At 42.8% G+C, this 288,358-nt stretch overlaps 2 protein-coding genes, 1 non-coding gene and 1 pseudogene across 4 annotated transcripts; 3 read left to right on the top strand and 1 right to left on the bottom strand.

Moving 5' to 3' along the window:
- Positions 1-48,698: 48,698 nt before the first annotated feature.
- Positions 48,699-287,573, bottom strand: VEPH1 (ventricular zone expressed PH domain containing 1). Of its 2 annotated transcripts, none has more exons than XM_038746083.1 (14): positions 287,502-287,573; positions 264,556-264,844; positions 252,078-252,293; positions 223,511-223,685; positions 201,408-201,574; positions 191,312-191,521; positions 148,518-148,738; positions 123,377-123,586; positions 122,038-122,432; positions 103,188-103,327; positions 99,158-99,292; positions 82,752-82,869; positions 54,643-54,779; positions 48,699-49,241 (listed from the first exon to the last, which is right to left on the bottom strand). In XM_038746083.1, the coding sequence occupies exons 2-14, from the start codon at positions 264,691-264,693 to the stop codon at positions 49,005-49,007; spliced, it is 2,499 nt and encodes an 832-aa protein (XP_038602011.1). In that variant the 5' UTR covers positions 264,694-264,844; positions 287,502-287,573; the 3' UTR covers positions 48,699-49,004. The 2 variants fall into 2 exon arrangements, with proteins under 2 accessions (XP_038602011.1, XP_038602012.1); XM_038746084.1 differs by lacking the exon at positions 287,502-287,573 and adding an exon at positions 273,345-273,418.
- LOC119930825 lies at positions 183,916-189,696 on the top strand (annotated as a pseudogene).
- On the top strand, positions 210,973-215,041 carry PTX3 (pentraxin 3). The gene is made up of 3 exons (XM_038746086.1): positions 210,973-211,117; positions 211,814-212,326; positions 214,241-215,041. The coding sequence occupies exons 1-3, from the start codon at positions 210,988-210,990 to the stop codon at positions 214,855-214,857; spliced, it is 1,260 nt and encodes a 419-aa protein (XP_038602014.1). The 5' UTR covers positions 210,973-210,987; the 3' UTR covers positions 214,858-215,041.
- On the top strand, positions 279,160-279,297 carry LOC119938440. The gene has a single exon (XR_005454434.1). It is a non-coding gene; the product is annotated as a small nucleolar RNA SNORA7 (small nucleolar RNA).
- Positions 287,574-288,358: the final 785 nt, after the last annotated feature.

Raw genomic sequence — 288,358 nt, 5'->3', positions numbered from 1 at the left:
CGGGATAGGATGAGAGATTGAACCAGCAGGGTAGCGGTTTGGATAGAGAGGAAAGGGAGGATCTTGGCAATGTTGCAGAGCTGAGACTGGCAGGTTTAGGTGACGGATTGGATGTGAGGGGTGAACGAGAGAGCAGAGTCAAGGATGACACCAAGGTTGCGGGCTTGTGAGATGGGAAGGATGTTAGTGCTGTCAAAAGTGATGAGAAAGTCAGGGAGAGGGCAGGGTTTGGGAGGGAAGATAAGGAGGCCAGTCTTGGACATATTGAGTTTTAGATGGCGCACCTAAGACATGAGGCAGCCACTAAGTTCTGTACAAGCTAATCAGCTTGGACACAGTCATGCTTCATGGGGATCACAGTCTTAATCCCCATTTTACCGATGAGGTCACTGAGGCACAGAGAAGTTAAAGGATCTGCCCAAGGTCACAGAGCAGACAAGTGGCAGAGCCGGGATTAGAACCAGGTCCCTTTGACCCCCCCAGACCCACGCAATATCCATTAGGCCACACTGTTCATCCAGTTAGGATAAGTAGCGTCAGTGCTGCCTTGTGGAAGCAACCTGTGTCTGGGCTGGGGGTGGGACTAGGTTCTGTCCATGCTCTGTTACTTGGGCTGCTGACAGAGCACACACAAGTCATTTTTGCCTCTTGGGGATCATAATCCTGTCTCTTCTCACAGGGTTACCATGAGGCTAATAGGATGTCACTGATGTGACAGCATTTTCGGAAGGAAAAAAGTCCCCATGCAAATCCAAGGTCTTGGGCAGTTATTAAACTGAAAACTGGGGTAAGGAAGTGAATTAGAAAGCGCAAGTTTCTGATCATCCCATCCCTGGAGGCGGAGGTACCTTGAGATAATGGAAGGGGGCCCAGGGAATCAGTTGGAGCATCTGAAGAAAGCAATAAGTATGGACTAGGCTGCCCATCAAATGGGAAAACTGGCACGAGAGGGAAGCAGCAATAAAGACTAACTGTAGAAACCCTTCTATGCTGATGCTCACAGTCTAAAAGATCAAAATTGGAAAGTTGGGCAGCTCGTTAGAGCTTTGACATGGGAAAACTGGCACGAGAGGGAATCGGCAATAAAGACTAACTGTAGAAACCCTTCTAGGCTGATGCTCACAGTCTAAAGGATCAAAATTGGAAAGTTGGGCAGCTCGTTAGAGCTTTGACATGGGAAAACTGGCACGAGAGGGAATCAGCAATAAAGACTAACCCTTCTATGCTGATGCTCATAGTCTAAAGGATCAAAATTGGAAAGTTGGTCAGCTAGTTAGAGCTTTGACATGATTAGTGCCTCTGAGACTCGGTGAAGGGAAGAAAACCAAGAGGATGCAGCACGGCTAGGCTATAAACTCTTTAGGAAGGATTGATTGGGCACAGGTGGAGAAAGACAGACCCTATTAACGTCAAAAATCTTACCAATAGTCAGTCAGTCAATTCATTCATTCATTCAATCGTATTTATTGAGCACTTACTGTGTGCAGAGCACTGTACTAAGCGCTTGGGAAGTACAAGTTGGCAACCTATAGAGACGGTCCCTACCCAACAGTGGGGTCAATCATACTTATTAAGTGCTTACAGCATTCAGAACACTGTACTCAGTGCTTGGAAAAGTACAGTAGTAGTGGATAAGCAGTGTGGGTCAGTGGAAAAGAGTCCGGGCTTTGGAGTCAGAGGTCATGGGTTCAAATCCCTGCTCCAACAATGATCAGCTGTGTGACTTTGGGCAAGTCACTTAACTTCTCTGTGCCTCAGTTCCCTCTTCTGTAAAATGGAGATTAAGACTGTGAGCCCACCGTGGGGCAACCTGATCAGCTTGTGCCCTCCCCAGCGCTTAGAACAGTGCTTTGCACATAGTAAGCGCTTAATAAATGCCATTGTTATTATTATTACAGTATAACAATATGAGACATATACCCTGCCCTCAACAATCTTAGAGTCTAGTGGGGGCTAATCCTCCTCCCCCACCAAGCACTTAGTGCAGAGTTCTGCACACAATAGCGTCGCTCAGTGGAAAGAGCCCGGGCTTTGGAGTCAGAGGTCATGGGTTCAAATCCCAGCTCCGCCAACTGCCAACTTGTACTTCCCAAGCGCTTAGTACAGTTTTCTGCACACAGTAAGCACTCAAATACGATTGAGTGAATGAATGAATGAATGTCAGCTGTGTGACTTTGGGTGAGTCACTTCACTTCTCTGGGCCTCAGTTACCTCATCTGTCAAATGGGGATTAAAACTGTAAGCCCCACGTGGGACAACCTGATCACCTTGTAACCTCCCAGCTCTTAGAACAGTGCTTTGCACATAGTAAGCGCTTAACAAATACCACCACCATCATCATCATCATCATCATCACAGTAAGCACTCAATAAATACGATTGAATGAATGAAAAAGGTGACAATTGTTTGGCCTCATGGAAAGGGCAATGGACTGGGAGTCAGAAGACCTGGGTTCTAGTCCCGGCTCTGCCACTTGCCTGCTGTGTGACTTTGAACTAACCACTCAACTTCTCTGTGCCTGTTCCCTCATCTGTAAATTGGGGATGCGCTATCTGTTCTCCTCTTCCCTTGGTGAGTCTCACGTGCGACAGGATCTGCTTTCAGCCTGCTTATATTACGGCTCTAGCCCAGCATTTGGCCCACAGTAATGGCTTAACAAACACCACAATTAAGAACTCTAACTCCCACATCCCCCTAAGGCCACACAAAATTTCATTTCCCAGACTCTTTGCCTTCTCCAAGTCCCTGGAAAAGTCTCAGCAGCCTGGGGCTAGTCAAGGGCCAAACTCCAGAGAGGGTGTTAATTGTTAATTGTTGTTAGAAAAGCCTAGCAGCTTAATGCTGGATGGCAAGTCTGTCTCATTGGCATCCCAGCTGCCCATCCCATCACGATTCCTCCTGGTTTTTCTTGTCTCGTCTCATGCTGTTGGGTCGTCTTCGACCCACAGAGAATCCATGGACACATATCTCTCTCAGAACGCCCCACCTCCATCTGCAATCACGCATAGCCACAGAGTTTTCTTGGTAAAAACATGGAAGTAGTTTTAGTTGACAATATTTGTTTTTCATTAACCCAAAGTGGCACTTTTAGAAAGTGTCATATAGTATTAAGACATAAAATAGCCTAAATGATAAAGTTAAGCGAGGAAAGGAGTTTCTTTAAGAAAAGGGTTGACATCTAATAACATCATTGAAATCTCTATTGCATATAAGGCTAGCCGCCAAAGCAGTGCAATAAGGGGAAATGCAGATGAACACGGAACCAAATTTTGCTTCAACATAAAATACACTGAAAATGTTTCCACTTTCATGTGAAAGGCAACACATTCCTTTGAAACTTCATATTGGAAAGCCCTACAAAACGTTTTTAGACCTGTTTCAATTTTCAGCCTGTTTGATAGCTCCCTGAAGCCAGTGGAATTTGACTGATGCTTTCGACGTGTCTCCAAATATAACGAGTTGCCAGTTGAATCTTCCCTTTAATATATTCCGAGAAAACTGTAATGTTCTTATTTTACGAAGTTATTTTTGGCACCGGTACAAGAACATCTTTACAGTCATGAACATCCAGTTCTCCCAGAACCAAGGGATTGTGTTCTTGCAAAACTCCATAGTAGGGAAAACCCACGTTAAAGAACTCACAGTTATTGATGGCACTTGCATTCATACAGTTTTCCTATCTCATGGGGCACTGGATTTAAAAAGTCTCATACTATCAGATGTGCATCCCCTAGTTCCCTAAGAGTCCTAGACAAAACGCAGAGTGATGTCACCAATTATGGCAGAGCAGGGTATTTCTTATTATTAGGCTCATGTTTAGCCTCGTCCCTCACTCCATTCCCCCCGTCTTACCTCCTTCCCTTCCCCACAGCACCTGTATATATGTATATATGTTTGTACATATTTATTACTCTATTTATTTATTTTACTTGTACACGTCTATTCTATTTATTTTATTTTGTTACTATGTTTGGTTTTGTTCCCTGTCTCCCCCTTGTAGACTGTGAGCCCACTGTTGAGTAGGCACTGTCTCTATATGTTGCCAACTTGTACTTCCCAAGCACTTAGTACAGTGCTCTGCACACAGTAAGCGCTCAATAAATACGATTGATTGATTGGGGAATATTAAATCCTCTTTTCCCCATTTCCCTCTCTCTTCTGCTTTGTCTATGCCCTTGGATCTGTGCCCTTTAAGTACTTGATAGTCACTCCACTCTCGGCACTGCAGTGCTTCAATATTTGAAATTTATTTTTTTCAAATATTTATATTTGAAATATTATTTATTTATATAAATAAATATATTTATATTCATATTTATTTATTTATTTTAAATACAAATATATTTTTATATATTTATTTATATAAAATTTATTTATTGTTTATAAGCTCGTTGTGCACAGGCAATGTGTCTGCCACATCAGTTGTATCTTTTAGACTGTGAGCCCACTGTAGGGTAGGGACTATCTCTATATGTTGCCAACTTGTACTTCCCAAGCGCTTAGTACAGTGCTCTGCACACAGTAAGTGCTCAATAAATATGATTGATTGATTGATTGTATTATGCTCTGCCAGGCACTTAGTACAGTGTTCTGCACACACAGTAAATTGAGAGAGGATTGAAATAAATGATGTTGAACCAGGTGGGCAATCCTAAATGTAGTGGAGCACTTGTTTGCTTGCTCTGAGCAGAACACTGTACTAAGCACTGGGAGAGAATACACAATTCTGCTTCCACACCTGCTCCCACTCAACTTTCGCTCCTCCTTCTCCTCTGCTTCTTCCTCGTGGGTAAAGCTTGGGCCCAGGGAGTTAAAAGGACCCGGGTTCTAATCCAGGTCACTTGTCTGCTGTGTGACCTTGAGCAAGTCACTTTAGAATCACCATGTCTTAGTGGAAAGAGCACGGGCTTGTGAGTCAGAGGACGTGATGCTAATCCCGGCTCTGCCACTTGTCCGCTGTGTGTCCTCGGGCAACCACTTAACTCCTCTGTGCCTCAGTTACCTCATCTGTAAAATGGGGATTAAGACTGTTAGCCCCATGTGGGACAACCTGATTACCTTGCATCTGCCCCAGTGCTTAGAACAGTGCTTGGCACAAAGTAATCACTTAAATACTTTAGAACAGTGCTTTGCACATAATAAGCGCTTAATAAATATCATTAAAAATACCATTATTATTTTTATTATTAGTATTCATTGTGCCTCAGTTCCCTCATCTGTAAAAATGGGGATTAAGACTGTGAGCCTCATGTGGGCCAGGGACTATGTCCAACCCAATTGTCTCTTATCCACCCCAGTGCACAGAACAGTGGGTGGCACAGAATAAGCACTTGACAAGTACCACAATTATTTTTCTGCTCCTCCACTTCCTCCACTCCTACTCCTCCTCTTCTAGGTTACAATAAACTAACTCAGATGATTGTTGCTACAGGAAACCTTGGCTCAGCCGAGGGAAGCCTGCTGTGGGGAGATGAGGACAGAGGCCAACAAATGATGCCCTGGTAGCAGACGGAGGCTCCCTGCTCCTCTTTTAATATTATTATTATGATTAATAATTACTAATTGTGGTATTAAGCATCAACTATGTGCCAGGCACTGTACTAAGCATAGCAACCCTGCCTCCTCTGGGAAGACTGCACCCATTTTTCACACTGCTTTAGAGAAGCAGCACGGTTCAGTGGAAAGGGCACGGGCTTGGGAGCCAGAGGTCATGGGTTCTAATCCTGCCTCCACCACTTGTCAGCTGTGTGACTTTGGGCAAGTCACTTCACTTCTCTGGGCCTCAATTACCTCATCTGTAAAATGGGGATTAAGACTGTGAGCCCTCGTGGGGCAACCTGATCAACTTGTATCCTCACCCAGTGCTTAGAACAGTGCTTTGCACATAGTAAGCACTTAACAAATGCCATCATTATTATTATTATGATTACTACACAGCACAGTCTGCGGTTTTGTGCCGTGAGCCTAGTTCTGGACATCAGGACGCCAGGTTCCCTGATGATTTTTGGTATGGCCCGGTGTGAAGAGTAGGGGTGTGAGCAATCCCAATGCAGTGGGGCACTTGTTCGCTTACTCTGTGCAGATCACTGTACTAAGCGCTCCCCCTCTAGACTGTAAGCTAACTGTGGGCAGGGAATGCATCTATATATTGTTATACTGTATTCTCCCAAGCACTTGGTACAGAATTCTGCACACAATAAGCTCTCAATAAATACTATTGACTGAATCAGGGAATACGCAGATGAGAATGAACAACTTCAACTCCTTCTCCTCCTCCTTTTCCTCCGCTTCAGGTCCTGCTCCACTTTCGTTCCTCATTCAATCGTATTTATTGAGCACTTACTGTGTGCAGAGCACTGTACTAAGCGCTTGACCTCCTTTGCTCCGAGAGGTCTCCCACAGCACCCGCTGTGTGACTGAGGGGAGCAGGGCTGCTGATTTGGGATAAAGGAGACGGCTCAGCTCAGAACCACCCGAATGACAGAGGGCCCAGGGCCTCCTCCTTGAGGGGCCATGAAACAAATGATGGCCACAGATCAGATGCCCTCAGCCTGAAGGCAAATATTTCCTTCATTCCATGTCAGAGATCAATTCCCTTCAGTAGAAGCAATATGGCATAGAGGATAGCGCATGGGACTGGGGGTCAGAAGGTTATGAGTTCTAATCCTGGCTCCACCACTTGTCTGCTGTGTGGCCTTACTTCATTTCTCTGGGCCTCAGTTGCCCCATTTGTAAAATGGAGATTAAAACAGTAAGCCCTATGTGGGACAGGGACTGTGTCCAACCCAATTTGCTAGTGTCCACCCCAGCACTTAGTACAGTGCCTGGGATAGAGTAGGTGCTTAACAAATACCACAATTATTATTATTAGTAGTAGTAGTATTAGTATTTATCAATAATAGTATATACATTAAGCACTTGATATGTGCTCATCAATCTTGTTCAAAAAATAGGGGATTTAGGAAATCACCACAGGTTTCAGATTTCAGAACTGTCACAAATGGAGCATTTTAAACCCAACCTCCCTCTCCCACCGATCTCTGCCTCCTTTATATCGCCCCCCGAAACCATTTCATATTTTAATGTCATATCTGGGTAGTTATCCCCAAACCCCATGGTTTCAGGTTGTTTTGACCCTCTCAAGATGGATATTTGAAATGGGAAATGGGAAAGGAGTACACAGATGAGATTGGAGCATGGTCTCTGTTCTCTAAGGGACTCACAATCGAAGAACAGAGAGTTGGGTGGGCGTGGTTGGCAATTGAGAAGCAGCATGTTATAGTGGATAGAACATGAACCTGGGAATCAGAAGGTCATGGGTTCTAATCCCTGCTCCATCACTTCTCTGCCGCGTGACTTTGGGCAAACCACTTCACTTCTCTGTGCCTCAGTTACCTTATTCATTCAATCGTATTTACTGAGCACTTACTGTGTGCAGAGCACTGTACTAAGCGCTTGGGAAGTACAAGTTGGCAACATATAGAGATGGCCCCTACCCAACAGTGGGCTCACAGTCTAGTATCTGTAAAATGGGGAATAAAACCCTGAGCCCTACGTGGGACAGGGACTGTGTCCAACCCAATTTGCTTGTATCCATCCCAGCTCTTAGAACAGTACATGGCACAGAGTAAGCGCCTAACAAATACCACAATTATTAACATTAACAGACATGTCTGGAAAGTGAACAAAAAGGCAAAGACAATGACAAACTTGAAAAGAGCAACAGGATTTCAGGCTCCTCACGGCTCAGGCCAGTGGTCACGGAAGTCACAGCTGCAGCCAAAGCGGTGACCTTCTCGATTTTCTAAAACCTGACAAGACCTCACACTGCCTCTGGTCGAGTCTGTCAGGGGTGAAGCAGGGGCCGCAGGGCAACCTCATGTCAAGGGGGTGGGGAAGAACACCTCCGGTGCCAGTGATCCCCAGAGGCCAGAAGTGAGAAACTAGTGGACATTTCAGGGTACATTGCGATGGGAAGGTGGCAGGGATTCATGGTGATTTTTCTCAGCTGCCTGGGGGGGGAAAATGTTCACTATCATCAATTAATAAAGGACTTATTGTGTTCAGGGAACATGAGAACTTAATAATAATAATGAAGGTGTCAAAATGGAGCGGGTGCAATGAAAGCTGATAACATGAGAGGGAGTCGCGGGTGCCTTGGAAGCCGATAACACGAAAGGGAGTCGAGGGTACAGTGAAAGCCGGTAACACGAGAGGGAGTCATCAATCAATCGTATTTATTGAGCACTTACTGTGTGCAGAGCACTGTACTAAGCGCTTGGAAAGTACAAGCTGGCAACATATAGAGACAGTCCCTACCCAACAGTGGGCTCACAGTCTAGAAGGGGGAGTCAGAGAACAAAACCAAACATACTAACAAAATAAAATAGAGTAGATATGTACAAGTAAAATAAATAAATAACTAGAGAAATATGTACAAACATGTACATATATACAGGTGTTGTGGGGAAGGGAAGGAGGTAAGATGTGGGGTTGGGGAGGGGGATGAGGGGGAGAGGAAGGAGTCATGGGTACAGCAGAAGCTGATAACACAAGATGGAGTCGGCACATCTCGGATGACCATGGGACTACCGAGTCACCACAAAGATAACCAATCAGGTTTCTGCCCCGCCTTCCTGTGGCAACCGATAACCAGCTGGGAATGACCAATGAAAAGAAGAACTATAAAAACCCCTGCACGTGGACTCTCAGGGCTTCCTTCTCCCATAAGGAGAGGAGCCCACCAGGAGCGTGATCCCATTTGGCTAATACTTGTATTAGAGACTTAAGCTGGGAATAAAATCTCCTTGACCCCCCTCGTGAATCACAATTCTTTGCATTGCGAGTCAGCCCCACGCGTCGGTTGGGTGAGCGGGAAGATCCTCACGCCTCACACCGACAACAATTATCATTATGGTATTTGTTAGGCGCTTACTATGTGCCAGTCCCTGTTCTAATCACTGAGGTAGATACAAGATAGTCATCATCATCAATCATATTTATTGAGCGCTTACTGTGTGCAGAGCACTGTACTAAGCGCTTGGGAAGTACAAGTTGGCAACATATAGAGACAGTTCCTACCCAACAGTGGGCTCACAGTCTAAAAGGGGGAGACAGAGAACAAAACCAAACATACTAACAAAATAAAATAAATAGAATAGATATGTACAAGTAAAATAGAGTAACAAATATGTACAAACATATATACATATATACAGGTGCTGTGGAGAAGGGAAGGAGGTAAGATGGGGGGATGGAGAAGGCGACGAGGGGGAGAGAAAGGAAGGGGCTCAGTCTGGGAAGGCCTCCTGGAGGAGGTGAGCTCTCAGTAGGGCCTTGAAGGGAGGAAGAGAGCTAGCTTGGCGGATGGGCAGAGGGAGGGCATTCCAGGCCCAGCGGATGACAGGGGCCGGAGGTCGATGGCGGGACAGGCGAGAACGAGGTACGGTGAGGGTTGAATGCAGCCCATGACCCACACAAAGCTCCCAGTCTTAAACCCCATTTTATAGATGAGACACCTGAGGCCCAGAGAAGTTAAGTGACCTGACCAAGGTCACACAGCAGAGAAGCGGCAGAGCCGGCACTATACCCAGGTTCTTCTATCAGGTTCGTGCTCGACCCACTAGGCCACGCTGCTTCCGACTGGGTGGTGTCTGACTCTCGGTAAAGCTGATGGGGGAGAAAACAGAGTTGTGGCAGAAAATGTCTCTGGCCCAGGTCGAGACACAACATTGCATTGGTGTAACTAATTCAATCATCTGAAGGGTGGTTTCGCAAGGATTTTGGGTGGATTCTGACCCTATTGTAAATTGTAAGCTTCATGTGGGCAGGGATTGTTTCTACCACCTCTGTCGTATTGTACTTTCCCCAGTGCTGCAGACAGCAAGCCCTCAAAAAATACCTTTGATGGAAATGGAGTTGACAGGATCCCTGCCCACAGGGGTCTCATGTCTATATTCAGTAGCTCTTTATCATCATTATCAAGTGCCGTCGAGTCGTTTCCGATTCATAGCGACTCTATGAATACATTTTCTCCAGAACGTCCTGCCATAATCCGGAACCTTGCTAACGGTTCCTCCATTATTGTTGTTATGATTTCTATCCATTTAACTGCTGGTCTGCCTCTTCCACGTCTTCCCTGGATTTTTCCTAGCTTAAGTGTCTTCTCCAGAGAATCAGTTCCCCCGATGATGTGTCCAAGATAAATTAATCTAAATCGAGTCATTTGACCTTTCAAAGACCACTTTGGCTTAATTTGCTCCAAAGCACATTTGTTTGTTTTTTGGGCAGTCCAGGGTATTCGCAAAAGCCTTTTCCAACATCACAATTTGAAAGAGTCGTTGTTCTTTCTCTTTAGCCACTCTTTAATCCATCCTGTCGGGACTGCCATCTCCCCGGTGCTGTTGAGCAGTGAGGAGGACAGATGGAAGATAAAGAATCCTTCCAGCCCATCAGCTTTGGCTCACTCGTGCCCTGGCACTGCAGATTCTGTGAAGTAGCACCAGTAACGCAATTCAGTGCCTCACACTAGAACAGCAGGGTGGCCTAGTGGGTAGAGCTTGGACCCGGGAGTCAGAAGGACCTGGGTTCTAATCCCGGCTCCACCACTTCTCTGCTGCGTATGATCTTGGGCAAGTCACTTCATTTCTCTCTGCTTCTGTTACCTCATCTGTAAAATGGAGATTAATGTGTGAGCCCCGAGTGGGACATGGACTATGTTCAACCTGATTAGCTTGTTTCAAGCAGTGCCCGGCACGTAGTAAGGGCTTAACCAAAATCATGAACAAAATCTATTAAAATGCACATGAATAAAGCTGCCCATTGTTCCTCATGGAGGTTCAGCCTTGTGGGGCTCGATCTCAGCTCAGATTTGCCAACGGACTCCACTGAATAAATATGGTCAAGTCTGAAAGTGAACAGCAATTACAGAATTTTCGATACTGCAATTCCAGGGTTGCTGGAAACAGACCCAGAAGATAAACGGTTGTACTAGTTCCAGAAATATCATAAACCATTTTCATTCTCAAATAAAAAAATACTTTGTAATTCTGCCCGCTCTTCGGAATAGAACACGTAGTTACTTTCTAATGAACTTGTGGCTTTTTTCTCTCAGGCATGAGACAGAAATTGAATATAGCTTCCAGGACTAAACAAAAGTGAACACCATCAAATAAAGAGATCAGAAGAAACAAACAGAAACAAACTGTGTGAGCAAAGATAAAGGAGCACAGTGTCTGGAAGCTGTAAAGCAGAGGGGTGGATTTTTGAGTGCTGTGTGAGAAACCCATTAGAACATGAGGGTTTTTAGAAGACGAGATATGAGCAATGTAGGAAATCAATGGGAAAAGTATTTTGCCGAGAGGCAAGATCTCTACTATCATTTTCAGAAACAAAGAGACTTCTTCATCTTCAAAGGAGAATTTTTTCTGAAAAGGTAAGAGGCCCAAGTGATTAGACCTGAAAGAAAAATAGGGGATTTAGGAAATCACCCCAGGTTTCAGATTTCAGAACTGTCACAAATGGAGCATTTTAAACCCAACCTCCCTCTCCCACCGATCTCCACCTCCTTTATATCGCCCCCCGAAACCATTTCAGATTTTAATGTCATATCTGGGTAGTTATCCCCAAACCCCATGGTTTCAGGTTGCTTTTGACCCTCTCAGGATGGATACTTTGAAATGCTTTCCCATTGTTTAGAAATACAGGCCTGGGGCCAACATTCAAGGTGAAGTGGAAATGAGGAGGGGACCATGGGAGATGCTGAACTTGATAAAATGATAACCTGGGGGACCAGGTCTTAAGCATGAGGAGAACTCAAGTCAGGAGAATGTTCTGAAGCGCAAAACCAGGACGGGGATGATATTTAAAATGCCGGCTGGAGGAACCATTACCAAGTAGAAAAAGCAAGATGGGCTGGGTCAGAATGCCAGGCTGGGGATTGATTCTAGGGCAGTGCACTGAACAAAGAGCAATTCTAAACAACTGACCAAGAGGGTTGAATGTCTACAGGGATTTCTTTCATGACTGAATAGTCACACTGAATCAATCAATTGTATTTATTGAGTGCTTACTATGGGCAGAGCACTCTATTAAATGCTTGGGACAGTAAAAGATAACAGAGTTAGTAGACACACTCCCTGCCCACAGTGAGCTCACGGCCGATCCCTAGCCCAAGTCTTTCATTTAATTGTATTTATTGAGTGCTTACTATGTGCAGAGCACTGTACTACGCATTTGGAAAGTATAATGCAGCAATAAAGAGAGACAATCCCTGTCCACAATGGGCATAGAGTCTAGAGGCGGAGAGACAGACATCAAAACAAGTAAACTGACATCAAGATAAATAAATGGAATTATAAAGATATACATAGATACATAAGTGCTGTGGAGCAGAGAGGTGGGGGAGAGCAAAGGAGGTAAAAGTAGGTGATGCAGAAGGGAGGGGGAGCTGAGGAAAAGGGGGCTCAGTCTGGGAAGGCTGCTTGGAGGAGGCATGCCTCCAGTAAGGCTTTAAAGGAGGGAATAGTAAAGTCCTACCTCTGGCCGTCGCTCCTCAAATTGGCCAGACAATCACTCTCCCCACATTCAATGCCCCACTGAGGGTGTATCTCCTCCAAGAGGCCCTCCCAGACTAAACCTCTCCCCTCCTCTTCTCCCTCTCCCTTCTGCCTTGCCCTGATTCCGAGCCTTGAGCGCTTACTGTGTGTACTGCACTTCATTCATTCATTCATTCAATCGTATTTATTGAGCGCTTACTGTGTACAGAGCACTGTACTAAGTAAGCACTTGGGAAGTACAAGTTGGCAACAAAGAGAGACGGTCCCTACCCAACAGCGGGCTCACAGTCTAGAAGGGGGAGAAGCCTAGAAGCGCTGTACTAAGCGCTTGAAAAGTACAATTCGGCAACAAAATTCTTCCCCCTTCCCAGCCCCACAGCACTTCTGTATATATTTGTAATTTATTTATTTGTATTGATGTCTGTCTCCCCCTACTCCAGACTCTGAGCTCGTTGTGGGCAGGAAATGTGTTTGTTTATTGTTGTACTCTCCCAAGTGCTTAGTACAGTGCCCTGCACACAATAAACACTCAATAAATGCTATTGAATGAATGAATGAGTTAACAGTCTAGAGGGGTTCAACATCACAGAAAGGAGATCAATATTAGGGAAAGGAGAGAACGCTCCCTGGCCCACCCGACAGAGGACAACATTAAAAGTTGGTTTGGATGATGACAATCAATCAATAGTATAAATTTAGTGCTTATTCTGAACACTGTACTAACCTCTTGGGGGAGTACAGTATCCATCTCATTAAAAACTCAGTCAAATCTTGTCCTTACCCATCCTTGTTCCTCTCCCACCTCTCCTAAGCATGTAGTATGGTGCTCAATAAATACTACTAACACACTGTCTGTGTGTCTGGATGAGAAGCTCCAACTGCCAGGAGACAAGGAAAGAGCACAGGCTTTGGAGTCAGAGGTCATGGGGTTCAAATCCCAGCTCTGCCAACTGTCAGCGGTGTGACTCTGGGCAAGTCACTTCACTTCTCTGTGCCTCAGTTACCTCATCTGTAAAATTAGGATTAAAACTGTGAGTCCCCCGTGGGACAACCTGATCACCTTGTAACCTCCCCAGCACTTAGAACAGTACTTTGCACATAGTAAGTGCTCAATACCATTATTAATAGTAGGTATAATAACAATAATAATAATAATTATGGCACTTGTTAAGCACTTACTATGTGCCAGGCACTGTATTAAGCACTGGGGTGGATACAAGCAAATTGGGTTGGACACAGTCCCATGTGGGGCTCAGTCTCAATCCCTGATTAACAGATGAGTTTACTGAGGTACAGAGAAGTGAAGTGACCCACCCAAGGTCACACAGCAGATAAGTGGTAGAGTAGAATTAGAACCCGTGACCTCCTGACTCCTGTGCTCAACCCACTATGCCATTTCAGGCTGCTTCCCCAGGTAGACCGAAGGAGTTCCAGGCATCAGGATGTTTTGTCTGAGAGCTTTCTGCAGCTAGAGTGTGGTGGGGCTGGTAGGCTAGACCTCATCATCATCATTAGTGGTAGTTATTATTATTATCATTAATAATAATTCTTATTAATAGCAATAATAGCATTTGTTAAGTGCTTACTATGTGTAAAGCACTGTTCTAAACACTGGGGGGATACAAGGTTATCAGGTTGTCCCACGTGGGGCTAACAGTCTTAATCCCATTTTACAGATGAGGTAACTGAGGAACAGAGAAGGTAAATGACTTGCCCAAAGTCAGAGAGCAGACAAGTGGCAGAGTTGGAATTAGAACCCACGACTCCTGACTCCCAAGCCTGGGCTCTTTCCACTGAGCCACACTGCTTCTCATTCTTATTGAGCGCTTACTATGTGCACACCACTGTACAAAGTGTTTGGGATAGTCCTCCACTGATCTTTTCGCCTTCAGAGGGTCACCTGGCCTTGAGATGGGGTGGTGACACAGATAAGGTACAGTGATTTGGGGTCCACTACATAAAGGTCCTCAAACCACCCATACCAGGAGGGGAAGACCTGGAGGATTTAGGACCCAAAGGAGGCTAATGGAGATCCCATAGATCCTAAAAGTGACTCCCAAGGCTATTTTGGCCAGGATTTAGAGGTGGAAACAACCAAAAAATTCACAAATGTACTCTCCCAGGTGCTTAGTACAGTGTTCTGCACACAATAATCACATTACTGCTCTCAACTCTACCCTCTCCACTCATCTCAACTCCCTCGCTCCCCTTTCCCTTCTCTGCTCTTGTACCACTAACCCCCAGCCCTGGATCACTGCCACTGTCCGCCTCCTTCGCTCTTATGCTTGAGCTGCTGAACGCTGCTGGCAAAAGTCTAAACACCATGCCAACCTCATTCACTTCAAATTTATCCTTTCCTGCCTTAACTCTGCCCTCTCCTCTGCCAGACAAAACTATTTCTCCTCCCTTATTGACACCCATGCCCACCATCCCCATCAGCTCTTCCGTACATTTAACTCCCTTCTCAGGCCCCCTGTTCCTCGCCCTCCTCCTTCCTCACCCACAACGATCTGGCCTCCTACTTCATTAATACAATTAGATCCATCAGGTCTGAGCTCCCCAAAGTCACTCCCCCCTCTTCTCCAACCCCCCGGCTCTCAACCCTCTCCACTACTGTCCCATCCTTCCCGGCAGTATCCTCAGAGGAGCTCTCCTCCCTCCTCTCGTGTTACTCCAGACACCTGTGCTTCTGACCCTATTCCCTTTCATTTTATGAAATCTCTCGCTCCATCCCTTCTCCCCTCCTTAACTTCCATCTTCAACTGCTCACTCTCCACTGGTTCCTTCCCCTCTGCCTTCAAACATGCCCATGGCTCCCTCACCCTAAAAAAAACCCTCTCTTGACCCCACCTCACCTTCTAGTTTTCGCCCTATCTCCCTCCTACCATTCCTTTCCAAACTCCTTGAACGAGTTGTCTACACACACTGTCTCGAATTCCTCAATGCCAACTCTCTCCTCGACCCCCTCCAATCTGGCTTCCATCCCCCACATTCCACGGAAACTGCCCTCTCAAAGGTCACCAATGACTTCCAGCTTGCCAAATCCTATGGCTCCTACTCTATCCTAATCCTTCTCGACCTCTCAGCTGCCTTTGACACTGTGGACCACCCCCTTCTCCTCAACACGCTATCCAACCTTGGCTTCACAGACTCCATCCTCTCCTGGTTCTCCTCTTATTTCTCCGGTCGTTCATTCTCAGTCTCTTTTGCGGGCTTCTCCTCCCCCTCCCATCCCCTTACTGTAAGGGTTCCTCAAGGGTCAGTTCTCGGTCCCCTTCTGTTCTCTATCTACACTCACGCCCTGAGCTCATTTGCTCCCACAGCTTCAACTATCACCTCTACACCGATGACACCCAAATCTACATCTCTACCCCTGCTCTCTCTCCCTCCCTTCAGGCTCGTGTCTTCCCCTGCCTTCAAGACATCTCCATCTGGATGTGTGCCCTCCATCTAAAACTCAATATGTCCAAGACTGAGCTCCTTATCTTCCCTCCCAAGCCCTGTCCTCTCCCTGACTTTCCCATCCCTGAAGACGGCACTACCATCCTTCCCGTCTCACAAGCCCGCAACCTTGGTGTCGTCCTTGACTCCACTCTCTCGTTCACCCCACACATCCAATCTGTCACCAAAACCTACCCATCTCACCTCTGCAACATCACCAAAATCTGCCCTTTCTTCTCCATCAAAACCACTACCTTCCTGGTTTAATCTCTCATCCTATCCCGACTGGATTACTGCATCAGCCTCTACTCTGATCTCCCATCCTCCTGTCTCTCCCTCTTTAATCCATACTTCACACCACTGCCCGGATCATCTTTGTGCAGAAATGCTCTGGGCATGTCACTCCCCTCCTCAAAAATCTCCAGTGGTTGCCTGTCAACCTACGAATCAAGCATTAACTCCTCACTCTTGGCTTCAAGGCTGTCCATCACCTTGGCCCCTCCTGCTTCACCTCCCTTCTCTCCTTCTACAGCCCAGCCCGCACCCTCCGCTCCTCCACCACTAATCTCCTCACTGTACCTCGCTCTCGCCTGTCCCGCCATCGACCCCCGGCCCACGTCCTCCCCCTGGCCTGGAATGCCCTCCCTCTGCCCATCCGCCAAGCTAGCTCTCTTCCTCCCTTCAAAGCCCTACTGAGAGCTCACATCCTCCAGGAGGCCTTCCCAGACTGAGCCCCCTCCTTTTTCTCCCCCTCCCCATCCCCCCGCCTTACCTCCTCCCCTCCCCACAGCACCTGTATATATGTTTGTACGTATTTATTCCTCTATTTATTTTACTTGTACATATTTATTCTATTTATTTTATTCGGTTTATGTTTTGCTTTGTTTTTGTCTGTCTCCCCCTTCTAGACTGTGAGTCCGCTGTTGGGTAGGGACCGTCTCTATATGTTGCCAACTTGTACTTCCCAAACACTTAGTACAGTGCTCTGCACACAATAAGTGCTCAATAAATATGATTGAATGAATGAATGAGTAAACACTCAATATCAATAAGTGCCCCCTAGTACATATGTTTATGTCTGTAATTTATTTATTTATTCACCTATGTTAACATCCCTCTCATTGCAGTGAGGGAGTGTGTTTGTTATTGTGTTGTACTCTCCCAAGTGCTTTTCACAAAGTGTTCAATCAATATAATAATAACGATGGTATTTGTTAAGTGCTTACATGGTCCAAGCACTAAGCACTGGAATTGAATGAATGAATATCATTGATTGATCGACTGAAGTTAGTACACACAATCCCTGCCCTCTAGAACTTTGCAATCTAGTGGGGGAGAGATACTAACATAAATTTATTGCTTTCGGATCTGTGATCTCTGGGTATTTAATATTTGCCCTATCCACAAACTCACAACACTTATGTACATATCTATAAATTATATATTATAAAAAGTATTTATAATGTCTGTCTCCCCTTCTAGACTATAAGCTCACTGTGGCCAGGGAACATGTCTACCAACTCTGTTGTATTCATTCAGTCGTATTTATTGAGAGCTTACTGTGTGCAGAGCACTGTACTAAGCACTTGGGAAGTACAAGTCAGCAACATAGAGACAGTCCCCATCCAACAATGGACTCACAGTCTCAAGTGCTCAGTGCTCTACCCACGGTAAGTACTTAATACCACTGATAATGATGATGATATTATAAATTCTTTATTCATATTAATGTCTGTCTCCATCTCTAAGATTGTAAGGTCATAGGGGCAAGGGAGCGTGTCTACCAACTGTGCTGCATTGCCCTCCCAAACGCTTAGTACAGTGAGCTGCAGAGTTCTTGATAAATACCATTGAAGATGATGATGATGACCGTAAAGATATGTGTTTAAGTACTCCCCAAGTGAGTATCCATGTGACAAGGAAGTCTCAAAGTGGCATTAGAGAGAGAAAATAGGCTGGGGAGTTGGGAGGCTCATCAGGGAAGGCTTCTTGAAGAAGATGTGATTTCAGAAGGGTCTTGAAGATGGAGAGGGCCGTGGGCTTCCAGATAATTACAATTAACAATTATGGTGTTTATTAAGCACTTACTATGTGCCAGGCAGTGTACTAAGCACTGATGCGAAAGAGGAAAGAGTTCCAAGCAGAAGGGAAGGTATGAAGTAAGAGATCAGTGACTACAGAAATAAGAGTGAAAAATAATTATTATGGTACTTGTTAAGCACTGGGATAAATACAAACAAATTGGGTTGGACACAGTCCCCATCCTACATGGGGCTCATTTTACAGATGAGGTGTCTGAGGCACAGAGAACTAAAGTGACTTTCCCAAGGTCACATAGCAGCCAAGTGGCAAAGGCAGGAGTAGAACATCTTGTCGTGAGCCTCCACTTCGTACCAACCAGGACCTTCCTAGACCGGGGGAGCCTCCATGACATGTAGTAGAAGTCAAACCACAGCTCTGATCACCAAGGTTAATGTGGAAAACTTTTTTAGTTTTACCAGCATGCAAGGAAGTGACACACATACATACATACATACAAACTCACCCACTCACTCCACCAAGGATCCAATACCAGTCTGGGGTCAAAGGAGCCCATTCTGCTAATGCTTCTTCTTTCTGCTTCCAAATGCTGCTCTCCAACTGCTTCTATTTCCCTCTGTTCCTCCTGCAAGCCTCCGTTCCTCCTCTTGCTGCTTCTGTGTGGCTCCATACGGCTCCGGGTGCCCTCTCGTGATTCGAAATGAGGACTTTTTAATCACAGCTGTGGCTCTACTTGAGAGTCATTAATTAGTCCAGGCCTGTTACGGGGTAGAGGGAGAGAAAGCCCCACTTCCCTCCATGCTCCACCCTTACAGGCCTACAATCACCTGCCTCAAGTAGAGTCTAACAGTGGCTTCACCTGTCTCTTCCTTCTTGTTGTTCACAACAAGAACACAACAAGACAACTTGGTGTGGGCTCACCACATCTCTATCCACTATAGCATGTAGCTTTGAGGAGCGTAGTAGTAACATAGTAAGTAGTTTGGTTTGAGAGCTTGGGTGTGTTATGAGAAGAGTAAAGATAAAGAGTAAAGATCAGTAGTGGGGACACAGCTGATTGATACTTGAAGTAATAATAATAATGGTATTTATTAAGCACTTACTATGTGCAATGCACTGTTCTAAGCATTGGGGAGGTTACAAGTGATCAGGTTGTCCCCCGGGGGGCTCACAGTCTTAATCCCCCTTTTACAGATGAGGGAACTGAGGCCCAGAGAAGTTGTGACTTGCCCAAAGTCACACTGCTGACAATTGGTGGAGTCGGGATTTGAACCCATGACTTCTGACTCCAAAGCCCGGGCTCTTTCCACTGAGCCATGCTGCTTGAAAGACAATGATCAGGAGTTTCTGCTCTATGAGGAGAGGAAGGGGCAACCACTGGAAGTTTCTGAAGAATTGGGGAAGCTTGCAGAAACGATGTTTTAGAAAAATGATCTGGGTAATAATAATAATAATGATGGTATTTGTTAAGTGCTTACTATGTCCAAAGCACTGGGGAGATTCAAGGTGATCAGGTTGTCCCATGTGAGGCTCACAGTCCTAATCCCCATTTTACAGGTGAGGGAACTGAGGCCCAGAGAAGTTAAGTGACTTGCCCAAAGTCACACAGCTTACAATTAGCATAGTATGGACTAGAGCTAGGAGAAGTTGGAGGCTCCATCTCCTCCATCTCACCTGAAACTCCTCTCCTTTCATCTGACAGTTCACCACTCTCTCCTCCTTCAAAGCCCTCCTAAAATCCCATCTCCTCTGAGAGGCCTTCACCAACTAAGCCCTCATTTTACCAACTCCCTCCTGCATTGTCTTTACTACTACTAATAATAATGATGGCATTTATTAAGCGCTTACTATGTGCAAAGCACTGTTCTGAGCACTGGGGAGGTTACAAGGTGATCAGGTTGTCCCACAGGGGGCTCACAGTCGTCATCCCCATTGTACAGTTGAGGTAACAGGCCCAGAGAAGTTAAGTGACTTGCCCAAGGTCACACAGCTGACAATTGTAGGAGCCGGGATTTGAACCCATGACCGCTGACTCCAAAGCCCGGGCTCTTTTCACTGAGCCACGCTGCTTCTCTGTACTTTAAGTACTTCATAGGCAACCCACCCCAATCCCGCATTACTTTTGTACATATTTTTATACTGTGCCCTTTCCCATGTCTTTAATTTATTTTAATATCTGTCTACTCTCTAGACTTTAAGCACCTTGTGGGCATGGTTCATGTCTACAGACTCAGCGTGGCTCAGTGGAAAGAGCACAGGCTTTGGAGTCAGAGGTTCAAATCCTGGCTCCGCCAATTGTCAGCTGTGTGACTTTGGGCAAGTCACTTCACTTCTCTGTGCCTCAGTTACCTCATCTGGAAAATGGGGATTAAAACTGTGAGCCCCCCATGGGACAGCCTGAACACATTGCAACCTCCCCAGCACTTAGAACAGTGCTTGGCACATAGTAAGCACTTAATAAATGTCATTATTATTATTATTATCATACTGTACTCTCCCGAGCACTTAGCACAGCATTCTGTGCATGGTAAGCACTCAATAAATACCACTGAATGATTGAACCTCCCCAGTGCTTAGAACTGTGTTTGGCACACAGTAAGTGCTTAATAAATGTCATTATTATTATTATTATTATTATTATCATATTGTACTCTCCCAAGCACTTAGCACAGCGTTCTGTGCATGGTAAGCACTCAATAAATAACACTGACTGTTGGGTAGGGACCGTCTCTATATGTTGCCAACTTGTACTTCCCAAGCGCTTAGTACAGTGCTCTGCACACAGTAAGTGCTCAATAAATAAGATTGAATGAATGAATTGACCTTCCCCAGTGCTTAGAACAGTGCTTGGCACATAGTAAGCGCTTAATAAATGTCATTATTACTATTATTATCATATTGTACTCTCCCAAGCACTTAGCACAGTATTCTGTGCATGGTAAGCACTCAATAAATACCACTGAATGATTGCTAGGAGACGAAGGGATGTTCCATCAGCACAATCACGATCAAAGGAAAGACTTCAGCTCATTGTGCGCAGGGAATATGTCTTCCAGCTCCGTTGTATTGCACTCTCCCAAGAGCTTAGTACAGTGCTCTGCACTTAGAGCTCAGTGAATGTGATTAATTAATTGACTGATTGATTTAGGGAGGAGGGACAACACCTGGAGGGGAGAAACTTTCCCAAGGGTTAGCACCTCTGTTCCAATATTGAATGCAGGTGAAATTTGGCTAAGGCAATCTAGTGGCAAGAGCATGGATTTGGGAATCGGAGGATGTGGGTTCTAATCCCAGCTCCACCACTTGTCTGCTGTGTGACCTTGGACAAGCCACTTCACTTCTCAGTGCCTCAGTTACCTCATCTGTAAAGTGGGGATTAAGACTGTGAGCCCCACGTGGGACAACCTGATTACCTTGTATCTAACCCAGATCCTAGAACAGTGCTTGGCACATAGTAAATGCTTAACAATCTTCTAGATTGTCTTCTAGACTGTGAGCCCACTGTTGGGTAGGGACTGTCTCTATATGTTGCCAACTTGTACTTCCCAAGTGCTTAGTACAGTGCTCTGAACACAGTAAGTGCTCAATAAATACAATTGAATGAATGAACAAATACCATAATTATCATTACTATAATCAATACTTAATTGAATGTAATTGTAACTACCATAGTTAATACAAATACCATAATCATCATTACATCATTGAGAGGCCTTCGCAGACTGAGCCTGTTCCTTCCTCTCCCCCTCGTCCCCCTCCCCATCCCCCCCCACCTTACCTCCTTCCCCTCCCCACAGCACCTGTATATATGTATATATGCTTGTACATATTTATTACTCTATTTTATTTGTACATATTTATTCTATTTATTTTATTTGGTTTATATGTTTTGTTTTATTGTCTGTCTCCCCTTTCTAGACTGTGAGCCTGCTTTTGGGTAGGGACCGTCTCTATATGTTGCCAACTTGTACTTCCCAAGTGCTTCGTACAGTGCTCTGCACACAGTAAGCGCTCAATAAATACAATTGAATGAATGAATGAATGAGAAGCAACCTGGCTTAGTGGAAGGAGTCCGGGCTTGGGAGTCAAGGGTTATGAGTTCTAATCCCGACTCCGTCACTTTTCTGCTGTGTGACCTTGGGCAAGTCACTTCACTTCTCTGTGCCTCAGTTCCCTCATCTGTAATATGGGAATTAAGACTGTGAGCCCTATGTGGGACAAACTGATTACCTTGTACCTACCCCAGTGCTTAGAACAGTGCTTGGCACCTAGTAAGCGCTTAACAAATGCCATCATTATTATTGTTATTACTCTCTCACTGAAGAAATCTTATTGTACTTTGCCTTTCGAGTTTGTAGTTGACATTTCTGAATTTCATTTTGTTGTTCAAACAGATATTACTAAAAGGAAGCTGGAGGCTGGTGAGGCCATGTTTTAAATTGAGATACATCATGAAATTCCAGTGAAACTTTGTTCAGCTGATTTGGACGCAAGTGTTCCCAATTGTTCTCCTCCCAAGTTATTTCTGTGAGCTGTTTTCCATAAGCCATGAGGACTGACTGTGAAAATAGATCATGCAGATTGAACTTATTCAGAGTAAATAAAAATGTGAGCTGGTGATCTAAGGGAAAACACATAAAAATCCTTGGCACATTGTATGGTGTTAAGTTGCTGGAATCCTTATGCTGGTGTTTGAAATCATTCACTTTGCCATGAGAATCATACGATGATCTTTTGTTGAACAACAGAAGAGCAAAGAGTGTTAGAACTGCAAAAATCTGTGCCAGGAGAACCACCTTAGTATGGCTTTCAATTTAGCGACTTTAATTTTTAGCAAAATAAATGTGATGAAGACATAATGAAGCACACTCTCCACTGGGTGACCATTCATTCATTCATTCATTCATTCAATTGTATTTATTGAGCACTTACTGTGTACACAGCACTGTACTAAGCGCTTGGGAAGTACAAGTTGGCAACATATAGAGACGGTCCCTACCCAACAACGGGCTCACAGTCTAGAAGGGGGAGACAGACAACAAAACAAAACACGTGGACTGGTGTCAAGTCATCAGAATAAATAGAAATAAAGCTAGATGCATATCATTAACAAAATAAATAGGATAGTAAATATGTAAAAGTAAAATAAATAGGGCAATAAATCTGTACAAACATATATACAGGTGCTGTGGGGAAGGGAAGGAGGTAGGGCAGGGAGGATGGGGAGGAGGAGAGGAAAAAAGGGGGCTCAGTCTGGGAAAAGGGGGCTCAGTCTGTCAGACCATTGTAGTGGACAGATCAGCATGACACAAAACAATTAGTAATGGGTTTTCTCTCCCCAACCCAAGACTTTGCAAAGATTTTGAGAAGCCGCATGGCCTAGTGGAAAGAGCATGGGCCTGGAATCTGAGGACCTGGGTTCTAATCCTGCCTCGGCAACTTTTTCTGCTGTGTGACCTTGGACAAGTCATTTCACTTCTCCTGGCCTCAGTTACCACATCTGTAAAATGGGGATTAAGACTGTGAGCCCTTTGTGGGACAGGGACTGTATCCGACCCAACTGTTTCATATCTTCCCAATGCCTAGTACATTTCTTGGCACATAATAAGCACTTAATGATAATAATAATAATGGTATTTGTTAAGCACTTACTATGTGCAAATACCACTTAAAAAGAGATTAGGTAAGAAAACAGACATGCCTTATAAAGGGGCAAGCCCATTAATGTAATGAGGGTTTAACCTTCTAGACTGTGAGCCCACTGTTGGGTAGGGACTGTCTCTATATGTTGCCAACTTGTACTTCCTAAGCGCTTAGTACAGTGCTCTGCACACAGTAAGCACTCAATAAATATGATTGATGATGATGATGATTAACCATAGGTGCAAGCAAGAGTGTGTTGCTTGCTCTTTGGACTTTTTCTGCCATGCTCTGACACATGACTAGTGGAATCTGTATAAATGAAGAATGGGTTGATATTCAGGGATGAAATGTTAATAAGCATTAGCAATTGTTTGTAAAGTCCTTGAGGACAAGGATTGTGTCTAGCAATTCTATTGTGCTTTCCCAAGTATTTAGGACAGTGCTCTGTGTACAGTGATTGCTCAGGAAATACCGCTGATCCATCAGAAGTTTTCACTGATTCAGAGAAGCAGCATGGTGTAGTGAATAGAGCACAGTCCTGGGAGTCAGAAGGTCATGAGTTCTAATCCCAGCTCTGCCACATGTCTGCTGGGTGACCTAGGGCAAGTCACTTCACTTCTCTGGGCCTCAGTGACCTCATCTGTAAAATGGGGATTAGGACTGTGAGCCCCATCTGGGACAGGGACTGTGTCCAGCCCAATTACCTTGTATCTACCCCATCACTTAGTACAGTGCCTTGCACATAGTAATCACTTAACAAATACCATTATTATTATTATCAGTGGTAAATTTTTTGAAGACTCTATACTCCCTATCACCCCAAACTCAGTCTGACGAGCCACGTCAATCCCTCTAATCTGTAGTTTATGGCCAAAATTGTGACTTGTAGTTGAACTAACTTCTTGAAACTGTCAAACTAAGGTCACACATGCCCAAAGTTAAGCTCTGTCACTGCTCACCAATTTCAATCAACTGAACCTAGCATTCTATGAGGCACTTGGGAGAGGATAATACAGTAGAAAGGAAGTATAAGAAAAGAGAGATCAGGTCCCTCAAGGGGTTGACAATTTACAAATGATTGCCAGGAGCAACACTGTGGTTCATTGGAGAAGCCCAAGAATATGCAAGGAATGAAGATTTTACTCCAAGTTGCAGAATTATAATACTGGAGTGCGGGTAAACAACCAGGGTCGGTGTGAAAATGTTTGAATGGATAGAAGAGAGAAAAAGATGACTTTTTATTAATTAATCAATCAATCAATCAATCGCATTTATTGAGCGCTTACTATCATCATCATCACCATCAATCGTATTTATTGAGCACTTACTGTGTGCAGAGCACTGTACTAAGCTCTTGGGAAGTACAAATTGGCAACATATAGAGACAGTCCCTACCCAACAGTGGGCTCACAGTCTCAAAGAGGGGCAGAGGACTGTACTGCAGAGGTGTCGGTCGCACCTTCACAACATCGCTAAAATCTGCCCTTTCCTCTCCATCCAAACTGCCACCACATCATACAATCACTCATCTTATCCTGCCTGGATTACTGCAACAGCCTCCTTGCTGACCTCCCACCCACCTGTCTCTCCCCACTCCAGTCCGTGCTTCGCCCTGCTGCCAGGATTATTTTTCTACAAAAACATTCGGGACATGTCACCCCATTCCTTGAAAAACTCCAGTGGTTTCCCATACACCTCTTCATCAAGCAAAAACTCTCCACCACTGGCTTTAAAGCACTCCATCACCTTGCCCCCTCCTACCTCACCTCTCTACTCTTCTAATACAAGCTCGTCTGCACATTTCACTCTTCTAATGCTAACCTTCTCACTGTGCCTCAATCTCTCTTATCTCACCACCGAACCCTTACTCACATCCTGCCTCTGGCCTGGAATGCCCTCCCTCCTCAAATCCGACAATTACTCTCCCCCGCTTCAAAGCCTTATTGAAGGCACATCTCCCGAAAGCCTTCTCTAAGCCCCCCTTTCTTCTTCTCCCATTCCCTTCTGCATCACCCTGAATTGCTCCCTTAGTTCTTCCCCCCTCCCAGCCCCACAATAATAATAATGATGGCATTTAAGTGCTTACTATGTGCGAAGCACTGTACATATCTGTAATATATTTATTTATATTAATTTTTGTCTCCCCACCTCTAGACTAAAAGCTCATTTTGGGTCGGGAATGTGTCTATTTATTATTGTATTGTACTCTCTCAAGTGCTTAGCACAGTGCTTTGCACATGGCAAGCACTCAGTAAATATTATTGAATGAATGAACGAATGTTTGAAAGAGTACAGTACACCAGTACAATATAACTGTATTTGGCTATGCTTGTCAACTCAATTTCCCCGTGTTTTTGTAAGAAAATAAACAGTACGACTATTTTTTAGTACCTGGCCAGGTACAGAGTGATTTTTCCCTGCATCCCAAGTTGAGGACAAATTGGCCATAAAGCACAGATTTCCTGACTTTTAGTTGTATTAAACCCTTTCAAGTGTTCAGTACAGTGTCCTGCACTCAGTAAGTGCTCAATAAATACCACTGATTGATTTTAGTTCCAGGGTTTAAGGGTTAAGCAAAATCAACTCCAAATCAATAATCCCCAAACTGGGGCAGAGACAATCAGAAGTTAAATGGGCTAAAAATTTGATTTCAAAATTTCCGTGAAGAAATATGCCTTCGGCAAGGCTGTTTTGTTCATTTTTTTATGTTTTGCAGTGACGTTTTTGTTCAATTTGTAGCATCATGAGCATTTTCCAAGAAATTTTCATGCTCACAAAATATATTGACCAAGCCAAGAACATTACCAAAGTCTGAATATAGTTGAAAGTCAAAACAAAAACTGGGTCATGGTCTAGCTGTGATCATTTCCCTACTCAGTTCATCAGTATGACTTTATTATATATAGTTATTGGCCATTTCTCTTTAGGATTTACACATTTCTAATAACTATCTCCCACTAGAGGTATATAGCAGTTTGCACTGCAGAGATAAAATGTCAGAAATACCCTTCTTTGACATCACTGAATAATATACTACTCTTGCTACTACTACTCCCCTCTCAAGATTGCACCTGGAGAGTTTCCTGTACTCTAGAACAGTGCTTTGCACATAGTAAAAGCTTATTAAATGCCATTATTGTAATTATTACCAGTCTTAGCTATGGGAGGGAGAGTCAAGCAGAGGCATAGCCATTCCATTCCTAGCTGGGGCAGTAGCTAGCAAGTGGAAGGCAATCTGATACAAGTCAAAACTCACCTATGGTTTGGGCAGCAGCGACATGGGAGAGAATAGAGGTCGGAGACTCAAGTTTACTGTGTGGAAGAATGCAATGGTAAACCACTTCCACATTTTTACCAAAAAAAACTCTTTGGATACACTACCACAATGATCGCAGTGGGAGGTGGGTTGTTCTGGGAGAGATGTGTCCATGGAGTCGCTATGGGTCAGAAACGATGCGACAGCATAAGACAGGACTACTACTACTAATAATAATAATGTTGTTAAGCACTTACTATGTGCCAAGCACTGGACTAAGCACTGGGGGACACACAGTCCCTGTCCAACATTGTATTCACAGCCTGAGAGGGCAGGAGAACAGACATTAATCCCCATTTTTCAAATGAGGAGACTGAGGCATGGTAAAACCAAGTGCCTTGCCCAAGTTCACACAGCAGGTAAGTGTGTGTGTGGGGGGGTCAGGATTAGAATTAAAATTACTTTTTCCGATTTTGAGATGTCACCATAAATTGATTCTAAAAATAATGAGTATAGGAAAATAAGTATTGAAAATTACCCTCAGTAAATTATTTATATTTGATAGCTGAAGTTTTAGGTTCATATTTGCAGACCTTGTTATAGTGTGCTTGAAAAATGGAGTGATGGTTATTGCAGTCAAACAAGATCCATGTAACAGAAAAAAATGTATACAACATAAATTGGGGTATTGCAGGTAAAATGTGGAAACCAGAGAATACTAATGTTTTGAGTGTCCACCTTCAATTTACTTACATATGAAAAACGTGTTCTCTTCTGTGTCAACTTTTCACAGTAAATTGTCTATTCTAAAGTTCTAGTAAAATGATCTCTGAGGCGGATTGAAAAAAATCCACTCCTGGCTTTAGAGATCCTTTAATTAAGATAAATGACCATTTTGACTCAGCAAATTCAGCTTCTTTAGATGATGTTGGATCTTTCAGTAATTCCTGAGTGATCTTGAGTAAATAGCATTTTCACAGATTCAACTGCTACATGCAATTCCTTGGGAGAGTCATCTGTATAATCACTCCCAACCCACTGTGATTTGACTTAGCGTTGAGAGACGGATGGTCCACGCTACCCCCAAGGTCGGGCACTGTGACTCATCTGAGATCACCAATATCACCTAAAGGGATTTTCTTCTTCATTTCATATTGACTGTGGCGGTATTCCATTTCTGAAATTTGCTCTTTTCTCTCCTCACTTGCATTCAGTCTGTCATTTGAATTTTACTCTTTACCCCAACGGAATGTCATGGCTTCATTAGCACTCATAGTCTCTATAAATAATAATAATGATGGCATTTGTTAAACGCTTACTATGTGCCAAGCCCTGTTCTAAGCACTGGGATAGATAGAAGATTATCAGACTGTCCCACTTGGGGCTCACAGTATTGATCCCCATTTGACAGATGAGATAATTGAGGCCCAGAGAAGTTAAGTAACTTGCCCAAAATCACACAGCTGACAAGTGGCGGAGTCAGGATTGGACCCCACAACCTCTGACTCCCAAGCTCGGGCTCTTTCCACTAAGCCACGCAGAAGCTGATCTTCTTTCAGACTGTTTTCACTGGCACTGAACCTCTTATTTACACTAATTCTTTTCTTTTCCACTTCATAAAAGGCACTGAATCTTTCTCCATCACCAATTATGAAGGTATGTAGAGCAGTGGAAGGAATGTTGGTTTTGGTGGCATTTAGATTCAAAATGCCTCTTCAGTTGACGCAAACCAAACAAACAGAGATCCTGGAGATTTCGCTAGAGAAGTCAAATGATTTTCGACATTGTGTCACTGACCAGCCTGGTAGGGAAAGAGTCAGAACCGGGTTCATTTTGGATTCCGAATCAGAAATGAACGAGAGACCCCAGGTGGTACATGGATAAAACGTTTATAATAATAATTATGGTACTTAAGTACTTACTATGTGCCAAGCTCTGTTCTAGGCACTGGGGTAGATACATGTTATTCAGGTTGGACACAGTCTCTGTCCCACATGGCGCTCACTCTTAATCCCCATTTTACAGATGAGGAAACTGAGGCCCAGAAAATGAAATGACTTGTCCAAGGTCACACAGCAGACAAGTAGTGGAGTCAGCATTAGAATTCAGGTCCCTCTCACTGCCAGGCCCATGCTCTATCCACTAATAATGATAATAGTAATAATGATGGTGTTTGTTAAGTGCCTACTACGTGCCATGCACTGTTCTAAGCTCTGGGGTAGATACAAGGTCATCAGGTTGTCCCACGTGGGGCTCACAGTCTTAATCCCAATTTTACAGACAAGGTAACTGAGGCGCAGAGAAGTTAAGACTGTGAGCCCACTGTTGGGTAGGGACTGTCTCTATATGCTGCCAACTTGTACTTCCCAAGCGTTTAGTACAGTGCTCTGTACACAGTAAGCACTCAATAAATACAATTGATTGATTGATTAAGTGACTTGCCCAAAGTCACACAGCTGATAAGTGGCAGAGCCGGGATTAGAACCCATGACCTCCGACTCTCAAGCCCATGCTTTGTCCACTGAGCCACTAGGCCATGCTGCTTGGTAAAGGATCAGCTAAGTGCCTCAAATGAATTTTTTGTGGCTAATATTTAGTCAGCTATAGCCTCAAACACCTTCGCATGCCTCCAGGAGAGCCGATTATAATAGTTAAATACTCCCAGTTCCGATAGTTATCGAATCCCCCATCCTAACAAGCGGATCACAGTACAGGTGTTCCCTGTCACCAGGCCCAGACCAGCTGGTGTCCTCTGTCCTCAGTTTGGGTCTTCATACCTGAGAAGGCAGCATTGCCTAGTGGATAGAGCAAGGATCCAGGAGTCGGAAGAACCTGGATTCTGATCAATCAATCAATCAATCAATCAATCATATTTATTGAGCGCTTACTGTGTGCAGAGCACTGTACTAAGCGCTTGGGAAGTACAAGTTGGCAACATATAGAGACAGTCCCTACCCAACAGTGGGGATCCCATCTGCCCCACTTAGTTGCTCTGTGACCTCGGGAAAGTCACTTCATTTCCATTGTGTCTCAGTTTCCTCATCTGTAAAATGGGGATTAAGACTGAGCCCCATGTGGGACAGGGACTGTGTCCAACCCAATTTACTTGTATCCAACCTAGCGCTTAGTACAGTGGCTGGTAACTAGTAAGTGCTTAACAAATACCATTATTATTATTATTATTATTATTACCTCTTCACCAGGTGCAGAAATGCTGAGCACTGCCATGTCCTCGATTCATGATTGTCCACACGCTGAGGCAATTTGGAACACTTGCTCTTCAGTGCACTCGCCATAATAATAATAATAATAATAATAATAATAGCATTTATTAAGCACTTACTACATGCAATGCACTGTCCTAAGTGCTGGGGAGGTTACGAGGTGATCAGGTTGTCCCACAGGGGGCTCCCAGTTTTCATACCCATTTTCCAGATGAGGTAACTGAGGCTCAGAGAAGTGAAGTGACTTGCCCAAAGTCACACAGCTAATTGGCGGAGCTGGGATTTGAACCCATGATCTCTGACTCCTAAGCCCAGGCTCTTTCCACTGAGCCACGCTGATCTCTAAGCACTTGCTACCTTGCCATCGAGCAATAATAATAATAGTAATAATGATGGCATTTGTTAAGCACTTACTATGTACAAAGCACTGTTCTAAGCACTGAGGAGATTACAAGGTGATCAGGTTGTCCCACAGGGGACTCACAGTCTTAATCCCCATTTTCCAGATGAGGTAACTGAGGCCCAGAGAAGTTAAGTGACTTGCCCAAAGTCACACACCTGACAATTGGCAGAGCCGGGATTCGAACCCATGACCTCTTACTCCAAAGCCCGGGCTTTTTCCACTGAGCCACACCGAGTAATCAAAGAATCAGTGCTTCTGGCTCCAGCTCCTGAATTATTTTGTTTGGGACCCTTACCGGTGTGTGGCAGATGGTCAGACATTGCTATTTAATCAGCCTTACTCTCCTTCACACACAGAAGAAAAAAAGTAGGGAAAAGGAGAAAGGGCGAAGGAGGAATAAAAGATGCGGAGAGGTTGGGGGAAGATGTAAGAAATGAAGCAAGCTTGGTGAAAGGCTTTGAAACCTGGGTGAGGAGGCTGTCTCAGACACAGTAGGGCAAGAGGAACAGATCAAGGAGCTCAGCTGGGGAAGAGGTGCATTTGAAGTGGCAGTTAAGAAAGATGATCCTTTCAGTTGCATTTTGAGGTCAACTGGAGAGAGGGCAAGAATAGGACAGAGCTCTTAGCAGGTGAATGATCAGAGTAAAGAAGATTTTCCTTGGAGCACCTTGTGACGGCTATAATCTCTATCTGAATTGCAGTATCTATCTCTTTGAGGGGTCAACAGGTCCTCGGCTCTGAGGGAGAGCCCCCTGAGGGTCAAAATTCCAGGGCTTGGCCTGGCCAACGCTGAACCATCCCCATCCTGGACCCCTCAATTAACGTAATCAGTCAAAGCTCCTTGTGGGCAGAGAACACAACTCTTGTCGTTTTGTAGTCTCCCAGGGGGTTAGCACAGTGCTCTGCACACATTAAGTGCTCAGTAAATGTCACTGATGTAGTTGTCCCTTTTACAGGAAGAAGATGCTACTCTGTGTTCATTCAGTCATATTTACTCAGTGCTTACTGTGTGCAGAAGCGCTGCACTAAGTGCTTGAGAAAATACAATAGAACATTAAACAGACATGTTCCTTGCCCACAACGATACAGTGTGTGTGTGTGTGTGTGTGTGTTTGTGTGTGTTCGAAAAGACCCTATTGTGCGTGAAAAGGCCATCCCTGGTGTGTTGCGGTGTTTGCTGTTGGCAGCGCTCGGCCAGGACCCTCAGCAGCCCAACCAATCGATGAGTGGATTCTTTAGGCAGTTATTGAGGGCAGGCCAGTGTACTAAATACTTGGGTGAGTCCAAACAGTCAATCAGTGGTATCTGTCAGGTGCTTACTGAGTGCACAGCCCTGTTCCAAACACTTGCAAGAGTCCAAGAGAGTTAGTAGATATGATCCCTGCCATCTAGGAGCTGACAGCCTACCTGGATCTCTGATTCTGTGCAAAACACACACACACACACACACACACACACACTCTCCCTCACTCTTTCCTTCTCTGTCTCTCTCCTCCTCCTCTCCTCTTTCTCTTCTCTCTCTCTCTCCTCCTCTGCACTCCTATTCTCTCTTCTCTCTCTTCTTTCTCTCTCCCTCTTCTCCTCTCCTTCTCTCCTCTCTCCTCTCTTTTTTCTCCCTTCTCTCTCTCCTCCTCTCTCCTCTCCCCTCTCTCTCTCAAACAGAAACCCCTTACCATCAGCTTTAATACACTCCATCACCTTTCCCTCTTACCTCACTCGCTTCTCTTCTACTACAACCCAGCCTGCACACTTCGCTCCTCTAATGCTAACCTTCTCACTGTATCTTGATTCATTTATTTATTCATTCATTCAGTCATATTTATTGAGCACTTACTGAGTGCCAAGAACTGTACTGAGCTCTTGGGAGAGTACAATATAACAACAAAAAGACACATTCCTCCCACAGTGAGCTCACAGTCTAGAGGGGGAGACAGACATTAATATGAATGAGTGAATAAATGAATGAATAAATAAATGGATAAATAAATAAATAAATAAATAAACAAATAAATAAATAAATAAATAAGTGATCTTGTCTATCTTGCTGCCCACCTCTCATCCACATCTTGCCTCTGATCTGGGACACCCTCCTCATACCTAACAGACAATTACTCCCCCCTCCTTCAAAGCCTTATTGAAAGCACATCTTCTCCATGAGGCCTTCCCTGACTAAGCCCTCCTTTCCTCTTATCCCATTCCCTTCTGTGTCACTCTGACTTGCTCCCTTTATTCACCCCCCCACCCCCAGTCTCACAGCACCTATCTCTAATTAACATGTACTTATCTGTAGTTTATTTATATTACTGTCTGTCTCCCCCTCTAGACTGTAAGCCTGTTGTGGGCAGGGAATATGTCTGTTATATTAGTATATTGTATTCTCCCAGGCATTCAGTGCAGTGCTCTGCACACAGTAAGTGCTCAATTAATAAGATTGACTGAATACCTGACTGCACTAAGCAGTTGGGAGAGTCATTTTGCAGTCATACTCTCTGTCCTTGAGGAGTTTATGATCTAGCCAGACATTAAAATAAATTACAGGTACAGGAAGCAAGCAAGTGTAGAGATATGTGCATATGTGCTGTGTGGGGAGGGAAAGGTGAATACACAAGTGCTGATTTCTGGAAGACAGGCAGTGGGAAATATACTATGCTTGTGTGGTTGTTGCTGTGGTTTGTTGGACCTCTTACATAGGCCAGGTTGGTCCAGGGCAGAGCTACTTTGAGGAGGATTTTAAAAGTTGAAAGTCAGTCAGTCGGTAGTATTTATTAATAATAATTATGGTATTTGTTAAGCACTTAACTCTGTGCCAGACACTGTACTAAGTGCTTACTATTGAGAGCTTACTATTGGCAGAGCATTGTATTGTAATGCTAAAACAGACACATTCCCTGCCCACAGCAAGCTTAGTCTTGAGGGGGAGACAGAAATTATTATAAATAAATAAATTACAGATATGTATAGAAGTGCTGTGGGCTGGATGGGGGATGAATAAAGGGAGCAATTTAGGGTGATGCAAAAGGGAGTAGGAGAAGAGGAAAGGAGGGCTTAGTCAGGGAAGACTTTTTGGATGGAATGTGCCTCCAATAAGAGTTTGAATGGGGGAGAGTGATCGTCAGATAGGAGGAGGGAGAGTGTGTCAGGCTAGAGGCAGGATGTGGGTGAGAGGTCAGCTGCGAGATATTTTGTTTCTGGTCCAAATCTGTCAAATAAAATCTAACTGTCAGTACTAAACACACCTTTGGGAAATAATGTCATGTAGACTAAGTCAGTGTGGTGGGACTCTGATATCGTTGGCCCCCGAGAAAGAGCCTGGCCCAGTCCCAGCACCTAGGCCAGTATCTCTGATGTTAGAATGTCCGTCTGACAGAGAGATGACATTTGGGGATTTTTTCCGTCCTCCAGCTCAAACTTAACTGCCACCCTGAAGGGCCTCAGGCAGGGGAGCCCAGAGTCTGGACAGGCTGACAGTAAACAGTCAGCTCCTTGTGGGCATGGAATGTGTCAGTTGAGCTCGTTGTGGACAGGAATGTGTCCGTTTGTTGTTATGTTGGACACTCCCGAGCACTTAGTACAGTGCTTTGCACACAGTAATAATAATAATAATAATCATGGTATTTGTTAAGTGCTTATTATATGCCAAGCACTGTTCTAAGCACTGATAATAGTTATGGTATTTGTTAAGTGCTTATTATGTTCCAGGCACTGTGCAAAGCTCTGGGGTAGATACAAGCAAAGCAGGTTGGACATAGTCCCTGTCCTACACAGGGCTCACAGTCTTCATCCCCATTTTACAGATCAATCAATCAATCAATCGTATTTATTGAGCACTTACTGTGTGCAGAGCACTGTGCTAAGCGCTTGGGAAGTACAAGTTGGCAACATATAGAGACAGTCCCTACAGATGAGTTACAGATGAGGTAACTGAGACCCAGAGAATTTAAGTGGCCGGCCTAAGGCCACACAGCAGAGCCGGAATTAGAACCCATGACCTTCTGACTCCCAATCAGTCAATCAATCAATCAAGCAATCAATCAATTGTATTTATTGAGTGCTTACTGTGTGCAGCGCACTGTACTAAGCGCTTGGGAAGTACAAGTTGGCAACATATAGAGATGGTCCCTACCCATCAGTGGGCTCACAGTCTAGATAGGGGAGACAGAGAACAAAACAAAACATATTAACAAAATAAAATAAATAGAATAGATATGTACAAGTAGAATAAACAGAGTAATAAATACGAACAAACATATATACATATATACAGGTGCTAAGGGGAAGGGAAGGAGGTAAGGCGGAGGGGGAGGAGGAGAGGACGGAGGAGGATCAGTCTGGGAAGGCCTCCTGGAGGAGGTGAGCTCTCAGTAGGGCCTTGAAGGGGGGAAGAGAGCTAGCTTGGCGGATGTGCGGAAGGAGGACATTCCAGTCCAGGGCGATGCTACTTCTCCCAAAGCACTCAATAAATATGATTGAATGAAAGAATGAATGAACGTACCTGCTGACAGCGCTCAATAAATACCATTGATTGATTGAGCAGAACATGCAGCTTCATTAACACATCTAGGCAGGAATTTTCAATCTGGTAGATTCCTGGACCAATCGGATGGTACAGAGCTGGCCAATTTCCCAAATCTAAGGCTATCTGGGCTCAAATACCTCCTAGCTAAACCAAGATAGTTTGAACGAAAGAACTGGTCACAAAATCCTCTTTTCATTCAATTAAGAAACATGTTTGGTAGTGCCGCAGTCATTAGCTTTTCTGTGGGCTACCATCCTCCTCAACTCAGGGAGGACCAACATGGGGAAGGGCTAGGCACAGCCTGAGATTTGTCCCTCCTGGATCAATCGGCCCCGGATCCATCCATCCATGTGTTGATCTATCTCTTCCTGGCTGAGGAAGAATCAGTCAAACCCCTGGGTTGAGAGGAAAGGAGGACAGAGAGATGCTGTTCCCTTCCTTTGGACTCTACAGGGCAAATGATTGCACTTAATAGTAGTCACTGTGGTATTTGCTGAGCACTTACTACCATGCATTGTGCTAAGTGCTAGGGTAGATAAGTCAGATACAGTCTCTGCCCTACATGGGCCTCATGGTCTAAAAGTAAGGGAGAACATAAGAATAAGAATAATGATGTTAAGTGCTTACAATAGGCTAATCACTGTTGATGATGATGGTTTTTGCTAAGCACTTACCATGTGCCAAGCACTGTTCTAAGCACTGGAATAGATACAAGGTGATCAGGTTGTCCCACATGGGGTTCACAGTCTTAATCCCCATTTAACATATGGGGTAACTGAGGCCACACAGCTGATAAGGATTAGAACCCACGACCCCTGACCCCCAAGCCCGGGCTCTTTCCACTAAACCGCGCTGCTTCTCTGTTCTGTTCTGCTTCTGTTCGAAGTGCTGGGGTAAAAACAAAGCAATCAGGTCCCACATGGTGTTCACAGTCCAGGTAGGAGGGAGAATATGTTATTGAATCCCCATTTTGCAGATGAGGGAACTGAGGCACAGAGAAGTGAAGTGATTTGCCCAAGGTCACACAGCAGGTTGGAGGAGGAGCTGGATTAGAACTATGCCCTTTCCACTAGGCTACACTGCTTCTTCTCATGTACATAGAACACGTAATTAATCCCCATTTCACTTGAGACAGTAAGCTAGTTGTGGGCAGGGAACATGTTTATCAGCTCTGTTGTATTGTACTCTCCCAAATGCTTAGTACAGTGCTCTGCACACAATAAGGGCTCAATTAAAAATACTACTGATCAATGAGGAATCCAAGGCACAGAGAAGTCAAGCAACTTATACGGGGTTACATACCAGGCTAGGGATGAAACTGGAATTAGAATCCCAATCTCCTGACTCCCAGTGCCACGATCTTTCCTCTAGGCCATGCTGCTTTTCTGGCCAAAAGTGGCATCAAGAATTTCACAATGAACATTTATTTACCATGTCATTAATTCGACCTCCAGGTGAATAAGGCCGATGCAATCTCTGTCGAGAGCTCTGTGTCCATTTGCTGTTTTCACTCTGCTCCCTTGAACTTTGAAACTGAAGTTGTCAGACTCCTACACCATTTCCATCCTCTTTAGCCTAGGCAGCATCTAAACTTCCCCTCACGTCCCCTAGGACAGGCCCCATTCGGTGGTTTGAAACTGAAAACGACCTGGCTCTCCGTCAACCTAATTAAGGATAACTAAGAACAGGGTGTGTATACCATCTTTTAAAAGTCCTACTATATCCATAATGGTATGGTGCCATAATGCTGCCTTCCCAGGAAATGTTATTTTAGAACAAAATGCTTTTACTTTACGGTTGCCAACATGGGAACCATACTGAAATTAGGAAAGGTTGGCAGGACAGCACTCTGACATCATTTGTTCCATGGGATCTAGTCCTGTGATCTTTTCTCCTCTCAAACTTGTTTCTCCATGTGGGAACCTGCCCTTCTTTGCAACCATCTCATGCAGAAACTTCCAGACCAATCAATCAATCAATCAGTATTATTTATTGATGCTTACTGTGTGCAGAGCTCCATACAAAGTGCTTATGAGAGTAAAAGTGCTCGGGAAAGTACAAGTTTTTTTGTGGTATTTGTTAAGCACTTAGAGAAGCAGCGTGGCTCAGTGGAAAAGAGCCCGGGCTTTGGAGTCAGAGGTCATGGGTTCAAATCCCTGCTCCGCCAATTGTCAGCTGTGTGACTTTGGGTAAGTCACTTAACTTCTCCGTGCCTCTGTTACCTCATCTGTAAAGTGGGGATGAAGACTGTGAGCCCCACGTGGGACACCCTGATCACTTTGCAACCTCCCCAGCGCTTAGAACAGTGCTTTGCACATAGTAAGTGCTTAATAAATGCCATTACAAATGACCTGGCCATCTACTTTATTAAGAAAATTGACACCATCTGTTGTGAGCTCTCTAAAATCACCCCTGCCCCCTCTTCAACTCTCTCAACCTTCCCAGCCGTATCTCTACAGGAGATCTCCTCTCAAAAGCCACCCCCTCCACCTGTGCATCCGACCCCATTCCTTTGCATCTGACCAAAACTCTCGCCCTCTCCCTTCTTCCCTCCCTAACAGCATCTTCAAGCATTCACTCTCCAATGGCTTCACTGCTTTCAAACATGCCCATGTCTCCTCTATCCTGAAAAAACCCTCCCTTAAAACCATGGCTCCCTCCAGTTATCACCCCATCTCCCTCTTACCACTCCTCTCCAAACTCCTTGAGCAAGTTGTTTACACAGTTTTCCAAATTCGACTCCTCCAATTCTCTCCTTAACCCCCTCCAATCTGGCTTCCATTCCCCACCCTCCACAGAAACTGCCCTCAAAATTCACCAGTGATCTCCTTCTTGCTAAATCCAATGGCCACTACTTCATTCTAATCCTCCTCGACCACTCAGCTAACTTCAACACTGTGGACCACCCCCTTCTCCTGGAGACGTTATCCAACCTTGGCTTTACTGACTCTGTCTTCTCCTAGTTCTCCTCATCTCTCTGGCCATTGATTCTCAGTCTACTTCACGGGCTTCTCCTCTGCCTCCCACCCTCTAACAGTGTAAGTCCCTAAAAGTGTAGTTCTGGGCCCCTTCTATTCTCCATTTACATCCACTCCCTTGGAGAACTCATTCACTCCCAAGGCTTCCACTACCACCTTGATATGGATGATACCTCTATGTGAATGATACCCAAGTCTGTATTTCCAGCCCTGACCTCTCTCCCTCTCTCCAGTTTCACATCTCCTCCTGCTTTCAAGACATCTCTACTCAGATGTCCTCAAACTTAGAATATCCAAAACAGAGCTTCTTATCTTTCCACCGAAACCCTGTCCTCCCCCTGACTTTCCCATCACTGTAGATGGCACCACCACCTTTCCTGTCTCACAAGCATGTAACCTTGGTGTTATCATTGACTCCTCTCTATCATTTAACCCTCACTAAATCCTATCAGTCCAACCTTCACACTGTAGCTAAAATCCACCCTTTCCTCTCCATCCAAACTGCTACCACTTTAATACAATCACTCATCTTATCCCGCTTGGATTACTGCATCAGCCTCCTTGCTGACCTCCCAGTCTCCAGTCTCTTCCCACTCCAGACAGTACTTCACTCAGCTTCCTGGACTATTTTTCTACAAAAATGTTCGAAACATGTCACCTCTCTCCTCAGAAAACTCCAGTGGTTGCCCATCCACCTCTGTGTCAAACAAAAACTCCTGTCCATTGGCTTTAAAGCACTCCACCACCTTATCCCCTCCTACATCATCTCACTTCTCTCCTTCTGCAACCCAGCCCACACACTTTGTTCCTCTAGTGCTAACCTTCTCACAGTTCCTCAGTCTCACCTGTCTCATCGCCAACCCCTGGCCCGCATCCTGCCTCTGGCCTGGAATGCCCTCCCTCCTCAAATCCGACAGACAATTACTCTCCCCTACTTCATAGCCTTATTGAAGGCACATCTCCTCCAAGAGGCCTTCCCAGACTAAGCCCCACCTTTCCCCTTCTGCTTCACCCTGACTTGCTCCCTTTGCCCTTCCCCCTCCCAGCCCCACAGCATTTATGTATATATCTGTAATTTCTAGACTGTGAGCCCACTGTTAGGTAGAGACCGTCTCTATATGTTGCCAACTTGTACTTCCCAAGAGCTTAGTAAAGTGCTGTGCACACAGTAAGTGCTCAATAAATATGATTGAATGAATGATTGAATAATTTCATTTATTTATATTGATGTCCGTATCCCCCACTCTTGACTGTACATTCATTGTGGGCAGGGAATGTGACTGTTTATTGTCCATCAACTTATTCATTCAATTGTATTTATTGAGCACTTTCTGTGTGCAGAGCACTGTACTAAGTGCTTGGGAGAGAAGCAGCATGGCTCAGTGGAAAGAGCCCAGGCTTGGGAGTCAAAAGTCATGGGTTTTAATCCCCGCTCTGCCACCTGTCAGCTGTGTGACTTTGGGCAAGTCACTTAACTTCTCTGAGCCTCAGTTACCTCTTCTGTAAAATGGGGATTAAGACTGTGAGCCCCACGTGGGACAACCTTGTATCCCCCCAGCGTTTAGAACAGTGCTTTGCACATAGTAAGCACTTAGCAAATGCCATTATTATTATTATTATTACAAACCAGCAACAATAAGAGATGATCCCTACCCAACAATGATCTCACAGTCTAGAAGGGGGAGACAGACAACAAAACAAAACAAGTAGGCAGGTATCAATACCATCGAGAAGCAGCGTGGCTCAGTGGAAAAAGCCCGGGCTTTGGAGTCAGAGGTCATGGGTTCAAATCCCGGCTCCGCCACTTGTCAGCTGTGTGACTTTGGGCGAGTCACTTAACTTCTCTGGGCCTCAGTTCCCTCATCTGTAAAATGGGGATGAAGACTGTGAGCCCCACGTGGGACAACCTGATCACCTTGTAAATTCCCCAGCGCTTAGAACAGTGCTCTGCACATAGTAAGCGCTTAATAAATGCCATAATAAAAAATAAAAAAAAATCAGAATAAATAGAATTATAGCTATATACACATCATTAATAAAATAGAGTACTAAATGTATAAATAAAATGAATAGAGTAATAAATATGTACAAATATATACAAGTGCTGTGGGGAGGGGAAGGAGAAGGGGGTAGGGCAGAGGGAGTACAATTGTTGTATTGTACTCTTCCAAGAGCTAGTGTTCTGCACACAAGTGCTCAATAAATATAATTGAATGAATGAAAATCTTTTTCATAACAAAAGGCAACACAAAAACACAAGCTTGTTATTCTCTGTTCCCTTTAATGGATTATTTTGCAAGAAAGAGATACATTAAGATGAACGCTGTTTGGTTTCAGTTAAAATAAAATTGAAATGAAAGATTTGTGGCCCTGTAACTAAGTTATTAAAAGAGAATCATACATTGTTATTGCTTGAAATAAACCACATTTGAACTCTTTTCCTCTTGGTGCAATTGTTCCAGTTTGAAAGGAACTGAATTCTCCCGAAGGAATTTTGGTGGATAGCAGTGGTTTTCATTCTTTAAAAAATACTCAGAATTCTATAAAATTTCTTCTAATTTTATGGAATGCCATGTTACTTGGAGAGCAACAGATTTTCAGTTCACTGCCCCTGGATTCCCACAGTTCCACTAAACTGTGACTACCACAAACTGTCAAATTATTTGGACAATTCAAGCCAAAATTTCATTTTGAATTAATCACTCAATAATTCATGTGAACATATTTTTTAGTGTGAGTTGTTCAGTGAGTTGTTTTATAACTGACTTGGCTAAAATTGGAAGTAAGCCTTTCAGTTGACTTAATTTAAGATCCTTGATTTTCAGGGGAGAATGATCAAACTACCTTGGTTCTTGGCACCAAACTGAAATGAACCTTTTTAGAGGTTAAACAATTGGAAATGATAATAATAACAATAATGAATCATAGCAAAGCAATTATAAGGGTGGTTATATATGAAGTGCTTACTTTGTGTTGCCAACTTGTACTTCCCAAGTGCTTAGTACAGTGCTCTGCACACAGTAAGTGCTCAATAAATACGATTGATTGATTGTGCCAAGCATTGTATTAAGTGCTGAGGTAGGTACAAGATGACTTGTACTTCCCAAGCACTTAGTACAATGCTCTGCGCACAGTAAGCACTCAATAAATACGATTGAATGAATCTGGTCAGACACATTTCCTGTATTGCATTAGGCTTACAGTCTAAGGCTCACAGAGGCAGCGTTGCTCAGTGGAAAGAGCCCGGGCTTGGGAGTCAGAGGTCATGAGTTCTAATCCCGGCTCCGCCACTTGTCAGCTGTGTGACTTCGGACAAGTCGCTTAGCTCCTCTGGGCCTCAGTTCCCTCCTCTGTAAAATGGGAATTAAGACTGTGAGCCTCATGTGGGACAAGCTGATTACCATGAATCCCCCCAGCACTTAGAACATTGCTTGGCATGGAGTAAACACTTAACAAATACCATCATTATTATTATTATTATTAAGCAAGAGGGAGAAGAGGTATTTGAGGCCTATTTTGCGGATGAGAAAACTGATGCAGAGAGCAGTGAAGTGACTTGTCCAAGGTCACACAGAAGGCAAGAGAAGCACACAAGATAAGCACTGTGGCCCAGTGGAAACAGCACAGGCAGAGCACAGGCCTCAGAGTCAAAGAACCTGGATTCTAATCCCGGTTCCGTAACTTGTCTGTTGTGTGAGCTTGTTAGTTTATTATGGACAGGGAATGCATCTGTTAATCCTCTTGAGGTGTATTCTACCAAAGGCTTAGTACAGTGCTCTGCACATAATAAGTGCCCCAAAAATACCTTTGATTGATTGATGGATTGATCAATTTATCTGTGCCTCAATGATCTCATCTGTAAAATGGGGATTAAGACCGTGAGCTCCAAGTGGGACAGGGATTGTGTCCAACCTGACTATCTTGTATCCACTGCAGTACTTAGTACAGTGTCTGGCACATAGTAGGAATTTAAATACCATTTAAAAAAATGTCACAGCTTGGATTAGAACCCGATCTTCTGACTCGTAGGTTTGTGCTCTTTCTACTAAGCTACATTGCTTCCCATGTAAACTTGTGATCATGAAACTAGGCAATAAAACTTAAATAAGCCTTTTCAATAAGTAATTATTGCAAATAAAGGCACTCCAAGATAGTTCAATTTTTGCATGTGGTTTCTAGTTAGGCAATAATATAATAATAATAATGATACTGAGAAGACACTGCATACAGATCAATGTGAGCCCGTCGTTGGGTAGGGACTGTTTCTATATGTTGCCAACATGTACTTCCCAAGCACTTAGTATGGTGCTCTGCACACAGTAAGCGCTCAATAAATACAGTTGAATGAATGAATGGACTGAGTGTTGCAGGGAGTCACAAAGAACAATGCCTAGTTTAATAGAAAATGGTTCAAGGAACTTCTATGATAATGAAATTGAAATCAATAAGTAGAGATTAGAGTTGTTCTGTCATTCAGCTGAATGAAGAAAAAATCTTTAGGGAAGGGTTTTTTGGGTTTTTTTTAAACAATTTTTATTCAGTACATTCTGCTTCTTTTTATCACTAAGTTGTTTGGTTCATCAGGGCACACCTACCCATTAGAGTTAGTACCCACACCTTCCTTTCTAGAAATTGCAAATTTAAGGCATTTTTGTCTTTAATCTTTTATACTGTGGGTTAAATCATCTAATGCCCTGGGGTCAACACCCTGGTACACAGCACTCTGCCTCCATGAGAACCTTATAGCGCTTTCCTCCAATCTGGAATCAAATCTTCAGAAAGCCAAGCTCAGAACAAAACCATCCTCTTGAGCCATTTTGGACAGGAGCATAACTTCTGGACTAGGCCACAAATGGACTGGGCCAGGTTCAGTGCCCAACACCACGTAAGCCCTCCTTAAATATGATTGATTGATTGATTGATTGATTGATTGACCAAGTGGGAGATGTTGGGAGACGTCAGGGCAGTTTATCTTAGAACATTCGTCTCATTCTGGGACTTCAGAAATCAACAATTTTCCCTTGTTCTCTGGTTGCTGCCTCTTCAGTGTTAGGTGATTGTTGCTTAAGTGAAGTTGATCAGCCAGTCAATCAATGGCATTTATTGAGCATTTTTGGTGTGCAGAGCTCTACACAAAGGACTTGGGGAAGTACAATGCAACAGAGTTGGTAGATGTGATTTCTGCTCCCAAGGAAGTCAGCCATAATTGGCTCCTTAATCAAATCTATCATCAGCCAGAATACTGGGGCCTTCACCATTACAAAAAAAGAAAAAAAAATGCCCTTCAGATTAAACTTAAAGTTCTCCCAAGATAAAGGAGTCACAACAAAAATGTGGTTTGAAATTCCCTGAAACTAAAAGCCTTAGGAAAACCCTGAAACTACTTGGTTGAAACCCAAACCACTCCAGCTTATTCATCTCTCGGCAATGCTCATAGCTAAATTGATCAGATCCTCGCAAGAGGGGAAGATCTCTCACATTCCATTCATTCATTCAATTGTATTTATTGAGCGCTTACTGTGTGCAGAGCACTGTACTAAGCGCTTGGGAAGTACAAGTTGGCAACATATAGGGACGGTCCCTACCCAACAACGGGCTTACAGGCTTCCACGAGAAAACTTTGATATGGAAACAAAAATGAGAACCCCTTGAAGCCGGTGATTAAAATTTAACCAACATTTTTTTTAAGGTTTCGTTAATGTTTATAAGTGGTTTCTGGCCTGGATCTGTACCAAAAATGGCAACTCCTGAGGAAAGGCTGAATTGGTGCTAGGCTGGGAAGGAACAGAGGTAGCCAAGCCAGAGATATCTCCCCATGAGGGCATGATCTTCATGGATTTGTAGTTTGTTAGAGATTTGCTGCCTCCAACAAACGATATGGATGTGCCTGCAGAGGGCAAGCTTTTTCTAAGAAAATCTTTCTGAGGAAAATTTCAGTTTTTCCCCCAATCTGCAAGGAATAAACCTATCATTTTGGTGGGGGAATGAATGAACTATGTAACTAAAACCTCTGTTGGGGGGAGATGAACCATTAGATTATCTAACGCATCTCAGAAAACCTTGTCAGTCTACCTGAGTGATGGGAAACATTTAAGGTGTTTCTATCCATCTCTAGCTCGGACACCCGACTGACAAAGGTGTGAGTGTCAAAGCACCAAGTGGCCAGTCATGTGTATCTGCGCTAATTAGGACATAATAATAATAATGATGATAATTATGGTACTTGTTAAGCACTTACTATGTGCCAAACACCGTTCTAAGCACTAAGGGGTAGATACAAGGTAATCAACTTGGATACTGTCTCTGTCCCTCATGGGGATCACAGTCTAAACAGGAGGGAGTTAGGAATGAATCCCCATTTTACTGATAAAATAATGTAGTTTCAGTGAAGTTAAGTGACTTACCCAAGGTCACACAGCAGAGCTGGGGTTAGAACACTCGTCCTCTGACTTCCAGTACCATGTTCTTTCCTCTGGGCCATGCTGCTGCTTCTCTTAAATTGACATACACAAGGAGTTGCAATATTGTGACACCACGCCTCCATTATCACAACCTAAGGGTCTTCAGCTTTACTATGCTTAATTCTTATCAAATTTGTTTTGTCAGATTAAAGAGTTTGATCTTACTAGCAATGTGAAGAAACACATAGACTCTGCCCACTTTTCAACCAGGAGTAGGGTTCATTCTCTTCTATCCCCCTATAAACTGTAAGCTCTATGTGGTCTGAGAACATTCATTCATTCAATCATATTTATTGAGTGCTTATTGTGTGCAGAACATTCATTCATTCAATCGTATTTATTAAGTGCTTACTGTGTGCAGAGCACTGTACTAAGCACTTGGGAAGTACAAGTTGGCAACAGAGATGGTCCCTACGCAAAAGCGGGCTCACAGTCTAGAAGAGGGAGACAGACAACAAAACAAAACTGTGTGCAGAGCACTGTACTAAGAGCTTGGGAAGTACAAGTTGGCAACACATAGAGACGGTCCCTTCCCAACAACGGGATCACAGTCTAGAATGTCTCCCAACTCTGTTGTATTGTACCCTACCAACCACTTAGTACAGTGCTCTGCACACAGTAAGTGCTCAATAAATACTATTGATTGATTGCCGATAGGATCAGTATTTGAAGTGGCTTTAAACTCTCATCAAGTTAGGTCAAGTTGCCCTAGCAAATTAAACAGAAATAATTGGATTATTTGCTAATGTAGATCGGCTAGAGGGAATTCTCCCCTGTAGAGGTTTTGTCTGCAGCTATGGACTTGCACACCAAATCGTGGCTCAGTGGAAAGAGCCTGGGCTTGGGAGTCAGAAGTCATGGGTTCTAATCCCCGCTCTGCCACCTGTCAGCTGTGTGACTTTGGGCAAGTCACTTAACTTCTCTGTGACTCAGTTACCTCATCTGTAAAATGGGGATTAAGACTGTGAGCCCCATGTGGGACAACCTGATCCCCTTGTATTCCTCCCCACCCCCAGAGCTTAGAACAGTGCTTGGCCCATAGTAAGCACTTAACAGTTGCCATCATTATTAAATCAGACTGTTGAAACAACAATTTCTAGGTGTTTTTTTACTGCTCTGTATGATTCATGATCAATACCAGCGATAACAGTACTTGTAGTGATAGAAAAAAAGGAAGGGGAATAATATATGTTTCATTTAAATCAGGCCAATCAGTGGTGGTCATTTCCAGACACAAATTTAAGATTGCTTTCCTGGCTAACTACAGCCTGCTGCATAGCTTACTCAATCTGTGGATAAATTCAGAGTTATTCATACATTGCTTAAAATTAGGACCACATTGAAAATTCAATCGATCAATTTTGGATTGTTCTCATATGGCCAAATATTTTGGGCTAATCCCCCCAGTGAAGTACCGATAGCTGGTTTAATTTAAAAGATGTTTTAAATAACCTTATCCATGTTTGTGTCTGCCTAGAGAAAATGTAATGGTTCTGTTTCTCCAGTCATCTGTTATGTATACTCAGGGTTGAATTAAGGCAGGGCCCAACAGGGCTTATGGTGGCCTTGGACAATTCCCTCAAATTGTGCCTCCTCTTGACCTTAGCGACAAATCCAGTGCTTGGTTCATTATGAACGTAGTGGGTTTTTATTTTCAAAAAGGCAGCCCATGCCGACAAAACTGGCTCTTACAGGGCACGCTGCTCTCAGAGTTGTGGGTAATGGTTAGGATGAGAGAGAAGCCGCCATATCCTTGGCGATCAGCTGTTCTTTTAAAATCCACACCAACCTGGCCACTTCAGTCTCCTCCCTCCTTGTTCTCAGTTAGCCTAGCAGGGAAGGGATGAACACAAGTACAACCTAATTACTGCCTCTCCCCCTCTCCCCACTAACTATTCATTTCGGTGCTTCAGGGAGGAGTCTTGTTGATTTCTAGGTTGGGAGAAGTCACTTAGAGCGTGAATAGAATGGGGAAGGTGGGTTTGTTGCTTAAGAGATGGTTACAGGGCACGCTGCTCTCAGAGTTGTGGGTAATGGTTAGGATGAGAGAGAAGCCGCCATATCCTTGGAGATCAGCTGTTCTTTTAAAATCCACACCAACCTGGCCACTTCAGTCTCCTCCCTCCTTGTTCTCAGTTAGCCTAGCAGGGAAGGGATGAACACAAGTACATCCTAATTACTGCCTCTCCCCCTCTCCCCACTAACTATTCATTTTGGTGCTTCAGGGAGGAGTCTTGTTGATTTCTAGGTTGGGAGAAATCACTTATCAGAGAGTGAATAGAATGGGGAAGGTGGGTTTGTTGCTTAAGAGATGGTTTTGAGGCAGATGAAACTGAGAAAGTCAGTGATCCCCTAAGAGTAGAGATGATTTGAAAGGGTGCCTCCCAACCCCCGGCTTCCCCTTTATGTGTGTGTGTATTTGCTCATTAGGGTGCTTCTTTGCTGTTCTGAGGGGTGTCACTGTGACTGGGGAGGAGATGGGGACTCCCCGCTATCTCTCTTCTTCCCTCGAAACACCCCAGCTAACTCTGCCTTTGGAAGAGCAAGCCATAGTGGGAAGCGAGGTGAGGAGGTGAAAGGAGAGGCCCATCAGGGAAGGCCTGTCTGTCACAGTGAGGCCACCCTGAGACCTGCTCCTTTCACACATAAGGTGGCACGACCCCAGCAGTTCCTGTCTGTGAGGAATGGCTGGCGGTTGTTTCTCCTTCCCCCTCCTCAACCTAGGGCCTTCAACCCAGATGCAAAGTGAGGGTCTGCAGAGACAGTTCAGAGGTGATTTGTGCGTGCACAGTTGTGTGCCTGTACGTGTGTGTGTACTAACTGAAAGTGGTGTATGACTGGGGAGAATGGAAGGGCTCCCTTATTGCCTCACTTCCTCCCCTCAGCCTCCTTCGCTTTCCTCAGAAACCTAAAAACTATGGGATGAAATGTGGTGAAGAAAGAGGCAAGAGGGGCCCACGGGGGGTCCTCATGACTCTTGATCCTCCGATGACCCTGGCAACTGTTTCCCAGCTACGCATGTGCAGCAAACCAAGGCCTCCCAGACTTTCTCTTCAATTTGTCCGCCGCTGTGGCTGGTGACACTGTGATGATGTCCTCAAAAGTACTGAGGTAATGGGGAAGTGCTGAAGTAATCGCTGAGAACGTAAAGAAGACGAGAGATTAATCAGGGAAGTGTTTAAAAAGTAGAATGTGTGAATTTGAGATGTACCTCAAATTCATTTGTGAGCATTTGTGAGAACAAAAATGCCGAGGCGGTGTCGAAGTGCTGAGAGGAAAACTGGGAAAATGTAATCTGGAGGAGAAATAAAATTGATCAGGAAAGTCTCCTAGAGGAGGTGGAATTTCAGATGGGGTTGGAATATGGGAGAGCAGACAGATTTGAAAGGGGTGGGAGTTTCAGATCGGAGGATGGGGAGCCAGGGAGGTGGGGATTTGAGAATGAGGCACAGATAGAAGGTGAGCGATCTTGGGGAAAATAGAGAGTGTGAGCTGGAGAGTAGAGAGTGGATAGGCAAGGAAGTAAATGGATTGTGCCTTAAAGCCAATGGTCTAGAGTTTTCTTGTTGACAGGGATAAAATGGATAACTCATGAATATTTTTCAGGAGAGAAGGGATGTGCAGAACTATATTGGGAAGGGACTGTCTCTATATGTTGCCAACTTGTACTTCCCAAGCGCTTAGTACAGTGCTTTGCACACAGTAAGCGCTCAATAAATATGATTGAATGAATGAATATGATTTAGAGAGATGATGCCAACATCATTTTGTTTTGTTTTGCTGTCTGTCTCCTCTTTCTAGATTGTCAGCCCGTTGTTGGGTAGGGACCATCTCTATATGTTGCCAACTTGTACTTCCCAAGCTCTTAGTACAGTGCTCTGCACACAGTAAGCGCTCAATAAATACAACTGAATGAATGAATGAATCAAGCAGCACTGTGTATGACATCTGATTACGGATGGACCAGCCGGGGGTTCAGGCTATGGCTAATGCAGCCCTGTGTATTAGACTGTAAGCCTGTTGTGGGCAGGGAATGTGTCTGTTAGTTTTTATTTTGTCCTCTCCCAAGCACTTAGTACAGTGCTCTGCACACAGTAAGAGCTCAATAAATATGATTGAACTAATGAATGAATAGAATGAGAATGCTATGTCATCGTCATCTGAAATGAGTCCATGAAAGTTAACAAAGCCCATACCTGTGCGGTGTTACTGCTTACAGGGATTTACGGATTTTTCCACCACAACAAAATGGATCTACTTTTCTTTCACCCTCTTCCCCACAGTACCACCTAAAAATATGCTCTTGAAGCCTCTTGTTGAAGACCCTAAGAAGGGGTACTGGCACTAAAGAAAGTGATGTCAGGGTGAAAATTCCAAGACTTATAAATCAGATTCCTACTAGTACTTAAAAATGAATAATATTGGTCGATGCTTTCATCATTTCATTTCCCCTCTAAAGCAAACACGATGAAGTGTTTGACCCCATTACAGGTAGGTGGTTGCTTCTTGATTTTCCCTTTCTTTGGCCTGGGCGACTGCTACATTGATGCACTGAAGCCACTCTTCAGCATTCTTCTCATCTTTGGCCTTGAAAACGTAGGTCTTGTTATCGGTGAAGATTTCGAAGGCTCGAGGGAGGCTGCGGTCTCGACGTTTCTTGGCCACGACTTTCACGCTCTGTACCTTGTTCAGTTCTATCGGACAATCATCTGGATCGTCTTTCTGAAAGATTCAAGGGAGGAGGAATGGGCGGATAGTTCAGATTGGTCATTAGCAAATTGTTAGACTGTCTCTGCTGTCTTTTCCCACAAATCTACCCTTCAATCAATCATATTTATTGAGTGCTTACTGTGTACGGAGCACTGTCCTAAGTGCCTGGGAGAGTACGGTAGGATGGTGTTGGTAGACACATTCCCTGCCGGGTACGCCTTGTCTGCCCAGAGAATTATTTTATTTGTGCATATTTATTCTATTTATTTTATTTGGTTTATATGTTTTTTTGTCTGTCTCCCCCTTCTAGATTGTGAGCCCACTGTTGGGTAGGGACCGTCTCTATATGTTGCAAACTTGTACTTCCCAAGTGCTTAGTACAGTGCTCTGCACACAGTAAGCGCTCAAAAAATACGACTGAATGAATGAATGAATGAACAGGCATACAGTCTACCCTCTTCAAAGCATGCCTTGCTTTGAAGAGGGTAGACTGTATGTGTGTCCATTCATGATTGCTACGTTATGGCATCTCTCCTCCAATCTATCAATTAATCAATCATATTTATCGAGCACTTGAGTAAATATTGAGTATTTACTGTGTACAGAGCACTTTACTAAGCACTTTAGAGAGTGCAATATCACAATAAACAGGCACATTCCCTGACCACAATGAGCTTACAATCTAGTGGGGGAGACAGACATTAAAATAAATATAAATAAATAGATTACAGATATAATAATAATAATAATGGCATTTGTTAAGCACTTACTATGTGCGAAGCACTGTTCTAAATGCTGGGGGGGATACAAAGTGACCAGATTGTCCTACGTGGGGCTCACAGTCGTAATCCCTATTTTCCAGATGAGGGAACTGAGGCACAGAGAAGTTAAGTGACTTTCCCAAAGTCACACAGCTGACAAGTGGCGGAGCCAGGATTCGAATCCATGACCTCTAACTCCCAAGCCCGGGCTCTTTCTACTGAGCGACCCTGCTTCTCATCAGTACATAAGTGTTGTGGGGCTGGAAGAGGGATATGAATAGAGGGCCCAAGTCAGGATGACCCAGAAGGGAGTGGGAGAAGAGGAAAGGAGGGATTAGTCCAGTGCTCTGCACACAGTAAATGTTCAATAAATATGATTGATTGATTGATTGATTGATTAGTCAGGGAAGGCCTCTTGGAGGAAATGTGCTTTCAGTAAGGCTTTGAAGAGGGGAGAGTCACTGTCGAGCGGTGTAACATGGAAAGGAGCACTGAATCTGTAAAAATGAGCTGGTTTGATAAAGGTGTTGTTTAACTACAAAAGATAATCAATTTTCATTCAGGTATTTGATCATTTCCCTCTGGATCAACACTTTTTGATCAAGCACACAAAAGCACTCAATAAATACGATTGAAGGAATGAATGACTGTCTCTGTTGCTGACTTGTGCTTTGTCCTTACCAAGCGCTTAGTGCAGTGCTCTGCACACATTAAGTGCTCAATAAATACAATTGAAGGAATGAATGAATGACCATCTCTTTCTTACCTCCTTCCCTTCCCCACAGCACCTGTATATATGTATATATGCTTGTACATATTTATTACCGTTTATTTATTTATTTATTTTACTTGTACATATCTATTCTATTTATTTTATTTTGTTAGTATGTTTGGTTTTGTCTCCCCCTTTTAGACTGTGAGCCCACTGTTGGGTAGGGACTGTCTCTATATGTTGCCAATTTGTACTTCCCAAGAACTTAGTACAGTGCTCTGCACACAGTAAGCGCTCAATAAATACGACTGATGATGATGATGATGATGATGATGACTTGTGCTTTGTCCTTCCCAAGCGCTTAGTACAGTGCTCTGCACACAGAAGTGCTCAATAAATACGATTGAATGAATGAATGAATGACCGTCTCTCTCTCGCTCCATTGCCGACTTGCGCTTTGTCCTTCCCAGGCGCTTAGTCCAGTGCTCTGCAAACAGTAAGCGCTCAATAAATACGATTGAAGGAATGAATGACCATCTCTGCTCTGCACACAGTAAGCGCTCAATAAATACAATTGAAGAAGGAAGTGCTTGAGTGATTTTGTATTAATTTCAGTTACTGAACTCAAAGTTCAACAGACAAGCAGCAAGGCCTAGTAAATAGAAAATGGGCAAGGAAGTCAGAAGGAAGGTTCTGACTCTGCCACTTGTCTGCTGTGTGACCTTGGGCAAGTCACATAATTTTTCTGTGCCTCAGTTACCTCATCTGTAAAATGGGGATTAATAATAGTAATAATATGATGGCATTTGTTAAGCACTTACTATGTGCAAAGCACTGTTCTAAGCACTGGGGAGGTTACAAGGTGATCAGGTTGTCCCATGGGGGGCTCACAGTCTTAATCCCCATTTTACAGATGAGGTAACTGAGGGCCAGAGAAGTGAAGTGACTTGCCCAAAGTCACACAGCTGACAATTTGCGCAGCAGGAATTAGAACCCATGATCTCTGACTCCAAAGCCCGTGCTCTTTCCACTGAGCCACACTGCTTCTTAAGGTTTAAGGATTAATAAGATTAAGACTGTGAATCCTATGTGGGACAAGAACTGTGTCCAACTTGATTAACTTAGATCTGCCCTAGCGTTTAATACAGTGCCTGACACGTAGTAAGCTCTTAACAAATAGTAACAAGAAAAAAATCATTTTTCATTGGTTGCATGGTACCCTGTGTAGCTTATTGGTCAGGGTAGGTAGGTGCTAGAGGGCAATAAAGAACTTCAGGATCGAAGGATCGAAAACCTGCTATTTCATTCAATTCATTCAATCGTATTTATTGAGCGCTTACTGTGTGCAGAGCACTGTACTAAGCGCTTGGGAAGTAAAGGAATTGATTACAATGCTAGTGACTAGCACAACCCCACTTGCAAGCAGTGTGGCTCGATGGAAAGAGCACAGACCTGGGAATCAGAGGTCATGGGTTCAAATCCCGACTCTGCCAATTGTCAGCTGTATGACTTTGGGCAAGTCACTTAACTACTCTGGGCCTCAGTTCCCTCATCTGTAAAATGGGGATGAAGACTGTGAGCCCCCCGTGGGACAACCTGATCACCTTGTAACCTCCCCAGCGCTTAGAACCATGCTTTAAACATAGTCAGCGCTTAATAAATGCCATTATAAAAGTGTCACCACTTGGCAAGGACCTGGGTTCTAATCCTGGCTCTGCCATATGTCTGCTGTGTGACCTTGGGCAAGTCACTTAACTTCTCTGAGCCTCAGTTATCTCATCTGTAAAACGGGGATAAGAGTGTGAGCCCCATGTGGGACCGGGACTGTGTCCAACCTGATTAACTTGTATCTACCCCAGCGCTTACAACAATGCCAAGCACTGGTTGGCACATAGTAAGTGCTTAACAAGTACCATGATTTTATTATTATTATTATTAATAATAATAATAATAATAATAATAATATTGCCAGACATTTTCGCACTTGGACAAGGAGTACCATTGGTGGGAAGGGGTGCTCATCACTTCCAGGTGTGACCCACTGGAATAAGGAGTGACTAGAAGGGCAGTGGAACAACCATGAGCGACTAGAAGGGCAATGGTGTAATAATAATAATAATGATAATATTTGTTAAGCACTTACTATCTGCTAAGCACTGTTCTAAGTGCTGGAGTACATACAAGGTAAGCAGGTTGTCCCCCATGGGGCTCACAGTCTTAATCCCCATTGTACAGATGAGGTAACTGAGGCTCAGAGAAGTTATGTGGCTTGCCCAGGGTCACACAGCAGACAAGCGTGGAGCTGGGATTCGAACCCAGGACCTTCTGACTCCCAAATCCATGATCTATAATAATAATAATAATAATGGCATTTATTAAGCGCTTACTAAGTGCAAAGCACTGTTTTAAGTGCTGGGGAGGTTACAAGGTGATCAGGTTGTCCCACGGGGGGCCTCACAGTCTTAATCCCCATTTTCAGATGAGGGAACTGAGGCACCAAGAAGTGAAGTGACTTGCCCAAAGTCACACAGCTGACAAGTGGCGGAGCCGGGATTTGAACCCATGACCTCTGACTCCAAAGCCCGGGCTCTTTCCACTGAGCAGACCATGCTGCTTCCCCAAGTACGTTGGCCGTGGACCGTCTCTATACGTTGCCAACTTGTACTTCCCAAGCGCTTAGTACAGTGCTTTGCACACAGAAAACGCTCAATAAATATGATTGGCTGAATGAATGAATGAATGAACTTAGAGTACCAAACTGACTTACAGCCAGCCAAGGTGGCAGCAGCAGCATAATTCCAGTGCTTAGAACAGTGTTTTGCACATAGTAAGCCCTTAACAAACACCATTAGTGCCATAGTGATAGTGCAGGCACTTTTCTGTGTAAGCTCCTTGTGGGCAGAGAACATTGTACTTTCCCAAATCTGCTGTGTGACCTTGGGCAACTCACTTCACTTTTCTGGGCTTCAGATACCTCATCTGTAAAATGGGGATTAAAACTGTGAACCCCATGTGCGACAGGGACTATGTCCAACCTGATTACTTTGTATCTACCCTAGCGCATAACAAATACCACAATTATTATTATTATTATTATTAATTATTCAGTGGTCTGCACACAGTAAGCATTCAATCAATATTCATTCATTCATTCATTCAATCGTATTTATTAAGTGCTTACTGTGTGCAGAGCACTGTACTAAGCGTCTGGGAAGTACAAGTTGGCAACATATAGAGACGGTCCCTACCCAATATGATCCACTGATGGATTGATTGGTCTTCATGACCCACATTAGCCAGCAACTGTTCAGGATTCCTGCCGGGCCTGTCCATCTCTCTGAACAATGATAATAATAATTAGTAATAATTGTGGTATTTGTTAAGTGCTTACTATGTGCCAGGCACTACATTAAGTGCTGAGGTGGATACAAGCAAATCGGTTTGGACACAGTCCCTTTCCCACGGGGGGCTCACAGTCTCACTTCCCATTTTACAGATGAGATAACTGAGGCACAGAGAAGTGAAGTGACTTGCCCAAGGTCACACAGCAGATGAGTGGCTGAGCCGGGATTAGAACCCATGACCTTCTGATTCTGAAGCCCGTGCTCTATCCACTATACCATGCTGCCTCGCATGCTCCAAACGTACTAGTTGGTTCTCGGGCGAGAACCATTCATTCATTCATTCAATCGTATTTATTGAGCGCTTACTGTGTGCAGAGCACTGTACTAAGCGCTTGGGAAGTACAAGTTGGCAATATATAGACGGTCCCTACCCAACAGTGGGCTCACTGTCTAGAAGTACTAATGGAATAGACTAGAATCCAGGTTTCCTGATTCTCAGAGAGAGGTTCTTTCCACTGGACCAACAGAGCTAGGCAGTAGTTGAAGTATTAAGCAGGGACAGTGCTAAGAGAAATTAAAATGCCCTGTATACTAACCGACTTTCCTTTACGAAACAGAAGCTGGTTGCCGGCGAGGGTAAAATAACGGGTTTTCCATCTTTTGATGAACTTCCATCTGACTTGTTTCTCTTTCAGCTTTCCTTCCATGAGAGGCTGGCCATCTTGATTCACAACTATAGAGGAGAAAGAACGGAATGGTCAAGACTTTAATTACTATTTGGGTGGGAAATTGATTGACTCTAGCCTGTCGGCTTATATAAAGAAATTTACGGCTACCGTATTAATTATAAAACCATGTAACCGACTCTCCCCCACCTCAAAACCTTATTGAAGGCACATCTTCTCCAAGAAGTCTTCCCTGACTTAGCCCTCCTCTCCTCTTCTCCCACTCCCTTCTGTGACCCTCTTACTTGTTCCTTCATTCATCCTCCCTTCCATCCCCACAGCTCATATGTATATATCTGTCATTTATGTATTTATGCATTTATCTATTTCAATCAATCAATCAATCAATCAATCAATCGTATTTATTGAGCGCTTACTATGTGCAGAGCACCGTACTAAGCGCTTGGGAAGCACAAATTGGCAACATATTTATTTATTTATATATATTTATTTATATATTTATAGTAATATACTATAATATTATAATATAAGACTGTAAGCCCACTGTTGGGTAGGGACTGTCTCTATATGTTGCCAACTTGTACTTCCCAAGTGCTTAGTACAGTGCTCTGCACACAGTAAGCATTCAATAAATACGATTGATGATGATGATGATGATGAATATTATATATTAATTAGTATTATATTACTACTACTATTAGTAATTATATATTAGCATAATATTTATATTATATTCATTTATACTAATGTCTAGCCTCCCTCTAGACTGTAAGGTCGTTGTGGGCAGGAATGTATCTCTTTGTTGTTGTATTATACTCTCCCAAGTGCTTAGTACTTAGCTTCTAGACTGTGAGTCCACTGTTGGGTAGGGACTGTCTCTATATGTTGCCAACTTGTACTTCCCAAGCGCTTAGTACAGTGCTCTGCACACAGTAAGTGCTAAATAAATACGATTGATTGATTGATTAGTAAAGCACACAGTAAGCGCTCAATAAATACGATTGAATTCATTCATTCATTCATTCATTCAATCGTATTTATTGAGCGCTTACTGTGTGCAGAGCACTGTACTAAGCGCTTGGGAAGTACAAGTTGGCAACATGTAGAGATGGTCCCTACCCCACCACCGGGCTCACAACCTAGAAGATGAAAACACCTAATTAGTCATCCTTATATGCATCGAAAATTTTTCTGTTTCTGATATATAGCTTTAAAAGAGAGTGCAGCCATTTTTCTGTTTCTGATATATAGCTTTAAAAGAGAGTGCAGCCTAGATCAGTGGGTTAAAAATTAAAATTCTAAATTTTGTTTCTAACTTGTCGTCTGTCCTCCCAGATGACTTTAGAAGAACCCCTTCACTCCTTTGCTCCTCAATTTTCCATGAGTAAACTGAGGATGCTAAAACTTCCTCACTAAAATGGGTCGAAAGACATGATTAGAAATGGTTTTGAAAGAGTTAGCCAAATACAGAAAAATGTGCCCAGAAGAAGAGGGGTGTAGAGGCTGAAATTTCCAGAACAACTTGCGGAGAGACAGAGAAATGTACACAGAGATAAGCATTAGACCCGCAGAATTTATGTACACATCATTATACTTGGTTGCTTCCCCTGCTTGTAATTTCTTTTAATGTCTGTCTCTCCCGCCTTGGATTATAAAATCCTTGCAGTGCTCTGCACACAGTAAGCGCTCAATAAATACGATTGATTGATTGATTGATTGAATTGTAGGAGCTAACTCTATGATACTCACCCATGCGCTTAGTACTGTGTTCTGCACACGGTAAGCATTTAATAAACGTTATTGATTAATTGATTGATTGGTGACAACATGGTCTAAATGAAAAGAGCATGGGATTATAAATCACAAAACCTGCCACTGACCTGCTGTTCCTGACTTGCTCTGCCACTGACCTGCTGTGTGACTTGGGGCATGGCACTGAACTTCTCTGTGCCTCAGTTTCTTCATCTGTAAAAAGGGGATGCTACTACTACTACTACTAATGTTAGTATTTGTTAAGTGCTTACTATGTGCCAAGCACTGTTCTAAGCACTGGGGGGGGGGGGAATACAAGGTAATCAACATTGTCCCATGTGGGGCTCACAGTCTTAATCCCCATTTTACAGATGATGGAACTGAGGCACAGAGAAGTTAAGTGACTTGCCCAAAGTCACACAGCTGACAAGTGACAGAGCCAGGATTAGAACCCACAACCTCTGACTCCCAAGCCTGGGATCTGGCCACTGAGATAAAATATCTGTTTTCCCTCCCTCATAGATTGTCCCATGTTGGTCAGGCACTCTCTCTGAACCCCCTTCCTTCCTCTCCCACTCATCTCCCTCTCCATCCCCCCCATCTTACCTCCTTCCCATCCCCACAGCACCTGTATATATGTATATATATTTGTACATATTTATTATTCTATTTATTTATTTATTTATTTTACTTGTACATATCTATCCTATTTATTTTATTTTGTTAGTATGTTTGGTTTTGTTCTCTGTCTCTCCCTTTTAGACTGTGAGCCTACTGTTGGGTAGGGACTGTCTCTATATGTTGCCAATTTGTACTTCCCAAGCGCTTAGTACAGTGCTCTGCACATAGTAAGCGCTCAATAAATACGATTGATTGATTGATTGATTTATCATCTATAGTGGTGATGATGATGATAATGGTATTTTTTAAGCACTTTACTATATATCAAGCACTGGTTTAAGTGCTTGGGATAGATAAAAGGTAATTAGGTCGGACTCATTCCATGTCCCAGATAAGTCTCATAGTCTAAGGGGGCGAGAGACCAGGTGCTGAATCCCTATTATTCATTCAGTCAGTCAGTCGTATTTATTGAGCTCTTACTGTGTGCAGAGCACTGTACTAAGCACTTGGGAAGTACAATTCCGCAACAGAGACAATCCCTACCCAACAATGGGCTGGGAAACGGAGACACAGAAATTTAAGCAACTTGCCCAAAGTTGCCCAGGATTAGAACCCTTATCCTATGACTACCAAGCCCATATTCTTTCCATTAAGCCATGTTACCTGACACAGTGCTTGGCCCATAGTAAATGCTTAATGAGTACCAACCCCCCCCACCAAAAAACCAAAACGTAGAGTCGGAGAGAATGTTGTCTATGGATACAGAGAGAAAAATGCACCCAACTCAGGACAACAAATGCTATTCCAGCAGTCCTTGGACAGAAAGCAGCATTGCTTAATGGATAGATCACAAGTCTGGGAGTCAGAAGGACCTGGGTTCTAATTTTGGCTCCATTCATTCATTCATTCAATCGTATTTATTGAGCACTTACTGTGTGCAGAGCACTGTACTAAGCGCTTGGGAAGTACATATTGGCAACATATAGAGACGGTCCTAACCCAACAACTGCCTCACAGTTTAGAAGGGGCTCACAGTCTCGAAGGGGGCTCACAGTCTAGAAGGGGGCTCATGTGGGGCTCACAATCTTAATCCACATTTTGCATATGAGGTAACTGAGGCTCAGAGAAGTTAAGTGACTTGCCCAAGGTCACACAGCAAAAATGCGGTAGAGCCGGGATTAGAACCCATGACCTCTGACTCCCAAGCCTGTGCTCTTTCCACTGAGCCATGCTGCTTCAATAATTTTGGTATTTGTTAAGCACTTACTAGGTGCCAAGCACTGTTCTAAGTGCTGGGGGCTCCAAACATGTCTGCTGTGTGACCTTGGGTAAATCATTTAACTTCTCTGGGCCTCAGTTCCCTCATCTGTAAAATGGGGATTAAGAGTGTGAGCCCCATGTGGGACGGGGACTGTTTCCAACCTGATTAACGTGTATCTACCTCAGCGCTTAGAACAGTGCTGGCCACATAGTAAGTGCTTAACAAGTACCATCGTTATTGTTATTATTATTAGAATGGTTGACAAGAGAAGGTGAAGTTAGGATGATTACGCCAATTTATGACTGTGGATTTACACATCCACTTAGTTCCTACAGAACATAGCCCTTGGTATGTAGAGAAGCAGTATGGCTCAGTGGAAAGAGCCTGGGCTTGGGAGTCAGAGGTCTTGGGTTCTAATCCCACCACTGCCACTTGTCAGTTGTGTGACTTTGGGCAAGTCACTTAACTGCTCTGAGCCTCAGTTACCTCATCTGTAAAGTGGGGATTAAGACTGTGAGCCCCATGTAGGACAACCTGATTACCTTGTATCTCTCCCAGTGCTTAGAACAATGCTTGGCACATAGTAAGTGGTTAACAAATGCCATTATTATTATTATTATAGAAAAAGATTGAATTTGTGGGTTGAAATGAATGTTATAATCAGCATGTGGATGAGCTTGCTGTTTCAGAAGGTACCCAGAGATATTCTGTCTTCCAGCCATGGACTGCACTCCTTATCTTATCCAGCTGTTACTTTCATTCATCTGTAAAATGGAGATTAAGACTGTGAGTCCCAGGTGGGACAACCTGATCACCTTGTACCCCCTCCAGCACTTAGAACAGTGCTTTGCACTTAACAAATGCCATCAATATTATTATTATTCATTCATTTAATGTACATATTTACTATTCTATTAATTTTGTTAATGATGTGCATATAGCTTTAATTCTATTTGTTCTGACGATTTTGACACCTGTCTCCATGTTTTGTTTTGTTGTCTGTCTCCCCCTTCTAGACTATGAGCCTGTTGTTGGGTAGGGACCGTCCCTATATGTTGCCAACTTGTACTTCCCAAGCACTTAGTACAGTGCTCTGCACACAGTAAGTGCTCAATAAATATGATTGAATGAATGAATGAATTTAATGGTATTAAATGAGCGCTTACTGTGTACAGAGCACTGTACTAAGCACCTGGGAGAGTACAATACAACAATAAATAGACACATTCCCTGCCCACCGTGACCTTACAGTCTAGACCGGGGGATTCAGACATCAATACAAATAAATAAATTACAGATAAGTGCATAAGTATTGAGGGGCTAGGAGGGGAGAAGAGCCAAGGGAGCAAGTCAGGGTGACGTAGAAAGGACTGGGAGAAGAGGAAAGGAGGGGCTTAGTCTGGGAAGGCCTCTTGGAGGAGATGCACCCTCAATAAGGCTTTGAAAGGGGGAGAATAATTGTCTAGCAGATTTGAGGAGGGAGGGTGTTTCAGGCCGGAGGTGAGCTAGGGATCAGTGGTGAGATCCTCGTCCCCCTCTCCATCCCCCCATCTTACCTTCTTCCCTTCCCCACAGCACCTGTATATATGTATATACGTTTGTACATATTTATTACTCTATTTATTTTACTTGTACATATTTATTCTATTTATTTTATTTTGTTAGTATGTTTGGTTTTGTTCTCTGTCTCCCCCTTTTAGACTGTGAACCCACTATTGGGTAGGGACTGTCTCTACATGTTGCCAACTTGTACTTCCCAAGCGCTTAGTACAATGTTCTGCACACAGTAAGCGCTCAATAAATACGATTGATGATGATGATGATGAGATGGGCAAGATCGAGGCACAGTGAGAAGGTTGACATGCCTGCTTTCACAATACCTGCTTGTGCTTGATAGAGGGGGGAAACAGTGCAGATAACTCAGTGGAAACGACCTCCTCTACTGGAACAATAAGTCAACTTGCGAAGGGTATCAGAGAACTACCTTTAAGTACATCCAATGTGGAAGAGAGTATTTCTTGTGCATCAGTCTTTACAGCCATACTCTCATACTCTCGGTGCTACTTCACCGAGTAATAATAATAATAATGGCATTTATTAAGCGCTTACGATGTGCAAAGCACTGTACTAAGCACTGGGGAGGTTACAAGGTGATCAGGTTGTCCCATGGGGGGGCTCACAGTCTTAATCCCCATTTTACAGATGCGGTAACTTAGGCCCAGAGAAGTGAAGTGATTTGCCCAAAGTCACACAGCTGACAATTGGTGGAGCCAGGATTTGAACCCATGACCTCTGACTCCAAAGCCCGAGCTCTTTCCACTGTACCATGCTGCTAGCCAGATATATATTAATATATATAATAAGTCTTTATATATACACACACGTATATAAACCCTTGTTGTATCCTTGATTTTGCAGGACACCGTATTGTAATCTCTAAAATGAAAATTGCAACGTGAGCATTTACTGTCTATGACCTTTGGTCTAAAAAGCTAGTATTAACATCAAAGATATAAACATTTGCTTATACTGTCCATCTGACATGCCACTTCAGTTAAAATACCCCAATTACACTGATTTGATCAATGTAGTAAAAAAATGCCTTCCATTAATTAAATGTAACTAACCCACACAGTTAGATCAAATACAAATTGTTCATAAGCTGTGGCCATTACAAGAGATCGTGGGGTGTCTCTGGGTTGGAATTCAGGATCGGGACTGGGTACTTTTCCCATTTTCACTGGACAATTGATTTTGTGAACTAGCTAGGAGCTGACTACGGCTGAAAGTCATCATTCTAGCTATAAATTATCATCCAGAATGGTGATTTACCACTTGGGCAACCATGACCTAAATCTCTTGTTCTTTCCCCAAAAGACACATTCATCAAAGCTAGTAACTGCGTTTAATATTTACACACACAGTCATCCCCTATTCACTTCAGTGTAATTAAGCAGTTGAGGAAGTCTCACCCAGAATGCATGCTTTGAATCTTTGTAAGGAAACTATTCATCTCCATAAAAATCCTCATTGCAATTACCCTCATCCAACTATAAATGAAAAGCAGGGATCCGGTGGAAATTTAGGGACAATTTTTCTACTCCCGTCAAGTATCTGAACTTAAGGGCCCTTCCTTAAAACTCATCTGATGGGATTACTGATGAAGGATAAATCTGACACACCTGAAACTTCCTCATAATTCATAGCCCTCTCAAAGGTCACCAATGATCTTCTTCTTGCCATATCCAACGGCCTCTACTCCATCCTAATCCTCCTCGACCTCTCAGCTGCCTATCAATCAATCAATCAGATTTATTGAGTGCTTACTGTGTGCAGAGCACTGTACTAGGCGCTTGGGAAGTACAAGTTGGCAACATATAGAGACGGTCCCTACCCAACAGTGGGCTCAAAGTCTAGATATGATATCTGCCTATGATACGGTTGACCACCCCCTTCTCCTGGAAACATTATCCAACCTTGGCTTCACTGACACTGGCATAGTGGTTAGAGCACGGACCTGGGAAACAGAAGGTCACGGGTTCTAATCCCAGCTCTGCCACCTGTCTCGGCAGAGACAAGGTCATTCTGTGGATCGAAAGGGGTGGAAGTCAGATGGAAAGGGGTCAGGGAGAGAACTGGAGGAGACAAGGTGGAGGCATCAGGTGAGGGCAACTCATTCAAGGAGTTTGGAGAGGAATGGTAGGAGGGAGGCAGGATGATAAATGGAGGGAGCCATGGGGTTACAGGAGTGTTATTCTAGGATAGGGGAGACATGACGGGGTTTGAAAGCAGTGGAGAAGAAGCCATTGCAGAACGAACATATTCTTATACCCTTATACATAGCCGTTTACTTGGTTGCTTCCCTTAACCTGAAATTTATTTTAACGTCTGTCTCCACCACTAGACAGTAAGAACCCTGAAGGCAGGGACCACATCTACCAACTCTAATGCATTATACTCTCCCAGGTGCTTCATACAATGCTCTGCACAAAGTAAATACCCAATAAATACCATCAATTGATTGATTGATGTCAGCCTTTGGGGAAATATGGTTTCTCCATTACCACTCTGCAATTCCCTTTTACCACTCTGCAATTTCCTGGCTAGCTTTCCTCCAGACTTCTGATTGGATGGTTTGAAATGACACAGTTTTCCCCCAAAGACTAACTGTAATATGTCAAAGTCAATCAATCAATCAATCAATGGTATTTATTGAGCACTTCCTGTGTGCAGAGCATGCTTGGAAAAGTACAATAGAGGCAGTAATAATAATAATAATAATAATAATAATAATAATAATAATAATAGTATTTGTTAAGCACTTACTATGTGCAAAGCACTGTTCTAAGTGCTGGGGAGGTTACAAGGTGATCAGGTTGTCCCACGGGGGCTCACAGTTTTAATCCCCATTTTACAGATGAGGTAACTGAGGCACAGAGAAGTTAAGTGACTTGCCCAAAGTCACACAGCTGACAGTTGGTGGAGTCAGAACTTGAACCCATGTATGTACTCGTCATTTAGTCTCCCATATATTTAGTTTTCCTAACATATGTTTCTTTCTTTCAGCATCTGATCCAACAGTTCCAGGCTTTTAGATCATAGGATCATAAGCAGTGTTGCCTAGTTAAAGCACGGGCCTGAGAGTCAGAAGACCTGAGTTCTAATCCCATCTCTGTCACTTGTTTGCTGCATGACCTTGGGCAAGTCACATAACTTCTCTGTGCCTCAGTTATCTCATCTGTAAAATGGGGATTAATGTTGTGAGCTCTATGTAGGCCATGGACTGTGTCCAACCTGATTAGCTTGAATCTACCCCAGCACTCAGTACAGTGTCTGGCACATAGTAAGTCTTAAAAATGCCACAAAAATGACTTAAAATTCCTAAAACAACATTCACATTTCAGTTCCTAAACCTGTGACAATGTGGATTTATTCGCTTTAACTTAATTTGCAAAAACGAATGCTCCTTTTGTCACATTCACTGAAACAGGTTATAGACTGTCCTCCCTATGGAATATGTTCATTATTAAAAACATATTTTTATTGTTGATGGTTCCTTTATGGTTAAGAGCAGAGCAGATGAATTTGAACTCTAAGTATGGAATTCTGTTTACTTCAGGGACTCAAAAATCTATGTCAGGACACAGAAGTAATCAGGGACATGTAGACATGAGGGAAAAAGAGACCTTAGCTTCTTGCTCCAAATTTACTTTCTCCGAGGCTTCTCATACACTATTGGTGTGTAAGGGAGTTATCGTAAAGATGAATTCAAGACTGTGCTTCCTAATCTAGTTGTTTTCTCCGTTTACACTGAAGGTTAAATGGGTCCACAAAGCAATACTCCTCCTATAAAAGCCCAATTCTCAAAAACAGTTCTTCTTGCCATATCCAAAGGCTTCTAATCCATTTTGATCTTCCTAGATACCTTAGTTGCCTTAGCCACTGTGGACCGTCACTTGAAACATTACCCAACCTTGTGTTCACTGATACTTTCCTCTCCTGCTTCTCCTCCTATCTCTCTAAATGTTCTTTCTCAGTCTCCTTTTCAGGCCCCTCTGCCCCTGTACTCTCTGACAGTATTGGTTCCTCAAAGCTTGGCTCTGGATCCCCTTCTATTCTCCATCTACACTCCCTCTCTTTCATTCATTCATTCAATCGTATTTACTGAACGCTTACTGTACGTAGAGCGCTATCCTAAGCGCTTGGAAAATACGATACAGCAATAAGGAGAAATAATCCCTGCCCACAACGGGTTTACAGTCTAGAGGGGGGAGATAGACATCAAAACAAGTAAACAGGCATCTAAATAATAATAATAATAAATAAATAAATAAATAATAACAATAATAATAATTATCACTATTATAATGGCATTTGTTAAGCACTCACTAACTGTTATTATTATTTTATTATTATAATAATATAATATGATTATTATTAATACAATATATTATTTACTTATTATTATTAATAAGCACTAATGATTATAATGGTATTTGTTAAGCACTCACTAATTGTTATTATTATTTTATTATTATAATAATATAATATGATTATTATTAATACAACATATTATTTATTATTATTAATAAGCGCTACTTATTATTATTATAACGGTATTTGTTAAGCACTTACTATGTGCCGAGTACTGTTCTAAGTGCAGAGATAGATACAAGGTAATCAGGGTTGTCCCACAGTCTTAATTCCCATTTTACAGATGAGGTGACTGAGGCACGGAGAAGTTAAGTGACTTTCCCAGAGTCACACAGCTGACAAGTGGCAGAGTCGGGATTAGAACCCACGAGCTTATATAAATATAAATAAATAGAATTATAGATATGTGCATACATAATAATAATAATAATAATAATAATAATAATAATAATGGCATTTATTAAGCACTTACTAGGTGCAAAGCACTTTTCTAAGCACTGGGGAGGTTACAAGGTGATCAGGTTGTTCCACAGGGGGCTCACAGTCTTAATCCCCATTTTAGAGATGAAGTAACTGAGGCACAGAGAAGTTAAGTGACTTGCCCAAAGTCACACAGCTGACAATTGGCAGAGCCAACATTTGAACCCATGACCTCTGACTCCAAAGCCCGTGTTCTTATACATAAGTGCTGTGGGGCGGGGTGGGGGGGGGAAGAAGAGCAAAGGGAGCAAGTTCTGTTGGAGAACTCACTTGCTTCAGGACCTTATATAAATATAAATAAATAGAATTATAGATATGTACATATATACATAATAATGATAATAATAATAATGATAATGGCATTTATTAAGCACTTGCTATGTGCAAAGCACTGCTCTAAGCGCTGGGGAGGTTACAAGGTGATCAGGTTGTTCCACAGGGGGCTCACAGTCTTAATCCCCATTTTAGAGATGAGGTAACTGAGGCACAGAGAAGTTAAGTGACTTCCCCAAAGTCACACAGCTGACAATTGGCAGAGCCGGGATTTGAACCCATGACCTCTGTCTCCAAAGCCCGGGCTCTTATACAAAAGTGCTGTGGGGCGGGGGGGGTGGGGGGGAGAAGAGCAAAGGGAGCAAGTTCTGTTGGAGAACCCACTTGCTCCAGTGGTTTCAACTACCATCGCCACATGGATTATTCCCAAATTAATCTCTCCAGCTCTGATCTCTCTCCTCTGCAGTCCCCACATTTCCTCCTGCCTTCAGAACATCTCCATCTGGATGTCCTGAGGACACCTCAAACTAAATCTGTACAAAACAGAACTCATATTCTTCCCACCCAACCTTTCCTTTTTCTGTAGGCAAAACTATCCGCTGTCTCACAAGCCCATAACCTTGGCCTCATCTTCAACTCATCTCTCTCGTTCAATCCACGCAGCCCATCTGTAACCAAACCTTACTGGTTCAACCTTTACAACATCGGTAAAATTCATTCATTCAGTCGTCCAATCGTATTTATTGAGCGCTTACTGTGTGCAGAGCACTGTACTAAGCGCTTGGGAAGTACAAGTTGGCAACATATAGAGACGGTCCCTACCCAACGGTGGGCTCACAATCCACCCTTCCCTTTCCAACCAAACTGCTACAATGCTGATCCAAGCTCCAGTGCTTAGAACAGTGCTTTGCACATAGTAAGCGCTTAATAAAGGCCATTATTATTATTAATTATTATCATTTCCTGCCTTGACTACTGCATCAGCCTCCTTGCTGAGTGACTTCTCTCCTTAGTCCAGTCCACACTTCTCTCTGCCGTCCGTATCATTTTTCAAGTAAATTTTTAGTCCGTTTCTCCCCACTCCTCCAGAACCTCCAGTGTTTGCCCATCTTCCTCTTCATCAAACAGAAACTCCTTTCCATTGGCTTTAAAACACTCATTCAAGCCACCTGCTCCCACTTTACCTCACATCCTTTCTACTACAGCCCGGCTCACACATTTTGCTTCTCTACCACAAGCTTGCTCACTGTGCCCCTAACTTGTCCATCTTGCCTCTGTCTCCTTACCCACATCCTTCCTTTGACTTGGAACTCCCTCCTCCTCCTCCTCCATTTAAGAAAGGAGGCAGCTTCCACTCCAATCAATCAATCATATTTATTGAGCGCTTACTGTGTGCAGAGCACTGTACTAAGCATTTGGGAAGCCCAAGTTGGCAACATATAGAGACAGCCCCTACCCAACAGTGGGCTCACAGTCTAGAAGGGGGAGACAGAGAACAAAACCAAACATGGAGACAGGTGTCAAAATCGTCAGAATAAATAGAATTAAATCACAGCAGAGTGAACAGAGCGCGGGCCCGGGAGTCAGAAGGTCATGGGTTCTAATCCCAGCTCTGCCACTTGTCTGCTGTGTGACCTTGGGCAAGTCCCCTCACTTCTCTGGGCCTCAGTAACCTCGTCTGTAAAATGGGGAATGAGATTGTGAACCCCACAAGGGACAGGGACTGTGTGCAACTTAATTTGATTGTACCCACCTCAGTGTTTAGTACAGTGCCTGGCACACAGTAAGTGCTTAACAAATACCATTATTATTATATAAAACGGCTCACCAATTCCCCACCAGCAAAGGCTTATTAAAACTATATCTGTTCCAAGAGACCTCTCCCTATTAAGCTCTCATTTCCTCTACTTCCTCTCATTCATTCACTCATTCATTCAATCATATTTATTGAGCGCTTACTGTGTGCAGAGCACTGTACTAAGCACTTCTGCCTCACCATTGCAATTGTATCTATACCCTTTAAACACTTGCTACTCACCACACCCTAAGGCCCACAGCACTTACGTACATATCTATAATTGTTTTTATATTCGTGTCTCTCTACCCCTCTAGACTGCAACCTCCTTCATGGCAGGAATCATGTGTACCGATTCTGTTAACTGTAGTCTCCCAAGCAGTGAACTCTACAGTGCTCTGCATTGTACTGTACAGTGCTCTGCACACAGGAAGTGCCTGATAAATACCACTGATTGACTGATTAATGCTGAAATAGCATCAGAGAATCAGTGATCTACCAAATGCTATGCTATACTATGAAGCAGTGTGGCTTAGTGGATAGAGCTTGTGCCTGGGAGTCAGAAGGACCTGAGTTCTAGTCCCGCCTCCACCACGTTTCTGCCATGTGACCTTGGGCAAGTCACTTAACTTCTCTGAGCCTCAGTTAACCTCATCTGTAAAATGGGGATTAAGACCGTGAACCCCATTTGGGAAAGGGACTGGGTCCAACCTGATTACTTTATATCTACCCCAGTGCTTAGAACAGTACTTGGCACATAATAATAAGAATTATAAGAATAATAATGGCATTTGTTAAGCACTTACTATGTGCAAAGCACTGTTCTAAGTGCTGGGGGGGATACAAGGTGATCAGGTTGTCCCAGGTGGGGCTCACAGTCTTTATCCCCATTTTACAGATAAGGTAACTGAGGCTCAGAGAAGTTAAGTGACTTGCCCAAGGTCACACAGAAGACATGAGTTCCCCAATGTCACCCCTCCCACTTTACATCCCCCCCGCCCCGCTTTCAACCCTCTCTGCTACTCTCCCATCCTTCCCAGCAGTATTTTCAGATTAGATCTCCTCCCTCCTCTCAAGTGCTACTCCATCCACCTGTGCTTCAGACCCCATTCACTCTCATTTTACGAAAACTCTCGCCCCTTCCCTCCTCCCCTCCTTAACTTCCATCTTCAATGGCTCATTCTCCACTGGTTCCTTCCCCTCTGTCTTCAAACATGCCCACATCTCCCCCATCCTAAAAAACCCTCTCTTGACCCCCCTCCCCTTCTAGTTATCACCCTATCTCCCTCCTACCCTTCCTTTCCAAACTCCTAGAATGAGTCGTCTACACCCACTGCCTAGAATTCCTCAATGCCAACTCTCTCCGCGACCCACTCCAATCTGGCTTCCGTCCCCTACACTCCACCAAAACTGCCCTCTCAAAGATCACAAATGACCTCCTTCTTGCCAAATCCAACAGCTCCTATTCTATCCTAATCCTCCTCGACCTCTCAGCTGCCTTCGACACTGTGGACCACCCCCTTCTCCTCAACATGCTATCCAACCTTGTCTTCACAGACTCGGTCCTCTCTTGGTTCTCCTCTTATCTCTCTGGCCATTCATTCTCAGTCTCTTGTGCAGGCTCCTCCTCCCCCTCCCATCCCTTTACTGTAGGGGTTCCTTAAGGGTCAGTTCTTGGTCCCCTTCTGTTCTCTATCTACACTCACTCCTTTGGTGAACTCATTCGCTCCGACGGCTTTAACTATCATCTCTACGCAGATGACACCCAAATCTACATCTCTGCCCGTGCTCTCTCTCCCTCCTTCCAGGCTCATATCTCCTCCTGCCTTCAGGACATCCCCATCTGGATGTCTGTCTGCCATCTAAAACTCAGTATGTCCAAGACTGAACTCCTTATCTTCCCTCCCAAACCCTGTCCTCTCCCTGACTTTCCCATCCCTGAAGATGGCACTACCATCCTTCCCATCTCACAAGCCCGCAACCTTGGTGTCATCCTCGACTCCGCTCTCTCGTTCACCCCACACATCCAATCCATCACCAAAACCTGCTGGTCTCACCTCCGCAACATCACCAAGACCCACCCTTTCTTCTCCATCGAAACTGCTTGCTCATCCTATCCCGACTGGATTACTGCATCAGCCTCCTCTCTGACCTCCCATCCTCCTGTCTCTCCCCACTTCAGTTTATACTTCACTCTGCTGCCCAGATCAATCTATACAGAAACGCTCTGGGCATGTTACTCCCCTCCTCAAAAATTTCCAGTGGCTGCCTGTTAACCTATAAATCAAGCAAAAACTCCTCACTCTTGGCTCCAAGGCTCTCCATCACCTCACCCCTTTCTACCTCACCTCCCTTCTCTCCTTCTGCTGCCCAGCCCACAACCTCCGCTCCTCTGCAGGTAACCTCCTCACTGTGCCTTGTTCTCGCCTGTACCGCCGTCGACCCCGGGTCCACGTCTTTCCCCTGGCCTGAAATGCCCTTCCTCCACCTATCCACCAAGCTAGCTCTCTTCCTCCCTTCAAAGCCCTACTGAGAGCTTACCTCCTCCAGGAGGCCTTCCCAGACTGAGCCCCTTATTTCCTCTCCTCCTCCCCATCCCTCTCTCTGCCCTGTTTGGTTCTGTTCTCTGTCTCCCCCTTTTAGACTGTGAGTCCACTGTTGGGTAGGGACTGTCTCTATGTGTTGCCAATTTGTACTTCCCAAGCGCTTAGTCCAGTGCTCTGCACATAGTAAGCGCTCAATAAATACGATTGATTGATTGATTGATTGATTGCCCTACCTCTTTCCCTCCCCACAGCACTTGTATATAGTTGTACAGATTTATTACTGTATTTATTTTACGTGTACATATTTACTATTCTATTTATTTTATTAATGATATGCATATAGCTATAATTCTATTTGTTCTGATGATTCTGATACCTGTCTACATGAATTTTTTTTTGTCTGTCTCCCCCTCCTAGTCTGTGAGCCCCTTGTTGGGTAGAGACCATCTCTATATGTTGCCGACTTGTACTTCCCAAGCACTTAGTCCAGTGCTCTGCACAGAGTAAGTGCTCAATAAATACAATTGAATGAATGAATGAATGAATGTGGGGGAGCCAGGATTAGAACTCATGACCTCTGACTCCCAAGCCGATGCTCTTTCCATTGAGGCACTGCTTCTTCACATAGTAAGTGCTTAACAAGTGCCATAATAATAATAATAATAAATGTTATTATTATTGTGCTTGGGAAAGAGTGGAAGTCAAGTGGCTTCCATGGGCTTGTGTAGGCCACAGAGGGGTTGAGAATGAGTGACGCTGCAGCGAAAAGATAGGAAAGCCAATGGGGCAGTAATTCTGTAGTCTGAGCAATTCTTGAGAAACTGGTCTCTTCACTCCATTCACTCATTCAATCATATTTATTGAGCGCTTACTGTATGCAGTGCACTGTACTAAGCGCTTGGGAAGTACAAGTTGGCAACATATAGAGACGGTCCCTACCCAACAGCAGGCTCACACTCCAGCTTACTCACAGGCTGAGGCAGCTGGGAGCGCTGATCTCCAGGGACTCCACCGGAGCCGTTTTAATCCAGTGGGTGAAAACATTTCATTGCAGCAAAATTTAATATCGCATCACAAAACCAACTCCATCCTCCTCTACTCGACTCCTTCCGGCCATCAACTCAAAAACAAAATTTTAAAGTCAAAATGTATATCCAACGTTGGTGCTGTTGTACATCACTTCAGGGGCTCTTGGGTACTCAAATTACATGCTTAAAAACACGAATTCAAAAAGCCCTTAATAAACAACAATGAGTCACTGAACCAATAGCAAAGTAGTGTTCTCCTAGAGGCAAAGATCAACACCCCGGTGACTTCCTCAGAAGGCTAATGAAGAACAATGCAGGTAAAACCGTCTGGGAGCCTTTTTTAAGGAGGTAAGACTTCAATCAAGAATGAAAACTGTAGCTTAATTCTCATTAAAAAAATAACTAAATGATAAAAATCGGATGAATTCAATGATAAACTAATTCCAGGACTAGCATTCATTTCATGCGAGAGGGATGAGAACACTGGTTTATTATGTAACCCTATTCCGCTAAATCTGAATTCTTTCATTCTTGTATTTTAATATAAACTAAAATAAAAACAAGCAGCTTAGTCCCTCAGGGATCTTCAATTGTTTCAGCATCTCTTTGTTACTACATTTTGTGGAATGAAGAAGGGATTGAGGGGGAGTGAATCAGCATTTTAGGGAAGGGCAATGGTGTCATCATTTCCCACAAGCCAAGTGTCTTGGCACTATCAAGCTTTGTAAAAAGATTGCTTCTCCAACTCTCCCTTGTGTTGCAGTTCGAGAGAGTAACTTGGTTTGGAATTTCCAATGACTACTTCACATCCCCCTCCTAAAATGATACCAAGTCACTAGCAGTACTGTGTGGATTCATTCATTCATTCATTCAATCGTATTTATTGAGCGCTTGCTGTGTGCAGAGCACTGTACTAAGCGCTTGGGAAGTACAAGTTGGCAACATATAGAGACGGTCCCTACCCAACAGTGGGCTCACAGTGTGGATGTATACAGGCACGCACACACTCACACACACACACACACACACACACACATATAAACACAATTATATTTTTAAATAATTCATGTGGAGAAAGCATGGCCTAGTGTAAGAGCACGGGCTTTGGAGTCAGGGGTCATGGGTTCTAATCCCGGCTCTGTCACTTGTCTACTGAGTGACCTTGGGCAGGTCACTTAACTTCTCTGTCCCCCCCCCCCCATCTGTGAAATTGGGATTGAGACTGTGAGCCCCACCTAGGACAATGTGATTAGCTTGTATCTACCCCAGTACTGAGCCCATTGTTGAGTAGGGACCATTTCTAGACTGTGAGCCCACTCTTGGGTAGGGTCCGTCTCTATATGTTGCCAACTTGTACTTCCCAAGCACTTAGTACAGTGCTCTGCACACAGTAAGCGCTCAATAAATACTATTGAATGAATGAATCTCTATATGTTGCCGACTTGTACTTCCCAAGCTCTTAGTACAGTGCTCTGCACACAGTAAGCACTCAATAAGTACGACTGAATAAATGTACAGTGCTGGCACCTGTATATACGTTTGTACAGATTTATTACTGTATTTGTTTTACTTGTACATATTTACTATTCTATTTATTTTGTTAATGATATGCATCTAGCTTTATTTCTATTCATTCTGATGACTTGACACCTGTCCACATGTTTTGTTTTGTTGTCCGTCTCCCCTTTCTAGACTGTGGGCCCATTGTTGGGTAGGGACCGTTTCTATATGTTGCCGACTTGTACTTCCCAAGCGCTTAGTACAGTGCTCTGCACACAGTAAGTATTCAATAAATACGATTGAATGAATGAACAGTGCTTGCACCTGTATATATGTTTGTACAGATTTATTACTCTATTTATTTTACTTGTACATATTTACTATTCTATTTATTTTGTTAATAATGTGCATCCAGCTTTATTTCTATTTATTCTGATGACATCTGTCCACATGTTTTGTTTTGTTGTCTGTCTCCCCCTTCTAGACTGTGAGCCTATTGTTGGGTAGGGACCATCTCTATATGTTGCCAACTTGTACTTCCCACACAGTAAGCGCTCAATAAATACGATTGAATAAATGTACAGTGCTGGCACCTGTATATATGTTTGTACAGATTTATTACTCTATTTATTTTACTTGTACATATTTACTATTCTATTTATTTTGTTAATGATATGCATCTAGCTTTATTTCTATTTATTCTGATGACTTGACACTTGTCTGCATGTTTTGTTTTGTTGTCTGTCTCCCCCTTCTAGACTGTGAGCCCGTTGTTGGGTAGGGACCGTCTCTATATGTTGCCGACTTGTACTTCCCAAGTGCTTAGTACGTTGCTCTGCACACAGTAAGCGCTCAATAAATATGATTGAATGAATGAATGAATAAACTTAAAAAATACCATTATTTGTAGAAGTGTTTGGTTGGGGGAGTGATACATGTAATAGCGCTGGATTAGCAGCATGACATACTGAATAGAGCACAGGTATGGAAGTCAGTAGATCATGGGTTCTAATCCCTGCTGCATCACCTGTTTGCTGTGTGTGACCTTGGGCAAGTCACTTTACTTCTCTGTTCCTCAATTACCTCACCTGTAAAATGGGGATTGGGACTGTGAGCCCCACGTGGGACAGAGACGATGCCCAACTCAATTTGCTTGTATCCTTCCCAGTGCTTAATACAGTGCCTGCCGCATCATAAGCACTTAACAAATACTATAATTCTTCTTCTTTTCATTATTATTATTATTATTAATTTAGGGTCTTTAGGGGTCTTGGGACAAATGGCAGGGGGGAGGGGAGAGTCAAGCCAGGAGCCATGCCACCCCAGCCTGCTGGAAGCCAAACTCAAACACAACTGGATCAAGGAGAAATCCCCCCTATCCTCTGACAGATGTTGCAGCGCTGGTCTTCTCTCACCCCAATTTCTTCTCACATCTCAGTTCCCATTTGTCATCCCATATCCCTACCTCAGCCCAACTCCAGACATCTAGGAAAGACATCTCTGGGCAGACACACAGACAGACAAGGGCAGAATGGTCACCGCTGCTCTCACCCCAACTCTTGGCTCCTTCAATCAGGACGCTTCTGGAGAGGTGGGTCGCCTGTCTCCCCTTACCCCAGGATGGACTCTTTGCACATAGGGTGGAGGTTGTTAGTTTTTCAGTGAGGCAGACTAAAAATGCAGAGTGAGGAATCTGCCTTAAACTCTGTGGGACTGGGTGGCATTTGGGAGGAGGTGGAGAGGATGATTTTATAAATAATTAATTAGCATTTTAAAGACCATATAATTTGATCCACGTGAATATCTGATTATATAAGTAGTCAATCAGTAAATCAATCACATTTATTTGAGTGTTTGTGCAGATCACTGTACTAAGCACCTGGGAAAGTAAAATTTAACAGAGTTGATAGGTTCCCTGCCTATAACAAGTTTACAGTCTAGAAGGGAAGGCTGACTTTAATATAAATTAAGTTACAGACATTTACAGAGGTTTAATGGGTAATTAAAGGATGCAAATCTGTAGTGCAAGGGCGGCACAGAGGAAAGTGGGAGAAGACAAAATGAGGGCTTAGTTGGGGCTGGCCTCTTGGAGGAGATGTGTTTTAATACGACTTTGAAGGTGGGACTCTCTGAGTGACTCTCTGTCAGATATGAAGAGGGAGGGAGTTCCATTCCAGGGTCAAGATATGGGCAAGGGTTCAGCAGCAAAGATAGATGAGATTGAGGGACAGTGAGTAGTTTGGCATTAAAGGAGTAAAGTGCTCAGACTGGATCATAGTAGGAAATAAGAACGGTAAGGTAGGAAGGGGCAAAGTGATTGCTTAAAAGCCCATAGTAAGGAGTTTCTGTTAGATGGGGAAGTGGATGGGCAGGAGGTTCTTGAGGAGTGGGGAAATATGGACTGAAAGTTTTTGTAGGGAAATGATCCAGGCAGCAGAGTGGAATATGGACTGGAGTGGGGAGAGACAGGAAGCAGGGAGGTCAGCAAGGAGACTGATGTAGCAATCAAGGCGGGATAGGATAAGTGTTTGGATTACCATAGTAGCAATTTAGATGGGGAGGAAAGGGCTGATTTTAGCGATGTAGTAAAGGTTGAACCTACTAGATTTGGTGACAGATCATCATCATCATCATCAATCGTATTTATTGAGAGCTTACTGTGTGCAGAGCACTGTACTAAGCGCTTGGGAAGTACAAGTTGGCAACATATAGAGACAGTCCCTACCCAACAGTGGGCTCACAGTCTAAAAGGGGGAGACAGAGAACAAAACCAAACATACTAACAAAATAAAATAAATAGAATAGATATGGACAAGTAAAATAAATAAATAAAAAGAGTAATAAATATGTACAAACATATATACATATATACAGGTGCTGTGGGGAAGGGAAGGAGGTAAGATGGGGGGATGGAAAGGGGGACGAGGGGGAGAGGAAGGAAGGGGCTCAGTCTGGGAAGGCCTCGTGGAGGAGGTGAGCTCTCAGTAGGGCTTTGAAGGGAGGAAGAGAGCTAGCTTGGTGGATGGGCAGAGGGAGGGCATTCCAGGCCCGGGGGATGACGTCGGCCGGGGGTCGATGGTGGGGCAGGCGAGAACGAGGCATGGTGAGGAGATTGGCGGCAGAGGAGCGGAGGGTGCGGGCTGGGCTGGAGAAGGAGAGAAGGGAGGTGAGGTAGGCGGGGGCGAGGTGATGGACAGCCTTGAAACCCAGGGTGAGGAGTTTCTGCCTGATGCACAGACTGATTGGTAGCCACTGGAGATTTTTGAGGAGGGGAGTAACATGCCCAGAGCAAAATGGTGTGTTCAGATGGGTTTTTGCTGACCTTCTGCCTCTTCTCTCACTGGACCCATATTTTTCTGTTTATATTACATAATAATAATAATGATGGCATTTATTAAGTGCTTACTATGTGCAAAGCACTGTTCTAAGTGCTGGGGAGGTTACATGGTGATCAGGTTGTCCCACGGGGGGCTCACAGTCTTAATCCCCATTTTACAGATGAGGTAACAGAGGCACAGAGAAGTTAAGTGACTTGCCCAAAGTCACACAGCTGACAATTGGCGAAGTCGGAACTTGAACCCATCACCTCTGCCTCTAAAGCCCGGGCTCTTTAATAATAATAATAATAATAATAATGGCATTTATTAAGCACTTACTATGTGCAAAGCACTGTTCTAAGCGATGGGGAGGTTACAAGGTGATCAGGTTGTCCCACAGGGGGCTCACAATCTTAATCCCCATTTTACAGATGAGGTAACTGAGGCGCAGAGAAGTTAAGTGACTTGCCCAAAGTCACACAGCTGACAATTGGCGGAGCGGGGATTCGAACCCATAAACTCTGACTCCAAAGCCCGGGCTCTTACCACTGTGCCACGCTGCTTCCCCTAATGTTTTCCCCAAGAAACAAAAGTGATAAAAACTGATGGAAAGCTATACTTGACAAATTCATTTTTAGACTTAGAATTAATCTAACGCTAACACTTGTATTTAATCATTGAAACCAACATTTACTATATATGTATATATTTGTACATATTTATTACTCTATTTATTTATTTTACTTGTACATATCCTATTTATTTTATTTTGTTAATATGTTTTGTTTTGTTCTCTGTCTCCCCATTCTAGACTGTGAGCCCGCTGTTGGGTAGGGATCGTCTCTATATGTTGCCAACTTGTACTTCCCAAGCACTTACTACAGTGCTCTGCACACAGTAAGCACTCAGTAAATACAATTGATTGATTGATTGATTGATTACTACATTTACAAAGACATTTTTACTGGTTCAGTTGTTCACCTCAAGACAATACCATTTATGGCGGCATATACATTCATTTTTACCCTCTTCACCTTTTTGTTAAACCTGAAAGCTGGAATAAACACTGGACTACACATTTTCTTTTCCTTACCATTTTAGCAATTCAAATCTGTACGTCTTATCTACTGCTATGTCTATTTCTTGTAATATGGCCTTGGCAGGAATAGGATTCAACAGCTTCGGATGGGTGACAAATATTGAGCTTCTTTGTGTGCCTTTTTAAATTGTTCACATCTTCTTAGTCTCAGATTTAGCGGCCACGGTTTGCTTTATGCATATGTAGATGCACATAATATTTCATTATGTGTCCTCTTATACTGCCTTCGCTTTTCTAAATGGCATTTTTTATAAGATCCGACTTCCAAAATTTGATTGGAACTGGTAAGGAGAAAATCATATTTTTTTTGGTAAAACCGGGAAATACTGAGGGTAGAAATAGAAAGGAAAATATTGGCCAGGAGCCAGGAGATGCAAGCTAATGAGGGGTTACGGATCTTAGTACAAAGTTGGAGTCTGAAAATCCTAGTTTCAGGCCTCACGTGGTTTGGCTGGCCTGAAACCCTCCTCCTCCTGGGGTCAACTCCCAGGTAAGCTCCATTCACTAGATTTTAAACTCCTTGAGGGCAAGTATCATGACTACTAACTCTACTGTAACTTTCCCAAATGCTTAATACAGTGCTCTGTATGCACTAAGTGCTCAGAAAGTACCATTGATTGATTAATGACAGGCTACAGCACTTCTGGAGCCAGGTTTTGATGAAAGAAAGGATCCAGTTTGGTACAGACTTCTTTGATGACCTCTCCATCATCATCAATCGTATTTATTGAGCGCTTACTGTGTGCAGAGCACTGTACTAAGCGCTTGGGAAGTACAAATTGGCAACATATAGAGACAGTCCCTGCCCAACAGTGGGCTCACAGTCTAGAAGGGGGAGACAGAGAACAAAAAAAACCATATTAACAAAATAAAATAAATAGGATAGCCCATCAGAAACCTCATTGGGGATGGGGCGAGAGGGGGGATCTGGAAGAAGTTTCCGAGAAGGGGGGGCTTTCTCTCTCAGATGCCTGCAGCAGGAGGTTGTGTCAGAACCCTAAAATATTTTACACCCAAGCTGCCATGGAATTCATGGATGCCAGTGGGATTTCAATCAATCAATCAATCAATCGTATTTATTGAGCGCTTACTGTGTGCAGAGCACTGTACTAAGCGCTTGGGAAGTCCAAGTTGGCAACATACAGAGACGGTCCCTACACAACAGTGGGCTCACAGTCTAGAAGGGGGAGACAGAGAACAAAATCAAACATATTAACAAAATAAAATGAATAGAATAGATATGTACAAGTAAAATAAATAAATAAATAGAGTAATAAATATGCACAAACATATGTACATATAAACAGGTCATCTAGATGGCACAGGATGAGTGATTGTCTTAATGAGGTAGCTGTTTGGATGGAGAGGAAAGGGCAAATTCTAGAGCTGCTTTGAAGGTAAAATCAACAGGATTTAGCGACGGGTCGAGTGAGAGAGGTGAGCCGAAGGTAACGCCAAAATTAGGCGTTACCTTCAAGGGAAGGGATTACCTCAGTGATGACCTCCTCTCTTTCCTCCCTGCCTCCAGTCTCTCCCTATATCTAGTTCATACTCCATTCTGCTACCCAAACACTGTTCTTTAATTGCCTCCCCCTATAGATTGTACCTCTCTCTCTGGACTGTGAGTTCCCTGTGGTCAGGGAACCTGTCTATCAACTCTGTTACAGTGTATACTCTTCCAAATATTTAATACAGTCCTCTGTGCACAGTGAGTGCTCAATAAATACCAATGACTAAGTCTTTCTTCTCATGCCTCCCCACTTAGAATCCCATTCCTTTCTGCATCAAATTATTCATTGGTATTTATTGAGCACTTACTGTGTGCAGATCACTGTTCTAAGTGCTTGGGACAGTACAATATAACACATTTTGTAGACATGTTTCCTGCCCACAAGGAGCTTACAATCCAGAAGGAAGCTCACATCAAGTGAAAGTTCTTGACCTTTAAGACACTCCATCAGTTCTCCCTGTCTTACTTATCCACTCTCTTCTTCCACTAAACTCCAGTTCATACTCTTCATTCCCTTCATGCTAACCTACTTATTGTAGCTCATTTCTGACGGTCCAACTCATCCTCCTTGCTGGAACATCCTCCCACTTCAAGTCTGCCGGACTACAGTTCTTCCTATCTACAGAGCCCTTCTCGAAATTCTCGTCCTCTGGGAGGCTTTTCCGGATTCATTATTCTTTACCCTATGTCATATCCTCCCAACTGCTTCAGCAGCACTTTTTTGGCACCTTTCCACTTAAACACTCACACCCACCAGTAGCACTTCTCTACATATTTCCTTATGTACTCTATTTAAAGACTTACTCATTACACCATCTTTCCATTCTCTTCTTTTTCTTTTTCACTCATTCATTCAATCGTATTTATTGAGCACTTACTGTGTGCAGAGCACTGTACTAAGCACTTGGGAAGAACAAGATAACAGACACATTCTGCCCACCAACAGCTCACGGTCTAGAAGGTACAGTGCTTTGCACAGCATAAACCCTCAACAAATAATTCAGAATGATTGTTCCCTCTCGATGTAAGCTCAGTGTGGTCAGGGAGTGTTTCTACCAACTCTTTCGTACTGTACTTTGCCAAGAACTTAGTACACTCCTCTGCACCTGGTAAGTGCTCAATAAAAATGATTGATTGACTAATTGATGGCAGGCTGAATCCCAGCTGACTGCCACCAAACCTGCCGAGTGACTGAAAATAACATGGCACCCTTTGTCCTCTCCTCCTCCCTATCCCCCGGGCCCTACCTCCTTCCCCTCCCCACACCACTTGTATATATTTGTACAGATTTATTACTCGATTTATTTTACTTGTACATATTTACTATCCATTTATTTTGTTATGTGCATATAGCTTTAATTCTATTTGTTCTGACGATTTTGACACCTGTCTCCATGATTTGTTTTGTTGTCTGTCTCCCCCTTCTAGACTGTGAGCCCATTGTTTGGTAAGGACCATCTCTATATGTTGCCGACTTGTACTTCCCAAATGCTTAATCCAGTGCTCTGCACACAGTAAGTGCTCAATAAATACGATTGAATGAATGAATGGAGCAAAGAACCTGGATCCAACTCTGTTGTATTGTGCTCTCCCAAGCACTTAGAACATTGCTCTACATACAGTAAGCACTCAATAAATACCATTGATGACAAACAACAGAATATTCTGCCCAGCAGAGAGAAGTTAAAGTTACAGTCAGAAAAGAAGCACCAAATACAGGTTCCTTAAAACTTTCTCCTTCTCAAGGAACTCTTGGGAGGATCTGTTGGGGTGAGAAGGCAGTGTTTGTAGAGCAGCAATATAGAAAAATATCTCCCTGGCAAAATGTCTTGCTCAAACAAACTGAGACCAATCAATCAGAAGCAGCATGGCTCAGTGGAAAGAACATGGGTTTTGGAGTCAGAGGTCATGGGTTCAAATCCTGGCTCTACCAATTGTCAGCTGTGTGACCTTGGGCAAGTCACTTCACTTCTCTGGGCCTCAGTTACCTCATCTGTACAATGGGGATGAAGACTGTGAGCGCCCCATGGGACAACCTGATCACCTTGTAACCTCCCCAGTGCTTAGAACAGTGCTTTGCACATAGTAAGCACTTAATAAATGCCATTATTATTATCATCATTATTATTACTGTGCAGAGAACTGCTCTAAGCACTTGGGACTGTACCATATTGTAAGCTGATTATGGGCAGGAAATGTGTCTACCCACTCTACTGTATTGTACTCTCCCAAGCATATAGTACAATGCTCTGAACACAGCACTAAATAAATGCACGCTCAATAAATACCATTCACAATGACAGATGACAGATGTCAGTAGACAAGACCCCTGCCCACAAGGAGTTTACAGTCTGGAGATGTTTCTTTTATATTGTATAGATTTGCAAGGAAAATAAGTGGCTCCCAAATGCATTACAGTTATGCCATGAAGATATTTCCTAATTGGAAAATTATTTTCTTAAGTGTCCTACAGTTAATTTAATTTAACACGTCTAGTGATTAATTTTCTCTTGAACTGATTTTGCTAAACTCTTCTTCAACTGGCCATTATTTAACATTTATGCAACTCAACGTACACTGAAACCACACTTTTAGGGGACAGTCACTGTTCTTAAATATAATCCCATTTTTTTTCACTCATGCACAAACTGTACTTATTACCTTGGCTTTCAGCTAGTAAAATAACCACCAATTAGAAAGTTTTATAATGAAGACAACTCTAGCCTCCACATTCTTATGAGCTTGAAAATCTTTAAAATATCCCTCTCTTGATTCTTCTAGCTGGCACTGACCCAATCCAGATTTTACAGTCACTCAACAATCTGTGTCTTAAAAGAGGCCAGAATCCAAAATTGCCAGCTTCTCCCCTACATATGGTTAGAATTTCTTTAGGGCAATATATTTTAATTGGTGCTCTGCTTGTAACTCCTCACATCTCCATATGGCCAAATAAACAGAAACTTTCTCAACTTCAGGCGTAATATTTTGGCAGTTAATGAGATAGATTAATCATAACGGCAAATATTTACATTAAAAAGCGGCAGGAATTAAAGAAGTTAGTGCAGGTGGTATATTCAAAGGCTTTCCAGAAGGTGATCTGGTGCTTTTTAAAAAGTAGCTATTTTGTCAATCGTTCTGGCGCATACTAACTTCAACTAAATAACGGAAATGGGAAAGAAATTTTGCTAGAATAGACATCCTTCAGTTCTCTCCTGGGCCAAGTTAGTAAGCTTTTTCTTTCTTCAAGGAAAGCAGAAGGTTTTTTTTTTGGTTTTGTTTATATTTTTAAACTGTACAGGCAAAGCTATTTCTTTGAACAAATGTTATGGCAATAACTTGAGATATGATTTTACTTCATTGATTTATTTGGAGACTTTAGAATACAGTTTTGTATTTCCCCCGTATAATTTTCAAACTCACAAGCCTTCCTTAGACTTTGTTTCTAACATAACTGGTAGAAATGGGGTCATTTTACCTTGAATGAACAAAACTGTAAGGAAAACTAGTAACATTTTTTGACAAGCAATTGACAACAAGTGAGATGGTATCTCAGACAGTGTATAAGAATGTCTTGAGTGGGACTTTGAGGTGTACAGTATTTTAAAGAACAAATTGAGTCCCTGCCCTCAATGAGTTCACAGGCAAGCATACATTTATCCAAAAATACAGTCTTTACATGCAGAGATTTGCAGACTGGGCTGAGGGAAGCAAATGGTTAACAGATGCTTTGGGTGGCTTGAAAAATCCCAGGATTAATTTTTGTTCCTTTTTAATTACTATTATGATTATTATTGAATCTGTTAAGTGTTTACTACATATCAAGCACTGATCATAGTGCTGCACTAGACGTGAGTTAATCAGGTTGGACACAGTCCCTGTCCAACACGGGGCTCATAGTCTAAATAGGAAGGAGGAGGATTTAAAGTTGCCTGTTTACTTGTTTTACTCCCCCCTTCTAGATTTTGAACCGGCTGTGGGCAGGGATTGTCTCTATTTGTTGCTAAAATGTACTTTCCAAGTGCTTAGTACAGTGCTCTGCACACAGTAAGCGCTCAATAAATACAATTGAATGAATGAATGCATGAATCTTCATTTTACAGTTGAGGAAACCGAGGTACAGAGATTTGCCTAAGGTCACACAGCAAGCAATTGGCAGAGAAGGGATTCGAACCCAAGGCCTCGGACTCCCAGGCATAGTCTTTCCACTAGGGAACTCCCAGACCGAGCCCCCTTTTTCCTCTCCTCCTCCTCATCCCCCCCGCGCTACCTCCTTCCCCTCCCCACAGCATCTGTATATATGTTTGTACAGATTTATTACTCTATTTATTTCACCTGTACGTAATTTACTATTCTATTTATTTTGTCAATGATGTGCATCTAGCTTTACTTCTATTTATTCTGATGACTTGACACCTGTCTACATGTTTTGTCTTGTTGTCTGTCTCCCCCTTCTAGACTGTGAGCCCGTTGTTGGGTAGGGACCGTCTCTATATGTTGCCAACATGTACTTCCCAAGCGCTTAGTACGGTGCTCTGCACACAGTAAGCGCTCAATAAATACGATTGAATGAATGAATGAATGAACTAGGCCATGCTGTTTCTCATCCTTGTAATTGGAAGGTTTCTGAAGGTAGTGTTCGGAAGAGTTGGAACTGGCCCTGTACACATTGTTGACCCCAGCATCTTTTTTGAACTAAGCATGACAGAAACCAGTTCAGAATCAATCAATCAATCATATTTATTGAGCGCTTACTGTGTGCAGAGCACTGTACTAAGCGCTTGGGAAGTACAAGTTGGCAACATACAGAGACAGTCCCTACCCAACAGCAGGCTCACAGTCTAAAAGTTCAGAAGAGGTCTTACTCCAACCTGAGCAACTTTAGAAGCAAATCGGAACAACCTACCTGTTGCCTTTTCAGGATTATTGCACATGAAGCACTGCCAAGCTCCAGCTTCCTCACTGAAACCAAATAAATCAAAGAACCTCGCTTCTTCTAGGTGCATCTGTACTTGGTCCAGCTCCTAGGCCAGGGATAAAAGAACAGACGTGAACCAACCTGCCCAGGATTTACCGCATTGTAATTTACATCGGAGAAATGAAATCAGGCTGGTCAAAATGCTAAGATGCGACAGGGTTGTTGAAGGCCCCTGGAAGATCTTTGGATTTGGAAAGACTCAGCCTGGTCCAAGGGATAAAGCCTAGGCCCGGGAGTCAGAGGACCTGGATTCGAATTCCCGCTCCACCGCTTGTCTATTCTGTGACCTTGGGCAAGGAACTTAACTTCTCTGTGCCTCAAGGAACTTCGTCTGTAAAATGGGGATAAATACTGTGAGCCCCATGCGTCCAACCTGATTAGCTCATATCTACCCTAGCAAGACTACAGTGCCTGACACATAGCAAGTGTTCAATAAATACCATTAAAAAATTCTACATCAGTGGAATGATCCCACTCTCCTTTTGTATTCCACTGAGAAGTAAATTGCCCTAGTGGCTAGACTATGGGCCTTGGAGTTAAGAGACCTAAATTCTAATCCTGGCTCTGCCAATCAGCCTGCTGTGTGACATTGGTCAACTTACTTAACTTCTCTGTGCCCCATTTTCATCCTCTGCAAAAATGGGGACAAGGAACCTGTTCTCTCTCCCCTTTAGACTGTGAGCCCAGAGTGGGACTGAAAAAGTGTCCAATCTGCTTTATATTGTATCTACCCCAGTGCTTACTATAGCCTTTGGCACACAGAAAACATTTAATAAATACCACAATATTAATAATCAACCAATGAATGGCATTTATTGAGTGTTTGCTATGTATAGAGCATTGTATTAAGTACTGGGTTGAATATAAAATAGCAGAATTAGCATACACGGCCCCTGCCCATAACAAGCTTTTGGACTAAATGGGGAGACAGACATTAATATAACTAAAAATGTTATTTATAATATGAACTTTAAAGATATGTGCTGTAAGGTAAGGCATGGGGGTGAATATCAAAGGCCCACAGATCCAAGTACAATTAATTAATAATTACAAATTCTAAAAAGACCTTGCTCTCGGTTTTCCTAGATAGGCACAACAGCAACTATCTGAATTTGCCTTTTCTGCTGTCACCAACTCTGTCCTTGCCCCAGTAGTAGTAATAGTAGTAGTAATGAAAACAGCATGGCATAGTGGATAGAGCACGGGCCGTCACAAAGGCATGGGTTTTAATCCCGGCTCTGCCACTTAATAATAATAATAATAACAATGGCATTTATTAAGCGCTTACTACGTGCAAAGCACTGTTCTAAGTGCTGGGGAGGTTACAAGGTAATCAGGTTGTCCCACGGGGGGTTCACAGTTTTAATCCCCATTTTACAGATGAGGTAACTGAGGAACAGAGAAGTGATGTGACTTGCCCAAAGTCACACAGCTGACAATTGGTGGAGCCGGGGCTTGAACCCATGACCTCTGACTCCAAAGTCCGGGCTCTTTCCACTGAGCCACGCTGCTTCACTTGTCAGCTGTGTGACCTTGTGCCAGTCACTTCACTTCTCTGGGCCTCAGTTACCTCATCTGTAAAATGAGGATTGAGACTGTGAGTTCCATGTGGTGGGACAGGGACTGTGTTCAATCTAATTTGCTTGTACCCGCCCCCGCGTTTAGTACAGTGCTTGGCACATAGTAAGGGGTTAACAAATACCATAGGTTTTTTGTCTGTTTGCTTTAAATGGTATAAACTCCTTGTGGGCAGGGAATGTGTCTGTTTATTAATAATAATAATAATGTTATATGTTAAGCGCTTACTATGTGCAAAGCACTGTTCTAAGCACTGGGGAGGTTACAAGGTGATCAAGTTATCCCACGGGGGGCTCACAGTTTTCATCCCCATTTTACAGATGAGGGAACTGAGACACAGAGAAGTTAAGTGACTTGCCCAAAGTCACACAGCTGACAGTTGGCAGAGCTGGGATTTGAACCCCTGACCTCTTTTCCACTGAGCCAAGCTGCTTCTCTTTATTATTATATTGTACTCTCCCAAGCACTTAGTAAAGTGCTTTGTACACACTAAGCACTCAATAAATTCTAATGAATAAGTGAATGAATAATCAATCAATCAACGGTATTTACTGAGCACTTGTTTGAGAGTCAATGAACAACTGGCCTGAAAAGCCCGTGAAGTTGCTAACATCAAACTGCTTCTTCTTTGGGTCCAGAAGAAGTAATGATAACAACAATAATAATAATCATAATAATATTTGTTAATCAATCAATCAATCATATTTATTGAGGGCTTACTGTGTGCAGAGCACTGTACTAAGCGTTTGTTAAGCACTTATTGTGGGCCAAGCACATTCTAAGCACTGGGTAGATACAAGGCAATCAGGTTGGACACAGTCCCTGCCCAACGTGGGACTTACGGTCTTAATCCCCATTTTATAGAGAGGTAACTGAGGCACAGAGAAATGAAGTGACTTGCCCAAGGTCACAAGGCAGACAAGTGGCAAGAATTGGCCTGGGTCCCATATAGGGTGGCCACTGATGGCCATTGTCGACATTGGACATAGATGCACATGACCCCCGGGAGAAGGAACGGGCGATTTGAAAAATGCACTGTCCAGCATTAAATACGATTGAATAAAGTGGATAATGGGCCAGCCTAATCCCATGCTCCTCAATCACTGTACTTATTTAATCCAGTGCTCTGCTCACAGGGAACCCTCAATCAATAATGCTTATTGATCAAAATAAGACCTCATGTTTGGCATAGGAGCTGAGGACTGGGGACAGGTAGAGAGAGGCTTGGTGTTTCACAGAATCAACTTGTCAAGGTAAAGGAGAAGAAAGGGACTCAGAAGGGAACCACTACCAACAGATCAAAGCTTCCTACACTTCTCAATGCACCCTACTTGCGAAAGTACAAGAGAAGCAAGAGATAAATCCCCTGCCTAAAAGGAGCTTACACTGGCAAAGAGTTTGCAAGGCTGCTGAAACAGGGTTATTCATTCATTCATTCATTCATTTAATCGTACTTATTGAGCGCTTACTGTATGCAGAGCACTGTACTAAGCGCTTGGGAAGTACAAGTTGGCAACATATAGAGACGGTCCCTACCCAATAGTGGGCTTATAGCCTAGAAGGGGGAGACAGACAACCAAACAAAACATATTAACAAAATAAAATAAATAGTATAAATATGTACAAATAAAATAGAGTAATAAATATGTACAAACATCTATACATATATACAGGTGCTCTGGGGAGGGGAAGGAGGTAAGGCGGGGGGATGGAGAGGGGGAAGAGGAGGAGAGGAAGGAGGGGGCTCAGTTGCTCTACAGTTGGGGGTGGTCTGTGACATGCCATATAAACTGGATATGGTGTGATAAAGTGAGATGATCAATCAATCAATCAATCAATCAATCAATCGTATTTATTGAGCGCTTACTGTGTGCAGAGCACTGTACCAGGCGCTTGGGAAGTACAAGTTGGAAACATATAGAGACAGTCCCTACCCAACAGTGGGCTCACAGTCTAAAAGGACATATGATGAGGACATATAATTAGTAATCAGTGGAAATGGCATTTTTATGATATTTGTTAAATGCTTACTAAGTGTCAGGCACTATACTTAAGCGCAGCACTGGGGTAGATACAAGATAATCCATTTGTATGCAGTCCATGTCCCAAATGGGGCTCACAACTCTAATCCCCATTTTACAGATGAGGTAACTGAGGCACAGAGAAGTTGAGTGACTTGTCCCAGGTCACACAGCAGACAAGTGGCAGAGCGGGAATTAGAACCTAGGTCCTCTGTCTCCCAGGGCCACACTCTTTCTACTAGGCCACAGTGCTTCTCGTGGAAATTCATTCATTCATTCATTCATTCATTCATTCAGTCGTATTTACTGAGCACTTACTGTGTGCAGAGCACTGTACTAAGCGCTTGGGAAGTACAAGTTGGCAACATATAGAGACGGTCCCTACCCAACAGTGGGCTTACAGTCTAGAAGAAATGGTGGGCAACCTCAGCTACAGCTACCAAAGTCCATGCCAACTCAGGTTCCAAATTACGGATGGGATTTAGACATGAAATTTAATAAACATTTAAATGATTGGAAAATTATATCAAACTTTTAAAAAGATAAAAAGCATTGGAAGGAAAGAACGTCTGTCTTGGGTGGAATAAATAATGCTATTTGTCGGATGACCAGTTGTAACAGCAATATAGTAAAGCATTTAAAATAATTTCTCTTTCCTCCCTTCGTTTTCCCTTTCAGACTGCAAAGGGAGTTGAGAGATTATTCACTGAATCATTTTGCTTAACTGACAGCATGAATCAACACAATGGATTCTGCAAATGTGTAAAACATTCCTTGGTTCTTACAATGCCGACGATGTGTCTTGAAAGGCAACTGTGAAGCAATTTTCCAGAAATGAGTGAAAGCATACATCTGGAAGGACTTTATGTTCTGGCAAATTTCAATTATGTTCTAAAGTTTTTTGTGTGTGCGGATATACAAGGCACAGTATTGCCTCATGTGCCTTGTGTGACTGCGTTAAACAAAATCCACAGAAGACACGTATCTTAGACTTTCCAAGTAATACAAAAAAATGGATTTTTCATTTACTTATCCATCAATGTTAAATTTGCTTACCTGGGAATAACCTCTCGGAGTGAGAATTCAATGTTTCCATAATTATTTTTTAATATATCCCCTTATCTTGGCATTCTAAGAGGCAAAACCTTACTACAGATAATCTCAGGGAAATGTGCACTTTATACTAGTAAAGTATTATTATATTATTATTGCTATTAACTATTCACATTATCAATATTAATCTACTGTGGTTTAAAAAAATATGAACAATTTAGCTTTTGAAAAACACCATAAGGAAAATTTAAAACCAAATGCAGGAAAAAAAAATCACTAATCCCACGGAATTCTACTAGAACGGAAACATAATCCTTCATTTCCATGCAATAGAAATTTTATGATTACCTTTGTAGTTTTTGCTTATGTTTGCATCTTCCTATCTCTATAATTAATAATAATAATTATGATATTTGCTAGGTACTTACTATGTGCCAGTCAATCCATCCATCAATCAATCAATTGTATTTATTAAGCACTTACTGTGTGCAGAGCACTGTACTAAGCAGCATGGCTCAGTGGAAAGAGCCCGGGCTTTGGAGTCAGAGGTCATGGGTTCAAATCCTGGCTCTGCCACTTAGCTGTGTGACTTTGGGCAAGTCACTTCACTTCTCTAGGCCTCAGTCCCCTCATCTGTAAAATGGGGATGAAGACTGTGAGCCCCTCGTGGGACAACCTGATTACCTTGTATCTACGCCAGTGCTTAGAACAGTGCTTTGCACATAGTAAGCGCTTAACAAATACCAACATTATTAATATTATTATTATTATTAAGCGCTTGGGAAGTACAAGTTGGCAACGTATACAGATGGTCCCCGTCCAACAGTGGGCTCACAGTCTAGAAGGGGGAGACAGAGAACAAAACAAAACATATTAACAAAATAAAATAAACAGAATAAATATGTACAAATAAAATAGAGTAATAAATATGTACAAACATATATACATATATGCAGGTGCTTTGGGGAGGGGAAGGAGGTAAGGCTGGGGGGATGGGGACGGGGAGGAGGGGGAGAGGAAGGAGAGGTCTCAATCTGGGAAGGCCTCCTGGAGGAGGTGAGCTCTCAGTAGGGCCTTGAAGGGAGGAAGAGAGCTAGCTTGGCAGATGTGCGGAGGGAGGGCATTCCAGGCCAGGGGGAGGACGTGGGTTGGGTGTCGAAAGTGGGACAGGAGGGAACGTAGTACAGTGAGGAGGTTAGCGGTAGAGGAGCGGAGGGTGTGGGCTGGGCTGGAGAAGGAGAGAAGGGAGGTGAGGTAGGAGGGGGCGAGGTGATGGACAGCCTTGAAGCCCAGGGTGAGGAGTTTCTGCCTGATGCGTAGGTTGATTGGTAGCCACTGGAGATTTTTGAGGAGGGGAGTAACATGCCCAGAGCATTTCTGGACAAAGACAATCCAGGCAGTGGCGTGAAGTATGGATTGAAGTGGCGAGAGACAGGAGGATGGGAGATCGGAGAGGAGGCTGATGCAGTAATCCAGACGGGATAGGATGAGAGCTTGAACAAGTAGGGTAGCAGTTTGGATGGAGAGGAAAGGGCGGATCTTGGCAATCTGGGCAAGCACTGTTCTAAGCGCTGGGGTAAACACAAGGTAATCAGGTTGTCCCCCACGGGGCTCACAATCTTAATCCCCGTTTTACAGATGAGGTAACTGAGGCACAGAAAAGTTAAGTGACTTGCCCAAGTTCTCACAGCAGACAAGTGACAGAGCTGGAATTAGAACTCTCTTCCTCTGACCCCCAAGCCCATGCTCTTTCCACTAAGCCACACTGCATCTCTCCAGAACATATTCATCCTATTTCATTTTTTTCTCCTATCCTACTAGATATTTTCAAAATAAATGTTGGTGTTTTAACAAATAGAGTTGTTTTGACATAGCCAGAACCTGTTTAAAAGCAGCATTTAGGTAGCATTTGATACATATTAGAATAGCATACAGGGTAAAGAAGCCAGCTCCTTTGTGAGACCAAAGTCATGAGTTTGAGAATATGTGGAGAGTTGATCTATGTCCAAAAATAAGCATCCAAGAGTCATCAACCATACTTATATGTGTCTGTCTGTCTCTATTCCTAAATATACAAACATATTTAATTTTGAAAAAGGACACTTACAGTAAATATTGCCTATTCCCATTAGTTAGGAAATCACAGTTATGAAGTGATGTGGATTTCCCTGATGTTGGAAAGGAAGAAAAAAGATTATTAGGAAACTGGGGCTGTTGGATTCAGTTTCAGAATCTGAAAATTACTGGCAGTGAAGGAATGGAGGGAGAATTCCCTGAAAAAAGAAACAGCCGATGGGACTAGGAGAGCAAAATGAAGTAAAAGTATGGTTGTACATATTTATTACTCTGTTTATTTATTTATTTATTTATTTTACTTGTACATTTCTATCCTACTTATTTTATTTTGTTGGTATGTTTGGTTCTGTTCTCTGTCTCCCCCTTTTAGACTGTGAGCCCACTATCGGGTAGGGACTGTCTCTATGTGATGCCAATTTGTACTTCCCAAGCGCTTAGTACAGTGCTCTGCACATAGTAAGCGCTCAATAAATACGATTGATTGATTGATTGATTGATTCTGACTGAACACGACAGCAGATTACAGAACCATGTTAAACCTCTTTTTTTTTTGGTTCCAAACTAAATAAGAAACTTGGAATGTTTGACCACATGGGAAGCCAGCATGTACTCATTCCCATTCTACATATGGCAACAGATATACTGAAGCACTGTTTTCAGTCCCCTAATACTTATTTTGGGTCTTAGCATTTCAGAGAAGAAAACCTGGTTGCTTCTCCTCACACAAATGCTGGGTCTGACCATGTGTCAGAGTCTTGTCTTGAAAACTTGGAGTAATTTAGCAACAATCTCTAAGTGATTCTTTGATGAGAGACCAGATGACTGTCTTAAAGCATTTAGTTCAAAAAGGTAATCCACATTCATTTGGAGAAGAACACAGAACCAAACAAAAAAGCTGGCAAGAAAATCAAGGGAGTTGGAGCAAAGCAGTCTATAAAAATGCCAACCTTGAACCATATGGAATCACTAAGCACAGGGAGAGGGCTATAAACGAAACTCTATAAATGCATAATGTGAGGAAATGCTTGTCTAATGTTTAATTTCTTCATAAAGAAAAGTTTCAACGTATTAAAGCCCACAAATGCACTGAAGATATGGCATACAGAGAAGGAAAGGGAAACTACAGACAAAACACAAGACTTTCAAGCTATTTCTATAAGACATTTCTATAAGCATTTTCACTGTGGCACCTTAGACAGTACTGTGCAAAATCACCAGGAAGAAAAGCTGTACTGATCCCCTAATTCTTCTCTCCAGCAGCTATCTTGATTGATGGAAAGCATTTATGCCTAAACCAGAGTGGACTTAAAAGGTTACTGGAGTGACAAAATTCACACCACTTTCTAAACTCTATTGTTAGCAGGCAATTCCAGAAAATGGAGAGTGCAATTGTAAGTCTTTCATCAAGCAGTCATAAGCCTTTCCTTGACAGATGTGAGTGGGGTCTTTTTTATCTGTTTCTAAAAGTTTGTGTTGCCACATCTGTGGCTTGAGAGGCAATTCCCCTTACCACCTGGTTTTAACCTCCTCTCTCCTTTCCACCCTGAGACAGTTTTCATCACGGACTACCATGCCTTAAACGTATACAGGCATAGCGAAATATAATGGCATTTGTTAAGTGCTTACAATGTCAAGCACTGTTCTAAGTGCTGGGGAGTCAGAAGGACCTGGGCTCTAATCCTGGCTCTACCATTTGTCTGCTGGGTGACCTTGGGCAAGTCACTTCACTTCTCTGGGCCTTAGTTCCCTCATGTGGAAAATGGGGATTAAGACTGTGAGTCCCATGTGGAACATAGACTGCATCCAACCTGATTAGCTTGCATACAAGTGTTTAACAAACACCTCAATTATTATTATTATTATTATCACCACAAGTGATTATGAGACCTCAAGGGATAAGAGATCTTGTCTAATTCTCACCGTTGCATTATTTTCTCCCAGCACATAGTACAGCACTTTGGACACAACAGACTCTCAAAGAATACTTTCATGATATGATTGTGGTATTTGTTATCTGCTTATCAAGTGTCAAGCACCATACTAAGCACTGGGGTAGATTCAAGAAAATCAGGTCAGAAACAGTCCATGTTTTACACCAGGCTCACAGTATACATAGGAAGGAAAAAAGGTTCCAAATACCCATTTTACCCCTTCTCAGGGTCACACCTGGAGAGTTTCCAGTACTCTACCAGTCTCAACTACGGGAAGGACAGTCAAGCAAAGGCCTACCCATTCCCTTCCTTGTTTGAGCAGGGGCTGGTGAGTGGAAGGCAATCTGCTACAAATAAAAACTCACCTGGGCTGAGCAGAAGCGTGATGGAGGAGAGTCGAGGGTGGAAACCCAAGTTTACTGTGTGGAAGGAGGCAATGGTAAACCACTTCCATATTTTTACCAAGAAAACTCTATGGATACACTACCAGAATGATTGCAGATGGAGGTGGGGTGTTCTGGGGGGAGATGGGTCCATGGCGTTGCTATGGGGCGGAGATGTCTCGACAGAATAAGAACAGACCAGACCCATTTTACAGATGGGGATACTGAGACACAAATAAGAGACTGGCCCAAGGTCACACGGCAGTCAAACACCACAATTATAAAGTGGCAGTGCCAGGATTAGAACCCAGGCCCTTCGACTCCCAGGACTGTCTTCTTCACACCAAGCCACACTGCTGCTTACTGCTCTTACAGATAGCAAGTAAAACAGGCTTTCGAAAAAAATAAGCCTTGAACTCAAATGGTTTCCTAACAACCTTTTCCTGAGTCTTACCTCATTATTTTCTATGTCTCAGCACTGAGAATATAGTCAGTGCTTAGTGAAACACCATAAAAAGTGTTCTACCTATTCTCAGAAAAGTCATGTTTGACATGATATTCTTTAACTTCTTATAGAATTGACCCCTCAATTCAAAAGAATGTTAGCTATTCCAGGAGCTCCCTAAGACGTTTCTTCTCCTTGTTAGGTATTGATCTATGTTTTAGGTTTTTATTTTGACACTCCATTCAATTACATTGAGCTGCCAAGCACTTCATTATTTGAAAATCAACATGGCATTAAATATTAGCCAGATGAGTAACTTAGTTCAAATAATATATTATTTTTTTCTGGTATATTGGATATGCTTTCAACACCTCTCTCTATGACAGATGGAATTTTCTGAAGCTTTGACAAGAGAAACACTTTTTGATTACAAATACAATAAATTTATCTTTCAATTTGAAAGCTTCAGGCAATCCCTTCTTCAGCCACTTCCTTTATATCAGTTGGCTAAGAGGTTTCAAGCAGAGTACTTTACACACAGGATCTAAAAGACACTGGAACAAGAAGCAGTGTGGCCTAATGGAGAGAGCATGAGCCTGGAAGTCGGAGGGACTAGATTCTAATCCTGACTTGGTCTGCTCTGTGACCTTGGGGAAGTCACTTAACTTCTCAGTGCCTCAGTTACCTCATCTATAAAATGGGGATTAAGACTTTGAGCCCTCTGTGGGACGTGGACTGTGGCCAACCTGATTAGCTAGTCTACCTAATCAATCAATCAATCAATCGTATTTATTGAGCGCTTACTATGTGCAGAGCACTGTACTAAGTGCTTGGGAAGTACAAATTGGCAACATATAGAGACAGTCCCTACCCAACAGTGGGCTCACAGTCTAAAAGGGGGAGACAGAGAACAAAACCAAACATACTAACAAAATAAAATAAATAGGATAGATATGTACAAGTAAAATAAATAAATAAATAAATAAATCGAGTAATAAATATGTACAAATATATATACATATATACAGGTGTATATATATATATATATATATATATATATATATATATATATATACAGGTGTACATATATACCTAGACTGTGAGCCCGTTGTTGGGTAGGGATTGTCTCTATCTGTTGCCAAATTGTACTCTCCAAGCGCTTAATACAGTGCTCTGCACACAGTAAGCGCTCAATAAATACGATTGAATGAATATCTACCCCAGTGCTTAGTACAGTGCCTGACACAGAGTATGATTGTTATTATCAAATGCCATCAAGTCATTTCTGATTCCTGATGACTTTATGGATATATTTTCTCCAGAACATCCTATCATCAGGGAGACTAATTCTCTGGAGAAGACATTAATGCTAGATAAAGTCCAGGGAAAACATGGAAGAGGCAGACCAGCAGCTAGATGGATAGAGCTTTAATTCTATTTGTTCTGACGACTTGACACCTGTCCACGTGTTTTGTTTTGTTGTCTGTCTCTCCCTTCTAGACTGTGAGCCCGTTGTTAGGTAGGGACCGTCTCTATATGTTGCCAACTTGTACTTCCCAAGCGCTTAGTACAGTGCTCTGCACACAGTAAGCGCTCAATAAATATAATTGAATGAATGAATGAATAGAGAACATAACAATGATAACGGAAGAACCGTTAGCAAGGTTACAGATTATGGCACATAATAAGCACATAACAAATATCATAAAGAAGCTGTCTCCAACAAAGCACCAGTCTGCTTCTGGACAGGACCAGAGGCTCAGGAATCTCTGGCTTGAAAAAAGATGAGAAAATTTTCAAGGTGCACGTACTGTAAAATCTAAAAACTTGAAGAGTCCTAGGAGGGAACGTTTCTACTATTCTGTTGTATTCCACTCTCCTCAGCACTTAGTACAGTGTTCTGTGCAGCATGGCGTAGTGGCTTTTTCTATTATAGACAGCACCACCATGCTCCCTGACTCACAAACTTGTAACCTTGGTGTTATCCTCCACTCATCTCCCTCATTCAACCCACATAATCAATCTGTAACCAAATCCTGTTGGTTCAGTCTTTACATCACTAAAATCTGCCCTTTCCTCCCCATCCAAACTGTTTGTACAGATTTATCACTCTATTTATTTTACTTGTACATATTTACTATTCTATTTATTTTGTTAATGATGTGCATTTAGCTTTAATTCTATTCGTTCTGACGACATGACACCTGTCTACATGTTTTGTTTTGTTGTCTGTGTCCCCCTTCTAAACTGTGAGCCCATTGTTGGGTAGGGACCGTCTCTATATGTTGCCGACTTGTACTTCCCAAGTGCTTAGTTCAGTGCTCTGCACACAGTAAGTGCTCAATAAATACGATTGAATGAATGAATGTTACCACAATAATCCAAGCACTTATTCTGTTCCATCTTGATTACTGCATCAGCCTCCTTGCTGACCTCCCTGCCTTCTGTCTCACCCCACTACAGTCCATATTTCACCCTGCTACTTGGATGATTTTTTTCTACAAAGACAGTCAGTCCATGTTTCCCCACTTCTTAAGAACCTCCAGTGATTGCCTATCCACCTCTGCATCAAACAGAGGCTCCTCACCATATCAATCAGTCGATAGATCATATTTATTGAGCACTTACTATGTGCAGATATTGTACTATGCACTTAGGAGAGTACAATATAACAGAATTAGCAGACAGATTCCCTGCCTGTAATGAGGATACTTTAGAGCACTCATTCATTCATTCATTCAATCGTATTTATTGAGCGTTTACTGTGCGCAGAGCACTATACTAAGCGCTTGGAAAGTACAGTTTGGCAACAGACAGAGACAGTCCCTACCCAACAACGGGCTCACAGTCTAGAAGGGGGAGACAGACAACAAAACAAGTAGACAGATGTCAATACTATCAAAATAGATAAATAGAATTATTGATTATATACACATCATTAATAAATTAGAGTAATAAATATGTACAAATATGCACAAGTGCTGTGGGGAGGGGAAGGGGGAAGGGCAGAGGGAGGGAGTGGGGGCGGTGGGGAGGGGAGGAGGAGCAGAGGAAAATGGGGAGACTCAGTCTGGGAAGGCCTCCTGGAGGAGGTGAGCTCTCAGTAGGGCTTTGAAGAGAGGAAGACAGCTAGTTTGGCGGATGAGTAGAGGGAGGGCATTCCAGGCCGGAGGCAGGACACGGGCCAGGGGTCAATGGCAGGACAGACGAGAATGAAGCACAGTGAGGAGGTTAGCAGCAGAGGAGTGGAGGGTGTGGGCTGGGCTGGAGAAAGAGAGAAGAGAGGTGAGGTAGGAAGGGGTGAGGTGATGGAGAGCTTTGAAGCCAATAGTGAGGAGCTTTTGCTTCATGCAAGGTGGCTAGGCAACCACTCAATCTATTTGCTCCTCCTACCTTGCATTGCTGCTTTCCTACTTTTTTTTTCAACACAGCTTTCACACTTCGCTCTTATAATGCCAACCTACTCACTCTATCTCCGTCTTGTATATCTCACCACCAACTTCGTGCCAAAGTCCTGCCTCTGGCCTGGAATGCCCACTCTCTTCATATCCAATTGATGATCACTCTCCCCACCTTTAAAACCCTATTAAAACTCTATCTCTTCCAAGACCGGATCCCTGATTCAGCCCCTCATTTCCTCTTCACCCCCTTCGTTCTGCATCACCCTTACACTCCAATTTGCACCCTTTTTTTCACCCCACCCTCATCCCCAGAACTCTTATGTACATATCTGGAATTTGTTTATTTATATCAATGCCCGTCTCCCCCTCTAAACTGTAAGCTTATGAGCAAAGAATGCATATACCAACTCTGCTATACTGTACTCTCCCAAGTGCTTAATACAATACTCTCCTCACAGTCAGCACACAATAAATATGATTGATTAATTGATTGATTGAATTTTTGAATTGTGGTCATTTGGAATTGGAAGTATTCCTTTATAGGTAAGTTTACCCAGTTAGGCAAGTATTTTTTATGTCTACAGCTCAGAACAAAGTCAACAATTTTCATTCAATGCTTACCCAAAAATAGTACTCTTCTTCGGAAAACATTGGAGAAAAATCCAGAATAATAGTTGTATATTGTGTGAACAGTGTTAAACATATGTTCTCCATTTTTGAGATTACAAAACACAGTGTATAGTTATTCTTGTTGAGGTATAGTCATTGGAAAAACATTTGAGAAAAATGAATGAAGTATTTAGCAATTCAAAAACTCATCTAGCTACTCAAAAACTCCTAGGTGCCTGTCAGCTACTGCAAAAAAAAATATCAAGCTTATGGTTATGGAGTTTTTTAAAGCCAAATGACATTTTGCAATTCTGAAGAAAAAAGACATAATATGGAAATGATAGCTGCAATTTAAAACGCGCAAGAATCAAGTAGATTGTGAGCCCGCTGTTCGGTAGGGACCTTCCCTATATGTTGCCAACTTGTACTTCCTAAGCACTTAGTACAGTGCTCTGCACACAGTAAGCGCTCAATAAATATGATTGAATGAATGAATGAAAAGTAGATGATTTCATAATTTGACTTTAAGTCCTCTTACTTTTCTAAATTAAGCACACCCCAAAATTAGGCAAATGCAATATATTTTTGATGTATCTCTGCAGTAATAATAATCATGGTATTTGTTAAGTGCTTACTGTGTACCAGGCACTGTAATAATAACAACAATAATAATGATGGCAACTGTGGTATTTGTTAAGCACTTACCGTGCATCTCGCACTGTAACAATAATAATAATGATGGTATTTGTTAAGCACTTACTATGTGCGAGGCACTGTACTAAGTGCTGGGGTGAATACAAGCAAATCGGGTTGGACACAGTCCCTTTCCCCCAAGTCCCACTTGGGGCTCACAGTCTCAATCCCCATTTTACAAATGAGGGAACTGAGGCACAGAGAAACAAAGTGACTTGCCCAAAGTCACACAGCAACAAGTGGCAGAATCGGGATTAGAATCCATGACCTTCTGACACCCAGGCCTATGCTCTAGCTGCTTCTCATGCTGCTTCACTGTACTAAGCGTTGGGTTGGATACAAGCAAATTGGAAGGGACACAGTTCCTGTCCCACATGGGACTCACGGTCTTCATCCCTATTGTACAGATGAGGTAACAGAGGCACAGAGAAGTACAGTGATTTTTTTTTTTGCATTTATTAAGTGCTTACTATGTGCAAAGCACTGTTCTAAGTGCTGGGGAGGTCACAAGGCAATCAGGTTGTCCTATGGGGGGCTCACAGTCTTAATCCCCATTTTACAGGTGAGGTAACTGGGGCCCAGAGAAGTTAAGTGACTTGCCCAAAGTCACCCAGCTGACAGTTGGCAGAGCCGGAATTTGAACCCATGACCTCTGACTACAAAGCCCGGGCTCTTTTCAATGAGCCATGCTGCTTCTCTATGTGCTTTGAGCTTCTCATAGACAATAAATACAATTGAATGAATGAATGAATCTCATTTACATAGAAGATAACATTATACAGCAAGGCAAAGAAAAAGGTAGATTTAGTAAAGATCACTAGGTTCAGTGCAACATTACGTAGATAATAACGAGAAGAGAGTGACTAGCTGCCAAACTGAGAGGCTTAAAACCCAATACCCATACATTTAACTGTAGAATTTAGATTAGGTTTAAAGAAGAAATTCATAACGGTGCAGGCTATAAACACTGTAATAGGCTGCTGGTGGAAGTTGTGCATCTCGTTCTTTGGAAAGACGTAGAAACGTGGAATGAGGCTCACCTCTTTGCCATAGTTTGGGAGAGTCCTCCTTCAAGACAGAAGACTGTTCTAGATTACTTCCTAAAATCCCTACCTGTTCTAAAAAGTAATCCAAGCCAAGCTGGCCTATGACACTGTGGCAATATGTAGCAGCCACTCTGGCCATAGATGGCCAAATTAGTGCAAAATTCTTGTAAAATTATAGCATTCTGCCCTCCCTCCTACCTGCCTGCTCACTTGTTGTACCCACTCCCCAAACAGAAACACAACTGGAAGGGATGAGAGGATGAGAGTGGCACTGTGCCAATCACTAGCCCTTCAATCAATTCCTTCACAAAGTTTCTCAGACTATATCTTCATAACTATCTGCCAAGCTAGCTCTCTTCCTCCCTTCAAGGCCCTACTGAGAGCTCACCTCCTCCAGGAGGCCTTCCCAGACTAAGCCCCCTCCTTCCTGTCCCCTCCTCCCCCTCTCCATCCCCCCGCCTTACCTCCTTCCCTTCCCCACAGCACCTGTATATATGTATATAGGTTTGTACATATTTATTACTCTATTTATTTATTTATTTTACTTGTACATATCTATTCTATTTATTTTATTTTGTTAATATGTTTTGTTTTGTTCTCTGTCTCCCCTTTCTAGACTGTGAGCCCACTGTTGGGTAGGGACCGTCTCTATATGTTGCCAACTTGTACTTCCCAAGCGCTTAGTACAGTGCTCTGCACACAGTAAGCACTCAATAAATATGATTGATTGATTGATTGATTGATTGATTGATTGATAATAAGACTGAAGCTCATTCATCATATTAATGGAAAACTTCATTTTTACTGGACCCATGGCCATCTTAGGTCTGATGGGGAGGGAACCACCCTCTCCCTGCAGATGAAAGAGCTAACCTACTCCATTTCCCAGAGGGGGCAGAAAAACTTCTTTCATAAAGCCACATTATCAATGTTTATCCCACTGTGTCTCTTCTCATCAGTATTATCATTAGTGGTATTGATTTCGTTCAGGTACATATGGAGTAATCATAGGTAGACCAGTGAGATAGCAGGATTTTATAAAAGTTACAAAAAGCTTATTTTCATAACTGATAACTTTCAAGGAAAAAACAAGTTTACCTTCTTGTGTGGGAATGTAGACTGGATCATTGTAGTTTCAAAACTGTGAGTTCCCTTTATCTGGGTTTTCTCCCACAGTGCTCTCAGAACTTGTACAGAATTGGTTTGTATGGACAAAGGCTCTGGAAATAAGCTCTAGAGAAAATATTAAAGAAGTCCATAAGATCACAGACCGAGTTAGCAGCTGCTTATTTTTTGTTTGGAAATGAAAAAAAATTACTGAAATAATGGTAGTGACAATAATAATGATGTTGGATCTTCTGGACTGTGAGCCCGTTGATGGGCAGGGATCGTCTCTGTTGCTGAATTGTACTTTCCAAGCGCTTAGTACAGTGCTCTGCACACAGTAAGTGCTCAATAAATATGATTGAATCAATTTGTTAAGCACTGTGCCAAGCACTGTTCTAAGTGCTGAGATAGATTCAAGATAATTAGGTTGGACACAGTTGCTGTCCCACATGGTGCTCAAAGTCCAAGTGGGAGGGAGTATAGGTATTAAATTCTCATTTTACAGATGAGGAAACTGAAGCAGCATGGCTCAGTGGAAAGAGCATGGGCTTTGGGGTCAGAGGTCATAGGTTCAAATCCCAGCTCCGCCCATTGTCAGCTGTGTGACTTTGGGCAAGTCACTTAACTTCTCTGTGCCTCAGTTACCTCATCTGTAAAATGGGGATTAAGGCTGTGAGCCCCCCTTGGGACAAGCTGATCACCTTGCACCTTGTAACCTCCCCAGTGCTTAGAACAGTGCTTTGCACATAGTAAGTGCTTAATAAATGTCATTATTATAAGCACTTAGTACAGTGCTCTGCACACAGCTCTCAATATATACTATTGAATGAATGAATGAATGAATGAATGAATGAATGAATGAATGAATGAGGCACAGAGAAGTTACAGACAAAGACAAGTCAGAGAGCCAGGATTAGAACCCAGGCACTCTGATTCCCAGGCCCATGGCTCTTTCGCTAGGGCCACACTGCTTTCCATGCTGAAAGATTGTATTACAATTTAGGTTAATGGTCAGGGGCCCAAATTTTAGATTTCCAATTGTCTTTACTCTTCTCCACTCTGAGAATCAGTCAACGGAATTTATTGAGTGCTTACTGCGTGCAGAGGATTGTACTAAGCACTTGGGAGAGTACAATGAAACAAGGTAAGGAAAATGTTTGCAAGGCCCTGGTGAGCTAGTGGTCCAAGGTATGTTTTTCTCTGGGGATACAATAGAGGAGACAGAATCCATAATGAACAGTGCTTGGCACATAGTAAGTGCTTAACAAATACCATCATTATTATTATTATTATATTGAACCCAGTTTTATTCAGGAAGGGGGGAGTTAGTTTTCAGGTCAAAAAAAAAAGGAAGACAAAAATACCCAACCTCCCTAAAATTCTGCAAAAGAAACGAGCAACTAGTGCATTTACGAGCTCATTTCATATGCATGTAAAAATCTACCTTTCATTATTAATTCTTAAAATTGGTATGTAGTCAGCACTGCGAATTCAGGAAAACAAACATTGAAAAAGTTAAAATTTTCATTCATAAATGAAGCACATTGCTTGACACTTTAAAAACAGCAACTACAAAATCCAAACCACTTTTATTTATAGAAAGGCCTGGAGATATGTTTGCACATCCTCTATCTTACATGGTTATAAAATCAAATCACATATTCAGTCATCTTAACTTGGCTTTCTTCTTGTATATTTGCCAGATACTCAAGAGCCCTGTGCACTTCTTGGAATGAATATATGTGAAGAAAATGTTTATTGACATATGAGTTCAAAGGGAGAGAGGCCAAATGTCCCCAAGGTCAAAGAAACACAGCAGAAAGGAATTAAAAATTGAGTTTCACTTTGCTTGTTGTTAGAAAATTTGCAAACTAAGTGAAATGGCGAGCAGAAACCCACTCACTCATATAATCAAATCGATAAATACAAGTATTAAGTTGGGGGAGGGAAGAAGTCGATGGGTATTTCAGGGAAAGAAATCAAGATAGTTCATTACGCTCACTTCCAATTTATTTATTTTTTGTTCTAGTACATCAAATGGATGTTTTTACTGGTATTATCAAAATGCCAATTCAAATTGGTTTTTTTGATAATTTCAAGTTATTAAAATACATTTGAGCTTTCCCACTAATGTGGAATGTTTCTTGTTCTGAAGTATCCAGATAACTGAGGCCAAGTTCGAGTTATCCAGATAACTACTAGTTTACTAGTTTGGTTGGATCATATTTTATATTCATAAGCATTCCCACTGTCCAGAAAGCCGAGTGGGTGCTGCTCCCATCTTGGCTCCGTATCTGGAGTGGAGCAGATAGCATCTATGGCATCCACGTGGGGACAACTTCAATTTCCCCCTTTTAGACTGTGAGCCCACTGTTGGGTAGGGACTGTCTCTATATGTTGCCAATTTGTACTTCCCAAACGCTTAGTACAGTGCTCTGCACACAGTAAGCGCTCAATAAATATAATTGATTGATTGATTGATTGATTGACAACTCTGAGGGAGGAGCAGGTTTGCTGCCCAGAGCCCCACCAGAACAGGGCCGTGACTCTCTGCTTGCCTGAGGCAGTCGGTTGGACATTATTATTAACAAATACCATTATTATTATTTTGACTTGTAACAGACTGTCTTCCACTTGTGAGCCACTGCTGAAGCTAGGAATGGAATGGGTTTGCCTCTGCCTGACTTTCCTTCCCATAGTGGAGACTGGTAGAGTACTGGAAACTCTCCAGGTGTGATCCTGAGATGGGAGAGAACTGGTAAAGAGCCTCAGAGCCGAGGGTGTGGAGTTTCTGCTTCACCCAGAGGAAGTTGAGTAGCTGCTGGAGGTGTTTTTGAGGAGTGTAGAGGCTTGGAATGGTGATTCTCCATAGATGATCATCTAAGCAGCAATGTATAGGTTAGGGGAGAGAGTGGTTGGATGCAGGGAGTCCAGTAAAGAAGCTATACTATTGTGATAGCTATAATTCTATTTATTCTGATGATTCTGACACGTGTCTACATGTTTTGTTTTGTTGTCTGTCTCCCCCTTCTAGACTGTGAGCCCGTTGTTGGGTAGGGATTGTCTCTATATGTTGCCGACTTATACTTCCCAAGTGCTTAGAACAGTGCTCTGCACACAGTATGCACTTAATAAGTACGGCTGAATGAATGAATGACATCACGGCCCCAGTCCCTCAGCCAATCTGTGGCCTTCAAACAAGCTTCGGGAAGGGGGAAGTTCAAATGGGGCCTCCGTTCTAGTGGGGTTCCTGGCCCTAGGGAAATAAATTCCAGAAATCTCCTTAGTCCAAATGGGGAATAACTGAAATACATTCTAAATTGAAGAGATTACATCTATGATATTGTGTTCTTAAGGACTGAATTTGACCCACCCTAAGTTTTTCTGCTGATTCCTGCTGAGCAAAAATGGCATTACTCCAGCATATCTGCCCATCATTTTATTTAAAAAATGAACCAGTCCTATAGATAATGGCTACATGAAATCTTACATTTTAGAACAAGAGTTTTATTTCACCAATAACCTTATAAGGAGCTCCTGTAAAAATGTTTTGATAACAGAACATTCACTTTTGTATTGGGTTGCACGTTTTTCAATAGTTCTTTTAATCAGAATCAAATTTTATCTAACTTTGCATACATACTGCTCCAGTCAGTAGTTCTGCTTGGGAAACACTTTGGTTAACTATTTTGAAACATCATGATTTTTCAACTCTCTTGATTTTTTTATGATGACAATTTCACTCTACTACAACCATCAATTAATCTTGATACATTTAACTAAAATGTGTCAATCTGTTATCCAAATAGCAGCCACGACATGAGAATATTGCAGCGAATACATATAAAATACATGATAAATTTTCTGGGAGTACTCAAAGAACAAAGAGTTATTGAGATAGGGATGTTAATTATATATATATATATATATATAAATAGATTTCCATCACAGCATAGTCTCCCCCTCCACCCCCAGTAGCTTCATTTCTTAAGGTGTCACCAACCATATGTATTGCACATACCTGCTGAAAGAGAAACATGATACGAATCCACAGCTGAGGCTGTCGACTGATGAGAGTAAAACTGGATTTACTGTATAGGCAGTAATGACCTTTCAGAGAGCAGCTGAAGAACAACTTCGTTACGCAACTTCTGATAGTATCTAAAAAACAAGTAGACAAAATGTTAAATTTGGTTATTTTAAAAATCTAACTGCAGAAATTATATATTTTTTAAGTAAACACATAAATGCTTTTAGAAAACTAGCTCTCTAAGGAACTCCAAATTAATCACTTAAGCATTTATTAAGTACCGACTGTTTGAGGAGCACTGCGCTAGGACTTGAAGAAATCCCAGTGAATGCTGTCAAAGATACAGGCCTTATTTAGGAGAGTCAGTCGGTCTATTGTATTTATTGAGCACTTACTGTGTGCAGAGCACTGTACTAAGTGCTAAGGAGAGTACAGTATAACAATATAACAGACACATTCGCTGCCCACAGTGAGCTTACAGTCTAGAGGGGAAGACAGACATTAATATACATAAACAAAATTAACACAGTAGTAGTAGTAGTAATAGTAGTAGGAGAAGTATTGTCAGCATGATGCTCCCCCATAGTACTAGGTGCTCAGAAAGTACTCAATAATAAAGTGACACATTCCCTGCCCTTGTGGAGCTTTCACTCTAATGGAGTAGACAAACATAAACAAAATTTATAACACTATCAAAATGAATCAACTGAGAAGCAGTATTGCCTAGCGGACTGGCCAGGGAATCAGAGGACCTGGGTACCACTATTTGTCTGCTGCGTGACCTTGGGCAAGTCATTCAACTTCTCTGTTCCTCACTTACTTCATCTGTAAAATGGAGATTAAGACTGTGAGCCCCACATGGGACATTGACTATGTCCAATCTGATTAGCCTCTACCTACTCCGGGGCTTAGAACAGTGCTTGGTATACAATAAGCACTTCAATACCATTAAAAAATTGAGTGGGCATACATAAACCCAGGTTAAAGAAGATGCAAATCCATTTATCAATGCTACTCTGAAAGAGTTTACACTCTAATTGACAACAGGCATAAACTTTGAACTTGTTGAAAAATGAAAAGACTGCAATAGGAATATTACGAAGAAACAAACTATGCAGCAGTACAGAGATCCAAAAACAGGTCTTTGAAAGACTCATAGCAGCATAGTAGCCCTCTTCCAGCTCTGGACTGTTTTTTATTTGTTTGTTTGTTTGTTTTTTTAATTGTCCTCCATCTTCAAGGCTAAAATGAGGCAGCCTTTTTGATCAGTTCTTCGTTCTTCCAGGTGATTGGGCCTTGGCATATGGGATTGAGTTGGAGGGAGAAAGAGGCTCATTTTAGGTCTCAAATATGCAATCAAATTAAAGTCTTAATTTTTTACCTAGCTCTAATTTCCATTGAAATCAATTGAAGTAATGTTTTAGTTGCTTTTAAAAGAGATATTCAATTCCCACAGTTTAAAGAGAAGTGACAATGAAAGTAGTTACTTAAATAAGCACTTAGTACAGTGCTCTGCACACAGTAAGAGCTCAATAAATATGATTGAATGAATTAACTCAAGGTTAAAAAAAAAACTTTTCCTAAAATATCCAGATTAAAAGCAGTCCCTTAGAACTTCACCAAGTGTCACTGGAGATTATCTGACAACAGAATTTACAATGAATTGAAAGGGTTTTATATCGATAATAATCAATAAATCAATCAATGGTATTTACTGAGTGCTTAATGCTTGCGGAGCATCCTACTAAGCATTTTGAGAGAGTGCAATAAATCCTGCCCTTGAAGATGTTACGGTTTTAGTGGGGGAGGCAGGTATTAAAATAAATAAGATAGGGTAGGGAGATCAGTGATTAATCAGGGAAGGCTTCCTGAAGCAGATACAGTTTTTGAAGGGCTTGGAAGATGGGGAGAAAGGTTGTCTGCCGTATATAAAGGGAGTTCCAGGCAAGAGGGATGTTGTTAGCAAGGGGTCAACAGTGAGAGAGATGAGGTTGAGTAAATGAGGACCAAAATGTGTGGGCTGCGTTACTGCGCGAGAGGAGCAAAGTTAAATAGAGGAAAGAGCCGACTCGCCTGTCTTAAAGCCAATGGTGAGGACTTCCTGCTTGATGCAGAGATGGAGGGGCAAAATCTGGTGGGTTTTGAGGTGTGACGTGATGTGCACAGAATAATGTTTTAGGAAAATGATCTGTGCATCAGAATGAAGTAAGAACTGGGCAGGGGAAAGGTTGGGAGATCAGAGAGGAGGCTGATGCAAGAGAGTTCTTGAGAGATGGTTGAGAAGGATGAGAGAGTTGATGGGGAGGTGCAATGGGGGAGGAGCCGGAAAGATTATAGGGAATTCATGCCTTAGTTCGCCAAGCTAACCTCATTGAATTGAACCTCTAGATCAGAATACAGACCATTTTATCGTGGGGAATGGGCCTCTGGATTGTTTGGGAGCGGTGTGTGTGTTTGTGTGTATGTGTATGTGTGGTATATGTGTGGTGTGTGTGAGAGCGATTAGGAATAGAGAAGTTCTGGATTTAGTAGTGACAAAAGAAGAAAGGCCTAAGGGTAGGTTTAAAGGAAAATGTGGCATCCTTTTGCAAAGGACACAGTCAGAATTCATGTTCGGCAGCTACAACATGTTTTTTTTTTCTTTACAGATGGTTTGCAAAACTGAATTGAGATCCAAATGTCATTCGTTCATGAAACAGACACAGGTATTCCTCTAAGGGAAATGTATCCCTGATAAACCTTTAAAAATGTGCCAGAGTTAAGAGTGCAAATCCAAGCAGTATTCATCTTGGATTAAGGAAAAGATTGCAAAACAAAATTAAGTTATTTCTCAAGACCATATGAAATTTCAATAAAGTTTCAAACTTGGCCCCCTTGTCTTAGGGTTGTGTTGTGAAGAGACAGTTTCTGTTTTTCCTCCAGAGTTTCATTGCTCGCTCAAGTTTTTATTTTCAAATTGATATTGATTATATTTACTTTACCCTCCCAGAATCACTGGTTTTCTAAAAACAAACCTCAGTGGCTATAGATCATTTAAAATGGAAGAAGTGTTACAAGATGGAATAACCTTTACTTAGATATATATGTGTATATATATATACACACACATACAGGCTACTATAATCAATCTTTCTCTCATTAGTAGGCCCTAATCAGTGCTTTCATTGCTTTGCATAAACTTGATCTTTATCAGCTTTAGACTCCTCATCTTCTCAGTGCATTTTTTTTTTGTTTTGAAAGTAATTTTTATGCTTTCAGCTTATTGTTGACAGAACCTCATTTAGATACTCATTTTTCATTTTATGAAACGGACCTCAAGTGTTCATTCATTTCTCTGAATCCCATGCCTCATGGGAAATATCGGGGGTTGCCAGTTCAGAATGTAATTGAAAGCCATGTGTTTGGACTTTACCACCAAACCAAACTTTAAAATTTGCTTTATCTTTTGTAAAATCTAACCTCCTATTCTGAACAAAGGGTTTATTGTGATTACTAGACAGATCATCGCGAGAAAAACAAATACTGCCAAACCTCTAGTTCCAAGGATCGCAATAAATTAAATTCAGAGATATATCTTGCATGAATTGATAATATCACCCTAGATTCGTAATCTCTATCCAACATTATGTCCAATCACAGCAGGCAATTCAATTCCTTCCCTGCTCGTTTCTTACCCAGCCCTACCTAACCCAAACCACAACTTGGTTTCTCCTCTTCATCTGAAAACAGCAATCCGACAACTTCTCTGTCTTTTTTGCAGTCTCTTCCTCTGCCTAGCACCTTCTTACTGAAGGGGTGCCGCGTCTCACTTCTGAGTCCCCTTCTATTCTCCATCTACACCCACCCCCACGGCTTCAACTACCATTTCTTGCAGAGCCCACTGTTGGGTAGGGACTGTCTCTATATGTTGCCAACTTGTACTTCCCAAGCGCTTAGTACAGTGCTCTGCACACAGTAAGCGCTCAATAAATATGATTGATTGATTGATTGACTGATTGATTTCCAAATCTACCTCTCTAGCCCTGATCTCCCTAGCCCTGATCTCTCCGGTTCTCTGCAGACTCATATCTCCTCCTGCCTTCAGGGCATAGCTACTTGGATATCCCGTGGACTCTTCAAACTTTGCATGTCCGAAACAGAATTCCTCATCTTCCCACCTTGACCCTGTCCTTTCTATAACTGTAGCCAGCACCACCACCCTCTCTGTTTCATATTCATACAGAGAAGCAGCGTGGCTCAGTGGAAAAGAGCCCGGGCTTTGGAGTCAGAGGTCATGGGTTCAAATCCTGGCTCTGCCACTTGTCAGCTGTGTGACTTTGGGCAGGTCACTTAAATTCTCTGTCTCAGTTCCCTCATCTGTAAAATGGGGATTAAGACTGTGAGCCCCACGTGGAACAACCTGATCACCTTGTATCCCCCCAGTGCTTAGAACGGTGCTTTGCACATAGTAAGCACTTTATAAATACCATTGTGATTATTATTATTATATTCAAACAGAAACGAGGTGTGGCTCAGTGGAAAGAGCATGGGCTTTGGAGCCAGAGGTCATGGGTTTGAATCCCAGATCTGCCACATGTCTGCTGTGTGACCCTGGGCAAGTCACTTAACTTCTCTGAGCCTCAGTTACCTCATCTGTAAAATGGGGATCAAGACTGTGAGCCCCACGTGGGACAACCTGATCACCTTGTATCTCCCCAGCGCTTAGAACAGTGCTCTGCACATAGTAAGCACGTAACAAATGCCATTATTATTATTATTATTATTATTATAAGCTTCCAAACTTGGCATTATCCTTGACTCATTTCTCTCATTCAATTCACACATTCAATCTGTCCCCAAATCTAACTTCACAACCAGTCTAGAATCTACCCTTTCCACTCCATCCAAACCGCTACCACGTTGATCCAAGCACTTATCCTATCCCGCTCAACTACGGTATCAGCCTCCTCACTGACCTGTCTGCTTCCTTTCTCTCCCCCCTCAAGTCCATTTTTAACTCTGCTGATTATTTTTCTGAAAGACCACTAAAACCATGCCTCCCCATTTTCCCCAAAACTTCAATCAATCAATCAATCATATTTATTGAGCGCTTACTGTGTGCAGAGCACTGTACTAAGTGCTTGGGAAGTACAAGTTGGCAACATATAGAGACGGTCCCTACCCACCAGTGGGCTCACAGTCTAGAAGGGGGAGACAGAGAACAAAACAAAACATATTAACAAAATAAAATAAATAGAACAGATATGTACAAGTAATATAGAGTAATAAATATGTACAAACATATATACATATATACAGGTGCTGTGGGGAAGGGAAGGAGGTAAGGCCGGGGGGATGGAGAGGGGGAGGAGGGGGAGAGGAAGGAGGATTGCCCATCCTCTTCTGCCTCAAACAGAAACTCCTTACTCATCAGTTTTAAGGAACTCACTCAGCTTTCTCCTTCCTACCTAACTTCATTAACCTCCTAATGCAACCCAACCCACACCCTCTATTCTTATGCCAACATATTCTCTGTACCTTGATTTCATCTGTCCTACCACCAAACCCTTGATCAAATACTCCTTCACTTCTGGAACTTTCTCCCCTTTCATATCCAACAGTCCCACTCTCTCCACCTAAAATCTCCTCAAGAGGCCTTCCCAGACTAAGCCCTCGATTTCCCCTATCCTCCCTTTCTGTGTCCAGTATACACAGGGTGTGTACTCCTTAAGAACTTTGTTACTCACTCTGGCCCCCAGTGTTTGTGTAAATATTATTTTACTCTACTATTTCCCCTAGCCACACTCTATTTTCATATCTCTATCCCCCTATAATCCATAAACTCCTTGTGGGCAGAGATTATGTCAACTAGTTTCCCAAGTGCTTAGTACAGTGCTCTGAATGCAGTTAAGTGCTCAAAAGAACCCACTGATTGATTAATATCAATCAATAGCCACTAGCAATTAATATTAGAAACATCTTTGCCTAGTGGATAGATCATAGGCTTGGGAGTCAGAGTTAGAAGCTGGGTTCTAATCCCAGCTTCGCCACTTGTCTGCTGTGTAACCTTGGTCAAGTCACAACTTCTCTGTGCCTTAGTTACCTAATCTGTAAAGTGGGGATTAATACCATGAGCCCCATGGACTGTGTCCAACCTGATGATTTTATATCTACCCCAGTGCTTCATACAGTGCCTGGTACACAGCAAGCACTTAATAAATACCATAAAAAAATTAAGTGATTACTCTGTGAGAAACTCTACACTAGGAGCTTGGATGAGGACAATATATTTCAGTTGGCAGACACATTCCTTGCCTACAGAGCCACAAAATAGAGGAGGCTGACTAAATCAGTCTAAAATATCTGTCCCTTCTACCTCATCCTCTTTCTATCCTGCTTTCAAATGTAGCAGAGAGACCCTTTCTTCCAAAGGTAGAGCAGGAGAAGAAGGAGGTTATTATGTTAACCACTGAAGCTAGAACATAAACTCCAACACCCACTGAGACTTTTGAATTAAAAAGTTGGCATCGGTTTTCAAGAAAATGGATGAACTTATTAAAGAAGGCTATAATAAAGAGAAGAATTCAAAGGTGTGCAGAGATAATCAGAAGGACTTAGACTACCACAAGTTGCTTCATGAAGAAAAGAAGGCTTTTTATTCGAACTAAAATGGACATATTTCTCTGAAGTTGACAAATCACAACCAGACTCAGCAGGCTCCTGCAAAGTTTAATAATTCTAAATGTTCAGAACATGTCAACGGCTCCTCAAAAAACTCCAGTGGTTGCCCATCCACATGTATCAGATATAAACTCCTCACCATTGGCTATAAAGCACTCCATCATCTTGCTCCCTTCTACCTCACTTCATACTTCACTCCTCTAGTGCTAACCTTCTCACTGTGCCTCGATATTGCCTGTCTTGCCATCCTAGCTGACATCATTCATTCATTCATTCAATCATATTTATTGAGCGCTTACTGTGTGCAGAGCACTGTACTAAGTGCTTGGGAAGTACAAGTCGGCAACATATAGAGACGGTCCCTACCCAATAATGAGCCCACAGTCTATAAGGGGGAGACGGACAACAAAACAAAACATGTGGACAGGTGTCAAGTCATCAGAATGAATAGAAATAAAGCTAGATGCACATCATTAACAAAATAAATAGAATAGTAAACATGTACAAGTAAAATAAATACAGTAATAAATCTGTACAAACATATATACAGGTGCCAGCACTGTACATTTATTCAATCGTACTTATTGAGTGCTTACTGTGTGCAGAGCACTGTACTAAGAGCTTGGGAAGTACAAGTCGGCAACATATAGAGATTCATTCATTCAATCGTATTTATTGAGCACTTACTGTGTGCAGAGCACTGTACTAAGCGCTTCCTGCCTCTGGCCTGAATAATAATAATAATAATGATAATGGTATTTGTTAAGTGTTTACTATGTGCAAAGCACTGTTCTAAGCACTGGGGAGGTTGCAAAGTGATCAGGTTGTCTCACGGGGGGCTCACAGTTTTAATCCCCATTTTACAGATGAGGTAACTGAGGCACAGAGAAGTTAAGTGACTTGCCCAAAGTCACATAGCTGACAGTTGGTGGACCCGGGATTTGAACCCATGACCTCTGACTCCAAAGCCTGGGCTCTTTCCACTGAGCCATGCCGCTTCTCCTGAACACCCTCCCTCTTCAAATCCAACAGGCAATTATGCTCCCCCTCTTCAAAACTTTATTGAAGGCATATCTCTTCCAAAGGCTTTTCCAGAATAAACCCCACTTTTCCTCATCTCCCACTCCCCTCTGCATTGCCCTAATTTGCTTCCTTTGCTCATTCATTCATTCCCCACTCCCAGCCCCACAGCACTTACGTACATATCTGTATATATGTATAAATGTTTGTACATATTTATTACTCTATTTATTTATATATTTTATTTGTGCATATCTATTCTATTTATTTTATTTTGTTAATTATGTTTGGTTTTGTTCTCTGTCTCCCCCTTCTAGACTGTGAGCCCACTGTTGGGTAGGGACTGTCTCTATATGTTGCCAACTTGTACTTCCCAAGTGCTTAGTACAGTGCTCTGCACACAGTAAGCGCTCAATAAATACAATTGATTGATTGACTGATAGCTGTCATTTTATTTATTTGTATTGATGTCTGTCTTCCCCTTCTCTAGACTTTTAGCTTGTTGTGGGAAGGGACTGTCACTGTTTATTGTTGTACTGTACTTTCCCAGGTTATTAATACAGTGCTCTGCACACAGTCAGTGCTCAATAAATACAACTGAATGAATGAATTCATACAACTCCTAATTTAATTGTTGTTGTGATGTTTGGCTTTGAATTACTTTAATAGAGAATAAATAGTAGTTGAGTGAGGTTTAATGATACAGAATATTGCATGCAAAGGAATTTCATTTTATTTTTCAAGATATTTGGTAACAGAGCCAAATTTAAAACATATAAGTCCACGGTAAATCCCATGATATAGTCATTAATGATACATCCACCTCTTTAAGGCAGATATTTTGACTGCATTATGGGGCTATACCCACATATTTTTAAAGGCATTGTGTTGTGAGTTCAAACATGATATAGTCATTAATGATACATCCACCTCTTTAAGGCAGATATTTTGACTGCATTATGGGGCATACCCACATATTTTTAAAGGCATTGTGTTGTGAGTTCAAACTTATATATTTTTAAAGGCACTGTGTTGTGAATTCAAATTTCAATTAATAAAAATGTATTGATTTCATTCTCTAGAACACAATTTTAAGGCATCTGATAATAAAAAGAAAACTTTGATTTTAAAGTTTTCCATAAATGAAAAGTTTTACAACTGTTAAAAGCAGATCAATTTTCTGCTGAACTCGTTTTTGCTATTCACAATGAAAGCAGATAAAATATGGAATTTAAATCTCATTTGCTATGATTTGATGCAACCTTCCTTCTTGCCCTCAACCATTACCTTACTTGACCCAAATTATGGTTTAAAAGTTTATACAGTTCAGCATTTAGTTTAGAGACTCTCAAATTTCTTCTACAATAATTAAATTTACCAAACCTCTGGTCTGGACCCGAAAAGAAGATGAATTTCTCGAAAGATAATGTAAGCAACATCTGATTTAGGAATTGGATTATCAGAAAGACTAATGTGTATCTGAAAATAAATGGGAAATTTTGTATTTGACCTGAATATAAATATTCAACAGATGAAAATTTACAGGGCTTTAAGGGGAAAGGGAAAAGTACACTTTCTTGCAAACTTCTCTAACTATTGTTGGGAATGTACACGGTAATTTGTATGGGAATGTAAATGAATATACAAATGATTGATGTCCAGTTCTTTGGGAGCACAGCAAAGGACTCTCTTTATAGGTATGTTTTGTTCAGGAGATTCCAGGAGACTCATTTTGTCTTTTTAGCCACATCTGAATTCATAGATACAATCTTACCCTCAGTAATATCATCCCTTGAAAACAAAGGAGAACTACAGTCATCATTGGATTTACATGAATAAACAAGGATAATTTAACCTTTTTTTCCTACTCACAAAGAGAACCCCAATTAGTTGTGAAGGACCGTAAGGAAGAGTTTTTACTTCGAATTTTCAGGAAAGATGAGAAAATATGTGTGGAAAATGAGATAACTGCTCTATGCGCATGAATAAACTGTAGAAGAGGTGAATACTCAATAACATATAAGATATTACCCACCTAGAAGATGGGTGATTTGTTGTAAGCTGTCCTAAGGCACAGAGCAGCTGATGTCGGCTGCCACATATCCCCCCAAAATGCTGGAGAATTTGTACTTCCCAAGCGCTTAGTACAGTGCTCTGCACATAGTAAGTGCTCAATAAATACGATTGATGATGATGATGATGATGGAGAACTAAATTTCTGCCTCTGGCCTGGAATACCCTTCCTCTTCATATCTTACAATCACTCTCCCCACCTTCAAAGCTCTATTGAAGGCACATCTCCTCCAAAAGGCCTTCTCCGACCAAGCCTTCATTTTCTCTTCTCCGTCTCCCCTTAATATCACTTTGCACTTGGATTTTCACCCTTTATTCACCCCTTCCTCAGCTTCACAGAACATACATACACACCTGTGATTTACTTATTTTTATTAACGCCTGTCTCCCACTCTAGACTGTGAGCTTGTTGTGGGCAGGAAACATGTCTACCAACTTTGTTCTATTGTACTTTCCCAAGCAAACAGTAAATAATAAGTACGATTGACTGATTGATAAATACCCCAAAGGTTCAACCAAGGAAGGTTACTTAGCCAGTTGGAACAGATAGGTAGGCTCATGTTAAAATTCACCTGTAATAATGTAACACTCTACAATACATATGATATTCCCTTTTTCGATGCTCATTTTTCTGGTATTAAATTTTTCTTATTGCTACTGATGAATCTGTCAAGTGGCATAATATTCTAACCATTTCAGAAATCTCATGAGCCCAGAAAGAGCTAACCAAATGTAGCAGCTTAATCTGCTTGAATGACTTTCATCAAATGAGACCATTCAACATAAATTATTTTTGCAACTGTTTAAATTTCGTTCTCACTTATTATGTATGCATTGTAAGATCTTTGGATAATTTCCTAATCATGCTAGATGCACTTGTTAATAACAGCTGCATCTTTTCATACATCAAGCTCCAGGCATTTTCCATATTTTTGGATATCAAGGGGAAATTACTCCTCGTATTTATACATTCTTTTTCTCATCAAGAACACAGCACTTTACTTCAGTAGATGCTGTATTTGAAGCATAATCAACCATATTTATTAAATTATAACTGCAGGTAGAACACTGCTTACACTTGGGAGAGTATAATATAGCAGATTCGGTAGACACATTCTCTGCCAACAAGTCTAGAAGGGGAAACAGACATTAATATAAATAAATTAATTACAGATATGTACTTAAGTACTGTGGGGCTAAGGGTGGGGTGAATAAGGCAATCACAGTGAAAAGGAATTTCTACAGGTAAGCAAATAAAATGACAGAATATGGACAGAAAAATGTAAATAATGTGTGTGATCATCCAATTTAAGATGTAAAAATAAATATGTCCAAAATTCAATATTGTGTGTGCATATTCAGAGTTGGTCTTTCAGTGATTATCATTCCTCCTTGACCGCACTCTGCTTTAATGCTAAGGGAGCACCAAATATCAATTTTCTAAAATAACCCTGACTTTTTTTGGCTCATCTTCTTTTTCCAATAAAACTTGTTCATTTCTTTTTTCTAAATGTTTGGCATGGCATAGGGAATACAGCACGGACCTGGGAATCAGAAGGTCATGGGTTCTAATCCAGACTCCACCACTTGTCTGCTGTGTGACCCTGGGCAAGTCAATTTACTTCTCTGTTCCTCAGTTACCTTATCTGTAAAATGGGGATTGAGACTGCGAGCCCCAAATGGGACAGGGACTGTGTCAATCTGATTTGCTTGTACCCACCCCCCTGCTTAGTGCAATGCTTGGCACATAGTAAGCTCTTAGCAAATACCATAATCATTATTATTATTATTATTATTATTATTATTATTATTATTATTATTATGTGATCACTATAGGTTACAGTTCATCCATGAGCAACGTTTTGGAAAACTCTGTCAAGATTTGCTATGATGAGAAAGTTGAGGCATACTATATCTTTAAGAGAGAGCCTATTTGAGTTAGACCGAGGCCTCTATAAGAGAACAGAAAGAGAGACACATAAAGAAGTTGGCCTCATAAATAAGTTATTTGTCGTTTCATAAAACATTCAGTGACTGGTTTGCTTGTCAGTGAAGATACATGACACTTTGTATAGGTTCAGAATGGAGGAGGCCTTCATTTTACCTGTTCCTAATTACACCAGATTAATAATAGGGAAAATGTAAGTGTTCCTCAGTGCCTTCAGATTGCCTTCAGATTGTCTTCCAGACTGTCCAGAATCTGCAGTGTTCTTAGAGTTACACAATAATGAAAAAGAGAGTTGGTCAGAGAACCAGATATCTCTGTGCTTAAGAACTGAATAATTTCTGAGGTCGGGGTGGAATTGATTTGGCTCTTCAGAGATTTAAGATTATATTTACTAATTCAGTGGTTAAGAGGAAGGGATTTCATTTAATATAATGTCAATATTAAGCTTCCTACAGGGCAAAATTCAGTTTCTCTACTGTCACCTTATACCTGTATGAGAAGCCAGTTACAATGCATGTAATTTTATGCTGTGTGTGTCTGTGTGTGCTTTCAACAGTCATGAAGGGGGAAGAAGTTAGTACTCAGAAATGAAAAGAATAATAATAATAATGATGGCATTTATTAAGCGCTTACTATGTGCAAAGCACTGTTCTAAGCGCTGGGGAGGTTAGAAGGTGATCAGATTGTCCCACAGGGGGCTCACAACCTTAATCCCCATTTTACAGTTGAGGTAACTGAGGCCCAGAGAAGTGAAGTGACTTGCCCAAAGTCACACAGCTGACAATTGGCGGAGCGGGGATTCGAACCCATGAACTCTGACTCCAAAGCCCGGGCTCTATTCCACTGAGCCACGCTGCTTCCCTCCTCAGAGGAAATGTCCTCAGAGGAAGGAAGTAGAAGCACAATAGACTAAAATTAAAGTCAGAACTAAGGAATACACTCTAGAGCCCTGCCATAAAGAGACAAGCATGAATAGGCAGAGAAACAGCAGGGTTAATTTGCCCTAACATGAAAGGGAAATCATTTTTCCCAAGGAATGGGAGAGAAAATCCCTCCTGTGATGCAATTTCATTTAAAGGCAATGATTTTGTTTACTTAAATTTTTATGTAAATATAGGATCATAGCCTCAAAAAGGGATAGAGCCTTTATGTAATTTTAGGGATGAACCAGAAAAAAAAGGAAAAATAGCAATTCGCTTCAGAAGACAGATGGCCCAGAAAGACCAGAAACCAATTCCTATGCTGAGAGGAAATGAAGGTTATCTGGAATAAGCCCTTTATTCTGGAGTTGGGTGACTTCATGTACTTTCATGATGTCACCAGTTGTCTCGAATTATTTGGATTTCAGCAAAGTGTCTTTGCTTCCAGAAAAGTTTGAGAATCAATGAGAAAATATGGAGAAAGTACTTTGAGCTATTCCAAAGTCTATGTAATGTAATCATTGCAATATTTGTTAAGTGCTCTTTATGTGCCAAGCATTGTATTAAACACTGGGATCTTGGCACATAGATAATCAGGTGTCACATGGGGAACACAGTCTAAGTAGGAAGGAGAGTGGGTTTTGAATCCCTCTTTTTCAGATGATGGAATTGAGGCACAGAAAAGTTCAACCCAAGGTCATACAGCAGATACTTGGTGGAGCTGGGATTAGAACTCAGGTCCTGTGACTCCCAGCCGAGTTCTTTCCACTAGGCCACCCTGCTCTTCATGCAAAGTATCCAGTAAATAAGTATCCAGTAAGTAATAAACATGATTGATTAAGTACTTAGTCATGGTACTAAGTGCTTAGTACTTGGTCATGGGTTCAAATCCCAGCTGCACAAATTGTCAGCTGTGTGACAGAGCAAGTCACTTAACTTCTCTGTGCCTCAGTTACCTCATCTGTAAAATGGGGATTAAGACTGTGAGCCCCACATGGGAAAACCTGATCACCTTGGATCCTCCCCAGCGCTTAGAACAGTGCTTTGCACATAGTAAGTACTTAACAAATGCCATAATTATTATTATTTGTAGTAGTAAATGCTGTTGGTGGTGAAACCAATTCCTGTCAGCAAACTTAACTATTTTAAAGGCAGCATATTAAGTTCTGCGGCCTTTGTGGAGCAGATAATTTATATACTTCAGCAAATTTCCACCAGATAGGAGTTTGGTGAATTTTGCCCTTTACAAATCTCATGTTTATGAACTCATATGTCTTTGGAATAGAAGAAAAATCAAGTGTATTCTTTCATTTAGGTAGAAACTATGCTTTCCAAACACTTGAAGACTGCTACTGCTATCATTTGTCCAAAATGTTGGTAGCCAGATTTGCAGTGCTGGAAATTACTAGCCTTCTTTCCCACACACCCCATTCCCCCAACACTGTCCCATTTCCCCATGGAGACATCCAATCTTTCAAATTTTCCAGATTTCCGAAGTTATCATGGCCCATTTCTCACCAAATCCAACCGACCCTCTGTTGATACACAAATCCTCTCCCTCAACTCCACCCGCTCCACTGAACTCAACTCCCTCTCTCCCTGTCCCCTATCGCTTTCGTACCAACAACAGCTCTGTATCACTTCCACAGGTTGCTCCCCAGCTTTAATAATGATAATAATAATACCTGTGGTATTTATTAAGTGCTTACTATGTGCAAGGCACTAATCTAAGCGCTGGGATGGATACAAGCAAAGTGTATCCCTGCCAATATGGGGCTCCCAGTCTTAATCCCCATTTTACAGATGAGGTAACTAAGGCACAAAGAAGTGAAGTGAGTGGCCCAAGCTCACCCAGCAGAAAAGTGGTAGAGCTGGGATTAGAACCAAGTTGTTCTGACTCTTTTTCTTAAGCTGTGGAACACTACTGTTGAAAAGTCAGACATCAGGCCGACTTCATCCATCTAAATCTCATCCTTGCCTGCTCTAACTTGTCCTGCCTTCTGCCCAGTAACAATACTTTTCCATCCTGATTGATTCCTAGGTCCATTGCCTGTATAAGATGTTTTGAATTTTTAGCTCCTCTCTCAAACTCTCTGACCCCCAGACTCCCCCATCTCTTCCTTCTAATAACCTGGACAACTATTTCATCAAAAAAATTATGAACACCAGTTGGGACCTCCATAAAATCTCCCCTGCGATTCTCCAGCCTCACGCTCCTCCTGCCCCTGCTTTGACTTTTCATTCATTCATTCAATCATATTTATAGAGCACTTAGTGTGTGCAGAGCACTGTACTAAGCGCTTGGGAAGTACAAGTTGGCATTCATTCATTCATTCAATCGTACTTATTGAGCGCTTACTGTGTGCAGAGCACTGTACTAAGCACTTGGGAAGTACAAGTTGGCAACATATAGAGACAGTCCCTACCCAACAGTGGGCTCACAGTCTAGAAGGGGGAGACAGAGAACAAAACAAAACATATTAACAAAATAAAATAGACTAAATATGTACAAATCAAATAAATAGAGTAATAAATACATACAAATATATATACATAGATACAGGTGCTGTGGGGAGGGGAAGGAGGTAAGGTGGGGGGGATGGAGAAAGGGAGGAGGGGGAGAGGAAGGAGGGAACTCAGTCTGGGAAGGCCTCCTGGAGGAGGTGATCTCTCAGTAGGGACTTGAAAGGACATATAGAGACGGTCTTTATATATAGGGACATATATATGGCAACATATAGAGACGGTCCCTACCCAGATCTCCCACTTCCTCTTAGTCTACCCCATCCAAAGGCACCTTTGACCCCATCCCTGACTTCCTTATTAAAACATTTGTTCCTCCCTTCTTCCCTCCCTGACACACATCTTCAACTGCTCACTTTCCAATGACTGCTTCCCCACTGCCTTTGAACATGTCCATGTATCCCCTGATAAATACCTCCCATGACACCCTAGCACCCTTCCAGTTATCACCCCATATCCCTGCTACAATTCCTCTCCAAGCTCTAAGTGAGCTGTTTAAAAAACTGCCTCCATTTCCTCTTCTCCAATTCCTTCCTTGATTCTCTACCATCTGGCTTCTGATCCCTCCACTCCATGTAAACTGCCCTCTCTAAAGTAACCAGTGAACTCCTTCCTGCCAAATCCAATGGCCTCTACTCCATCCTATCCTCCTTGATCTCTCATTAGCCTTCAACACTGTCAACCACTCCCTTTCTGGAAATAATAATAATAATGGTACTTAAGCACTTACTATGTGCTTACTTACTGCCAAGTACTGTTTTAAGCACTGAAAACACTGTTTACCTTTGGCTTCACTGAACACTGTCCTCTCCTGGTTTGGCTTCACTGACATTGTCCTCTCTTGGTTCACCTCCTTTCTCTCTGGCTGCTCCTTTTCAGTGTCTTTCACCAGTTTCTCCTCTGCTTCCCAGTCGCTAACTGTGATAGTGCCTCAGGTTACAATTCTGTGCCTCCTTCTAATTTTCCATTCACACCCACTCCCCTAGAGAAATTATTTGCTCCCACAATTTCAACTACCATCTCTATCAATCACTCATTCAATCACATTTATCAAGCACTTACTGTGTACAGAGCACTGTACTAAGTGCTTGGGAGAGTACCATGTAACATTAAGCAGACACATTCACTACCCACAACAAGTTTTCAGTTTGGAAGGATGAGAAACAATCCTATTTTTTGAGCACTTACTGTGTGCAGAGCATTGTACTAAGCACTAGAGTGAGTGCAATATAACAGAGCTCCCTATGCAGATGATTCCTAAATTTACCTCTCCAGCTCAGATCCCTCTCCTTCTCTGCAGTCTCACATTTTCCTCTCCCTTCAAGATATCTCTACTTGGTTATCCCCCGGACCCCTGAAACTTAACACTTCTGAAGTTGAACTCCTCATCTCCCAACCAAACCCAGTCCTTTCTCTGACTTTCCCATTACTGTAGATACCACCACCATCCTCCCTGTCTCACAGGTCTATAACCATGGTGTTATCCTTGACTTATCTCTCTCATTCAGCCAGTATATTCAGCCATTCCCACTGGTTTTACCTTCACAAACTCAATTTGAGAATTGAGAAAAAAGAAAACTTATTTCTACTTTGCCTTTAACAAATGAATCAATCATAATTCTCTTTTTCTCAATAGTTTTCATTTCAGGAAAGAAATGAAATATCTACATAGTGTAATGGGGGAAATGATAATAGCATCATCAACTGCTGGCGATTGTATGGAGTAGTTTTGAAATATCAGAAATTCAAACGACTTGTCCTTCATGTGATCAGATGATTGCAGCTCTGTGGATTTATTTGTGGTGAGTCATAGAACTTCCATTCCACATGTATGTCCCTGCTCCAGGAATTTCCCTGGAATACTCTGAAAGAAGTTCCAGGAAATTATAGTAGTGTAAAAATGAAATCTGAAATGATGACACACTTTAAAATAACCAAATGCTAAGGTTTTAGTGCTGCCTGGCAGGGAACATTCTGTTTCATTATAGAAGCACTATTTCTTATGTTTTTAAAGGAATGGATTCATTCAACACTTTAGGCAACACTCCAAGTCACCCAGTTTATGCTCAAATTCCCAATGTCAATTCATGGAAACAGTAAGAAATGTCATGAATTTTGACAACTAAAGAAGGAGATTTATGGTATTTTTTTTCTCAAATTCCCACAAGAAGAAAACATTTCCGGAAAGAAGATATGGTTTCAATAATATAGATGAAGTTTCTTTCAAACCTTTTTGGTTAAGTGATACACAATCTGTTTCCTTTTAAGTATGTGGTCCTGGAAAATTAATTGGTGAATCTCTTAGCCTGTATTTCATTATCAGTAAAAGTATGATGGCATAGTGGATACAGCACGTGCCTGGGAGTCAGAAGGTCATTCATTCATTTAATCGTATTTATTGAGCGCTTACTGTGTGCAGAGCACTGTACTAAGCACTTGGGAAGTACAAGTTGGCAACATATAGAGATAGTCCCTACCCAACAGCAGGTTCACAGTCTGGAAGGCGGAGACAGGCAACAAAACAAAACATATTGACAAAATAAAATAAATAGAAATAATATGTACAAGTAAAATAAATGAATAGAGTAATAAATATGCACAAACATATATACATATATATGTATATATATATATACAGCTGCTGTGGGGAGGTGAAGGAGGTAAGGCGGGGGGATGGGGAAGGGGTGGGGGGGGAGAGGAAGGAGGGGGCTCAGTCTGGGAAGGTTGTGAGTTCTAATCTCAGCTCTGCCAGTTGTGTGCTGTGTGATCTGGGGCAAGTCACTTAACTTCTCTGTGTTCAGTTACCTCATCTGTAAAATGGGGATTAAGACTGTGAGCCCCAAGCAAGACAGGGACTGTGTCCAACCTGAGTGTCTTGTATCCACCTCAGCACTTAGTACAGTGCTTGACACATAGAAAGTGCTTAACGAATACTACAGTTATTATTATGATGATGAATTGTTTGTGAAATGGCTGCCACTATTATGTGACACTTGCACTTAAATACTTATTTATGCCTATTCTCAAAACTTAAGTATAAACTGCCTCTGGCTTTGAATGACCTCCCTCCTCAAATCCTCCAATTACTCTCCCCACATTCAAAGCCTTATTGAAGGCACATCTCCTTCAGGAGGACTTTCCAAACTAAACCCCACTTTCCCTCATCTCCCATTCCCTTCTGTCTCTCCTTGGCTTACTCTCTTTGCTCTTCCCCTCCCCACTTCCAGCCCCACTGCACTTCTGTATAAATTTGTGATTTTATTTATTCATATTAATGTTGTGGGCAGAGAATGTCACTGTTTATTGTTCTATTACACTTTCCCAAGCATTTAGTACAGTGCTCTGCACACAGTAAGTGCTTAGTAAATACGACTGAATGAATGAATGCTTATTAAATTGTACATTCATTGATTTATTTTGATTACTTTGTTGTAAATTTCACGGCTGTCTCACCTGTGAGAATGTGAGCTCCTTGTGAGTAGGGTTTGTGTCGTTTGCTTGATTTGTTTTTTCAAAGTGCTCAGTATGGTGCATTGGTACCCGTGCGTGTTTAATAAATGCTATTACTACAACAACTACAACTACCGAGTTCATCTTTACATAAAGTGATTGGTTGATGCAAAGCATTTCATAGAGCTGTCACAATTTATTTAATACCTCTAAAATGTTCCAAATTTGAAAAGTTCAGAAATCTTACCTTCAATAATACACTGATCGGGAATTGGAATTTTCTTTCCAATTTCTGTGACATATGCTTTTACTTTACTGAGATTTTCCTTTAAGTGCAAGTAGAGCTTATCTTGGTACTGTGCATGATTTTCTATTGACTCCACAGTTCCTCTGGGATAGTTTTCTTTAAGTGATTCTAGCAATTTCTCTGATTCCGGCCCTTTAATACCTGGGTGTGAAACTGAAAGATTTTCCAGCTGTGATTCTTCATTGTCTGTGTTTAAGGGCAACTTCTCATTTTCTTGACTAAGATCTGTTTCCAAGAAAGAGAAGGGGGATGCTATATCTTCATTTCCCATGTCTTGTCCATCGTCTGAACTTAAACACTTTGCGCGGATTGCATTTAGAGCTAAGCTTTTGGTCCTAAACAAAGGAAAATATAAAGGTTTTAAGCAATAGAGGTCACTTAACAAGGAAGGTAAAGACAATCAAGAGCCTAATCTGTTGGAGAAAGAATTTTTTAAAAGTTGTTTTCAAGGTGCTTGGATAAGGTGATAAGGTCACAGATATCCACAGAACAGAGAATGAGCCATTAACAAATAGATGAAGCCATGGTAGTTAACAGGCTTTGGTTACACCATGAACAAATACATCATTTCACAAAATAGTCCTCCAGTAGCATGGTCTCCTGGAAAGAGCAATAGTCTTATGAATCCAGACACCAAGGTTCAAATGTCAGTTCCACCACTTTCTTTAACCTGCAAGCCACTTAATCTTCCTTGGTCAGAATGTCCTCATCTGTAAAATGGGGACAAAATCGATTGTGAGCCCCATAGAAGATAGGGATTATGTCTGATAGAATGTATAACTACATCGGTGCTTGGTAAATGTTAAATCAATATTATTTTTTTCAAAGCTGAAGATGTACTCAATAAGAGCGATCAAGTGAAAACTGATCAAATCTTTAGCTGACAATATTGGCTGTCTTTCTCAAAAATATTTAGCCAGGGTTTGACTAGTCACTGTTAATGTCATTTTACAGGCACATTTAATATTCAATCAATCAATCAATCATATTTATTGAGTGCTTACTGTGGGCAGAGCAGTGTACTAAGCTCTTTGGAGACTACAATATAAGACATATTCCCTGCCCACTGTCTAGAGGGATAGTCACATATCTTTGTCCTGACTAGGTAATTTCAAGGAGGCCTAGCTAAATTAAAGTATTTGGAGAAGAGCTGATGGATGATTTATTCAAAAGGACCTGGTTAGAATGAAAGTTCTGGGGGTGAGAACTATGAGAGTCAGATATTCTAAATTGGTCCCAAAAGGTTTTTATTGCAGAATCTGATTTTTCGTAAGTATACCTGTTAAATCTTATTTCTTTTCTTTCTTCTTTGGAAACTTGGCCTAAACTATGTCTGCGGAGAGAATCAGGAGTGCTGTTTTCCATGCTTATTTTTTCTTCCAAAACTTGTGTTTTAACTTGCAGCTTTTCTTCTTCTTCATTTTCCTTTACTGTAGACTTGACATCTTTCAACCGTTCGACGGACTCTGCTTCAGTGACTCTTTCTGTTCTAAAGAAGAAAAAAATCATTGGGTTAAGTGCTGTTACACTTGTCTTTGAAAGACTTGTTTGTCTTAATGGCATTTGTTAAGCACTTACTATATTCCAGGAACGGAACTAAGAACTGGGGTAGATAAAGCAGATCAGGTTGGACACAGTTCTTGTCCAGGTGGGGCAAACAGTCTTAATCCCCATTTTACAGATGAGTTAACTGCGGTACCAAAAAGTTAAGTGACTTGCTCAAGGTCACACAGAAGACAAGTGGCAGGGCCGGGATTAGAACCCAGGTCCTTCTGTCTCCTAGGCCCATGCTCTATTCACTAGGCCATGCTGCTTCTCTGGTTCTTTAACTACTTTTCATTATAACCTCTGATATGTATCTGGTAAAATAATTATCATCTGAGTGGGTTTTCTTCTGGTTCCTTAATGTACTTGGGCAGCATTTTTAGCCCAATCTTTATCAAAGGACCAGAGACATTGCTAGCAAGCAAATATTGCATTAAATATTGGATTAAAACTAGAGCATGGGAGATACAGAAACCAGTTTACATGCTTTGTTTTGTTGTCTGTCTCCCCCTTCTAGACCGTGAGCCTGTTGTTGGGTAGGGACTGTCTGTATATGTTGCCGACTTGTACTTCCCAAGCGCTTAGTACAGTGCTCTGCACACAGTAAGCGCTCAATGAATACAATTGAATGAATGAATGAACAGAAACAAAGAGCTTCCTGCAAGAGTCAGGCAACCAGACATACCGCTCTGAGGTTAATACCTGTCTCACCAACTAAACTGTTACCTCATAATTGTCAGGAATCATGACTACCAACTCTATTGTGTTATACTCTCTCAAGTGCTTGTGTGGATCCCATGAAGGATTATCACTATTTTGAGCTATGATCTGTTTACCTGTTAAAGTCCTGAAAGAAAAGCTGCTAAATTGCTGCTACGTCTCACCACCTCCACCATTGTCTCAGTGGTTTAAGCTACGTTCCTTGTCGGCTTAGCAAGAAGGGAATGGAACCAGGGAAGAGGGAGGTGGAATATTCTCCAGACTACAAGCTCCTCTCTAGATGGCGAGCCTCTTGTGGGCAGGGAATGTGTCTACCAACTCTGTTGTACTCTCCTAAGTGCTAGGCAATATGCTCTGCACACAGGAAGAGCTCAATAAATACAACTGATTGACTCTGTGAGCGACTTCTACCCATCATCATCAATCGTATTTATTAAGCGCTTACTATGTGCAGAGCACTGTACTAAGCGCTTGGGAAGTACAAATTGGCAACATATAGAGACAGTCCCTACCCAACAGTGGGCTCACAGTCTAAAAGGGGGAGACAGAGAACAAAACCAAACATACTAACAAAATAAAATAAATAGAATAGATATGTACAAGTAAAATAAATAAATAGAGTAATAAATATGTACAAACATATATACATATTTACAGGTGTTGTGGGGAAGGGAAGGAGTTAAGATGGGGGGATGGAGAGGGGGACAAAGGGGAGAGGAAGGAAGGGACTCAGTCTGGGAAGGCCTCCTGGAGGAGGTGAGCTCTCAGCAGGGCCTTGAAGGGAGGAAGAGAGCTAGCTTGGCGGATGGGCAGAGGGAGGGCATTCCAGGCCCGGGTGATGACGTGGGCCGGGGGTCGATGGCGGGACAGGTGAGAACGAGGTACGGTGAGGAGATTAGCGGCGGAGGAGCGGAGGGTGCGGGCTGGGCTGGAGAAGGAGAGAAGGGAGGTGAGGTAGGAGGGGGTGAGGTGATGGACAGCCTTGAAGCCCAGGGTGAGGAGTTTCTGCCATCCCTCAGAAACCTGTCTGTCTCTCTCCACCCACCCACCCTCTTCTAAAGTCCCCATCAACCACCTCTTTCTTTCCCAGAGAGGCAGCAGCTGAGGGTTTTGGGGGTTATGAAGGGGAATTCCCCTGGTGAGCATAACTTCTCACAAGGAGCCAGAATAACACCACCTTGGATTTTCCCTCCCTTCCTCTCTGTCCATGGCGGTGGCAGTGGGCACGGCTCACCCTTTCCCCACTGAGAAGCCGGGCTGCCCTGTTGTGAGGATTATAAGGGGAGCTGGGAGGAGATGAGTGTGGCTGAGGGCAAGGAAAGATACTGACTTTCAATTTTCAGAAAGCCTTTGTCCTTCCCTGCGTCTCTGTGTCCCACTGTGATTTTACTACCTCAGGAGACTGGCACCCCTTTCAATCAATCAGATCCTGTCTGTTAGAACCAATCAGAGGATATGGCTCATGTCTTGTCTTATGCTGTCGAGTTGTCTCTGACCCATAGCAACTCCATGGAAAACATCTCCTACAGAATGCCCCACCTCCATCTGCAATCATTCTAGTGGTTTATCAATAGAGTTTTCTTGGTACAAATACAGAAGTGGTTTACCATTGCCTTCTTCCACATAGTAAACTTAAGTTTCCACCGTCAACCCTCTCCCATGTTTCTGCTGCCCAGCACAGGTGAGTTTTGACTTGTAGCAGATTGTCTTTCACTCACTAGCCACTGGCCAAGCTAGGAATGGAATGGGTAGGCCTGTACTTGACACTGCCTCTTGCATCCGAGATTGGAAGAGTACTGGAAACTCTCCTGATGTGATCCTGAGAGGAGTACGGCTCATGAGTGTGTCAAAAACTAAGTCCGTCAGATGTGATTGCTCAGGGACATCTGTCTGTAATCCTATTGAATGTATTTTAGGCAATGCTCACCTGAATCATGTACCCCTTGTATGTTCATGTCCATTTCAGCATCTGTGTCACTATATCTGTGTGTAAGTATTCACGTCCAAGTCAGAGTCTGGGGTAACCTCTCTCCATTTCTCCTTTCCTGCGAGACCCCCTTTTCACTGTCTCTGTACATTTTTGACTCTCTTTATTTTTCCTTCCTTTCCACCTCGCTTTTTGAAGGTCTCACCTCCCCTCACAATCTCCGAATCCTGCCCTCTTCCTGCTTTCAGTTTGAAAAAATTCTGACAACCTCAGGGATATTTCAAATTTGAAGCCTCCTGAAATAAAGTTTTTTTTTCCCAAATTAACTTAATGCCCAACAATTCTGACTCTGCCACTGTCTGCTAGGTGACCTTAGGCAAGCTGTGACTCGGTTACCTCATCTGTAAAATGGGGATTAAGACTAGGAGCCCTATGTGGGAGTGGGACTGTGTCCATCCTGATCGTCTTGTATAATAACAATAATAATGATGGTATTTGTTAAGTGCTTACTATGTGCCAAGCTACTCCAGCACTTAGCTTAGTGCCTGGCAGATAGTAAGTGCTTAACAAACACCATTAAAAAACAACAAAAACCCCTCAAAATGGGTTTATGATGATAAAGACCAAAAGAAATTTGTATTGTTTCATATTGCAGGAAAGAACTGTTGCTTTGTGATCATTGAGTGACCAGTTTACAGTCCACAGATATTTATTAAGCATTTAGGGCCTAAAAGTTTAAATGGCATGGATCACCTGAGGCATCGCTAAAGGTAAGAAGATTTAAACACATTTAGAGGGCTCTTTTTTCAACAGTAGTGGATAGAGTCCGGCCTGCGAGCCAGAAGGTCATCAGTTCTAATCCCTGCTTTGCCACTTGTCTACTCTGTAACTTTAGGCAAGTCACTTCACTTCTCTGTGCCTCAGTTACCTCATCTGTAAAATGGGGAATAGCACTGTAAACCCCATGCAGGACAGGGCAAATCCAAACTGATTGCTTGTATCCACCCCAGCACTTAGTACAGTGCCTGGCACATAGTAAATTCTTAACAAATATTATTATTAGTATTGTTGTTATTAATGGATTCATTTTTTCCATTTCATAAAGTTAGGTTACCCAGTAATTTATTAAATTAGTAATTCATATTAATTTTGTTTGGTTACAGTGCACATATTAAACATTATCTTAGTAAAAAATAATTTTAGTTCTTTTGGAAAGCATAGATAACGTTTAGGTAATGGGATTTTGCTCACCTGAAAAAAGAACTCCTATCATAATGATACTAATAATAATAACAATAATGTTTTTGTTAAGCGCTTATTACGTCAAACACTATACTAAGTGCTGGGAAAGATACAAGATAATCACATGAGGTTCCCAGTCTAAGTAGGAGGGAGAACAGGTAATTTTATTTATTTATATTCTTGTCTATTTGTTTTGATATCTTTCTCCTCTGCTCTAGACTCTGAGTTCACTGTGGGCAGGGATTGGCACTCTTTGTTGCCATGTTGCACTTTCCCAAGAGCTTAGTACAGTGCTCTGCACACAGTAAGCACTCAATAAATACGATTGAATTAATGAATGAATCCCCATTTTGGAGATGAGGGAACAGAGAAGTTAAGTGACTTGCCCAAGGTAACACAGCAGACAAGTGGCGGATCCGGGAATAGAACCCAGATCCTTTGATTCCCAGGCCCATGATTTTTCCACGAGGCCAAGCTGCTTCTCTACTAAAATGTTACTAAAATTTTTTTCATTTGAAGGACCGCTTTAACTCTCTATTCAACCTTTAGCTATATAGGGTATATGTATTCATTCAATCGCATTTATTGAGCACATACTATGTGCAGAGCACTGTACTAAGCGCTTGGGAAGTACAAGTCGGCAACATCTCTATGCTGATGACACCCAGATCTACATCCCTGCCCCTGCTCTCTCCCCCTCTCTCCAGGCTCACATCTCCTCCTGCCTTCAGGACATCTCCATCTGCATGTCTGCCCGCCACCTAAAACTCAACATGTCCAAGACTGAGCTCCTAGTCTTCCCTCCCAAACCCTGACCTCTCCCTGACTTTCCCATCACTGTTGACGGCACTGCCATCCTTCCCGTCTCACGAGCCCTCAACCTTGGTGTCATCCTCGACTCCACTCTCTCATTCACCCCTCACATCCAAGCCATCACCAAAACCTGCCGGTCTCAACTCCGCAACATTGCCAAGATCCGCCCCTTCCTCTCCATCCAAACCGCTACCCTGCTTGTTCAAGCTCTCATCCTATCCCATCTGGACTACTGTATCAGCCTTCTCTCTGATCATCATCATCAATCATCATCATTATCAATCGTATTTATTGAGTGCTTACTATGTGCAGAGCACTGTACTAAGCAGTTGGGAAGTACAATTTGGCAACATATAGAGACAGTCCCTATCCAACAGTGGGCTCACAGTCTAAAAGGGGGAGACAGAGAACAAAACCAAACATACTAACAAAGTAAAAGAAATAGAATAGATATGTACAAGTAAAATAAATAGAGTAATAAATATATATATATATATATATATATATATATATACATATATACATATATACAGGATCTCCCATCCTCATGTCTCTCCCCACTTCAATCCATACTTCATGCTGCTGCCCGGATAGTCTTTGTCCAGAAATGCTCTGGGCATGTTACTCCCCTCCTCAAAAATCTCCAGTGGCTACCAATCTGTGCATCAGGCAGAAACTCCTCACCCTCTGCTTCAAGGCTGTCCATCCCCTCGCCCCCTCCTACCTCACCTCCCTTCTCTCCTTCTCCAGCCCAGCCCGCACCCTCCGCTCCTCTGCCGCTAATCTCCTCACTGTACCTCACTCTCGCCTGTCCCGCCATCAACCCCCGGCCCACGTCATCCCCTGGGCCTGGAATGCCCTCCCTCTGCCCATCCGCCAAGCTAGCTCTCTTCCTCCCTTCAAGGCCCTACTGAGAGCTCACTTCCTCCAGGAGGCCTTCCCAGACTGAGCCTCTTCCTTCCTCTCCCCCTCGTCCCCCTCTCCATCCCCTCCATTTTACCTCCTTCCCTTCCCCACAGCACCTGTATATATGTATATATGTCTGTACATATTTATTACTCTATTTATGTATTTATTTTACTTGTACATATCTATTCTATTAATTTTATTTTGTTACTATGTTTGGTCTTGTTCTCTGTCTCCCCTTTTTAGACTGTGAGCCCACTGTTGGGTAGGGACTGTCTCTATATGTAGCCATCTTGTACTTCCCAAGTGCTTAGTACAGTGCTCTGTACACAGTAAGCGCTCAATAAATACGATTGATTGATTGATTGATCTAGAGACGGTCCCTACCCAATAAAGGGCTCACAGTCTAGAAGGGGGATACAGACAACCAAACAAAACAAGTAGACAGGTGTCAATACCTCCAGAATAAATAGAATTATAGCTATATACATATCATTAATAAAAGAAATAGAGTAGTAAAGATGTACAAGTAAAATAGAGTAATAAATATGTACAAATATATACAAGTGATGTGGGGAGGGGAAGGGTGTAGGGCAGAGGGAGGGAGGTATATGTATGAAGTACAGTGTACCTCAGGTGCATAGAATCAAAAACATTAATGAAAGGTTTATCCAAAAAAAAAAACAAACAACTCCAAAATGTTTGAAACGATCCAGTAGAATTTCTAGTGAATTATCTTTCCTCCCAGGATTGCTCCCTATGGTAATCCACAGGAATCTTAAAGAAATTACTGTAGAGCTAAAACAAAGTTAGGCTATAAGCACACAAAACTAACTACCCACTCCTACAATTATTGTTTGTTCTACAGGCCACAGCTCTTCACTGTCATCATATCTATTATTATTAGATTAGACTCTAAGCTTGGTGTGGGCAGGGAACATGTCTATCAATTCTGTTGTATTGTACTCTTCCAAGTGGTTAATACAGTGCTCTGTACATAGTAAGTGCTCAATAAATGCCATTGATTGAAAACTATAACTCATGTTCATATCATGAGTTCATATGAACATACAGAGAAGTAGCGTGGCTCATTGGAAAGAGCACGGGCTTTGGAGTCAGAGGTCATGGGTTCAAATCCCGGCTCTGCCAATTGTCAGCCGTGTGACTTTGGGCAAATCATTTAGCTTCTCTGGGCCTCAGTTACCTCATCTGTAAAATGGGGATGAAGACTGTGAGCCCCAGGTGGGACAACCTGATCACCTTGTATCCTCCACAGCACTTAGAACAATGCTTTGCACAAAGTAAGCGCTTAACAAATGCCATTATTATTATTATTATTATTATTATATTACAAGAATTTTGGCTATTTATGATTTCATCAATTCGTAGGGACTATTACCCTGAACCTGCATAATAATTATGACAATTCTTGGCTAGACTAAACTTGGATAGATAGGTTTATTTGAATATTCAAATTTCATCCTAGTGTTTCACAATAGGACAGGCTTTCCAAAGTATAGAGTCTATTGTATTTCTGTACTTAGTCTAGTGTGGATACAGACATTGTGCCTTGGGTGCAGGAAACGTGTCTGCCAACTCTTGTATGGTTCTCTTCAAGCAATTAGTACAGTGCTCAGCATACACTAAGCACTCAATATCCCCCATCACCCCAAGCTTAACATGCCCAAAACTGAACTCCTTATCTTCCCACCCCAAACCTGTGCTCCCTCTGACTTTCCCATCACTGTAGATGGTGCCATCACCCTTCCTAACAAGTCCATAACCTTGGCGTTATCCTTGACTCCTCTCATTCAATGCATATATTCATAATAATGGTATTTGTTAAGCGCTTGCTGTGTGTCAAGCACTGTTCTAATCCCTGGAATCAATCCATCACTAAATCCTGTCAGGCCCACCTTCACATTACTTAAATCCACGCTTTCCTCTCCATCCTGTTTCCATATCACTCATCCTATCCCACCTCCATCAGCTTCTTTGCTGAACTCCCAGCCTTGTGTCTCTCCCCACTCCAGGCCATACCACACTCTGCTGCCCGGATCACTTTTCTACAAAAACATTCAGGACATCTAACCCCACTCCTCGAAAACCTCCAGTGATTGCCCATCATCTCTGTGTCAAGCAAAAACTCCTCACCATTCATTCATTCAATTCATTCACCATTGGATTTAAAGCACTCTACCACCTTGCCCCCTCCTATCTCACCTAGCTACTCTCCTTCTACAACCCAGCTCGCACACTTCACTCCTGTAGTGCTCACCTTCTCAGTGTGCCTTAATCTCATCATCATCATCATCAATCGCATTTATTGAGTGCTTACTGTGTGCAGAGCACTGTACTAACCACTTGGGAAGTACAAGTTGGCAACATATAGAGACAGTCCCTACCCAATAGTGGGCTCACAGTCTAAAAGGGGGAGACAGAGAGAAAAACCAAACATACTAACAAAATAAAATCATCTACCTCATTGCCGACCCTTCATCCACATCCTGTTTCTGCTGGCCTGGAATGCCCTCCCTCCTCAAGTCTGACAGAAAATTACTCTCTCCCCTCCCCCACTTCTAAACCTTATAATAATAGTAATAATAATGATGGCATTTGTTAAGCACTTACTATGTGCGAAGCACTGTTCTAAGCGCTGGATAATAATGATGGCATTTGTTAAGCGCTTACTATGTGTGAAGCACTGTTCTAAGAGCTGGGGGAGATACAAGGTGATCAGGTTGTCCCACGTGGGGCTCACAGTCTTAATCTCCATTTTACAGTTGAGGGAACTGAGTCTCAGAGAAGTTAAGTGACTTGTCCAAGGTCACACAGCAGATATGTGGTGGAACCGGGATTAGAACCCATGACCTTTGACTCCCAAGCCTGGGCTCTTTCCCCTGAGCCACGCTTATTGAAGGCACATCTCTTCCAAGAGGTCTTCCCAGACTCAGCCTCCCCTTTCCTCTTCTCCCACTCCCTTCTGCATCACCCTGACTTGCTCCCTTTGTTCTTCTCCCCCTCCCAGGCCCACAGCGCTTATATACATATCTGTAATTTATTTGCATTGATGTCTATCTACCCTCCTGTAGACTGAAAGCTCACTGTGGGCAGAGAATGTGTCCATTTATTGTTCTTTTGTACTCTCCAAAGTGCTTAGTACAGTGCTCTGCAAATAGTAAGCACTCAATAAATATGATTGAATGAATTTAATGAAATACCACTGACTGATTGAAAAATCAGTGGATCGACATGTCTGCTTTAGTAATCTACCTAATGATCTCCATTCTATATGCACCTGCCCTTCATTTTAGAGGAAAATGCCACCAATAGTGAAATTCATCTGTGTGAGTGTATGTGTGTTCACAAGTGTATGTGGTTATTAAGGCTACTGCAGGAACCTCAGTCCCGCACATATTGTACACACAAAGTAATAGCTATTGTTGTGTTAACATGTTTAAAGTTTGCAATGCCTTATGTTGTTTCCTCTTTTGCTTCCTTGGTCTCTTTTTCCTTATAAAGCTTTTGTGCAAAAAAAAGCATTCCTTTCTTGATGCTGGTTGTGGTCAGGGAAGAAAGAACAGTGCTTTGCACATAGTAAGTGCTTAATAAATGCCATTAAAAAAAAAGAAAGAGGGAGCAATTGTTTTGATAAGATGGGAAGAAATGAATGGGGTTGGAGACCCAGATGGAGAGAATAGAGTTTGAGAGACCAAGGGAGATCATCTCTTGAAATACTGCAGGGAAGGAAGGGAGCATTGAAGAAGAGGCAGGAAGAAGGAGGGATTGAAGAGAAGCAGAGGAGATTTCATCAGGCCTGATAGTTTTAATTTCATCACTGGAGTGTATGTCAAGGTAATTAGGAGCAAGGGATGGGAGAAGAGTGGGGTTTGGTGGTTTAAGGAGGGAGTTAAAAGTCTGAAACAACTGGTTAGGGCAATGGGCATAAGAGTCAATAGGGATGGAGAAGTATTGTTGCCAGGAGGAGAGTGCTGGAGGAGAGGCAGAGAATGTGTCCGTTTCATTGTTGCATTGTACTCTCCCAACCACATACTACATAGTACACAGTAATTGAGAGAATCAGCATGACATAGTGGAAAGAGCACAGGCTTGGGAGGTGTGGGCTCTAATCACTTATCAGCTGTGTGACTTTGGACAAGTCATTTAACTTCTCTGTGCCTCAGTTACCGTATCTGTAAAATGGGGATTGACTGTGAGCCCCACGTGGGACAACCTGATTACCTTGTATCTACTCCAGTGGTTAGAACAGTGCTTGGCACATAGTAAGTGCTTAACAAATATAATTATTTATCATTATTAAATATGATTAATGAATGAATGTTCTCTGCATACAGTAAGTGCTCAATAAATATGATTGAATGAATGAATGAGAGAGAGAGAGAGAGAGCAGAGTTAAAGCAGGGGAGGATGAATTCAGATACACAAGGTTGGCCTGTTATCTGACTTTTACCCAGCTGCATTTTGCAGCTTGTGCACAAGAGCAAAGAAAGCCTATGTGGGGGTGCTTCAGAGCTGTGGGTTGGTGATACAAGATTTGTGAAGCGATGGGGGTGTGAGGGAATTGAGTTCAGTGGAGAGGGTGGTATTGACTATCCACTGATATTTAGAAAGAAATCAGTTTTTTTTTAATATAAAAGGTAGTTTCAAACTAAACTGAAGGTCTAATAATCTATAATGGTGTTTAATCTCCTATTTGCCTGTAAAAATAACCTATTCATTCATTCAATCATATTTATTGAGAGCTTACTGTGTGCAAAGCAATGTACTAAGCGCTTGGGAGAGTACGATATAAAAACAAACAGAAACATTCCTGCCCACAACGAGCTCACAGTCTAGAAGGGCAGGCAGACATTATTATAAATAAATAGATAAATAAATAAATAAATTTATTTATTTATTTACTGAGAGCTCACCTGCTCCAGAAGGCCTTCCCAGACTGAGCCCCCTCCTTCCTCTCCCCTTCGCCCCCCTCTCCATCCCCCCATCTTGCCTCCTTCCCTTCCCCACAGCACCTGTATATATGTATGTTTGTACATATTTATTACTCTATTTTACTTGTACATATCTATTCTATTTATTTTATTTTGTTCATATGTTTGGTTTTGTTCTCTATCTCCCCCTTCTAGACTGTGAGCCCACTGTTGGGTAGGGACTGTCTCTATATGTTGCCAACTTGTACTTCCCAAGTGCTTAGTACAGTGCTCTGCACACAGTAAGCACTCAATAAATATGATTGATTGATTGATTAAATTACAGATATATGCATATGTGCCCTGGGGATGGGAGAGAGGATGAATGATGGAGTAAGTAAGAGCAGCACAGAAGGGAGTGGGAGAAAAGGAGAGGAGAGCTTAGTCAGGGAAGGCCTCCTATCACAGAAGGATTGGAGAGATGTGCTTTATGACAAGCATGATAATAATGTAAGTAGCAGCGTGTAGTATAGTCTGAAAGGGCATTTAGGTAGAAGCAAGGAGATGTGTGGAGAAACTAATAAAGTAGTCTAACCCTGACCTCCAAAAAACAGGAGACCAAAGGCATTGCTTGCACAGCAGAAACATGGGAAAAAAAGCATTTCTTGGAAATGGTCTATGAGGTTGTATAATTTTTCTTCTATTGAGCGGCAGACTGTACTCCATCACTACAAGGCAGCAATGCATTTGAAGAAGAGAGAAAAGGACCATGGATTTCTAAGGGGGTTTATGAAGGAAATGATGTCTTAGGGGAACTTTCCTTGTTGATTTGCTCCAGGGCTGTTATTCTACCAAGGAAATCTCTGAGAAGCAAGTTAGACTTTCAAAAGATATTCTGGAAAACCATGTATCACAAAGTAGGATAATACCAACAGACAGGGCCAAACACAACTAGAACTCCCTCAAAGCAAACCGATCAAGTACTAATAGACCCTAAATAAATCTACGCCAACACCTCAACTACCGATTTGACCATTCATTTTCACAGTGAAAACTTATATTGCTATTGAACAAGAAAACAGGCTTAGAAGAATTCAAAGACCACTTCCTAAACCCACTTCATAGAAGTGATCTTCGCAACTGAACCACTACTGAGTAACAAATGCACTATCCATTCATTCTATGGCAACAGGAAAAATAGTCAAAGTAACTTCTTCATGAAGTTACCATTTGATTCATTCATTCATTCATTCAATTGTATTTATTGAGCGCTTACTGTGTACAGAGTACTGTACTAAGCGCTTGGGAAGTACTAATCGGCAACATATAGAGATGGTCTCTACCCAACAACGGGCATCGGATATGCTCTACATAGTTAATGTATAGACTATGAGTCCACATGAATGCTGTTAAGACTACTAAGCTATGTAGTTATGAAAAGAAATGTAAACTATTAAACTATGTGAAGAAACACTGTATAGTACAGTCCCGCTACACTCTAAATTATCGAGGGAAGGTATCGAGTGTTCTACCTCTTTCTGTACTCTCCCAGACGTTTAGTACACTGCTCTGTATACAGTAGGAAGCAGTGTGGCTCAATGGAAAGAGCTTGGGCTTGGGAGTCAGAGGTCATGAGCTCTAATTCCGGCTCCGCCACTTCTCAGCTGTGCCACTTCTCTGTGCCTCAGTTACCTCACCTCGAAAATGGGGATTAAGACTTTGAGCCCCATGTGGGACAAACTGATTACCTTGTATCTCCCCCAGCACTTAGAACAGTGCTTGGCACATAGTAAGCACTTAACAAATATCCAAATTATTATTATTATTATTATTGAATGCTGTCGATCGGCAGCAACCTATCCATGAAAAGGGACCCTAGAGGAAGAGACAAAGGACAGAGGAAAAATGCCGAATGCCTCGATTTGAAACAACTGACGCTACCCTATGATGTATTTGGAGAGGTAAAAAAACACTGGAGAGGCTGAAGAAATGAGATGCTGGGAAATCTCTAGTTACCTCCGCTCATTTAGCATTTGGATATTTTAACTGGTGAAAACAAAACAGCTTTGAAAACAAAAGGAGAAAATATCTGAGATTTTTTATGGTTCCCTGCTGCTCGTATCCAGGCTCCTCCTTTGCATCTCAGTTAATCAATTAGTAGTATCTATTGCATGCTTGCCGCAGGCAGACACTTTACTAATCACTTGGGAGAGTGCTCTGCACACAGTAAGCACTCAATAAATATGACTAAGTGAATGAATGAATGAATAATAAAGTACATAGGCACCATCCCTGGCCTTCGATGCCCATAATTCACTATTTGTAATTCTTCATTCCCATTTAATTTCCAAAAAACGCCGAGGCCTAAAACACAGAGGCACAGAAATAAACAAAACAAAAATTCGACTTTGGGAGTTTTCAGTTTCATTTCCCCCAGTTGTGAAAGTGGGAATGAAGACTTGCCGGCAAAGAGGAAGGGTACCGACATGGGGAGGGAAGAGGATTTGGGGATTGTTAGCATTCACCTTGACTTTTCCCTCTTTCTCCACAAGCTTCCTTTCTATCTTCCTGAGACTGAGGAGATGGAGTAGGAAGAGGATGACCAAGTTTGAAATGAGAAAGATTCCAGGAATAAATGAGGTCTTACTTGTTTCCTCTAAATGAGGGAAATATTTTTAAGAGGGTGTGTTGGGGGCGGGGGGTGTGCATGTGTATTTGTCATTTCTAAGTTGAGGGAGAATTATACGGAAATGTTTGCCAAGTGCTGTAATCCCCCAAATACTAACTTGGCCATAATTCCACAATCCTTTTATTCCTCAGACACATAAGATTTCCAGGAGGATGGTTTTAGGTCTCCACTGCCAAGCAAAATCAGAAAAAAAAATCTCTAGAGAGGCCCAGGGGGAGGTCTCATTACCTCCCACTTGTGTAAGTCTAGGCTTTCCTCAATAACAAATTGGCCTTTTGGCGTACAGCAACTTTTACTAAGCAAGGAAGATAAGACTATAAACCTGGCAGGGGGTGGGAAAATTGGCAGTCTTTCTTGCTTGCTCTGTAAATCAAAGAAAAATAACATTAGTTAATGTTTGAAAATCTTGGCCCAAGGTACTTTGCAGAACATTGTACTGCTGCACTGTTATGTTGTGAGAAAAGAAGAAATAGGGTTCAAATCAAACATCTACAACATTTTCCTTGGATTGGCGTCATGCTCACCACACTTCAGATATTTTCCTTCTCCCTTTGTCAGTTATTGAATAACCCAGTATCTTCCAGCCGCTAAGACTCACACTGAAATCAGACGCCTAGAATGTTTATGTCTTTCCAATTGCATGAATCGTGCTTCTAAGGGCTACATAAAAACCTCTCAGAGCCTCTAACCTGGGAGTCAGACAGCTCCAACACTTGTCCCATGTGTGACCTTGGACAAGTCACTTTAGTTCTCTGGGTCTCAGTTACCTCTTCTGTAAAATGGGGATTAGGACTGCAAGCTCCATGTAGGACAGGGACTGTGTGTCACCTAATTAACTTGTATCTACCCCACTATGTAGCACAGTGCCTGACACCTAATAAACCCAGACTATGAACCCGTTGTTGGGTAGGGACTGTCTCTATCTGTTGCCGACTTGTACTTCCCAAGCGCTTAGTACAGTGCTCTGCACACAGCAAGTGCTCAATAAATACGACTGAATGAAAGAAATATCATTTAAAAAAATGTCTCAACAGGGAAGAGGTGGGCAGCTTCTAGGCTGGCCTGCAGTCAGGCTAAGAAAGAAACTGGGACTTCACTGTGCTATTCCTGATGATTCCTAATCCTTCACAGGTTGGATTAGGGACTCGTGGAAAGTCCCAGTGAGGTAAGGGCTGGGCTGATCTACTCCAGACTGCAGACCTCTAATCTGTTGATAAGAAAGCAGTTGAGGCCTCACGCTGCAACTATTGATGGTTTTTCATCCATCCCCAGTTGGAGAAAAGACCGAGGGCAAGTCTGTTGGAGCAGGGGCTGAAGGGAAGACACATACCGTCTCTAGATGTTGCCAACTTGTACTTCCCAAGCGCTTAGTACAGTGCTCTGCACACAGTAAGCGCTCAATAAATATGATTGAATGAATGAATGAATATACCTTCTAGACTGTGAGCCCCTTGTTGGGTAGGAACCGTCTCTATACATTGCCAACTTGTACTTCCCAAGTGCTTAGTACAGTGCTCTGCACACAGTAAGCTCTCAACAAATGCGATTGAATGAATGAATATACCTAGAACTGCCGGATTGCAGATTCATTCATCCATTCATTCATTCAATCGTATTGATTGAGCGCTCAGAGCACTGTACTAAGAGCTTGGAAATTACAATTTGGCAACAGATACAGTCCCTACCCAACAATGAGCTCACAGTTTAGAAGGGGGAGACAGACAACAAAGCAAAACAAGTAGACAGGTGTCAATACCATCAATATAGATAAATAGAATTATAGATATATACATGCACACACACATATGTATATATACATGTATATATACAATATATGTATATATATACATGTGTATATACAATATATGTTGTTCCATTCCATACGTTGTTCCAAGTGCTTAGTGCAGTGCTCTGCACACAGTAAGTGTTCAGTAAACACAATTGATTGATTGCTTGTTCCCTGTGAGACTGATTTGCCTCTTCAGATGGTAGCATAGACAATACTTCTGTCAATGAAATCAGGATAAAAATCAGGATACAAATTACTCCTTTGATTATAATGGCTAATTCAGGATCCAGGGCCACTGAAATCTCAATCTACAGTTGAGATTGTAAATAAAGCAGCTCTTGTAACAGTGCTTTCCCCCTTTGTACAACACTATCTTTTGGACTTTTTGTTTTTGTGGACTATGGAGAGGTTCATATTGAGCTGACGGTTTTACTGAACCAAGATTTCCCAGATCTGTCTTCCTTCCTGGCTGAGAAAAACAAAACTCTTCACCTCTTCAATGTGATAGCTACTGAGCCTTCCAAAGAGTGTTAACTATACATCTATTTTACTTTTGACACATTATTTTAGGTCTGTTTGCACTTGACTACAGATGCTTTCTTCTAATTCAAATTCTTGTAAATTATGGATAAATAATATACACTTTTCAGCGAGGAGAAGATGAACCAGTGGATTTGACATTTACTTTTGATCGGTCCCCTGTTGTCTCTTTGCTAAAAGCATGTATTATAGTTGTAAATTAAATTAAGTCAAGCACCTTTAACAATCAGTAAATGCCTAACATAATGCATTTCTCAGTGTTTCCTGATTGAACAACACAAACGTGAAAATATTTCAGAAATCTGAATGTAATGTGTCATCCTTTTGAAACTGTTTTAGTGCTATTGAGATTGTTCATGGGTCAATCAATCAATTGTATTTACTGAGCACTTACTGTGTACAGAGCACTGTACTAAGCAGTCGACCTGCATTTGGAAAAAAAGTGATTGGACAAATAAGATGTGCAAGTCCTGGTGATCGTCTTTCATCCTGATCAGAGCTATTTTGAAGATGCCAATGTTTTTCAGCACATTGAAAGTATTTGGTTAAGCCCTGAGTAGGACCAATCAATTGTGTTTATTCATTCAATCACATTTATTGAGCACTTACTGTGTGCAGAGCACTGTACTAAGCACTTATTGAGCACTTACCATTTGCATATCACTGTACTAAGCACTTGAGAGAGTTCAGTACAACAATCTAATAGACACATTCCCTGGCCGCAATGAACTTAAAGTCTAGAGGGGGAGACCTCTCAGAAACATCGTGTCCTCATAAATTTGAGATATGAAATTTGAATATCAATCACATTTACTGAACGCTTACTGTGTGCAGAGGACTGTACTTAGCACTTCGAAAAATACAATACAACAGAGTTGATAGACACATTTCCTGCCCAAAAGGAGCTTACAAGTCTAGAGGGGAGGCAGAAATTAAAATAAATAAATGAATTAGGGATATTTGCATAAGTCCTTGACATTATCCTCGACTCATCTCCCTCATTCAACCTCCACATTCAGTGTTACCAAATCCTGTCAGTTCAACCTTCATTCATTCGTTCAATCGTATTTATTGAATGCTTACCGTATGCAGAGCACTGTAGTAAGCACTTGGGAAAGTACAACACAACAATAAGCAGTGACATTCCCTGCCCACAATCAGCTTACAGTCTAGAGGAGGGGAGACAGACATCAATACAAATGAATAAAATTACAGATATGTACATAAGTGCTGTGGGGCTGGGAGGCGGGGAGAGCAAAGGGAGCAAGTCAGGGCGATGCAGAAGGGAGTGGGAGATGAGGAAAAGTGGAGGTTAGTCTGGGAAGGCCTCTTGGAGGAGATGTGCCTTCAATAAGGCTTTGAAGTAGGGGAGAGTAATTGTCTATCAGATTTGAGGAGGGAGGGCATTCCAGGCCAAAAGCAGGACGTGGGGTATGGGTCAGTGGTGAGACAGGGGAGATCGAGGCACAGTGAAAAGGTTAGCTCTAGAAGAATGAAGTGTACAGAGAGGGTTGTAGAAGGAGAGAAGCGAGGTGAAGTAGGAGGGGGCAAAGTGATGGAGTGCTTTAAAGCCAATTGTGAGAAGTTTCTGTTAGATACAGAGGTAGATGGGCAACCACTGGAGTTTTCTAAGAAGGGGGTGACATGTCCTGAACGTTATTACAGAAAAATGATCCAGGAAGCAGAGTGAAGTATGGGCTGGAGTGGAGAAAGAGAGAAAGGAGGCTGGGAGGTCATCAAGGAGGCTGATGCAGTAATCCAGGCGGGATAGGATGAGTGGCTGCATTAAAGTGGTAGCAGTTTGAATGGAGAGGAAAGGGCAGATCTTCACACCTGGGACTGACAGGATTTGGTGACGGATTGAATATGTGGGTTGAATGAAAGAGAGGAGGCAGCAGTTTGAATGGAGAGGAAAGGGCAGATCTTCACACCTGGGACTGACAGGATTTGGTGACGGATTGAATATGTGGGTTGAATGAAAGAGAGGAGGCAAGGATTAATGCCAAGGTGTGAGATAGAAAGTATGGTGGCATTATCTACAGTGATGGGAAAGTCAGGGGGAGAGCAGGGTCTGGGAGGGAAGATAAGGAACTCTGTATTGGACATGTTAAGTTTGAGGTGACCAGAGGACATCCAAGTACAGATGTCTTGAAGGCAGGAGGTGATGTGAGATTTCACAACATTGCTAAAAGTGGCCTTTTCCTCTCCATCCAAACTACTACCACATTGATCCAAGCACTTATACAATCCTGCCTTGACTGCTGGGTCAGCTTACTTGTGGATCTTCCTGCCTCCTCTTTCTCCTCATTCTAGTCCATACTTCACTCTGCTGCCTGGATCATTTTTCTAAAAATCTATCTTTCTGAAAGTCCAGGTCTCCCCACACCTCAGGAAGATCAAGTGGTTGCCTATCTACCTCTGCATCAAACAGAAACTTCTGTTTTTCAAATGGGTATTTGTTAAGCGTTTACTATGTGCCAACCACTGTTTTAAGCACTGGGGTAGGTACAAGATAATCAGGCTGAATACGGTCCTTGTCCCATATGGGGCTCACAGTCTACCTAGGAGGAAAGACAGGCATTGAATCCCATTTGCAATTTAGGCAATTGAGGCACAGAGAAGTCAAGTGACTGCCCAAGGTCACACTGCAGGTAAGCAAAGGAGCCGGGATTAGAACCGAGGTCCTCTGGGTCCCAGATCTGTGCTCTATCCACTAGGCCACACTGTTCCCCTACCTTACCATTACTCCTTACTTACCTTACTCCTTACCACTAGTTTTAAAGCACTCAATCAGCTTATCCCTTCCTATCTTGTCTTGTCTTATACTGTCTAGTCGTCTCCGACCCACAGTGACTCCACGGACGCATCTCTCCCAAAACCCCCCACTCTCCATCTGCAATCATTCTGGTAGTGTATCCATTGAGTTTTCTTGGTAAAAATGTGAAAGTGGTTCACCATTACTTTCTTCCTTGCAGTAAACTTGAGTCTCCACCCTTGACTCTCTCCCATGCTGCTGCTGCCCTGCATGGGTAAATTTTGACTTGTAGCAGATTGCCTTCCACTCACTAGCCACTGCCCAAGGTAGGAATGGAACGGGCAGGTTTTTGCATGACTTTCTTTCCCGTAGTTGAGACTGGTAAAGTAATAATAATAATAATGGCATTTGTTAAGCACTTACTATGTACAAAGTACTGTTCTAAGCGCTGGGGAGGATACAATGTGATCAGGTTGTCCCATGTGGGGCTTACAGTCTTAATCCCCATTTTACAGATGAGGTAACTGAGGCACAGAGAAGCTAAGTGACTTGCCCAAGGTCACACAGCTGACAATTGGTGGAGCGGGGATTTAAACCCATGACCTCTGACCCCAAGCCCATGCTCTTTCCACTGAGCCACGTTGAGGCCTAGTACTGCAAATTCTCCAGATGCAATCCTCTTTTCTTGCCTCACTGATTTCCTACAACCCAGAAGGTTCACTCCTCTCCTCTAACACTAACTTTCACACCATACATTGATCTCGTTCTATTTCATTGCCATCCCCGCACCCACATCCTGCCTCTGTCCTGAAACTGTGCTCTCAAAGGTCACCAATGATCTCCTTGACAAATTCAACAGCTTCTACTGCATCCTAATCCTCCTGGATCTCTCAGCAGCCTTTACACTGTGGACCATGCCCTTCTCCTGGAAACATTATCCAACCTTGGCTGCCCTGATATTGTCCTTTCCTGATTCTCCTCCTATCTCTCTGGCCACTTCTCAGTCTCTTTCATGGGCTCCTCTTCTGCCTCCTACCCCTTAATTATTATTATTATTACTTAGGGGTTCCTGCAATTGAATTCCCCGAAGTCACGAAGGACACAGATGGGAAAACAATGACTACCTTCACCATATCTCACAACACCAAGACAAGGACACAACTTAATAGTACTTGAAGGTGTAGTAACTTAAAAACAAATACAAGAAACACATAATAATAACAATTATAATGGTATTTGTTAAGCACTTACTACGTAGCAAGCACTGTTCTCAGAGCTGGGGTAGATACAAGGTAATCAGGTTGGACACAGTCCCTATCCCACAAGGGGCTCAGAGTCTTAATCCCCATTTTACAGATGAGGTAACTGAAGCCCAGAGAAGTTAAGTGATGTGCCCAAGGTCACACAGCAGAAAAGTGGTGGAGTCAGGATTAGAACTCATGATCTTCTGAATCCCGTGCTCTAGCCATTATGCCATGCTGCTTTTACCTAACTTCTTAACACAGTGGGTGGTAAGAATATGGGTTGTGCTACAACTGGTAGTGGTTCTGATCATAGAGAAGCAACATGGCTCAGGGGAAAGAGCCCAGACTTGGGAGTCAGAAGTTGTGGGTTCTAATTCTGACTCTGACAGCTGTGTGACTTTGGGCAACTCACAACTTCTCTGGGTCTCAGTTACCTCATCTGAAAAATGAGGATGAAGACTGTGAGCCCCATGTGGGACAACCTGATTACGCCGTATCTCCCCCAGCACTTAGAACAGTGCTTGGCACCTAGTAAGTGCTTAACAAATACCAAAATTATTGAAGCAGCATGGCTCAGTGGAAAGAGCACTGGCTTGGGAGTCAGAGGTCATGAGTTCTAATCCCAGCTCTGCCACATGTCTGCTGTGTGACCTTGGGCAAGTCACTTCACTTCTCTGAGCCTCAGTTACCTCGTCTGTAAAATGGGGATTAGGACTGTGAGCCCCCTTCTAGACTGTGAGCCCCCTTCTAGATTGTGAGCCCCTTCTAGACTGTGAGCCTGTTGTTGGGTCAGGACCATCTCTATATGTTGCCAATATGTACTTCCCAAGCACTTAGTACAGTGCTCTGCACACAGTAAGTGCTCAATAAATACGATTGAATGAATGAATGAATAAATGACAACTTGATCGCCTTGTATCCCTCAGCGCTTAGAACAGTACTTTGCACATAGTAAGCGCTTAACAAATGCCATCATCATCATCAAAACTTTCAGCAGATTCCAGAGGGCTAGGTATGAATACATGGATTTACCAGAGAGAAACACAGGGAGGCTAAATGGCAATATATTAAGGATTATAAAGATAGATCTGGATGGATCATAGGACATACACAGCAGTGGCATAATAATAATAGTAATAATAATTTAATAATTTTGGTATTTGTTAAGTGCTTACTATGTGCCAAGCACTGTTCATATTTCGATAAGTTCTGCTCTTCCCTATCAGCTCACATGCCCTTTCTCTCTCTCTCTCACTCTCTCCTATCTCTCCCTACCTTTAGCCTTCCCTCTCCCCACATGTATATTTGTGTCAGGGACGCATTACGTATTTTATGTCATCATAGACAGCTTGACTTTTCTTTAAAAATAGCATTTTATAAGCACTTACTCTGTGCTAATCCGTGGGATTGACATAAGGTAAACAATCAATCAATTAATGGTATTTATTGAGCACTTACTGTGAGCAGAGCACTGTACTAAGCACTCGGGAGAGCATAATAATAATAATACTTATGGTATTTGTTAAGCACTTACTATGTGCCAAGCACTGTACTAAGTGCTGGGGTGGATACAAGCAACTCAGGTTGAACATAGTCCATGTCCCACATGGGGCTCATGGTCTCAATCCCCATTTTACAGATGAGGTAACAGGCTCAGAGAGGTTAAGTGACTTGCCCAAAGCCACATAACAGAAAAGCTGTGGAGCTGGGATTAGAACCCATGACCTTCTGACTCCCAAATCCATGCTCTCTCTGCTACTCCATACTGATTCCCTCTATTTACAATTATAGTACAATTACAATAGGGTTGGTACACACAATTCTTGCCTTCAAAGTTAAGAGGTCAGATATAGTCAGATAGCTAGAATGTGGCCCCTTGCTGGGAATGGGAAGCAAAACTGTAGGTAGTCAGGTCAATTCAGTTCAATCGCTAGTTACGCAAAGTGTGTTTTGAACATTACTATTATCTCATGTTTGCAACAAATCATTAGCCAGGGATCTTGTACGTATTTCGTACAGACTTAAAATTGGGGTGTGGCTTTCCATACTTTTTTCTTATAAGTTTTTACCCAGGGATTGCCCCAGAGAATTCCCCCCTTGCTAATCTTTCATCTTTCCTGTTTCCATAATTTCCCCAGGTCTCAACCTCCTATCTGACTCATTCTGCCTGTCCATAGCCATGCCCGTTTGAAGTTGGGTGGACAGATTTAGCTCCAGACAGGTAGAATGTCTCAGTCAGGTGTTGGAAGGCGAGGAGGTGGTGAGAGACCAAAGGCTGATTACGGGCTGTGATTCTGGGAGGAAAATCTCCAAATGAACACTCTCGATTTGGAAGAGAACCTGGGAAGCAATGGTCCTACTCCATTCTCTCTTTTTCCCTGCCAACCCCAGTTTGCTGATGCCCTGATACAACAGAAAGCAGGTTACTTATCTCCTGGGTAAAGCTTTGCCATGCAGAAGCAGTGTGGCCTAGTGGAAAGAGCATATCCCGGGATTCAGAAGACCTGGGGGCTAATCCCAGTTTGCCTCCTGAATGCTGTGACTATATCAGTGTGGCCTAGTGGATAGAGTACGGGCCTGTGAGTCGGAATGCCCTGCGTTCTAATCCCAGCTGCGCCATTTGTCTGCTCTGTGACCTTGGGCAAGTCACTTCACTTTTCTGTGCCTCTCTACCCTCATCTGCAAAATGGGGATTCAGACTGTCGGGGACTATGTCCAACGTGATTATCTTGTGTCTACCCCTGCGCTTAGAACAGTGCCTGGCACATATTTAGCACTTAACAAATACCATAATTATTATTTCTTAACTTCTCTGTTAATAATAACAATAATAATGATGGCATTTATTAAGCACTTACTCTGTGCAAAGCACTGTTCTAAGCGCTGGGGAGGTTACAAGGTGATCAGGTTGCCCCACAGGGGGCTCACAGTCTTAATCCCCATTTTACAGATGAGGGAACTGAGGCACAGAGAAGTTAAGTGACTTGCCCAAGGTCACACAGTTGACAATTGGCAGAGCCAGGACTTGAACCCATGACCTCTGACTCCAAAGCCCGGGCTCTTTCCACTGAACCACACTGCAGTTTCCTCATCTATAAACTGAGAATTGACTGTGAGCCCCATGTGTCTTAGGGAATGTGTCTGATCTGCTTCTATTGTACCTACCTCTGCACTTACCATAGTGCTGAATATGTAATTATTGTATTGTATCCTAAGCACCCTGTACAGTTAGCACTCAGTAAATATCATTGATAATAAACACTCAACAAATACCACAGTTATTATTATTATCATCATCATCATTTTACACCCCAGAGGACAGGATTGATATACCTCATCAGAGGCATAATTCCATTCCTCAAAATAGCTCTTCAGAGCTAGAATCCTGCCACCATCCAAGGAACAGCCTTCATGGAACATCAAACTGTCTGGACATTATTGTTCCTAAGGCTGATATTTGGTGCCTTGCCCAGGTCCTTTACTGGCAAACAAATTCCTGAAATACCTATACAGCTCTTCAGATCATCATAAATGTTTAAAAAAAAGGACAAATGGACAAATGAATAACAGATGGAACATAAATGGTGCCACATGTTAGACTTAACCTCTTCAGAAAAGAAGGGGGAAAAGCAAAGCTGTTCTAGTGCTATGAACAAATAAATAACAAAAGCTGCTGCTCACACATTTTGTCTGTTTTACGCTATGAATGGCAACAGTTCAGGCTTGCCGTTTTCTGCTTGTTCAACTGAGTAGACTTCTCTCTTGATTGAAAAGATAGACACATCCTACACTGGAAATCTGGTTTCTTTTTGTCAGTTACTGTTGCGAGGGGAATGATCAGTAGTTTTGCATGTAAAGGGACGGTACATCCTTTCAATTATAATGCTGAAAAAAACTCATTAAAATAATAATAATAATGGCATTGATTAAGTGCTTACTATGTGCAAATCACTGTTCTAAGCACTGGAGAGGTTACAAGATAATCACGTTGTCCCATGGGGGGCTCATAGTCTTAATCCCCATTTTACAAATGAAGGAACCAAGGCACAGAGAAGTAAAGTGACTTGCCCAGAGTCACACAGCCGACAATTGGCAGAGCTGGGATTTGAACGCATGGCCTCTGACTCCAAAGCCCATGCTCTTTCCACTGAGCCGTGCTGCTTCTGCATCAAACTATCCTGAGCCAAGAGTTACAAAGAATTAACTTTGTTTCACATAAACATGCAGTTCCTAGAGGAATGGCCTAGTGTTTGAAAGTGCATTAAAAAGCTCATTTTCCTTCATGGAACACAGACTTTGAACATTTGCCCATGGAGAATGATGATTAGTCCCTGTTTAAGTAGTAGCCACATGTATATCAGCTCCTAGGGTTACAGGTAGATTTCAACACCCAGTTCCTCTGTTTAACTTCCTTCCCAATTACCTTGGCGTTCGCTAAAGCTTCCTGAGTATTTAAGAAGAGGAGACACTACTGTTTTTAGAAGCAGTATGCCCCAGTGGAATGAGATCAGGCCTGGGACCCAGTGGACCCGGCTTCTAATCCCTGCTGGGTGACATTGGGCAAGTCACTTAACCTCCCTGTGCCTCAATTTCCTCACCTGGAAATTGAGGTTTAATATCTGTTCTCCCTTTCTCTTAGATTGTGAACGTCTTGTGGGGTAAGGACTGCAGCTGAACTAATTATCTTGTATCTACCCCAGAGTTTACTACAATCGTTAGCAAATTCATTTATTCATTCATTCAGTCATATTTATTGAGCGCTTACTGTGTGCAGAGCACTATACTAAGCGCTTGGGAAGTACAAGTTGGCAAGATATAGAGAAAGTCCCTACCCAACAGCAGGCTCACAGTCTAGAAATCTTCAAAGATAGATAGATAGCTTCAAAGATACTACAGTCATTTTTCTTTAATTCACCTTAACCTCTCATTATTTCATTTCATTAGAGAAGCAGCGTGGCTCAGTGGAAAAAGCCCAGGCTTTGGAGTCAGAGGTCATGGGTTCGAATCCCACCTCCGCCAATTGTCAGCTGTGTGACTTTGGGCAAGTCACAACTTCTCTGTGCCTCAGTTCCCTCATCTGTAAAATGGGGATTAAGACTGTGAGCCCCCTATGGGGCAACCTTATCACCTTGTAACCTCCCCAGCACTTAGAACAGTGCTTTGTACATAGTAAGCGCTTAATAAATGCCATTATTATTATTTTCTGTAGTTTTGAACCACTCCAAAGAATCCCTCATAAACTTGCTTAGTTCACACAATCTAAACAATTCATTGTAGTAGAAATGATATTGGGTGAATAATTCAAAATTTTAGGTTTACCTACTGCCTCTGATCTCATCATTTCCCAGTTGTTGGATAAGACGTTTAGCGATGGTGGTGAAACTATTGCTCGTTCGGTAGATGTCCCGGCTCTGAGGCCCCAAAATTGATGAGAAGGTGTCGGTGATGTTCTTAATCTCCAGCAGAAGACTATGATGAAACGAATGTTCCACGTTAGCCAGCTGGTTCACCAGGTATATCAGGGAGCTTCTGGCCTTTTCCTGCCCAGTGCAATTAAAGAGGTTAGTTAGCTGAAGCGCATCACAGCCTTTATTAAATCAACCATATCTGTTGAGGCCTTACTGTGTGCAGAGCACTATACTAAGTGCTTGGGAGAGTCCAGTATAAGAGAGTTGGTAGTACATCCCCAGCCCACAAGGAGCTTACAGTCCAGAAGTGGAGGCAGACATTGATATACATAAACTACAGGCTATGTACATGAGTACTGTGGGGTTGAGGGTGGAGTAAATAAAAAGTGCAAATCCATGCGCACGGTTAGCGCAGAAGACAGAGGGAGTAGAGGAAATGAGAGCTTAATTGAGGAAGGCCTCTTGGAGGAGTTGTGATTTTAGTAGGGCTTTGAAGATGGGGAGAGTAACGGTCTGTGGGCTGGGGGAAGGAGTCCCAGGCCAGAGGAGGGATGTGGGTTACATTTCAAGGTCCCAGGATGAACACCAAATAAACCAGAGGAGCTGGAGGGCAGCTGCTTCCGAGATGATTGAAGTTAAATAATTCCACCCCTTGGGTGAATCCCAAGCAGACATGAGCACCAGAAAATAAACCATGCTATCACACCTTCAAACCGCCTTCTAAAACACTCAGGGAAAGTGTAGGACACACAGGCTCTCTGTCAAACTTCAACCAAGAGGAAAGATCCCTTTGCCTTAACTGTTTTCAGCAAAAAGAAATTACCCTGACAGAATTAAAAGGCACAGGAAAGACACTGGATACAGTGGAAGGGGGTTGAAGAGGTGGGAAAACATATCTCTTTTCTTGGCCCTTGTTTAGGGTTGTCAGCTTTCCCTGTCTGGAGCTGAGATTCAGCACTCTGATTTTGTCACTTTGTCACCAGAGATAGTCATACCACCCTCAGCCCCACAACACTAATGCCCATATCCGTAATTTATTTATTTATATTAATGTCTGTCTCTGTCTAGACCAAAAGGTTCTTGTGGGCAGGGAATGGGTCCAACAAGTAGGTTGTATTGTGCTCTCCCAAAGGCTCAGAAAAAAGCAGTGTGGCTCAGTGGAAGGAGACCAGACTTGGGAGTCAGAGGTCATATGGCTGTAGCCCAATTATTTACTGCATTACTATTTATAAACTTATCTAGTACCATTGAAGAATCTGCAAGGGCTGGACAATAAAAAAGTAGCTAATTATATTTTACTATAAAATATACCTTCCTATGTTCAAAGACTAAATCAGCAAGGATCTTAAATAGTGAAAACTCATTTTGATGGCGGTATGAGGTATGCTGTATCTCGCCAAATATTTTTTCATTCTTATAATTAGAACACTGTGATGCACAATTTATACTGTCCTTTCATTTTCCATTTTTAGCTCTTTCAAAATACAGATACAATAATTGTGCTCCACAAGCTTTAGTCTTTCCTGCAGATTCTCTATGTTTCAGGAAGGCCTCGCAAGAAGAGAATTCATTGCAAATTCCAGTAATTTCAGAATTAGAATCTAGTGATGAATGACAAATAAAAACCCTGAACAAGGGGTAAGTTACCGAGAAATTTGGTATGGAAGCGACATAGAGAACCAAGCTTACCAAGAGCCTCTTCAGACTAGAAACTATTTAGGACAATAGTAAAACCCATATGTTGTAAAGATTCATTTTATTTCATGAACTATTCCTGTAGAGCAAATGCTGTTGCTTGGCAGGAAGGTTGAGTGGTTTTTATATTTGCCCGCAAGGCTGTTACAGAATACAACTTTTCATTGTGGCTTCCATTTGTGTTCTTCACCCCAGTTTGCTTGACAGACCATTGAGGTATTTTCCCAAAATATAGTTTTGCCCTGGGATTTGTGAGCTGCGAAAACCCATTGAACTTCCCGACTGAATTACTGCATCAGCCTCCTCTCTGAACTCCCATCCTCCTGTGTCTCCCCACTTCAGTCTATACTTCATGCTGCCGCCCAGATCATCTTTGTGCAGAAACAATCTGGGCATGTTACTCCCCTCCTCAAAAATCTCCAATAGCTACCAGTCAACCTATGCATCAGGCAAAAACTCACTCTCGGCTTCAAGGCTGTCCATCACCTGGCCCCCTCCTACCTCACCTCCCTTCTCTCCTTCTCCAGCCCAGCCCACACCCTCCGCTCCTCTGCCGCTAACCTCCTCACTGTGCCTCGTTCTCACCTGTCCCACTGTCGACCCCCGCCCCACGTCCTTCCCCTGGTCTGGAATGTCCTCCCTCCACACATCCGCCAAGCTAGCTCTCTTCCTCCCTTCAAAGCCCTACTGAGAGCTCACCTCTTCCAGAAGGCCTTCCCAGACTGAGCCCCTTCCTTCCCCTCCCCCCTCCATCCCCCCACGCTACCTCCTTCCCCTCCCCACAGCACCTGTATATATGTTTGTACAGATTTATTACTCTATTTTACTTAAACACATTTACTATTCTATTTATTTTATTTTGTTAATGATGTGCATCTAGCTTTACTTCTATTTATTCTGATGACTTGACACCTGTTCACATGGTTTGTTTTGTTGTCTGTCTCCCCCTTCTAGACTGTGAGTCCGTTGTTGGGTAGGGACTGTCTCTATATGTTGCCAACTTGTACTTCCCAAGCGCTTAGTACAGTGCTCTGTGCACAGTAAGCGCTCAATAAATACAATTGAATGAATTGAATGAATGAATAGGTTCTAATCCCGGCTCCACCACTTGTCAGCTGTGTGACTTTGGGCAAGTCACTTAACTTCTCTGTGCCTCAGTTACCTCATCTGTAAAATGGGGGTTAAGACTGTGAGCCCCATGTGTGACAACCTGATTACCTTGTATCCCCCCCCCCCCAGCACTTAGAACAGTGCTTGACACATAGTAAGCGCTTAACAAATGCCATCATTTATTTATTTATTATTTTTACTCTGCACACTGTAAGTACTCATTAAATACAATTGATTGATTGCTTTCTCTGGTCTAGGGAGTGCAGTCCCTTTGTTTGGTCTATTTATTTATGAATCTTGGTCTGTCCACATTTTATCTTTTAATTAGGTTAATGAGAGGCTTCAGTTTTGCTCCCTCTATGCTCATTGCATTATGTTTACTGAAACTATGTCTGGCAGTGAGGAACATCTCAGGAAGTTAATCTCTTGTCTCCCAATTCTATAGGTCTCACCTTTTGCAGTGCCCCTGAATATTTGTTTTAAATTTGCAGTTGGCTGCCCTAATTAATGTTTATCTTTGGTCATTAGTGTAGTATTTAGGGCAGAGAATCACTCATTAAGTGGTACCCGAATAGCCTGAAGGAGATAATGCGACTTTCTCATGGGATTCATTTATTATTCTTTGGGATAATTAATCTGAGTAAATATAGTTTGATAGTCAAGAATCCCTGCAGGAGTCATCAGTGTAAAGGTAATGCTAATGAATGACCTCTAGTAGCACACGCATAAGAAGGCATACAAATGACCACAGTTTCTAATTGGAAATTCTATATCCAATCGTTTTCCATTGTTGATACACAGCTGAAGGCTATCAAGACATTCTGCTATTTTATCAAAGTAGAGATGCAGCATAACCTACTTAAAAGAGGCTGTGCCTGCGAGTCAGGGGACCTGAAGTCTAATCCTGATTCCACTAATTGCCTGCGGTGTGACCTTGGGCAAGTCACTTAATTCCTCTGTGCTTCACTTTCCTCATCTGGAAAATGGGGCTGGAATACCTGTTCTCCTTCCTACTTAGACTGTGAGCCCAACGTGGGACAGGGACTGTATCTGACCTGATTAACTTGCATCTAGAATGCTGTGTTTGACACATAGTACTTGACAAATACTATTTTTTATGGTGTGTCATCATTCATTTATTCATTCAATCGTATTTATTGAGCATTTACTGTGTGCAGAGCACTGTACTAAGCACTTGGGAAGTACAAGTTGGCAACATATAGAGGGGGTCCCTACAACGGACTCACAGTCTAGAAGGGGGAGACAGTGCCAGGCACTGTATTAAGTGCTGGGGTATGTTTGTACAGATTTATTACTCCATTTTACTTGTACATATTTACTATTCTATTTATTTTGTTAATGATGCGCATCTAGCTTTATTTCTATTTATTCTGATGACTTGACACCTGTCACTGTTTATTGTTGTATTGTACTTTCCCAAGCACACTGTATACAGATCTATACAGTGCTTGGCACACAGTAAGTACTCAATAAATACGATTGAATCAATCAATCAATCAATCAATCAATCAATCGTATTTATTGAGCGCTTACTATGTGCAGAGCACTGTACTAAGCGCTTGGGAAGTACAAATTGGCATCACATAGAGACAGTCCCTACCCAACAGTGGGCTCACAGTCTAAAAGGGGGAGACAGAGAACAGAACCAAACATACCAACAAAATAAAATAAGTAGGATAGAAATGTACAAGTAAAATAAATAAATAAATAAATAGAATAATAAATATGTACAACCATATATACATATATACAGGTGCTGTGGGGAAGGGAAGGAGGTAAGACAGGGGGATGGAGAGGGGGACGAGGGGGAGAGGAAAGAAGGGGCTCAGTCTGGGAAGGCCTCCTGGAGGAGGTGAGCTCTCAGCAGGGCCTTGAAGGGAGGAAGAGAGCTAGCTTGGCGGATGGGCAGAGGGAGGGCATTCCAGGCCCGGGGGATGACGTGGGCCGGGGGTCGATGGCGGGACAGGCGAGAGCGAGGAGATTAGTGGTGGAGGAGCGGAGGGTGCGGGCTGGGCAGTAGAAGGAGAGAAGGGAGGTGAGGTAGGAGGGGGCGAGGGGATGGACAGCCTTGAAGCCCAGGGTGAGGAGTTTCTGCCTGATGCGCAGATTGATTGGTAGCCACTGGAGATTTTTGAGGAGGGGAGTGATATGCCCAGAGCGTTTCTGGACAAAGATAATCCAGGCAGCAGCATGAAGTATGGATTGAAGTGGAGAGAGACACGAGGATGGGAGATCAGAGAGAAGGCTGGTGCAGTAGTCCAGACGGGAAAGGATGAGAGCTTGAATGAGCAGGGTAGCAGTTTGGATGGAGAGGAAAGGGCGGATCTTGGCAATGTTGCGGAGCTGAGACCCGCAGGTTTTGGTGACGGCTTGGATGTGAGGGGTGAATGAGAGAGCGGAGTCGAGGATGACACCAAGGTTGCGGGCTTGTGAGACGGGAAGGATGGTAGTGCCGTCAACAGAGATGGGAAAGTCAGGGAGAGGACAAGGTTTGGGAGGGAAGACAAGGAGCTCAGTCTTCGACATGTTGAGCTTTAGGTGGCGGGCTGACATCCTGAAGGCAGGAGGAGATGCGAGCCTGGAGGGAGGGGGAGAGAGCAGGGGCAGAGATGTAGATCTGGGTGTCATCAGCGTAGAGATGATAGTTGAAGCCGTGGGAGTGAATGAGGTCACCAAGGGAGTGAGTGTAGATTGAGAACAGAAGGGGACCAAGCACTGAACCTTGGGGAACCCCCACAGTAAGAGGATGGGAGGGGGAGGAGGAGCCTGCAAAAGAGACTGAGAAAGAACGACCGGAGAGATAAGAGGAGAACCAGGAGAGGACGGAGTCTGTGAAGCCAAGGTCAGATAACGTGTTGAGGAGAAGGGGGTGGTCCACAGTGTCAAAGGCAGCTGAGAGGTCGAGGAGAATTAGGACAGAGTATGAGCCATTGGATTTGGCAAGCAGGAGGTCATTGGTGACATTTGAGAGCGCAGTTTCCATGGAATGAAGGGGACGGAAGCCAGACTGGAGGGGGTCGAGGAGAGAGTTGTTGTTGAGGAATTCTAGGCAGCGCGTGTAGACAACTCGTTCAAGGAGTTTGGAAAGGAATGGTAGGAGGGATATGGGACGATAACTAGAAGGTGAGGTGGGGTCGAGAGAGGGTTTTTTTAGGATGGGAGAGACATGGGCATGTTTGAAGGCAGAGGGGAAGGAACCAGTGGAGAGTGAGCGGTTGAAGATGGAAGTTAAGGAGGGGAGAAGGGATGGAGCGAGAGATTTCATAAGATGAGAGGGAATGGGGTCAGAAGCACAGGTGGCCAGAGTAGCACTTGAGAGGAGGGAGGAGAGTTCCTCTGAGGATACCGCTGGGAAGGATGGGAGAGTAGCAGAGAGTGTTGAGAGCCGGGGGGTTGGAGAAAGGGGGGAAGAGACTTTGGGGAGGTCGGACCTGATGGATTTAATTTTGTTAATGAAGTAGGAGGCCAGATCGTTGGGGGTGAGGGAAGGAGGAGGGGGAGGAACCGGGGGCCTGAGAAGGGAGTTGAATGTACGGAAGAGCTGGCGGGGGTGATGGGCATGGGTGTCAATAAGGGAGGAGAAATAGTTTTGTCTGGCAGAAGAGAGGGCTGAGTTAAGGCAGGAAAGGATAAACTTGAAGTGAACGAGGTTGGCATGGTGTTTAGACTTTCGCCAGCAGCGTTCGGCAGCTCGAGCATAAGAGCGAAGGAGGCGGACAGTGGCAGTGATCCAGGGCTGTGGGTTAGTGGTGCGAGAGCGGCGGAGGGAAAGGGGAGCGAGCGAGTCTAGCTGAGTAGAAAGGGTAGAGTTGAGAGCAGTAATCTGATCATCAAGACTGGGTAGAGAGGAGAGGGTGGAAAGGTGGGGTGTGAGGCGCTCCGAAAGATGGGTGGGGTCCAGAGAGCGGAGATCTCTGTGAGGGAGTAATACGGATTTACAGGGGAAAGGAGTGTGAGTGAGGAGGCAGGTGAGAAGATTATGATCAGAGAGAGGGATCACAGAGTTGGTGAGGGTGGACACAGTGCAGCGGTAGGAGATGATGAGGTCGAGGGTATGACCAAGTTGGTGAGTGGGTGAGGTGGGGTGGAGGAAGAGGTTGGCAGCGTCAAGGAGAGATAGAAGGTGGGCGGCAGAGGAGTCGTTAGGGATATCCATGTGGATATTGAAGTCTCCGAGGATCAGAGTGGGCATGGAGAAGGAGAGAAGGAATGTGAGGAAGGGGTCAAAGTCGTTAAAGAAGTTGGAAGTGGGGCCCGGAGGGCGGTAGATGACGGCTACAAGAATCTGGAGGGGGTGGTAGAGGCGAATAATGTGGGCTTCAAAGGAGGGGAAGGAAAGGGAAGGGGGAGGAGGGATAGTAAGAAAGCGGCATTGGGGGGCGAGAAGGAAACCGACACCTCCTCCTTTTCCGGTGAGTCTGGGGGAGTGGGAGAAGAATGAATGAGTGGCTTAGTGGACAGAGCATAAGCCTGAGAGTTGGAAGGACCTGGATTCTAATCCTGACTCCACCACTCGTCTGCTGTGTGACTTTGGGCAAGTCCCTTACCTTCTCTGGGCCTCAGTTACCTCATCTGTAAAATGGGGATTAAGACTGTGAACCTCATCCGGGACAGGGACTGTGCCCAACTTGGTTAGTTTGCATCAACCCCAGCCTTATTACAGTGCCTGGCACATAGCAAACACTTAACAAATAAGATGATGATGATGATGATGAACAGAATGAGTCTTCGTTCCTTGAGATCACCCAGGAAAGTCTCTTGCCTACAGATGGGAAGCAGAGCCTGGAATTCATTCATTCATTCATTCATATTTACTGAGCACTTACTGTGTGCAGAGAACTGTCCTAAGTGCTTGGGAAGTACAAGTTGGAAACATATAGAGACGGTCCCTACCCAACAATGGGCTCACTGTCTAGAAGGGGGAGACAGACAACAAAACATGAAGACAGGTGTCAAAGTTGTCAGAACAAATACAATTAAAGTTAAATGCACATCATTAACAAAATCAGTAGACTAGTAAATATGTAGAGGTAAAATAAATAGGGCAATAAATCTGTACAAATATATATACAAGTGCTGTGGGGAGGGCAAGGAGGTAGGGCGGGGGGGATGGGGAGGAGGAATTCTAGGATATCACTAGGCTAAAATAAAATGCAATGGCCTGTTTACAGTGAAATAAAAAGGGGATTTTTAAGGGTCTGAAAGCATCCAGGTTGTCTAAGTAAGTTTTCCCAATTTAATGGATAATGATGAAGTTTGTGTATTTCATATACATTTAAACCAGTATGCAAATACAGTTGTCCTTCTTATTTAAAGATGGTGATGCTGACAGTGAGATTTCATCCTTAAATGAGTATCATTGAAATAATTAAATGACAGTCTATACATACATGTAAACAAATATATGTAAATATACAACGTATAGGTAAACAAGCTGATGCATGTTACAGAATCAAACAAAACCTGGGTACGGTGAAACATAGAGTCTTCCAAGAGGACCAATTTTAAATCTTTCTCATGTTTTGACAGCTGCACTATTAGACTTTCAACTCTGACTAGATTGGAAATATTACGGCACTAAAAATAAACAGATGTGACACTGGTTGTATATTTTATTGTAAGACTCTTTTTAAAAAAAGTCATTTTTCAGTGGGGGACATTTCTGAGCAAGGAACCATTTGAAGTTTTCCATTTATGACATCTGCCCACAATTTACCACATCAAACAAAGAAAAGCCAGTGACAGATACTGGTACTGATTCTTTCACCCTAACCCACTTCATTCTAAAATGTATGAATGATCACAATTAAAGAGAGTTTCATCTTCCCAAAGACATAGTAAGAACATGGTGAGATCAATGTTTATATATCCTCTCAAGACTTTTTTGCTTATTCATTAATTTTGTGGATTGATGAAAGCTCCCCCTCCTCCCTCTCCCCCTCCTCCCCCTCCCCACAGCACCTGTATATATGTATATATGTTTGTATGTATTTATTACTCTATTTATTTTGTTTGCACATATTTATTCTATTTATTTTATTTTGTTAATATGTTTTGTTTTGTTCTCTGTCTCCCCCTTCTAGACTGTGAGCCCACTGTTGGGTAGGGAACGTCTCTATATGTTGCCAACTTGTACTTCCCAAGCGCTTAGTCCAGTGCTCTGAACATAGTAAGCGCTCAATAAATACGATTGAAAAAGAAGAAGAAGAAGAAAGCTATGATTAGAGACACTGGCTAGAGTCACTGTCAGGATCAAACCAAAACCAACCTAATTTAACCGGTTGTGGTGAAGGGTTTGTAGTGCAAGTACTACTTTCATTCATTCATTCATTCATTAAATCATATTTATGGAGCACTTACTGTGTGCAGAGCACTGTACTAAGCGCTTGGGAAGCACAAGTTGGCAACATATAGAGACGGTCCCTACCCAACAGTGGGCTCACAATCAATCAATCAATCAATCGTACTTATTGAGCGCTTACTGTGTCCAGAGCACTGTTCTAAGCACTTGGGAAGCACAAGTTGGCAACATATAGAGACGGTCCCTACCCAACAGTGGGCTCACAGTCTAGAAGGGGGAGACAGAGAACAAAACAAAACAGTACTTGACAGTCCTGGCTTTAATAATTCATCTTCTAAAACAATGGTTTCTTTTGGGATTTGGATTTTGATCATTCCAAAGCGGGGAATTTATTTCTAACATCTTAAGGAAATCCCATGTTTATCTGGTGGTACAGAACTTTTTCTAAAATACTTATCATCATCATCATCATCATCAATCGTATTTATTGAGCGCTTACTGTGTGAAGAGCACTGTACTAAGCGCTTGGGAATTACAAATTGGCAACATATAGAGACAGTCCCTACCCAACAGTGGGCTCACAGTCTAAATGATAGTTCGGGGAGAGGCCCGGCTAGCCTGAGAGGCAGAGGGCTTGGTGGCCTGTCCCGGGGTTTGGCATTCTTGGCTGAGAGGTAGAGAGATGGACGGATGGAAGGATGGATGGATGGTCAGAGAGAGGCAGACTGAGTCAGACAGGCAGACAGGGAGGGTCAGGCAAACAGAGATTGAGCGAGACTGGCACAGAGCCTCAGAGAGGCAAGCACATGGAGACAGGGAGAGAGGGAGAGAGAGTGAACAGGAGTCTGTTAAGTCTCCAGCCAGGTATTCCAGCAGGGAGAGGCCCGGCTAGCCCAAGAAGCAGAGGGCTCGGCGGCCGGGTGAGGAGGTGGCCCTGTCCCCGGGTTTGGCATCCATGGGGCCCTCCAGGACTGTGGCACAGCGGGTCCGGAGGCTGTGGGCCCAGAAAGGGGGTGTCATTCAGCTTGGCTCAGTGGAAAGAGCCCGGGCTTTGGAGTCATCATCATCATCATCATCAATCGTATTTATTGAGCGCTTACTATGTGCAGAGCACTGTACTAAGCGCTTGGGAAGTACAAATTGGCAACATATAGAGACAATCCCTACCCAACAGTGGGCTCACAGTCTAAAAGGGGGGGAGACAGAGAACAAAACCAAACATACTAACAAAATAAAATAAATAGAATAGATATGTACAAATAAAATAAATAAATAAATAGAGTAATAAATATGTACAAACATATATAAATATATACAGGTGCTGTGGGGAAGGGAAGGAGGTAAGATGGGGGGATGGAGAGGGGGACGAGGGGGAGAGGAAGGAAGGGGCTCAGTCTGGGAAGGTAATGGGTTCCAATCCTGGATCCACCAACTGTCAGCTGCGTGACTTTGGACAAGTCACTTAACCTCTCTGGGCCTCAGTTACCTCATCTGTAAAAATGGGGATTAAGACTGTGAGCCCCCCGTGGGACAACCTGATCACCTTGTAACCACCCCTGCGCTTAGAACAGCGCTCAGCACATAGTAAGCACTTAATAAATGCCATTATTATTATTGGTCAGCTGTTCTGTATCTTCAATCTTTCAGTCTGCTTGGTTTTGTGTGCAGGGAACATGTCTACCAACTCTGTTGTATTGTACTCTCAATCAATCAATCGTATTTATTGAGCGCTTACTGTGTGCAGAGCACTGTACTAAGCACTTGGGAAGTACAAGTTGGCAACATATAGAGACAGTCCCTACCCAACAGTGGGCTCACAGTCTAGAAGGGGGAAGTGCTTAGTCGTAAGTGCTTAGTTAAATGCTCACAAACAGTAAGTGCTTAATAAATGCCATTGGTGATGATGTTTTTTAACCTTGAAGTGTACACCTGTATTGGGCAGGGAACTTGTCTTCTAATTCTGTTGTACCCTCCCAACCTCTTAGTACAGTGCTCTGCTCATAGTAAGTGCTCAATAAATGATTGATTGATTGACGTGCATATCACCGTAAATACATGTTAGTAGCATGTTCTTTAGAAGAATCCATATATTTTGTAATTTGCCCTCTCTAGGGACATAAGAATTGTGTCTTAGTTAACTATGTCTTTCCATGTATTGACCTTTCAAACCAGCCACCCACCCAAAAAACTACAGTAAATATATCCTGTGAATGTTTGATAGAAAAATCATCAAATTGTTCTCTCATAGCAAATTTCCTCTTCTTCCTCTGTGTTGTGGTTCTTCACAAAGTTCAAGTGAACTTCCTTCCCTTCTCCACACACCCTTTAAGCCACTGCTAATGCTACCCTTCCCACTTGAGGTATCTTCCTCCTTCCACTTTATTCCGTGCCTACTTCAAAGCCTTAATAAAATTTCTACTTCCAGAATGAATCCTGCCCAGATTTACTTTCTCCTCTTTTCAGTGCCCTGGTTTAGTCAACTCTTCCAGCTTTTTTGGAATGTATGGGGAGCTCTGTTTATTGTGTGATGCTAGGTCTTTACTATAACACTCCTGCTTTTTGCCCATCTTTCCCATTAGATTGTGGGTTCTTCGAAGGCAAGGCTCGTGTCTTCTTTTGTAATTGTCTTAAATATTCTATCCAATGTGTTCAAAAAGATCTCAAGATGATAATGATGACAACAGACTTTTCAAATGTTGCAGTTAAGAAATAGCAACTAAGGTAATCTGGGTTTATGGCATTCATACCCGCTTAAGAAGTATTTCTTAATGATCTTTTTATAGCAGGCATTTCATGTTTTTGCATGAATCTACACAGGGCAAATAATTGTGGTATTTGTTAAACACTTACTCTGTGTGATGTACTGTACTAAGCACTGGGGTGGATACAACTGAATCAGGTTGGACACAGCCCCTGTCCCGCATGGGGTTCACAGTCTTAAGAGAAGCAGCGTGGCTCAGTGGAAAGAGCGCGGGCTTTGGAGTCAGAAGTCATGGGTTCGAATCCCAACTCTGCCACATGTCTGCTGTGTGATCTTGGGCAAGTCACTTAACTTCTCTGGGCCTCAGTTACCTCATCTGTAAAATAGGGATTAAGACTGTGAGCCCCACGTGGGACAACCTGATCACCCTGTATCCTCCCCAGTGCTTAGAACAGTGCTTTGCACATAGTAAGCACTTAACAAATGCCAATTATTATTATTATTAATCCCCATTTTACAGATGAGGGAACTGAGGCACAGAGAAATAAGGTGACTTGCCCAAGGCCACACAGCAGAAAAGTGGCAGAACAGGGATTAGAACCCATAACCTTCAGACTCCCAGGTGTGTGATCACCTACGCTGTAGGGACCAAGCAAACATTAGCCAGCCTGGTGCTGGAGAAACAGGATTTACATTTCTGGAGCCAAGTCCCAGCAGATCCATTTCTGGGCCTGCTTGGGAGCCTTGGCATTGCACCTTTTCCTGTTTTAAAGAGAGCATTCGAGATTCTGCATGAGCAGCGTGGCTCAGTGAAAAGAGCACAGGCTTTGGAGTCAGAGGTCATGGGTTCAAATTCCAGCTCCGCCAATTGTCAGCTGTGTGACTTTGGGTAAGTCACTTAATTTCTCTGAGCTTCAGTTACCTCATCTGCAAAATGGGGATGAAGACTGTGAGCCCCCCGTGGGAAAACCTGATCAGCTTGTAACCTCCCCAGTGCTTAGAACAGTGCTTTGCACAACTTCTAGACTGTGAGCCCATTGTTGAGTAGGGACCATCTCTATATGTTGCCAACTTGTACTTCCCAAGCGCTTAGTACAGTGCTCTGCACACAGTAAGTGCTCAATAAATATGATTGAATGAATGAATAGTAAGTGCTTAATAAATGCCATAATTATTATTATTATTCATGTCTCAGCCCTGCCTTCCAATTCAGGGAAGCAGCATGGCTTAGTGGAAAGAGCATGGGCTGCTGTGTGACCTTGGGCAACTCACTTAACTTCTCTGTGCCTCAGTGACCTCATCTGTAAAATGGGGATTAGGACTGTGAGCTCCACTTGGGGCAACCTGATTACCTTGTGTATACCCCAGCGCTTAGAACACTGCTTGACACATAGTAAGCACTTAACAAATATCTAATTATTTTTATTATTATTATTAAATCCCCATCCTACCAAGTACTGTTCTAAGCACTGGGAAAGATACAAGAGAATCAGGTTGTCCCACGTGGGGCTCACAGTCTTAATTCCCATTTTACAGATGAGGTAACATATAAAGGGGAAGGGAGTTCCAGGCCAGAGAGACGATGTGGGCGAGGGGTTGGCAGTGAGATATATGAGATTAAGGTACAGGGAGTAGGGTGGTGTTACAAGAGGGAAGAGGGAATCTAAAGGAAGTCCAGATGAGCTGGATTGGGGGTAGCATAGACCTCTACTTAAGTTTAATGAATACACAAGAAGGATAGCATAGGGCTCAGTTCAAACCAAGAGGCTTTGTCATGAGTTCTAGAGTACCTTGGCGCAGTATCTGTCAATCAGGATGACTCTGGATCAATCAGGAGGGTGAAATCTCATTGGGAAAACAATATCCTGAATGTATCACCTCGAGCTACCATTTTAGAGTTTTACTGAGCTGAAATGTGACCAAAAATACTGGGTTTAAATTTATTCATTCATCCAATCATAGTTATTGAGCACTTACTGTGTGCAGAGCACTGTACTAAGTGCTTGGGAAGTACAAGTTGGCAACATATAGAGACAGTCCCTACCCAACAATGGGCTCACAGTCTCGAAGGGGGAGACAGACGACAAAAGAAAACATGTGGACAGGTGTCAAGTCAGCAGAATAAATAGAAATAATAATAATAATGATATTTATTAAGAGCTTACTATGTGCAAAGCACTGTTCTAAGCACTGGGGAGGTTGCAAGGTTATCAGGTTGTCCCACAGGGGGCTCACAGTCTTAATCCCCATTTTACAGATGAGGGAACTGAAGCACAGAGAAGTCAAGTGACATGCCCAAAGTTACAAAGCTGACAATTGGTGGAGCTGGGATTTGAACCCATGACCTCTGACTCCAAAGCCTGTGCTTTTTCCACTGAGCCATGCTGCTTCTCTCAAAATAAAGCTAGATGCACATCATTAACAAAATAAATAGAATAGTAAATATGTACAAGATATGTTAAATCTTCCTAACATTAGCAGTTAAAATGCAAGATTGTCAGATTGTATATGGAACATTAATAACATAGGCATTTTTTTTTGGTCAAATTGACATTTTTACAGGCACTTATTGCCAAACAGTTGCTTCAGCTTAGTACAAGATGGTTCTCAGAGAGGATGGTCCTGAAAATATTATGCTCTTCATTTCCCTCCTGAAATTTCTAGTCATTTCTAGTCAAGCTTCTATTGGTCTGCATATATTCAAGAGGTTAGTTAGGAAATGACTTTGCCTTCAAAGGATAAATGAAAGCCCATTTAATATGTAATCACATTTGCATATTCCAAACAATCTTTGAGGTTAATGCAAATTGAATAAAGAGTTTCCATCATTTTCATATCATTTTGATTCACCATGCATGATTTCAGCCACACATAATGGTTTCTGTGTGGAGCTTGAAAGAGCAATAGCAAACCACAACCAGGAAACCAGTACTATCTGGACAATAATAGGGATGAAAAAACAAATAGGAAAAAAAGACATATAAAGCTCTAATGCCTTTTATTATACTTGAGTTGTTAAATCTAAATGTCAAACACACTATGGAGAAAGCTGGGCCCAGCTGAGAATCCTTCACAAAAGATTCTGGACTAGAGTAAATCCACTGTTTGAAACTGTAAAGACATTTAGAAAGCCTTCTCTTTCCAAAACCAGTTGTAACTCTGTTTTTCTTCCTAATTATAATTACGTTAAGGACTGATTGATGGCTTAGGATTTGTAGGGTTTTTTTTTCATATCTCCCCCACCCTTTTTTATGGTATTTATTAAGTGCTTGCTATGTTCCAGGCACTGTACTAAGCCCTGGGGTAGATAAAAGCTAATCAGGTTGGACACAGTCCATGTCCCATGTAGGGCTCACAGTTTTAATCCTCATTTTACAGACAAGGTAACTGAGGTTAAGTGCCTAGCCCAAGGTCACACGGAAGACAAATGGTGGGGCTAGGATTAGAACCCAGGTCCCAGGCCTGGGCTCTATCCATTAGGCCATGCCCTTCCTCACCTCTTCCACTCGAGACATTTCATTTGTACATTTTCATTTGTACATGTACGTCATGAAATCTGCAATGCTATTTAAGATTGGTTTACTGCCCTGGAAATACCTGGGTTCATGGAGAAAGCTAATCTTGCCTGCACTTGCCCACTGCCAATGAGCTTGCTGTTTTTCTCTTGTGGCCTGTCCAGTAGGATGGGGACAACTGTATTTTTTTCTTGCTGTTGTCATTTGTTGTGATTGATGGTTTGTTTTTTCTTTTCCCTGTGTTTTCACAAGTACAAAAAGACCCTCCCAACCTCTTACTAAGTCAATCTGAAAAGTCATATTCACTGATGACACCTAAGGTCACACTATTCCCTGCTACTGCCAAGGTCTCGAAGATGTTCTGCTCTGGGAAGACAGACCGAACCTACTCTTCTGACCAGCCATTTCATTCATTCATTCATTCATTCAATCGTATTTATTGAGTGCTTACTCTGTGCAGAGCACTGTACTAAGTGCTTGGGAAGTACAAGTCGGCAACATATAGAGATGGTCCCTACCCAACAGTGGGCTCACAGTCTAGAAGGGGGATTAGGGACCGTACCATAGAGTGAAGATGGTTCACTGCAAACCATCACCACTACAACAAAAACAACTCACATATGTTTATCTGGCTTAGCAGTAGGGCAGAATTTTCCTTTCCTAACCATTGGTGTCTGAGCAGTCCCTGACTGAATGGCAAGGGGCCAGAACAGACACCCTAGTGTTCTCAGGAACAAAGAGTGCAGGTGTGCTAGGAATTCTTTCTCCAAGACACTCACACTCATGGATTCAAACTCATTATCGGTAGCACCAGCTTTAAAACGAATGTCAGCTCTGCTTCTACTACCTGGTTCACTAATAATAATAATCATATTGGTTAAGCACTTACTATGTGGCAAACACTTCACTTTTCTGGGCCTCAGTTACCTCATCTAGAAAATGGGGATTGAGACCGGGAACCCCACGTGGGTCAGGGACTATGTTCAACCTGATTTGCTTGTTTCCACCCCAGTGCTTAGTACAGTGCCTGGCACATAGTAAGCACTTAACGAATACCACAATTATTATTACTATTATCACTATTAAACACTGTTCTAAGTGCTGGGGCAGGTACATGGTAATCAGGTAGGACAGAGACCCTCTCCCATTTGGGACTTGCAGTCTAAGTAAGAGGGGAACAGGAACTGAATCCCCATTGCACAGAGGGGGAAACTGAGGTATGGAGAAGATAAGTGACTTGCCCAAGGTCACACTAAAGACAAGAGGCAGAGGCAGGATTAGAACCCAGTCCCTCCGACTCCCAGGCTTGTGCTCTTTCCACTAGGCCATGCTGCTTCTCATTAAAATGCACTTGGGTAATGCCTGTAGAATTACGGTGTTTAATCAATCAAAAGCTCAAACCAAAATATGAAGCGGGTATTCAGATGAATAAAGAAAAGTCGTGGTTACTAGATGAATGTGAGGAGGCATGCTTCTGTTACTTCAAAAGTATACTATATTTCTACATTTTATAATAAAATATAGGAATCACAATGAATTTTAGAAGCAACAGATTCTAGGAAGCAATATTTAGCAAGCCCTGAACATTTTGTATAATTGTGGGGAATAGTCATCTAAGTTTTTATTTCAGATCTTTGAAAGAGCTACAACCCTAAATATCATCAAAGGTACCCTGACTTGGATTCGACAAACTTTTTAAAAGAACAGGAGGATGTTTAGATTTATAAGGAAAATGGTCTAGAGGACTCAAAAAGCAATTTGAAACAATGCAACATCTATCTGTGGAAGTGGAACGATAATTGTAGCATCAAGCGAGTAAAAACACTGCAGAAGTAGTTCTGGTCCTTGTACCAAGGCCATTGTGAAGAAAGATGCTTATTTTGGGTAGGAAAGGAGACCGAGAAAATCACAAAATTATGGTTAACCACTGTGAATAAAATACAGATATCATCATCTCGTTAGTCAAGAAAAAAAATACCGCTAAATGAATTGTGGAGAGCTCTAAGGTAGCCACAGCTGAACCTTCAGAAAGTTTTCATGTTTTTACCTCCCAGGGGAAAAAGATGACAAGGCTGAAAAGAATTCAGAGAATCCATTTGTTTCTTAATGGCCACTCTGATTCTCTAGCTGGTTAATCAAAGCAGGATTTGTAGCAGAAGCCTTACTAAAACCATATCTCCTCCAGAAGTCCTCCTCGACTAAGCCATCATTTCCCCTACTCCCTCTCCTTTCTACATCACCTATGTACTTGGATCTGTACCCTTTAAGCACTGAATTTTCCCCCCACTCTCAGTCCCACAACACTAACGTACAAATCCGTAACTGATTTTCATGTCAGTCTCCCCTACTAGACTGTAAGCTTCCTGTGAACAGGCAACGTCAGCTAATTCCGCTGTCCTGTACTCTCACAACCACTTAATACAGCACTCTGCACACAGTACGTGCTCAATAAATACCACTGGTTTATGGATGGATTGAAAAATTGTTGGAAGTCATGTAGAGGGGATGGATTTGGTAAGAGTTTTGCATCTTCATTCATGACTACTGATGGGCATTGCTAGAGGTCCAGAATTCCTTCCCTATCCCTGGAGTGGATTTAGGGGATGGCTCAGGGACCAGGAAGGATGGCTGCAGAGTGATGGGGACTGGCTAAGTCTGAACCGCTCTGTCCAATCTGCCCTATGTGCTGATAGCAGGCTTCTTCCATTCCTAAAATCTAGTCAGTCAGTCAATTGTATTTATTGAGGGCTTACTGTGTGAAGAGTGCTGTATTAAGTGCTTGGGAGAGTACAATACAACAATAAACAGAGTGGTGATAATAATAATAATAATAATAATGATAATGATGATGATGATGATGGTATTTGTTAAGCACTTACTATGTGCCAAGCACTGTTCTAAGCATTGGGGTAGATACAAGATAATCAGGTTGTCCCACATGGGGCTCACAGTCTCAATCCCCATTTTACAGTTGAGGTAACATATAAAGGGGAAGGGAGTTCCAGGCCAGAGAGATGATGTGGACAAGGGGTTGGCAGTGAGATACGTGAGACCGGGGTACAGGGAGTAGTGTGGTGTTACAAGAGGGAAGTGGGTGGACTGGGTTGTAGTTGGAAATCAACAACGTAAGGCAGGAGCAGGGAGGATGATACAGTCCTTTAAAGACAAGGGTAAAGAGTTTCTGTGGCAGAATAAGGAAGCTTAAATGGCAGAGAAGGAAGGGTTACTGAGATTCTTGTTGCCTCTGGAGTCCCTTTCCTGTTCTCCTGTATGATATTGTTAGGAAAATTCTCCCCGCTGCCATTTGAATGTGGAGCATTTGTTTAAATTAGCTGGGTTCAATTTTCTGAAGACACTTCATAATAATAATAATGGCACTTATTAAGTGCTTGCTATGTGCAAAGCACTGATCTAAGTGCTGGGGAGGTTAGAAGGTGATCAGATTGTCCCACAGAGGGCTCACAGTCTTAATCCCTATTTTACAGATGAGATAACTAAGGCACAGAGAAGTTAAGTGACTTGCCCAAAGTCACACAGCTGACAATTGGCAGAGCTGGGATTTGAACCCGTGACTGCTGACTCCAAAGCCCGTGCTTTTTCCACTGAGCCACACTGCTTCTCTAACTTCATAACTAAGTCTAGAGGTGGATGGGTAGCTACTGGAGGTTCTTGAGGAGTAGGGAGATGTGAGTTGAACTTTTTTTAGCAAAATGATCCGGGCAGCCAAGTGAAGTATGGACTGGAGTGGGGAGAGACAGGAGGCACAGAGGTCAGACATTAGGTTGATGCAGTAGTCAATGTGGGATAGGATAAGTGCTTAGATCATCATAGTAGCAGTTTATAGGGACAGGAAAGGGTGGATTTTAGCAATGTTGTGAAGGTAAAATTTACAGGACTTGAGAGAATGTGGGCTGAATGAGAGAGATGAGTTGAGGATAATGTCAAGGTTATGGGCTTGTGAGACAGGATGGATGGTAGTGCTTCTACAGTGATGGAAAAGTCATGGGGGACAGGGCTTGTGTGGGAAGATAAGGAGTTCTGTTCAGGACATGTTAAGTTTGAGGTGTTGGCAAGACATCCAAGTAGTGATGTCCCAAAATCAGGAGGAAATATGAGACAGCAGAGAAGTAGAGAAATCAGGGATGGAGATGTAGATTGGGAAATCATTCACACAGAGATGGGAGTTGAAGCCATTGGAACAAATGAGTTCTCCAGAGTGGGGGTTGATGGAGAATAGAAGGCAACCCAGAACTGTGCCTTGAGAGACTCCCGCAGATAGATTGTTCTGTTGTTGGGGGGGGGGGAGGTGTCCAAGAATAATATGATAATTCACATAATATCAGAGAGAGACCCAGAAGGAGTAGTTATTGGGGTCCAAGGAGAAGTGGCAGTGAATGGAAACAGAAAGGGACACCATGAAAACAGGGTAACTGTTTTCCATGACAAAAATTGTTTCCCACTAGACTGTAAGCCTCTTGGTTAGGTATCATATTTACTAACTGTTCTTTGTTTTTCCAAGTATTCATTCATTCAATCATATTTATTGAGCACTTACTGTGTGCAGAGTGCTGTGCTAAGCGCTTGGGAGAGTACAATAAAACAATAGACACATTCCCTGCCCACAATCTAGAGTGGGGGAGACACACATTACTATAAATAAATAAATTACAGATATGTATGGAAGTGCTGTGGGGCTATGAAGGGGGAAGAACAAAGGGAGCAAGTCAGGGCAATGCTGAAGGGAGTGGGAGAAGAGGAAAAGGGGGGACTTAATCAGGGAAGGCCTAGAGGAGATGTGCCTTCAATAAAGCTTTGAAGCGGGGAAGAGTAAGTGTCTGTTGGATTCGAGGATGGAGGGTGTTAGGGGGTTACAGGCCAGAAGCAGGATGTAGGTGAGGGGTCAGCAGCAAGATAGAAGAGATAGAAGCACAGTGAGAAGGTTAGCACCGGAGGAGCAAAATATGTGGGCTGGGTTGTAGAAGGAGAGTAGCAAGATAAGGTAGAAAGAGGCAAGATGGTGGAGTGCTTTAAAGCCAGTGGTGAGGAGTTTCTGTTTGATACTTAGGTGGATAGGCAATGACTAGAGTTTTTTTGAGGAGGGTGACATTTTTTGTAAAAAAATTATCTGGGCAGCAGAGTGAAATATAGACTGGAATAGGGAGAGTCAGGAAACTGGGAGGTCAGTAAGAAGGCTGATGCAATAATCCAGGTGAGACAGGATGAGTGACTGCATTAATGTGGCAGCAGTTTGGATGGAGAGGAAAGGACTGATTGTAGTAATCTTAATAATAATAATAATAATAATGGTATTTGTTAAGTGCTTACTTTGTGTGAAGCACTGTTCTAAGCACTAAGGATATACAAGGGATCAGGTTGTCCCACGTGGGGCTCACAGTCTTCATCCCCATTTTACAGATGAGGCAACTGAGGCACAGAGAAGTTAAGTGACTTGCCCACGGTCACACAGCTGACAATTGGCGGAGCTGGGATTTGAACCCATGACTTCTGACTCCCAAGCCCGGGCTGTTTCCACTGAGCCACTCTACTTCTCTATGTTATGAAGATGGGACTGCAGGATTTAGTGATGGATTGAATATGTGGGTTGGATGAGATAAAGGATTCAAGGAATGCTATGGTTATGGATTTGTGAGTCAGGAAGGATGGTGGTGCCATCAACAAAGATGGGAAAGTCTGGGGGAGGATAGCGTTTGGTGGGAAGATAAGGAGTTCAGTTTTGGACAGGTTAAGCTTGAAGTGATGGAAGGACATCCAAGTAGAGATGTCTTGAAGGCAAGAGGAAATAGACTGCAGAGAGGAAGAAAAATCAGGGCTGGGGGAGTAGATTTGGGTATCATCCACATAGAGGTGGTAGTTGAAGCTGTGGGAGTGAATGAGCTCCCCCAGGGAGTGGGTATAGATGGAAAATAGAAGGGGACCCAGAACTGAACCTTGAGGGACCCCCCACAGTTAGGGAATGGGACGAGGAGGAGGAGCCCACGAAGGAGACTGAAAATGAACAGCCAGAGAGATAAGAGGAAAACCAGAGAGGACAGAGTTGGTGAATACAAGGTTGGATAACATCTCCAGGAGAAGGGGGTGGTCCACCGTGTCGAAGGCAGCCGAGAAGACGAGGAGGATTAGGATGGAGTAGAAGCCACTGAATTTAGTAAGAAGGATACCATTGGTAACCTTTGAAAGGGCGGTTTCTGTAGAGTGAAGGGGATGGAAGCCAGATTGGAGGAGTTCAAGGAAAGAATTGGAGGAGAGAAATTTGAGACAGCAGGTGTAAACAACTCGCTCAAGTAGTTTGGAGATGAATGGTAGGAGGGAATTAGGTTGATAGATGGAGGGAGTTGTGGAGTCAAGGGAGGGCTTTTTTAGGATTGGAAAGTACTTAGAACAGAGTAAACACTCATTAAACACTACAGGTTCACTGACTATTGGAGAGAGACCTCAAAAGGTGAAGAGTTAAGTCAGATGTGAAACTAAATAATGATTCCACTATTCCTTTTTTTAATCTAATGTTTGGAAATTATATCGGGATTGGAAATTGAAGCGGAATGGTAAATAATAATGATGGTATTTGTTAAGCACTTACTATGTGACAAGCACTGTTCTAAGCACTTGGGGGGTTACAAGGTAATCAGATTGTCCCACGTGGGGCTCACAGGCTTAATCCTCATTTTACAGATGAGGTAACGGAGGCACAGAGAAGTGAAGTGACTTGCCCAAAGTCACACAGCTGACAAGTGGAGAGGCCAGGATTAGAACCCATGACCTCCAGCTCCTAAGCCCGGGCTGTTTCCATGTTTCCACTGAGCCACACTGTTCCTGGAGCTTTTATGGATACAAGCACTCACCTTGACAGCACCCCACACATACACACATTATTGCTTAAGTTTTCTTGGCAAGAAATAGATTTCAGGTTTCAGAGTTTTGCTGCGTGTGAGTTGGGGCGACTTCTTGTTAGGCTTCTTTTGTTGAGTGAAAGCACATAAAATCTATACAGTGGAAAAGAAACTGGTTGAAACATCAACCAAACCAACACAACTAGGAGAATGTACCAAAAATATGAAGCTTCTCTCTATTTTCATACCCATAAATATAATCAAAGTTAACCACAGATTTTTTTTCCAAAGTTCACAATCCTTCTGGAGACCCAGGGATTAATTTTGGGTGAGTCTTCCCCAACTAGGACGCATAGGAAACAAAATTTGGACATCTGATATTCATCTTATCCCCAACCCCACAGTGCTTATGTATGTACCTTTAAGTTATATATCATAAATCTCTTATTTATTCATGTTCACATCTGTTTCCCCCTCTAGACTGTAAACTCATTATGGGCAGAGAACGTGTCTAATTCTGTTGTACTGTACTCTCCCAATTGCTTAGTATAGTGCTCTGCACATAGAAGGGCTCAATAAATATGACATTGTTTGAATAGGGATGTCAAATGAAAACTTAGAGGTTTTATTATTCCCAGCTAGGACACATTAATAATGATTTAGAAGGTCACCAAACCACAACATCCAACACTGCTTCCATTGGACAATGCTGTTTCCAAAGTTTCATTTTCATGTTAGAGGCCTTCTGGTTCTGTGGCACAAGGAAGCTGATGAATTGCTTAAATAGCAGAGAAGGAAAGGTTGATGAGATTCTTGTTGTCTCTGGAGTCTCTTTCTTGTACTCCTGAATACTATTGTTGGGAAAGTTCTCCCTGTTGCCATTTAAATGTATATCATTTGTTCAAATTAGCTGGATTCAATATTCTGAAGCCACTTCATAACTAAACCCTGACTGTTTCTTGGATATATTATGTTTGGATTAAAAGTTCAGTCACAGGGCATGAGACCTAAAAACCATTACTGCCAGAGTAGCTTTTTTAGGAAGACTACGTCACCTTTTCAGACATGCACACCAAAAGGTATACTTCACCATCAGACATTTTGTCTGTTAATCAATAAATGCTATTTATTGCATACTTACTGTATGCAGAGTTGGGAGACGTGATTCCTGCCCACAAGGAATTTACAGACTAAGGCAACTATCTCTATTAAGATGAAAAGTCACTTTATTCATACATGTGTGTATATAAAGTGACATACACATATGTACGTTTAAACTCCCTTCATGTTCACATTTGAAGACATAGCTACTGATCTATGGACATTCTATCCATAAATGAATAATAATAACTGTGGTATTTGTTAAGTGCTTACTATATAACAATATTGATGATGGTATTTGTTAAGCACTTACTACGTGCCAAGCACTGTTCTAAGCTCTGGGGTAATAATAATAATAATAATAATAATGGCATTTATTAAGCACTTACTATGTGCAAAGCACTGTTCTAAGCGCTGGGGAGGTTACAAGGTGATCAGGTTGTCCCACAGGGGGCTAACAGTCTTAATCCCCATTTTACAGATGAGGGAACTGAGGTACAGAGAAGTTAAGTGATTTGCCCACAGTCACACAGCTGACAAGTGGCAGAGCCGGGATTTGAACCCATGACCTCTGACTCCCAAGCCTGTGCTCTTTCCACTAAAGCCACGCTGTTTCTCTTATGTCGAGCATTTTTCTAAGCAGTGCAGTAGGTACAAGATCATTAAGATAATCAAGTCTCACATGGGGCTTGCATTCAAAGTAGGAGGGCGAATAGGTACTGAATCCCCATTTGGCAGATGAGGGAACTGGGACAGGAAAAGTTGAGTGACTAATTGCCCAAGGTCACAAAGCAGGTAATAATAATACTAATAATAATGGCATTTGTTAAGCACTTACTACGTGCCAGGCACTGTTCTAAGCTCTGGAGTAGATACAAGGTAATCATGTTGTCCCTCATGGGGCTCACAGTCTTAATCCTCATTTTACAGAGAATTAAGTGGCTTGCCCAAGGTCAAACAGCAGACAAGTGGCAGAGCTGGGATTAAAAACTGCATCCTCAGACTCCCAAGCCTGTGCTCTTTCCACTAAGCCATGCTGCTTCCGTGGCACAGCAGCATTAGAACCCAGGTCCTCTCACTCTCAGGCTTGTGGTCTTTCCACTAGGTCATGCTGCTTTGTATGAACGTGCAGGAAAGACTAATCTGTCATCTATAACCTATGCCAGTGGGTTTTTCTCGATTGTTGCTTGTTGCCCTTTCATTCATTCATTCATTCATTCAATCGTATTTATTGAGCGCTTACTGTGTGCAGAGTACTGTACTAAGCGCTTGGGAAGTACAAGTTGGCAACATATAGAGACGGTCCCAACCCAACAGTGGGCTCACAGTCTACGGTAACTGTACTGATTTTTTTCAAATCTGCCTCCAGCTCTCCTGATGTTTTGAAAGCCCCTATTCAAAGGCAGTATCCCCGGTTCTGCTATCTCATTGTTATCTAATTCTTCGATTCCTTACATTTACTAGTCTGTTTTTACACCTTCTCTCGCATTTTCTGGACAGCAGATTTCAGCGACTGCATTAACTTTTATGTTCTCAATGAAAGTCTTTGTTGGGTATTGGGCTTTCTGGGTGAAAGCTAGAAGATAACTTCAGTGTTCAGCAGACTAATTATTGGTCTACCGCACCGTTTACTGTGTGCTTGTTTTCTTGTGCATGTATTTTAAGAGCACAGTCATCAGTCTTTGGCAATGATACTCTTGCCTGCTGATTTAGAAGTATTTCCAAGTGAATTGGAAGCATATTCTAGCATTTATCAGCTTTCACATCCATTGTTACGTGCTGGCATAGAAAAAGGGGAATAAGATTGATCTATTAGTCTACTTCACGTGTGAGAGAGAAACTGTCTGGAAGGGTACCTTCAATTCTGCCTCAAATGACTATGCTAAATCAATCATCTGTATCGAGTACTTACTGTGTGCAGAGCACTGTACTAAGCACTTTGGAGAGTACACTATAATGTAGTGATACATAGTAAGTGCTTAACAAATACCATAATTATTATTATTAGTTGATAGACACATTCCTTGCCAATAATGAAATTTAGTCTAAGGATCTTGGCAAAATTTTTTAATGGAATTTATAAAGTGGTTACTCTGTGTCAGACATTGTTCTAACTGCTGGCGTAGATACAGGCTAATCAGGTTGGACACAGCCCATGTCCCACAAGGGGCTCAGAGTCATAATCCCCATTTACTGAGAAGGAAAGTGAGGCCCAAAGAAGTTAAGTCACTTGCCCCAGGTCAGAAAGCAGACAAGTAAGAGAAGCAGCATGGTGCAGTGGAAAGATCTCGGGCTTTGGAGTCAGAGGTCATGGGTTCAAATCCCGGCTCCACCAATTGTCAGCTGTGTGACTCTGGGCAAGTCACTTCACTTCTCTGAGCCTCAGTTACCGCATCTGTAAAATGGGGATTAAGACTGTGAGCCCCCCCATGGGACAACCTGATCATCTTGTAACCTCCCCAGCGCTTAGTACAGTGCTTTGCACATAGTAAGCGCTTAATAAATGCCATCAAAAAAAAAGTAAAGGTGTTATTATTAGAACCCAGGACCCTGACTCCCTGCCCCATTTTTTAAGCCATTGGGCCATGCTGCTTCCACAAAATTTTCAAGACACCCAAATTTGCCCAAGATTTGCCAGACTCATGGTAGAGATGATGGTTCCCAATACTTTCGCAAATCCTAAAAGTACAGCTTTGAATTCTTGAATTCTGTAATTACCCAGCATGGTCTCAGTGGAATGCACTACTGCTGAATGCAAGCTCTTTATGGGCAGGGAATGCACCATTTCTTCTCCTGTACTTCTATATCTAATTGTCCTTCATATTTGTAGGGGAGAGTCACTATTAAGCGTCTCTCCCTGAAGGAAGTTTAATTAATGCCTTATATGGAAGTATTTGTGTGTTCTAAGCCGATCAGAGGAAAGGACTGGGAAGAAAGTAGGAAGACCAAGTGGTTGGGGAACAAAACTCTCTGCCATTTTGTAGGCGGGAGTTGGGGCTGTGTTCCTGGGAGGGCTCTGATCGGTGAACCTGAACGAACATAGGGCACAATGAGGGTCCGGAGATGATTTTGCATTGCAACAGAATTAGCAGACATGTTCCCCATCCATAATGAGTATTGTACTCTCCCAAGTGCTTAGTACAGTGCTCTGCACATAGCAAGAGCTCAGTACATACCATTAATTAACTGACTGAATGGAGAAGGAGCGTGGCCTAATGGACAGAGCATGGGCTTGGGAGGCAGAAGGTCATGGGTTCTAATCCCTGCTCCACCACTTGTCTGCTGTGTGACCCTGGGCAAGTCACTTCACTTCTCTGTGCCTCAGTTACCTCATCTGTAAAATGGGGATTAAGTTTGTGAGCCCGATGTGGGACACGGACTGTGTCCAACCTGATTTCCTTGTATTCCCCATCACTTAGCACAGTGCCTGGCACATAGTAAGTGCTTAACAAATACCACAATTATGATTATGATTATCACAGCCTGGATGCTCAGGGTTCCAGAGTTAAGACTCTGGAACAGTAAGGCTCATTCCCCTGATGGGGAGACAAGAAACCCAAGAGCAGAGGGGGAAGGACCAGGGGAAACATGAGTCCTGGGAGGCCTACAGGGAAGTACTGAGGTTAATGGGGGGAAAAAGGATTAGATATAGACTGTGAGCCCGTTGTTGGGTAGGGACTGTCTCTATATGTTGCCGAATTGTACTTTTCAAGTGCTTAGTACAGTGCTCTGCACACAGTAAGCCCTCAATAAATACAACTGAATATAGGGAAAGGTAGTTTGAATAGGATTTCTGTTTTACTGTTGCCTGATTAAGAATACTTGCAAGAACACTAGTAAAGCCGGGGAGACACGTGAACCTAGGAAGATATTGGAGGGGGAGGGTGTGCTTTCTCTGTGACTTTCCTGAAGCCAGCCTGATGACCCCCTGTCCCTCGGGGAGACATATGGGTTTCAAATGAGGGGTGGTGGCAGCGATAAAGGATCCCCAACCTGCTGTTTAGGGAAGGAAACAACTAGAGGGCTTTAGGACCCAGGATAAATTAGCAGACAACCAAGCTCTCCCAAAGTGACTTTGGGGGTTATTTTGACTGGAATTTTAGGTTTAGATGGCTTGCAAACATTACAGTGGGATCCACAGCCCCACCAACATTGTGCTCACAAAACAAAAAATTGTCCTTGTTCTACAGGCATGTTTAAAGTTTGCAACAACTGGTACAGTTTTCTCTTCAGCCTCCTTGCCTCTCATGCTTTACAAAGCTTCCACTCAAACACTGACACTCCTTTCTTTGTTGTTTTTTTTCTTTAGCAGTGTGGCCTAGTGAATAAATCACGGACTTGGGAGTCAGAAGGACCTGGGTTCATTCATTCATTCATTCAATCGTATTTATTGAGTGCTTACTGTGTGCAGAGTACTGTACTAAGGACTTGGGAAGTACAAGTTGACAACATATAGAGCGGTCCCTACCCAACAACGGGCTCACAGTCTAGAAGGGTTCTAATCCTGCCTTCACCACTTGTCTGCTGTGTGACCTTGGGCAAGTCACTTTACTTCTCTTACCTCACCTATAAAATGGAGATTAATACTGTGAACCCCACGTGGGTCGTGGACTGTGACCAATTTGATTAACTTGTGTAATAATAATAATAATGGCATTTGTTAACTGCTTACTATGTGTTAGGCACTTTACTAAGCACTGGGGGGATACAAGCTAATTGGGTTGGATACAGTCCCTGTTCCACATGGGGCTCACAGTCTTAATCCCCATTTTACAGATGAGGTAACTGAGGCACAGAGAAGTGAAGTCACAGCAGACAAGCGGTATCTAGTCGCAGATATGTCCTTCTGATTCTCGGGCCTGTGCTCTATCCACTAGGCCATACTGCTTCTCTTCCCCAATGCTTAGGACTGTACTGTCATATAGTAAGTGCTTAAATACCATTTGAAAAAAAAGGCTGGATAGATTCTCAAATGTGGTTGAGTTGATTTTTAGAGGCATCCATTTTCCTGTTTGATCAAGCCCAAACATTGTTATAAGAAAGAGAAATTCAGTAGTTTCAATATGTAACAAGAAGTCAGCACTAGTAAACTCTAGCCTACACTCGTGCTGGAAAATTGGCAGACGATGAAGAAAATTGAAAACAACTTTCAGGGTTCAGACAGCAAATAAGTGCTTACTGAGCACCCATAGGGTGCAAAGTATTGTACGTGAAACATGTATTTCAGTTCAATCCTCTGTTGGCAATGAAAATCATCTTGGCCTAGATTTAAACTAACTCAGATTTTGTTAATAAAAGTAAAAACAGCAAACGGATTTAGACTGTTTTTATAACTGCGGTGACCGGTTTATCGGTCTCTTATGACAAGTAATGTATTCCCACAACCCAAATAAGGCAGCATGGTTTTCTATGAACTTACAAAATTTGAGAAAATGTGGTTTTATTGTAAGATTCCTTGCTCCGATTATAGAAAATGACATCTTGCTAAGCAATAGTCTTGGAGAAAGTAGACCTGCATTCCAGCCTGAGAGGAACACAACATAAGCTGGTTATTTCCTGTTTCACAGAAGAGCCAGTTCCACTTTGCTCGTGTAACCTTGTGCTCAAGTCGGTCAGCTCAGGTACAGACTACCCATCTGTTGAATTTCTAACTCCCACTTGCTTATCAAATTGTCCAACTGGCGGGCTATTACAGTATTCCTCCAGCAGAAGCCAGAGGGGAGGAAACTGAGTAGCCATGTAGCACTGCCCTCCCTTCCTTCCCCTTACCTTACCTTACCTTCCTCCTGCCTCTCTCCTCTTTCCCGATTCCCTTCTTTGGCAGTAGTCTTGGAGGAGTTGGTAAACTTAGACCTGGCTTTTACCCCACGAATTTTTGAAAATCAACTATACGTCTTAGTTCTTCAATAAAAGATGCAGCCCAGATTAAACTGATGCTGGTGGCTGATAACCTAAACTTCTGAGGAGACTGCAAGCTCACTGTGAGCAGGGAATCTGTCTGTTACATTGTTACATTGTACACAGTAAGCACTCATGAAATACAATTGACTGGTTATTTCCTGAATACACCCTTTAGCTGATTCATTCATTCATTCAATCGTATTTATTGAGTGCTTACTGTGTGCAGAGCACTGTACTAAGTGCTTGGGAAGTACAAGTTGGCAACATATAGAGAAGGTCCCTACCTAACAGCGGGCTCACAGTCTAGAAGGGGGAGACAGACAACCAAACAAAACATATTAACAAAATAAAATAATTAGAATAGTAAATATGTACGAGTAAAATAGAGTAATAAATCTGTATAAACATATATACAGGTGCTGTGGGGAGGAGAAGGAGGTATGGCAGGGGGGATGGGATTTCCTATCATTGTTCATACCTCAGTGGCCTTTGCAAAGATTTTGCGAACCAAATTCCCATTTTTGGAAACATTTAACACTGTAGCAACCAGCCAGTGCCAAGTGTGATTTGGAGATATTGTGGGAGGACTTGATTTGGGACCTCCCAGCATCTCCAGAGGGACCCCTAACCATGTTGCCATCTTTAGTTGCTTTACATCAAGCCCTAAAGTCCAGGCCCCCCAGTCCAGTAGCAAGAAGGGGCTGGACTGGATACAATTGTAAATCAGCCAGAGTGGCATAGGCCTACAAGAAGGCAACACTTTTCCCCCAGAGAACAGACCCTACTGGCATGACCTGAACCTAACATCTTTCAGTCTTATGGGATGAATTGCGATAGAAGATACTATTGGCTGATCCCCCAAAGGGATAGTAGGCACAGTCAGGAAATGATAATAATAAAGATGGTGATGATAATAATAATAATAATAGTATTTGTTAAGTAATAGAAACAGTAATTGTATTTCCTCTCCATCCAAGCTACCACATTAATAATAATAACGATGGCATTTATTAAGCACTTATTATGTGCAAAGCACTGTTCTAAGTGCTCTGGGGGTTACAAGGTGATCAGGTTGTCCCACAGGGAGCTCGCAGTCTTCATCCCCATTTTACAGATGAAGGAACTGAGGGGCAGAGAAGCTAAGTGAGTTGTCCAGAGTCACACAGCTGACAACTGGCGGAGCCGGGATTTGAACCCTTGACCTCTGACTCCAAAGCCTGGACTCTTTCCACTGAGCCACGCTGCCAACCACTTACCCCATCCCACCTTGATTCCTGAATCAGTCTCCTTGCTGACGTCCCTGTCTCCTGTCTCTCCCATCTCAGTCCATACTTCACTCTGCTGCCACAATAAGTTTTTTACACAAATGTTCAGTCTGTGTTTCCCCACTCCTCCTCTACGTAAAAGAGAAACTCCTTTCTACCAGCTTTTAAGCACTCAATCACCTTGCCCCCTTCTACTTCACCTCGCTACTCTCCTTCTACAATGCAGCTCGCACACTTTGCTTCTCTAATGTTAATTTACTCACTATACCGCAATCTCATCTATCTTGCCACTGAGCTCTCACCATATCTGCCTCTGGCCTGGAACGCCCTCCCTCTTCATATCTGACAGACCACTACTCTCCCCCTCTTCAAACCCTTATTGAAGGCACATCTGAGTGGACAGAGCATAGGCTTAGGAATCAGAAAGGCCTGGTTTCTAATCCCGGCTCCTACACCTGCCTGCTGTGTGATCTTGGGCAAGTCACTTAACTTCTCTGTGCCTCAGTTACCTCAACTGTAAAATGGGGATGAAGACTGTGAGCTCTTTTTGAGTCAGGGATTGTGTTCAACCTGATCAACTCGTAACTACCCCAGAGCTTCGTACAGTGCCTGGCACATAGTAAGTGGTTAACCAATATGCTGAAAAAAAGCAGTTAAGACTTGCGGATTCCTGGAATTTTCTTCAAGCCGACACTAGTTCTGTCCGATGCAAATCTTGAAAAGTAGGGTTTCCTAGTGACAAGAGAATGGGCTTGGGAGTCAGAGGACCTGGGTTCTAACTCTGATCTCCCGTCCTCTGCCCAAGGTCACACAACAGACAAGTGGTGGAGCCGGGATTAGAACCCATGACCTTCTGATTCCCATGACCTTCTGATTCTCGAACGTCTCTTTCCACCAGTTGCTCTCCCTTCAGAGAAAAAATTTGGCCAAGTGAACCAGTCCTGCGTTCTGTGGTCCAGGACGGAGTTAGAGGTAGCAATGTGCACAATCACTAATACTTCTTGAAATATCTCCTCTTCAATTAAGAAGTCATTGAAAAGATTATTTTAGTGTCTGGTTCTTCCACTAGAGTTTTTAGCTCTTTGAGAGCATGAATTGTGTCTACTAACTAAACTGAACTTCATACATTGTGATCCCCAAATGGGACAGAGTCTTTGTATAATTCTCATTTGTGCACTCTTTCCCAGTGCTTGGAACAGTGCTCTGCACATAGTAAACAATAAATGCTATTACTACTACGGATCTCCAAAGTACAGAGCCCTGCACAGAATAAGTGCTTAATGAATCTAATCAACTAGACTGTGAGCCCGCTGTTGGGTAGGGACCGTCTCTACATGTTGCCAATTTGTACTTCCCAAGCGCTTAGTACAGTCCTCTGCACACAGTAAGCACTCAATAAATACGATTGAATGAATGAACTAACAAAAGTAGATACTAGAACCTTGATTTGGTAACAAAAGTTCAATCATTGTTCAAACAAATTACTGTTTTAATGGTATTTAAGTGCTTACTGTCTGACAATCAATCGCTCATATTTATTGAGCGCTTACTGTGTGCAGAGCACTGTACTAAGCGCTTGGGAAGTACAAGTTGGCAACACTATTCTAAGTGCTGGGGTGGATAAAAATTAACCAGGTCAGATATAGTCCTTGTCCTACATGGTGCTCGTAGTCTGAGTAGGATGGAGAATAGGCTTAGTGAATTCTTTTTTTACACATATAAAATAGGAATGTAAAACAGATGTAAAATAGGAATAGGCTGTGAGCTCGTTGTGGGCAGGGAACGTGTCTATTTATTGTTATATTGTATTCCTTCCAAGCGCCTAGCACAGTGCTCCTCACACTGTAAGTGCTCAATAAATACAATTGACTGACTGACTGAGAGATGAGGAACCTGAGTCACAGAGAAGGGACTTGCTCAAGGTCACACGGCACACAAGTGGAAGAATCAGGATGAGAACCAAGTTCCTCTGACTCCCAGCCCAGTGCTTTTCACCTAGGCCACACTGCTCCTTCAATCAATCAATCAATCATATTTATTGAGCACTTACTATGTGCAGAGCACTGTACTAAGCACTTGGGAAGTACAAATTGGCAACATATAGAGACAGTCCCTACCCAACATTGGGCTCACAGTCTAAAAGGGGGAGACAGAGAACAAAACCAAACATACTAACAAAATAAAATAAATAGAATAGATATGTACAAGTAAAATAAATAAATAAATAAATAAATAGAGTAATAAATACGTACAAACATATATACATATATCCTTCAATCAGCAAACAACGAACCTTTCAGGTCATTCCTCTTCCTCCAGCCTCTGGATGCAGTCTAGTCTTTCAGTTGCTGCCTTGATTTCAAATTCCATTGATTTCCCCTCCAGATTTGCTCCCCTCCAATGTTTGCTAATTTCTTCCATCTGCTCCCTGAGTCCCACATCCCATCATTGAGCCTGTCTACTCCTAACTTCCCTGAATCCCATCCCTACTTGTTTCTACACTTAGCTAATGCCCAGGGAGACTCCTGCTTGTCTGGACAGCTGCTGCTGCTTCTCCAGGCTCTGGGATTTGAAAATTGCTTTAAATTCCTGGGGGGTCTTTGTGGAACTCCCAAAGGAACTGATTGGAAGCAGATTTTTTCACACATCCACTTGGGGTCTATATATAATCCTCAGATTCAGCTAATCTCAAAAGCATTGGACCCTTAATAGTCCCAACTAATAATAATAATTAATAATTATGTTATTTGTTAAGCACTTATTATATTCTAGGCACTGTTCTAAGCGCTGGGCTGGACACAAATTGGGTTGGACACAGTCCCTGTGTCATATAGGGGTCACAGTCTCAATCCCCATTTTACAGATGAGGTAATTGAGACACAGAGAAGTGAAATGACTTGCCTAAGGTCACACAGCAGACAAGTGTCAGAGCCAGGATTAGAACCCATGACCTTCTCACTCCCAGACCCATGCTCTCTCCACTAGGCCCTGCTGCTTCCCAGTAGCTCAAGAAGCAGAATGGTCTAGTGGAAAGAACACAGGTCCAGGAGTCAGAGGACCTGAGTTCTAATCTCGGCTGTCTCTACTACTTGCCCGCCATGTGACCTTGGGCAACTCACTTAACTTATCTGTGTCTCAGTTCCCTCATCTTATAGTGCCAATATAGTGCCTCATCTTATAGTGCAAATGGCGGACCTGATTATCTTGGCATATAGTGCTTGGCACATAGTAAGCGCTACACAAATACCATAATATAGCTATTATTATTATTTAGAAGATAGAAGAGACTAGAAAGAGAAAATATTGGATGGAAGATGGAAGATGGGGACAGAAATGACCAAAAGTGAAAAAGGAGCAGTGTCAATGCAAGGAAACTAGAAAAGAAAAGAAGAAAAGAGAAAGAGGATACAGAAAGCTATCAGAAGAGTAATGTAGAGAACACAGAAATCTCACAAGGGGGAGATAGCCACCTTGTACTCTTTTATTAATGGTATTTGTTATTTTGATCCAGGCATTGTACTAAATACTGGTACTCCCCAACATATTCACATTCACTCCCAACTGCCTTAACTCTGAAGTCTCCTCCACTCAACAACACTACTTCTCTTCTCTTACTGTCTCCCATGCCCACTGACTGCATCAACTACTCCATATCTTGAATTAAAGCTATTCTTATTATTGTATTTACTTAGCGCTTACTTAGTATTAGACACTGTCTTAAGCATTGGAGTAGATATGAGTTTATCAGGTTGGACACACAGTCCCTGGTTTACTTGGGGTTCACTTTTAAGTAGGAGGGAGAAAGGTATTGAATTCCCATTTTAGAGTTGAGGAAACTAAGGCACAGAGAAGTTAAGTGATTTGCTCAAGGTTACACAGCAGGGAAGTAGCAGAGCTGGTTTTAGAACCTATCAATCAATCAATCAGTCGCATTTATAGAGCGCTTACTGTGTGCAGAGCACTGTACTAAGCGCTTGGGAAGTACAAGTTGGCAACATATAGAGACAGTCCCTACCCAACAGTGGGCTCACAGTCTAAAAGGGGGAGACAGAGAACAAAACCAAACATACTAACAAAATAAAATAAATAGAATAGATATGTACAAGTACAGGTGCTGTGGGGAAGGGAAGGAGGTAAGTTGGGGGGATGGAGAGGGGGACGAAGGGGAGAGGAAGGAAAGGGCTCAGTCTGGGAAGGCCTCCTGGAGGAGGTGAGCTCTCAGTAGGGCCTTGAAGGGTGCTAGGTCCTAGTACCATTTTTTTCCCACACTGTTACACTTGAAATTCTTCCTTGAAACTCCCAATTACTACACCACTATTCTCCCCATCCCCCAGTGATCTTCCAACTATTTGGTTAACAGAATCAAAATATTCCGAGTTATCTTCTACTCCCTTAATCACCCTTTCATCCTGCTCAGCCATCTCTCAGAGGGAGAGCCTAGCCTGCTTTCAAAATCTTCTTTCCTTACGTGAATCTCCAACCTCATCCCTTCACATCCTATAAAAACTTATGTACCCAATCGTCCCGGCTCTGCCAATTGTCAGCTGTGTAACTTTGGGCAAGTCACTTAACTGCTCTGTGCCTCAGTTACCTCATCTGTAAAATGGGGATGAACACTGTGAGCCCCACGTGGGACAATCTGATCACCTTGTATCTTCCCCAGCGCTTAGAACAGTGCTTTGCACGTAGTAAGCACTTAACAAATGCAATTATTATTATTATTATTATCTTCCTTCTCTGAGCACCATTTTCAATTTATGATGACTCCTTTTGATGTGCTTTCAAACAAGCCCATAATCTCAATGACGACGATGACAACAGCAGCTGAGGGGGAGGGAGGGATGGAAGGAGATGGCGGTGTTGGCGCCGCTGCTGGCGCTGCTGTACTTCCCAAGCGCTTAGTACAGTGCTCTGCACATAGTAAGCGCTCAATAAATACGACTGATGTTGATGATGATGATGCTGTACTCGGTGCCATGACTGTCGCGATGGCTGGCATGGCCCTACTACCTGCTGTCGGCGTTGCTGTCTGCCGCCTTCCTGCTCATGCGGAAGCTGCCATCGCTCTGCCTGCACCTCCCCATGCAGAGGGAGGACCAGAACCCCTGCGACTTCGACTGGCGGGAGATCTTGATGCTCCTCAGTGCCATTGTAATGATGAAGAACCGTCGATCCATCACTGTCGAGCAGCACATCGGCAACATTCATTCATTCAATCGTATTTATTGAGCACTTACTGTGTGCAAAGCGCTGTACTAAGCGCTGGGGAAGTACAAGTTGGCAACATACAGAGACGGTCCCTACCCAACAGTGGGCTCACAGTCTAGAAGGGGGAGACAGACGACAAAACAAAACATATTAACAAAATAAAATAAACAGAATAGTAAATATGTACAAGCGTCCAATACTACTATTTCCACTGATGATCACAGTAACTGTGGTATTTGTTCAGCACTTACTATGTACTATGACACCTGTCTACATGTTTTGTTTTGTTGTCTGTCTCCCCCTTCTAGACCACGAACCCGCTGTTGGCTGTTGCCGACCCGTACTTCCCAAGCACCTAGTACAGTGCTCGGCACACAGTAAGTGCTCAATAAATACAATTAAATGAATGAATGAATGAACGACCAAGCGCTTAGTACAGTGATCTGCACACAGTAAGCGCTCAATACATAGGACTGATTGACTGCACTCTCCCAAGTGCTTAGTATAGTATCTTTGTGTTCAGCCAAGTGGCCAATGCCATCCTCTTCTTCCGCCTGGACATCCACCCGGGCCTGCTCCACGTCACCCTCTGCATAGGTGAGGAACCGGCGGCGGCCTCCGCCTTCAGCTCAGAGGCTCCCCGGAAAGCCAGTTCAGAAACCCCATCCTTTTTCCTTCCTCCCGCTCTAGACTGTAAACTCGTTGTGGGCAGGGAACTTGTCTGTTTGTTATGCCCATTGTTGGATAGGGACCGCCTCTATATGTTGCCAACTTGTAATTCCCAAGCACTTAGTACAGTGCTCTGCACACAGTAAGTGCTCAATAAATACGATTGAATGAATGAACCTCACTATCCTAAAAAAAATCTTCCCATGACCCCACTGTACTATCGAATTATTGCCTCATCTTGCTCCTACCATTTCTATCTACACTCTTCAATTGGGCTACTTACATCTGCTGCCTCTCCTTATCTCTTAAAACTCCCTCTATGACCTCTTCAGTCTGGCTTTATCTTCCTTCACACCACTGAACCACACTATTGGAAAGAGCATGGACTTGGGAGTCAGAAGTCATGTGTTCTAATCCTGGCTCCGCCACTTGTCTGCTGTGTGACTTTGGGTAGGTCACTTAACTACTGTGCCTCAGTTACCTCATCTGTAAAATGGGGATTCAGACCGTGAGCCCCACGTGGGACAACCTGATTATCGTCTATCTACTCTAGTGTTTAGAATAGTGCTTGGCCCCTAGTAAGTGCTTAACAAATAGCATCATTATTAAGTCATCAATGATCTTCTTGACAAATCCAACATATTTTATTTAATCCCAATCCTCCTTGATCTCTAAATTACCTTTGGTACTATGAATCCCTTGCTTATTTTGGAAACGTTATTTAACCTTATTTTTTTCTGATTCAATACTCAGCTGGTTCTCCTCCCATCTCTACAGCAGATCCCTTTCCAGTCTCATTCATGGCTCTTCCTCTGCCTCCCACTTCCCAAATGTTGGTGTCCCTCAAGGTTCAGTTCTGGGTGCCCAACTCTTCAATCTAAAGTCACTCCCTTGTTGGGCATCTCATCTCTTCAGCTACCAACTCAATGTGGATGACTTCCAAATTCGCATCGTTACCCCCAACTTCTCTCCCTCTTGGCAATTTTGGATTTCCCCCTCAACTAGGAAATCCCAACATTGATGTCTCGCTGGCACAACAAGCTCAACATCTCTCAAACAAAACTTCACACCTTCCCTCACAAATCTTAGGCTCCACCTAACTTGCCCAAACAGTTGGTTAAACCACTATTCTTCTTCTCCATTAATTATTTAATAACCTATTAATTTAATAGGATAATAACCCTAAAGCCTCTCCTCCCCCTGACATTACCATCACTGTAGACCAGAGCTCATCTTCCCCAGGAGGCCTTCCCAGATTGAGGGGGCTTCTCCCCCCACCCCCCTACCTCCTTACTCTCCCCACAGCACTTGTATATATTTGTACAGATTTATTACTCTATTCTACTTGTACATATTTATTCTTCTATTTATTTTGTTAGTGATGTGCATATAGCTATAATACTATTTGTTCGGACAATTTTGACACCGGTCTACATGTTTTGTTTTGTTGTCTGTCTCCCCCTTCTAGACTGTGATCCCGTTGCTGGGTAGGGACCGTCTCTATCTGTTGCTGACTTGTACTTCCCAAGCACTTAGTACAGTGCTCTGTACACAGTAACCACTCAATAAATACGATTGATTGAATGAACGAATGAATACCACCATCCTCCCTGTCTCACATGCCCACAACCTTAACACGATCCTCAACTCATCTGTCTTACTCAATCCACATATTCAGTGTCTCCAAATCCTGTCAGTACTACCTTTGCAACATTTTTGCTATCTGCAGCTTTCTCTCCATTAAAACAACCATGCTTATCCAAGTACTTATCAAACCTATCTTGACCACTCCAACAACCTCCTTGTTGATCTGCCCTGACTCCCATCTCTTCCCTCTTCAGTCCACATTTTATTCTGCTGCCCAGATCATTAAAAAAAAAATCATTCTACACACATCTCCCCATACACACATCTCCCCACTCCTCAAAAAACTCCAATTGTTGCCCTATCATCTCTGCAGCAGACACTTCTCATCAGTGGCTTTAAGGCATTCAATCAGCTCTCTCATTTCTATCTAACCTCTCTCCACTCTCACTGCAACCCAATCCATCATCATCATCATCATCAATCATATTTATTGAGCGCTTACTATGTGCACAGCACTGTACTAAGCGCTTGGGAAGTACAAATTGGCAACATATAGAGACAGTCCCTACCCAACAGTGGGCTCACAGTCTAAAAGGGGGAGACAGAGAATAAAACCAAACATACTAATAAGATAAATAGAATAGATATGTACAAGTAAAATAAATAAATAGAGTAATAAATATGTACAAACATATATACATATATACAGGTGCTGTGGGGAAGGGAAGGAGGTAAGATGGGGGGGATTGAGAGGGGGACGAGGGGGAGAGGAAGGAAGGGGCTCAGTCTGGGAAGGCCTACTGGAGGAGGTGAGCTCTCAGTAGGGCCTTGAAGGGAGGAAGAGAGCTAGCTTGGCGGATGGTCAGAGGGAGGGCATTCCAGGCCTGGGGGATGATGTGGGCCAGGGGTCGATGGCGGGACAGGCGAGAATGAGGCCCAGTGAGGAGGTTAGCGGCAGAGGAGCGGAGGGTGCAGGGTGGGCTGGAGAAGGAGAGAAGGGAGGTGAGGTAGGAGGGGGCGAGGTGATGGACAGCCTTGAAGCCCAGGGTGAGAAGTTTCTGCCTGATGCGCAGATTGATTGGTAGCCACTGGAGATTTTTGAAGAGGGGAGTGATATGCCCAGAGCATTTCTGGACAAAGATAATCCGGGCAGCAGCATGAAGTATGGATTGAAGTGGAGAGAGACACGAGGATGGGAGATCAGAGAGAAGGCTGATGTAGTAGTCCAGATGGGATAGGATGAGAGCTTGAATGAGCAGGGTAGCGGTATGGATGGAGAGGAAAGGGCGGATCTTGGCAATCCACACACTTTGCTCCTTCTGATATCAACCTATTTACTATGTCATTATCTCATCCCCTCCTAAATGCCTGGAACTCCCAGCCGCTTTATGTGTGATAGGCCACCACTCTCCAAAGGAGGGTTGCCTCTGAAGTATAGTTGAAGGTAAGGGAAAGTGATACCAACTTCTGTGTCACTTCCTCTATTTGCCCTCTCTTCTGTGTTGTCTATGCAACTGAGTCTACATTCTTCTAACATTTTGATTTTCACCACCCTCACAGCCAGTGCATATATCCACTCTAATTTATTTTACTGTAATTTATTTTAAAGTCAGTCTCGCTCTTAGTCTGTAAACTCCCTGTGGGCCAGGACCAGGTCTACCTACCCTATTTTATCATACTCTCCCAAGTGCTTAGTGTAGTGCTCAGTACACAGCACTCAGTACATACTCCTGATTGATTCATCACATGAAATTTGCCAACTTGTAACCAAACCATTCTCTTTCCAGTCCATTAATGAACCACCAAAGGCTTAATCCAGATCCACAGCTTAACTTAACTCATCTTTACCAACAGAGTTCCGATTGGTTTCACAGGATCTTGGCTTCTCCACACGTCATTTGCAGGCATAGGGAAAAGGAAATGGAAATAAGCCCTTCTCGTGTGTATTTGTACCCATTTCATGTTTGAGAATGAATGATGGCTATGGATTTTCAGTAAAACCTGGTATCACATCTTCTCCAAGAGATCTTCCCCAATTAAACCATCTTTCCCCTACTCCCTCTAACTTCTATGTTATCTATGCCCTTAGATCTGTACCTTTTGATCACTTGATATTCATCCCACCCTCAACCCCACAGCATTTATGTATATATCCATAACATATTTATTTATTCATTCATTCATTCAATTGTATTTATTGAGTGCTTACTGTGTGCAGAGCACTGGACTAAGCGCTTGGGAAGTACAAGTCGGCAACATATAGAGACGGTCCCTACCCAACAACGGGCTCACAGTCTAGAAGGGGGAGACAGACAACAAAACATGTAGACAGGTGTCAAAATTGTCAGAACAAATAGAATTATAGCTATAAGCACATCATTAGCAAAATAGAGAAGGAAATATGTACAAGTCAAATAAATAGGGTAATAAATCTGTACAAATATATACAAGTGCCGTGGGGAGGGGAAGGAGGTAGGGCGGGGGGGGGATGGGGAGGAGGAGAGGAAAAAGGGGGCTCAGCCTGGGAAGGCCTCCTGGAGGAGGTGACCTCATTTACATTAATGACTGCCTCCCCCCTCTGGACTGTAAACTCTTTGCGGGCAGGGAATGTGTCTACTAAATCTGATGTACTATACTCTCCTAAGAATTTAGGATAGCACTCTGCACACAGTAAGCACTCAGTAAATATCACTGTTTGATTAATTGATCATATCACCATTTAGAACATCAGCATTATTATTAGAGCATACATGATTGTGGCCTAATGGATAGACTATAGGTCTGGGAGACAGAAAGAGCTGGGTCCTAATCCCAGCTCTACCACTTCTCTGCTGTGTGACCTCAGGTAAGTCACTTGATGTCTCTGTGACTCAGTTACCTCATCTGTAAAATGGGGATTGAGACTGGGAGCCTACGTGGGACAGGGACTGTGCCCAACCTGATTATCTTGCATCTACCCCAGCGCTTAGTACAGTGCCATAGTAAGCATTTAACAAATACAATTATTATTATGATGATGATCCTAGAGAATTGTCCCCACGATACAATCTATAGAATGTTTACTCTCTTTCATTTGGCACCATTTATCAGTATCCCCATTCATTTCTGGGTCTTTTGATACAGTTTTAACTATATGCTGTGTAAATCCTAGAAATCTGCAAGTCCTAAAGACATCATCATCATCATCATCATCATCAATCGTATTTATTGAGCGCTTACTGTGTGCAGAGCACTGTACTAAGCGCTTGGGAAGTACAAGTTGGCAACATATAGAGACAGTCCCTACCCAACAGCGGGCTCACAGTCTAAAAGGGGGAGAAGACATGCACCAAATGGCTTCTACCCACCAAACTATGTGGTGAAATTGATCATATTAGGATGCAAATTCAACTTAAGAGTGAAATGAGGACAAAGGGTAAGTTTTAAAAAAATCTGTTTGGCTGTGTCCATTTAAAAAGGACTCCATTCCAGTTGTACCCTCTCTCTGTTGGAGATTCACACTTTTAAAAACAATCGAAGGGATGGACTTTTCAGAAGCTGTTTCCTCAGCTGGGTTGTGGCTGGAGCCCATGGGCTTTCATGGCATCCAGCTGTCCCCCTCAAAGGTTCCAGTCACATTAAACAGGCAAAATATTTGGACTAAGATTTTAAAACATCTTAGATTGTTTATTTCTTTTTAAAAGGTAAAAACACTCATCCCTGTGCCCTTCGACTGGTTTCTAAACTCTAAACAAAGTGCTCAGGCTTTTAGTAAACCAACTGAGCACAGCACACTCAGATCAGATCAACACTGGCAAGATATTCATTCATTCATTCAATCATATTTATTGAGCGCTTACTGTGTGCAGAGCACTGTACTAAGTGCTTGGGAAGTACAAGTTGGCAACATATAGAGACAGTCCCTACCCAACAGCGGGCTCACAGTCTAGAAGGGGGAGACAGACAACAAAACATATTAACAAAATAAAATGAATGGACTAAATATGTACAAGTAAAATAAACATATATATATACAAACATATATACATATATATAGGTACTGTGGGGAGGGGGAGGAGGGGGAGAGGAAAGAGGGGGCTCAGTCTGGGAAGGCCTCCTGGGGGAGGTGAGCTCTCAGTAAGGCTTTGAAGAGAGGAAGAGAGCTAGCTTGGCAGATGTGTGGAATATCTGGTTCACTGAGGTCAAAAATAAGCTTTGACTTCAAATATCAGGCCTGAATCTTCCAGAAAATTTGCTAATAATAATAATAATAATAATGATGGCATTTATTAACCGCTTACTACATGCAAAGCACTGTTATGAGCGCTGGGGAGGTTCAAGGTGATCATGTTGTCCCCCATGGGGCTCACAGGCTTCATCCCCATTTTACAGATGAGGTAACTGAGGCACAGAGAAGTTAAGTGACTTGCCCAAAGTCACACAGCTGACAATTGGAGGAGCCGGGATTTGAACCCCTGACCTCTGACTCCAAAGCCCGTGCTCTTTCCACTGAGCCACGCTGCTTCTCTGATAATGCATGTTTGGTCTCACCCAATGACAATAATGATGTGTGATCTCTGAGCTCAACTCCATACTTGCTTAGGTCTTTCCTGGGTGGATCAATACATGCTCAGAGATCAAGGAAAAGAGTCAAAGAACCCTTGAAGTTGTGGGACAGACCATTGGTCCTGCAAGCAAAACCCAGAATCACAACTCTCAGTCACACTGTCTGAGTTCCTAGATCCTCAAAGGCATGGTATTCCAAAATGAACAGCATATGTGGAATAACAAACGGAGGACTTACCTCATCCATGTGCCCCACCGCTCCATAGATCTTGGCTGTTTGTCCAATCAGGTTTGGAAAGCTCTCGCCAATCTCTTTCAGCATCGGAAGAAAGCCGGTCAAGGCCACTGGCTCGTAGCCTGATATTTCTATGAGGATGTTTAATATAACGTCAACATGAGCAGGGTCCCTCAAGCGTCCAATTAGGAAAGGTATACACTCCTTAAGGACCTACAAAATAGGAAAAAAAAACCAAGGGAGAAAATGATCACACACAATAAGAGCCAACATTTTGGCTCCCTGAATAAAGCCTACCACCTGTTCCTTTTCATTTGCATCGAACCTGATATATTTTCATAAAATTAGTCCCTGTACAATTTCTCTTTTAAGTAGTGAGAGCTGCAAGTGAAGGTCAGAGGCATAGAACAATTTGGTAGGGATGAGGAAATGTGTTTTGTTAAGAATAGAACCCTTTTAACTTCACAAGTTTGGAATTTCCAACTAAATTCAAATCTTTAGAGGTTCAGGTTTACTCACTCTGGGGGAAAAAAAGTGTCCTTATTGTACTGGAAGTTTTCAAAAACCTTCGGAGGGAAAACTCAGTTACCAGTTCCTACCCTCCAAAAACCACATTTTAAAGAGTTACCGGTAACAAACTAATCATGTCATATTCTAAAAAATGGAGTATACTTCGTTTCATTTCCCACTGGGATTCAATTTAAGGGGAAATACTAACAATACTGAGAAGCAGTACAACAAGGAAAGAGCTCGGGCTTTGGAGTCAGAGGTCATGGGTTCAAATCCTGACTCCGCCAATTGTCAGCTGTGTGACTTTAGGCAAGTCACTTAACTTCTCTGTGCCTCAGTTACCTCATCTGTAAAATGGGGATGAAGACTGTGAGCCCCCTGTGGGACAACCTAATCACCTTGTAACCTCCCCAGCGATTAGAATAGTGCTTTGCACATAGTAAGCACTTAATAAATGCCATCATTACTATTAATTCTGAGAATTATGGAAACCTGGGGCAAAATAAATTTCAAAAATGATTTGGAAATGTCTTACAATGTCCCAAGATTGTTCTCTCTCATTTTCTGGGTAATGTAACAGTTCCTCATCAATGAATACTTAAAGGAGTTGGACATTTTTTTCAGTTAATGCAAATTACTTTGCACTTGTACAGTTCATAGTATGTGTATACTTTGATCTGTTTTCATTATGTGTACACTGCCAGGTGGAAAGACTGTAAGACTGGAGTCAGCAGCCCCGGTTTTTAGTCCAGGGTCTACCACTTGCCTGTTGTGGCAGAGTCATTTAACTGCTCTGGCCCACAGTTTCTTCATCTATAAAATGGGGATAACATATCTGTTCTCCCAAAGCCTCCACAATCATCATCAATCGTATTTATTGAGCACATAGCAAGCGCTCAATAAATACGATTGATGATGATTGTGGAGGCTTTGTGGCAAAGGAATTGGTTCTAAGCTGATTATCTTGTATCTCCAGCGCTTAGAACAGTGCTTTGCACATACTAAGCGCTTAATAAATGCCATCATTATTATTATTACCTAGGGCAGTGCCTGACACCTAATAAGTACTTAATAAATACCATCCTTTATTTTATTGTATATATTGCCTAGAACACCATCAAATTTTACTGGTGAGAATGACTCGCCAGTCATACTTTACTGGTGAGAAAAGCTCATCTATTTTACTGGTGAGAACAGCTCGCTAGTCGTATTTTGCTGGTGGAAATGGCTCACCAATCATATTTTGCTGGTGAGAATGGCTCACCATATTTTGCTGGTGAGAACAGCTCACCAGTTGTATTTTACTGGTTAGAAAAACTCACCAGTCTATTTGATTGGTCTTCTAGATCTAGACTGTGAGCCCGCTGTTGGGTAGGAACCGTCTCTATATGTTGCCAACTTGGACTTCCCAAGCGCTTAGTACAGTGCTCTGCACACAGTAAGCACTCAATAAATATGACTGAATGAATTGAATGTGTTGTCAGAGACCTGAAAGCAGGGCCCCATGATGACGGAAGAAACAGCATGGGTGTTGTTACATTAACCAAAGTGGCTCCTCTCTGTTTGGGATGTCCCCATCCTGTGCTGACCATTATCTCCTGATAACATCCTGATAACAGGGATTTTGACATTAACCAAACCATGACAAAGTAAGGGTTGTAATTTAACTCAGGATCTAGGAATGCCAAGGTTTCACTTGCGGCACGTACACGGGAATCCTATATGTAGCTCGGATTTTTTGTGTTTTGTTTTGTTCTCTGTCTCCCTCTTCTAGACTGTGAGCCAGCTTTTGGGTAGGGACTGTCTCTATATGTTGCCAACTTGTACTTCCCAAGCGCTTAGTGCAGTGCTCTGCACACTGTAAACGCTCAATAAATATGATTGAATGAATGAATGGATTGGGAACAAAATAAAAGAGGAATAAGCGGTTGGAGTTGGGGCTGCTTGCCACTTGTACCTCTCTTGGGAGGCGAACGGGCAGGTAGTCAATCTTCCTACCTTTCCTGCTGTATCTGAACTCATGTCTCAGAGTCATTTTTCCTATCTGCGTCACCACCTTGGGTTCTCGAACCCTGCGGCCAATTTACACCGGTTAACCTATTTTGCACCCTACTTTTCGATAATAGGTGTCTACATGTGGTTGCCAACTTGTACTTCCCAAGCGCTTAGTACAGTGCTCTGGACACAGTAAGCGCTCAATAAATGTGATTGAATGAATGAATGAATGAATCATGAGTACTACTACATGGGTTTTCCTTAATCTGGAATGTTGCAAGAATACGACTCAGTCAGTAAAGGTGAACTAGGTGTATTTTTTTATGGTATTTGTTAAATGCTTACTACATGCCAGGCACTATTCTCAGCCCTGGGGTAGATACAAAGTAATCAGGTTGGACACAGTCCATGTCCCACATGGGGTTCACGGCCTGAATACCCATTTTACAAATGAGATAACTGAGGCACAGAGAAGTTAAGTGACTGACCCATAACAGACAAGTGGTGGAGCCGGGATTAGAACCAAGGTCTCTCTGGCTCCATCCACTAGACCATGCTGCTTACTTACTGCTTATTGTATTGCTCTGAAAGAAAACACTGAAGACTAGAGAAGCTTCAGCATCAACAACGGAAAATACATGATTGAGCTGCCCCCTTTTCTGATTTTATAAGTGCATTGTTGGGAAACTGTCTTTTGTAGCCAAGCTAAACATTTGACTAGGTATAATGTAACATAATTGCCTCCAAAATTCATTTTTAAAGGATTTGGGTTTTGGGTGGGATTAAAGGATCTGCAACAGTGACTCTTTCTTGATGTGAATGCCTCAATCACCCACCACCAGTGACAAAACTTCAAATCTCAATCCTACAAAGGTAATAATAATAATAATGATGGCCTTTATGATACAACAGGAAGATTTAGGAAGATTAGGGAAACTGAAATATACACACAAATGTATATCCACGCATAGTGCATTTGACTGCATTAAACCAGGAATTGGTGTTTCCAGTTTTACATGAATGGGTATGACTATAAAACCATTCATTCATTCATTCGTATTTATTGAGTGCTTACTGTGTGCAGAGCACTGTACTAAGCACTTGGGAAGTACAAGTCGGCAACATATAGAGACGGTCCCTACCATTTCACCAATTTTTGAATGACACTATGTCATTTATAAAAAGTAAAGAAACCTATCTTTGCAACATAGAGGAAAGTGAGTTGTCCACGGTTCAATGAACATACCTAAACTGCAATGCTGAATCTATTAGAAATGTAAAATATTTAGACGAGTTTAAAAATGTAATCCATAAAATTTCCTTTTCCAAGTCCCTAATCTCCATGTCCCACTCATGTAAACACCAAACTCTTTTCTGTGAGGGCTTCTAGAAACACTAGCTTGCACATTGATTAATTTAGAGATCCTAAGCCACAAATCATTGCACTCTTATTTTCGTAATTTGCGTGAAAGAGGACTTAAGCAATGACATAGTAGAACCCATGGGACAGGAAAAGAGGCAAGAAGACATGACCGAAACAAGGAGTATATTACATTTCACAACAAAAACTAAATGGTATTGTAACTAAATTTCAGATTTGAAATTTGGTTAGCTGCAGCTGAGTTTGGCTACTGATAGAAATGGTGTTTTCTGTATGTTAAGAAGCCACGTGATAGGCTTTTTTTTTGTTTTCTGCTTTATGCCAGTCACATGGTTGAAAAGGGGGAATATCAACCCCGAAACCAGAGACAATTCCTCCTTGCTAATCTCTAACACTGTCCTTGGCCCTGGTTTACCATGAGTCAGTTCTAAATATTGCATAGGTAATAATAATAATAATAATAATAATAATAATAATAATAATAATAATAATAATAGCATTTGTTAAGCACTTACTATGTGCCAAGCACTGTTCTAAGCACTGGGGGGATACAAGGCAATCAGATTGTCCCACGTGGGGCTCACAGTCTTAATCCCCATTTTCTAGATGAGGGAACTGAGGTCCAGAGAAGTTAAGTGACTTGCTCAAAGTCACACAGCTGACAAGTGGTGGAGCCAGAATTTGAACCCATGACCTCTGACTCCCAATCCCAGGCTCTTTCCTCTGAGCCACACTGCTTCTCCATAGATGGTGGGATGTAGGAAAAAAACTATATTATGCAGTGACTTAAGACATGACTCTCTCATCTGAATCGACCCCTTATAGTCGAAACCTTATCATTCATTCAACCGTATTCATTAATTATAATAATGGCATTTATTAAGTGCTTACTATGTACAAAACACTGTTCTAAGCACTGGGGAGGTTACAAGGTGATCAGGTTGTCCCACAGCGGGCTCACGGTCTTAATCCCCATTTTACAGATGAGGTAACCGGGGCACGGAGAAGTTAAGTGACTTGCCCAAAGTCACACAGCTGACAATTGGCAGAGCTTGGATTTGAACCCATGACCTCTGACTCCAAAGCCCACGCTCTTTCCACTGAGCCACGTGCTTATTGAGTGCTTGCTGTGTGCAGAGCACTGTACTAAGCGCAGGAGAGTTTGCATATGCTGCTGAAGTTTAGGGCTTTGCCATATAGGGCTACCCATAATGGAAAGATCTAAGACTAAATGTCAAAGTCGATTCACCTGTGCTGGGCAGCGACGGCGTGGGAAAGAGTCAAAGGCAGATTATCGAGTGATCAAAACATTGATCAAAGACAACGGCAGAGACTCAAGTTTTTACTTTATGGAAGAAGGCAGTGGAAAACCACTTCCATATCTTTACCTAGAAACCTCTACGGATACATATACCAGAACGACTTGATGACAGAAGATGGGATGTTCTGAAGAGGGTGCGTCCATGGAGTCGCTATGGGTCAGAAATGATTTGACGGCATTTGAAGGGTAGACATAACTGCGTTGACCATGAACTACACAAGCAAAATTTAGAGAAGTACGGCAGAGACCGAACTGATATTTTCTGTTTCCATGGCCCATGTGCTCCACAGGAATTCCACTGGAGTTTAATCCTTCAATTAATCAGTCAGTAGTATTTATTAAGAATTTACTATGTAAAGCCCTGTACTAAGTGCTTGGGAAAATGCAATCGAGAAGAGTTGGTAGAGATGATATCCACCCCCAAGGAACTTACAGTTTAGTATAACCTCAATTCTTGCCACTGTTAGTCAAAGACTCCTACTGAATAACAGAGGACCGGCAATGAAATGTGCATTAATAGAATGGAATGTATCGACTTGGAGCTAACAGATACCGTTCAGAACAGGGCCTTGAACAGGAATAGGTTGTAGTGGAGAATGTTTGCTTCTTTTAAGAAAAGTCAGAGAAAGATCATCACATGTAAGGGAAAGACCATTCTTTTAGGCATCTGACCAGTGAGATCGATAAAAAAATGGAAGAGCATCTAGACCTGCTGCTCTGCCTGCTGTGATCTCCAAGCATGGAGGAGATACCCTGCCTAAGTATGTGCACAAATTCTTGCTAAAATTTGGACCACTGAGGCAGTGCCACAGGATCTCAAAAATGCCATCAACCAATCAATAAATTGAGGGTATTTATAGTGAGTGCTAACTGTGCACAGAGCACTGTATTGAACATTTCAAAGGAGAAAGGTGAAAGACCAGATTGCAGCAATTATTGAGGTGTCTCATTTCTCGCTATTGATGGCAAGATTCTAGCCGGAGTCTTCTTGGATCAGCTACTAAAGAACACCTTCACCTGAATGCTACCAGAATCACAATATAGCAGTGGACATGAAACTTGATACAAGACAGAAGCAGGAAAAAGGCAGAGAGTAGCATCGAGACTTCTTTACAGCCACTATAGTGCTTACTAATGCATTTGATACCATAAGAAAATAATAATAATGCTAATAATAACATTTATTAAGCATTTACTATTTGCCAAGTACTGTATTAAGCGCTGGGGTGGATGCAAGCCATTCGGGTTGGACACAGTCCCTGTCCCACATGGGGCTCACAGTCTTAATCCCCATTTTATAGCTGAGGTAACTGAGGCACAGAGAAGTTTTTTTTAAATGGTATTTATTAAGCACTTACTGTGTGCAAAGCACTGTTCTAAGTGCTGGGGAGGTTACAAGGTGATCAGGTTGTCCCACAGGGGGCTCACAGTCTTAATACCCATTTTACAGATGAGTTAACTGAGGCCCAGAGAAGTGAAGTGACTTGCCTAAAGTCACACAGCTGACAAGTGGCGGAGCCGGGATTTGAACCCATGACCTCTGACTCCAAAGCCCGGGCTCTTTTCCACTTAGCCACGCTGACTTGCCCAAAATCACACAACAGACAAGTGGAAGGGTCAGAATTAGACCCCAGGCCCTTCTGATTTCCAGGCACGTGCTTTATCCACTAGGCTATGTTGCTTGAAATTACTTAGCAAATGCATCCACCCTGAAAGGATCATCAAGTTTCTTTGACCATTCGTTCATTCAATCATATTTATTGTGTGCTTGCTGCGTGCAGTGCACTGTACTAAGCGCTGGACTAGTTCGTGATGGCTCAGCTGGCTATGTCAGAGCTGAGTCTGGTCCATTACCAAACACCACTGGAATAAAGCAGGGATTCATGGTGGACCCCATCTTGTTCAATTTATTCTGTGCAGTCATGTTGGAAGTTTCAATAGTCACTGTTGATGGTACTACCATCCTTCCCGTCTCACAAGTCTGCAACCTTGGTGTCACCCTTGACTCTGCTCTCTCGTTCACCCCTCACATCCAAGCTGTCACCAAAACCTGATGGTCTCAGCTCTGCAACATTACCAAGATCCGCCCTTTCCTCTCCATCCAAACCGCTACCCTGCTAGTTCAAGCTCTCATCCTATCCCGTCTGGATTACTGTATCAGCCTCCTCTCTGATCTCCCATCCTCGTGTCTCTCCCCACTTCAATCCATACTTCACGCTGCTGCCCAGATTGTCCTTGTCCAGAAACACTCTGGGCATGTTACTCCCCTCCTCAAAAATCTCCAGTGGCTACCAATCAACCTACGCATCAGGCAGAAACTCCTCACCCTGGGCTTCAAGGCTGTCCATCACTTCGCCCCCCCCACCTCACCTCCCTTCTGTCCTTCTATAGCCCAGCCCGCACCCTCCGCTCCTCTGCCGCTAATCTCCTCACCGTTAGGCCTCATTCTCGCCTGTTCCGCCGTCGACCCCCAGCCCACGTCCTCCCCCTGGACTGGAATGCCCTCCCTCCGCCCATCCGCCAAGCTAGCTCTCTTCCTCCCTTTAAGGCCCTACTGAGAGCTCACCTCCTCCAGGAGGCCTTCCCAGACTGAGCCCCCTTCTTCCTCTCCCCCTCCTCCCCCTCTCCATCCCTCCCGCCTTACCTCCTTCCCTTCCTCACAGCACCTGTATGTATGTATATATGTTTGTACGTATTTATTACTCTATTTATTTTACTTGTACATATTTATTCTATCTATTTTATTCTGTTAATATGTTTTGTTTTGTTCTCTGTCTCCCCCTTCTAGACTGTGAGCCCACTGTTGGGTAGGGACCGTCTCTATATGTTGCCAAATTGTACTTCTCAAGCACTTAGTACAGTGCTCTGCACACAGTAAGCACTCAATAAATACGATGGAATGAATGAATGAATGAATGAATGAATGAATGAATGACTTCCCCAAGGTCACACAGACAAGTGGAAGAGCTGGGATTCTGACTCTGAGGAACAAAGTGTGCAGGCTGGGTTATAGGAGGAGTGTAGTGAGATGTGGTAGAAGGGGGCAAGGAGAATAAGTGATTTAAAGCCAAAGGTGAGTTTCTGTGGGCAGAGCACCATTCTAAGTGCTTAGGAGAGTACAACAGAGTTGGTAGACATGTTCCCTGCCCACAAGGAGCTTCCAATCTGGAGGGGGAGATGAATGGATTCAACAAGGAACACCTTCTTTAGAATAGGATTTTGGTGGGGATTTGGCAGAATAGGTAGGAGAGGGTTGGTGAAGATGATGGAGAAGAGCATTTTGAACAGGGGAAAGGGGTGAACAGCAGGTTAGAGTCATGAGAATCAAGAGTGAAGAAAGCGATGCAGTTTTTTCAGCAGCATCTCATTGGAATCTAGAGTGCAACAACGTATAATTTGCCTGAAAATTAAGTGATACCCATATCTCTGAGTGAGTAGATCTCATCCTGCGGTTCTCAACATCTGGATAGGACTTTGCCCAGCCCTGCTAGCTTAGGAGGCCCATAACTCTTAGCACTAGAAAACAGTTTATTATTCTAACTGAAAGAACAAGATGGAACTTACAGTGTCTTGGGGAAAACAAAGAGTATATTCACCACATTTGATCCTACATTTTAGTGGTATGTTGGGGAAATCTGTCCTAAAGAAAACAAATTCATTATTTTTTCTATTTATGGGACCCTCCTAGTCAGCAAATCATATTTATTGAATGCTTACTGTGTACAGTGTGCTGTACTAAGCGCTGGGGAGAGTATAATAACAATAAACAGATACATTCCTTGCCCACAGTGAGCTTACAGTCTAGAGGGGGAGACAGATATTAATATAAATAAATAAATGACAGATATGTACATAAGTGTTGTGGGGGTGGGAGGGGGGATGAATAAGGGGAACAAGTCAGGGCAAGGCAGAAGGGAATGGGAGAAGAGGAAAGGAGGGCTTAATCAGAGAAAGGCTCTTGGAGGAGATGTGCTTTCAATGAAAGGGGGAGAACCATAATCAAAACCATAAGGGTAACAATTACTATTATGGTATATTTTAAGGGCTTACTATGTATCAATCACTGTTCTAAACACTGGATTAGATACATGTCAATCAGTTTGGACATACTCATGATGCAGCACATGTAACCTGAGCCTCTAGTATCTATATTCTTCACTGCTCTCTGCAGTTAAACCATTCACACTTGTTACCGGACTGTCTTTGTTGCTTTACCAATCAATCAATCAATGGCATTTATTGAGCGCTTACTGTGTGTAGAGCACTGTACTAAGCACTTGGGAAGTACAAGTTGGCAACATATAGAGACAGTCCCTACCCAACAGTGGGCTCACAGTCTAAAAGGGGAGATGGATCAGCAGAATTATGGAGCACATTCCCCATCCACTTTCTCCTTTGCCAACCCTGATTCCTGCCAATCACCTCCCCATTTTCTGCAAGCTAATTTGGGTCCTGCAGGGGATGAGTGTACTTTAAATTAATAATGATAATAATGGCATTTATTAAGTGCTTACTATATGCAAAGTGCTGTTCTAACCACTGGGGAGGATACAAGGTGATCAGGTTGTCCCCCGGGGGGCTCACAGCCTTAATCCCCATTTTTCAGATGAGGGAACTGAGGCCCAGAGAAGTTAAGTGACTTGCCCAAAGTCACACAGCTGGCAGTTGGCAGAGCTGGGATTTGAACCCATGACCTCTGACTCCAAAGCCCAGGCTCTTTCCACTGAGCCACGCTGCTTCTCCAATAAGGAAAGTTCTCAGTGGGCCAAACTCATGTTTTGAGGTGATAAATTCATCCCAGCATGCATATTGTACTCTCAGGCATTTATGGGTGACACTTGGCCTTCTTATCCTCCTCTATGCATATGGAAACTAAGGTAGAGACTTCTTACCTCAGGTTGCTTTTGCTTTGTAACAGTCTGCAGCAGTCTGAGGAGATGGTGTTGTTCTGCCTGTTCCAGCTGTGACATCAGTGCTAACAGCTCCCTAAGATGCCTGTTAATTGGCAGTGGCTCTTTATCATACACAGATGGCAGTACTCTGAGCAGCATGGAGTTTCCTATAAAGGGGAAAGCCAATCGAATAATTTGAATTCCAGGGTACTATCGGCCCAAGAGAAATGAAAGCCACAATCAATGACAAATGTCCTCATTCCCTTATAACGTGGCCACTTTGCCAGCCATTTTCTCATGCCAAACTGACTGTTTATAATTTCGGAAACGTCCTTGAGGTATTATTAGAAAAAAAATACTGAAAAAAAGAAAAGCATTTTGTGACAAGAAATATTACCTCATGATGAATTTCATGAGGGAAGCAATATGAAAAAGAGAAAAATCTGCTGTTAATTATGAACTTCACTCTCAAGAGGTAAGCAGTGCCGGAAAAGGTATCCAATGAGAACGAAAGCTGAATGGTATTTAATAGGAAGCTGTTATAACATAATAAACCTGAAGTTGAATGAAGTCAATGAAAAGTGGGCAGCGGAACGTTATCTATGAAGTTCTTTTCAGAAAACAAGAAACGTGATTTATTCAGTAACGAGTTTTAAAGAGAAGTTTACATGCAAAATCAAACTGCTTTAAACTCAAGGCGGACATGGTGTCCTTGCCACAGTGGGGTTTGTTTCAAGATACACTCGATTTCATTTGAAAACGCAAACACTGAGAAAAATTTCAGGGACTAGTTGTAAGAAAAACATATGGGAAACATATGGGAAACACAGGCTTATACTGTGGGATGAGTCCTCTCAAATTCCCTCAAGTTCTTGAAAGTGTCGCTGACGTCGCCACAGAATTTCTGCTTTTATTGTCTTTTAAACATGTGTTTTTCAAATACAGAAGATAGTTACTTGATGATAGCTAAGATGAATGTTTTTTTTTACTGAGGGGATAGAACTTCAGACACAAAGAAAATAATGAGTACAAAATGAGCAGCTTTTAAACATAAACATGTACACATAAGCGACTGATGGAACACATAAGTGAAACATTTCAACGTGAGTAAAGAAACCTGATAAATTTCAGAATTCAAAATTTCAGTGCCTCAGTTTTAATAATAATATTATTTGTGGGATTTGTGCTTATTATGTGTCCAGCACTGTACTGAGTACTGAAGTAGATACAACATAATCAGGCCCCACATGAGGCTCACAGTCTAAATGGGAGGAAAAACAGGTATCGAAACCCCATTTTACGGATGAGGGAACTGAAGTACAGAGAAGTTAAGTGATTTGTCCAAGATTGTACAGCAGGCACATGACAGACTGGGTAGATTAGAACTCAGGTCCTCTGACTCCAAAGCCTGTGCCCTTTCCACTTGGTCATGGTGCTTCTAAGACATCTGGACTGAGAATCTGGATAAAGGAATTAACTAAAGCAATGGTGGTTTTGGCAGCATCCCAAACACTCAGTCAGTAAATTTATTGAACACTATACTCTGGGCAGAAGACTGTACTAAGTACATGGGAGAGTGCAATAATAGTAATAATAATTATTATGGTATTTGTTAAGGGCTTGCTATGTGCTAGGCATTGTACTACTTGCTGCGGGGGAACACAAGCAAATAGGGTTGGACATAGTCCCTGTCACACATGAGATCCCTACTGAGAGCTCACCTCCTCCAGGAGGCCTTCCCAGACTGAGCCCCCTCTTTCCTCTCCCCCTCCCCATCCCCCCCGCCCTACCTCCTTCCCCTCCCCACAGCACCTGCATACAAGTTTGTACAGATTTATTACTCTATTTTACTTGTACATATTTACTATTCTATTTATTTTGTTAATGGTGTGCATCTAGCTTTACTCCTATTTATTCTGATGACTTGACACTTGTCCACATGTTTTGTTTTGTTGTCTGTCTCCCCTTCTACACTGTGAGCCCGTTGTTGGGTAGGGACCGTCTCTATATGTTGCCAACTTGTACTTCCCAAGTGCTTAGTACAGTGCTCTGCACACAATAAGCGCTCGATAAATATGATTGAATGAATGAATGAGGCTAGCACTCTTAATCCCCATTTGACATATGAGGGAACTGAGGCACAGAGCAGTGAAGTGACTTGTCCAAGGTCACACAGCAGATAAATGACAGAACTCGGATTAGAACCCAAGTCCTTCTGACTCTGAGGTCTGGCCTTTATCCACTAGTCCATGCTGCTTCTGTAACAGGTACAATTGGAAAAGTAGATGTGATCCCTACCTTCAAGGAGCTCACAGTCTAGCAGGGAAACCAACACTAAAATTTATTATAGGCTAGAGGAAGTCTCCTGGAGGCTATCCTGGAAGATCTGAAATTTGGGAAATCCTACCCCAGGTGCTGTAGGGAGAGAGAAAATTGCTGAAAATGGTCTGGAATTGCCCAGAACTCAGCTCTGGTGTAGGAAGAAGAGTATTCTGGGTCACTGAAGGGGGGCTGGGCTGGGGCAGGGCTATGCTGATGAGATCCACTCTCCACTCATCCACTCGTCTCCACTCATCCATTCGTCTCCACTCATCTCCACGCTCCACTCATCTCTACTCATCCACTCTCATCCTATCCTGACTGGATTACTGTATCAGCCTCCACTCTGATCTCCCATCCTCCTGCCTCTCCCTACTTCAATCTATACTTCACACTGCTACCCAGATCATCTTTGTGCAGAAATGCTCTGGGCATGTTTCTCCCCTCCTCAAAAATCTCCAGCGGCTACCAATCAACCTACGCATGAGGCAAAAACTCCTCACTCTCGGCTTCAAGGCTGTCCATCCCCTCACCCCCTCCTACCTCACCTCCCTTCTCTCCTTCTCCAGCCCAGCCCACACCCTCCACTCCTCAGCCGCTAACCTCCTCACTGGGCCTCATTCTCGCCTGTCCCGCCGTCGACCCCCGGCCCACGTCCTCCCCCTGGAATGCCCTCCCTCAGCACATCCACCAATCTAGCTCTCTCCCTCTCTTCAAAGCCCTACTGAGAGTTCACCTCCTCCAGGAGGCTTTCCCATATTGAGCCCCCTCCTTCGTCTCCCCCTCCTCCCCTCCCCATCCCCCCCGCCATACCTCCTTTCCCTCCCCACAGCACCTGTATATATGCTTGTACATATTTTATAAGCACTTAGTACAGCACTCTGCACACAGTAAGTGCTCAATAAATGCAATTGAATGAATATTTATTACTCTATTAATTTTACTTGTACATATTTACTATTCTATTTATTTTATTTTGTTAATATGTTTTGTTTGGATGTCTGTCTCCCCCCTCTAAACTGTGAGCCCACTGTTGGGTAGGGACCATCTCTATATGTTGCCAACTTGTACTTCCCAAGTGCTTAGTACAGTGCTCTGCACACAGTAACCGCTCAATAAATACCATTGAATGAATGAACGAATCCACTCCTGGCCCCTTCTGTCTACTATCAGTCAATCATTCATTCATTCATTCAATCATTTATTCAGTGCTTACTGTGTGCAGAGCACTGTACTAAGAACTTGGGAGAGTACAATATAAGATGATACAGGTGGCAGAGTGAAGTATGGATTGGAGTGCGGAGAGACAGGAGGCAGGGAGGTCAGTAAGGAGGCTGATCCAGTACTCTAGGCAGGATAGGATAAGTGATTGATTGGATTAATGTGGTTGCAGTTTGGATGGAAAGGAATGAATGGATTTTAGTGATGGAATCCATAGGCTGTAATGATGGATTGAATATGTGGGTTGAATGAGAGAGGAGTCATCAGCAAACAATCTTCAACAATTTTGTTAGTTACCTCAACTCCAGTGTTTCCCCTTTCTAGTCCATCCTACACTGAGGCAATTGTTACCTCACATCAGTCCCCTGTTCTAAGGCCTATAATGACTTTCCTGCTTGTGGCTCAGTGGAAAGAGCACGGGCTTTGGAGTCAGAGGTCAGGGTTTCAAACCCCAGCTCTGCCAATTGTCAGCTGTGTGACTTTGGGCAAGTCACTTCACTTCTCTGGGCCTCAGTTACCTCATCTGTAAAATGGGGATTAAGACCGTGAGCCCGCTGTGGGACAATCTGATCACCTTGTAACCTCCCCAGTGCTTAGAACAGTGCTTTGCACATAGTAAGTGCTTAATAAATGCCATTATCATTATTATTACCTGAACCCAATTAGAGTTCCTAACCTTCGGTCTCAAAGCCCTCCATTCATTGGGAGCACTCAGTACAATGCTCTGCACACAGTAAGTGCTCAATAAATACGATTGAATGAATTGGGCCTCCCATAGCTTGCTGACCTTCTCTCACTGCACCCTTGCTCATGTCCCTGACCTGACCCCAGTGAAGGTCATTTCTTTGCTTATGCCAGCACTTGACTCTCTGCTCACATCCCTCACACATCCCCTCTGACTGAATAACCTTTCCCAGTCTGTCTTGACAAGCCACATCCTCTTCCTCTTCCTCTGTCTTGTCATATGCCATCAAGTCATCTCCGACCCATAGCGATGCTATGGAGATATCTCTACCAAAATGCCCCACCTCCATCAACAGTCATCTCGGTAATAAATCCGTAGAGTTTTCTTGGTAAAAATCTGGAAGCGGTTTACCATTGCCTCCTTTCGCGAAGTCAACTTGAGTCTCCACCCACAACCCTCTCCCATGGTGCTGCTGCCCAGCACAGGTGAGTTTTGACTTGTAGAAGATTGCCTTCCATTCCCTAGCTACTGCCCAAGCTAGGAATGGAATGGACAAGCTTCTGCTTGACTCTCCCTCACATACTCCCATACTCCCTCCCAGAGTACTGGAAACTCTCCTGGTGCAACCCTGAGAGGGAACCCTCTTTCCTAGCCACGCTCAAAATCCATCTCCAGCACAAAGCCTTTCTGGACTAACCCCATTCATTCATTCATTCATTCATTCATTCAATCGTATTTATTGAGCGCTTACTGTGTGCAGAGCACTGTACTAAGCACTTGGGAAGTACAAGTTGGACCTCCTCAACTCCTCAACCCCACCTCCATCTCCCCTCCCCTTTCCACTGCCACAACCAACTCTCCTCCTCAAACCATCCACCAGGACCACTACAATATTGAGAAGCAGCGTGGCTCAGTGGAAAGAGCAAGGGCTTTGGAATCAGAGGTCATGGGTTCAAATCCCGGCTCCATCACTTGTCAACTGTGTGACTTCAGGAAAGTCACTTCACTTCTCTGGGCCTCAGTTACCTCATCTGTAAAATGGGGATTAAGACTGTGAGCTCCACGTGGGACAACCTGATCACCTTGTACCCTCCCCAGTGCTTAGAACAGTGCTTTGCACATAGTAAGCACTTAATAAAAATGTCATTAATAATAGTAATGATAATATACATATCAGTAAATTAGTTTATGTAATGTCTTTCATCTTGAACGGCTGTCTCTATCCATTAGGCTGAGGGAGATAGATAATAATAATAATAATGTTGGTATTTGTTAAGCGCTTACTATGTGCAAAGCACTGTTCTAAGCGCTGGGGGAATACAAGGAGATGAGGTTGTCCCATGTGGGGCTCACAGTCTTAATCCCCATTTTACAGATGAGGGAACTGAGGCACAGAGAAGTGAAGTGACTTGCCCAAGGTCACACAGCAGATGTGGGGGAGGTGGGATTCGAACCCATAACCTGTGACTCCCAAGCCTGTGCTCTTTCCACTGAGCCACGCTGCTTCTCTAGATCCCCTCTGGACCTAGAGTTGTGCAGAACAATTTAGACATGATGTGGTTCAGTCACCATGACACAATTTTAGAACATATTTATTTTTTTTGAACATATATATTTGAATATATTTTGAACATAGACATTGGAATCATATTTTTGTACAATAGTGCATCTCCCCGAGAACTGAATGCAGTGCTCTGCTCTTGGCAAGTACACCTAGTTCTCTAAAATATTTTCTTGCCTAGCTCCAACAAAACTCATCTCAAGGTATTCCCTGGTCCAATGCCACGCACTGGCATGTGCGTAAAGCAGTTTCTTCCAACACCGTGGCCCAATCCAGAGTTGTTTGTGTTGTCAGAAGAAGTCAAAGCACGTCATCAAAATAATACATTCTGGCAGAACAGAAAGTACTTAAGAAAAGTCAGCTACTGATGGTGAACAGTGGCGAACCACCAATCACACTTGACATGGTCCAGGGTGCTTTTAGCAACTTTCTGCTTCCTCGCCATCAAAAATATCTCATACTCTATTCTAAATGCTGCCATTTTAAGATGCTTCTTTCATAAAGCCAACCTGACTAATCATCACCACTTCCTAAATTCTCATGCCTCCTTAAACTAGTACTACTATCTATTCTAACACATCTGCCTGGCTTGATGTTTAAGTACTAGGAGAGAAACAAAGACTTCCACTAGTGTTTTCTGGAAATGTGATGAACACTCGCCATCTGTACAGCAGCTTCTAGCAGTTCCAAACCTTGGCTACTTGTCTGACATCTTGTATTGCTCTCATTATCTCCCTTCTTTAAAAAAATGGTATTTGTTAAGTGCTTGCTATGTATTAGGTAATAATAATATTAATGGTATTTGTTAAGTGCTTTCTATGTGCCAAGAAACAGTGCCAAGCACTGGGGTAAGCACTAGGAGGCCTTCCCAGACTGAGCCCCCACCTTCCTCTCCCCCCTCCTCCCCCTCTCCATCCCCCCACCTTACCTCCTTCCCTTCCCCACAGCACCTGTATATATGTATATATGTTTGGACATATTTATTACTCTATATTTCTTGTACATATTTATTCTATTTATTTTATTTTGTTAATATGTTTTGTTTTGTTCTCTGTCTCCCCCTTCTAGACTGTGAGCCCACTGTTGGGTAGGAACCACCTCTATATGTTGCCAACTTGTACTTCCCAAGCACTTAGTACAGTGCTCTGCACACAGTAAGCGCTCAATAAATACAATTGAATGAATGAACTAATGGGGTAGATACAAGGTAATCAGGCTATCCCACGTGGAGCTCACAGTCATACTCCCCATTTTACAGATGAAGCAACTGAGGCCCAGAGAAGTAAGTGACTTGCCTAAAGTCACAAACTGAGGCCCAGAGAAGTTAAGTGACTTGCCCAAAGTCACACAGCTGACAAGTGGCAGAGCCGAGATTAGAACCCATGACCTCTGACTCCCAAGTCCGAGCTCTTTCCACTAAGACACGCTGCTTCCCTTAGGTACTGTACTAAGTGCTGGGATAGCTACCAATCAGTCAGGTTGAACAAAGTCCATGACCTATATGGGGCTCACAGTCTTAGTCCCCATTTTACAGTTGAGGTAACTGAGGTACAGAGAAGTTAAGTGACTTGCCTCAGGTTCCCTAGTAGACAAGAGGCAGAGTGGGATTAGAACCCAGGTTCTTCTGTCTCCCAAGCCCATGCTCTAGCCACACTGCTTCTGGTAAAGCCTATGTGAGCTCTCCTTTTCTCCCTTTCTTACTACTACTACTCCACAACTAGTACAACTGCTATTACTACTACAACTACTAACAATAAGAGTCACACTAATTGAAGTATTTTTAAGCACTTACTATGTGCCAAGCACCATACAAGATAATCAGGTCAGACACAGTCCCTGTCCCACAGTCTAAGGGGTAAGGAGAACAGCTACTGAATCCTCATTTTACAGATGAAGAAACTGAAGCACAGAGAAGTTAAGCAACCTTTGCAAGGTCACACAGCAAGCAATTAATAATAATAATAATAATGGCATTTGTTAAGCACTTACTATGTGCAAAGCACTGTTCTAAGCACTGGGGAAGATACAAGGTGATCAGTTGCCCCACGTGGGGCTCACAGTCTCCATCCCCATTTTACAGATTAGGTAACTGAGGCACAGAGAAGTTAAGTGAGTTGTCCAAAGTCACACAGCTGACAATTGGTGGTCAGGATTTGAACCCATGACCTCTGACTCCCAAACCCGTGCTCTTTCCATTGAGCCACACTGCTTCTCCAATAATAATAATAATAATAATAATAATAATAATAATAATAATAATTTTGGCTTTTGTTAAGCACTTACTATGTGCCAAGCACTGTTCTAAGTGCTGGGAGAGATACAAGGTAATCAGTTTGTCCCACATGGGGCTCACAGTCTTAATCCCCATTTTCTAGATGAGGTAACTGAGGCACGGAGAAGTTAAATGACTTGCCCAAAGTCACACAGCTGATAAGTGACAGAGCCAGGATTAGAACCCACGACCTCTGATTCCCAAGCCTGTGCTTTTTCTACTGAGCCAAGAACCAGGGTTAGAACACAGGTTTTCTGACTCCAAAGCCTTTACTCTGTCCACTAAACCGTACTGCTTCTCTTTTTAAAAGACAAAGCACAAAGCAAGCAACAGGAGTGCTCTAAAAGTCATAATGGTGGACTGGTAGCAGGGATAAAGAGCTAAGTGATGGAATCACCCTGGTGAGTGTCTGAAAAATTCATGTCCTGGGGCACAAAAACCTGAACTTTATAACTTAGAACAGTGCTTGGCACAAAGTAAGTGCTTAACGCATACCATCATTATTACTATTATACCTGGACTGAGGGAAAACAAAAAACCAACTTAATTAAAGATAGCCCAGTAACAGAAAATTGAATTTTAGCTTCTAAATTACATGTATTCAGTTCAAAGCTAAAATTATTCTTCAAATATGACCTTTGACACTCTACTACCCAAAGTAATACAGTTTTCAAAGACATATTACCAGGAAATGGAGGAAGAAATGTCTATAAAGTTTGCTTCACCTTCCCCGTCAAATTATACGATTCTACTCCAGTTCCCCTTATTTAGTTAAGAGCAAAGCAAACGTGAATGTGGCAGCATGATTAAACTACAGCTGGAATGGAAACCAGGTTGTGAAGATTAGATTAGGCATTCCAATCTAGAGGAATTTCCCCCTTTGTGTTTTTTTTTTTTTACTTTGGAACCGTTCTGTGACCTCTGACAGCTCTTAGGTGTAAAAATCAACTTGCAAAAAGTGACGTGAGAAAGCTTTCCACACCAAAAGGGCTGCAAAACGTTCAAAAAGCACATGAAATGTTGAAATGATCATCTTGCTCTTGCTGCCATGTAAGCAGTGATTTATTCCTCTCCCTATATACCTCAAGCAGGCTTCATCCATCAGGACTACTGATTCACGTCACAGCATCTAATCTCCAAGGGAAAGTTGTAGTGAGTCAGAACAGTTATAGTTTTCCCCTTCCCTTCCCCCTCCATCCTCCTCCTCTGGCTAATCCAACTACAATAAAACCTTTAGGGTTTTACATTGTGCAACTTCCAAGCCTCTTTTCACCCTTACACCGATCTCCCTCTCCTCTCCCCGCACCCCCTCCCCGCTACCAAAATAATCAGAGGAACTCTTATTACGGCAATGCCCAACATTACTCATTCATTCACGGGCAGGCACGCTCAGAGTATTTATTAAGGGATTTGAGTGCCTCTTCCTCAGTCTCTCCTCTCAAGTCTGACTTGCTTAGGAGACTTGGCCACAGAGAGGCATCCGAGAACTTGGTGAAATAGCCGAAGGACTTCAACCTCAGATATGCATCTCCAAATTATTCTGTTTGCGTTTCTATGTTCTACCTTAACTGCTCAGAACAGCGAAGACTATGATCTCATGTATGTGAATCTGGAGAATGAAATCGAACACGAAATTCTTCCCACTGAAGACAGTAAGTATATTTTAGCTATTATTCTGCTCCTTTTTTCAGCCACCGGAGATGTATTCAGGGTGTTAAATGCCTATTAAACACTAGAAGTTCGATTTATTAGCTATGAATTGTAATCATATTTTAAAGACTTAGCAACAATGAAATCTTTTCAGGAAAAAACTAAGGTTTAAAATGTAATTTAATGAGGTCAGTGCAGTATTATGAATAAAATGTGTTTGACACCTCAACTCATTTCTACCTTATTTTTAATTAGTAACTTTGGACAGGGTATGGGAACGATGCTCTAACTGCTTAAATACATTCATTCAATCGTAATTATTGAACATTTACTGTGTGCAAAGCACTGTACTAAGCGCTTAAATGTCAAAGTTAAACACAAGTTTACCTCTTATTCAGTTTATGGAACACAGTTAGATGAGAATGTGACCAAACTCCATGCCAACAGCTTAGCAATCCATTTATTTAGAAGAAATCCTGGCTCCACCACTTGTCTGTTGTGTGACCTTGGGCAAGTCATCACTTCACTTCTTTGTGCTTCAGTTACTTCATCAGTAAAAAGGGTGTTGAGACACTGAGCCCCATGTGGGACCCGGTTTGCTTGTATCCACTCCACCATTTAGTACAGTGCCTGGAACTAGTAAGTGCTCAACAAATATTATTATTATACAACAGCAACATCCATGTCTTGTCCTCTAGCCCCTTCATGTGACTGCCGGGCAGAACTCACAGAATGGGATAAGCTCTTCGTCATGCTAGAAAATTCACAGATGAGAGAGAGGATGCTGCTTCAGACCACGGATGAAATCCTTAAGGTGGAACTGCAGAGTCTGCGAGATGCAACGACTCAGCTCCTAACCAACTCCGTTGGCGCCTGCACCAAAGTCATTGAGAAAATCACATCCCAGGCAGACCAAATGCTCAAAGGAAATGGCGAGGCAGCTCAAGAACTCAGGATGCCTCCTGAATTGAAACTGGGGAAGATGCTGGAAGAGGTGCTTTTGGTGAGCCACAATATGTCAAACAGACTTAGCCAGCTTGAGAATGCTCGGCAAAGAACCGCCGAAGCAGGGGCTCGAGAAATGACGGTTCAGAAGAAGGACAGAGCCAGTGTGGAGAGCATCTTTAGCTCAGTGTTGCAAGAACTACAGCAGACACGAGCTGAATTACAGACAGCAAAAAGATGGGCAGCTCAGCATTTACTGCCAGCAGGTATGTCTGTGTAATCAAAGGCCTCTCTTTATGGCTCATGCTCTTACTGCTTTCTTATACAGAGCAGCGGCACTACACAATCATTTAGGACAGCTTAATTTGCATTTATTACCGTGTAAGATAGGTAACAAGCTGAAAAATGATTCCAACACAGAGTAAACTCACTTTAAAGATAGAGGAAAAATGGTCCATTCATCAAATTTGGAAATCAAAAAAGCTCCAGTTTCATGCATCCCTCACTAATCCTGATTGGGAATAAAATGGAATCAAGATTTAAATTTCTGTTGACCTATTTAGAGATTTCCCTGCTCCTCGCTGCTGATTCCTATTCCTCATTTATAATTTCAGGCTCAGGAATCATTCTTAATTTCAGTTTAAGTTCACAATTATTTCCCAGCAATACATAACTTCTTGGGACTTTTTCAAAATGACTGCTTCTCTCTCTGGTTTTTCTGACTGATAATACCAACTGTCAGCTCTCAAATCTCAGACTTTAGGGTGAAATCTGATCTCTTCCAGAGGTTAGGAGTAAATAGTACCCATTCCCTGTTGTCCTTCCTGCTACGTTCCACGCTACAACACTAAGGAATTAGTGTTGAACATTGTGTGGCAGTATTCTCTCCCTTTGTAGGTGTGGGCAACTACTAGAAATAAAATTCTGATGTGTCAGACCAAACAGGCTACAAAATAAATCATAAATAATTTTGAAACTTCTTAGGACTGGGGAAGAATTTTCAAAGATCAATCTGCTAATTGCATTTGCCATACAACAAATCCTATCTTCCCTTCTAGACTTTAAGTGCCCATTGGCAGGAATCATGTATACCAACTGTTTACCCTCCCAAGTGCTCACCAGTGCTCTGCATACAATGCGCACTCAATAAATACCACTGATGGATTGATGTATGAACACTGGAGAAGAAATTCAATAATCTATAAATATGACATCAAAGTGTCACGATTTATAGTATTGACCATAAACAGAAAATATATTTTAAGCTTTCAAAAAGTTTAAACAGCTGGCTTTGATTCCTCATATGTCTTGGCAGATTGCCCATCTGGTTCTCTAGGGAATTCCTAATCACACTGTTATAAATCTTCTAAGAAACTGGTTTTAATTTGGCCTAGCATGTGATGGAGACAAAAAAAATCTATTGGTTAAATATCACTTCATGAAAGAAGAATAATAACCTCAAACCCCTCACCCAAAATGTCAATGAAAAGCACTGATTTGAAGTTCTTAACAGCCAGATTGCAAGATCCCTGTTCAATTCAAGTTTTTTAAATATCAATGTGTAACTTTTTGAGGAGTTGTAATCAAATGGTCTAAGTACACTTTCATGTGAAAATAGCATAGTAAAAGGCATGCCTATAAAAAGACCTCAAGAAGTATTAATTAAACATCTCACTCCATTAGATTTTCTCCCTTCATCCCAGCCGCTCTACTCATTGACATTCACAAATCAACAAATGACCGCTCTACTGAATCCCACAGTAAATCGGCTCCCTCACAAAATCTTCTTTCCATTCTATAATATTACAATAGTAGTGGTATTTGCTAAGCACTATGTTCCAAGGACTTTACTAAGCACTGAGATAGATGTAAAATCATCAGGTTAGACACAGTCCTTGTCCCACCTTGGGCTCGCAGATTAAATGGAAGGGAAAATGGCTATTGAATCCCCATATTGCTGATGAGGAAACTGAGGCCCAGAGAAGTTAAGTGACTTTCCCAAGGCCCCAGGTAAGTGGTAAGACTGAGATTAGAACTCAGGTCTTCTCATTCCCAGGCCTGTGCCTTTTTTCACTAGGTCACCCTACTTCTGCATCCACTGCAAAGTTCATCATTTCCAAATTCATTTTGGATGAATTTAAGTTGTTCTAAATTGATTTTTCTCCGGTTGCTGCTTACAGGTTGTGAAATGGCTATTTTATTTCCGATGCGTTCCAAGAAGATTTTTGGAAGCGTTCATCCCGTGGCAGAGATGAAGCTCCACTCCTTTAGTGCCTGCACTTGGGTCAAAGTGACAGAAGTGTTAAATAAGACTATCTTATTCTCCTATGGCACAAAAAGGAATCCATATGAAATCCAGCTTTACCTCAGCAGTCGGTCTGCGGTACTCACAGTGAACGGTGACCGGAATAAGATCACTGCCGCTAATGTGACGTCACCGGGAAAATGGACTTATCTGTGTGGCACATGGAGTTCGAAGGAAGGGAGCATGTCATTATGGGTAAATGGAGAAATGGTAATTTCTACCTCAGGAATGTCAACAGACCACATCATTCCGGAGGGGGGAATTCTTCAAATAGGCCAAGAAAAGAATGGTTGCTGTGTAGGTGGTGGTTTTGATGAAGCCTTAGCCTTTTCCGGAAGACTCACTGGCTTTAATATCTGGGACAGAGTTCTCAGCAGTGAAGAGATAAAGTCACAGACTCAAGGAGAAGAGTCATGTAACATCAGAGGCAATGTTGTTGGGTGGGGAATTACAGAAATTCAGCCTCATGGTGGTGCTCAGTATGTTTCCTAATGCTTGAATGTAAAGCCAAAGAATGATATGCCACATTCAAACATTAAATGTATGCCAATTATAGGGTCTTTGGATTTCAGTATCTAAATCAAATCCTCCATGAAATGAGGTTAAGAGGGCTGTGGTGTAGGACACTCTTAATTTACTCTTGTTTTTTTTACAGAACATCAAATGAGCTGATCTAGGAAGCAATAGAGGTTTTGATATAGCCAAGGTCCTGATTTTATACTCTGGTGCTTTCAGATGATAATAACAATAATAATAGTGATAATAGTGGTATTTGTTAAGCGCTTACTATCTGTCAAGGACTGTTCTAAGCACTGGGGTAGATACAAGCTAATCAGGTAGGACACAGTCCCTGTCCCACTTGGGGCTCACAGTCTCAATCCCCATTTTACAGATGAGGTAACTGAGGCACAGAGAAGTTAAGTGACTTGCCCAAGGTCACACAGCAGACAAGCGACAGAACTGTGATTAGAACCCAGGTCCTTCAGACTCCCACGTTCGTGCTCTAGCCACTAGAGCAGGTTGCTTCCAGAAATGTCTACAGTGAGCTCTCCTGTTTCTGGTTCCTTGTTCCTAAAATGTCCACAATTTTAAAGATAAATGGGATGATGCTGTTTCTTTTTGGAAGTCCGCTGTATGACCAGTTATGAGTTTTACATTGAGAGAATCATAAAAATAACAGGTACTGTTTCTGGTTCCTTGTTTCTGGAATGTATACAGTTATAAAGATAAATTGTTAAAAAACTGTATTTATGCAATGAAGTGACTTAAATATAAATGTAGTTTATTTCTCATAACCAAAGTTTCTTTTTGAGAAGAGAATTGTATAAGTTATATTGTACATTGATTTTGTAATAATTTTATTGACTATTTTTGTCAAGTCTTTCTGTAAATAAATGTTTTGTCAAATTGATGCTTGAAGAAATTTTATGCCTTCCAACATATCTGGACGGGGTAGTGATGGGGTGAATCCAGAGTTTTGTTCCCCCATCTAAGGTAGATCTTACTGAGGCTGTTGGTGAGAAACAAGAGATAAGAAAATGTGTTACTTTCAAACACAAACATACAGTTGTGTTTCAAAGCAGAGGAGAAGGAGCAGATGGAGATTGAGTGGTTTTAAGATAGTTGTCAGGAAGGGAAGAAGAGTGGACTCGGGGGAGATAGATTTAGAAAGCAGGCAGGAGGTCTCTTGAGAGATGGCTGGGGGGGTGAAAGAGGATATAGTTGTACGAGTAGACGGGTGTTGTAGAGGGAGATTTGGGAGAGTTCATGTCTAGTGGTTCATTCATTTAATCGTATCTATTGAGCTCTTACTGTACTAAGCGCTTGGGAAGTACAAGTCAGCAACACACAGAGATGGTCCCTACCCAACAACTGGCTCATAGTCTAGAAGGGGGAGACAGACAACAAAACAAAACATGTAGACAAGTGTCAAAATCATCAGAACAAATAGAATTAAAGCTATATGACCATCATTAACAAAATACGTAGGATAGTAACTATGTACAAGTAAAATAAATAGAGTAATAAATCCATACAAATATATACAAGTGCTGTGGGAGGGAAAGGAGTTAGGGTCAGGGGGATGGGGAGGAGGAGAGGAAAAAGGGGGCTCAGTCTGGGAAGGCAGAGGAGTGGAGGGTGTGGGCTGGGCTGTAGAAGGGGAGAAGGGAGGTGAGGTAGGAGGGGGTGAGGTGATGGAGAGCCTTGAAGCCGAGAGTGAGGAGTTTTCTTGATTCGTAAGTTGACAGACAGCCACTGGAGATTTTTGAAGAGGGGAGTAACAAGCCCAGGGCATTTCTATAGAAAGATAATTTGGGCAGCAGCAGAGTGAAGTATAGACTGAAGTGGGGAGAAACAGGAGAATGGGAGATCAGAAAGGAAGCTGATGCAGTAATCAAGTAGGGATAGGATGAGAGATTGAACCAGCAGGGTAGTGGTTTGGATGGAGAGGAAAGGGCGGCTCTTGGCAATGTTGCCGAGGTGAGACTGGCAGTTTCTGGTGACAGATTGGATGCGAGGGGTGGACGAGAGAGGGGAGTCAAGGATGACAACCAGGTTGTGGGCTTGTGAGACGGGAAGGATGGTAGTGCTGTCTACAGTGATGGGAAAGTCAGGGAGAGGGCAGGATTTGGGAGGGAAGATAAGGAGTTCAGTCTTGGACATATTGAGTTTTGGATGGCGGGCAGACATCCAGATCGAGATGTCTTGAAGGCAGGAGGAGACGCGAGCCTGGAGGGAGGGAGAGGGAGCAGGGGCAGAGATGTAGATTTGGGTGTCATCAACGTAGAGATGATAGTTGAAGCCATGGGAGCGAATGAGTTCACCAAGTGAGTGAGTGTAGATCGAGAACAGAAGGGGACCAAGAGCTGACCCTTGAGGAACCCCTACAGTAAGGGGATGGGAAGGAGAGGAGGAGCCCACAAAAGAGACTGAGAATGAACATTTCAAAATGCTAGTGATGATGATAATAATAATAATAATAACATTTTCGAAGCATTTTATGGATTAATCCATAAAGTTGCTATGAATTGGAAATGATGATGGCATTTAAAGACGTGCTTACTATGTGTCAAGCACTGCTCTAAATGCTGCAGTAATAGTTATAATAATTGTGTTAAGTGTTTACTATGTGCCTGGCACTGTACTAAGCACCAGGGTGCATACAAGCAAATCAGGATGGATAGAGTTCCTGTCCCATGTGGGACTCACGGTCTCAATTCCCATTTTACAGATGAGGTAACTGAGGCACAGAGCAGTGAAGTGACTTGCCCAAGGCCACACAGCAGACAAGAGGCAGAGTCAGGGGTAGAACCATGACCTCCTGACTCTCAGGCCCATGCTCTATCCATTATGCCACACTGCTTCTCCAAGTCAGTGAGGTAGTACACAAAACTTCGCAGTAGATACAAGTCAGTAAGGTACGACACAGTCCCTGTCTCACATGGGACTCACAGTCTAAGTAAGAGGACGAACAGGTATTAAATTCCCCTTTTACAGAGGAGGAAACCAATGCCCAGAGAAGTTAAGTAACTTGCCCAATGTCACAAGGCATGTAAATCCTCCCCAAATGTAAAATGTTGGGGTTTTGGTTGTAAATCTCATAAGAAGTAGGCTCTTTGCTAAGTCAGGTAACAGGACAAGTAAGCAGATTAACAGAGACCAACATAGGAAATTCATTCATTCATTCATTCATTCATTCCAGCGTGGCTCAGTGGAAAGAGCACGGACTTTGGAGTCAGAGAGAACAGGAGTGGAGATGTAGATTTGGGTGTCATTAGCGTAGAGGCCATGGGAGCTAATGAGTTCACCAAGGGAGTGAGTATAGCTAGAGAACATAAGGGGACCAAGAACTGACCCTTGTGGTACCTCTACAGTAAGGGGATGGGACGGGGAGGAGGAGCCTGTGAAGGAGACTGAGAATGAACAGCCGGAGAGATAAGAGGAGAACCAGGAGAGGACGGAGTCTGTGAAGCCAAGGTTGGACAGCGTGTTGAAGAGAAGGGGATGGTCCGCAGTGGAAATAAATTCCAGTAAGTTCCTGCTCCAGTTGCACAAGCTCAACATGCTCCTCCCTACTTCATGGACTCTAAAAAGCCATCTGGTTATTGGTTTTATTATTAAGCACATTATATACGCTACAATAATGGTTAACATAACCTAATTAACTTTTAATACAAATAGACTTAAAAATTAAGCATGAAAAGATCTGTTTTTCTTCCTTTGTTACTAAATCCCCCATTACACACAAGAGAACAGCTAGGGACACATTTTTCATGTGCCCAGTGTTGACAGGACTGTGGATTGGTAGATCAGGCATTGGCATTTTCTGCCAGGTTGGTGAACTTCACCATCAGTCGTGTCCTCTTAGAATATAAAAGACAAATAAATACATACTCACACACACAAATGTGTGTGTGTGTGTGCGCACGCGTATGTATATACATTCATTCAATCGTATTTATTGAGTGCTTACTGTGTGGAAAGCACTTTATTAGGCACTTGGGAGAGTACGATAAAGCAATAAACAGAATGAATTTATGCATGCATTCATCCTCACACCAAGTTTTTTTGACTAAAGCTCTTCTGACACAATATTACTGCCTCCTTGGTTCGAAGGCGAGATTCCTGACTGAGACAATATCACTGGTGTATCAATCAATCAAGTATTTATTGAGTGCTTACTGTGTGCAGAGCACTGTATGAAATGCTTGGGAGAGTACAACAGAATTGGCAGACAAGTTTCCTGCCCACAGTGAGCTTACAGTCTAGAGGGGCAGACAGAAATTGATATAAATAAATCAATTACAGATATGTAGAAAATGTGTGGGGTGGGAGAGGGGATGAATGAAGGGAGCAAGTCAATGTGAGGCGGAAAGGAGTAGAAGAAAAGGAAAAAAGGGCTTAGTTAGGGAAAGCCTCCTGGAGGAGACGTGACTTTGATAAGACTTTGAAGTTGGGGAGAGTAATTGTGTGTCAGATATCGTGTCAGATGATGGAGGGTCTTCCAGGCCAGAGTGGATGTGACCAAGAGGTCGGTGGTGAGATAGATCATCATCATCAATTGCATTTATTGAGTGCTTACTATGTGCAGAGCACTGTACTCAGCACTTGGGAAGTACAAATTGGCAACATATAGAGACAGTCCCTACCCAACAGTGGGCTCACAGTCTAAAAGGGGGAGACAGAGAACAAAACCAAACATACTAACAAAATAAAATAAATAGAATAGATATGTACAAGTAAAATAAATAAATAAATAGAGTAATAAATATGTACAAACATATATACATATATACAGGTGGATATGAGACTGAGGTACAAAAGAGCAAAGTGTGCAGGCTGGTTTAAAGAAGGAGAGTAGTGCAATGAGGTAGGAAGGGGCAAGGTGACTGAGTCATTTAAAGCCAGTGGTAAGGAGTTTCTGTTTAATGAGGAGGTGGATGGGCAACCATTGGAGATTCTTGAGGAGTGGGGAAAACAGGGACTGAACTTTTTTGTAGAAAAATGGCCCAGGCAACAGAGTGAAGTGTGGACTGGAGTGGGGGGAGAGTAGTGCTTTTGACTGGTAAAACACTGGATGATCAACAAACTTTCCCTCACTGTAAAATAAGGGTTAAAACTTTCAAAAAGTATTTGTGAAGGCCTAGAAGTTCACTGGTGTATTGAATTTCATCCTACAGGCCGTCACGGCCTCCATTCACCTTTGTGAGTGAATACTGAAAATCTTCTCACCATTCTGATCAATTCTCCTGATTCAAATTACCAGTCTTAACTCTGTTTCAAATGAAAATATTCACTGAAAAAGAGTGAGCAACGGTTAAGGGTCAATAGCTATAGACCAGTATATTTTAAGAACGAGAAGTCTCCATTGCATATCTTTGCAGTTAAAGGCCTTTGGTTTAAAAACAAGTTTCCCCTTCTCCAATCTTTCTGATTGTTCTATTTCACAGCAACATCTGCTGGGGGAATCGTGAAGGTGCAAAGAACAAAGATCAACGAGAAGGAGTTCTGTGTTGGGGCTTTTCTATATCAAATTTTGTCTTTATTTCATTCATTCATTCATTCAACCGTATTTATTGAGCGCTTACTGTGTGCACAGCGCTGTGCTAAGCGCTTGGGAAGTACAAGTTGGCAACCTATAGAGACGGTCCCTACCCAACAGCGGGCTCACAGTCTATTTCTGAAACTGAAAGGTGGAGATAGAAATCCGATGATTCCGCATTTCCAAGTGATGGAATTATCACTCACTGGAGGGTCACAAAGCTTCCTGAAACTTATTTTCTTATTAGTAGTAGCAGTGCTTAACAAATACCTTTAGTAGTTCATTCAGTCGTATTTATTGAGCGCTTACTGTGTGCAGAGCACTGTACTAAGCGCTTGGGAAGTACAAGTTGGCAACATATAGAGACGGTCCCTACCCAACAGTGGGCTCACAGTATAGAAGACTAGAAGAAGCAGTAGAAGCAGTGTGGCTCAGTGGAAAGAGCCCGGGCTCTGGAGTCAGAGATCATGGGTTCAAATCCCGACTCCCCCACTTATCAGCTGTGTGACTTTGGGCAAGTCACTTAACTTCTCTGGGTCTCAGTTACCTCATCTGGAAAATGGGGATGAAGACTGTGAGCCCCCCGTGGGACAACCTGATCACCTTGTTAACCTCCCCAGTGCTTAGAACAGTGCTTTGCATGTAGTAAGCGCTTAATAAATGCTATTAAAAAAAATAGTAGAAGTAGTAATAGTAGTAGTAGCAACATTTTACAATTGTGGTATTTAAAAGTCCTTACTACATTCATTCATTCAATTGCATTTATTCATTGAATCGTATTTGTTGAGCACTTACTGTGTGCAAAGCACTGTACTAAGCGCTTGGGAAGTAAAAATCGACAACATATAGAGATGGTCCCTACCCATTTATTGAGTGCTTACGGTGTGCAGAGCACTGTACTAAGTACTTGGGAGAGCACAATACAGTAATAAGCAGACAGATTCCTACCCACAATGAACTTACTATATGCCAAGCACTGTACTAAGCATTAATCATAACGCTTAAAATCATAAAAATAATCATTTCAATTGGACCTTCCATGCCTGTTGGCTAAAATAAGTAAATACAATCCACAGTCAAAGAAATCCAAAAATCAGCCAAGGACCAAATAAAAATTAATATTTGTCTTTGAATCATTCATATTTTTCACCTTACAATGTGTTCTGAAGGTTGAGAAACATGGAATCAACCCAATAACCACCTCTAGCCTTTGTTTACACACATCCTCATTACTTGTATAGATGTACAATCAACTGCACACTCAGATTATTCATTCTGATTCCACTATCTGTAAATATTTGTAAATCCACTTAATACAGGCTATTGCATTCAGTGGGAATTCAATAAACACCATTACTACTACTATTATTACTGCTTTAACCAACTGGAAAAAGGGAAATTCCAGACATTGAGGCCAGAGAAGCAGCGTGGCTCAGTGGAAAGAGCATGGGCTTTGGAGTCAGTGGTCATGGGTTCAAATCCTGGCTCTGCCAATTGTCAGCTGTGTGACTTTGGGCATGTCACTTAACTTCTCTGTGCCTCAGTTACCTCATCTGTAAAATGAGGATTAAGACTATGAGCCCCCCATGGGACAAACTGATCACCTTGTAACCTCCCCAGTGCTTAGAACAGTACTTTGCACATAGTAAGCACTTAATAAATGCCATTGTTATTATTATACCAAAAATTTCCTTTATCCTTTAATCTCCCATTTGAGCCTAGAGCTAATTAGCTAATGTACTTAGGCTGATCTTGATGTTTTGAAGAAATATGAGAGCTAATAATAATAATAATAATTGTGATATTTATCATTAAGCCCCTACTATGTGGCAGGCACTGTTGTAAGTGCTGGGAGGGACAAAAGCAAACTGGATGGGACACAGTTCCTGTCCCACACATGGGGGTCACAGTCTCAATCCCCATTTTACAGATGAGGGAATTGAGGCACAGAGAAATTAAGTGACATGCCCAGGATCACGCAGCAGACAAGTGGCAGTGCCAGAATTAGAACCCTAATCCTTCTGAATTCCAGGCCCATGCTCTATCCACTAGGCCATGCTGATCCTCCTAAAAAAATCTCTAAATTAAAGTTACCATCCCAAATCGTGATAAATCCAGGAATTTACCACTCATCTATTGAATTCTTACTACACTTGTCACAACTGGCACATCAGTGAGTTCTTTCAGTGGGAATCAGCACCAATTTACGAGTCACAGAGTAGAGAGCACTCGGTCAGTCAATCAATCAACAGTATTAATAAATTCATTCATTCAGTCAGTTGTATTTATTGAGCGCTTACGTGTGCAGAGCACTGTACTAAGCGCTTGGGAAGTACAAGTTGGTAACATATAGAGACGGTCCCTACCCAATAGCGGGCTCACAGTCTAGAAGGGGGAGACAGACAAGAAAACAACACATATTAACAAAATAAAATAGAATTGTAAATATGTACAAGTAAAATAAATAGAGTAATAAATCTGTACAAACATATATACAGGTGCTGTGGGGAGGGGAAGGAGGTAGGGCCGGGGGGTTGGGGAGGGGAATAAGGAATTAATCCCTTACTCTGTACAGAGCACTGTACTAAGCACTTGGGAGAATACAAAATAGAGTTAGTAGACATGATCCTTTCCCTCAAGGAACTTCCAGTCTAGTGGCTTAATAGTAATAATATTAATAATAATAATAAAGCGCTTTGTACATTGCTCTGCACATAGTAAGCGCTCAATAAATACAATTGATGATGAACCATGGTATTTGTTAAGCACTTACTGTGTGCTAGGTCCTGTACTAAGTGCTGGGGTGGATTCAAGCTAATCAAGTTGGAAACAGTCCTGGTTCCAAATGGAGCTCACATACTAAATCTCCATTTGACAGATGAGGGAATTGAGGCACAGAGAAGTGAAATGACTTGCCCAAGTCACGTGACAGACAAGTGGCAGAGCCAGGATTAGAACCTATGACCTTCTGACTCCCAAGCCCATGCTTAAGGCCCACCCATACTTGGAAAGTTTACTCAGTTCCTATTTATTTATAGAAAGAAACATCTTTCATCTAACAATCTCCAATAGATGACAAAGTTCCATGTTTTCAGGGCCTACCTTGGAGGATGCTGTTTACTATAGCCTCGGTGTGATCAGCCAATAGATCCGCTTTGGTGATGGCAGCTAGAGATAGATAACTTGACATGTTTCTGCACAGCTCCTTGTTACCTCTCTGGAGGAATTTCACTGCTACTGGGATGGCTAATGCCATCACGGGAGGCCGATTGTAGTTCTGGGAAAATACAAATAAGCACCAAAGTATCAGCATCCAAAGGAAAAACTCAAGAGTTCCCTCCCAGTAATGTGTTCAAAATGGTAGTCTCCTATAAATCATACTTTAAGGGAGGTTGTGTGGAAAGAAGAATGGACACAGAACAGCAGGTTACCAAATAGGTTGACCAGAAAGTTTTCGTAAGAGCTTTTTTTATCTCCTCAAAAGGGCCATTTTAAGATTCTGATGCACCTTGTGTAATTTTTAGTAGAATAATAATAATAATGATGGTTTCTGTTAAGCGCTTACCATGTGCCAAGCACTTTTCTAAGCACTGGGGGAGATACGAGGTAATTAGGTTGTCCCACATGGGGCTCGCAGTCTTAATCCCCATTTTACAGATGAGGTAACCGGGGCTCAGAGAAGTTAAGTGACTTGCCCAAGGTCACACAGCTGACAAGTGGTGGAGCTGGGACTAGAACCCATGACCTCTGACTCCTAAGCTCGGACTCTTCACACTGGGCCACGCTGCTTCTCTTAGAAGGGCTCTGACTCCAAATTCACTCCCTTTTCTGCATTCCCTGTGGGCCCTCCCCTCACTGGCATGTCCAGGGTGTCTTTTAGATCAGCCTGCTGGGGTGGGAGGGCTCAGAGTAGGGGGATAATAATAATAATAATGATATAGTAATAATAATAATAATAATAATAATAATAATAATAATAATGACATTTATTAAGTGCTTACTATGTGCAAAGCACTGTTCTAAGCACTGGGGAGGTTACAAGGTGATCAGGTTGTCCCACCGGGGGCTCACAGTCTTCATCCCCATTTTACAGATGAGGTAACTGAGGCCCAGAGAAGTTAAGTGACTTGCCCAAAGTCACACAGCTGACAATTGGCAGAGCCGGGATTTGAACCCTTGACCTCTGACTCCAAAGCCTGGGCTCTTTCCACTGAGCCACGCTGCTCCTCGTGGATGGAGTCTGATGGGTCAGAACTGGTGGTCAACCCTTTGATAGCCTGGCGTAGCCTTCTACGTGCTTTGGATTCTGGGTCACTGCTCCTTTGGCCCAGTGGATAAAATGGCCCTGCTTGCTGTTTCACCTCAGTTGTATACTTTAACGTTGCTTCTGTAAAACAGAGATAACAATAATAATAATGATGATGATGGTATTTGTTAAGCACTTACTACGTGCAAAGCACTGTTCTAAGCTCTGGGAAGGTGATCAGGTTGTCCCATGGGGGGCTCACAGTTTTAATCCCCATTTTGCAGATGAGGTAACTGAGGCACAGAGAAATTAAGTGAATTGCCCAAAGTCACACAGCTGACAGTTGGCGGAGCCGGGATTTGAACACATGACCTCTGACTCCAGACCCCTGCTCTTTCTATTACAATAACATGGATGGTAGTTTTTAAATGCTTACTATGGACCAAGTACCCTGCTAACGCTGGATAAGTGGATGGGATAGGTCTTGTCCCAAATAGAGCTCCAGTATAAGAAGGAGTGAGAACGATATTTTATCCCCATTTTATAGATGAGAAAACAGAGGTCTGGGGAGGTTAAATGACTTGACCAATTTCACTCAGCAGGCAAGTGGCTGCCTGCTAGAGAAGCAGGCTAGAGAAGCAGTGTGGCTCAGTGGAAAGAGCCCGGGCTTTGGAGTCAGAGATCATGGGTTCAAATTCCAGCTCTTCTAATTGTCAGCTGTGTGACTTTGGGCAAGTCACTTAACTTCTCTGTGCCTCAGTTACCTCATCTGTAAAATGGGGATTAAGACCGTGAGCCCCCTGTGGGACAACCTGATCACCTTGTAACCTCCCCAGCGCTTAGAATAGTGCTTTGCACATAGCAAGCACTTAATAATGCCATTATTATTATTATTATAAGTGAAAAGAGACAGTCCGTCATATTCATTGAGCATTTACACTGTGCAGAGAGCACTGTACTAAGCACTTGAGAGAGTACAATATAATAATAAACAGACACATTCCTTTGCTCACAGTGAGCTTATAGTCTAAAGGGGAAGACACACATTAATATACATGAATAAATTACAGATATGTACATAAGTATTATGGGGCTGGGAGGGGGGATGAATGAAGGGAGCAAGTCAGGGCAATGAAGAAGGGAGTGGGAGAAGAGGAAAATAGGGCTTATTCAGGGAAGGCTTCTTGGAGGAAATGTGCCTTCAATAAGGCTTTGAAAGAGGGGAAGTAATTGCCTGTTGAATATGAGGAGGGAGGGTATTCTAGGCCAGAGGTAGGACATGGGTGGGAGATGGGAGGGGAGATAGACAAGAAAGAGGTACAGTGAGAAGGTTAGCGTTAGTAAAGTGTGCAGTCTGGCTTGTAGTAGGTGAGTAATGGTGAGTAGTTACTGTTTGATGTGGAGGTGGATGGGCAACCAATGGGGGTTCATGAGGAGAGGGGAAATAGCCTGAAAGTTTGTGCGGTAAAATGATCTGGGCAGCAGAATGAAGTATGAACTGGAGTGGGGATAGGCAGGAGGCAAGGAGGTCAGCAAGGAGACTGATACAGTAATGAAGGCCAGATTCATTCAATTCATTCAATCATATTTATTTGGCGCTTACTGTGTGCAGATCACTATACTAAGCACTTGGGAGAGTACAATACAACACTAAACAGACACATTCCTTGCACTCAATGACCTCTCAGCTGCCTTTGAAACTGTGGACCACCCCCTTCTCCTCAACACGCTATCCCACCTTGGCTTCACAAACTCCATCCTCTCCTGGTTCTTCTCTTTTCTCTCTGGCTGTTCATTCTCAGTCTCCTTTGTGGGCTCCTCCTCCCCCTCCCATCCCCTTACTGTAGGGGTTCCTCAGGGGTCAGTTCTTGGTCCCCTTCTGTTCTCTATCTACATTCACTCCCTTGGTGAACTCATTCACTCCCAAGGCTTCAACTATCATCTCTACACTGATGACACCCGAATCTACATTTCTGCCCCTGCTCTCTCTCCCTCCCTTCAGGTTCGGGTCTCCTCCTGCCTTCAGGACATCGCCATCTGGATGTCTGCCTGCCAACTCAAACTCAATATGTCCAAGACTGAACTCCTTATCTTCCCTCAAACCCTGCCCGCTCCCTGACTTTCCCATCACTGTTGATGGCACTACCATCCTTCCCGTCTCACAAGCCCGCAACCTTGGTGTCATCCTCTACTCTTCTCTCTCATTCACCCCTCACATCCAATCCGTCACAAAAACTGCCACTCTCACCTCCGCAACGTCGCCAAGATCCGCCCTTTCCTCTCCATCCAAACCACTACCCTACTCGTTCAATCTCTCATCCCGACTTGATTACTGCATCAGCCTCCTCTCTGATCTCCCATCCTCCTGTCTCTCCCCACTTCAATCCATACTTCACGCCGCTGCCCAGATCATCTCTGTGCAGAAACGCTCTGGGCATGTTACTCCCCTCCTCAAAAATCTCCAATGGCTTCCAGTCAACCTACGCATCAAGCAAAAACTCCTCACTCTCGACTTCAAGGCTCCCCATCACCTCGCCCCCTCCTACCTCACCTCCCTTCTCTCCTTCTACAGCCCAGCCCTCACCCTCCGCTCCTCTGCCGCTAATCTCCTCACTATGCCTCGTTCTTGCCTGTCCCACCGTTGACCCCTGGCCCACCTCCTCCCCCTGGCCTGGAATGCCCTCCCTCCACCCATGCACCGAGTTAGCTCTCTTCCTCCCTTCAAAGCCCTACTGAGAGCTCACCTCCTCCAGGAAGCCTTCCCTGACAGAGCCCCCTTTTTCCTCTCCTCCTCCCCATCCCCCCACCCTACCTCCTTCTCCTCCCCACAGCACCTGTACAAATGTTTGTACAGATTTATTACTCTATTTATTTTACTTGTACATATTTACTATTCTATTTGTTTTGTTAATGATGTGCATCTAGCTTTACTTCTATTTATTTTGATGACTTGACACCTGTCCACATGTTTTGTTCCGTTGTCTGTCTCCCCCTTCTAGGCTGTGAGCCTGTTGTTGGCTAGGGACCATCTCTATATTTTGCCAACTTGTACTTCCCAAGCGCTTAGTACACTGCTCTGCACACAGTAAGCGCTCAATAAATATGAATGAGTGAATGAATGAATGAATGAGGCTAGCTCTCAGTAGGGCTTTGAAGGGGAGAAGAGGGCTAGTTTGGTGGATGTGAAGAGTGAGGGCATTCCAGGCCAGAGGTAGGATGTGGGCCAGGGGTTGATAGCGGGGCAGGCAAGAACGAGGCACCATGAGGAGATTAGCGGCAGAGGAGCTGTAGAAGGAGAGAAGGGAGGTGAGGTAGGAGGGGGCAAGGTGATGGAGAGCTTTGAAGCCAATAGTGAGGAGTTTTTACTTCATGTGAAGGTTGATAGGCAACCACTGGAGATTTTTGAGGAGGTGGGTGTCATGCCCAGAGCGTTTCTATTTTAGCACTGTTATGAAGGTCAACTGATGGTATTTAGAGACGGATTGAATATATATGTTGAATTAGAGAGAGGAGTCAAGGATAACACCAAGGCTTGTGAGACAGGAAGAATGATGATGCCATCAACGGTGATGGGAAAGTCAGGGGGAGGACAGGATATGGGTGAGAAAATGAAGCTCTGTTTTAAACATGTTCAGTTTGAAGTGACAGGAAGACATCCGCATAGAGATGTCTTGAAGGCAGGAGGAAATGTGAGACTGCAGAGAGGGAGAGAGAGATGTAGATTTGGGTATCATCCCCATAGAGGTGGTAGTTGAAACCATGTGAGGAAATTAATTCTCTGAGTGGGTGAAGATAGAGAATAGAAGGGGACCCAAAACTGAACCTTGAGGGATCCCCACAGTTAGGGGGTGGGAGGCAGAAGAGGAGCCAGCAAAGAAGATTGAGAATGAAGCAGCATGGCTTAGTGGCAAGAGCCCGGGCTTGGGAGCCAGAGGACCTGGGCTCTAATCCTGGCTCCTCCACTTGTCTGTTGTGTGACTTGGGGCAAGTCACTTCTCTGTGCCTCAGTTCCCTCATCTGTAAAATGGGGATTAAAAGTGTGAGCCCCACGTGGGACAACCTGATTACCCCGTATCCACCCCAGTGCTTAGAACAGTGCTTGGCACATAATAAGCACTTAACAAATACCATTATTATTGAGAAGCAGCATGGCTCAGTGGAAAGAGCACGGGCTTTGGAGTCAGAGGTCATAGGTTCAAATCCCAGCTCCGCCAATTGTCAGCTGTGTGACTTTGGGCAAATCACTTTTAATAATAATAATGATGGCATTTGTTAAGCACTTACTATGTGCAAAGCACTGTTCTAAGCGCTGGGGGATATAACATGATCAGGTTGTCCCACGTGGGGCTCACAGTCAATCTCCATTTTACAGATGAGGTACCTGAGGCTCAGAGAAGTTAAGTGACTTGCCCAAGGTCACACAGCAGACATGTAGCAGAGCTGGGATTCGAACCCATGACCTCTGACTCCAAAGCCCGTGCTCTTTCCACTGAGCCACGCTGCTTAACTTCTCTGGGCCTCAGTTACCTCATCTGTAAAATGGGGATTAAGACTGTGAGCCCCCCATGGGACAACCTAATCACCCAGGCCTGGGAGCCAGAAGGACATGGGTTCTAATCCTGGCTCTGCCACTTGTTAAGCTGTTTAAGATTGGGCAAGTCACTTCATTTCTCTGTGCCTCAATTACCTCCTCTGTAAAATAGGGATAGAGAATGTGAGCCACATATGGGACAGAGACTGTGTCCAACCTGATTTGCTTGTATTTCGACTTCTGACTCCCAGGACAATGCTGTATCCAGTTTATGGTAGCACATTCTCCCTTTCCTCAGGGAACAAGTAATAACTTCATCACAGAAAGCCAACTCTACATCCTTAAGGATTTCATTTCCTTACAAGTGTCAGGTAAGGTAGCAGAGGGGGTTAGCAGGACTCTTGTAACTCTAACATCATGGATGCTCATAATGGAATTTGGAATCACCACATCCGGGAAAAGAAAAATGGAAGGTGAAGGAATATGAGGAAGGTGGATACCTGCTATCCAAGATCAGTAAGTTGCAACTGCTTAAATTATTTTGCTTTAAGGAAGCTGGGTCTTGACTAGGCCAGAACAGGCAAGACAGTGCGTTGGAGGCAGCATTCATTCATTCATTCATTCATTCATTCAATCGTATTTATTGAGCGCTTACTGTGTGCAGAGCACACTACTAAGCGCTTGGGAAGTACAAGTTGGCAACATATAGAGACGGTCCTACCCAACAGTGGGCTCACAGTCTAGAAGGGGGAGAGAGTACAAAACATATTAACAAAATAAAATAAATAGAATAAATATGTACAAGTAAAATAAATAAATAGAGTAATAAATACATACAAACACATATACATATATACAGGTGCTATGGGGAGGGGAAGGAGGTAAGGCGGAGGGGATGGGGAGGGGGAGGAGGGGGAGACAAAGGAGGGGGCTCAGTGTGGGAAGGCCGCCTGGAGGAGGTGAGCTCTCAGTAGGGTTTTGAAGGGAGGAAGAGAGCTAGCTTGGCAGATGGGCAGAGGGAGGGCATTCCAGGCCAGAGGGGTGACGTGGGCTGGGTGTCGATGGTGGGACAGGCAAGAACCAGGCATGGTGAGGAGATTAGCGGCAGAGGAGTGAAGGGTGCGGGCTGGGCTGTAGAAGGAGAGAAGGGAGGTGAGGTAGGAGGGGGCGAGGTGATGGACAGCCTTGAAGCCGAGGGTGAGGAGTTTTTGCCTGATGCGTAGGTTGATTGGTAGCCACTGTAGATATTTGAGGAAGGGAGTAACCTGCCCAGAGCGTTTCTGGACAAAGACGATCCGGGCAGCGGCGTGAAGTATGGATTGAAGTGGGGAGAGACAGGAGGATGGGAGATCGGAGAGGAGGCTGATGCGGTAATCCAGACGGGATAGGATGAGAGCTTGAACGAGCAGGGTAGCAGTTTGGATGGAGAGGAAAGGACGGATCTTGGCAATATTGCGGAGGTGAGACCGGCAGGCTTTGGTGATGGATTGGATGTGAGGGGTGAATGAGAGAGTGGAGTCGAGGATGACACCAAGGTTGCGGGCTTGTGAGACAGGAAGGATGGTAGTGCCGTCAACAGTGATGGGAAAGTCAGGGAGAGGGCAGGGTTTGGGAGGGAAGACAAGGAGTACAGTCTTGGACATGTTGAGGTTTAGATGGTGGGCAGACATCCAGATGCAGATGTCCTGAAGGCAGGAGGAGATGCGAGCGTGGTTAGAGCACGGGTCTGGGAAGGTTTAATCCCAGCTCCACCATTTGTCTGCTAGGTGGCCTTGGGCAAGTCACTTCACTTTTCTGTGCCTCAGTTACCTTATCTGTAAAATGGGAATGGAGAATGTGAGCCCTGCCTGGGACAAGGACTGTGTCCAATTTACTTGTATCCACCCCAGTGCTTAGTAAAGTGACTGGCACATACTAAGCGCTTAACAAATACCACAATAGCAATTATTATTATAAAGGGTCAACAGACATGAGTATGGGTGTATCATTGTCATGATATATCCTGAATTATTAAGATTTAGCTTACCAGAATGTAGGAGATAGGAGACAACACCATTTTCACAAGAAACTTGCTTTCTGAGATTGAAATGAATATCACTAACTAATCATAGAATAATTAGCATCAACAGAAAAACAGGTGAAGCCCATCTTGATGATTAACCAGTGGATGGAGATATACATTTCTAAGCAATGAAGAAACACATATTAAGGAAGAAGCGATAAAAATAGGGAAGAAAGAATGAAAGCTTTTGCCATTGTTCCCTATAGCAGAACACAATTTTCAAGTCATAATGACTATCTGAAAGTCCTGACACATCAAACAACATATTATCCCAAAGGTAGACACCTACAAAATCATGTGAATTAACGAAGTTGTTTCTATCTTAAGAAACAGCAGATCTTTTTATGAACCAAAATCTGTTTAAGGTGCAGCTGTTACAGCATGGAAATCTCTGTGGTCCAGTGGAAAGAGCATGGAACTGGGAGTCAGAGGATGTGGGTTCTAATCCTGGCTCCACCACTTGTCTGCTGTGTGATCTTGGGCAAGTCACTTAACATTTCTGCGCCTCAGTTACCTCATCTGTAAAATGGTGATTAAGACTGTGAGCCCAATAGGACAGGGACTGTGTTCAACTTGATTATCACATATCTACCCCAAAGCTTAGTATAGTGCCTGGAACAGAGTAGGTGCTGAATAAATGCCATAAAAAAATGAGTTATAAAATCCCTTTAACATAAAAATAAATGATGACAGAAGTTGAAGAGTGAGCCAGACTGGAGAAAACTACAACAAAAGCATCAATAAAGTGAGGAAAGAGCTAAGATGAGTTTAACACTATAAAAAGCACTACTGATCAAGTAAATGATTGAATAAAATCCCTTATATTGTTACTTGCCTTATATTGAATTAATCAAACTTAAATTAATTGAAAGAATGATATAAATGTAAAACTCAACTGCATACTCAAAGTGATAACACATATAATGAAAACCAAGAAAAAAAATCAAAATGATTTCCAATGTTAGCAAAAAACTTTCCTAGAATTTATGACAAGAAAAAAAACAATAAAAGCAATATGCCAATAAAAAAGGAGTGTTGGAATTTCGTTCAAGAGTAGAAAGCAGTATAGTCAGGGGAAACAAGCACGGACTTGGGATTCACAGGACCTTGGTTCTAATCCAGTTCTGTCACTTGCTTGCTGTGTGACCTATGTCAAGTTGCTTGGGCAAAGTTCCCTAACTTTAAACTGAGAATGAAATACCTGTTCGCCCTCCTTCTGAGACTGTGAGCCCCTTGTGGGACAGAAACTGTGCCTGACCTGATTAACTTGTATTTGCCCCAGGCTTAGAACTGCACTTGACATGTAGTAAGGGCTTAACAAATACCAAAATAATATAATAATAATAATAATAATAATATAATTTACTGGGGGGCGGGAGGGTTCTTTATAAGTCACAATCATTGAACTAAGTGGGTGGGAAAAGGTGATAATGATGATGGCATTTGTTAAGTGCTTACTATATGCAAAGCACTGTTCTAAGCGCTGGGGAGGTTACAAGGTGATCAGGTTGTCCCACGGGGGGCTCACAGTCTGAATCCCCATTTTACGGATGAGGTAACTGAGGCCCAGAGAAGTTAAGTGACTGGCCCAAAGTCACACAGCTGACAGTTGGTGGAGCTGGGATTTGAACCCATGACCTCTGACTCCAAAGCCCGGGCTCTTTCCACTGAGCCACGCTGCTTCTCTACAATCAATGGTGATACAATCAATCAATGGTATTGAGTGCTTGAGTGGTATTGAGTGCTTACTATGTACATAGTGCTTACTATGTACCCAACACTGTGCTAAACACTTAGGAAGAGCACGGATCAGTGGAAAGAGCATAGGCTTTGGAGTCAGAGGTCATGGGTTCAACTTCCGGCTCTGCCAATTGTCAGCTGTGTGATTTTGGGCAAGTCACTTAACTTCTCTGGGCCTCAGTTACCTCATCGTAAAATGTGGATTTAGACTGTAAGCCCCCATGGGACAACCTGATCACTTTGTAACCTCCCCAGAGCTTAGAACAGTGCTTTGCAAATAGTAAGTGCTTAATAAATGCCATCATTATTATTATTATTGGGAGAATACAGTACAATAGAGATGCTAGACATTATCTCTGCCCTCAAGCACCTTATAATCCAGAGGGTGGCAATGAAGCTAAAATGAATTTTAGGTAGGGGGAAGCAAATTTTTAAAAATTATATACTTAAAATCTATGCCAGGGTGGTGGAGGGATGAGTACTTAAATGCTTAAGGGGTTAGGATTCAAGTGATGAAAAAGTACTAAAGTAATAGTAGGGAGGAAAGAAGCATGGGAGATGAAAGATTAGCCAGGGAAGGCTTCCTGGAGGCAATGTGGCTGTAGAAAGACTTTGAAAATGAAAAGAGTAGTGGTATTCCAGATTTCAATGGGGAATGAGTTCCAAACAAGAGAGAGGCTATGAGTAAGAGGTTAATTTTTTATATAGTATTTGTTAAGTACGTATTATGTGCCAGGCACTGTACTAAGAGCTGGGGTAGATATAAGCTAATCAGAGAGGACACAGTCCATGTTCCACATGGATTCCTTTCTAGACTGTGAGCCTGTTGTTGGGTAGGGACCACCTCTATATGTTGTTGAACTTCCCAAGTGCTTAGTACAGTGCTCAGCACACAGTAAGTGCTCAATAAATATGAATGAATGAACGAATGAATGAATCTCACAGTCTTAATCCTCATTCTACAGCTGAAGTAACTGAAGCCCAGACAGTTAAATGAATTGCCCATGGTCACAGAGCAGATTAAACCCAGGTCATCTGCTACAAGGCCTGGGCACTATCCACTGAGCAACACTGCTTCTCTTGAGAGATGAGAGTGAGACATAGTGAGTTGGTTGACATTTGAGAGAGCATGTAGCTTGGGTTGTAATGGGGGAGGAGCAAGGGTAAGTAGGAGGGAGAGAGCTGACTGAGTGTCTGAACGCCAGTGGTGATGAGTTTCTGCTGTTGAAGCCTTGGAGCTGAATAAATCTTACAAATATTTGGATTTCCTGACACTGAGAAGGATTAATAATGCCACAGATTTTAAAAGGTTGAATGCACTTTGGATTCTACCAAGGAAAATATTATCACATATGCTGACAAAAAGACTGAGGCTATAACTGCATTTTTAATATCAAGTCTTCTCATTTGGTATTATAAAATTATCTTACATAACTCTAAAAGCTGCCATCAAACTATATGACAGAATGCTAATGCCCCGGATTTCTATGTATTGAGAAAGTGGTAATCTTTAGATCACTATACCATATGAGAAACGTGGAAGAGGAGTTCATATAGAAAATCTAAGTCATGTTTACCAGAGACTACCTATTATAACAAAAGTTTGATTGGGGACAGGACTGGATTTGTACAATTTTTAGGAAGCAGCGTGGCTTAGTAGAAAGAGCATGGGCCTAGCAGTCAGAGGACCTGGATTCTAATCACAGTTCTGTCACTGTCCGTTGTTTGACCTTGGATAAGTCACTTCTTGGTGTTTCAGTTCCGTCATCTGCAGATTAGGGATTCAATATCTGTTTTCCCTTCTATTTAGGCTGTGAGCACTATGTGGAGCCTGATTATTTTGTATTTACCCCTGCACTTAGTACAGTGCTTGGCACAGAGAAAGTGCTCAACAAACACCACATTATTATTCGTGGTAGGAGGAGGAGTTCAAGCAATTAGTACAGTGCTCTGCACACAGTAAGTGCTCAATAAATATGATTGAAAGAATGAATAAGCAGATTTAAGGATAATTTAGGATTGTTGAATTTTTATGTTTAGAAGAATGAAACTAAATTTGTGATAATGCTATAATTCCCCATGGCAGTGAGTGAGAGTGTGTGTGTGTGTGTGTGTGTGTGTGTGTGTGTGTGTGTGTGTGTGTCTGTGTCTGTGTCTGTGTCTGTGTCTGTGTATGTTTGGGACTCGGGGGAAATCAATTTAATTTATGTGGACCTAAACTAGACTAAAATTTCAACCATATCTTAATATACTTGGAAATCCTTCCTCAAATATGGCAGATGACACAAAAGAAGAGCATTCTGGAGGACTGCAAAATTTGGAAGCCACAGAGATATGATTATTATTATTAACAAAATCATAAGGCATTCAAGACACTGCTTATGGTCACTAAGTTATCATTTCTGGCTCTTTGAAAAATCGTCATTGATTAAATGACAAGGGAAGTATGCTGAGGAAAAATACATGTAGTTTCAAAAGTTTTAGCTTCAGTTTTACTTATTTGCAATCCCCATTCTCCCTCCTCTTTACTGCCCAGCAAACCAGCATGTGGAATGCTCAAATGACATGATTAGTGATTATATCCAATAATAGACACTGAAGGAAATACTATCAAAGGCTTTCAATGTGAAAAGGTATCTAGGCAACTACAGGCATATCAGTAAGAGAAGAGCATTACTGTGTGCAAAAAGCTGTGGTAGAAAGGATATAAAGCATTGAGGAGATACAACAGACATATCAAATCAATTTTACTTATAGCACCCAACCTTTTCTCTGGTACTCGATCTCATTTTCAAAAGGGGCAAAATTAGTTGTAAAACTCAATGGGTATGGGAAGCAGCATGGCTTAGTCGAAAAAGGGCGGGTTTGGTAGTCAGAGGTCATGTATTCTAATCCTGCCTCTGCCACGTCTGCTGTGTGACTTTGGGCTAGTCACTTAACTTCTCTGTGCCTCAGTGACCTCATCTGTAAAATGGAGATTAAGACTGTGAGCCCCATGTGAGACAACCTGATTACCTTGTATCTACCCCAGTGCTTAGAACAGTGCTTGGCACATAGTAAGTGCTTAACAAATTCCATTATTATTTTTATTATTATTATTATTATTATGCTCACAAATACATTTATTTTTTGAATAATTTTGATCTCAGGAATGTTTATGGTGTGCTTTTTAAAAATTCCATTACTTCTACCTTGTCAATAAACCTTTTTAAGAGTAGCTCATTTTCAGAGTTCTCATTACGTTTTGCCAATTGCTACAAATGTGTGGGGAATCAGTCAATCAATCAATCATATTTATTGAGCCCTTACTGTGTGCAGAGCACTGTACTAAGCGCTTGGGAAGTACAACTTGGCAACATATAGAGACAGTCCCTACCCAACAGTGGGCTCACCGTCTAGAAGGGGGAGACAGAGAACAAAACCAAACATATTAACAAAATAAAATAAATAGAATAGATATGTACAAGTAAAATAGAGTAATAAATATGTACAAACATATATACACATATACAGGTGCTGTGGGGAAGGGAAGGAGGCAAGATGGGGGGATGGAGAGGGGGACGAGGGGGAGAGGAAGGAGGGGGCTCAGTCTGGGAAGGCCTCCTGGAGGAGGTGAGCTCTCAGTAGGGCCCTGAAGGGAGGAAGAGAGCTAGCTTGGCGGATGGGCAGAGGGAGGGCATTCCAGGCCAGGGGGATGACGTGGGCCAGGGGCCGACGGCGGAACAGGCGAGAACGAGGCACGGTGAGGAGATTATTCATTCAATCATTCATTCAATCGTATTTGTTGAGCGCTTACTGTGTGCAAAGCAATGTACTAAGCGCTTGGAAAGTACAATTCAGCAACAGAGACAATCCCTACCCAACAACGGGCTCACAGTCTAGAAGGGGGGAGACAGACAACAAAACAAAACAAGTAGACAGGCATTGATAGCATCAATAGAAATAAATAGAATTATATATACACATCATTAATAAATAGAATAATAAATATACACATATATACACAAGGCTGTGGGGTGGGGATGAGGGTAGAGCAGAGGGAAGGACTGGGGAGATGGGGATGGGAGGAGGAGCAGAGGAAAAGTGGGGCTCAGTCTGGGAAGGCCTCCTGGAGTAGGTGAGCTTGTCTGTCATAGTGTACTCTCCCAAGTGCTTAGTACAGTGCTTTGCACACAGTAAGTGCAAAATAAATGTAATTTTTGGAGGTATTAAGTGCTTACTTTGTGCCATGCACTGTATTAAACGCTGGGGTGGATACAAGCAAATCGGACTGGACACAGTTCCTGTCTCATGTGGGGCTCACAGTCTCAATCCCCATTTTACAGATGAGTGAACTGAGGCATAAAGAAGTGAAGTGACTTACCCAAGGTCACACAGCAAAGTGGCAGAGCCGGGATTAGAACCCATAACCTCCTGACTTCCTGGCCCACGCTTTATCCAATATGCCATGCTGCTTCTCCTAAATACGACTGATTTATATGTGTACGTAAATCCTGTGGGGCCATGAGTGGAAGGGTACAAATCCAAGTGCAAAGCTGAGGCAGTAGGGAGAGGGACTAGGGGAAATGAGGGCTTAGTTGTCAAAGGTATCAAACGAAAACTTCTTACCATAAGCTCTAAAGCACTCAATCATCTTTTCCCCTTATCTTACCTCCCTGATTTCTACTATGACCCAGCCCGCACGCTTCACTCTAGTGCCAACCTATTCACAGTATCGCGAGCTCATCTATCTCGCTGCCAACATCTCGCCCACATCCTGCCTCTGGCCTGGAATGCCCTCACTCTTCATATCCGACAGATGATCATTCTCCCCAACCTTCAAAGCCTTATTGACAGCACATCTCCCCAGAGAGGCCTTCCCCAACTTGGCCCTTATTTTCCCATCTCCCACTCCCTTTTGCATTGCCCTTGATATGGATTTGCACCTTTCATTCATCCCTCCCTAACCCCATAGATGCAGCGTAACAGGAGGGAGCTGTTGGGTCTAGGGTAGGGGTTTCTTGAAGAAGGGATACATGAGCATGTTTGAAAGCAACTGGGAAGAAGCCACTGGAAAGTGAATGGTTGAAGATGGCGATCGGTGAGGGAAGAATGGAGGGGACAAATGCTTTGCAAAGTGCCAAGGGCCACGCTAGGCTGAAGTTGGAGGGGGCAGTGCAGGGGAGAAGGGGACGGTACAAGGGATGATGGATTAGATGGGAGTGAATTGCCGGGGGCTGGCACGTGGGGAGGTTGTAAGAGTTAATAATGTGCAAATCTGAAGATTCAATGATTTGTTTTATTGTTGAACAAAACCTCCACCACAATATTAGAAACTGTGTTGAAAAAGGAGGCAGTGTTTCTAGTTTAAGCTTGCTGAATCTGAATTAAAGTCAAAGTTGAAGATGATGTCCTTCCACGAAAGACTCAGGCTTGAGCAGAGGGTGCAGGCTGGGCTGTAGAAGGAGAGAAGGGAGGTGAGGCAGGAGGGGGCAAGGTGATGGAGAGCCTTCGGTCAAACGATAATTAAAGGTCCTTTATAAAGAAGCTGGCAAACATTGCCATTTCCCAGATACAAGAATGCGTGGACAGTGCCCCAGAACACTGGGGTCATCGCCCGGACACAGAAGTCAACCATCCAAATGTGAGGTTGCAGTCCACAGGACCAAATAATGGATGGGTGGTCTTTATAGCTTCTCTAAATCAGAGAGTAATTCTTGTTTTCTAAATAAGCCTTCATAAAAATCCAAGTCTTTCTGGCGCACTGACGGTCACACGTTCACTAGGGATTTCACAAAGTGCTCCTGTTTCACGGGGGTGGCTTCCAGATCATTCTCCTGCAGAGCCAGTAAGGCAGCTTCTAGGCACAGGTTAGAATGGGAATGTAGCCGGGGGGAGGGGGGCGGGGGGAAACGTGTGTGTGTGCATATATGAAAACACGGACATATACACATATAGCCACATTGGCACATTTGTGAAGGGAGGCTTGCCACACAAAAGACAAATTTGAACTGATAGGGTGAAGTCAGTACCATATACCTAGAAAACAAAGTAAATGTTACAGTGAAGTTTACCTGCATATAAAGTGAGAACTGCCAACCCTGTTTTACTGATGCCAAGAATTACATTTCTGGATTAGATTCGCACCAATTTGGGCTTCAGGTAGATATTTACACTGTAAAATGAACTCTTGGGCCACTTCCCAGAATGTTGAAATTGGAATGAACAAAACAAGGCATACAAATAATTTTTAAAAGGTATTCCAAAGTCAATCCAATGTTAAAATCTCCAACCTTAGTGGAAAGAGCATGGGCTTGGGAGCCAGAGGTCATAAATTCTAATCCCGGATCCACCACTTATCAGCTGTGTGACTTTGGGCAAGTCACTTAACTTCTCTGTACCTCAGTTACCTCATCTGCAAAATGGGAATTGATTGTGAGCCCCACGTGGGACAACCTGGTCACCTTGTATGCCCCCAGCACTGAGAACAGTGCTTTGCACATAGTAAGTGCTTAACAAATGTCATTATTATTATTATTACTATCGCTATTAGTAATCCCCAAAACCTTGAGCATAACATGTTACTGTTAGACTTTTCAGGCAGTCTTAATCCTTCCTGACCTCTCTTGTTGCCCTGGAAACTGAAACCTCTCCCTCCTTCCTCAAACACTATCAGATCTTGATTTGACCCATATGGTACTCTCTTGGCTCTCCTCCTATGTTTCCAAGCTTCTCAGTCTCATTCAGTGGTTCCATTTCTACCTCTCACCTTCTAACTGTGGGTCTCCTAGAAGATTATTTTCTGTGACCCCTACACTTCTCTTACTAAACTCACACTCTTGGGAAACCAATTTGAGATTTTTTTTTATTGTGTTTGTTGAACACTTATTATGTGACAGGCACAGTACTAAGTACTGGGGTAGATACAAGGTAATCAGGTTGGACACAGTCTATGTCCCACGTAGGACTCACAGCCTTAATCCCCATTTTAAAAGATGAGGTAATTGTACAATTAATCCCAGTTAATCCCAAACAAGTGGCGGAGCTGGGATTAGAACCCAGGTCCTTTTGAATCCCAGGTCCGTGCTGTATCCATTAGGATGTGCTGCTTCTCTTTCCTTCCAAATCTATCTTTCCAGCTCCAACCTCTGACAAACTACAATCCCACTTTTCTTTCTACCTTCTGAACACCTGCACTTGGCTAACCCTCCATTGCCTCAAATTCAGTATGATTAAAACCAAACTTCTCTTCCATCATAAACCCACTCACCTCCTAACCCCCCTTCTAACTATGGGTCTCCTAGAATATTATTTTCTGTGACCCCCCCCTACACTTCTCTTACTGAGGTTACTTACTGAGAAGCAGCATGGCTCGGTGGAAAGAGCACGGGCTTGGGAGTCAGAGGTCATGGGTTCTAATACCGGCTTCCCCATGTGTCTGCTGTGTGACCTTGGGCAAGTCACTTAACTTCTCTGAGCCTCAGTTACCTCATCTGTAAAATGGGGATTAAGACTGTGAGCCCCACGTGGGACAATGTGATCACCTTGTATCCCCCCCAGCGCTTAGAACAGTGTTTTGTACATAGAAAGCACTTAACAAATGCCATTATTATCATCATTATTATTATTATTAAGGTTCTAAACTACTAAATTTATAAATGATGCCACCATCATTCTCCGTGTCTCAGAAGCTCACCTACTTGGTGTCATTCTCAACTCTTCTACTCTCCAACTATAGAATATGCCAGTTTTTCCACCACAGTGCATCACAAATAAACATTCTTCCCCTTCACCCTGAAAGTCCAAACCCAACATATTACCACTAGACTTGTATTGAGCCACTCACTGGTCTCCCTACTTATGGTTTCTACTTCACATTGCTATCTAGGTAATCATCCTATCGCTTGGTATTCCCCTCTCTACTTTTAATGCTAATAATTGTGGCATCTAATAAGTGCTTACCATGTGCTAAATGCTGGGATAGATACAACAAATTAGTATAGTCATTTTTCTCTCAAATCTCTCAAACTACCCACCTTCTTCTGGTATCAAAGTAGAAACTTCTCACCACTGGATGCAAAGTTTTCCATCAGGTTTCCCCATTTCATATCTCATTGTTTGCTTCCCCTCAATTCACCTGCTAGCTATTTAACTCACTTCTAACTAAGAGAAGCAGCATGGCTTAGTGGAAAAAGCACAGACTTGGGAGTCAGAGGATGTGGCTTCTAATCCTGGCTCCGCCACTTGTCTGCTGTGTGACCTTGGGCAAGTCACTTAACTTCTCTGTGCCTCAGTTACCTCAACTGTAAAATGGGGATTAAAAGTGTGAGCCCCACATGGGACAACCTGATAACCTTGTATCTACCTCCAGTACATAGAACAGTATTTGGCACATAGTAAATGCTTAACAAATACCAAAAAAAAAAAAAACCCAAACTATACTTTACCTTTGAGTTTCTCATTTCTGATCCTTTGTCCATGCTGTTTCCCCTGCCTGGAACTATCTCCCCTACCGAATCTGCTAGTCCAGCTCCTCTCAATTACTAATATCTCCTAAAAATGATCAATCAATCAATGGAATTTATTAATGGCTCACTCTACGCAGAGCACCATACTAAGCTTTTGGGCAAGTACAATACAATAGAGAAGGTAGACATGATCCTTGTGGTATCATGTCTACCCACAAGGGATTTTTATGGACTAGAAGGGAGAGACAGGCATCAAAATAAATTACAGAGGGATATGTACATAAGTGCTGTGAGGTTGGGTGAAAATCAGATTTCTAAGGGCTACAGATGGGTTCATAGTCAATGCAGAAGAAAGGACAAATAAGGAAAGTGACATAGGAGGAAAAATGGGGGAAGTGAGCATCTATCATCATCATCATCAATCGTATTTATTGAGCACTTACTGTGTGCAGAGCACTGTACTAAGCACTTGGGAAGTACAAGTTGGCAACATATAGAGACAGTCCCTACCCAACAGTGGGCTCACAGTCTAAAAGGGGGAGACAGAGAACAAAACCAAACATAGTAACAAAATAAAATAAATAGAATAGATATGTACAAGTAAAATAAATAAATAGAGTAATAAATATGTACAAACATATACACAAATATACAGGTGCTGTGGGGAAGGGAAGGAGGTAAGATGGGGGGATGGAGAGGGGGACGAGGGGGAGAAGAAGGAAGGGGCTCAGTCTGGGAAGGCCTCCTGGAGGGGGTGAGCTCTCAGTAGGGCCTTGAAGGGAGGAAGAGAGCTAGCTTGGCGGGTGGGCAGAGGGAGGGCATTCCAGGCCCGGGGGATGATGTGGGCCGGGGGTCTATTGCGGGACAGGTGAGAATGAGGCACGGTGAGGAGATTAGCAGCAGAGGAGCAGAGGGGGCAGGCTGGGCTGGAGAAGGAGAGAAGAGAGGTGAGGTAGGAGGGGGTGAGGTGATGTACAGCCTTGAAGCCCAGGGTGAGGAGTTTCTGCCTGATGTGCAGAATGATTGGTAGCCACTGGAGATTTTTGAGAAGGGAAGTAACATGCACAGAGCGTTTCTGGACAAAGACAATCCAGGCAGCAGCATGAAGTATGGATTGAAGTGGGGAGAGACATGAGGATGGGAGAGCAGAGAGAAGGCTGATGCAGTAGTCCAGACAGGATAGGATGAGAGCTTGAACGAGCAGGCTAGCAGTTTGGATGGAGAGGAAAGGGCGGATCTTGGCAATGTTGCGGAGCTGAGACCAGCAGGTTTTGGTGACGGCTTGGATGTGAGGGGTGAATGAGAGAGCGGAGTCGAGGATGACACCAAGGTTGCGGGCTTGTGAGACGGGAAGGATGGTAGTGCCGTCAACAGAGATGGGAAAGTCAGGGAGACGGCAGGGTTTGGGAGGGAAGACAAGGAGTTCAGTCTTGGACATGTTGAGTTTTAGGTGGCGGGCAGACATCCAGATGGAGATGTCCTGAAGGCAGGAGGAGATGCGAGCCTGGAGAGAGGGGGAGAGAGCAGGGGCGGAGATGTAGATCTGGGTGTCATCAGCGTAGAGATGATAGTTGAAGCCGTGGGAGCGAATGAGGTCACCAAGGGAATGTGTGTAGATCGAGAACAGAAGGGGACCAAGCACTGAACCTTGGGGAACCCCCACAGTAAGAGGATGGGAGGGGGAGGAGGAGCCTTCAAAAGAGACTGAGAATGAACAACCAGAGAGATAAGAGGAGAACCAGGAGAGGACGGAGTCTGTGAAGCCAAGGTCAGATAGCGTGTTGAGGAGAAGGGGGTGGTCCACAGTGTCGAAGGCAGCTGAGAGGTCGAGGAGGATTAGGACAGAGTATGAGCCGTTAGATTTGGCAAGCAGGAGGTCATTGGTGACCTTTGAGAGGGCAGTTTTCCATGGAATGTAGGGGATGGAAGCCAGACTGGAGGGGGTCGAGGAGAGAGTTCGTGTTGAGGAATTCAAGGCAGCACATGTAGAGAACTCGTTCAAGACATCTAGTCAGGGAAAACCTCTTGGAAGACATGTGATTTTTAGTAGGGCTTTGAATATGGGGCAGAGTTGTGGTCTATTAGGTGTGATGGGGAAGAAAGTCAAACAATCACACTTCCCTCCTTCAAAGCCCTACGAAGGCTCACCTCCTCCAGGAGACCTTCCCAGACTAAGCCCCCTTTTCCTCAGCTCCTCCTCTCCCATCGCACTGACTCACTCCCTTTGCTCTACCCCCACAACAGCACTTGTGTATATGTGCATGTCTATAATTCTATTTATATTAATGCCTGTTTACTTGTTTTGATGGGTTTATTACATATATATATATAATTCTATTTATTTATATTGATGCTATTGATGCCTGTTTCCTTGTTTTGATGTCTGTCTCCCCCCTTCTAGACTGTGAGCCCACTGTGGGCAGGGATTGTCTCTGTTGCTAAATTGTACTTTCCAAGCGCTTAGTCCAGTGCTCTGCACACAGTAAGTGCTCAATAAATATGACTGAATGAATGAATGAAAGTCCCAGTCTAGGAGGAGGATGTGCGGAAAGAGTTGGGAGCGAGAAAATTAAGATCAAGGTACACTGAGTAAATTGGTGCTAGAGGAATGAAGTGTGTGGATTGATTTGTCGTAGGAGATCCTCTGGACTCTATGCTCACTGAGAGCAGGGAATGTGTCTGTTGTTATGTTGCACTCTCCTAAGTGCTTAGTACAGTACTCTGCACACAGTAAATTCTCAATAAATACGAATGAATGAACGAATGAATGAATGAATGAGATAAGGGAGATACAGTAGATGAAATAGCTGATTGAGGGTTTTAAAGTCAATGGAAAGGAGTTTCTGCTTCATATAATAATAATGATAATAATAATAATAATAATGGCATTTATTAAGCACTTACTTGTGCAAAGCACTGTTCTAAGCCCTGGGGAGGATACAAGGTGATCAGGTTGTCCCACAGGGGGCTCACAGTCTTAGTGTCCATTTTACAGATGAGGTAACTGAGGCACAGATAAGCTAAGTGACTTGCCCAAAGTCACACAGCTGACAGTTGGCAGAGCTGGGATTTAAACCCACAACCTCTGACTCCAAAGCCCGTGCTCTTTCCATTGAGCCACGCTGCTCCTCTTTTCATATGGAATTGGATGGGCAACTATGGGAGATTTGTGAGGAGAGGGGAGATGTGGACTAAGAGTTTTTTGACTGAAATGATCTGGGCAGCAGATCTGGAGAGGAGAGAGGCGGAAGGCAGGGAGGTCAGCAAGGAAGCTGATACAGTAATCAGGGGGGAAAATGATAAGTGCTTGGATCAGCATGGTAGTAGTTTGGATGGAGAGGAGAGGTGGTGTCTAGAGGTATTGTGAAGGTAGAACCAACAGAATTTGGGGACCGGCCGAAGATGTGAGTTGAATGAGAGAGATAAGTCGAAGGCAATAGCAAGATCATCCCACCTCATAGAGGACGTATAATAATTGTAGTATTTGTAGAAGCAGCATGGCTCAGTGGAAAGAGCATGGGCTTTGGAGTCAGAGGTCATGGGTTTGAATCCCGGCTCTGCCACATGTCTGCTGTGTGACCTTGGGCAAGTCACTTAACTTCTCTGAGCCTCAGTTACCTCATCTGTAAAATGGGGATTAAGACTGTGAGCCCCGCGTGGGACAACCTGATCACCTTGTATCCCCCCAGCGCTTAGAACAATGCTTTGCACATAGTAAGCACTTAACAAATGCCATCATTATTATTAAATGCTCACTATACTTACTTCCCCCTTCTAGACTGTGAGCCCGTTGTTGGTTAGCGACCATCGCTATATGTTGCCGACTTGTACTTCCCAAGCACTTAGTACAGTGCTCAGCACACAGTAAGTGCTCAATAAATACGAATGAATGAATGAATGAATGAATGAATGAATGAATATGCCAGGCACCGTACTAAGTGCTGGGGTGGATACAAGCAAATTGGTTTGGATACAATCCCTGTTCCATGTAGGGCTCACAGTTTCAATCTCCATTTTACAGATGAGGTAACTGAGGCACAGAGAAGTCAAGTGACTTGCCCAAGGTCACACAGCAGCCAAATGGAGGAGCCAGGATTTAGAACCCAGGACCTTCTGACTCTCAGGTCTATCCTCTATCCACCACACCATGCTGTTTCTAATTCCCAACATCCCAATCATTTCAATCCAACACACCCCTTAGTACTAGCATACTTCATTCCCACCCTGCATTTTATAGATAAGTATATTTTAATTTTAACTATTCAATATTTTTGCCATCTCATTCTAATGTGTTTGTACTATTCCCTGATATGTTCTTGTTCTTTCTCCTGCTTCCACGATTGTACACAATTTGTTCTCTCTGTTCACCCATTTAGATTATAACCTTCTGGAGGGTGGTAATTGTGTATCTTGTTTTCTCCCAAGTGTTTAATACAGTATTTCATAATAATAATGATGGCATTTGTTAAAGTGCTTACTATGTGCAAAGCACTGTTCTAAGCACTGGGGAGGATAAAAGGTGATCAGATTGTCCCATGTGGGCCTCGCAGTCTTCACCCCCATTTTATAGATGAGGTAACGTAGGCACAGAGAAGTTAAATGACTTGCCCAAAGTCACACAGCTGACAATTGGCAGAGCTGGGATTTGAACCCATGACCTCTGACTCCCAAGCTCGTGCTCTTTCCATTGAGCCACGCTGGACACAAATTCTGGGTGCTCAGTAAATAACACTGAACAAAAAGAGTCAGAAGAGCGGTAAGTTAGAGTGTTGAGTAAAATCCTGAGTTTTTGTTGGATTACTTTAATACCGGGCTGGTTGGGACAAGGAGTCCATGCTTCCAACCTACCTCTTTGTGGTCACTCAAAAATATTGGGCATGGTGAAACTCGTGATGTCATGTCCATTAAGGACGTTACAGTATATAGCATATACCTTAAGGTATGTGGCATAATGTAATGACTCCATATGCCCATTGTGCATAAGTAGGCCTAATTCAACCCAAATAAGAAGTTTTCTGAGTGGGATCCATGATGAACCCACTTAAAACTCTGAGTTCCCCCCTCCCAAATGTAAACATGGGCACCACCTCAAAACCATTTAACTCATCGATGGGAGTTGAGGTAGAGTGACACTGGGCACTAAAAATATCTTTCTTCTCCTTTCTTTTTCTTCTTCTCATTTTCCTCTCCCATTCCTATCTGTATTTAATGATAATAAATAATAATTATGGTATTTGTTAAGCGCTCACTATGTCCCAGGCACTGTACTAAGCGCTGGGGTGGATACAAGCAAATCAGGTTGGACACAGTACCTGTCCCATATAGGGCTCACAGTCTCAATCCCCATTTTACAGATGAGGTAACTGAGGCTCAGAGAAGTGAAGTGACATGCCCAAGATCACATAGCAGACAAGTTTTGGAGCTGGGATTAGAACCCATGACCTCCTGACTCTTAGGCCTGCGCTCTACCCACTAGGCCATGCTGCTTCTCTGTTTTCCATCCTCTTTTTGTCCCGCACACCCAGACCTTTCTATCTCTGCCCTCTTTCTGATCTCCTCCAGAGGGTCTCCCTGCCTCTGCCCACCCGGACTTGAGGCCAGGGAAAATCTCAGCTCCTTATTCTGGGGAGGGTGGGAGGCATGGTAATGATTGATTTCTAACAGTGAAACACATCCACGCCTCTGGATGGGTAACAGAAAAATGAAAATTGTGTAATCCAATCCACACCAATCCTTCTATGAGGTGTCAAGGCCCGGATGAGGGAACGTAGGGGCTCACTCAATTAGCATCAATTGCTTGTCCTCTGGCATGTACGATTGACTCTGGAATCCTAAGAAAATTAATAAGAGTTATGATTTCAAAAAACAGTAACGACCACAGTATGTTATCTTTCTTGAATCACATCCAGTTTGACTTGGGCATATGGTCTTTCTAAAAATCAGGAGACACGGAGAAGAGTTTTAATCAGGGAAGTTGTTTTATAGCATATTTTAAAAAATAGCTATTCATTCATTCAATCGTATTTATTGAGCGCTTACTGTGTGCAGAGCACTGTACTAAGACCTTGGGAAGTACAAATCGGCAACACATAGAGATGGTCCCTACCCAACAATGGGTTCACAGTCTAGAAATTGGTTGTACATTTCTGCATGATGCCAGGAAGTGCATTTCTGAACCTTTTCTCCTTCCCCTTCAAAAAAAAGAAAATTTCAGGACCTAAAGGTTAGCATTAGTTAATCCTCTTCTTCCCATCCCATAATTGTATGTGCCCCTCAAGACTCAGTTCTGGTTCCCTTCTATTCTCCATTTACACCCTCTCCCTTGGAGAACTCATTCTCTCCCACGGCTTTAACTACCACCTCTACTTGGATGACCCATTGACACCTCAATTTGAACGTGTACAAAACAGAACTCATCTTCCCACCCAAAACTTTTCCCTCCACCTACTTCGCCATCACTGAAGACAACACCACCATTCTTCCTGCCTCACAAGCCTGTAAGTTTGGCATTATCCTCGACTCATCTCTTTCATTCAACACTTATATTCAGTCTCTGATCAAATCCTGCCAGTTCTTCCTTCACAACATAATTAGAATCTGCCCCGTCCTCTCCATCCAAATTGCTACCATGTTGATCCAAGGAATTATCATTTCCCACCTTGACTACTGCTTCAGCCTCCTTTCTGGTGTCCCTGACTTCAGTCTCTTTTCTCTCCAGTTTGTTTTTTATACTTATACCTGCACCATTTTTTTCTAAAAAATAGTTCCTCCCACCTTTTTCCACTCAATTAATTACATTTATTGAGCACTTACTATGGGCAGAGAACTCTACTAAGCACTTGTGAAAGTACAATATTACAGAGTTGGTAGACATGTTCCCTGCCCACAGTGAGCTTACAGTCTAGAGGGGGAGACATACATTAATAATAATAATTATGGTATATGTTCAGCGCTTACTATGTTCCAGGCACTGTTCTAAACACTGAGGTGGATACGACCAAATCGGGATGGACACAGTCGCTGTCCCAAGTTTGGGCTCACAGTCTCAATCCCCATTTTACAGATGGAGTAACTAAGGCACAAAGAAGTGAAGTGACTTACCCAAGGTCACACAGCAGACAAGTGGCAGAGCCGGGAATAGAGCCCATGACCTCCTGACTCTCAAGCCCATGCTGTGTCCATTATGCCATGCTACTCTTCAATATAAATAAATAAATTAGGGATAGGGGCTGAGGGAGGGGTGAATAAAAGGTGCAAATCCAAGTGCAATCGTAATGTAGCGGGAGGCGGAGAAAAGGAAATGAGTATCTAGTTGGGGAAAGCCTTTTTAAGGAGATTTATTCATTCATTCAGTCAGTCATATTTATTGAGCGCTTACCTGTGTGCAGAGCACAGTACTAAGCGCTTGGGAAGTACATGTTGGCAACATATGGAGACAGTCCCTACCCAACAATGGGCTCACAGTCTAGAAGGGGGAGACAGACAACAAAACTAAACATGTGGACAGGTGTCAAGTCATCAGAATAAATATTCATTCATTCATTCATTCATATTTATTGAGTGCTTACTGCATGCAGAGCACTGTACTAAGTGCTTGGGAAGTACAAGTTGGCAACATATAGAGACGGTCCCTACCCAACAATGGGCTCACAGTTTAGACAGGGGAGACAGACAACAAAACTAAACATGTGGACAGGTGTCAAGTCATCAGAATAAATATTCATTCATTCATTCAATGGTATTTATTGAGTGTTTACTGTGTGCAGAGCACTGTACTAAGTGCTTGGGAATTACAAGTTGGCAACATGTAGAGACAGTCCTTACCCAACAATGGGCTCACAGTCTAGAAGGGGGAGACAGACAACAAAACAAAACATATTAACAAAATAAAATAAATAGAATAGTAAATATGTACAAGTAAAATAGAGTAATAAATCTGTACAAACATATATACAGGTGCTGTGGGGAGGGGAAGGAGGTAGGGCGGGGGGATGGGGAGGGGGAGAGGAAGGAGGGGGCTCAGTCTGGGAAGGCCTTCTGGAGAAGGTGAGCTCTCAGTAGAGCTTTGAAGGGAGGAAGAGAGCTAGCTTGGCGGATGTGCAGAGGAAGGGCATTCCAGGCCAGGGGGTGGACGTGGGCCGGGGGTCGATGGCGGGACGAGGCACAATGAGGAGATTAACGGCAGAGGAGCAGAGGGTGCAGGCTGGGCTGTAGAAGGATAGAAGGGAGGTGAGGTAGGAGGGGGCGAGGTGACGGACAACCTTGAAGTCAAGAGTGAGAAGTTTTTGCCTTATGGGTAGGTTGACTGGTAGCCACTGGAGAATTTTGAAGAGGGGAGTAACATGCCCAGAGCATTTCTGTAGAAAGATAATCCGGGCAGCAGCAGAGTGAAGTATAGACTGAAGTGGGGAGAAACAGGAGGATGGGAGATCAGAGAGAAAGCTGATGCAGTAATCAAGTAGGGATAGGATGAGAGATTGAACCAGCAGGGTAGCGGTTTGGATGGAGAGGAAAGGGCAGATATTGGTGATGTTACCGAGGTGAGACCAGCAGGTTCTGGTGACAGATCAATCAATCGTATTCATTGAGCGCTTACTGTGTGCAGAGCACTGTACTAAGCGCTTGGGAAGTAAAGTTGGCAACAGATTGCATGTGAGGGGTGAACAAGAGAGCGGAGTCGAGGATGACACCAAGGTTGCGGGCTTGTGAGACGGGAAGGCTGGTAGTGCTGTATACAGTGATGGGAAAGTCAGGGAGAGGGCAGGGTTTGGGAGGGAAGATAAGGAGTTCAGTCTTGGACATATTGGGTTTTGGATGGCGGGCAGACATCCAGATGGAGATGTCCTGAAGGCAGGAGGAGACACCAGCCTGGAGGGAGGGAGAGAGAGGAGGGGCAGAGATGTAGATTTGGGTGTCATCAGCGTGGAGATGATAGTTGAAGCAGTGGGAGCGAATGAGGTCACCAAGGGAGTGAGTGTAGATAGAGAACAGAAGGGGACCAAGAACTGACCCTTGAGGAACCCCTACAGTAAGGGGATGGGAGGGGGAGGAGGAGCCTGCAAAAGAGACTGAGAATGAACGGCCAGAGAGATAAGAGGAGAACCAGGACAGGACGGAGTCTGTGAAGCCAAGGTTGGATAGCGTGTTGAGGAGAAGGGGGTGGTCCACAGTGTTGAAGGCAGCTGAGAGGTTGAGGAGGATTAGGATAGAGTAGGAGCCATTGGATTTGGCAAGCAGGAGGTCATGGGTGACCTTTGAGAGGGCAGTTTTGGTGGAATGTAGGGGACGGAAGCCAGATTGGAGGGGGTCAAGGAGAGAGTTGGCGTTGAGGAATTCAAGGCAGTGGTTGTAACAGAAATAAAATAAAATAAATAAAATAAAATAACATTGAAATTAAGCTAGATGCACTGAGGCTTTGAAGGTGGAGAGAATGAAAGTCGGTCAGATATGAAGATGGAGGGCATTCCTGGCCAGAGGCAGGATGTGGACAAGAGGTTAGCATCAACCCCTAACTTCCCCATCCTATCGGCCCTCCCTTTTGTATCACTATCACTTATGAACTTGGGTCTGTACCCAATAAAAACTCTGATATTCACTCAACCGCCAGCCACACAGCATTTATATACATAGCCTTATACTCTGCTGCTTCTCCTACCTGTAATTTATTTTAATGTCTGCCTCCCAACTAGACTGTAAAGTCCTTGAGGGCAGGAAACATGTCTACCAACTCTACTGAATTTTACTCTCCCAAGTGCTTAGTTTGAGGCTCTGCACATAGTAAGCACCCCACAAATACCACTGATTGATTGATCGATGGGTTGATCCTCAAATCTTCTGTGTTTTAGATATAAGCGCTTAGAACAGTGCTTTGCACGTAGTAAGTGCTTAATAAATGCTATTATTATTATTATTATTATTATTATATAAGGCTTAACTGCCTAATCCATATACGTAGGAAAGTTTTTGGAAGTTGAGGAAGTTTATCTTTCAATGTATCAGATATTTGAAATGGACATGTGGAAACTGAATATGACACCTCTTCCTGGCTCTATCATTTACTGCCTTCTTCTCCAGTTTTACAACTTTTATAATAATAATAATAATAATAATGGCATTTATTAAGTGCTTACTATTTGCAAAGCACTGTTCCAAGAGCTGGGGAGGTACAAGGTTGTCCCATGGGGGGCTCACAGTCTTAATCCCCATTTTGCAGATGAGGTAACTGAGGCACAGCAAAGTTAAGTGACTTGCCCAAAGTCACACAGCTGACAATTGGCGGAGCTGGGATTTGAACCCATTACCTCTGACTCCAGAGCCCGTTCTTTCCACTGAGCCACGCTGCTTCTCTAACTTTTATTTTATTTTTTGGATGACTTTTACTTCTTCAGAAAAACAGTATTAGGGTATTAGAGGCTGTAGCAATGTAAGATTTTACAACTGATGTTCCCAGGCTAGAATATCTATTTGGCTGTTATGGTTCCAAGAACTTCTTCATTTTACACGAAAACAGTTAAAAATGTGGTGGCAATACAAAAAGGAATCCAAAGGCAATCGTATAAGCACTCTCCACTTACAAATCTGTTATCAACGCCATCCCCCCAACCCACCCAAATTAATGCTGAAACGATAAAATGTATTCTTACCTGCAAGATACAGCTCATAATATCAGATGCGATTTTTGCATGGGGTGTGTCTTCATCTTTTCCTGAAGGCTTTAAATTGTGTTCTAAGCAGGATTCCCAAAGAGTGACAAGCGCCTTTCCATGCTTCTCAATCGACTCAGTTTCCCTAATGGCCGTTGTAATTCTAGTAATGCAGATCTCAACAACTGCTTGGTCATTATCGTTGGTTTGGTAATCCTTCAGGTAAAGAAAGGACTGTAGTTATCAGAGGTTTCTATCTAAAGAAATCTTAAGAAAACATACTGAATTCAGCATTTACAAATACCTCACCTAGGCAATTCAATCATTGGTACTTTATTGCACGCAGTAAGCGCTCAATAAATATGATCAAATGAATGAATGAGTGCTAATGGCGTGCAGAGTAAGTGAAATGCCAGATGAATTTTTCAACCATGAAATTCTCTGTACATATGGAAACCAAGACTTCTCATCTCATGAAGTCAGCTTGGCTCAGTGGAAAGAGCCCGGGCTTTGGAGTCAGAGGTCATGGGTTCGAATCCCAGCTCTGCCACATGTCTGCTGTGTGAACTGGGCAAGTCACTTAACTTCTCTGAGTCTCAGTTACCTCATCTGTAAAATGAGGATTAAGACTGTGAGCCCCATGTGGGACAACTTGATCCCATTGTATCCCCCCAGCGATTAGAACAGTGCTTTGCACATAGTAAGCGCTTAACAAATGCCATCATTAATTAATTAATTAAGTCCAAAACCATGAGCTTGCCCTTCTGCATGATATCAGCATCATTATCTGTGAGCCCACTGTTGGGTAGGGACTGTCTCTATATGTTGCCAACTTGTACTTCCCAAGCGCTTAGTACAGTGCTCTGCACACAGTAAGCGCTCAATAAATACGATTGATTGATTGATTGATTGATTATCACCATCCTAACAAAATGGGAAAGGAAAGGGTAGAGCCTGTTGTTGCAGAGGGATTGTGTTCTGTGCCCACTGAGTGCCATCACTAACCCTACAAGATATTTTGCAATACGCCTTGCTAGGCAGAGGTTGTCCGCTCAAGAAACTGTGGATGGCTCATTTCAAACCATCACCACTAACATAAATGCAATTCAAACACACATCCTGCTGGTGGTTGGGCACGTCTTTGTCCTCTTAACCACTGGGGCCTGAATAATGCTCACCCTGAATGGAAAGTATTCACAGAAAATGTACTATATTCTATATTTTCATCTGCCCAGTTTGCAAGTAGGAAAGATAAAGATAGACAAAAACTCACTATTAAGAGCATCATCTAACATAAATGCAATTCAAACACACATCCTGCTGGTGGTTGGGCACGTTTTTGTCCTCTTAACCATTGGGGCCTGAATAATGCTCACCCTGTATGGAAAGTATTCACAGAAAATGTACTATATTCTATATTTTCATCCACCCAGTTTGCAAGTAGGAAAAATAAAGATAGACAAAAACTCATTATTAAGAGCATCATCTGACTAACATAAATGCAATTCAAACACACATCCCGCCCGTGGTTGGGCACGTCTTTGTCCTCTTAACCACTGGGGCCTGAATAATGCTCACCCTGAATGCAAAGTATTCACAGAAAATATACTATATTCTATATTTTCATCCACCCAGTTTGCAAGTAGGAAAGATAAAGATAGACAAAAACTCACTATTAAGAGCATCATCTGACTAACATAAATGCAATTCAAACACACATCCTGCCAGTGGTTGGGCACGTCTCTGTCCTCTTAACCATTGGGGCCTGAATAATGCTCACCCTGTATGGAAAGTATTCACAGAAAATGTACTATATTCTATATTTTCATCCACCCAGTTTGCAAGTAGGAAAAATAAAGATAGACAAAAACTCACTATTAAGAGCATCATCTGACTAACATAAATGCAATTCAAACACACATCTTGCTGGTGGTTGGGCACGTCTTTGTCCTCTTAACCACTGGGGCCTGAATAATGCTCACCCTGACTGGAAAGTATTCACAGAAAATGTACTATATTCTATATTTTCATCCACCCAGTTTGCAAGTAGGAAAGATAAAGATAGACAGTGCTCTACACACAGAAAGCGCTCAATAAATACAATTGAATGAATGAATGAATAGACAAAAACTCACTATTAAGAGCATCATCTGAAAGCAAGCAGCATGGCCTAGTGGAAAGAGCATGGGCTTGGGAGTCAGACGGACCTGGGTTCTAATCCTCACTCCACCGCTGGTCTGCTGTGTGACCTTGGGCAAGTCACTTCACTTCTCTATGCCTCAGTTCCCTCATCTGTAAAATGGGGATTAAGATTGTAAACCCCATGTGGGACAAACTGGTTTCCTTGTATCTACCCCAGTGCTTAGAACAGTGCTTGGCACATAGTAAGCGCTTAATAAATACCAACATTATTATTATTATTATCTTGGACAAGCCACTAAGACATCTCTGCTTCAGTTTTTCCATCTGTAAAATGGGGATTCAATGCCAGTTCTCCCCACTGCTTAAAATATAAGCCCTATGTGGGACAGGGACTGTGTCCAATCTGATTACCTAGTATCTAATGCAATACATAGCACAGTGTTTGGCACATAGTAAGTCCTTAAAATATACCACAACAATAATAGTGATTAGTGTACATATTTATTACTCTATTTATTTATTTATTTATTTTACTTGCACATGTCTATTTATTTATTTATTTATTTTGCTTGTACATATCTATTCTATTTATTTTATTTTGTTAGTATGTTTGGTTTTGTTCTCTGTCTCCCCCTTTTAGACTGTGAGCCCACTGTTGGGTAGGGACTGTCTCTATATGTTGCCAACTTGTCCTTCCCAAGCGCTTAGTACAGTGCTCTGCACACAGTAAGCGCTCAATAAATACGATTGATTGATCGATTGATTGATAGTATTAATAACAAGAAAGAGAAGCAGCACTGTGCAGTGGATAGAGCATGGGCCTGGGAATCAGAAGGTCACAGGTTCTAATTCCCGCTCCGCCATTTGTCTGCTTTGTGACCTTGGGCAAGTCACTTCACTTTTCTGAGCCTCAGTTTCCTCATCCGTAAAATGAGGATTGAGACTGTGAGCCCCACTTGAGAAAGGGACTGTGTCCAACCCAATTTGTTTGTACCCACTCCAGTGATTAGTACACTGCCTGGCACATAGTAAGCTATTAACAAATACCATAATTATTATTCTTATTAGTAACTGATGCCAGCAAAAATGCTGGACCCTGACAGAACTCAGGGCAGGCAGGAGAGGATGCTCAAACCTGGCCCTCCCTGCTGATTGAAGCCTGGTGTTGTGGAGGCTCTTTCTCTCTTCCTTGTCTCCACCCTAGACATGGATTTGTTAAGCCCTTACTATGTTCCAGGCACTGTACTAAGTGCTGGGATAGATGCAAGTTAATTGGGTTGGACACAGTTCCTGCCCTACATGGGGCTAACAGTCTCGATCCCCATGTTAAGGATGAGGTAACTGAGGCCCAGAGAAGTGAAGTGACTTGTCCAAGGTCACAAAGCAGACAAGTGGCAAAGCCGGGATTAGAAACCATGACCTTCATACTCCCAGGCCTGTGCTCTATCTATTATCTCACGCTATTTCTCAAATATATATATATATATATATATATACATATACACGCTACACACATATATATATATGTGTGTAGCGTGGCTCAGTGGAAAGAGCCCAGGCTTGGGAGTCAGAGGTCATGGGTTCTAATCCCGCCTCTGCCACTTATCGGCTTTATGACCTTGGGCAAGTCACTTAACTTCTCTGGGCCTCAGTTCCCTCATCTGTAAAATGGAGATTAAGATTGTGAGCCCCACGTGGGACAACCTGATCACCATGTAGCCCCCCAGCGCTTAGAACAGTGCTTTGCCTAACCCGATGGCTCAGTAGAAAGAGCCCGGGCTTGGGAGTCAGAAGTCGTGAGTTCTAATCCCGGCTCTACCACTTAGCAGCTGTGTGACTTTGGGCAAGTCACTTAACTTCTCTGTGCCTCAATTACCTCATCTGGAAAATGGGGATTAAGACTGTGAGCCTCACGTGGGGCAACCTGATTACCTCGTATCTACCCAGTGCTTAGAACAGTGCTTGGCACGTAGTAAGCGCTTAACAAATACCAAAATTATTATTAATTATTATATATATGGCCTGGTCATTTTCCTTCCTCCCCAGAGGGTCCCCATCCTCAGCAAGTTCCGTGGTCACAGAGCTGGGGATAAAAACTGCTCCCGTGCACCACTCTCAGCCTCCTACATCCTGGCTGAGAAAATTACCCATAGTACTCGCTCCAGTGCACACCCACAGCACAAAATGTACACAAAACGCTGGGAAGAGTGGCAGCAGCCTATTTTGTATATTTGTTTGTGTTGCCTCTTAATGTTTCATCACTCTTGCTGTGCTGGCTTCCAATCGCTTTCCCCCACTTACACTCTTAGATCAGGAGCCCCTTAAGATGCAGGGATCATGTCTAATTCATTCAATCGTATTTATTGAGCGCTTACTGTGTGCAGAGCACTGTACTCTCACCTTTGTATTCTTTCCTAGCTCTTAATAAAATGCTGAGCACATATTAGGTCCTTAATAAATGCTTCTTACTACTACTATATATGCACATACAATTTCTGTTTGACTTATACCTGCATATATAAAGCAGAAAAAAATGAATGATTAAAATTTGAAATATTTTACTCTTAAAACAACACAAAAGTAAATGTACTTTTTTGGTGATATTTGCTCTTGACAGGTTCCTTTAAAGTCAAAAGACATTCATATGCACAAGCATACCAATCAATCAATAGCATTTATTGTGCACTTATTGTGTGCAGAACGCTGTACTAAGCACTTGGGGGAATACAATACAACAGAATTGGTAGACACGTTCCCTGCCCACAACGAATTTACAGGGAGACAGTGATTGATATAAATGAATATTTATTTATATAACATACAAATATATGGATTACTATATGATAAAATGAGTGGTTCTGCCTTTGCATTTATTGTTCTAAGGACACAGAGTATGCTAAATATTCTGAACATTGTTTTATGCCTTAAGCAGACCTCTTCCATCTCTATTCTGACCATATTCTTCTTCCAATTCATTCATTCATTCAATCGTATTTATTGAGTGCTTACTGTGTGCAGAGCACTATACTAAGCCCTTGGTTCCCTGACCACTCCTGATTTGTGACCCTGTCTTACTTCTTTGAACCCACATCTCACTCCCCTCTCCACATTACTTGTGTCATATCTTGTCTGGGCCTTCAGCCTATGCATATCATGACCCATCTGCAATCCAACCTGTGTCCATCCTCTACATACAATAGGGGGATGTGGTTCTCTCAAACAATCGGATTTGTGTATGATTCAAATCACTGAAGCTCATTTTAATTATTACCTGTTCAGTCTATTGTATCCAGTCTTCCCTCACTCACTCCCATCTGCTTTCTCCCACTCCCTTTCGTGTTTCCCTGACTTGCTCTTTTTGCTCTTCTCCCTCTCCACCCCCCAGCCCCCCAGCCCTTATGTGTATATCTGTAATTTTATTTATTTGGATTGATGTCTTTCTCCCCGCCTCTAGACTGTGAGCTCATTGCAGGCAGGCAATGCCACTGCTTATTGTTGTATTGTACTTTCCCAAGTGCTTAGTACAGTGCTCTGCTCACAATAAGTGCTTAATAAATATGATTGATTGAATGAATGAATGAAAGTTTAAAAGTAATCCAGAGATTAAGACATTTCATAAGGTAGGTTAAAGCTGATTAAAGCTTGATAATACAAATCAATTAATCAATCAATGGCATCTTTTCAGTACTCACTATGTGTGGAGCACTCAACTAAGTGCTTGGGAGAGAACAATCAAACAGAATTACTGGACATGTTCCCTGCCTAAAATGAGTTTACGGTCTTGAGATAGAGGGAATTCCAGAACAACAGGAATGCCAAATCAGCACAACAGCTCAACTGAATTTTATTATTATACAATCAATATAATCAATCAATCAATCAATCATATTTATTGAGTGCTTACTGTGTGCAGAGCACTGTACTAAGCGCTTGGGAAGTACAAGTTGGCAACAATATAACAGACACATTCCCTCTCTGTGGGCAGGGAAAGTATCCACCAACTCTACTGTACATTCCCAAGTTCTTAGTACAGTGCTCTGCACACAGTAAGTGCTCAATAAATATGATTGAATGAATGTACTCAAGAAGTTCCGTCCAAATTTCAGCCTGGCCACCCAAAAGGTGGTCATTTGGGCAGGAGGAGCAGGAGCAACAATGAGAGCAGAAGCAGAATGGCCTGGTGGAAAGGGAACGGGCCGGGAGTCAGAAGGTCATGGATTCTAATATCTACTCTGCCACTTATAACAATAATAATGATAGCATTTATTAAGTGCTTACTATGTGCAAAGCACTGTTCTAAGTGCTGGGGAGGTTACAAGGTGATCAGGTGGTCCCACGGGGGGGCTCAGTCTTAATCCCCATTTTGCAGATAAAGTAACTGAGGCATAGAGAAGTTAAGTGACTTGCCCAAAGTCACACAGCTGGCAATTGGCAGAGTCGGGATTTGAACCCATGACCTCTGACCCCAAAGCCCATGCTCTTTCCACTGAGCCACGCTGCTTCACTTGTCTGCTGCGTGACCTTTGGCAAGTCACTGAACTTCTCTGAGCCTCAGTTCCCTCATCTGTAAAATGGGAACTGAGACTGTGAGCCCCACGTGGGAAAGGGGCTGTGTCCAATTCAATGATCTTGTATCTACCCTAGCACTTAGAACAGTGCCTGGCACATAGTATGTTGCCGACTTGGACTTCCCAAGTGCTTAGTACAGTGCTCTGCACACAGTAAGTGCTCAATAAATACGATTGATTGATTGATTGATTGATAGTAAGCACTTAACAAATATAAAAATTATTTCCATTAGCAGCAGGAGCAGCAGGTCAGCACAGAGGGAGAGAGGCCACCAATACACTCAACCCTCTCCCACCACCAACTTCACCGCCATAACCACCGCGCCCAGTCACTGCCACTTCTGCAGGCTGTTTCTGGTTCGGGAAAAGCAGGGCACTCAGACGTTTGCCCTCGGAAACCTCCAGACCACAAGTCACCCCCAAGTAAACAGAGAAACTCTTTGAAGAGCTAAGTGCATATTTCGGGCCTTTTGAGTGACTGGTAGGCGAAACTTGTTCCCTTGACCTCCCAATATTTTTTTTTTCTACTTAACATTCCACAAGACCACCTCTAAAAAAAAATAAGTTACTTTTAAAAAGAAAGGCCAACTTGGGATCAGCAGCCAAACCGATTAGCAAGAACGGCCGGTAATGTGTGGGTCTGGGAAATGTCAATGTCGCCGTCAAGCTCAAGGTGGTTTGGTCCCTGTTTATGTTAAAGTTAGTTATTTTATCGTCCTTGACTTGGGGGTGACTCGGGAATGCCAGACAAGTGGCTGGGGTGATTGTGGCCCCAGTTATGGCTGGCTTTGGGAGAGAGGAGGAAGGAGAAAAATGTCCATTTAGAGGTGGAGATGAATTAATAATAATAATAATCATGTTGGTATTTGTTAAGCGCTTACTATGTGCTGCTAATTCTACCATTCTAAGCGCTGCTTAGATAGATCAAGGTTATCAGGTTGTCCCACTTGGGTCTCACAGTCTTGATCCCCATTTTACAGATGAGGTAACTGAGGCACAGAGAAGTGAAGCCCAAAGTCACACAGCTAAGTGGCAGAGTCAGGATTAGAGCCCACGTTCTCTGACTCTGACTCTTTCCACTAAGCCACACTGCTTCAATTAAGAGCCCGTGCACCCGCTCTATCATTAGATTAGGGGATAGCTTCATAAAAGTACTTCCCAAGCGGTTAGTACAGTGCTCTGCACACAGTAAGCGCTCAATAAATACGAAAGAATGAATGAATGAATGAATGAAAAAAGTTGGAGTGAGCTCCAGATCCTCAGTCTACAACCTGCTCTTGGTAGGCAATGAGAGAAGAAAGAAAGAGAGCTTGCGAAAGGGTCAGACCACAGGAGCCAAGGTAAACAGACAGACTTATAGCACCAATATAAGGAAGTTGCTCTCACTAGAGTAAGAACAGAGCATATGTTAATACAAACATTCAAGATTTCCCTACTTCTGTAAAGTGCATATATGAAAATATTCCTCTGTTGCTCAAATTCTGAATTCAAAACTTTCAGGCAAATTCAATAGAACAGAGGTAATTTCTGATAGCCAATGCCTCTGGTGGGCATTTTTTTAGGGAATTCAAGAAGAAAAGAAATGCCCAGGTTGACTGGTAAGTTTTTAATACTTTAGCCTGTTCAAAGTGATGAAAGTCAGAATCAAATTCAGTTTTCTGTTCCCAGTGGATTTTGAAAGGAAGGATATCTCTCCTAATTTGGAATAGCAGCACTCCTTCGACAATATTACTTGTCTGTTCTCTAATTGCATGTCTCCCTTCCCCTTCTTTAGCTTCTTTCAGGGTTCACATTTCCTATCAATCAGTCAATGATATTCACTGAGAGCTTGCTATGCACAGAACATTGTACTAAGTACTTGGGAGAATACAACAGTGCTTGGCACATAGCTTAACAAATACCATCATCATTATAATTATTATTACAACACTATTTCCTTTCTCTTTTTAATTGATCAGCCAATGATCAATTATCCTTTTCCTCTGCTCACTGGTCCACTTAGAGCAATTTTGAGGCCTATAATTTTTCTAAGGACTCTTCACTCTTTTGGGGAGAGTCAAAGAGTCTCGTGGTTTGGGTTCTCTGCTCTGACTTGTCTGGATGAGAACTTCCCCACAAGTAGTGAACGCTTTTGGCAACTTCAACCTCAGCGTCACTTGAGGAAGCAATCTTTCCCATCAGTTAAAGGTAGTGTCCCTTGGGAAAAAACGGCTGGAAATACAAGTATTATTCAGGAAGTTGAAATAAACCAAAAACAACTGGCCTTTTGAGACAGAACAATCTGATTAATGCTCTTTTTTTGGAAATGTAAATGCTGTCAAAGACATTAACTGAGACGAGGTCGATGTTTGTTCAAACGACTTAACTAATTGGTTATTTGTATTGTTCGTGGCAACAAGAAAAAAAGCACATTCAAGATTCTGGAAGATGGGATGTGTGTTTTTGTCAATGCCTGTTTCCCAAAATCTTGACTACAATATAAAAAAGTGTACTTTAAAAACTAGGCATATTTTCTAATTCAGTGTCCATCCTCTGCCAAGTTAGAATCTTTGCCAAGTCCTGGCAAGGGCTTAGGATCTAATGGATTGCTGCTGGGGTAGGGAGCGAATCGGGATCTCACAGATTTGAAAAACAACTATGGGATAGTCCAGCTGTGATCCAAAATGACAGTGTCAAACTCCACTGGGAAATTTGTAGTCACTTTCTCCTGCAAGTACTTCTAGAATATCTGCTTTTGATAAATTCGGGCATGTCCTAGTGTGTTGGACCACTGACGGTCTCAGCAGTCCTTTGGGAGAAGGAGAGAGAATTAATAAAGAAGAGGAAAGGGAAAGAAGATTAAGGATTGAGGACTGAAACTGAGAAGGATTGAGGATTAAAACTGAGCCCCACGTGGGACAGGATTACCTTGTATCTATCCCAGCATTTAAAACAGCTACTGGCACATAGTAAGTGCTTAACTAATACTACCATTATTATTATTATTGAGTGAGGAAAAGGGTGGGGATGTGGGAGCTAGAATATTTCTTCACTCATTAATAGAAGTGAAAACAGCTTCAATTATGTGATAATCAAAGCAATATTGTATTTTTGTTAAGGAATTTGTTAAGCATTTAGTATGTGCCAGGCACTGTACTAAGCTCTGGGGTAGATCCAAGCTAATCAGTTTGGACCCAATCCATGTCCCACATGGGGCTCACGGTCTTAATCCCCAATTTACAGATGACATAACTGAGGCCTAGAGAAGTTAAGTGACTTTCCCAAGGTCATGCACCAAACAAGTAGACACATCTCCTCCAAGAAGCCTTCTCTGGCTAAGCCCTCCTCTCCTCTTCTCCCACTCCCTTCTGAGCCGCTCTTATTTGCTCTTTCATTCATCAATCCTCCCATCCCCACAACACATATGCATATATCTGTCATTTATTTATTTATATCAATGTCTGTCTCCCCCTCTAGACTGTGAGCTTATCGTGGGCAGGAATGTGTCTGTTATTATAGTGTAAGAATAAGGATGGTATTTGGTAAGCACTTACTATGTGCCAAGCACTGTTCTATGGGCTGGGGTAGATGCAAGATACTCACATTGTCCCAAGTGGGGGTCACAGTCTTAATCCCCATTTTACAGATGAGGTAACAGGCACAGAGAAGTTAAGTGACTTGCCTAAGGTCACACAGCAGACAAGTGGCAGAGCCGGAATTAGAACCCATGACCTCTGACTCCCAAGACTGTGCTCTTTCCACTAAGCCATGCTGCTTTATACTCTCCCAAGTGCTTTTTACAGTGCTTTGCACATATCGCCTCGCCCTCTCCTACCTCACCTCCCTCTAGCTCTCTTCCTCCCTTCAAAGCCCTACTGAGAGTTCACCTCCTCCAGGAGGCCTTCCCAGACTGAGCCCCCTCCTTCCTCTCCCCCTCCCCATTCCCCCCGCCCTACCTCCTTCCCCTCCCCACAGCACCTGTATATATGTTTGTACACATTTATTACTCTATTTATTTTACTTGTACATATTTACTATTCTATTTATTTTATCAATGATGTGCATCTAGCTTTACTTCTATTTATTCTGATGACTTGACACCTGTTCACATTTTGTTATGTTGTCTGTCTCCCCCTTCTAGACTGTGAGCCCGTTGTTGGGTAGGGACCATCTCTATATGCTGCCAACTTGTACTTCCCAGGCGCTTAGTACAGTGCTCTGCACACAGTAAGCACTCAATAAATAGGATTGAATGAATGAATGAATTAACCACTCAATAAATACGATTGAATGAATGAAAGTAGCAGAGCTGTTTTAGAATCCAGGTCTTTCTGACACCCAGCCCCGTGGCTCTATCCGCTGCTCTTCTAGACTGTGAGCCCACTGTTGGGTAGGGACCATCTCTATATGTTGCCAACTTGTACTTCCCAAGCGCTTAGTACAGTGCTTTGCACACAGTAAGTGCTCAATAAATACGATTGAATGAATGAATGTTCCTGGTGGGCAGAAAATGTGTCTACCAAATCTGTTATATTAGTACACTATATACAGTACACTCTCTCTCTCTCTCTCTCTCTCTCTCTCTCTCTCTCTCCATACATATATATATATATGTATATATATATATATATATATTAGTACACTCTATATGTTGCCGTCTCTAGAATGTGTGCTGCTATCCGCTCCTCTTCTAGACTGTGAGCCCACTGTTGTGTAGGGACCATCTCTATATGTTGCCAACTTGTACTTCTTAAGCATTTAATACAGTGCTCTACACACAGTAAGCACTCAATAAATATGATTGAATGAATGAATGCATGCATGCTCATGGTGGGCAGAAAATGTGTCTAGCGAATCTGTTATATTAGTACACTGTGTTCTTCCAAGCACTTAGTATGGCCTAGTGGATAGAGCACTGGCCTGGAACTCAGAAGGTCATTCATTCATTCTTTCAATCGTATTTATTGAGCGCTTACTGTGTGCAGAGCACTGTACTATGCGCTTGGGAAGTACAAGTTGGCAACATATGTGTCATGTGTTCTAATCCCAACTCCACCACTTGTCTACTGTGATTTGGGCAAGTCACTTTGCTTCTTTGTGCCTCAGTTCCCTCATCTGAAAAGTGGGGATTAAGACTGTGAGCCCCATGTGGGATAGGAGCTGTGTCCAGCCCAATTTGTTTGTATCCACCCCAGTGCTTAGTACAGTGCACAGCACATAGTAAGTGCTTAATAAATAACATCATTATTATTAGTAGTAGTACAATGCTTTGCACACAATAAGCACTCAATAAATATGATTGATTGCTTGATGTGTTCAGTACCTAGTTTGGACCTAGGGTGACTTACTAAATGCTTGTTGACTGTACAAGCACAGGGCCAATGGGCTATCATTTTGTTCTCTATTCTTTCAAAGTTTAATGAATTTTAGTGTTTGTCTCCTTGGCTAGACTGTAAGCTAATGAATGCAGTTGATTGAATATTTGATTGATAGATATACTCTTTGAGGGCTGGGATCAGGTCTGCTCATTCTGTGGCACTCTCACAAGTGCTTAGTACAGTGCTCTGCACACAGTAAGTGCTCAGTAAATACCACTGCTTGATTAATTCAGAAAATGGGGACAAGCCTAACTCTTCTCCTTGAGATCCATTAAAGACAAATAGAAACAGTTCTGCATAAATCTTCCTGCTTAAGAATAAAAATAATTTCACTCTCCCTTTTTTAATTTTACTGATATTTGGCACTCTGACACCAAATCAGAAAATTAGAGCAGGAAGAAGTCTACTTACCGAAGATGAACTAATTCTTTCAATTTCCTCCAAAGCTTCTGATAGGCTCTCTTCAATCTCAGAATCATCTAAGGAGAAGAGGTCCCCAGCTCGGGAAAGATCTTTTTGTCCCAATACCAGTTGGAAAAGATGATGCATGATGTTATATTGAGTTTTCAGATTTCTAGATGCACCACACCATTTGCTTTTAGGTGAGAAGATTAGTGACCCACGGGTGCATAGTGTGAGAAACAGTCAATTTTCCAAGAAGAATAAGTTTGCTTCAGACTTTTAGATTTCTTCTGATAACCTAGAAGGAGGAATAATAACATAATAGGCACATCAGCAGACTGACACTGAAGTTTGGTGCTAATGACGTTTCTCTAATATGGTACTATTACAAGATGTTGGGTGGGGAATGTTAGAAATGGAATCCTCCTATTATTTCAGCCTACAAATAGCCTTCACAAAAGTTCTAGTCGCCTAAAGAATTTTCACTGATTCCACCCACATTTATTCCTTCTTCCCTATTTGAGCCACTCTTCTTTCCTACCCAATCCCAGCCCTCCTCCTTCAGCACATAGAACAGTGCTTGGTATGTAGTAAGCGCTGAACAAATACCATCATCATCTTCCCTCTTCAGTGATAACACCATTCATTCATTCATTCAATTCATTCAATCGTATTTATTGAGCGCTTACTGAATGCAAAGCATGCAGTACTAAGTGCTTGGAAAGTACAATCGGCAATAGAGACAATCCCTACCCAACAACAGGCTCACAGTCTAGAAGTGGGGAGACAGATAACAAAACAACTAGATGGCCAACAATAGCATCAACATAAATAAATAGAACTGTAGATATAAACACATCATTAATAAAATAAATAGAATAATAAATATGTACATATATACACAAGTGCTGTGGGGTGGGGAGGGTGGTAGAGCAAAAGGAGGGAGTTGAGGTGATGGGGAGGGGAGGAGAAGCAGAGGAAAAGATGATAATATTGATTTTCCAAACTTCTGTACTCGCCACGCCATTTGCTTTTAGGTGAGAAGGTGATCTTACCTGTCACAAAAGGCTGCAACTTCAGTGTCATCTTCTAATCAAGGGTATTGTTCGAGTGCATACTAAGTGCAGAGCACTGTGCTAACTATTTGGGTGAGTACGATATGAGTGAATTCACAACCCTTCCTATCTTCTAATTCTTTCATGATCTCTAAGGTTGCCAATGGACTCCTTCTCATCATCTTTAACGGACTGTGCCCTAGTCTTCCTCAAACGTTCAGCTACTCTCGACATGTACCTGGAGTCTAAGACTCTTTGGCCCACCCTGATTGAGGCAGCCTGTTTATGGAGTTTACAAGTAAGCTTAGTTCTCAGAGGCATAGCTAATTGAACCATAAACAGGAACTTAGAGGAGTTAAATTTGAATTTCAGTTATTCTTTCAACATTCTGACCTCAAAGATCTTCTATTCTTGTGTGTGTGTGTGTTTCTGTGGGGGAGATGTGGTGGGGCTGGGAATAAACATGAAAATAAGTTATAGGTAGGGGAAGCAACCAGTCTGAGGATATGTCTGTACGTGCCGGTTGTGTTTGAATGTGTGTGTTTGGGGCCGGGGGAGGTTGAGTAGCTAAGTGCTTAGGGGATGAGCCCTCGTCCCCCTCTCCATCCCCCTCATCTTACCTCCTTCCCTTCCCCACAGCACCTGTATATATGTATATATGTTTGTACATATTTATTACTCTATTTATTTATTTATTTATTTATTTTACTTGTACATATCCATCCTATTTATTTTATTTTGTTAGTATGTTTGGTTTTGTTCTCTGTCTCCCCCTTTTAGACTGTGAGCCCACTGTTGGGTAGGGACTGTCTCTATATGTTGCCAATTTGTACTTCCCAAGCGCTTAGTACAGTGCTCTGCACATAGTAAGCGCTCAATAAATACGATTGATGATGATGATGATTCTCTGTTGAGGTGTAAAAAAGCAAGTGGAAGGACCATCAAGAGAAAAAAAAGAAAAGTCATAGACATTTTACTAGTCCTAAAAATCCTGGGTCCAAATCAACTTTGTTCCCTCTTTCCCAAAGACATTATCTTGTAAAATAAAACTGTATTAAAAAGGGGTAACTCTCCTCCCAGCTTTTATAGGACAATTTCTCTAGGAAATTAGTCTTTTAAACCCCTAATTCAAATTGTAGAAATACATGGTATCTAAACTAAATCAGGCACTGTTTCAATCTGGAGACTATATTGTGGCTCAGTGGAAAGAGCCCGGGCTTTGGAGTCAGAGATCATGGGTTCAAATACCGACTCCACCAATTGCCAGCTGTGTGACCCTGGGCAAGTCACTTCACTTCTCTGTGCCTCAGTTACCTCATCTGTAAAATGGGGATTAAGACTGTGAGCCCCCCGTGGGACAACCTGATCACGTTGTAACCTCCCTAGCGCTTAGAACAGTGCTTTGCACATAGTAAGCACTTAATAAATGCCTTCATTATTATTATTATTACCTTCAAAAGAAACTACTTCTCTGAAATGTTTCCAGTATTAGGAACTGGATTCCTATCCCAGCTTCACCACCTGTCTGCTGTGTGACCTTGGGCAAGCCACTTGACTTCCCTGTGGCTCAATTTCTTCATCTGTAAAATGGGGATTAACACCGTGAGCCAAATGTGGACTTGGATCGTGTCCAATCTGATTACCTTGTATCTCCCCCAGTGCTTAGTACAGCAATTAACAAATACCATGAACAACAACAAACAGCCAATGTTAGAAACCAGTTCCACAACTACCAGGCCTGTGCCATTTCCATTATGTCATACTGCTTCTCCATGAAGAACAGCCTGAAAGGAAGGAGTGGAAAGAGCAGAGAGGAATTCCACACAGTGATTCCCCTCCTAAGTCCCTGCACCCACAGTCCCCCTCCCACACTATTCCCATTCACTGATTGGAAACTTGGGGCACTTTTCATCTGGAAAAGCTGGGCTTCAAGTCACTGATTAGGTGGTGGGGGCACAAAAGTTCCTCCTCTACAGCCAAATCCAGCAGGATATCAACACAGAAGAGACAGGGTAACTCCCCACTCCCTTTTCCTCCTTTTCCACCCACGATGAGCTACCTCAAGAGTTCAATAAATACAATTGATTGATTTGCTTGACCTCCTGACAAAAGCCCAGCTATATCAGAGAACCTGATCTGCCTACCACTAATTGGGAAGAGGCAGGGAGGAAGCAGGATGAAGAGAAGGGGAGGGGCAGGAATTGACTTCATTCATTCATTCATTCAATTGTATTTATTGAGCGCTTACTGTATGCCGAGCATCTTCAGCAATTGAATATTAACATAGAGAAGCATATTAGCCTAGTTGTAAGACCACAGGCTTGGGAGTCAGAAGGACCTGGGTTCTAACCCCAACTTTGCCGCTTGTTTGCAGTATGATGTTGGGCAAGCCACTTCACTTATCTGTGCATCAGTTACCTCATCTGTAAAATTCATTCATACATTAAATTCATTTATTGAGCACTTACTGTGTTCAGAGCAGTGTACTAAGTGCTTGGAAAATGCAATTTGCAATAAAGAGAGGCAATCCCTAGCCACAATGGGCTTACAGTCTAGAAGTGGGGAAACAGACATCAAAACAAGTAAACAGGCATCAATAGCATCAGTATAAATAAGTATATAGAATAGAATGTATATATATGCACATCAAAACAAGTAAACGGGCATTAATATAAATAGAATTATTGATATGCACATATATACACAAGTGCATTCTGTGGGGTGGGAAAGGGGGGTAGAGAAAAGGGAGCAAGTCAGGGCAATGAGGGAGAAGGAAGGGGAGCTGAGAAAAAGGGGGCTTAGTCTGAGAAGGCCTCTTGGAGGAGGTGAGCCTTCAGTAGGGCTTTGAAGGGGGGAAGTTTGATTGTTTGGCAGATTTAAGGAGGGAGGGCATTCCAGGCCAGAGGTAGGACATGGGCCAGGGGTCAACGGTGGAACAGGAGAGAAGGAGGCACAGTGAGAAGGTTAGCACCAAAGGAGCAGAGCGTGTGGGCTGGGATGTAGAAGGAGGGAAGGGAGGGGAGGTAGGAGGGGGCAAGGTGATGGAGAGCTTCAAAGCCAATAGTGAGGAATTTTTGCTTGATACGGAGATTGATAGGCAACCACTGGAGATTTTTGAGGAAGGCATTGACATGCCCAGAAGGTTTCTGTAGAAAGATAATCCAGGCAGCAGGGTGAAGTATAGACTGAAGTGGGAAGAGGCAGGAGGTTGGGAGATCAGAAAGGATGCTGACGCAGTAATCCAGTCGGGTTAGGACAAGTGATTGTACTAACATGGTATTAAATGGGGATTAAGACTGTGAGCCCTTCGTGGGATAGGGACTGTGTCTGACCTGATTATCTTATATCTACCTCAGCACTTAGTACAGTGCCTGGCACACAGTAAGCACTTAAATACCACAATTATCATTATTATTATCATCATGTGTCACACATTACCCGATAATAATAATAATAATGGCATTTGTAAAGCACTTACTGTGCCAGGCACTGCACTAAGTGCTGGGGGTAGATACAAGATAATCGTGTTCGGCACTATCCCTTTGCTAAATAGGACTCTCATAGTTTTAATCCCCATTTTACAAAAGAGGTAACTGAGGCACACACAGAAATTAAGTGACTTCCCGAGGTCACACAGCAGACGAGTGGTGAGGCAGGGATTAGAATCCAAGTCCTCTCTCTCCCAGCTCATGCTCTTTCCACTAGGCCACATTTCCAGATTTCACATACTGTGATCATTTAGAACCAGGGTAATGCTTGGACAGTATTCTCCATTCAGTAGGTGTGCCATCCTTGGTAGCCAGATATGGATCTGGCTACCACAGCACTGAGGGAAAGAACTTGGAAATAGCCGACAAATACATCTTCACCTGACCAAACTACATTCTGCTGAAAGGAGATTTATTGTTAAAAACTTTGCTAGCAGACAAACATTTAAGCCCTTCAAACCAGCTCAGTCATTTGTGAGTTCCTTTGATCCTATTCCCCTCTAGAATGTAAGCTTGTTGTGGGCAGGAAACATGCCTACCAACTCTGTTATATTGTAGTCTCCCAAGCGTTTAGTACAGTATTCTGTACACACAGTAAGAATTCAATCAATACAATTGATTGATTGATCCTAAGGCTTCCTTTGAACCAGAAGAGCCATGGCACTTATATACATATCTGTAATTTAATTTATATTAATATCGATGGTATTTGTTAAGCACTTACTATGCGCAAAGAAATGTTCTAAGCGCTGAAATAACGATGGCATTTTGTTAAGCGCTTACTATATGGAAAGCAGTGTTCCAAGTGCTGGGGAGGACACAAGGTAATCAAGTTGTCCCACGTGGGGCTCACAGTCTTAATCCCCATTTTCCAGATGAGGTAACTGAGGCACAGAGAAGTTAAGAGACTTGCCCAAAGTCACACAGCTGAAAATTGGCGGAGCCGGGATTTGAGCTGTCAACCTCTGACTCCCAAGCCCGTGCTCTTCCCACTGAGCCACTGCTTAATATCTGTCTTTCCCTCTAGACTGTAAGCTCAGAGTGGGCATTACTTTATTTATTTTATTAATGATGTGTATATAGCTATAATTCTATTTATTCTGATGGTACTGACACCTACTTGTTTTGTTTTGTTGTCTGTCTCCCCCTTCTAGACTGTGAGCTCGTTGTCGGGTAGGGACCGTCTCTATATTTTGCCGATTTGTACTTACCAAGCACTTAGTACAGTGCTCTGCACACATAAGTGCTCAATAAATACAATTGAATGAATGAATGAATGAAAGGTGTCTGTTTATTGTTATATTGCAAGCTCTTAGTACAGTGTTCTGCACACTAAGTGGCCAATAAATATGATTGAATAAATATTAGTTTGTATGGCACCAATGAGAAGAAAGCTCTAAATTTAAAAGGATACATTATGGCATTGTTGATATCTGACAAGCTGATTGTCTTGAAAGAATTCACTGCATGCAGAAACAGTGATGTTGAAATGTGGAGAAAAATCTCAGGAACAAATGGGAAGAGAAAGCTAAACTGTAAAGGCTTACATTTGCTCAGAGAATGTGCTAATACCAATTTGGATTCACTAACATGGTGCTTCACTTACCAAAGAGCAGAAATACATTTAGATTCACTCAAGGAGTGGACCTCTAGGTAATTTTCCAACTGCTCTACTGGCCAGAGTTAGTAATAATAATAATAATAATAATAATATTGGTATTTATTAAGCGCTTACTACATGCAAAGCACTGTTCTAAGCGCTGGGGAGGTTACAAGGTGATCAGGTTGTACCATGGGGGGCTCACAGTCTTAATCCTCATTTTACAGATGAGGTAACTGAGGCACAGAGAAGTTAAGTGACTTGCCCAAAGTCACACAGCTGACAAGTGTGAGTACATTCAGTCCTTTCCCAAAGTCCCAGTCAATCAATCAGTGGTATTTATTGAGCACTTACTGTGTGCAGGGCACCAGGCTAAGTGCTTTTTAATGGTATTTGTTAAGTGCTTACTATGTGTCAAACACTGTTGTAAGCATTGGGGTAGATACCTTAATCAGGTTGGACACAGTCCCTCTCCCACATGAGGCTCACAGTCTATGTAGGAGGCAGAACAGGTTTTGAATCCCCCTTTTACAGTTGAGGAAACTGAGGCCCAGAGAAGTTAAGTTACTTGCCTAAGGTCGCCCAGCAAGCAATTGGCAGAGCCAAAATTGGAACCCAGGTTCTCAGACTCACAGGCTCTTTCCATTAGGCCCTGCTGCTTCCTACATTTGGAAGAGTTGGATGGCATGATCTCTGCCTTCCAGGAGCTTACACTCTAAAGAGGGAGACATTACGATGAATTACAGATAGGAGAAGCAAGTATCTAAGCCCCACACAAGTGCTGTGGGGCTTGGGTGAGTAGCAAAGGATTTAAGAGTACAGAACCAAGTGCACAGGTGACGGAGAAGGGAAAGAAAATGGATGATTAAATGAGAGGTTAAGTTCTGGAAGCCTTCCTGAAAGAAGTATGATTTTAGTAGAGGTTTGCAGATGGGTAGAGCAGTGATCTATCGGGGATGAAAGGGGTGAGAGTACCAGGGGAGAGGGAGGAACTGATCAAGGGGTTGACTGCGAGAGAGATGAGATGGAGGTATCATAATTAGATTGGCATTAGTAATAATAATAATAATGGCATTTATTAAGCGCTTACTATGTGCACAGCACTGTTCTAAGCACTGGGGAGGTTACAAGATGATAAGCTTGTCCCACAGGGGGCTCACAGTCCCCATTTTACAGATGAGGAAACTGAGGCACAGAGAAGTTAAGTGACTTGCCCAAAGTCACACAGCTGACAATTGGCAGAGCCGGGATTTGAACCCATGACCTCTGACTCCAAAGCCCGGGCTCTGTCCACTGAGCCAAGTAGTAGGAGGTGACTGAGGTTGTAGGAGAGTGAGAGCTAAACCGGTGTTTCACAGTGACTTTCAAATTATTCAGACGGTTGAATGTCAAACTGCTAAAGAAGGAATACACATGCAAGAAACTTCATGACAGCTCTATTAACTTAAAAACTTTTGTCTCCTCTTTCAGTGTGACCCAGCACAGAGTGTTTCAGAGATAAAAGGAAGTCTAAAGGTGGTGGGTTTCAGCAAGAAGAAAACAAATAAACAAAAACAGGATAGGTTTGATGAGAATAATTCCAAGGCCCAGGAGCTAATATTCTTCTGTTCTCCCTCCCAATTAGACTGTGAGACCTATAAGGGACCTGATTATCTTGTATACACCCCAGTTCTTAGTACAGTGCTTGGCACTTAGTAAGTGCTTAGCAAATACCACTGTTTTATTATTATTATCATTATTATAATAATGAGGAAAACATGTTTCATCGATACTTTGCAGATTGGTTCTGCGACCCCAACTTATTCCCCACTAACAGATCTTATCTGTCCCCCCACCTTCTTTGAGAAGGGGAGAGATGGCTATCTTTGAGAACCCCCTAAACCCCTGCACAGTTGTACCAAACTGCCTACCATCCCGAGGTGACTAAAGTGACTCTTTTCCTCAATTGGCATCTCAAGCTTGCCCCAAAAGTCATAATGCCATCGATGGTTGGTAGACAAAGCCTCCCTGATGTAGAACAATTAGAAATGAGTATCTGCTGGAACTAAAGTCTCAAGGAGGTCAGAACACAAAGAGGAAACAAAAGACTGTGGGTAGCAAATGCAGTGGAGCATCAAGGGGTAATTGTGGCCTGCACATGTTACGAAAGGGATTTTCTGTCACCAGTAAGTTATACCCAGTACATTTGCGCACAAAGATGCACACCATACTCTCAATAGCCTTACCTTTGAACCAGAAAGACAGTTAAATATATGCTTTCTAAATGACCAGTGGTCATTTTTCTTACCATTAAAAAATCCCCCAAGAATAATATTATGATTTTTAATAAACAATTAAAGAGCAGTCCTCCCACAGACTGAAAATGTCCTTTTGACTTGTGGATCTGTGCTATTTCGCATGACGTGTACAATTACTTCCATGCCAAGGTTTTTGGCTGGTGATTTTAATGACCAACATTGTTCTCCATCCATACACAACCCCTATAAGTATATTTGGAAAAATAGAAGTACAGAACTGCAGCCTTTAAAAACAAGAACAGAAGAGATCCCAGAACAGATGTAAAGCAAAAACATCATGTTTAAGTATAACATTTCATAAGCAGTCACATTATATATGCATTTACAAAAGACAAGTACTGAAACTGGGCTTTTTTACCTGTATATTTTCTCCACAGGCAATCTCTAACTGCTGTTGAGTTGCGTGTTTTGACTTCAAGTTGATACACAGTATTGCCTTTGTGGATCAGGAGTCAGCATACAAGGGCAGAGCAAGTTGAATCCACTGCTAACTCAGTGAACCTGAAGTTGTTAATTGCAGTGCCAGAACAGAAGAATTCAAAGAATGCAGATGAATACAGCCTCAAAGTTACCAATAGCTCGGTCAGGTGATGAAGGCTGAACCTAAATACAGTGTGGCCTTATCTTTGTGTGAAACGCTCTGTTTCCTAGGCTGAAATACAAAGCCTGCTCCGGTCAAGGGTGGTTGTTTGTATTCGAGCAAACAAAACGGTCAGTGTTAGTGAAAACTATACTTTCCTGGGAAGAATGTAACAGAAAAAAAGCCCAGGAAGAATCCAGTTTTCAAAGAGAGAGCAAACAGGTGAATGAGGCCAGATTAGTGAAGGCATTTCTAGCTCCAATAATATATGCAGCTATTTCGTGAAACTAATAGTTAATGTCGGAGTGAGTTGTTAGTTTAACCATTACCTCTGCACCATTACATTTCATAGAAATCATCTCAGACTCTCCACATTTGACCTACTAAACTGTCACAAGGAAGGAAACAGCAACGTGACTCTTGGAGTTTTCAGGTTAATAATTTTGGAGAGTCTGAGGAGGTAGATATTTGGTGAAGACGATGAGCAAGATTGCCCTCCGTGGCAGCAAGTCAGCCTGCAAGTACTGTTCATTCATTTATTCAATTCAACTGTATTTATTGACCACTTACTGTGTTTGGAGCACTGTACTAAGAGCTTGGGAGATTACAATATAATAATAATAATAATAATAATAATAATGGTATTTTTTAAGTGCTTACTATGTGTCAGGCACTGTTCTAGATGCCGGGGTAGATATAAGATATTTGGGTTGGACACAGTCCCTGTCCCACATAGGGCTCACAGAAGCAATGTGGCTCAGTGGAAAGAGCATGGGCTTTGGAGTCAGCGGTCATGGGTTCAAATCCTGGCTCTGGCAATTGCCAGCTGTGTGACTTTGGACAAGTCACTTCACTTCTCTGGGCCTCAGTTCCCTCATCTGTAAAATGGGGATGAAGACTGTGAGCCCCCCGTGGGACAACCTGATCACCTTGTAACCTCCCCAGCACTTAGAACAGTGCTTTGCACACAGTAAGTGCCTAATAAATGCTACCATTATTATTTACCCCCATTTAACAGATGAGGGAACCAAGGCCCAGAGAAGTGAAATGACTTAACCAAGGTTACACAGCAGATAAGTGGTGGAGCTGGGATTGGAACCCGTGACTTTCTGACTCCCCAGGCCCATGCTCTATCCACTAGTCCATGCTGAGACATATTCCCTGCCCGCAACGAGCTTACAGGCTAGAGGGGGAGACAGACATTAATATAAATAAATAAGTGCTGTGGGGCTGGGAAGGGGGAATCAATCAATCAATCGTATTTATTGAGCACTTACTGTGTGCAAAGCACTGTACTAAGCACTTGGGAAGTACAAGTTGGCAACATATAGAGACGGTCCCTACCCAACAGTGGGCCAAGAATAAAGGGAATGAGTCAGGGTGATGCAGAAGGGAGTGGGAGGAGAGGAAAGGAGGGCTTAGTCAGGGAAGACCTCTTGGAGGAGTCCTCTATAGACTGAGAGCCAACATAGGGCAGAGCCTGTGTCCAACCTGATTATCTTGAATCTACCCAGGCACTTAGTACAGTGCTTACCTCATAGTGAGCCTTAACAAATACAATTATAATTATTAATATTACTAAAAGGGGCAACCAGAGTACCAGCTCACCAATACTAGGTATTATTATTATTAATAATAAGAACATATTTGTTAAGCACTTGCTATGCATCAAGCACTGTTCTAAGTGCCGGGTTGGAAGTTAATCAGGCCAAACACAGATCCTGTCCCATTTGGGACTTATATTCAAAGTGGGAGGAGAACAGATATTTTTTTCTACCAGGCCAAGCTGCTTCTCAACTTGTCTTATTGAATGTAATAATGATAATAAATAACTGGTATTTGTTAAACATTAATAATGTGCTAAGCATTGCGTGAAGGGCTGGGGTAGATATGAAATAATGAGGTAAGACACAATCCTTGTTCCAGATGGGGTTCCAAATAAAGTATCATCAGCAACAGCAGCAGCAAATGTATTTGTTACTCACTTGCTGGGTGCAGAACACTGTTCTAGACTGTGAGCTCACTGTTGGGTAGGGACCGTCTCTATATATTGCCAACTTGTACTTCCCAAGCGCTTAGCACAGTGTTCTGCACACAGTAAGCGCTCAATAAATACGATTGAATGAATGAATGAATGTACTAAGTACTGGTAGAGTACAATGAGAAGGAGGGGGAGGAGGAGGAGGAGGAACAGGTATCCAATCCCCTTCTTCTGATGAGGAGACTGAGGCACAGAGAAGTTAAGTGACTTGCCCTAGGTCACCCAGCAGGCAAGTGGCAGAGTTAGAATTAGAATTATTACTTTATTTATTTATTTATTTATTTTACTTGTACATATCTATTAGAGTTAGAATTAGAATTATTACTTTATTTATTTATTTATTTATTTTACTTGTACATATCTATTCTATTTATTTTATTTTGTTAATATGTTAATATGTTTTGTTTTGTTCTCTGACTCCCCCTTCTAGACTGTGAACCCACTGTTGGGTAGGGACTGTCTCTATATGTTGCCAACGTGTACTTCCCAAAGCGCTTAGTACAGTGCTCTGCACATAGGTAAGTGCTCAATAAATGCGATTGATTGATTGATTGATTGATTGATTGACCCAGGTCCTCTCCTCCCAGGTTCTTTCCACTAAGCCACACAGTTCCTACTCTCCAGCTGAGGAACAAGGGCTTGGAGGGGGAGTTAGAGAGGCCAGAATGTTTACTTAACTGGTAACAAATACCTTTGAAATCAGGTTCTAGATGTCCCTAATGGATTTCAGTTATTTACTGCATTTCACAGAATGACAGACCTGCTTCCCAGTAGGTACTCTTAGAACTTAGAATTCAAAGGAAAATGTTTCTTTAGGTTTATTACTGTTACATTGATTTCAAAAGAGCAGCAATATTGCCTAGTGCCAAGAGCATGGGCCTGGGCATCAGAGGACCTGGATTCTAATCCCAGCTCCACTACTTACCTGCTGTGTGACCTTGGGAAATAATAATAATAATAATAATAATAATAATGGCATTTATTAAGCACTTACTATGTGCAAAGCACTGTTCTAAGTGCTGGGGAGGTTACAAGGTGATCAGGTTGTCCCAAGTGGGACTCACAGTCTTAATCCACATTTTACAGATGAGGTAACTGAGGCACAGAGAAGTTAAGTAAGTTGTCCAAAGTAACACAGCTGGCAATTGGCAGAGTCGGGATTCGAACCCATGACCTCTGACTCCAAAGCCCGTGCTCTTTCCACTGAGCCACGCTGCTTCTCTAAGTTGGAAAGCCACTTAACTTCTCTGTGTCTCAGCTGCCTCGTCTGTGAAATGGAGATTAAGACTGCCATGAGCCCTGTGTGGGACAGGGACTGCGCCCAACCTATCTTGTATCTACCCCAGCTCTTAGTACACTGTTGGGCAAGTAGTAAGCACTTAATAAATAACTAAAAAAAATGCCCATCACTCAATTGCTCAAAAATCAACTGCCATTCGCTGATACCAAGCCTGAATCTAGTTTTTGCATGAACAATACCACTGACACCTCTGCCATATTTAACAGTTTGCACCCCCTCATTTATCTGAGTTTGAGAAACCACAAGCTTTGAAACTTGCTCCAGATTTCTTTATAGCCATGTCAGTGGCATTTATATTTTTTTGATAAAAATAAAGAAGCACTCATATACCTTTCTACAAGGGGGAGCAGTGTGGCTTAGTGGAAAGAGTATGGGCCTGGGAGATAAGGGAGCCGGTTTCTAATTCTGGCTCTGTCAATTATCTTCCGGGTGACCTTGGGCAGCTCATGTCACTTTTCTGTGCTTCAGTTACCTCATCTGTAAAATAGGGATTAAATCCTACTCCCTCCAATTTAGACTGTGAGCCCCATGTGCGAGAGGGACTGTGCCCCACCTGATTATCTTGTATCTATCCCAAGGCTTAGTGCAATGTCTGGCACATAGTAAATGCTTAATGAGTACTATTTAAAAAATATTATTTTCTTTGTATAGCAGGACCTTTCCACAACAGTCTTTTCTTAAATGAAAAGTACAGATAGGAGAAACATGTTCTACTATCTATCCTTTGTCTTTCAAGTAATGGAACGTACAAGAAAAATACAATGTAAGATAAAAATATATTCCTTTGGTTAAAAAAAATCCTTTGTATTATTCCTTTAACTTAGTCCTCCAGTATGTCTCACCAAACCAAAGTAATCATCAAAATGTGTTATTAAAGTAGTAACATTTTACAAATTATTTAATCTATTATTTATAGCAATCGTCTTTTTAATTTCCAGGAATTTAATAATCTTGTTGACCAAAACCCGTTGCCTGTAGCTCTTTATAAAAAAATTAATGTTGACTGTCTGTATTTAGAAACCTCTGGTACATGTAGCTCTCTTCAGATACAGTGTAGACAGACTTTTTATAGAAAACTACATTTTGTGGAAGACATTCCAGGGTAATTTTAAAGCAGTTTGGTTTCTTACTGAGCAATGTAGGAGTTGATAGTAATAGTTTTCCCAGTTGCTTTCCTCTGCATTCATCACTGACAATCACATCTTCTAATAATAATACTTGTATCTGTTAAGCACTTACTATGTGCTAAGCACTGCACTGAGCACTGAGGTAGATACAAAATAATTAGGTCCCAACTGGAGCTCACAGTCTAAGTAGAGAAGAGAACAGGTATTGAATCCCTATTTTGCAAATAAGGGAACGGAAAAGCAGAGACGCTAAATTCATTCATTCATTCATTCAATCATATTTATTGAGCACTTACTGTGTGCAGAGTACCGTACTAAGCGCTTGGGAAGTACAAATTGGTAACCTATAGAGACGGTCCCTACCCTAAATGACTGCCAACTATGTTGGCAGTTGCCAACTTGTTGCCAACTTGTGCTTCCCAAGCGCTTAGTACAGTGCTCTGCACACAGTAAGCGCACAATAAATATGATTGAATGAATGATTGAATGACTGGATCAATGTCACATAGCAGACAAGTGGCAAAACCAATCAATCAATCAATCAATCGTATTTATTGAGCGCTTACTGTGTGCAGAGCACTGTACTAAGCGCTTGGGAAGTACAAGTTGGCAACATATAGAGACAGTCCCTACCCAATAGTGGGCTCACAGTCTAAAAGGTGGGCTCACAGTCTAAACCAGTATTAGAACCCAGGATCAGTGACTCCACTAGGCCATGCTGCTTCTCTGTACACGAGCAGATGAATTCATGTCCTATGTTCAGAGTTGCTGTGGCATAGCGTGGCTCAGTGGAAAGAGTACAGGCTTTGGAGTCAGAGGTCATGGGTTCAAATCCCAGCTCTGCCTCTTGTCAGCTGTGTGACTTTGGGCAAGACACAACTTCTCTGTGCCTCAGTTACCTTATCTGTAAAATGGGGATGAAGACTGAGCCCCCCATGGGACAACCTGATCACCTTGTAACCTCCCCAGTGCTTAGAACAGTGCCTTGCACATAATAAGTGCTTAATAAATGCCTTCATTATCATTATTGTTATCAATCCACCTACAAATATCTCCCCCATCAATGGATCAATCAATCATTAGTATTTATTGGGTGCTTAATATATGCAGAGCATTATACTAAATGGCCTCTCAGGGTAGCACCTAGAGAGTTTCCAGTACTCTACCAGTCTCAGCTACGGGAGGGAGAGTCAAACAGAAGTCTACCCTTTCCACTCCTAGCTTGGGCAGTGGCTAGCGAGTGGAAGGCAATCTGCTACAAGTCAAAACTCCCCTGTGCTGGGAAGTAGCAGCATGGGAGAGAGTCGAGGGTGGAGACTCGAGTTTACTGTGCGGAAGGAGGCAATGGTAAACCGCTTCTGTATTTTTACCAAGAAAACTCTACGGATACACTACAGAATGATTGCCGTTGGAGGTGTGGCGTTCTGGGAGAGATGTGTCCAGAGCGTCGCTATGGGTCGGAGACGACTCGATAGCATAAGGCAAGACAAGTAGACGTAGCTCCTGTCCTCATGGAGCTTTCAATCTTGCCCAAGAGGTAATCACTACAATAACAACGGGCAGGTAAGAGGAATCTGCACCCAGCACCTCTTAATAAATATACCCAATTGTCCTAAAACTGGGGAGTCTCATTTTTGCAGAAAACTTGAACTGAATACTCATCCCCCAGCTGACATCATGTGCATAAACTCACTGTTCTTACAAACGGTGCTATGGTGTATCCAGATGGATCTTTCCCACAACTACATCCAGAAATCCAGGTATTTCTGTACATACACTACAGGGAAGCAGTGTGGCTCAGTGGTAAGAGCACGGACTTTAGAGCCAGAGGTCATGGGTTCGAATCCTGGCTCCGCCATGTCTGCTGTGTGACCTTGGGCAAGCCACTTAACTTCTCTGAGCCTCAGTTACCTCATCTGTAAAATGGGGATTGACTGTGAGCCCCACCTTGGACAACCTGATTGCCTTGTATGCCCCAGCGCTTAGAACAGTGCTTTGTACATAGTAAGCGCTTAACAAATGCCATTATTATTATTACACACTAGGTAGCTGGGAACAAAAACTTCCCTTAAAGTGTACACTAGCTACAGGGCAGTGCTTGCCTGAGAACCCCGCTTCAGCTGTGTTCATTCCATTTATTTTGTATTCATTCATTCATTCAGTTGTATTTATTGAGCACTTACTGTGTGCAGAGCAATGTACTAAGCACTTGGAAGGGAATAATATAACAATAAGCAAACACATATCTACTTCCCCTCTAGACTGTAAACTTGTTGTGGGCAGGGAATGTGTCTACCAACCCCTGTGTGTTGTGGCTTAGTGGAAGGAGCACAGGTTTGGGAGTCAGAGGTCGTGGGTTCTAATCCCAGATCTGCCACCGATCAGCTGTGTGACTTTGGGCAAGTCACTTGACTTCTCTGTGCCTCAGTTACCTCATTTGTAACATGGAGATTAAGACTGAGCCCCACATGGGGCAACCTGATTACCTCGTATCTACCCCAGCACTTAGAACAGTGCTTGGCACATAGTAATTGCTTAACAAATGCCATAATTATTCGGTGCTTAGAACAGTGCTTGGCAAATAGTAAGCACTTAACAAATTCCATTATTATTATTATTATTTTCCCAAGTGCTTAGTACAGAGTTCTGCACAGAGTGAGCACTCAATAAATTTCATTGACGATGACAATGATGATGACCTATCCCTGTGCTTGGCACAGTGCTTGGCAGGCAGAAAGCACTTAATAAATATTACCAATCTTCAAGGATATTGCTTCCAGATTCACCCGCGAAAACACAGTATCGACATCTCCATCTGGATGTCTGCCCACCATCTAAAACACAACATGTCTTAAGACTGAGCTCCTTATCTTCCCTCCCAAACCCTGTCCTCTCCCTGACTTTCCCGTCACTGTGGAAGGCACTACCATCCTTCCCGTCTCACAAGCCCATAACCTTGGTATCATCCTTGACTCCGCTCTGTCATTCACCCCAATCAATCGTATTTATTGAGCACTTACTATGTGCAGAGCACTGTACTAAGCGCTTGGGAAGTACAAATTGGCATCACATAGAGACAGTCCCTACCCAACAGTGGGCTCACAGTCTAAAAGGGGGAGACAGAGAACAGAACCAAACATACCAACAAAATAAAATAGGATAGAAATGTACAAGTAAAATAAATAAATAAATAAATAAATAGAGTAATAAATATGTACAACCATATATACATATATACAGGTGCTGTGGGGAAGGGAAGGAGGTAAGACGGGGGGATGGAGAGGGGGACGAGGGGGAGAGGAAAGAAGGGGCTCAGTCTGGGAAGGCCTCTTGGAGGAGGTGAGCTCTCAGCAGGGCCTTAAAGGGAGGAAGAGAGCTAGCTTGGCGGATGGGCAGAGGGAGGGCATTCCAGGCCCAGGGGATGACGTGGGCCGGGGGTCGATGGCGGGACAGGCGAGAGTGAGGTACAGTGAGGAGATTAGTGGTGGAGGAGCGGAGGGTGCGGGCTGGGCAGTAGAAGGAGAGAAGGGAGGTGAGGTAGGAGGGGGCGAGGTGATGGAGAGCCTTGAAGCCCAGGGTGAGGAGTTTCTGCCTGATGTGCAGATTGATCGGTAGCCATTGGAGGTTTTTGAGGAGGGGAGTAATATGTCCAGAGCGTTTCTGGACAAAGATAATCCGGGCAGCAGCATGAAGTATGGATTGAAGTGGAGAGAGACACGAGGATGGGAGATCAGAGAGAAGGCTGGTGCAGTAGTCCAGACGGGATAGGATGAGAGCTTGAATGAGCAGGGTAGCGGTTTGGATGGAGAGGAAAGGGCGGATCTTGGCAATGTTGCGGAGCTGAGCCCGGCAGGTTTTGGTGACGGCTTGGATGTGAGGGGTGAATGAGAGAGCGGAGTCGAGGATGACACCAAGGTTGCGGGCTTGTGAGACGGGAAGGATGGTAGTGCCATCAACAGTGATGGGAAAGTCAGGGAGAGGACAAGGTTTGGAAGGGCAGACAAGGAGCTCAGTCTTCGACATGTTGAGCTTTAGGTGGCGGGCGGACATCCAGATGGAGATGGAGATGTGTGGACCCCACACATCCAATCCATCACCAAAACCTCCCGGTCTCTCCTCCACAACATCGTCAAGATCCGCTCTTTCCTCTCCATACAAACCGCTTACCTTGCTAATTCAATCTCTCATCCTATCCTGACTGGATCACTGCATCAGCCTCCTTTCTGATCTCCCATCCTCCTGTCTCTCCCCGTTTCGGTCTATACTTCACTCTGTTGCCTGGATTATCTTTCTACAGCAACGCTCTGGGCACATCACTCCGCTCCTCAAAAATCTCAAGTAGTTGCCTATCAACCTTTGCATGAAGCAAAAACTCCTCACTATTGTCTTCAAAGCTGTCCATTACCTTGTCCCCTCCTACCTCCCCTCCCTTCCTTCCTTCTCCAGCCCAGCCTGCACCCTCCGCTCTTCTGCTGCTAAACTCCTCACTGTACCTTGTTCTCGCATGTCCCGCTGTCGACCCCTGGCCCACGTCCTACCTCTGGCCTGGAATCCCCTCCCTCCACACATCCGCCTAACTAGCTCTCTTCCTCCCTTCAAAGCCCTCCTCCAGGAGGCCTTCCCAGACTGAGCCCCCCCTTATCCTTTCCTCCTCCTCCCCTCCCCAATGCCCCACTTCCTCCCTCTGCCCTACCCCCTTCCCCTCCCCACAGCACTTGTGTATATTTGTACATCTTTATTACTCTATTTTATTAATGGTGTGTATCTACCTATAATTCTATTTATTTTGATGGTCTTGACACCTGTCTACTTGTCCTGTTTTGCTGTCTGTCTCCCCCTTCTAGACTGTGAGCCCGTTGTTGGGTAGGAACTGTATCTATATGTTGCCGAATTGTACTTTCCAAGCGGTTAGTACAGTGCTCTGCACACAGTAAGTGCTCAGTAAATACGATTGAATGAATTAATTAATGACCTCTTGGTGCCTAGGGGCAACCTACCCTTCTTTCCATGCTGCAGCCAGCCTCCATGGACTCTTGAAACTGCCCTGTGCCCACCTCTCCTCCTCCCAGATCATTATTGAAGTGAAGAAGCAGAGATAGAGAAAGAAGTGGAAAGCCCTGAGAAGTCAGTCTGACTGATGTGGTAACATCAGGGTTTCTGAGCAGGCTCTGTGAGAGATAGACTTAGGGCAGCCTCATGGTCCAAACCAGAATTTCCTAATTAAATATTCAATTCTATAAATGTGCTAATTTTTAATGTAGACATAAACATTGCTGACTGAGTCCTAGTGAGGTCATCTGGAAAAATGTCATTGTAATGGTGGGGTCCTTATAGTAATATTAATAATAATACTAGTATTTGTTAAGCACTCCATATGTGCCAAGCTCTGTTCTAAGCTCTGGAGTAGATACAAGGTAATCAGGTTGGTCACAATTCCTGTCTCACATGGGGCTCGCAGTCTTAATCCCCATTTACGGATGAGGTAACTGAGGCACAGAGAAATGAAGTGGCCTGCCCAAGGTCACACAGCAGACAAGTGGCAGAGCTGGGATTAGAACCCACATCCTCTTACTTGTGGTAAAAACATCCCAGTCTACATCTCTGCCCCTGCTCTTTCTCCCCGTCTCCAGGCTCGTATCTCCTCCTGCCTTCATCGCAACTTTATGTTGCCAACTTGTACTTCCCAAGTGCTTAGTACAGTGCTCTGCACACAGTAAGCGCTCAATAAATACGATTGATTGATCTCCATCTGGATGTCTGCCCGCCATCAAAAACTCAATGTGTCCAAGACTGAGCTCCTTATCTTCCCTCCCAAACCCTGTCCTCTCCCCGACTTTCCCATCACAAGCCCATAACCTTGGTGCCATCCTCAACTCCACTCTCTCATTCAACACACACATCCAATCTGCCACCAAAACCTGCCGGTCTCACCTCCGCAACATCACCAAGATCAGCCTTTTCCTCTCCATCCAAACCACTACCTTGCTGGTTCAATCTCTCATCCTATCCCGACTGGATTACTGCATCAGCCTCCTTTCTGATCTCCCATCTTCCTATCTCTCCCCACTTCAGTCTATACTTCACTCTGCTACCCAGATTATCTTTGTACAGAAATGCTCTGGGCAAATCACTCCCCTCCTCAAAAATCTCCAGTGGTTGCCTGTCAACCTTCGAATCAAGCAAAAACTCCTCACTCTTGGCTTCAGGGCTCTCCATCACCTTGCCCTCTCCTACCTCAACTCCCTTGTCCCTTTCTGCAGCCCAACCCACACCCTCCGCTCCTCTGCCACTAACCTCTTCACTGTGCCTCTTTCTCACCTGTCCCGCTGTCAACCCCTGGCCCACGTTCTTCCCCTGGCCTGGAATGCCCTCCCTGCACACATCCACCAAACTAGCTCTCTTCCTCTTTCCAAAGTCCTACTGAGAACTCACCTCCTCCAGGAGGCCTTCCAAGACTGAGCCCTCTTTTTCCTCTCCTCCTCCCCATTCCCCCCCCACTTTGCCCTACCTCCTTCCGCTCCCCACAGCACTTGTATATATTTGTATAGATTTACTACGCTATTTATTTTACTTGTACATATTTACTACACTATTTATTTTGCTAATGATGTGCATATAGCTATAATTCTATTTATTCTGATGGTTTTGACACCTGTCTACATGTTTTGTTTTGTTGTCTGTCTCCCCCTTCTAGGCTGTGAGCCCGTTGTCAGGTAGGGACCATGTCTATATGTTGTCGACTTGTACTTCCCAAGTGCTTAGTACCATGCTCTGCACACAGTAAGCACTCAATAAATACAATTGAATGAATGAATGAATGAATGAATGAATGAATGAATTTCTTTATAAGGTTCATTGGGGATTATCTAGGTAAAGGCCATGTTAACTCTGGTAAAACATATTTTTGAAAAGGTTTTACCAGTGCGAATCTGTACAGGGCAGGCCTGACCTACAGTCATAAAGTACCCTCAGCCTAGATTTTTACCATTCAAGCAAAGGTAATATTTTGGCAACCACATTCCCCTAGTCCCACCTTACACCAACCCCTGAAAGACTGACATACATTTCACTTGCCCCCAAGAAACATACAACTTTTGCATGATTTCTTTCCTCAAAAGAAATTGCAAATTCAATCAGTGTCTGTAAAGCAGTTGGAGATCTTGGAAGAAAGTTTAATACATATACCCAGTTAACTTACTAAAACAAATTAGGGAAAGCATAGCCACTTCAAGTAGCCTAGAAAGCCTAACTCATAGAAGATAAGGTTTTCTATAAGTCCAAATTTCCTAGTACATAAGTCTTTCATTCAGTTCTCGCCTGTCCCGCCGTCGACCCCTGGCCCACGTCCTACCCCTGGCCTGGAATGCCCTCCCTCCGCACGTCCGCCAAGCTAGCTCTCTTTCTCTCTTCAAAGCCCTACTGAAAGCTCACCTCCTCCAGGAGGCCTTCCCAAACTGAGCCCCCTCCTTCCTCTCCCCCTCCCCATCCCCCCTGCCCTACCTCCTTCCCCTCCCCACAGCACCTGTATATATGTTTGTATAGATTTATTACTCTATTTATTTTACTTGTACATATTTCCTATTCTATTTATTTTATTTTGTTAATATGTTTTGCTTTGTTGTCTGTCTCCCCCTTCTAGACTGTGAGCCCATTTTTGGGTAGGGACCATCTCTATATGTTGCAAATTTGTACTTCCCAAGCACTTAGTACTGTGCTCTGCATACAGTAAGCACTCAATAAATACGATTGAATGAATGAATGAATGAATTCAGTCATTTATCGAACACTTACTGTGCGTAGAATATTGTACTAAGCTCTTGGGAGAGTTCAATATAATAATAAGCAGATACAGTCCCTTTATTTAAGGTAAGTCATCACTAAATGTTCCACAATTTCATTTTTAAATTAATTGCAACAAAAATTATCCACTGATTGAGCCCAAGAAACCTTTCAATAACGTTCTCAGATTTTCTCTTGAAAGAAAGGATTAAAGATGATTTTGAAAGAGCATCTTTTTCACACAGTGTGAATGGGCTACAGCAGTTCCCAGAGGATCAGCTGCATACATTTCAAACCTTCCCACAAGACATATATTGTTCCCTGGATGTTTCTCAGATGCCTCTCAGTTTCTTCTGTCATGGCATGTTTCTACACTTCACTTGTACTAAAAGCCCCTTGATGCTATGTCCTGTTTCAAATGAAGCCGGAGCATTGAGTCCTAAATCTTTTAATAGAACTCATACATCCAGTTCTTAACAGTTTACCAGGTCTTCTTTTAAAACCCCATAAGAATAAGTCAGTGCTGACCTAATAACGCTAAATGCTCTCTCATGGCCTTGTTGGCTCTTCAATTTTCATTGTGATTTCTTGAAAGAAACAAGTAAAGTCAGTTGCTTTAAGAAAATCATTTCAAAACCTACCCTGGGTTTACAGAAAGTAATTTAAAACTAGGAATAAGAAATTAAGTGACATAATATCCCAACGCTTTACGTTCATATAACCCATAAGTCATATTTCCTTAAGAAAAAATTAGTTTAAAAATATTTTGCTTCAAAGTAGTTCATACTATTTAGAAAAGTCTTGAAATTGAAAGCAAATTTCAAAGTACATGTACCTTTTATTTTCCTTTCAATTACCTGCAATTAAGCTGAGGTAAAAAACCACTCAAAAGTTAGAGCTGTAAATGTACCTCTTAAAAGGAAATTAGAACATATAGTTAAAAGATACTGTGTTTTTTTTACTTTGCAGTCTTCACAAGTTTCAAGCAAATATGGAAATGCCTAATATGAAAGGAAGCAGTAATTAGCAGCAAGGTAACTGCTAAACTCCTCTCTCGGGTACCTCAGAGGGGCTACAGGGCAGCTGAAAAATTTTCTTCAAAAACATTGCTGGGCCAGCCTTTCTTCTACCTGCACAGCATCCCTTAAAGAAACTAAGAGAACAGAACAAAAATAATAATAAAACTAGAGTAGATTTGGGTCTCCCCCATTCCTCCAGCTGGGGATAAAACTCCAGTTCACTCGACCATTTCTAAAAATCCAGCTTTCTCCTCTTAAAGCAGACACAAGTTTAAAACAACCTTCCCCAAGCAATAATCTTTCTCTCATAGGAACATTTAAAAGGTTTTACTATGTTCACTAAACAATGCCCATTTGCACTGTTATCTGCATAATTTGATGAATGCTGGAAACACCAGGTCACTCCTGAGGCAAAAATAAGTAGTCATTTAGGTTATTTTTCCAGTTAGTACTTTTGCTCAAAATAACAGGAATATGATTGGTCCTACCTCTCAGGGTGGAAATCTCTAGTACCAAATATAATAAAAGTTGAAATGCCCTGTCTTGAGAAAAATTCTGATAATATCCATTCCAATGGTAAGCATAGCTCACTCAACCCCCTTCCTCTGGTATGTGAGTTTGCCTGCTCTGTGCAGTCTGTCAAACCAACCGTGTGCTCAATCCGCTTACCGTGGACTTGTCATGTGGAATGAGGCAAACAAATCTCTCCACTGCACCCCTGATCAGAACTTATTCTCAGCAAGGCTGTATTCCTACAGCCCACCTCTAAATAGCTTTCTGAGCAGATGCCTAGTTTGAATGAGCTGGAAGGTTTATAGAACCAACACTGGTTTTAGTCCCGTTAATGAATAACCTACTTTAAAGAATCAAGGAAGTTTTAAGAAGTTAATGTCAGATGTGGAACCTCTTATCAGAAATCAGTGAAAAGACTGAGCTGCTCTATGCTTGATTGGGAAGGTCGGTGAGTTGGGGCAGGGGCCAGGTGGAGGGAGGGTGGAGTGTGTGAAGCAGAGTAAGGGGAGATTTCAAGGCAAAACCAGGGAGAGAAGAGGCCATGGAAGCAGAAGCAATGCACTTTATTTTAGGAGAAAAAGAATGACTAACCAATTGATACTGCCTAAGTAACAAACAGAACGGGTGAAATCATGAATTTTGAAGCCTCAGGGCAAGAATAAATTCAATTCCACTAGGGAACGTCTTGCAGTCCAAGCAGGCAATGTGTAGGAAAAACTACTCTTGGCAGAAGGACTGTGGAAAAACGGTCTTCCTTTAGACTTTGACCAAAGCACCTTGCATGTTTTCTTTGACTAACCCGAATAGTCTCTCGGAATTCCAGACTCATAAACCTTAATTTCATTCCAACATATGGAACTTTCACAAAAGGTTCCCTTCAAAACATCAGTGAGTATAGCCTCCTTTTCCTCTAGCCAGAGAGAGCTTACCTCTTCTCCAATAGCAGTCTACATTATGAGAGTTGCATTTTCGAATAACCTTGCCTGAAGGAGAAATTACATTGCAGTTCTACT

The sequence above is a fragment of the Tachyglossus aculeatus genome, chromosome 1 (assembly GCF_015852505.1).
Source record: "Tachyglossus aculeatus isolate mTacAcu1 chromosome 1, mTacAcu1.pri, whole genome shotgun sequence".
NCBI lineage: Eukaryota > Metazoa > Chordata > Mammalia > Monotremata > Tachyglossidae > Tachyglossus > Tachyglossus aculeatus.
This window is presented reverse-complemented; position numbering and strand designations above follow the sequence as displayed.

What these genes read in the sequence shown, in the direction of transcription:
- VEPH1 (XM_038746083.1), bottom strand. Translation starts at nt 264,693, where the DNA reads ATGCATCATCTTTTCCAACTGGTATTGGGACAAAAAGATCTTTCCCGA. An exon ending in AGTAAACAGCATCCTCCAAG is followed by an intron (nt 201,575 to 223,510) that starts GTAGGCCCTGAA and finishes TCCCCTTTATAG; the next exon opens with GAAACTCCATGCTGCTCAGA. An exon ending in AAAGAAATAAGATTTAACAG is followed by an intron (nt 122,433 to 123,376) that starts GTATACTTACGA and finishes TCCTTTGTTTAG; the next exon opens with GACCAAAAGCTTAGCTCTAA.
- PTX3 (XM_038746086.1), top strand. Translation starts at nt 210,988, where the DNA reads ATGCATCTCCAAATTATTCTGTTTGCGTTTCTATGTTCTACCTTAACT. An exon ending in AATTCTTCCCACTGAAGACA is followed by an intron (nt 211,118 to 211,813) that starts GTAAGTATATTT and finishes CTTGTCCTCTAG; the next exon opens with CCCCTTCATGTGACTGCCGG. An exon ending in TCAGCATTTACTGCCAGCAG is followed by an intron (nt 212,327 to 214,240) that starts GTATGTCTGTGT and finishes TGCTGCTTACAG; the next exon opens with GTTGTGAAATGGCTATTTTA.